We start from the raw sequence: 277,282 nt of genomic DNA on the forward strand, positions 1-277,282 counted from the left end.
ACTGCCTGCCACTGATGCAGGCACCTGAGCAGCAGGTGCTCACAGGAAGTCACCCGATGATGTCACAAGGGCTTGGGCACAGGCTATATAAGGGGCTGCAGCCAGGGCTCTGCCTGCCAGTCCGCTGGCAGCTCTCCAGGGGAGGGTTGCTGTCGCTCCTTTTCTTGCACTGAGCAAAGTGCAAACATGTAAAAAGTGGCCCGGTCATGGATTTTTTTGGGACACAGCAACTGGGTAGCGCAAGTAGAGTTCATCCAAAGTAAAATTTAAAAAAAAAAAAAAAAAGAAAAGTTTCGTTTTTTTTTTTTTTTGTCGTTTTTTTTCCCTACCTTCTTTTCTTGTCTGTTCTCGGGTTCTTATAGCCAGGCGAAATACAGACTCACTTAATAAATGACACAGATGCAGAAACGGAAGCAGACCAGACACGACACAACTTGCGTTTTTCCTATACTTAACATTGAGGCAGAAACGCATCCGCAATCCAAAATCTGCAGCAGCCCGGGAGTATGCGTTTCTGCAAAACGCCTCCCGCTCTGGTGTGCACCAGCCCATTGAAATACATTACCCTAGCGGATCCGCACCCGCAAGCGGATCGTAAACCGCAGCAGAACCGCTCTGGGGTGCTCTGGTCCTGGAGGTACTGCAATGGGAACTAAGGCAAACTACCCTCAGTCTTAATGCAGCAGCGGCAAAAAGCGCACAGGACAGCCCTGCACGGCACAGCCGGCTAACCCCGGCCGGCTGCCAGGGGGGGCCCCCTTCCCACTGCCTCTGCAGGCCTGCCGGGCCACCGGGATGGGCGCACCTGTGCTAAACGCAGACGCCCGGGCCAGGCTCAGCTGACGCCTGATTACATCTGCATGGCACCGCCCACCGCCGGAACAGCCGTCGAGCCTCCGCGCCGAAAAGAAAAGTAATGCAGGCTTCCGGCTCCCTGCATTCCGGCAACACGCTAGGAGAGAGTGTGGAGGGCAGAGGAAGTCAAGTCTCTAGCCTGGCAGGCTTGCTCTGGCTGTTTGAAAACACAGTGCGTTTATCTGCGTTCATCCTCTTTCCCCGTAAAACAGAGCGTCTGGACGTGCGGTTTGTGCCACAAGAGGAAGACACAGCCCAGGAAGCGAAAAGCCTAAACAGGAGATGCCATCCTAGCCTGCTACACATACACTCACTGCCTGCCACTGATGCAGGCACCTGAGCAGCAGGTGCTCACAGGAAGTCACCCGATGATGTCACAAGGGCTTGGGCACAGGCTATATAAGGGGCTGCAGCCAGGGCTCTGCCTGCCAGTCCGCTGGCAGCTCTCCAGGGGAGGGTTGCTGTCGCTCCTTTTCTTGCACTGAGCAAAGTGCAAACATGTAAAAAGTGGCCCGGTCATGGATTTTTTTGGGACACAGCAACTGGGTAGCGCAAGTAGAGTTCCTCCAAAGTAAAATTTAAAAAAAAAAAAAAAAAAAAGTTTCGTTTTTTTTTTTTTGTCGTTTTTTTTCCCTACCTTCTTTTCTTGTCTGTTCTCGGCTTCTTATAGCCAGGCGAAATACAGACTCACTTAATAAATGACACAGATGCAGAAACGGAAGCAGACCAGACACGACACAACTTGCGTTTTTCCTATACTTAACATTGAGGCAGAAACGCATCCGCAATCCAAAATCTGCAGCAGCCCGGGAGTATGCGTTTCTGCAAAACGCCTCCCGCTCTGGTGTGCACCAGCCCATTGAAATACATTACCCTAGCGGATCCGCACCCGCAAGCGGATCGTAAACCACAGCAGAACCGCTCTGGGGTGCTCTGGTCCTGCAGGTACTGCAATGGGAACTAAGGCAAACTACCCTCAGTCTTAATGCAGCAGCGGCAAAAAGCGCACAGGACAGCCCTGCACGGCACAGCCGGCTAACCCCGGCCGGCTGCCAGGGGGGGCCCCCTTCCCACTGCCTCTGCAGGCCTGCCGGGCCACCGGGATGGGCGCACCTGTGCTAAACGCAGACGCCCGGGCCAGGCTCAGCTGACGCCTGATTACATCTGCATGGCACCGCCCACCGCCGGAACAGCCGTCGAGCCTCCGCGCCGAAAAGAAAAGTAATGCAGGCTTCCGGCTCCCTGCATTCCGGCAACACGCTAGGAGAGAGTGTGGAGGGCAGAGGAAGTCAAGTCTCTAGCCTGGCAGGCTTGCTCTGGCTGTTTGAAAACACAGTGCGTTTATCTGCGTTCATCCTCTTTCCCCGTAAAACAGAGCGTCTGGACGTGCGGTTTGTGCCACAAGAGGAAGACACAGGCCAGGAAGCGAAAAGCCTAAACAGGAGATGCCATCCTAGCCTGCTACACATACACTCACTGCCTGCCACTGATGCAGGCACCTGAGCAGCAGGTGCTCACAGGAAGTCACCCGATGATGTCACAAGGGCTTGGGCACAGGCTATATAAGGGGCTGCAGCCAGGGCTCTGCCTGCCAGTCCGCTGGCAGCTCTCCAGGGGAGGGTTGCTGTCGCTCCTTTTCTTGCACTGAGCAAAGTGCAAACATGTAAAAAGTGGCCCGGTCATGGATTTTTTTGGGACACAGCAACTGGGTAGCGCAAGTAGAGTTCATCCAAAGTAAAATTTAAAAAAAAAAAAAAAAAAAGTTTCGTTTTTTTTTTTTTTTTGTCGTTTTTTTTCCCTACCTTCTTTTCTTGTCTGTTCTCGGGTTCTTATAGCCAGGCGAAATACAGACTCACTTAATAAATGACACAGATGCAGAAACGGAAGCAGACCAGACACGACACAACTTGCGTTTTTCCTATACTTAACATTGAGGCAGAAACGCATCCGCAATCCAAAATCTGCAGCAGCCCGGGAGTATGCGTTTCTGCAAAACGCCTCCCGCTCTGGTGTGCACCAGCCCATTGAAATACATTACCCTAGCGGATCCGCACCCGCAAGCGGATCGTAAACCACAGCAGAACCGCTCTGGGGTGCTCTGGTCCTGCAGGTACTGCAATGGGAACTAAGGCAAACTACCCTCAGTCTTAATGCAGCAGCGGCAAAAAGCGCACAGGACAGCCCTGCACGGCACAGCCGGCTAACCCCGGCCGGCTGCCAGGGGGGGCCCCCTTCCCACTGCCTCTGCAGGCCTGCCGGGCCACCGGTATGGGCGCACCTGTGCTAAACGCAGACGCCCGGGCCAGGCTCAGCTGACGCCTGATTACATCTGCATGGCACCGCCCACCGCCGGAACAGCCGTCGAGCCTCCGCGCCGAAAAGAAAAGTAATGCAGGCTTCCGGCTCCCTGCATTCCGGCAACACGCTAGGAGAGAGTGTGGAGGGCAGAGGAAGTCAAGTCTCTAGCCTGGCAGGCTTGCTCTGGCTGTTTGAAAACACAGTGCGTTTATCTGCGTTCATCCTCTTTCCCCGTAAAACAGAGCGTCTGGACGTGCGGTTTGTGCCACAAGAGGAAGACACAGGCCAGGAAGCGAAAAGCCTAAACAGGAGATGCCATCCTAGCCTGCTACACATACACTCACTGCCTGCCACTGATGCAGGCACCTGAGCAGCAGGTGCTCACAGGAAGTCACCCGATGATGTCACAAGGGCTTGGGCACAGGCTATATAAGGGGCTGCAGCCAGGGCTCTGCCTGCCAGTCCGCTGGCAGCTCTCCAGGGGAGGGTTGCTGTCGCTCCTTTTCTTGCACTGAGCAAAGTGCAAACATGTAAAAAGTGGCCCGGTCATGGATTTTTTTGGGACACAGCAACTGGGTAGCGCAAGTAGAGTTCATCCAAAGTAAAATTTAAAAAAAAAAAAAAAAAAAGTTTCGTTTTTTTTTTTTGTCGTTTTTTTTCCCTACCTTCTTTTCTTGTCTGTTCTCGGGTTCTTATAGCCAGGCGAAATACAGACTCACTTAATAAATGACACAGATGCAGAAACGGAAGCAGACCAGACACGACACAACTTGCGTTTTTCCTATACTTAACATTGAGGCAGAAACGCATCCGCAATCCAAAATCTGCAGCAGCCCGGGAGTATGCGTTTCTGCAAAACGCCTCCCGCTCTGGTGTGCACCAGCCCATTGAAATACATTACCCTAGCGGATGCGCACCCGCAAGCGGATCGTAAACCGCAGCAGAACCGCTCTGGGGTGCTCTGGTCCTGGAGGTACTGCAATGGGAACTAAGGCAAACTACCCTCAGTCTTAATGCAGCAGCGGCAAAAAGCGCACAGGACAGCCCTGCACGGCACAGCCGGCTAACCCCGGCCGGCTGCCAGGGGGGGCCCCCTTCCCACTGCCTCTGCAGGCCTGCCGGGCCACCGGGATGGGCGCACCTGTGCTAAACGCAGACGCCCGGGCCAGGCTCAGCTGACGCCTGATTACATCTGCATGGCACCGCCCACCGCCGGAACAGCCGTCGAGCCTCCGCGCCGAAAAGAAAAGTAATGCAGGCTTCCGGCTCCCTGCATTCCGGCAACACGCTAGGAGAGAGTGTGGAGGGCAGAGGAAGTCAAGTCTCTAGCCTGGCAGGCTTGCTCTGGCTGTTTGAAAACACAGTGCGTTTATCTGCGTTCATCCTCTTTCCCCGTAAAACAGAGCGTCTGGACGTGCGGTTTGTGCCACAAGAGGAAGACACAGGCCAGGAAGCGAAAAGCCTAAACAGGAGATGCCATCCTAGCCTGCTACACATACACTCACTGCCTGCCACTGATGCAGGCACCTGAGCAGCAGGTGCTCACAGGAAGTCACCCGATGATGTCACAAGGGCTTGGGCACAGGCTATATAAGGGGCTGCAGCCAGGGCTCTGCCTGCCAGTCCGCTGGCAGCTCTCCAGGGGAGGGTTGCTGTCGCTCCTTTTCTTGCACTGAGCAAAGTGCAAACATGTAAAAAGTGGCCCGGTCATGGATTTTTTGGGGACACAGCAACTGGGTAGCGCAAGTAGAGTTCATCCAAAGTAAAATTTAAAAAAAAAAAAAAAGTTTCGTTTTTTTTTTTTTTTGTCGTTTTTTTTCCCTACCTTCTTTTCTTGTCTGTTCTCGGGTTCTTATAGCCAGGCGAAATACAGACTCACTTAATAAATGACACAGATGCAGAAACGGAAGCAGACCAGACACGACACAACTTGCGTTTTTCCTATACTTAACATTGAGGCAGAAACGCATCCGCAATCCAAAATCTGCAGCAGCCCGGGAGTATGCGTTTCTGCAAAACGCCTCCCGCTCTGGTGTGCACCAGCCCATTGAAATACATTACCCTAGCGGATCCGCACCCGCAAGCGGATCGTAAACCGCAGCAGAACCGCTCTGGGGTGCTCTGGTCCTGGAGGTACTGCAATGGGAACTAAGGCAAACTACCCTCAGTCTTAATGCAGCAGCGGCAAAAAGCGCACAGGACAGCCCTGCACGGCACAGCCGGCTAACCCCGGCCGGCTGCCAGGGGGGGCCCCCTTCCCACTGCCTCTGCAGGCCTGCCGGGCCACCGGGATGGGCGCACCTGTGCTAAACGCAGACGCCCGGGCCAGGCTCAGCTGACGCCTGATTACATCTGCATGGCACCGCCCACCGCCGGAACAGCCGTCGAGCCTCCGCGCCGAAAAGAAAAGTAATGCAGGCTTCCGGCTCCCTGCATTCCGGCAACACGCTAGGAGAGAGTGTGGAGGGCAGAGGAAGTCAAGTCTCTAGCCTGGCAGGCTTGCTCTGGCTGTTTGAAAACACAGTGCGTTTATCTGCGTTCATCCTCTTTCCCCGTAAAACAGAGCGTCTGGACGTGCGGTTTGTGCCACAAGAGGAAGACACAGGCCAGGAAGCGAAAAGCCTAAACAGGAGATGCCATCCTAGCCTGCTACACATACACTCACTGCCTGCCACTGATGCAGGCACCTGAGCAGCAGGTGCTCACAGGAAGTCACCCGATGATGTCACAAGGGCTTGGGCACAGGCTATATAAGGGGCTGCAGCCAGGGCTCTGCCTGCCAGTCCGCTGGCAGCTCTCCAGGGGAGGGTTGCTGTCGCTCCTTTTCTTGCACTGAGCAAAGTGCAAACATGTAAAAAGTGGCCCGGTCATGGATTTTTTTGGGACACAGCAACTGGGTAGCGCAAGTAGAGTTCATCCAAAGTAAAATTTAAAAAAAAAAAAAAAAAAAAAAGTTTCGTTTTTTTTTTTTTTTTGTCGTTTTTTTTCCCTACCTTCTTTTCTTGTCTGTTCTCGGGTTCTTATAGCCAGGCGAAATACAGACTCACTTAATAAATGACACAGATGCAGAAACGGAAGCAGACCAGACACGACACAACTTGCGTTTTTCCTATACTTAACATTGAGGCAGAAACGCATCCGCAATCCAAAATCTGCAGCAGCCCGGGAGTATGTGTTTCTGCAAAACGCCTCCCGCTCTGGTGTGCACCAGCCCATTGAAATACATTACCCTAGCGGATCCGCACCCACAAGCAGATCGTAAACCGCAGCAGAACCGCTCTGGGGTGCTCTGGTCCTGGAGGTACTGCAATGGGAACTAAGGCAAACTACCCTCAGTCTTTATGCAGCAGCGGCAAAAAGCGCACAGGACAGCCCTGCACGGCACAGCCGGCTAACCCCGGCCGGCTGCCAGGGGGGGCCCCCTTCCCACTGCCTCTGCAGGCCTGCCGGGCCACCGGGATGGGCGCACCTGTGCTAAACGCAGACGCCCGGGCCAGGCTCAGCTGACGCCTGATTACATCTGCATGGCACCGCCCACCGCCGGAACAGCCGTCGAGCCTCCGCGCCGAAAAGAAAAGTAATGCAGGCTTCCGGCTCCCTGCATTCCGGCAACACGCTAGGAGAGAGTGTGGAGGGCAGAGGAAGTCAAGTCTCTAGCCTGGCAGGCTTGCTCTGGCTGTTTGAAAACACAGTGCGTTTATCTGCGTTCATCCTCTTTCCCCGTAAAACAGAGCGTCTGGACGTGCGGTTTGTGCCACAAGAGGAAGACACAGGCCAGGAAGCGAAAAGCCTAAACAGGAGATGCCATCCTAGCCTGCTACACATACACTCACTGCCTGCCACTGATGCAGGCACCTGAGCAGCAGGTGCTCACAGGAAGTCACCCGATGATGTCACAAGGGCTTGGGCACAGGCTATATAAGGGGCTGCAGCCAGGGCTCTGCCTGCCAGTCCGCTGGCAGCTCTCCAGGGGAGGGTTGCTGTCGCTCCTTTTCTTGCACTGAGCAAAGTGCAAACATGTAAAAAGTGGCCCGGTCATGGATTTTTTTGGGACACAGCAACTGGGTAGCGCAAGTAGAGTTCATCCAAAGTAAAATTAAAAAAAAAAAAAGTTTCTTTTTTTTTTTTTTTTGTCGGTTTTTTTCCCTACCTTCTTTTCTTGTCTGTTCTCGGGTTCTTATAGCCAGGCGAAATACAGACTCACTTAATAAATGACACAGATGCAGAAACGGAAGCAGACCAGACACGACACAACTTGCGTTTTTCCTATACTTAACATTGAGGCAGAAACGCATCCGCAATCCAAAATCTGCAGCAGCCCGGGAGTATGCGTTTCTGCAAAACGCCTCCCGCTCTGGTGTGCACCAGCCCATTGAAATACATTACCCTAGCGGATCCGCACCCGCAAGCGGATCGTAAACCGCAGCAGAACCGCTCTGGGGTGCTCTGGTCCTGGAGGTACTGCAATGGGAACTAAGGCAAACTACCCTCAGTCTTAATGCAGCAGCGGCAAAAAGCGCACAGGACAGCCCTGCACGGCACAGCCGGCTAACCCCGGCCGGCTGCCAGGGGGGGCCCCCTTCCCACTGCCTCTGCAGGCCTGCCGGGCCACCGGGATGGGCGCACCTGTGCTAAACGCAGACGCCCGGGCCAGGCTCAGCTGACGCCTGATTACATCTGCATGGCACCGCCCACCGCCGGAACAGCCGTCGAGCCTCCGCGCCGAAAAGAAAAGTAATGCAGGCTTCCGGCTCCCTGCATTCCGGCAACACGCTAGGAGAGAGTGTGGAGGGCAGAGGAAGTCAAGTCTCTAGCCTGGCAGGCTTGCTCTGGCTGTTTGAAAACACAGTGCGTTTATCTGCGTTCATCCTCTTTCCCCGTAAAACAGAGCGTCTGGACGTGCGGTTTGTGCCACAAGAGGAAGACACAGGCCAGGAAGCGAAAAGCCTAAACAGGAGATGCCATCCTAGCCTGCTACACATACACTCACTGCCTGCCACTGATGCAGGCACCTGAGCAGCAGGTGCTCACAGGAAGTCACCCGATGATGTCACAAGGGCTTGGGCACAGGCTATATAAGGGGCTGCAGCCAGGGCTCTGCCTGCCAGTCCGCTGGCAGCTCTCCAGGGGAGGGTTGCTGTCGCTCCTTTTCTTGCACTGAGCAAAGTGCAAACATGTAAAAAGTGGCCCGGTCATGGATTTTTTTGGGACACAGCAACTGGGTAGCGCAAGTAGAGTTCATCCAAAGTAAAATTTAAAAAAAAAAAAAAAAAAAGTTTCGTTTTTTTTTTTTTTTTTGTCGTTTTTTTCCCCTACCTTCTTTTCTTGTCTGTTCTCGGGTTCTTATAGCCAGGCGAAATACAGACTCACTTAATAAATGACACAGATGCAGAAACGGAAGCAGACCAGACACGACACAACTTGCGTTTTTCCTATACTTAACATTGAGGCAGAAACGCATCCGCAATCCAAAATCTGCAGCAGCCCGGGAGTATGCGTTTCTGCAAAACGCCTCCCGCTCTGGTGTGCACCAGCCCATTGAAATACATTACCCTAGCGGATCCGCACCCGCAAGCGGATCGTAAACCGCAGCAGAACCGCTCTGGGGTGCTCTGGTCCTGGAGGTACTGCAATGGGAACTAAGGCAAACTACCCTCAGTCTTAATGCAGCAGCGGCAAAAAGCGCACAGGACAGCCCTGCACGGCACAGCCGGCTAACCCCGGCCGGCTGCCAGGGGGGGCCCCCTTCCCACTGCCTCTGCAGGCCTGCCGGGCCACCGGGATGGACGCACCTGTGCTAAACGCAGACGCCCGGGCCAGGCTCAGCTGACGCCTGATTACATCTGCATGGCACCGCCCACCGCCGTAACAGCCGTCGAGCCTCCGCGCCGAAAAGAAAAGTAATGCAGGCTTCCGGCTCCCTGCATTCCGGCAACACGCTAGGAGAGAGTGTGGAGGGCAGAGGAAGTCAAGTCTCTAGCCTGGCAGGCTTGCTCTGGCTGTTTGAAAACACAGTGCGTTTATCTGCGTTCATCCTCTTTCCCCGTAAAACAGAGCGTCTGGACGTGCGGTTTGTGCCACAAGAGGAAGACACAGGCCAGGAAGCGAAAAGCCTAAACAGGAGATGCCATCCTAGCCTGCTACACATACACTCACTGCCTGCCACTGATGCAGGCACCTGAGCAGCAGGTGCTCACAGGAAGTCACCCGATGATGTCACAAGGGCTTGGGCACAGGCTATATAAGGGGCTGCAGCCAGGGCTCTGCCTGCCAGTCCGCTGGCAGCTCTCCAGGGGAGGGTTGCTGTCGCTCCTTTTCTTGCACTGAGCAAAGTGCAAACATGTAAAAAGTGGCCCGGTCATGGATTTTTTTGGGACACAGCAACTGGGTAGCGCAAGTAGAGTTCATCCAAAGTAAAATTTAAAAAAAAAAAAAAAAAAAAAAAGTTTCGTTTTTTTTTTTTTTGTCGTTTTTTTTCCCTACCTTCTTTTCTTGTCTGTTCTCGGGTTCTTATAGCCAGGCGAAATACAGACTCACTTAATAAATGACACAGATGCAGAAACGGAAGCAGACCAGACACGACACAACTTGCGTTTTTCCTATACTTAACATTGAGGCAGAAACGCATCCGCAATCCAAAATCTGCAGCAGCCCGGGAGTATGCGTTTCTGCAAAACGCCTCCCGCTCTGGTGTGCACCAGCCCATTGAAGTACATTACCCTAGCGGATCCGCACCCGCAAGCGGATCGTAAACCGCAGCAGAACCGCTCTGGGGTGCTCTGGTCCTGGAGGTACTGCAATGGGAACTAAGGCAAACTACCCTCAGTCTTAATGCAGCAGCGGCAAAAAGCGCACAGGACAGCCCTGCACGGCACAGCCGGCTAACCCCGGCCGGCTGCCAGGGGGGGCCCCCTTCCCACTGCCTCTGCAGGCCTGCCGGGCCACCGGGATGGGCGCACCTGTGCTAAACGCAGACGCCCGGGCCAGGCTCAGCTGACGCCTGATTACATCTGCATGGCACCGCCCACCGCCGGAACAGCCGTCGAGCCTCCGCGCCGAAAAGAAAAGTAATGCAGGCTTCCGGCTCCCTGCATTCCGGCAACACGCTAGGAGAGAGTGTGGAGGGCAGAGGAAGTCAAGTCTCTAGCCTGGCAGGCTTGCTCTGGCTGTTTGAAAACACAGTGCGTTTATCTGCGTTCATCCTCTTTCCCCGTAAAACAGAGCGTCTGGACGTGCGGTTTGTGCCACAAGAGGAAGACACAGGCCAGGAAGCGAAAAGCCTAAACAGGAGATGCCATCCTAGCCTGCTACACATACACTCACTGCCTGCCACTGATGCAGGCACCTGAGCAGCAGGTGCTCACAGGAAGTCACCCGATGATGTCACAAGGGCTTGGGCACAGGCTATATAAGGAAAAAGCACAAACTGCAATGGGACGACAACCTGAGGAAAAGCAGCACACAAAAGCAAAGCCACACACCGCAGTGAAAGATAGCAGGCCGCAATTATTTCTCAAAAAAGGCGGAACCCAAACTGTACCGTGATGTTGAGAGGCAAGTGGTGTCATCTCTGGCACACAGCGTTGGGTCAAGGGTCCATCTGACCACGGATGCCTGGTCTGCAAAGCACAGTCAGGCCTGCCCGAAGACTAAGTCAGTCCCCACACACAGCATCTCTGCCTGCACAGCGTGTGACTGCCTGCCCCAAGACTAAGTCGGTCCCCACACAGCATCTCTGCCTGCAGGCCGCTTGACTGCCTTCTCCGCCACCACCAACAGGGTCCAGGACTCCAGGTGGATTCCTGAATTTTTAAGGCCGCTGCTACCAGTGGCCGCTATAATAATTTTTCTGGTGCGTGCACATGCCTGCCTAATTTTTCTGACTGCACTGCGGCTGCAACAACTAAACAAAAGGCATGTACAAGTGTCAATTCCCCTTCGTGATCGTTACCTTGCCGCGGTGAAGGGGCTTGCGTATCACAATGAGTCAATGACCGGCAATATGAGTGTGTTGGTGGCCACATCTGACCCAAGAACATAATAAGGTTGTTGCTTCATTGTGGACAACCAAATTTGATCAGCTAGATACTAAGTCACTGTTGTTCTGTCATTGAGATCCCTCAGCCCGACCATATGGGCTTGAAAACTGCCATCACCTGCACTCTCGCCATGGTGTGCACCAGTCCAGCATGGCCATCACTACACAAACAGCTGTTTGGGGTGTGTTACACAGTGAGTTTGGTCTGTCAGTTAGAAGCAGTACACTAATTACACTCCCTGATCCATGTATACACACGCAAGATGTTTTCAAGCACTTTAGGCCTCCAATTTAGGAATGCAATGTGATTTCTGCCCTTTAGGGATTATAACCCTGCTGTGCGTCAAATCCATAATTTTCCCCGGGACTTTTGGAATGTATCCCACTCCGCCATGCCCCCTCCAGCTGTTAGACCCCTTAAAACATCTTTCCCATCACTTTTGTGGCCAGAATTAGTGTTTGTAGTTTTGAAAGTTCGCCTGCTCATTGAAGTCTATTGCGGTTCGCGATGATTCCCCGATTTGCAAACTTTTCCGCAAGTTTGCGTTTGCAAACCAAAATTCGCGGGTTCGTGACACCTCTACTGTGGAGAGATATCACGAATATATGTTAGGAAAATGTTGTGTGCCCCAACAACCATCTGTTCCTTGCCACAACTCAACAAGCAACGGTAAGGGGAGGGTCAGTGGCGTACCTAGGGCATTTGGCACCCGGTGCTGGGTATTATAAGACACCCCCCCAAAAAAAAACTAAAGGAGCGAGTGTGGCGTGCTAAGCGCGCCACGGCAGGTAATGCCAGGTATAGGTGCCTCCTTTTCCAAATACTTCAGCGCTGATGGGCATCAATATTTCAATCCACCACCACACCCTTCAAAGTGCAGGCTTACCAAGCGGATGAAAGACCCAAGTTATAAGGTCTACACGTCTATGATAATCAGCCAGCGATCACTACTTCTCCATCAGAGCTGGTCCTGTTCTCTCTTCATACACCATCAAAGTTGTCCTCAGTATAAACCATAAAACAGATCTAAGTGCACTCCGTTTTTTTAAAAATTATCAGCTGTTTATTCGCTCAAACCATCATAAAACATCATAAAAAGGTACTCACATCCGGGTCCTTTTGAAAGGGACCCTCACTGTAAAAAGCGCGTTTCAAATATTGTAAGGTGCCGTTCCCACACCAACCACTCGTAGGCCCAGGCCCGACCGGTTTCGCTATGGCGTCATCAGGGGCTAGCCTTTTTATGATGTTTTATGATGGTTTGAGCGAATAAACAGCTGATAATTTTTAAAAAAACGGAGTGCACTTAGATCTGTTTTATGGTTTATACTGAGGACAACTTTAATGGTGTATGAAGAGAGAACAGGACCAGCTCTGATGGAGAAGTAGTGATCGCTGGCTGATTATCATAGACGTGTAGACCTTATAACTTGGGTCTTTCATCCGCTTGGTAAGCCTGCACTTTGAAGGGTGTGGTGGTGGATTGAAATATTGATGCCCATCAGCGCTGAAGTATTTGGAAAAGGACTGTTTAGGAAGTCTATCTGAGGACTTTTTGCTTCCGGCAGCTTTTTGGAGCATTTTTTAGTCTTTTGCGCAGATATATTTATGCATAGGTGCCTCCTATATAGGTAATATAGTTGCCCCAGTATATGTAATCAAATTGCCCCCAGTATAGGTAGCTAGTTGCCCCCAGTGAAGGTAGTACAATTGCCCCAATATAGCTGCCCCCAGGATAGGCAGCATAGCTGCTGCCCCCAATGTCGGTAGTGCTGCTAGCTATACTGGTAGTGCACTAGCTATACTAGTGTAACTAGTATAGTGGCCCCCAGTATACCGTAGCTACCCCCAAGATAGGTAGTATAGTGGCCCACAATGTAAGTAGTATAGCTGCCCCCAGTGGAGCTAGTATAGTGGCCCCCAGGATAGCTAGTATAGTGGCCCCCAGTATAGCTAGTATAGTGGCCCCCAGTATAGCTAGTATAGTGGCCCCCAGTATAGCTACCCCCAAGATAGGTAGTATAGTGGCCCACAGTGTAAGTAGTATAGCGGGCCCCTGTATAGCTAGTATAGTGGCCCCCAGTGTAGCTAGTATAGTGGCCCCAAGGTAGCTAGTAAAGTTGCCCCCAATGTAGCTAGTATAGTGCCCCCCGTGTAGCTAGTATAGTGCCCCCCGTATAGCTGCCCCCAGTATAGGTGGTATAGTGCCCCCCCCCCCAGTGTAGCTAGTATAGTGGCCCCCAGTGTAGCTAGTATAGTGCCCCCCCTAGTGTAGCTAGTATAGTGGCCCCCCAGTGTAGCTAGTATAGTGGGCCCCATTGTAGCTAGTATAGTGGGCCCCATTGTAGCTAGTATAGTGGCCCCCAGTGTAGCTAGTATAATGCCCCCCCCCCCAGTGTAGCTAGTATAGTGGAACCCCCAGTGTAGCTAGAAGGAGGGGTGACAGCGGCGGGGGGGGGGACATATCCCCCCTCCCGCCTCTCTTCCCCTCCAAAATGACAGTGGAGGCAGCGGGCAGCAAACAGGCAGGGCGGGCGGAGAATACTCACTTCACTTCCGCGTATTAGCTGCTGTAATGCTGCATCGCTGTCATGTGCCGCTTCTGCGCCTCCCCCCCCCCTCCCCGCCGCTGTCCCTGTCACCCCTCCTTCTAGCACTGCTCTTCCCCTCCTGCTCTGCAAGACAAACTATGGGGAGGTCGTGGCGACACCCACCTGGCTGTCATTCACCCGGGGCACCACACCCCCCTGCACCCACTGGTAAGAACGCCACTGGGCAGGGTGGGTGGGACTACTTTGCTCATGTCTGAAAAGAGGCTGTTTCCTGCCTCCTTCTGCTTATATTGCACCCTGGCCGCCCAGGACACTCCACCTTTTATCAACATTTTGTGGAACTGTGGATTTCAGGTTTTGATCACCTCTGGGCCAGCCCAAGGTCATGCCCCCTATTTACCTAAGCTATGCCCTGCACTGGGTATCCTCATTTAATGCAATCAAAAACACTGTGACCACTTTTCATCCCTAATCCACCTTCGAGGTCAGATACAACAAGTGTGTTTTGATTGCATTACATGTATGGATGTTTTGCACATCCACGTCTGTGTAACACTTGTGAATTATGCAGATAACTGGCAGGAAACTTGGCCACTGTCTGTGAGTATTGCACTCCTGCCAGGCTGCACCACTACAGGAGTAGGTACTAGGCAGTGATCAGGCCATCACTCACTTCCTCCCTCCCGGGTGACAGTGCGTCTCATCATCAGAAAGATGCAGCCAGCAGCTGCGCAATAGAGAGCAGGGAAGTCATGACTGCTGTAAGACACACAGGCAAAACGACTGAATGGAGGGAGCCGCTGCCTGAGCTGATAGCCTGGCTGGCATACAAGCTGTGACCTAAGGTCACTTTCCACCGCACATCAAGCTGCATCCTGTCGTTTGGCTTCCTCCACTTCATTGCTATTTAACCCTTGTGAAGGACTGGAGCCAGGATGCACTAACAGCAGCTGTGGAGTCCCAGCCAGCATGCCCTCTCAGACCATGCTGACTTGCATCCTTACATAAAAAGAAAGAAAAAAAAAGCAGTTCACTTTTATAATGCAGCTAAGTGTATAATGCAGCCTCTCTGTGTACCATGCAGCCTCTCTGTGTACCATGCAGCCTTCTCTCTGTGTACCATGCAGCCTTCTCTCTGTGTACCATGCAGCCTTCTCTCTGTGTACCATGCAGCCTTCTCTCTGTGTACCATGCAGCCTTCTCTCTGTGTACCATGCAGCCTTCTCTCTGTGTACCATGCAGCCTTCTCTCTGTGTACCATGCAGCCTTCTCTCTGTGTACCATGCAGCCTTCTCTCTGTGTACCATGCAGCCTTCTCTCTGTGTACCATGCAGCCTTCTCTCTGTGTACAATGCAGCCTTTTCTCTGTGTACAATACAGCCTTCTCTCTGTGTACAATGCAGCCTCTCTGTGTACAGTGCAGCCTCTCTGTGTACATTGCAGCCTTCTCTCTGTGTATAATGCAGCCTCTCTGTGTACAATACAGCCTTCTCTCTGTGTATAATGCAGCCTCTCTGTGTACAGTGCAGCCTCTCTGTGTACAGTGCAGCCTCTCTGTGTACATTGCAGCCTTCTCTCTGTGTATAATGCAGCCTATCGGTGTACAATGCAGCCTATCGGTGTACAATGCAGCCTATCGGTGTACAATGCAGCCTCTCTGTGTATAATGCAGCCTCTTGGGGTATAACGCAGCCTCTCTGTGTACAGTGCAGCCTCTGTGTATAATGCAGCCTCACTGTGTATAATGCAGCCTCACTGTGTACAATGCAGCCTCACTCACTGTGTACAAAGCAGCCTCTCTGTGTACAATGCAGCCTCTCAGATTGATCTCACTAGGGATTTGCGTTCCGCATCTAAATGCTATTCCCAATGACTAGAAACAGAATACAAACTTGAAGCACAGCAGGTCGCAGCATGAGGGGTTAGATCACCCTTGAATTGATCACAAAGGAGGAACGAGGAAGTGATGTAACCCAAAAACGGGAAGTGATGTAACCCATAGACAGGAAGTGATGTAACACACCAGGAAAAGAAGTCTCAGGAAGTAAAGAAAACATATTGTTGCAAGAGGTAATTGTGTAATTCTTGTTATATTTGAGCAGAGCAGAGGACATACTTTGTTACAGAGGACGTGATAGTACATCTGTCACAATCCTGTCATTATCCTCCCTTGAAGTAATTTTGATACAAGAGACTTTTATATAACTGTTGTGTTTGCCAGGTTTTTAATTGCCCCCTCCTCCCACATGTCCCATGGATTATGGTTGTTCTCACCTTATGGTTGTCCCCCCCCCCCCCCCCCCCCATGTAACTCCCCCACCCCCTGTCCAGCATTGCCATTAGCCTCCAGCATGCAGTGATTTACCTTAATCCACTCTAATAATGCCACCCCCCCCCCCCTCCAGTATAGCCATGTTCCCCAGCATTGCCTTTATCCTCCAGTATCTAATGTCCCCCATCCCAGTAATGCTATTTCTTCCCCAGGTAGCAATGTCCCTTCTGTGTACCCCAAACATTGCCATTATCCTCCAGTATCTGATGTTCCCCACCCCAGTAATGCTATTTTTAACCCCAGTATAGCCATGTCCCTTCTGTGTCCCCAAGAATTGCCATTATCCTCCAGTATATAATGTCCCCCCACCTCAGTACTGCTATTTCTAACCCCAGTATAGCTATGTCCCTTCTGTGTGCCCCCAGCATTGCCATTATCCTCTAGTATCTCATGTCCCCCACCCCAGTGATGCTATTTCTCCCCTGTATAACCATGTCTACACTCCAGTATTGCTCCCTTCCCCACCTCCATGTACCATAGTAAAAGGAAGGAATTCTATTGGTTTATGGCTACCTGTCACAGTGTGCTTCAGTCCTCTGCTCCCATTAGCCTCAGTCTCTGTCTCTTCTCTCCTCATATCCTCATCTATCTGCCACTACCAGGCCTGCTGTGAAATCACAGGAATGGTAACAGTGGGAGGTATTATAGTGGGAGAGTATAGTGCACAGGTAGCTAGAAACCAACATCTTTTGCTTACCTGCAATACTCTGAATGCCTGACCATCCACCAGTGACAGCAATGGGCAGTGCTGTGGGGAGGGGGGTTGTGTATTGGTGGTTTCACCACTAACACCTGTACAATCTAGATTATCTTCCCCTTATTATCTATCAAACTGCAGGAGCATCCTGTATGGATCACTTGACCACATCACTGAGAATGGACAAGGACCAGAGTCACATGACTGAGAGGCTATTCAATCTCACCCTGGAGATCATCTATCTACTGACTGGAGAGGTGAGGACGATTCTGGGAGGTCACATGACATACAGTAGTAACTCTTATTTCTTTTCATAAAATGCACTCCTGACTAGAGCGGTGAAGAGGATTCTGGAAGATCATGTGACATAATTGTGGATCTTTTGATACAGAGTTTTCCTCCATTGAAGTCTGATGATTATGTGACCATCATGGTGCCCAAACCTCACTCCCTTATATCTGAGAGACGCAACAAGCAGAAGATTCTGGAAGTCACCAGGAAGATGATGGAGCTGCTGACAGGAAAGGTGAGCGGTGCTGACAATTATGGGACATTGTTCAGTAACAACAAGGGGTGTGTCTGGGTGGTGACTGTATCATCATGTTTATCAGAATGTCCCTGTCTGTTTCTCCATGCAGGAGTGGCAGTGTTTAGGAGGATACAAGGACGCCATGGTGGAGAATCAGCCGCCCCTCACATCACCAGGTAAGAGGAGACTTTAATTTCTTGTAAAGGAGAGCGCAGTACGGCTGGTCCACTTAGATCCCCATCACCTGATAATCGCATAAAGACAATGGGCCTGATGTGCTATCAAATGATAAAGAGTACTAACGCAGAGGGAGCACCGTTCGTTAACCCATTAGCACCATGTGTTGCTATGGTAACACGCATGGTGCTAATGAGTAAATGGATGGTACTCCCCTGACATTAGTAATGGTAAAACTGCCATGCACAGACAGCCTGTTACTGTTGTTTAGTGCATAACACCCATTTTTCATCAGTCATTGTGTATGTGTGTTTCCTACAGATGGATTCAATAGCAGAAACCCACCAGAGAGATGTACAGGTCCTCTTCATTCCCTTGATTGTCTACAGGAAGATCCCACCACCCCCCACTGTTATAAGGTAAGTGGGGCTAAGGCTAGATTCACACTAACCTTAAAAACCCCCTGATCCAGCAGAGCGGAAGAGCATGTGCTATACCTGCAACTGAATGGGGGCTGCAGTTGCTCACGGAACCAGTGCAAGCCTGCCCATTCCCTCTAGGCTGTGTACCCTCCATTCTGCACCTACTAACCTGTCTGCTGTGTCTTCTCTGCCACCAATTTCCCCTCCGGCTGACTGCTGCTGGGCTCAGGGACAAGCACCGGTATTGGAATGCTGGCAGAACTATAGGGCTATCATTGGATTTCAGAAGAACAAAGGGAATCTTCCATAGCACAAGGGAGGATTCTCATTGGTTTAGTGGTTGACAGATGAGAATTCTCCCTGTTGCTAGGTAGGAAGAATCCCATTGATCTATCCCTTATGTTTCAGCCCAGCGATGGTGTCAGCATGCAAAGGACTAGAATTTCCAGAGTGGAAAGGTGGTGGTGGGCTGGAGGCACAGCGGTGAGTAGTGTGAACACTTATGGAACACTGTGGTGGAGCACGGCGTATCTGTTTAGGATATGCTGTGAACGCACCATTGTGCATCCGGCCTGAGTGTGAACCCAGCCGAAGTGCCCCCAGAGACTCCAAACTGTGTGACATTCTTTCCCTCTAGTCTCTACATGTTTTATCTGCATTCACATTTTTAAGGATACCTTAGTCCTAATTATAAAAATGACGCCCTGTGTGTTGGGAGCTGCGCATAGGCTTACCGCTCCTCCCATGGCCCAGCATCTGCCTCCATTCACCTGCTATTGCTGCCATTGTCCAGGTCCTGGTCAGAGCGGTTGGCACCCTTTGTCCCAACGTACTGCGCTGTGCATGTGCAGTATGTCCTCTTGAGCGGCTTATGACCGATCTGAATACGTCATCACACGGCGTGCGTACAGCACACTGGGTTCCTGGCAAGCGCAGTGACAAGCCACCCAGGAGGACATACTGCACATGCACAGCACACTGAGTTCCTGGCAAGCGCAGTGACAAGCCACCCAAGAGGACATACTACACATGCACAGCACACTGGGTTCCTGGCAAGCGCAGTGACAAGCCACCCAAGAGGACATACTGCACATGCACAGCACACTGGGTTCCTGGCAAGCGCAGTGACAAGCCACCCAAGAGGACATACTGCACATGCACAGCACAGTATGTCTGGGTCAAAGGGCGCAACCACTCTGACAAGGACCTGGACAACGGCAGCAGAAGCGGGTGAACGGAGGCAGACGCCAGGCCACAGGAGGTGTGCTTAGCCTATGCGCACCTCCCCACACACACACTGGGTGTCATTTTTAGAATTTAATTTAGAACTTCGGTATCATTTAACCACCCTGGCATTCTATTAAGATCACCAGGGTGGCTGCGCATCGTTTTTTTAAATTTATTTTTTTAAATCATGTAGCTAGCCTAGCGCTAGCTACATGATTCCCCCCTCCCTGCGGCGTCCCTCCCACCCCTCCGATCGCCGCTGGCACGTTTGCCCGTCCGTAAATCCCATTCTAAACGGGATTTCCTTTAGGGCTTCCCCCGTCGCCATGGCGACTATCGCGATGACGTCATCAACGTTGTGACATCACATGGAGTCCCGATCCACCCCTCAGCGCTGCCTGGCACTGATTGGCCAGGCTGCGCATGGGGTCTGGGGGGGGCCCTATTACGCAGAGGGTAGCGGCGCATCAGTGGCGAGCGGCGGCGATCGACCCCCACATGCAGCTAGCAAAGTAATAGCTGCGTGTTTAAATAAACATTTAAGGAAATTGGCCCACTAGGGCTTGAGCGGCGCCCTCCGGCGGTAATGGATGCGCTGAGCTCGTCATTACCGCCAAGGAGTTTAAAGTCTCTCTCATTTTTGTGCACTTAGGTTGGAGAAATGATATATGTAAGTGCTGTGGATAAAGAGAAAGAAGAGACATATGCGAGGAATGATCAGCAGTCTATGGAGGAGGGAAACCTGATGAGGGCAATTAAAGAGGAAGAAGAAGAGATGTATATAAGGAGTGATCAGCAGTCTATGGAGGAGGGAAACATGATAAGGGCAATTAAAGAGGAAGAAGAGGAGGCATATGCGAGGAATGATCAGCAGACTATGGAGGAGGGTGTCATGATAAGGACAATTAAAGAGGAAGAAGAAGAGACGTATATGAGGAGTGATCGGCAGTCTATGGAGGAGGGAAACATGATGAGGGCAATTAAAGAGGAAGAAGAGAAGGCATATGCGAGGAATGATCAGCAGACTCTGGAGGAGGGTGTCATGATAAGGACAATTAAAGAGGAAGAAGAAGAGACGTATGTGAGGAGTGATTGGCAGTCTATGGAGAAGGGTGACATGATGAGGACAGCTAAAGAGGAAGGAGAGACGTATGTGAGGGGTGATCAGCAGTCTATGGAGGAGGGTGACAAGCTGGGGACAAATAAAGAGGAGGACACTGTTACAAAGGGCAGAACAGGTGAGTAATCAGCAAGCATTAAAGGGAAACTGAAGCGAGAAGTATATGGAGGCTGCCATATTTATTTCCTTTCAAACAATACCGGTTGCCTGGCAGCCCTGCTGATCTATTTGGCAAATGTTGTCAAATTTTACAAAAATTTCAGAAACCTGATCTATGCTTGTTCAGGGTCTATGGCTAAAAGGCAGAGGATCAGCAGGACAGCCAGGCAACTGGTATTGCTTAAAGGGAACCCTAGGTGAGAGGGATATGGAGGCTGCCATATTTATTTCCCTGTAAATAATGCCAGTTGCCTGGCGGCCCGTTTGATCTTCTGGCATAAGTAGTGTGTAAGTAGTCAAAACCCTGGAACAAGCATATGGCTAATCCAGTAAAACCAGTCAGAGTACCTGATCTGTTGCATGCTTGTTCAGGGTCTATTGCTAAAAGTATTAGAGACACAGGATCTAAAGGGGGACAAGGCAACTAGTGCTGTTTTATAAGGCAATGAATACAGCTGCCTCCATATCCCTCTCACCTTGGGTTCCCTGTAAAAGATATAAATATGGCAGCCACCATATCCCTCTCACTTCGGGTGTCCTTTACATATAGAATAAATGTTTATATGTATTGTTGTTATGTGTCACTGCTTGCATAGTGGCCATATTAGGGGCTATGCTAGGTACTCATACAGCAGCAGTACAGATATACTGATGGATTTGAAGTACTTTGTTCTGTTTTGTGGAGAGGGGAGATTGTGGATGAAGGAGAAGCATCCAGCTACACCTTGCAGCAGAAATACAATACTAATTAGGGGTATATTTCACTAAAAGAAATAACGCGAGTAATATCCTGTTACCCGCGCTAATTCCACAGCATAGTCTGCACTTAAAATAGTACGTGTACAAAGCCTGCTTGCTTAAAATATTACGCATGAAAAAATGGCCACGTTGACGATTAGGAAATCATCTTGCACAAATCACGATATTGATTTTAAAATGATATATCGTGCAGCCCTACCGTTTGCTGTGATTAGGTTCACTGGTCCATTGGCTGGATCGTCTGCCTTGAGACATTGCCACCAGCAGAGCCCAGATTCACCTGACCTTGGTGGCGATCCTTGGATTCTTTTTCACCTCTCTCACTATACTCCTGGCCAGCACAGGTGTCACTTTTGGCTTCCAACAACGTCCTCTGAGATTCTCCACAGTGCAGAACATCTTGCATTTTTAATAATACTTTGCACTGTAGCCACTGAAACTTGAAAACATTTAGAAATGGCCTTTTAGCCCTTTCCTGACTTGTGAGCAGCCACAATGCACAGACGCAGGTCCTCACTAAGCTCCTTTGTCTTAGCCATGACTGTCTACAAACCAGTTGCAGAGAGCTACTGATTTTTATTTGTTGAGTTGATTAAAACAGCTGTTCCCAATTAATCACGGTAATTAGGATGCTTTAGAACAGCTTGGACTATTTGGAATGGTATAGAGCTTTACATTTTCCCACAAACTGTGACAGTTTGTGACGGGTATGAATAATTTTGGACTGGACATTCTTTGCTCAAATGTAAATGAAAACTAAGATTTTTTTTTCCACAATAATGCCTCTTGTACATCGTCTTATTATCTTTTGGGAGACACCTATGTCATTTCTCGTCAAAAAATTACATGCTGGTTGAATAAAAGTTACTTTAGGTCAAAATTTGCCAGGGGTATGAATAATTATGGGCAGCACTGTATTTAAATCTAGCATAAAACATGTTAGTGGTTTTGGCTCTCTATGACATAAATGGATATTTCCTCTACCCCGCAGCTCCTATAAATTAGAGTTTGGTAACGTCACACAGGGGCATTGCTGGGGTTTTGGAAGATCTGGGGCACCTCTGGGCACCAATGCAGAGATGTATATGTGACTTGTGGTTGGTGTGGCTACAACAGATTACAGGGGAAGCTGAATATGAGAAATAACATTAAAGTATGTGATTTTAGGTTACATGCTGTAGGGACTGCATTGGGCAATGTCACAGATATTCCTAAGGAAAAAGATATAGCCTCTTCAAAAAGCTGATATTGCAGTGAGGACGTTATGTGTACTTCTAACAGTTTATTAGCCCTACAATCCTGATTAATATGCATGAGGCTTGTAGAGACCACCCCCCTCTGCTGATATACTAAGTCACTCAGCTGTATGGACCATCCTGATCAGCACAGGAGATTTGGGTGCAGCTGGTGCTACCATAGGCTGTAATTATTACCAAGCTCAAATTACTTTTAAAACAATGTAATTAGTCCGTCAACAATAGCTGTAAGCCGAATTACATCATTCCCCCACTCTCCACGGCAACCTGGAGGGGGAATAGTAATTAACGCCGTCGGGAGTTGTGCAGGAGCAGGGTGAGCTATATATCGGATATATCGCCTTTACCCTGCGCTCGAATCTCCAGGTGGCTATTTCATAGGTATGCATCCTGATTACATTTGCTCAGGCTGTGTATATAAGCAATGCTGCTAGTCAGTTCACAGCTGACATCAGCTCGCGTTTAAAGGATGTCAGTTTAAGGGTAAAGCCATGGCCGGATTTACCATAAGGCACTGTAGGCACATGCCTACAGGAAGCCTGCAGATGGAAGGGGCGACTCACTCCCCTCCCCTAGTGCCTTCCTCCTTCCCTGTGCAGAGTCCTGAGAGGTTACTCGCTTAGCTCTCGGCATTCCAGTGTGGGGAGGGTACATCTGGCTTCCTAATGCTAAGAGACGCTTGTAGCTACCTATGATGGGCAAGGGAAGTAAGGGAGAAGTGACAGCTGGGCTCAGGTTTATAGGGTCATAGGGGAAGAAGTGGGGGTTTGTAGGTACATGGAGGAGGAAGTCTGGGGTGTCAAGACATCTGTGCCTTCTGACTCCTCTGATGTAAATCCGGGCCTGGGTAAAGCAATGGAATCAAATTTACCAGAATTCACCAGCAATTCTCCACAATTTGACATCACAACAAGTTCATTTCCACTCAGCCCTCTCCTATTATGTTACCACCCCCTCCCTTTAGATTGTAAGCCTTGCAGGGCCCTCCCTCCTTGTGTATCTGTGCACTCTGCTTACAGAGTAACGTGAACCGGAATTACTGAGACTATTACTCCAGTGTATGATATGGCATTGTGTACCTTATTGCTTATTTTCTGTTGACTGTCACTCCCATTATCAATGTCTGTAACATTATTTATTGTACAGTGCTGCACATATGTTGGCGCCGTATAAATCCAGTTAATAATAATAATAATAGGAAGAAGGGTGGTGGTTAAGACCACTCTCTGCCATCCCAGTACCATAATACCACCGGTGCAGAGATATAGGTGTTGCAGCTACCTAATGAGTTGTCCTTTTTAGCTTCTCTATTTCCCCTCAGACTTAACTAATGCATTAATTAAGCCTCTTTCCCTCCTGTTTTCCCCTCCCACACCTCTGTTCCTCTCTGATTGGCCAATATTTCTCATGCTGAGACAATGCACTTTCTATAGTGAAGGGTGGGCAAATGAGACAGAGGAGAGTAAGGGAGGAAATGACATCAGAATTGGCTTCAAAATAGCCACACTTAAAATGGGAAATGCTATGAAGGATTTTCTCTTTTTTACTGTAGAAAAATCACTAAAATAAAAATGTGGACAGTACAAAACATGTAATCGTCAACAAGAGAAATGGCGCTCTGGCAAAAATTCACAATATATCAAAAGTCCATGTACAGGAGACCTAAAATTATAAAATGTCCATAAGCATCTAACATTTTCACTATGTCTTCCACTATGTCTTCTTCTATTGCTGAGGCGTAATCTACTGCAGATCCTAATTCAATCGAATGTGAGTGGACCACCACCAACACCCTTTGTGTGCCTCTCACCGCTGTTGTAGACCAACCAATGGTCTATATGCACATTGGGGACCGTTCCCGGGTCGTCCCCCACCTCTCGATCAAAGCTCTTTAACTCCAGATGCAGTTTGTCATGACCTCAATAAAAAATGCTCAACATAGCGTAATACTGCTAAAAAAGTTTTAATGATAAAAAACTATTGCACTTACAATCTCCAAGAAGGTTTAAAAGTATGAGTAATTTTGGCACGGGCTCTCCCCCGCATAGGTGGCCGGGCTGGCTATGAGCGCTGACCTCTTGTGATAACATTTGTGATAACAGTACAAAACATGTGTTATGTAAGTAGAGCAAGTATTTATCTACTTATACATGTGTTTTTTTCTGAGATAGTATGGCTGACAGCTCCTCTTTAAGGTTAGGATGGAGGTCAGGTATCAGCAATGTCTTAGTGATGTAAGGATCAGTGGGTGCCAGTTTTAATAACTCATCAGCTCGCCCATAAATTATTAGACGTCTTGAGCTTCACCCTTCAGACGTGAAATGGTTTATGGGCAAGTGAGTTATTAACCCTAGCACCTGCATATTCCTGCATCACTAAATCTGAGGTTTACATTGCAGTTTTACATCTACAAGATTTGTACTCAATGGTGAACATTTGAGTTTTAAACTGGTGCGTAACAATAACCGCTGCTTGGGAGGGGCTCGGGAGCTGGGGGTGGAGCTTAAGATATACAACAATAACCCCAGCGGGGGAGTGGCCTGGGAGCTGAGGGGTGGAGCTTCAGATGCGTAACAATAACCCCAGTGGGGGAGTGACCCGGGAGCGGTACCCTGATCCTGTACATAATGCAGAGCAGCAGTGGAGCAGTATACATTACCTACTCTTGTCGACAATGCAGGTTCCTTCACTTCCTCTTCAGTGTACAAGTGGTGCACAGTCAGCAGTTGCCAAGCAGCATGTGACTGAACCTGCATGGTGATTGGCTGGCTGCATGGCACTTGCAAACTGAAGAGGAAATGAAAAGGGGCCTGTTTAGCTCTGTTGCTACTATACATTATGCCCCCCCCCCTTGATCCCAAGCCCAGCACACAAACCACCCCCCATTATGGAGGTTGGGAGAAGGGGGGTGGCCCAGTGTAGTTACCCTCCTGGTCTTTGGTTAGAATAAGGCAACAGGAAGAGTGTTTAGGTGTTTAACCTGAAGGGAAAACAGTGATGAATTTGGGTACTTATATAAATAGATGGAAGTATCTGGATCCCCTAGATGCTTCCCCCGTCTCCCTTCACCTCTCTGCCTTGCCATTCCAGCACTGCCCCCCCCTCCCCTCCCCAGAGCAGACCGACAAGATGAGTGCATGGCTGCACTGTGTAGCCTCAGACTGCTAATGCCTGCACGGTAGCACAGAGCCAAACAGGCTTAGCTTTTTCAGCCTCCTTATCCATCTTGCTTAAGGTGTCCTTTAAGGGTTAAGAGAAAAATGAAGGAGAGGAAGACAAGTGGTGGGGAGAGCAGACCTCAGGTCACGTCTGGCCAGAGTGATATCTCTGCAGATCAGAGGCTCCCTTCCCTTCATTACTGTGTGCGACATCCATTTACATGAGCTGCGCCCCCTAGCAGTCAGGATGTCCCACACTCTCTGCAGCAAGTTCCCATGGAGTTCACCTGTCTCACACTGACTGCCTGGCGAAGTGAGTAATGTCCTGATTACTGCCTGATTCTCTTTCCTCACTAGTCAGACAGGCAGCCTCCTAATGTCATCCGGGTGAGCTAAAGATTCTAATGGCGGGAAGAGAGGGAGAGGATCGGGGTGCTCCAGCACTTGGTCAAGGCCCAAACCAAATGGTGCCACTGACTTCACAATGTATTTATTGGCACAATTAGGAACAAGAGAGAGAAAAAGTTACATTTACAAGGGGCATATGAGTGACACGAATACACAATGGTGATAAGAATGTGGAAGGCCGCGGTCACAGTGGGACGTTGCAGTGCGTTCCCTATATAACAGGAAGACAATGCAATGGAACAAAAAAGTCGTACTGCACATAACGGAGGTGCTATGTCACATACAGTGAAGTATACAATCTATGAAAGTATGCTTCACCGTATCTGTTAAAGGATACCCAAAGTGACGTGTGACATGATGAGGTAGACATGGGTATGTACAGTGCCAAGCACACTAATAACTATGCTGTGTTTCTTTTTATCTTTATCTGCCTGAAAGAGTTAAATATCAGGTATGTAAGTGGCTGACTCAGTCCTGACTCAGACCGGAAGTGACTATACTATAATGACACTTCAATTAATGTGTCATTGAGCAAAAACAATAAAACAGTTAAAACTTAAAAAGTAGATTTAAACATAAAATAAAACTGTGGAATATCTTAAGTCATTTTTAGGAGAAGGAAGATAGATACAATCGTTTTTCATTCGTTTATTTTCGCTTCGGATGTCTTTTAAGACGCCCATTTAGCAGTAATGTACTGTATGCAGTGCATTACCATAGCGCAGCTGGTTATACCACAATGCTACCGCCGCACTGTAAATGTGAGTTAGGTGGTGCCTTGCAGTGCAGTAAGCCGCATGTCAAAGTGGCCATTACACCCCAGCGCACCACTGTGGGCGTGGCCTGAATGAAACCACATTGCTCCACAAACATAGCACAGATTTCTTGCTATGTGTACATATAGGCCTGTCACAAGTATAAAACTTTGAGTCCATTTTTTTTTTATTTATTTTTTTTACCGCAAAATTACCACCAGCGGTAATTTCTGCATTTTTTCTGCATTCACAAAACAATTTCCGCGTGTTTTACGCATACGAGTAGATGGCGGTAAAAAAAAATGTGGAAACCGTTGTCAAACATGCGGGAAAAAAATAGTCAAAATAAATGTGTTAAAGTCCAGCAAACACAGCGCTAAAGGCTCTAGACTCCATTTACTTTATTGGGAAGCAAAAATTATCACCAGGCACTTGCAGGTGATATAAAATCGGTAGCTAAGGCATAAATAATGTGCCCCTTTTTTATGTGAATTTAGTTTTTCGTATTTAATAATTGTCACATTTTTGCATTATTTTTGCACATTTCTGCATGCGTAAATATTATGTGGAAAACTTTGTGAATGTCAGCATGGTCTTATTTCCTTCGGACATTTCTGACATTTGTTTACCGCCATACGACAAATGATTGTGAATAGAGCCCATTGTCTCATCAACTTGGAATTATCAGCATCCCACTGACTATCCCTAATGATAATTATTCCTCCCCTCAGAATTCTCTAACAGGAAGTGATGATGTTTCTCTATTTGCAGCGCAGAGTCCCGGCATCAGGAACCTCTCAGAGACTCGTCTCTCTGTATCCACAGACTGTACAACGGATGATGATGTCATTGGACAAGAGGGTCCTCCAAATATTCCCCCAGTCTGCCCTCACCTGTCTAATCCTGGGGTGTCTCATACCCAGCAAAGCTCTCCCCCTGCTGGAAGGTCTCATTCCTGTTCCACCTGTGGGAAATGTTTTATTCAGAAGTCACATCTGGTCAGTCATGAGAGATCTCACATGTGTAAGAAACCCTATTCATGTGCTGAGTGTGGGAAATGTTTTAGGCAAAAATCACAACTTATCTCACATGAAGGATCTCACACTGGTGAGAAACCGTATTCATGTACTGAGTGTGGGAAATGTTTTGGAGATAAAGGAAACCTTGTCAAACATGAGAAAACTCACACTGGTGAGAAGCCATACTCATGTGCTGAGTGTGGGAAATGTTTTGTACAGAAATCAGATCTGCTGAAACATGAGAGAACTCACACTGGTGAGAAGCCATATTCATGTGCTGAGTGTGGGAAATGTTTTGGAGCTAAAGTAAACCTTGTCAGACATGAGAGATCTCACAATGGTGAGAAGCCTTTTTCATGTGATAAGTGTGGGAAATGTTTTAGGAATAAAGCACACCATGTCTTACATGAGAGAACTCACACTGGTGAGAAACCGTATTCATGTGCTGAGTGTGGGAAATGTTTTAGGCAAAAATCACAACTTGTCTCACATGAGAGAACTCACACTGGTGAGAAACCGTATTCATGTGCTGAGTGTGGGAACTGTTTTACAGCTAAAGGAAGCCTTGTCAGTCATGAGAGAACTCACACTGGGGAGAAACCATATTCATGTGCTAATTGTGGGAAATATTTTAGAAATAAAGCACACCTTGTCAGACATAAGAGAACTCACACTGGTGAGAAACCGTTTTCATGTGCTGAGTGTGGGAAATGTTTTGGGCATAAATCACACCTAGTCTCACATGAGAGAACTCACACTGGCGAGAAACCATATTCATGTGCTGAGTGTGGGAAATATTTTAGGAATAAAGCACACCTTGTCCGACATGAGAGAACTCACACTGGTGAGAAACCGTATTCATGTGCTGAGTGTGAGAAATGTTTTGGGCATAAATCACTCCTTGTCTCACATGAGAGAACGCACACTGGTGAGAAACCGTATTCATGTGCTGAGTGTGGGAAATGTTTTGGGCATAAATCACTCCTTGTCTCACATCAGAGAACTCACACTGGTGTGAAACCGTATTCATGTGCTGAGTGTGGGAAATGTTTTGGGCATAAATCACACCTTATCTCACATGAGAGAACTCACACTGGTGAGAAACCGTATTCATGCACTGAGTGTGGGAAATGTTTTGTACAGAAATCAGATCTGCTCAAACATGAGAGAACTCACACTGGTGAGAAGCCATATTCATGTGCTGGGTGTGGGAAATGTTTTCTACAGAAATCAGATCTGCTGAAACATGGGAGAACTCACACTGGTGAGAAGCCATATTCATGTGCTGAGTGTGGAAAATGTTTTTCACAGAAATCAGATCTGCTCAAACATGATAGAGCTCACACTGGTGAGAAGCCGTATTCATGTGCTGAGTGTGGGAAATGTTTTGCACAGAAATCAGCTCTTGTCAGACATGAGAGAACTCACACTGGTGAGAAGTAAGGATCAGTGAAACAGCTTTTCCTTCAGTGAACCTGGCCTTGCCTGTTAGTGGCTGCTGCACACTGCGCTCCATATACCTGACATAGCCGGAAGTAGGGAGGATGGAGAGCAGCAGCCAATAACAGGCTTGTTCAGTTTCGCTTATCCCTCTATCATTACCGGTGAGAAGCTCTATTAATGCACTGAGTGTGGGAAATGTGATGACCTTCAGTGTTTTGCAATGTTTCCTTTATTCTTTATAAAGTGCACATGGATGGAAGCATCTTTACACAGAATCCCGAGGACTCTTTCACGCTAGTCAGTGAATTGATTTATTAAAGCATTAAATATCCTGAACAGAGGAGACATGATGAGATAAACACAAAAGGGTGCTATTCTAGTTTAGGGGGCCCAGCAGGAAACCTCATAGGGAACAGTTCTCCAATCACAGAATCCTCTACAGCATAAAGCATTGTGATTGGCTGAATAGTGTGGGCATATAATACAACCAGAAACCTTGCAGTTCGGGGGGGTGCTGTCCTCCCAGTCATGTTAGTGGAATTTCCCTATGAGGTTTCCTGCTGGGTCCCATAAATTAGACTAACGCCTACTAAAGTACTAACCCAGAAACACGCACAGTCCTGCGAGACCCAAGTAATGTCTCTTTGTACATATATACAGGAGCTAACCGTGCCTGAAGAGCGACCACCTCACACCCCCAGAAATACATCCAACACAGAATGGTCATAACCTCAACCAAGGCCGGATTTATACCTCTTCTGCCCCAGGCCAAGTATGTTGGGGCTCTCCAGTGCCCCGCCCATTCCATGTGCCTCCACCTCTTCCATTTATAACATCCATGTACTGCAGCCCCTCCCATTCCATGTGCAGCCCCCTCTTCTATGTGTATCATCCATGTACTGCAGCCCCTCCCATTCCATGTGCAGCCCCCTCTTCCATGTGTATCATCCATGTACTGCAGCCCCTCCCATTCCATGTGCAGCCCCCTCTACCTTGTGTAACATCCATGTACTGCAGCCCCTCCCATTCCATGTGCAGCCCCCTCTACCATGTGTAACATCCATGTACTGCAGCCCCTCATGTACAGCTTCCTTGGGCATCATGTGTTACTCCTCATTTACATTCTGCTCTTTCATATGTAGCAACCCGTGTTTCACATCTTAGTGTAAAGAACTAAATAAATGGCCTAAACTGTTTTCCTCAATGCACAGATCATGCCCTCTTAGTCCTTTGCACAAGCCTAGGGACAAGATTTTATTATTGACTTCTGATGAATTTCAACATATTAATTAGATCTCCTTTAAGGTGTCTTTTCTCCAGACTCAATAAACACAGTTTATCTAACCTTTCTTGGTAAGTGAGACCTTCCATCCCTCTAATCAGTTTTGTTGCTCGTCTCTGCATCTGCTCTAAAACTGCAATATCCTTCCTGTAATGCTGTGCCCAGAACTGTATTCCATATTGCAGATGTGGCCCTACTAGAGAGCTGAACAGGGGCAATATTATGCTACCATTTCAAGTTTTTATTTCCCTTTTAATTCATCCCAAAATTGTATTTGCTTTAGCTGCAGCTACTTGGCATGGAATACAATTATTTTACTTGTTGTGAACGGGTGCTCCTAAGTCCCTACCCAAGCTTGATTTTCCCATCTGTATTCCATTTACTTTGTATGTTTCTGGAACAAGGGTGGGCAAACTATGGCCCGTGGGCCACATTCGGCCCACCAAGCTATTTTATCTGGCCCGCCGGTGCAGGCGATTCAATGACCCCCCCGCAGGTGAACTGGTGTTGTGGCGTCACGGATACTGGCCGCAGCTCACCTTCAGGATGCGGAAGTATGTGGGTTCCTGCAGGGCTACGGGAAAATGGTGTCTGAAGCCCTGCACTGGAGACTATTTGTGTCTTCAGTGCAGGCCTTCGGGCGGCATTTTCCTGTAGCCCTGCACTGCCTGTTAGCACGGGACATGTGAAGATCAGGGAGAGGTGCTGGATGCCTAGAGTCACCTGCTAGAGACACCAGGTAGATTGCTTTTATTATCATGGCATTGGAGACATTAGGGGACAGTATCTTAGGGGTGGGGGACGGCCTGCTGGCATACATCAATTAAAGAACACATTAGGCAGAGTTCCCCTTTAACCACTTGCCGACCGCGCACTCATAACGCGCGTCAGCAAAGTGGCAGCTGCAGGACCAGCGACCCAGATCTGCGTCGCCGGCTGCAGGCTAATTAATCAGGAAGCAGCCGCTCACGCGAGCGGCTGCTTCCTGTCAATTCACGGCGGGGGGCTCCGTGAATAGCCTGCGGGCCGCCGATCGCGGCTCGCAGGCTAAATGTAAACACAAGCGGAAATAATCCGCTTTGTTTACATTTGTACAACGCTGCTAACAATAGCAGCATTGTACCAGATCAGCGATCCCCGGCCAATCAGCGGCCGGGGATCGCTGTCACATGACAGGCAGGAGCCTGTTAGAGGCTGCACAGGACAGATCCGTTCCTGTGCAGCCTCGGATCTCCGGGGAAGGGAGTGAGGAGAGGGAGGGGGGGAATTTCGCTGCGGAGGGGGGCTTTGAGGTGCCCCCCCTCGCAACACCCAGGCAGGCAGGAGCGATCAGACCCCCGCAGCACATCATCCCCCTAGTGGGAAAAAAAGGGGGGCGATCTGGTCGCTCTGCCTGGTGTTTGATCTGTGCTGGGGGCTGCACAGCCCACCCAGCACAGATCAGCTAAAACAGCGCTGGTCCTTAAGGGGGGGTAAAGGCTGGGTCATCAAGTGGTTAAGGGCAGGAAATCCTGCTTTATTTTTATGTGATTTTTGAGATGGAAATGATGCCAAATGTGTGTATCTTGTGGGAACATTGCCGCATTACGTGTATCTTGTGGAAACATTACTGCCTTACGTGTATTTTGTGGGAACAGTGAGGTTGATTCATTAATTTTAGCAGCCCAAATTAAAATCTCAGCGCGCACGCTACGTGTGGTAGTGCTGCATAGCAGGCACTGGTAACTGACACGCGCTTCTTTTAAATAACGGCCACTCTGTTAATCCCGCCCTGAGTCCCGTCGGGTCCTGTAGCTTTTTAGGACATGATCTCATCACTTTGATTGGCCCAATAGGCTGCCTATCATTTGATTATATGGTACAATAAATTAACATTGATTGCTCTGATACTGTTGAGCCCATGACCATTTTTGTGCATTACATGTAGTAATAGGCCTGAACTTGGTTCACTTTTTATTTATTTTTTCCATTCCAAGGGTTAATAAACCAGAAGCTAAATCTATGAAAATGAGGCATGATCTGCAAATCCATGCACCCATGGCTCTTTTGAAGAGTAAATAAAAAAACAAAACACTTTTATCTGGCTGAACAAACACTCCTGACAACAAAATAGTGGTGAGAAGATAATTATTTTGTTGGGAGCTGAATGACCCAAATTTTACATCACACTGATATGGCTGCTGTGCACAAGTCGACATTTAATCCTATAAAGTGAAAATATAAAAATGTGAGACTCCAGGAAAGCCCTGTATACCATTGTTACCACACATACTGTACCATTCCTTATCTGCTGAGTTTATTTACACTTCAAATTATCTGGGAAATTTGATGATGTTCATCCAATATATGTGTATTGGAATAATATATGAGAAAGAAGCATTTCCCAGGATGTGAATCAGAAGGTTTGGCCTACCACAAGGTCAAAGAATATTATACAAAGTTAGCTGAATAAGGTAGAGAATGCATCTGTGATGATGTTATTTAGTGTATAACTGAGTGGCTCTGATTATTAGGCTCGGTAAGATTGGATAAGGCTGGCTTACACGTTCATAATTCCTTTTATGTTATATTTCACTTAAAAATGTTACTAGATTTGAATGTTAGAGGTATTATGATCATTTCAGTGACTACTTATTATTTGTATATACTCTGTATACAATAATGTGAATACATTCTTTTCATATGTACAGAATGGAATCGTTTTTTTCATTTTATAAAAGAATATCAATTAATTTCTTGTCTGTATGGTAGAGTTTGCTCTGTAGAAATGATGCTTGCAATAAATTACTATATATTTTGCAGATGTCACCAAGTTGGGTTCCGCAGGTGCTGTTTAGGAGGTTGGACTCTCCAGTTTCCTGTGGGCTGGCAATGTACCAAGATAGGCGCTGTCTACTCTTGGGTTGCCTGTATCCCAGGGGGGCTTTACACCTGAGAGGTTATCCTGTCTTCTGAGTCAGGCGTCTGTTATCTCTACTCCTACTTTTGCATCCTGCTTATACAGGCAGCATCACACTGCATCATGGGAGACTATAGGAATTTCTTCCTTGTATTCAGTTATGTCCATGACACTGTATTATAGAATTAGAAATAGCAGACACACTAGGGTATTCCTGAAAAATTGAGCACTTACCTGCCGAAACGTAAAATAGCAGCCACACTAGGTGAGGTCAGAAAAATTGAGCAGTTACCTGCTAGACTTTCAGGCATCTGTATGACACTCAGGCCATAAAAATTGGCAATCACCTACTGAATAAATATTTGACTTTCAGCCTCTGTGTAACACAGAGCCCAGGGCGACATGAGGCCTGGAGTAACTGCAATGTGCCAGGGTAATAATGGGTAAAAATCCAATTATTATTACACATCAGTGCTGTAACCCTCTAGTATCCATGACTCCATTATTTTTTTTACAAATATCCAGTAATCGACACTGCTGTGTGCCAGGTGACTTTGCTTTTCTGTCACGATCTCTCCTGCTGCACTGAATGTCCTTTCTGACAGGGAACTTGAGGCGGGGCAAGCCAACAGCTCCATGGCAAATTGCGACAGCTCTGGCCACAGGTCAAGCCTACACACCCAGAAGTCCAGAGGTTCCTCAGTCCTCAGACTGTTCACAGTGATCATTAATAGTGCTGCTCATACCAAGGAGCTATGAGTACGTAGCTTCTCGGAAATTAAATTGAAATTAGCCAGCGCTGACCACGGGAGAGAAGGGGTTAACTTACCCATGCTGCCTCCTGGATCCGATGCACTTCACTTGCATTCCACATCACTCCAACTCTTTTTCCTTCTGGGTTGGAGGAGGAAACGTGGGAGTAACATGGAGTTTGATGTGGAACGCAAGTGGAGCTTTTTGGATCCAGGCGGCACGGGTAAGTTAACCCCCCATCTCCCGTGGTCATCACTGGCTAATTTAAATTTAGATTCCGAGTGGCTACATACTAGTAGCTACTTGGTATGAGCAACACTAATCATGAACTCAAGGTAGTCGGATACCTGCTGTTACTGGCACCGCTTTGACTTATAATATTTTTTTTCCTATACTGTAGTCCCACAATTAAATCCTTTGCAGATCTCCAGACAGAATTTATGCTTCCTCAATCCCAACTTTTCACCTACCACAGAATATTCCATCTGATCAAAACCCATAATATACAGATACCTCAATTGCCTGCCCAGATACTTACTTTATTAAACTTCAAAGGTTCGCATAGAGGAGATATATCGACATGGTATGAAACTTTCCACATGACCACATGCTCCACTCTTAAACGGTTTGCTCTCAGCTGGTCCAATGACCTTAATACTCAGATATCACTCAAACAGATTATTTCTGCAACTACTATGGTTTTAAAACTATCTAAATGCAATTCCCATTGGGAGCAATCCCGCAAACTCCTATACCGATGGTATTATACCCCAAGGAGGCTGGCATCCTTCTCGGTCGGTAGATCTCCTCTATGTTGGCACTGTCTTTCTGCTCGAGGAACGTTATTACATATGTTCTGGGAGTGCCCATTCATTTTTGCTTTTTGGAAACAAGTCGAGGCCTTGATAAGATTTTTTAAATATAATTTCAAACTCTCCCCTCAATTGGCTGTACTATTGGTGGGATTAGAGGAACTCCCTAAACAAATTAGACCTCAAATAGCTCATACTCTTCTCACAGCTCTCTCATTGATCTCCAACTGGAAATCAGTAGACCAAATTTCTATTGTACAGCTGAAATACATAGTCACGAGAAACCTACTTATGGAGCAAAAAAAAAATCAGAAATAGAATGTCGGGGGGCACATATAGTTTTAACATTCCAGAGTCATGGATGGGGAACTAATATATTGTAAACTACGAGAATGAAGATAGATATTTTTTTTTTTGGAGTAGTAGCAACATATCTAAAAAGTTCAGAATTTGGACCAACGAGTATATGTTTTGTTCTGTTTAGTGTTATTGTCTCATGTTAATAGCTAGGTACTATAACTAGGTCTCTTCCTCTATCTGTTTGAACCTATCTAGTCCACCAGATGATATGACCTCTTGTATCACTTTGCATGCCAACAGTCTCCCCAACTAAGTACAAAACTAAGGCCCTCTAACAGGTGAGCAACCCCCGGGGAACCTGCTTTTCTTGCTTTCCCTTACCACCACAGCCATCATCCTCCTCCTCTGACTCATCTTCAGACTCCTCCCTCTGCCCATGTACAGCCGATGGCAATGGCCCCTCTTCAAGTGGAGACAGCATAAACTCATCTTCCTCTTCACACTCCAGCTCATCCATGGCCTGGCCAAGGACACAACACGCTGCACGCTCCAGAAAAAAGATGTAAGGCATGATGTCACTGTGACTGACCAGATTAGTGGTCTCCTCAGAATGCAGGCATTGCAGATGAGCACTAGGGGTGATCAATAATACACAAATACTTATGAGTTTATACAAATGTATGTAAAAAATGTGTATGCAAATATATGCAGTTTGAAAATTGACCAATCAAGTCCCACCCAGGTTTAAATTGATTGGTCCAATTTTAAGTTGCATATATTTGCATACAAATTTACATACATTTAAGTAAATTGGTAGGTAAACATAACCCATCTCCTCAGAGACTGTCCTAACAGCCAATGCACACAGATACTCATTAACAGCACATTGCTGCTGGTACAGATGATCCAACATGAGCAAAGTCGAATTCCATCTGGTGGGGCTGCCACCAATAAGGTGTCTCATGGCATTTTGTACTGCCGCTGAAGCTCAGTAAGGCGAGTCATGACTGTGAAGCATCATCGGAAATGTCCAGCCACTGTCCTGGCCTGCTGCAGGATGTCCGGGAATCCTGAATGCATGTCCGCGAAACATTGCACAATCAGATTCAACATGTGTGCCATACATGACTGAGAAGGCTTTTTGATAGATGCCCACCATGCTGGTATGACTTTATTATTATTAGACCATCATTGATTTATTACTATTGGATGCTAGATTAATATACCATTTATCATATGTGTTTATGATTGATTTCTGGCAGCAGGGATTAGTTCTTGCCGTTTGTTTTAATTGATTTTATTTCATTATGTTGAATCTCATTATGTCTTTATTATCAGATGTTGAAATTGTTGAATAAAATATTTTTTCAAGTGGTGCTTGCCATGGGGGCTTTCTTTCCTCTTCTTTAATAGTATATGTATGCCATACATGGCACGAGTCAATCGGACACTTTTCAATGCAGCCAACAGATTGGTACCATTGTTGTACACCAAACCTCAATACTGAGGTTTTGTGCTTTCAGCCACTCCTGGGCCTCTGTTTCCAGAGACAACATCCGCAACACAGCATGAAACCATTGCACCTGCACAGTGGGACAGACTCTGGGGAGCTTGGAGGCCATGGTGGAAGAGAAATGTGCAGCGGAAGAGGAGGACTCAACCGAGGAAGAGACTACAGTGGATGAAGAGTAGGAGAAGAAGTGGCTGGCCTGGCTGCACATTAGTGGTGGCACAAACTCCACTTGACAAGGCAGCCAGGCAGTCCTTCTTTCCCCACCTTATTTTCCCAGTGGTCCGGGAAGGTTATGTACGTTCTCTGCTCGTGTTTTGAAGACCATAAGTCTGTGGTCAGATGGACCTTAGCCCTGACACTGTGTGCCAGAGATTGGTTGACCTGCCGTAGCACATGATGGTACAGGTCCAGAATTCCGGTTTGGGAAAAATATCTCCTTCCTGTTACCTTCCATTGTGGTGCAGCAATGCCTACAAATTTTTAAAATGTCTCCAATTCAACCAGCTGATGTGCTAAAAGCTGACGGGCTAGCAGTTCTGGCAAGCCAGCAGTCAGACATTGGGGAAGAGGGTTACTTGGCACCCTAATTTTTTCCACTTGAACATCTGAGGGATGGAACATTCTCTTTGGCAATGAATGTTATGTGGGCAGCAGGGGCATAGCCATAGGGGTTGCAGAGGTTGCGACCGAATCGGGGCCCTTGGGCCAGAGGGGCCCCGCAGGGCCCTCCCTCAACTACAGTATTAGCTCTCTATTGGTCCTATGCTCATAATAATCACTTCTATAGATACTTTTAATAGTGGTCATTCACAAACTGTTCCCATCCCCTTCTTGCACCTCTGACACTGTAGTTGCCATTGGAAGATTTTGGTGCGCCGTATCAATTATTATGTATAGAGTGCTTGGGGGGGCCCCATTGTAAAACTTGCCTCAGGGCCCACAGCTCCTTAGCTACGCCACTGGTGGGCAGGTGTCACGGTCAGTTACCTGTCCAGGCGAGGGGGGGTGGCACATGCGGATGCTGGCAGTCGTCCTGGGGGGTCCTGGCGGGCCTCCGTGCAGGGTGGTCTGTCGGTGCGCGTTGCGCGGCATAAGCGTTGGCGCCGAAAGGCGTTGGTGTGAGGGCCGTGCACGCGCACACAGGGACGTCTGTTTTATGCATCTGTTTTCGCGCGTGTGTTTGCGCATGCGCGCGTTTGCGTGTGTGCATGCACGCGTAACACGTTGCGCCGTGCGCGCGTGATGCTCTACGCGCCATAAGGCCTACTTAAGCCTGGAGAGCCCAGACCTCTGTGCTGTAGTATTGCAGCTAGTTTGGTTCCCGTGACCTGACATTCTGTCTGCCTGTTTACTGATCCTGCTCCATGCTGACCTTGGCTTGTCTGACTATCCACTCTGGCTTTGACCCCTGGTACGTACGACTACCCGCTCTGCTGCCGAACCTTGCCCGTCTGAGAACCCGCCCTGTTGCCGAACCCTGCTTGTCTGACTACCCGCTCTGTTACCGACCCCGGCCTGTTCAAGGATCTGCTTTCCTGTCTACTCACTACAGGATCTGCGTGTCAAGACCAACACTGGTGTACGGGTCATTGCAGTACCAGACCCATCCTGCGGAAGTCTCCAGTACCGGTCTACTCCAACTACTGGTTCTGCGAGCACTTCTGCCCCGTATCAACCGGAGTGCTCTGTTCCCAGCTCAGGGCCTTTGGTTGGTAATTTGCAGGAGTTGCTGCCCTCAGCAAAACGGTCTCCATAACTCCAGGTACGTGAAAGTAGGCTGGAAGGCAGAGTGGAGGACTGCTTGGAATAAGGGAGAGGAGGAGGCATAAGGTGGATCATAAGGATGCTGGCTTGTGCTTTGAGTGCTTCTTGTCTTAAGGGCTTCATGCCACAGGGCATTGTGATTGGACACAAGTGCCTTCTCAGAGTCTTCCCACGACTACGTTTCTCTTGACACAGGATGCAGATAGTGTTAGTTTTGTCAGCAGCAGACACATAGAAATATTCCCACACTAAACAGCCTTGTTGAGCTGGTCTAGTACCGGTAAAAGTGACCGGCGCGGTGGCCGTATGACACTGGTGACGTTGTCACACCCTGCTGTTTGCCTCCTGTGCCCTGTGACCTCTCCCTACCTCCTACCCTTTTCCTCTCTCTGTGAGACTTGACCTCTCCCTCTGAACTCTCCTCCTCCTGTTCCTCTCTTGTGGGCACCCATGAGCCATCCATCACCACATCATCAGCACCCTCATCATTGCTTACAGCTAAAGCTCACAGTAGGCTGCAGCAGCAAGGACATGACACCTTGTGGTGACCTGGGGACTTGACTGAGTGTCTGCCTTGCTCCTCTCCTTCATCTGATGGCAAGAACACTTGTGCGTCCCTCTGGTTCATCAATGACTGGCGAAATAGCTCCTCTGAGCAATTCAATTCTGTTAGGCCTGGGGCACACCAAAACCCACTAGCAGATCCGCAAAATGCTAGCAGATTTTGAGACGCTTTTTCTTATTTTTCTGAAGCGTTTCAGCTAGCATTTTGCGTTTTTGGGTAGCGGTTTTTGTGTAGCAGATTTCATATATTGTTACAGTAAAGCTGTTACTGAACAGCTTCTGTAACAAAAACGACGGCAAAACCGCTCTGAACTGGCGTGTTTCAGAGCGGTTTGCGTATTTCCTATACTTTACATTGGAGGCAGAAACGCCTCCGCAATCCAAAAAATGCCTCAGCCTGGGAGTATGGGTTTAAGCAAAACGCCTCCCGCTCTGGTAACACCCACCCCATTAAAATACATTACCCTAGCGTATCCGCAGCCGCAAAAATGCCTGAAAACCAGCTCGGTGTGCACCAGCCCTTAGAGTGGCTGTGATGGTGGAGGCGGTGTAACAAAAGGTTCACCACAGCAGAGGAGGATGAGGAAGGTGCAGGAACGTTGGCAGCAGAACAGGTAGAAGAGGTGAACCACCTCTTCTGCATTCTGGAAAGTAATGGCTTTCTTCTGCAGAAGATCACATATGCCACGGCCACGGGATGTCTCACCACCATGAACCCTAGAACCTTCATGCTTTGGCCGGCCTTTGCTTTGTCATGTTTGGTTTTGTGAGTGACCAGCTAAGGAGTCAAAAATGTCTGCGACACTTATCTCCAAAAAACTCACAATATGGTTAGGTGACAAAGGTGTGTTGTTGTTCTAACACTGTACAATAATCACTCAGTGACACAAAACTCTGTGACACTATATTTCTTTAAAGGACACATTGGGCTTGATTCACAAAAGGGTGCTAACTCAGTTATCACGCCTAAAGCTTTTATTGATCGCGTGCAAAGTTTAGCGCTAAACCGTCGCACTGGGTGCCCCTAAACCTGGAACCTGTGTCTATTGTTTCATTATTTCACCTCCGGAACAGAGATAATCATCAAGGATCTACCAACAGACTGTGTCCTGAGCCCATAAAGAACCTATAGGTGCGTACACACGCACTACAGAAGCCAGCGACGGGTCCGTCAGACCCTCCCGCTGGGCGGACTTTCAGCCGACAGTAGTGCGTGTGTACAGTCTGTCAGACAGACTGATAAGGCTGTTCCTGAACGATCCGCTGAGCGTATCGTTCAGGAATAGCCTTATCAGTCCGCCGACAGTGCATACACGCACTAATGTCGCCTGAAAGTCCGCCCAGCGGGAGGGTCTGACGGACCCGTCGTTGGCTTCCATAGTACGTGTGTACGCACCTTATTACTTTTCAGGTGAGGTTTGGGAGGATTGGATTGATTTATAGCTTATGTGTGGAGGGGGTAGAGATGACTTTGGCTCTTTCTGGTTCAGCCACACACAGGATGGGTTGATTTGAAACTCCCTCCCTTCTGCCACACCCTTCTGACATCATCCCCACTGCTCTCCAGTGACCAGGAGGTGGGCGAGTTCATATAACCCTCTTTAAAGGACAACTGTAACAAGAGGGATATGGAGGCTGCCATATTTATTTCCTTTCAAGCAATACCAGTTGATTGGCTATCCTGCTGATCCTCTGACTGTGATACTTTAAGCCTTAGACCCTTAACAAGCATGCAGCAGATCAGGTGTTTCCAGCATGATTAGCCACATTCTTGTATCTGGTGTTATTCAAACACTACTGCAGCTAAATAGATCAGCAGAGTTGCCATGCAATTGGTATAGTTTAAAAGGAAATAAATATGGCAGCCTCCATATTCTTCTCAGTTCAGTCGTCCTTTAAATGTACATACAGAAACAGAACATTTATATTGCGCTTTTCTCCTGGTGGACTCAAAGTGCCAGAGCTGCAGCCACTAGAAAAAGCTCTATAGGCAGTAGCAGTGTTAGCAGGGCCAGGTTTCCCACTAGGCACTGTCGTGCCTAGCACTCATGCAGCAATCAATGCTGTCCCTACAGCTAAGTTAAAAGCTGGGATCTTCGTTACAAGAATAAAGTCTCTTGCGTAGTTACATACACCGCGTAGAGGTAGCCCAGTGTTGTATGTGTCCAGTACCAGTACGGTCTGCGCCCAGGGCTGTGGAGTCGGTACAAGAATCTTCCAACTCCGACTCCTTAGTTTATGAAATCACGACTCTAACTCCGACTCCGGGTACCCAAAATGGTCCCGACTCCGACTCCTTAGTCTAATACTTAACAGGGCTGTGGAATTTGTACAAAAATCACCCGACTCCTGACTCCGACTCCTCAGTTTATGAAATCAACGACTCCAACTCCAACTCCGGGTGCCCAAAATTGCCCCGACTCTGACTCCTCGACTCCATCTCCAACTCCGACTCCACAGCCCTGTCTGCGCCTGCACAGTACAATCCTGGTGACGTCAGCGGGAGCGAGGACTTGGCCGTGCAGGCACAGTGGTTTTCCGACTTTAAAGTCGTAAATACCAGAAGTGAACCGGAGGCAGGGACAGGAGCATCAGTGAGTGGCTACACATGCACAGGACGTCTGCGGGGGACCATTAGAAGCCCCTGGTAAGTTCAACTCTTTTTCCACATACCCCCGACAGTAGTCCTTTAAAGATGAAGTCACGATTTCCACCCTTGATCTTAATGGAACAATAAGGAACGGCATCGGCAAGGACCCGCCCTTGTGCTGTGAAGAACTGTGGAGTAGAGATGTCCCAAACGGTTCACATGCGAACTTATAGGTTCGAACAACGCGGGTTCGCATTCGCATCGGGTTGTGAACTTCATGCCGGTTCAAACTGCTCCCTATACTACATCTTTGGGCTAAACTTTGACCCTCTACATCACAGTCAGCAGACACATGGCAGCCAATCAGGCTGCACTCCCTCCCGGAGCACCCCCCCCATACAAGGTAGCAGCGTCGGCCATGTTCTCACTCTGTGTGCAGCTGAAGTGATGTTTTAGTGAGAGAAGAGAGAGAGGTTGCTGCAGAGATAGGGAAAGCTTAGTTAGGCTCTTGTTAGCTTGCTCCTTGCTGATATTTGTTGCTGAAAAGCACCACCAACACAGCTCTTTTGAGAGCTAATGTTCTTGTAATGTGTTTTTTTTTTTTGTGTGGCCCACTGACACGGCATATACAGCCCTGTTTGTCGCAGCTGGCCCTTGCTAATTGCTATACTGTGCCAGGCCCAGCACATTTAGTGCCTAGTGTGACTGCTGCACATTGTATTATAATACCAGTCACTGCATACCTTTCACTGCATCTGTGTGACCGCACACTGTTTTATATACCAGTCACTGCAAACATTTCACTGCATCTGTGTGACCGCATGCTGTTTTATATACCAGTCACTGCATCTGTATGACCGCATGCTGTTTTATATACCAGTCACTGCATCTGTGTAACCACATGCTGTTTTATATAGCAGTCACTGCATACATTTCACTGCCTCTGTGTGACCGCATGCTGTTTTATATACCAGTCACTGCATCTGTGTGACCGTATGCTGTTTTATATACCAGTCACTGCACCTGTGTGACCGCACGCTGTTTTATATAGCAGTCATTGCATAATTTTCACTGCATCTGTGTGACCGCACATTGTTTTATATAGCAGTCAGTGTATACCTTTCCCTGCATCTCTGTGACTGCACATTGTATTAGTCAAGTCAGTGCATACCTTTCACTTCATCCCCCCCCCCCAATATGGACAAAACAACAGACAGAGCCAGAGGCAGGCCACCCGGCAGGTCTGTTCGAGGACGTGCTGTCGTGATTTCGTGTGGCCCTCAACCAAAGTACAGTGTTCAGAAGAAGGTATGTGCCATTAACCCCCAATATTGTCAGGACGTAGTTGACTATTTATCACAGAAAACCTCAGCTTCTGAACGGAAGCATGACATAGCTTCCTCCTCCTGCTCTCATCCTGGCACCCCACTTAACACTCCGTCGGCAGCCATCACCAAAGTGCCATCATCCCAGGGTTCAGCGGTGTGGACATTTTTTTGTGTGTCTGCCTCAGATGAGAACAATGCCATCTGTACTCTCTGCCACCGGAAATTGAGCCGTGGAAAGACCAAGATCCGCGTAGGGACAACTACCTTACGAAGGCACATGATGAAAAAGCACAAACTGCAATGGGATGACAACAACAACAACAACAAATAACATTTGTAAAGCGCTTTTCTCCCGTGGGACTCAAAGCGCATACCATCGTGGTACAGAGGAAGAATTTTATAAATCTGGAAATGCCAGGCTAAACAGGTGGCTTTTCAGTCTGGATTTGAATAGCTCCAGGGATGGTGCTGTCTTTACTGGGTGTGGTAGGGAGTTCCAAAGAGTAGGGGCAGCATGACAGAAGGCTCTGTCTCCAGATTTTTTGAGGTGCACTCTGGGAGTGACCAAGTTTATAGAACTTGCTGATCTGAGGTTGTGAGAGGTGTGGTGCAGCTTCAGCAAGTCCTTCATGTATCCAGGGCCCAGATTGTGCAGGGATTTGAATGTCAGCAGTCCAATCTTGAAGAGTATTCTCCATTCTACTGGTAGCCAGTGCAGTGAGCGAAGGATCGGTGTAATGTGACAGTGGCGAGGCTGGTTTGTTAGCAATCTGGCAGCAGCATTCTGCACTAATTGCAGGCGATGCAGGTCCTTTTTGGGGAGGCCAGCATAAAGGGCATTGCAGTAGTCCAGCCGTGATGTGATGAAGGCGTGGACTAGGGTTTGAAGATCCTCTGGGGGAATCAGATGTTTAATCTTTGCAATGTTCTTCAGATGAAAGAAGGAAGATTTAACTACAGATGAAATTTGGTTTCTGAAACTCAATTCCCCATCGATTAGTACGCCAAGGCTGCGCACAAGGTTGGAGCTGTTTATGTCTGAATTCCCAATCCTGATTGGTGTTGCTTTAGGATAGAGCTGTTTTGATGGCGAGCACTGGCTTTGGACAAACAGGACCTCAGTTTTGTCAGCATTCAGTTTCAACCAGTTATTCATCCATGCCTGAAGCTCAGCTAAGCAAGAGTTTATTTTTGGGGTAGGGTCTGTTCCACCAGGTTTGAAGGACAGGTATAGCTGTGTGTCATCGGCGTAGCAGTGGTACGTCAGGCCATGTCGTTGGATAAGTGTACCGATTGGCAACATGTAGATTGCAAACAGCAGAGGGGATAGGATTGATCCTTGTGGCACTCCGAATTGTAGAGGTGCAGGTTTGGACATTATAGGTCCTAGGGATACTCTCTGTGTTCTGTCAGTCAGGAATGATCTGAACCACTGGAGGACTGATCCACTGATGCCACAGTACTCCTGCAGTCTGTTAAGCAGGATTTTATGGTCAACTGTATCAAAAGCAGCTGAGAGATCCAACAGGATTAGGATGGAGCATTCCCCTCTGTCCCTTGCCATGAGCAGATCGTTGCAGACTTGGATGAGGGCTGTTTCACAGCTGTGGTGTTTCTTAAAGCCAGATTGTAGAGGGTCCAGGATGTTGTTTACTGACAGCCTGGTTTCAAGTTGCAGATAGACAGCCTTTTCAATAACTTTACCTAAGAAGGGGAGGTTGGAGACAGGTCTGTAGCTGCTCATAGCATCTGGATCCATGGAAGGTTTTTTAAGAAGGGGCTTGATGATTCCTTCTTTTAGAGAGATAGGAAACCTCCCTGCTTGCAGAGAGCAATTTACTATTTTGTGAAATGCTGGACCAAGCAGGTCAGGGCATTTCAGCATATGTTTAGTTGGTCCAGGGTCCAGGTCGCAGGTTGTCTGGCGGAGACGACAGAGGATGTCTGAGATCTCTTCCTCACTAATACTTTTGAAGTCAGTCCAGGGTGTTAGGTTGTTTTTGCAGCTATTTCCATTAGTTGCATGAGTCTTGGGTGCTGTGGACTGAATGAGAGACCGAATAGAAGATACTTTGTCAGCAAAGTAGCAAGCAAATTTCTCACATAGCTCCTTTGAGGGAGTTATAGTGGATTTTAGACAGGATGGATTACATAGTCTATCAACTGTGCGGAATAGTTGGGCTGGTCTGTTGGCGGCCTTTGCGATCTCCTGTGATAGGTAGGAGGATTTTTTCTTGGTGATCGCATTTTGGTAGCTTTCCAGGTGAGAGACAAGGGTGTGTTTATCTTTTGAATTCTGAGATTTTCGCCACTTCCTTTCTAGTCTGCGCACTTCTTTCTTTATGTCCTTTAGTGAGCTGTCAAACCACCGTGCATGGTGAAGTGGTGTAGATCGTTTGATGCGAACTGGAGCGAGGGCGTCATAGGCAGATGACACTGCATGGTTGTATATCAGGACCATGGAGTCTGGGTCTGCGCAATGATTGGTTAATGCGTCGAAGTTGAGGATATTCTGAACGTGCTGGGGTGAGACATCTTTCAGTGAACGGTATTTTATGAGTTCTTTCCCTCTGTGTTTTATCGCTGGTGCTGTCAGAGAGAAGTGGATGGTGTGGTGGTCTGACCATACCACTGGGTTTATATCCATGTGTGATATTAAAAGTCCGGAATGAAATATAAGATCCAGGGTGTGCCCTTTCGTGTGGGTGGGGAGGTTGACAGCCTGAGAGAGACCCAGTTCACTCATTATGAGAAGTAGTTCACTTCCTAGCTGGGAGTCGTGATCATCCACCCATGCATTGAAGTCTCCCAGGATGATCCATCTAGGGTGTTCCACTGTTACGCAGGATAAGAGTTCAGATATTTCCTTAAGAAAGGCTGGACCATTTTTTGGGGGGCGGTATATGAGCAATATGTTGATGTTTACTTCTGCTGACAGTTGAGCTGCAAGACATTCAAAGGTTTCAGTGGGGCCTATGGGCAGGGGCCTTATGTTCAAAGAGGATCTGAAGCATATGGCAACCCCCCCACCCTTGCCGACTTGTCTCTCACAGTGCAAGATTGAATAATTGGCCGGCACGGTTGCTTCAAGAGTTGGGCCTGCATGCTTCCCAAGCCAGGTCTCTGTCAAAAAGGTCAAATCAGAGAGCTCTATTAGGTCATGTATAGTTGCAGTCTTATTATTTATCGATCTGGCATTGCAGAGTGTAGCTGTGATTAAGCTTTTCTGAGGGCAAATATGTTTTTTATACTTGGATCCACTACCTCTCCGCCCCCTTCTGCATTTCCTGAGTATCCCAAAGGATTTTAAGCGGAGAGCTAGTGAGGTGTTAATTTGTAATTGTTCCTTGGGAGGGCAGGCAGAGAGAAGGTCCTTTGATGAGTATTTGTATGTTGACATTAGAGACAATAGACTTGTTCAGATAGCTTGTACTTCTGGAGGCCTGCTGAGATCAAAGGGGATCTGTGCAAACTCCTTTCATTCCTACACAGAGTTGGATCATAGATTTATTTTAAGTAAAGTTCCTTGTTTTAGAGTTAGATGATAAATGATAACATAAATGTGGAAAATAGTCACTTGGGGCATATGCCTTGGATAATGAATAAAGGATTACTCACAGGGTGGAGTGAGGGCAATCACAGGCAATCAAGTCTTCAGAGAGGTTGAGGGTCTTATTTCAGGTCAGCTGTTAGAAGGCTTGGTGTGTTCAGCAGAGGTAAGCTTCATGGAGGATTTCAATCCAGTTTAAATCTCTGCCATCCAAAGTAATCCGATTGTTCTGGTTGGTTGTAGTTGTAGTCTTGGTCGTGGTAGGTGGAATTCCTCTGTATTTTGAGTCCAGTTTCAGCACAAATAGGTTTAAAGGTGTAGAAATCTGAGACAAGGTCTGGAGCAGCTTAAGAGAGCTGCAGCCCGGCTGGGCGCGCTCAGTAAAAGTGACGACCTTAGGAAAATCAACACACAAAAGCAAAGCCACACACCGCAGTGGAAGATAGCAGGCCGCAATTATTTCTCAAAAAAGGCGGTACCCAAACTGTACCGTGATGTTGAAAGGCAAGTGGTGTCATCTCTGGCACACAGCTTTGGGTCAAGGGTCCATCTGACCACGGATGCCTGGTCTTCAAAGCACGGTCAGGCCTACCCGAAGACTAAGTCAGTCCCCACACACAGCATATCTGCCTGCACACCGTGTGACTGCCTGCCCCAAGACTAAGTCGGTCCCCACAAAGCGTCTCTGCCTGAAGACCAATTGACTGCCTTCTCCGCCACCACCAACAGGGTCCTGGACTCCAGGTGGATTCCTGAATTTTTAAGGCCGCTGCTACCAGCGGCTACTATAATAATTTTTCTGGTGAGTGTACATGCCTGCCTAATATTTCTGCCTGCACTGCGGCTGCAACAACTAAACAAAAGGCATGTACATGTGTCAATTCCCCTTCGTGATCATTACCTTGCCGCGGTGAAGGGGCTTGCGTATCCCACTGAAGCAATGACCGGATATATGAGTGTGTTGGGGGGGCACACCTGACCCAAGAAGATAATAAGGTCGTTGCTTCATTGTGGACAACCAAATTTGATCAGCTGGATACTCAGTCACTGTTGTTCTGTCAATGAGCTACCTCAGCCCGACCATATAGGCTTGAAAACTGCCATCGCCTGCACTCTCAAATGGAAGAAACAACAGTCTCTGGAGCTCAACTGTGAAATATATGAACCAGGGAGTCGACCAGTCCACACCCGGATCCTTAAGGGTGCAGCAATCCACATCAGTAAGTACAAAAATGACTGGGTCTCCACCTGGATGAATGCAGTTATAGCATAAATTTATTGCACCATAGTAGCAGAAAAACACGACGTTTCGGCCAGCAGGCCTTTATCAAGTGTTACAAAAACAAGTAAATACTCACAATTATATATTGCACTTCATGATTAAAACTCACGCCCTAAAAGGGCGGGCACATACTTAAAGAACAAATGACCAGGAAGTTTTTTTAAAGGGCCAGCATAGTAAATGGAAACCTTTACAAAAAGCATTTTAAATTGAATTCCTCATTCAGTCCATTGGGCGCTAAAGTATTTAGCTTATTAATCCATCTATGCTCGCATCTAAGCAAGGATGTCTGTCTGTCCATTCCCTCTGTAATAGCGACTTTTTCAAGTACACACCATCGCAATTCACCGGCCATGTGATCAGTCATAAAAATGTTTTCCTATAGGAAAATCAAATTGCTTATTAGGATCATCATGGTACTTTCTATACAAATGGATGTTACTGCGATGCTCATTAATTCTCACTCTAACCTCGCGAGAAGTTTGACGAACATAGCCCATCCCACAGGGGCATTTTAAAAAATAAACTACATTTGACGTGACACACGAAAAGTGGCCATTAATATTAATTTTATAGCCCCTAGTGGGATGTCTAATGTGGTCACCCCTTATAATGCTGGAACAATTCTGATAATTCAGACAAGCAAATGTACCCATCTTCTGTGGCAGAAAAGTGCTTTGACGTACAGTACGTTTCTTGATATGCACTCTCGCCATGGTGTGCACCAGTCCAGCACGGCCATCACTACACAAACAGCTGTTTGGGGTGCGTTACACAGAGAGTTTGGTCTGTCAGTGTGAAGCAGTACACTAATTACACTCCCTGATCCATGTATACACACGCAAGATGTTTTCAAGCACTTTAGGCCTCCAATTTAGGAATGCAATGTGATTTCTGCCCTTTAGGGATTATAACCCTGCTGTGCGTCAAATTCGTAATTTTCCGCTGGACTTTTGGCATGTATCCCACTCCGCCATGCCCCTCCAGCTGTTAGACCCCTTGAAACATCTTTTCCATCACTTTTGTGGCCAGAATTAGTGTTTGTAGTTTTGTAAGTTCACCTAACAATTGAAGTCTATTGCAGTTCGCGATGATTCGGCGGTTCGCGAACTTTCTCACAAGTTCGCGTACCAAAATTTGCGGGTTCGCGACAGCTCTACTGTGGAGAGATAACATGAAGATATGTTAGCGAAATGTTGTGTGCCCCAACAACCATCTGTTCCTTGCCACAACCCGACACGCAATGGTAAGGGGAGGGTCAGTGGCGTACCTAGGGCATTTGGCACCCGGTGCTGGGTATTATAAGACCCTCCCCCCCCCTCAAAAAAAAAAGTAAAGGAGCAAGTGTGGCATACTAAGCGTGCCATGGCAGGTAATGCCAGGTATAGGTGCCCCCAGTGAAGGTAGTATAGTTGCCCCAATATAGCTGCCCCCAGGATAGGAAGCATAGCTGCTGCCCCCAATGTAGCTAGTATAGTGGCCCCCAGTATAGCTACCCCCAAGATAGGTAGTATAACTTTCCCCAGTGTAAGTAGTATAGCTTCCCCCAGTGGAGCTAGTATAGTTGCCCCCAGTATAGCTAGTATAGTGGCCCCCAGTTTAACTACTATAGTGGCCCCCAGTGTAGCTAGTATAGTGGCCCCAAGGTAGCTAGTAAAGTTGCCCCCGTGTAACTAGTATAGTGGCCCCCAGTATAGCTAGTATAGTGCCCCCAGTATAGGTAGTATAGTGGCCCCCATTGTAGCTAGTATAGTGCCCCCCCCCCCCAGTGTAGCTAGTATAGTGGCCACAGGGTAGCTAGTAAAGTGGTCCCAAGTGTAGCTAGTATAATGCCCCCCCAGTGTAGGTAGTATAGTGCCCCCCCAGTGTAGCTAGAAGGAGGGGGGACATATCTCCCCTCCCTCACCTGGGTCCCCTTCTTCTGCCTCTCCTCCCCTCCAAAATGACAGCGGGGGCAGCGGGCAGCAAACAGGCAGGGCGGGCAGAGAATATTCACTTCCGAGTATCAGCTGCTGCAACGCTGCATCGCCGTCACGTGCCTCTTCTGCTCCTCCAGCATTGGAGGCGCAGAAGAGGCACGTGACGGCAATGCAGCATTCCAGCAGCTGGAACGCGGAAGTGAAGTGAGTATTCTCCGCCCGCCCTGTCTGTTTGCTGCCCGCTGCCCCCGCTGTCATTTTGGAGGGGAAGAGAGGCAGAAGGAGGGGACCCAGGTGAGGGAGGGGGGGATCTGTCCCCCCTCCCCGCCGCTGTCCCTGTCACCCCTCCTTCTAGCGCTGCTCTTCCCCTCCTGCTCTGCAAGACTACAACTATGGGGGGTCGTGGCGACACCCCCCTGGCTGTCAGTCACCCGGGGCACCACGCCCCCTTTTCGCCCACTAGTAAGAACGCCACTGGGCAGGGTAGGTGGGACTACTTTGCTCATGTCTGAAAAGAGGCTGTTTCCTGCCTCCTTCTGCTTATATTGCACCCTGGCCACCCAGGACACTCCACCTTTTATCAACATTTTGTGGAACTATGGATTCCAGGTTTTGATCACCTCTGGGCCAGCCCAAGGTCATGCCCCCTTTTCGCCTAAGTTATGCCCTGCTCTGGGGATCCTCATTTGATGCAATCAAAAACACTGTGGCCACTTTTCATCCCTAATCCACCTTCGAGGTCAGATACAACAAGTGTGTTTTGATTGCATTACATGTATGGATGTTTTGCACATCCACATCTGTGTAACACTTCTGAATTATGCAGATAACTGGCAGGAAAAACTTGGCCACTGTCTGTGAGTATTGCACTCCTGTCAGGCTGCACCACTACAGGAGTAGGCAGTGATCAGGCCATTACTCACTTCCTCCCTCCCGGGTCACAATGCGTCTCATCATCAGAAAGACGCAGCCAGCAGCTGTGCAATAGAGAGCAGGGAAGTCATGGCTGGTGTAAGACACACAGGGAAAACTACTGAATGAAGGGAAAACTACTGAATGAAGGGAGCTGCTGCCTGAGCGGATAGCCTGGCATACAAGCTGTGACTTAGGTCACTTTCCACTGCACAAGCTGCATTCTGTCGTTTGGCTTCCTCCCCATCATTACTTTTTAACCCTTGTGAAGGACTGGAGCCAGGATGCACTAACAAAAGCTGTGGAGTCCCAGCCAGCATGCCCTCTCAGACCATGCTGACTTGCATCCTTACAAAAAAAGAAAAAAAAGCAGTTCACTTTTATAATGCAGCCTCTCTGTGTATAATGCACCCTCTCTGTGTACAATGCAGACTCTATGTGTACAATGCAGCCTCTCAGGTTGATCTCAATAGGGTTTAGCTTTCCGCATCTAAGTGCTATTCCCAATGACTTGAAACAGAACACAAACTTGAAGCACAGCAGGTCCCAGGCCCAGCATGAGGGGTTAGATCACCCTTGAATTGATCACAAAGGAGGAAGTGATGTAACCCATAGACAGGAAATGATGTAACACACCAGGAAGAGAAGTCTCGGGAAGTGAAGAAAACAAATTGCTGCAAGAGGTAATTGTGTGATTCTTGTTATATTTGAGCAGAGCAGAGGTCGGGGTGGACATGCTTTGTTACAGAGGAGACCATAGCACACCTGTCACTATCCTGTTATTATCCTCCCTTGCAGTAATTTCGATACAAGAGACTTTTATATAACTGTTGTGTTTGCCAGGTTTTTTAGCGCCCCCTCCTCCCACATGTGCCATGGATTATCTCACCTTACTATTAAAGGGAAGGTCCAAGCAAAATAAAAAAATGAGTTTAACTTACCTGGGGCTTCTACCAGCCCCATGCAGCCATCCTGTGCCCTAGTAGTCACTCACTGCTGCTCCAGTGCCCCACTGGCAGCTTGCCGGCCTCGGAGGTCGGCGGGCCGCATTGCGTACATCTTTACACATTCACGCTAATGCAGAAACATAAACACATACATTTTACGCGTTAGTGGTTCAATGCATTGAACCACTAACGCGTAAAAATGTATGTGTTAATGTTCCTGCACTAGCTGGAATGCTTAAAAATGTACGCAATGCGGCCTGCCGACCTCCGAGGTCGGCATGCTGCCAGTGGGGCACTGGAGCAGCAGTGAGTGACTACGAGGGCACAAGATGGCTGGTAGAAGCCCCAGGTAAGTGAAACTCATTTTTTTATTTTGCTTGGACCTTCCCTTTAATAATTCAGTTCAGTCATATCAAAGAGCCAAAAACAACATACACGTCCAGTCAGCCACGCCCCCCCTCCCCCCCATAACTCCCCCACTCGGGGTCAGCCATGCCACCCCCTGTCCAGCATTGCCATTAGCCTCCAGCATGTAATGATTTTCCTTAACCCACTCTAATAATGCCCCCCCCCCCCCCCGTATAGCCATGTCCCCCAGCATTGCCTTTATCCTCCAGTATCTAATGTTTCCCCACCCCACTTATGCTATTTCTTCCCCAGCATAGCCATGTTCCTTCTCTGCACCCCCAGCATTGCCATCACCCTCCAGTATCTGATGTTCCCCACCCCAGTAATGCTATTTCTAACCCCAGTATAGCCATGTGCCTTCTGTGTCCCCAAGAATTGCCATTATCCTCCAGTACATAATGTCCCCCCACCTCAGTACTGCTATTTCTAACCCCAGTATAGCTATGTCCCTTCTGTGTCCCCCCAGCATTGCCATTATCCTCTAGTATCTCATGTCCCCCACCCCAGTAATAATATTTCTCCCCTGTATAACCATGTTTACACTCCAGTATTGCTCCCTTCCTCCACCTCCATGTATCACAGTAACAGGAAGGAATTCTATTGGTTTATGGCTGCCTGTCACAGTGTGCTCCAGTCCACTGCTCCCATTAGCCTAAGTCTCTGTCTCTTCTCTCCTCATATCCTCATCCATCTGCCACTACCAGGCCTGCTGTGACATCACAGGAATGGTAACAGTGGGAGGTGTTATAGTGGGAGAGTATAGTGCACAGGTAGCTAGAAATCAACATCTTATGCTTACCTGCAATACTCTTAATGCCCTACCATCCGCCAGTGACAGCAATGGGGAGTGCTGTGGGGAGGGGGGTTGTGTATTGGTGGTTTCACCACTGACACCTGTACAATCTAGATTATCTTCCCCTTATTATCTATCAAAATGCAGGAGCATCCTGTATGGATCACTTGACCACATCACTGAGAATGGACAAGGACCAGAGTCACATGACTGAGAGGATATTCAATCTCACCCTGGAGATCATCTATCTACTGACTGGAGAGGTGAGGAGGATTCTGGGAGATCACATGACATACAGTAGTAACTCTTATCGCTATTCATAAAACACTCACCTGACTAGAGTGATGAAGAGGATTCTGGGAGATCTTGTGACATTATTGTGGGTCTTTTAAAACAGAGTTTTCCTCCATTGAAGTCTGGTGATTATGTGACCATCCTGATGCCCAAACCTCACTCCCTTATATCTGAGAGACACAACAAGCAGAAGATTCTGGAAGTCACCAGGAAGATGATGGAGCTGCTGACAGGAGAGGTGAGCGGTGCTGGGAATTATGGGACATTGTTCAGTAACAACAAGGGGTGTGTCTGGGTGGTGACGGTATCATCCTGTTTATTAGGATGTCCCTGTGTTTCTTCATGCAGGAGTGGCAGTGTTTAGGAGGATACAAGGACGCCATGGTGGAGAATCAGCCGCCCCTCACATCACCAGGTAAGAGGAGACTTTAATTCCTTGTAAAGGAGAGAGCAGTACGAAGGGCCCACCTAGATCCCCCATCACCTGATAATCACATGAAGACAATGGGCCTGATGTGCTATGAAATGATAAAGAGTACTAACGCAGAGGGAGCACCGTTCGTTAACCCATTAGCACCATGTGTTGCTATGGGAACACGCATGGTGCTAATGGGTAAATGGGTGGTACTCCCCTGACATTAGTAATGGTAAAACTGCCATGCACAAACAGCCTGTTACTGTTGTTTAATGCAATCCATTTTTCATCAGTCATTGTGTGTGTGTGTTTCCTACAGATGGATTCAATAGCAGAAACCCACCAGAGAGATGTACAGGTCCTCTTTATTCCCTTAATTGTCTACAGGAAGGTCCCACCATCCCCCACTGTTATCAGGTAAGTGGGGCTAAGGCTAGATTCACATTAGGTAGGTTTTAAATTTAGGTTAGGTCACTTGCCCGGAGGTCTGCCTCACCGTGGCGCAAGTGTCTAGTATAATATACTTTGCATGCAAACCATATTGGAAGCTAAAGTTCCTCCTAGTTTAATAAATGTTAGCACTTGTCTTGGATGCAGGGCATGCATTTTTCTGTCTGGCAGAGGCGGTGTATGTCTGTGCGATTAACCATTCTATTGCAGCATGTGTTTAGGGATGCGCAGCCTTTCCCCCCCCCACCTTTCCTAGATTCACATTAACCTTAAAAACTCCCCGATCCAGCAGAGCGGAAGAGCATGTGCTATACTTGCAACAGAGCGGGGGCTGCAGATGCTCATGGAACCAATGCAACCCTGCCCGTTGTCACTAGGCTGTTTACCCTCCATTCTACAACTACTCACCTGTCTTCTGTGTCTTCTTTGCCACCGAGTCCCTTACCTGCTGACCACTGCTGGGCTCAGGGACAAGCACCGGTATTGGAGTGCCGGCAGAACTATAGGGCTATAATTGGATTTCAGAAGACCAATGGGAATCCTCCATAGCACAAGGGAGAGTGTGAACCCAGCCGAAGTGCCCCCAGAGACTCCAAACTATGTGACATTCTTTCCCTCTAGTCTCTACATGTTTTGTCTGCATTCACATTTTAAAGGATACCTTAGTCCTAATTCAATTCTAAAAATGACGCCCTGTGTGTTTGGAGCTACGCATAGGCTTACCGCTCCTCCCATGGCCCAGCATCTGCCTCCATTCACCTGCTATTGCTGCCATTGTCCAGGTCCTGGTCAGAGAGGTCGGCACCCTTTGACCCAACATACTGTGCTGTGCATGTGCAGTATGTCCTCTTGAGTGGCTTATGACCGATCTGAATACGTCATCACACGTGCGTGCGTACAGCACACTGGGTTTCAGACAAGCGCAGTGACAAGTCACCCAAGAGGACATACTGCACATGCACAGCACACTGGGTTCCTGGCAAACATGGTCACAAGCCGCCCAAGAGGACATACTGCACATGCACAGCACAGTATGTCTGGGTCAAAGGGCGCGACCACTCTGACAAGGACCTGGACAACGGCAGTAGAAGTGGGTGAACGGAGGCAGACGCCAGGCCACAGGAGGTGCGGTTAGCCTATGCGCACCTCCCCACACACACACACTGGGTGTCATTTTTAGAACTTTAGGTGGCGTCACCGCGTGTTTACCCCACTCTCCCGCTGCCTTGGATTGCCTGGACTCTCTCCACCTTACACCGCTTCACCTGAGCGGACGAATTTAACCAGCTTGCCCCAGGGTGCTGCCAGACATACATGGACTTTGAAACCCACTCAAGCCCAGGACGGCATTCGTGGTGAGCAACATTTAAGGTACTCCATGTAAAGTTGTCAGCGGCAGCTGAGGGCATACAGGCCTATGTGGACAGGACTTTGCTACTGCCTCATAATACACCACTGTGTGCCAACTGCTTGGGAGGACTACTGTTTATACCACTATGTGCTAACTGCTTGGGAGGACAACTGCTTATCCATTGTGCTATATATGCTGCACTAACTAACTGCAAGCTTCTTTCTTTCATGCTGGCACTGCTGTACTAACAGCTTGTGAGGTCATTGTGCTTCTATATCTGCGGATTATGCATGAATCAGGCTCTTCATAGCTGCCATTAAAATTGAGCACTAGCAATTCCTCCAGCATTGAATTATATATCAGCTAATCATCATGGACTTCCTAAAGCGGCAGCTTATGTGTCTGAACTTTTAGCCACAATCCTGTTTGACACATATGGAAAAACACTCAGCATGATGGCCATGGTTGAATGACGTGTGGTCTGTTGAATGTGGGGAGCTCCCGGGTGGTATTTCAGGGTAGTTGGGAATAGAGTTAGGGGTAATTTTAAAAGGGGTTGTGTATATATATATTTTTTGATACTCATTAAAGTCTTTTTGATAAATTTATTGATGTGTTCAGCATTGGTGTGTATCGTTTGCCCCATCGTTCCTTCCTATTTTTTTTTTGTGTCATTTTTAGAACTTAATTTACAACTTCGGTATCATTTAACCACCCTTGCATTCTATTGAGATCACCAGGGTAGCTGCACATCAGTTTTAAAAAAAACATTTTTTTTACATCATGTAGCTAGCGTAGCGCTAGCTACGTGATTCCCTCCTCCCTGCGGCGTCCCTCCCACCCCTCCGATCACCGCCGGCATGTATGCCCGTCCGTAAATCCCGTTCTGAACGGGATTTCCTTTAGGGCTTCCCCTGTCGCCATGGCGACTATCGTGATGACGTCATCAACGTTGTGACGTCACACGGAGTCCCGATCCACCCCTCAGCGCGGCCTGGCACTGATTGGCCAGGCTGCAGGTCTGGGGGGGGCCCTATTACGCAGTGGGTAGCGGCGCATCGGTGGCGAGCGGCGGCGATCGACCCCCACATGCAGCTAGCAAAGTACTAGCTGCGTGTTTAAAAAACATTTAAGGAAATCGGCCCACTAGGGCCTGAGCGGCGCCCTCCGGCGGTAATGGATGCACTGAGCTCGTCATTACTGCCAAGGAGGTTAAAGTCTCTCTCATTTTTGTGCACTTAGGTTGGAGAACTGATATATGGAAGTGCTGTGGATAAAGAGAAAGAAGAGACATATGCGAGGAGTGATCAGCAGTCTATGGAGGAGGGAAACATGATAAGGGCAATTAAAGAGGAAGAAGAGGAGGCATATGCGAGGAATGATCAGCAGACTGTGAAGGAAGGTGTCATGATAAGGACAATTAAAGAGGAAGAAGAAGAGATGTATGTGAGGAGTGATCAGCAGTCTATAGAGGAGGGTGACATGATGATGACAATTAAAGAGGAAGAACAAAAGGAATATTTGAGGAGTGATCAGCAGTGTATGGAAGGGGATGACATGATGAAGACAATTAAAGAGGAAGAAGAGATGTATGTGAGGAGTGATCAGCAGTCTATGGAGGAGGGTGACAAGCTGGGGACAAATAAAGAGGAGGACACTGTTACAGAGGACAGAACAGGTGAGTAATCAGCAAGCATTAAAGGGAACCTGAAGCAAGAAGTATATGGAGGCTGCCATATTTATTTCCTTTCAAACAATACCGGTTTCCTGGCAGCCCTGCTGATCTATTTGGCAAATCTTGTCAGATTTTACAAAAATGTCAGAAACCTCTCATCTATGCTTGTTCAGGGTCCATGGCTAAAAGGCAGAGGATCAGCAGGACAGCCAGGCAACTAGTATTGCTTAAAGGGAACCCGAGGTGAGAGGGATATGGAGGCTGCCATATTTATTTCCATGTAAATAATGCCAGTTGCCTGGTGGCCCATTTGATCTTCTGGCATAAGTAGTGTGTAAGTAGTCAAAACTCTGGAACAAGCATATGGCTAATCCAGTAAAACCTGAGTCAGCTGAGTCAGAGTACCTGATCTGTTGCATGCTTGTTCAGGGTCTATTGCTAAAAGTATTAGAGACACAGGATCTGAAGGGGGGACAAGGCAACTAGTGTTGTTTTAAAAGGCAATGAATACAGCTGCCTCCATATCCCTCTCAGCTTGGGTTCCCTGTAAAAGATATAAATACAGCAGTCCCCATATCCCTCTCACTTCAGGTGTCCTTTACATATGTAATAAATGTTTATCTTTATTGCTGTTATTTGTCACTGCTTGCATAGTGGCCATATTAGGGGGTATGCTAGCGAACACGGTAAATGCAGCGCTGGAGACTTGGGCGCAGCAGCGCAGGAGACTTCGGCGCAGCCGGCGCCACCATAGGCCGTAATAGGAACTACGGCTATCGCAGGCACAGGGAGTAACTTCAGCGCCGTCAGAAGACGAACCTGAAGTTGCTTTTAAAACAATAATTCGGAATTATTTCATTCCCCCACTATCCATGTCGGCCTGGAGGGGGAATAGTAATTAACACGGCCCGGACTTGTGCGGCAGCAGGATCAACCATATACTGGCTGTGTCCTGCGCCCAAGTCTCCGGCTCCGTTCTCTCTCGTACGCTATGCTAGGTACTCATACAGAAGCAGTACAGATATACTGATGGATTTGAAGTACTTTGTTCTGTTTTGTGGAGAGGGGAGATTGTGGATGAATGAGAAGCATCCGGCTACACCTTGCAGCAGAAATACAATACTAATTAGGGGTATATTTCACTAAAAGAAATAACGCGAGTAATATCCTGTTACCCGCGCTAATTCCACAGCATAGTCTGCACTTAAAATAGTACGTGTACAAAGCCTGCTTGCTTAAAATATTACGCATGAAAAAATGGCCACGTTGACGATTAGGAAATCATCTTGCCACAAATCACGATATTGATTTTAAACTGATATATCGTGTAGCCCTACCGTTTACTGTGATTAGGTTCACTGGTCCATTGGCTGGATCGCCTGCCCTGAGACATTGCCACCAGCAGAGCCCAGATTCACCAGAATGACCGTGGTGGCGATCCTTGGATTCTTTTTCACCTCTCTCACTATCCTCCTGGCCAGCACAGGTGTCACTTTTGGCTTCCAACAACGTGCTCTGAGATTCTCCACAGTGCAGAACATCTTGTATTTTTAATAATACTTTGCACTGTAGCCACTGAAACTTGAAAACATTTAGAAATGGCCTTTTAGCCCTTTCCTGACTTGTGAGCAGCCACAATGCGCAGCCGCAGGTCCTCACTAAGCTCCTTTGTCTTAGCCATGACTGTCCACAAACCAGTTGCAGAGAGCTACTGATTTTTATTTGTTGAGTTGATGAAAACAGCTGTTCCAAATTAATCACGGTTATTAGGATGCTTTAGAACAGCTTGGACTATTTGGAATGGTATAGAGCTTTACATTTTTCCACAAACTGTGACAGTTTGTGAAGGGTATGAATAATTTTGGACTGGACATTCTTTGCTCAAATGTAAATAAAAACTAAGATTTTTTTTTCCACAATAATGCCTCTTGTACATTGTCTTATTATCTTTTGGGAGACACCTGTGTCATTTCTCGTCAAAAAATTACTTGCTGGTTGAATAAAAGTAACTTTAAGTGAAAATTTGCCAGGGGTATGAATAATTATGGGCAGCACTGTATTTAAATCTAGCATAAAACATATTAGTGGTTTTGGCTCTCTATGACATAAATGGATATTTCCTCTACCCCGCAGCTCCTATAAATTAGAGTTTGGTAACGTCACACAGGGGCATTGCTGGGGTTTTGGAAGATCTGGGGCACCTCTGGGCACCAATGGAGAGATGTATATGCGACTTGTGGTGGGTGTGGCTACAACAGATTACAGGGGAAGCTGAATATGAGAAATAACATTAAAGTATGTGATTTTAGGTTACATGCTGTAGGGACTGCATTAGGCAATGTCACAGATATTCCTAAGGGAAAAGATATAGCCTCTTCAAAAAGCTGATATTGCAGTGAGGAGGTTATGTGTACTTCTAGCAGTTTGTTAGCCCTACAATCCTGATTGATATGCATGAGGCTTGTAGAGACCACCCCCCTCTGCTGATATACTAAGTCACTCAGCCGTGTGGACCATCCTGATCAGCACAGGAGATTTGGGTGCAGCTGGTGCTACCATAGGATGTAATTAATACCAAGCTCAAATTACTATTAAAACAATGTAATTCGGCCCTCAGAAATAGCTGTAAGCCAAATTACATCATTCCCCCACTCTCCACGGCAACCTGGAGGGGGAATAGTAATTAACACCGCCGGGAGTTGTGCAGGAGCAGGGTGAGCTATATATCGGATATATCGGCTTTACCCTGCGCTCAAATCTCCAGGTGGCTATTTCATAGGTATGCATCCTGGTTACATTTGCTCAGGCTGTGTATATAAGCAAGGCTGCTAGTAAGTTCACAGCTGACGTCAGCTCGTGTTTAAAGGATGTCAGTTTGAGGGTAAAGCCATGGCCGGATTTACCATAAGGCACTGTAGGCACATGCCTACAGGAAGCCTGCAGATGGAAGGGGCAACTCACTCCCCTCCCCTAGTGCCTCCCTCCTTCCCTGTGCAGAGTCCTGAGAGGTTACTCGCTTAGCTCTCGGCATTCCATTGTGGGGAGGGTACATCTGGCTTCCTAATGCTAAGAGACGCTTGTAGCTACCTATGATGGGCAAGGGAAGTAAGGGAGAAGTGACAGCTGGGCTCAGGTTTATAGGGTCATAGGGGAAGAAGTGGGGGTTTGTAGGTACATGGAGGAGGAAGTCTGGGGTGTCAGGACATCTGTGCCTTCAGGCTCCTCTGATGTAAATCCGGGCCTGGGTAAAGCAATGGAATCAAATTTACCAGAATTCACCAGCAATTCTCCACAATTTGACATCACAACAAGTTCATTTCCACTCAGCCCTCTCCTATCATGTTACCACCCCCTCCCTTTAGATTGTAAGCCTTGCTGGGCCCTCCCTCCTTGTGTATCTGTGCACTCTGCTCACAGAGTAACGTGAACCGGAATTACTGAGACTATTACTCCAGTGTATGATATGGCATTGTGTACCTTATTGCTTATTTTCTGTTGACTGTCACTCCCATTATCAATGTCTGTGCCCTTATTTATTGTACAATGCTGCATAATATGTTGGCGCCATATAAATCCAGTTAATAATAATAGGAAGAAGGGTGATGCTTAAGACCACTCTCTGCCATCCCAGTACCATAATACCACCAGTGCAGAGCTATAGGTGTTGCAGCTACCTAATGAGTTGTCCTTTTTTGCTTCTCTATTTCCCCTCAGACTTAACTAATGCATTAATTAAGCCTCTTTCCCCTCCCACACCTCTGTTCCTCTCTGATTGGCCAATATTTCTCATGCTGAGACAATGCACTTTCTGTAGTGAAGGGTGGGCAAATCAGGCAGAGGAGAGTAAGGGAGGAAATGACATCAGAATTGGCATCAAAATAGCCACACTTAAATAGGGAAATGCTATGAAGGATTTTCTCTTTTTTTACTGTAGAAAAATCACTAAAATAAAAATGTGGACAGTGCAATACATATGTTATGTAAGTAGAGCAAGTATTTATCTACTTATACATGTGTTTTTTTTTCTGAGATAGTATGGCTGACAGCTCCTCTTTAAGGTTAGGATGGAGGTCAGGTATCAGCAATGTCTTAGTGATGTAAGGATCAGTGGGTGCCAGTTTTAATAACTCATCAGCTCGCCCATAAATCATTAGACGTCTTGAGCGTCACCCTTCCGCCCCCTGATGGCAAAAGTTCTGTGGCCAACCCCACCTGGGTTGCTGTGGCCGTGGCAACTCAGGTGGGGGTGGCCACAGTGCTTTGGGACTCTTCGGGCAGAAAATGCCACAACTTTTTTCCTGGGGAGGTAGGCGGAGCTTCAGACATGTAATGGTTTATGGGCAAGTTAGTGAGTTACTAACCCTAGCACCTGCATATTCCTGCATCACTCAATCTGAGGTTTACATTGCAGTTTTAAATCTACAAGATTTGTACTCTAACATTTATGGTGAACATTTGAGTTTTATACTGGTGTGTAACAATAACCCCTGCTTGGGAGGGGCTCGGGAGCTGGGGGTGGAGCTTAAGATATGTAACAATAACCCCAGCAGGGGAGTGGCCTGGGAGCTGGGGGGTGGAGCGTCAGATGCGTAACAATAACCCCAGCGGGGGAGTGGCCCGGGAACGGTACCCTGATTCTGTACATAATGCAGAGCAGCAGTGGAGCAGTATACATTACCTACTTCTGTCGACAATACAGGTTCCTTCACTTCCTCTTCAGTGTGCAAGTGGAGTGCAGCCAGCCAGTTGCCAAGCAACATGTGACTGAACCTGCATGGTGATTGGCTGGCTGCACGGCACTTGCAAACTGAAGAGGAAATGACGAGTGGCCTGTTTAGCTCTGCTGCTGCTATACATGATGCCCCCCCCCCCCCCCCTGATCCCAAGCCCAGCACACAAACCACCCCCATTATGTAGGTTGGGAGAAGGGGGGATGGTCCAGTGTAGTTACCCTCCTGGTCTTTGGTTAGAATACGGCAACAGGAAGAGTGTTTAGGTGTTTAACCTGAAGGGAAAACAGTGACAAATTTGGGTACTTATTTAAGTAGATGGAAGTATCTGGATCCCCTAGATGCTTCCCTTGTCTCCCTTCACCTCTCTGCCTTGCCATTCCAGCGCTGCCCCCCTCCCCCCGCAAAGCAGATGGACAAGCTGGGTGTATGGCTGCACTGTGTAGCCTCAGACTGCTAATGCCTGCACGGTAGCACAGAGCCAAACAGGCTCAGCTTTTTCAGCCTCCATATCCATCTTGCTTAAGGTGTCCTTTAAGGGTTAAGAGAAAAATGAAGGAGAGGAAGACAAGTGGCAGGGAGAGCAGACCTCAGGTCACGTCTGGCCAGAGGGATATCTCTGCAGATCAGAGGCTCCCTTCCCTTCATTACTGTGTGCGACATCCATTTACATGAGCAGCGCCCCCTAGCAGTCAGGATGTCCCACACTCTCCGCAGCAAGTTCCAACGTAACTTACCTGTCTCACACTGACTGCCTGGCAAAGTGAGTAATGTCCTAATTACTGCCTGATTCTCTCTCCTCACTAGTCAGACAGGCAGCCTCCTAACGTCATCCGGGTGAGCTAAAGATTCTAATGGCGGGAAGAGAGGGAAAGGATCGGGGTGCTCCAGCACTTGGTCAAGGCCCAAACCAAATGGAGCCACTGACTTCACAATGTATTTATTGGCACAATTAGGAACAAGAGAGAGAAAAAGTTACATTTACAAGGGGCATATGAGTGACACGAATACACAATGGTAATAAGAATGTGTAAGGCCGCGGTCACAGTGGGACGTTGCATTGCGTTCCCTATATAACAGGAAGACAATGCAATGGAACAAAAAAGTCGTACTGCACATAACGGAGGTGCTATGTCACATACAGTGAAGTATACAGTCTATGAAAGTATGCTTCACTGTATCTGGTAAAGGATATCCGAAGTGACGTGTGACATGATGAGATAGACATGGGTCTGTACAGTGCCAAGCACACTAACAACTATGCTGTGTTTCTTTTTATCTTTATCTGCCTGAAAGAGTTAAATATCAGGTATGTAAGTGGCTGACTTAATCCTGACTCAGACAGGAAGTGACTATAAAACACTTTCCTAGCAGAAAATGGCTTCTGAGAGCAGGAAAGAGATAAAAAGGACCAATAGTTCATAGATTTTAGTTCTGGCATGCTTCAATGAATGTGTCATTGAGCAAAAACAATAAAACAGTTAAACGTTTAAAAAGTAGGTTTAAACATAAAATAAAACTGTGGAATATCTTAAAAAGTCATTTTTAGTAGAAGGAAGATAGATACAATCGTTTATTTCATTAGTTTATTTTCTCTCTTCGGATGTCTTTTAAGACGCCCGGTTAGCAGTAATGTACTGCATGCAGTGCATTACCATAGCGCAGCTGGTTATACCACAATGCTACCGCCGCACTGTAAATGTGGGTTAGGTGGTGCCTTGCAGTGCAGTAAGCCGCATGTCAAAGTGGCCGTTACACCCCAGCGCACCACTGTGGGCGTGGCCTAAATCAAACCACAGTGCTCTACAAACATAGCACAGATTTCTTGCTATATGTACATAGAGGCCTGTCACAAGTATAAAACTTTGAGTCCATTGGGCTTTTTTTTTTTTTTTTTTTTTTTTTACCACAAAATTACCACCAGCGGTAATTTCTGCATTCACAAAAACATTTCCGCGTATTTTCCGCATACGAGTATATGGCGGTAAAAAAAAAATGTGGAAACCGTTGTCAAACATGCGGGGAAAAAAAAGTCAAAATAAATGTGTTAAAGTCCAGCAAACACAGCGCTAAAGGCTCTAGACTCCCATTTTATTTATTGGGAAGCAGAAAGTTATCACCAGGCACTTGCAGGTGATAACAAATCGGTAGCTAATGTATAAATAATGTGCCCCTTTTTTATGTGAATTTAGTTTTTTGTGAAGAAAATAATCGTATTTAACAATTTTAACATTTTTGCATTATTTTTGCACTTTTCTGCATGCGTAAATATCATGCGGAAAACTTTGTGAATGTCAACATGGTCTTATTTCCTTTGGAAATTTTCTGACTTTTGTTTACCGCCATACGACAAATGATTGTGAATAGAGCCCATTGTCTCATCAAGCTCTACAATTTAGGCCTGGTGCACACCAAAAACCGCTAGCAGATCCGCAAAATGCTAGCAGATTTTGAAACGCTTTTTCTTATTTTTCTATGGCGTTTTGCTAGCGTTTTGCGGATTGCTGCTGCGGATTTCAGTATAGTAGATTTCATATATTGTTACAGTAAAGCTGTTACTAAACAGCTTCTGTAACAAAAACGCCGGCAAAACCGCTCTGAACTGGCGTTTTTCAGAGCGGTTTGCGTTTTTCCTATACTTAACATTGAGGCAGAAACGTATCCGAAATCCAAAAAATGCCTCACCCCGGCATTTTTCGTTTCTGCAAAACGCCTTCCGCTCTGGTGTGCACCACCCCATTGAGATACATTGACCAAGCGGATCCGCAGCCACAAGCGGCTGCAGAAACGCTGAAAAAGCCGCTCGGTGTGCACCAGCCCTTACTGCTTTTCCATGTATGGCCAATGAGATGCAAATAACTCTGACTGCAATGCAAATTGTATGTTTCTTATCAGATGCAGCTGCTGCATTTGCTCCATCTCCAATCTGCATAAACTTTGCATCAACTTGGAATTATCAGCATCCCATTGACTATCCCTAATAGTAATTGTTCCTCCCCTCAGAATTCTCTAACAGGAAGTGATGATGTTTCTCTATTTGCAGGGCGGAGTCCCGGCATCAGGAACCTCTCAGAGACTCGTCTCTCTGTATCCACAGACTGTACAATGGATGATGGTGGCATTGGACAAGAGTCTCCTGCAGATACCCTGGTTACCCCATATATTCCCCCAGTCTCCCCTCATCTGTCTAATCCTGGGGTGTCTCATACCCAGCAGAGCTCTCCTCTTGCTGGAGGGTCTAATTCCTGTTCCACCTGTGGGAAATGTTTTATTCAGAAGTCACATCTGGTCAGTCATGAGAGATCTCACATGTGTAAGAAGCCCTATTCATGTGCTGAGTGTGGGAAATGTTTTGGGCAAAAATCACAACTTGTCTCACATGAGAGATCTCACACTGGTGAGAAACCGAATTCATGTGATGAGTGTGGGAAATGTTTTGTACAGAAAGCAGATCTCACGAAACATGAGAAAACTCACACTGGTGAGAAGCAATATTCATGTGCTGAGTGTGGTAAATGTTTTGGAGCTAAAGTAAACCTTGTCAGGCATGAGAGATCTCACAATGGTGAGAAGCCTTTTTCATGTGATAAGTGTGGGAAATGTTTTAGGAATAAAGCACACCTTGTCTTACATGAGAGAACTCACACTGGTGAGAAACCATAATTATGTGCTGAGTGTGGGAAATGTTTTAGACAAACATCACAACTTGTCAAACATGAGAGAACTCACACTGGTGAGAAACCGTATTCATGTGCTGAGTGTGGGAACTGTTTTACAGCTAAAGGAAGCCTTGTCTTACATGAGAGAACTCACACTGGGGAGAAACCATATTCATGTGCTAATTGTGGGAAATATTTTAGGAATAAAGCACACCTTGTCAGACATGAGAGAACTCACACTGGTGAGAAACCGTATTCATGTGTTGAGTGTGGGAAATGTTTTGGAGATAAAGCAACCCTTATCAACCATGAGAGAACTCACAATGGTGAGAAGCCATATTCATGTGCTGAGTGTGGGAAATGTTTTGCACAGAAATCAGCTCTTGTCAGACATGAGAGAGCTCACACTACACATACTGTACCATTCCTTAACTGCTGAGTTTATTTACACTTCAAGTAATCTGGGAAATTTGATGATGTTCCTCCAATATATGTGCAATGGAATAATATATGAGAAAGAAGCATTTCCCAGGATGTGAATCAGAAGGTTTGGCCTACCACAAGGTCACAGAATATTATACAAAGTTAGCTGAATAAGGTAGAGAATGCATCTGTGATGATGTTATTTAGTGTATAACTGAGTGTCTCTGATTATTAGGCTCGGTAAGATTGGATAAGGCTGGCTTACACGTTCATAATTCCTTTTATGTTATATTTCACTTAAAAATGTTACTAGATTTGAATGTTAGAGGTATTACGATCATTTCAGTGACTACTTATTATTTGTATATACTCTGTATACAATAATGTGAATACATTCTTTTCATATGTACACAATGGAATCATTTTTTTCATTTTATAAAAGAATATCAATTAATTTCTTGTCTGTATGGTAGAGTTTGCTCTGTAGAAATGATACTTGCAATAAATTACTATATATTTTTCAGATGTCATCAAGTTGGGTTCCGCAGGTGCTGTTTAGGAGGGTGGACTCTCCAGTTTCCTGTGGGCTGGCAATGTACCAAGATAGGCGCTGTCTACTCTTGGGTTGCCTGTATCCCAGGGTGGCTTTACACCTGAGAGGTTATCATATCTTCTGAGTCAGGCGTCTGTTATCTCTACTCCTACTTTTGCATCCTGCTTATACAGGCAGCATCACACTGCATCATGGCAGATTACAGAAATGTCTTCCTTGTATTCAATTATGTCCATGACACTGTATTTTAGAATTAGAAATAGCAGACACAGTAGGTTATTCCTGAAAAACTGAGCACTTACCTGCTGAAACTAGGTGAGGTCAGAAAAATTGAGCAGTTACCCGCTGAAATATTGAAAATAGCAGCCACACTAGGTGGTGCCTGAAAAATTGAGCAGTTACCTGCTTGACTTTCAGGCATCTGTATGGCATTCAGGCCATAAAAATTGGCAATCAACTACTGAATAAATATTTGACTTTCAGCCTCTGTGTGACACAGAGACCAGGGCGACATGAGGCCTGGAGTAACTGGAATGTGCCAGGGTAATAATGGGTAAAATCCAATTAAATTAGGACCTTATTACACATCAGTGCTGTAACCCTCTAGTATCCATGACTCCATTATTTTTTTTTTACAAATGTCCAGTAATCCACACTGCTGTGTGCCAGGTGACTTTGCTTTTCTGTCACGATCTCTCCTGCTGCACTGAATGTCCTTTCTGACAGGGAACTTGAGGTGGGGCAAGCCAACAGCTCCATGGCAAATTGCGACAGCTCTGGCCACAGGTCAAGCCTACACACCCAGAAGTCCAGAGGTTCCTCAGTCCTCAGACTGGTTACAGTGATCATTAATAGTGCTGCTCATACCGAGTAGCTTAGATTACGTAGCTACTCGGAAATAAAATTGAAATTAGCCAGCGCTGACCATGAAAGAGAAGGGGTTAACTTACCCATGTTGCCTCCTGGATCTGATGCACTTCACTTGCATTCCACATCACTCCCACTCTTTTTCCTTCTGGGTTGAAGGAGGAAGCGTGGGAGTAACATGGAGTTTGATGTGGAACGCAAGTGGAGCTTTTTGGATCCAGGCGGCACAGGTAAGTTAACCCCCCATCTTCCATGGTCATCGCTGGCTAATTTAAATTTAGATTCCGAGTAGCTACATACTCGTAGCTACTTGGTATGAGCAGCACTAATCATTAACCCAAGGTAGCCGGATACCTGCTGGTTGAGGCGTTACCTGAGGATGGATCCAGAGGCACCCTGTTGAGGCTTTGTGCAGAAGATGGATCTCATATCGGACATGATCGCTACCTCACCTTTAGCATGAAATCGCGCTGTTATTGCAGGCGGGGGACTGTTACTGGCACCGCTTTGACTTATAATGTTTTTTTCCTATAGTCCCACAATTAAATCCTTTGCAGATTTCCAGACAGAATTTATGCTTCCTCAATCCCAACTTTTCACCTACCACAGAATATTCCATCTGATCAAAACCCATAATATACAGATTCCTCAATTGCCTGCCCAGATACTTACTTTATTAAACTTCAAAGGTTCGCATAGAGGAGATATATCGACATGGTATGAAACTTTCCACATGACCACATGCTCCCCTCTTAAACGGTTTGCTCTCAGCTGGTCCAATGACCTTAATACTCAGATATCACTCAAACAGATTATTTCTGCAACTACTATGGTTTTAAAACTATCTTAATGCAATTCCCATTTGGAGCAATCCCGCAACCTCCTATACCGATGGTATTATACCCCAAGGAGGCCGGCATCCTTCTCGGTCGGTAGATCTCCTCTATGTTGGCACTGTCTTTCTGCTCGAGGATCGTTATTACATATGTTTTGGGAGTGCCCATTCATTTTTGGTTTTTGGAAACAAGTCGAGGCCTTGATAAGATTTTTTAAATATAATTTCAAACTCGCCCCTCAATTGGCCGTACTATTGGTGGGATTAGAGGAACTCCCTAAACAAATTAGACTTCAAATAGCTCATACTATTCTCACAGCTCTCTCACTGATCTCCTCCAACTGGAAATCAGTAGACAAAATTTGTATTGTACAGCTGAAATACATAGTCACGAGAAACCTACTTATGTAGCAAAAAAATCAGAAATAGAATGTCGGGAGTACATATAGTTTTAACATTCCAGAGTCATGGATAGGGAACTAATATATTGTAAACTACGAGAATGAAGATAGCTCTTTTTTTTGGAGTAGTAGCAACATATCTAAAAAGTTCAGAATTTGGACCAACGAATATATGTTTTGTTATGTTTAGTGTTATTGTCTCATGTTAATATCTAGGTACTATAACTAGGTCTCTTCCTCTATCTGTTTGAACCTACCTAGTCCACCAGATGATATGACCTCTTGTATCACTTTGCACACCAGCAGTCTCCCCAACTACGTACAAAACTAGGGCCCTCTAACAGGTGAGCAGCCCCCGGGGAACCTGCTTTTCTTGCTTTCCCTCTCCACCACAGCCATCATCTTCCTCCTCTGACTACTCTTCAGACTCCTCCCTCTGCCCATGTACAGCCAATGACAATGGCCCCTCTTCAAGTGGAGACAGCATAAACTCATCTTCCTCTTCACACTCCAGCTCATCCATGGCCTGGCCAAGGACACAACACGCTGCACGCTCCAGAAAAAAGATGTAAGGCATGATGTCACTGTGACTGACCAGATTAGTGGTCTCCTCAAAATGCAGGCATTGCAGATGAGCACTAGGGGTGATCAATGATACGCAAATACTTATGAGTTTATGCAAATCTATGTAAAAAGTGTGTATGCAAATATATGCAGCTTGAAAATGGACCAATCAAGTCCCACCCAGGTTTAAATTGATTGGTCCAATTTTAAGTTGCATATATTTGCATACAAATTTACATACATTTGAGTAAATTGGTAGGTAAAAATAACCTATCTCCTCAGAGACTGTCCTAACAGCCAATGCACACAGGTGCTCATTAACAGCACATTGCTGCTGGTACAGATGATCCAACATGAGCAAAGTTGAATTCTATCTGGTGGGGCTTTCACCTATAAGGTGTCTCATGGCATTTTGTACTGCTGCTGAAGCTCAGTAAGGTGAGTCATGACCGTGTAGCATCATCGGAAATGTCCAGAACTTTCCTGGCCTGCTTCAGGATGTCCTGGAATCCTGAATGCATGTCCGTGAAACATTGCACAATCTGATTTAACATGTGTCCCGTACATGGCAGGAATCAATCGGACACTTTTCAATGCAGTCAACAGATTGGTACCATTGTCAATACTGAGGTTTTGTGCTGTCCGCCACTCCTGGGCCTTTGCTTCCAGACACAACATCCGCAACACAGCATGAAACCATTGCACCTGCACAGTGGGACAGACTCTGGGGAGCTTGGAGGCCACAGTGGAAGAGAAATGTGCAGCGGAAGAGGAGGACTTAACTGAGGAAGAGACTGCAGAGGCTGAAGAATAGGAGAAGAAGTGGCTGGCCTGGCTGCACATTAGTGGTGGCACAAACTCCATTTGACAGGCAGCCAGGCAGTCCTTCTTTCCCCACCTTATTTTCCCAGTGGTCCAGGAAAGTTATGTACCTTCTCTGCTCGTGTTTCGAAGACCATAAGTCTGTGTTCAGATGGACCTTAGCCCTGACACTGTGTGCCAGAGATTGGTTGACCTGCCGTAGCACATGCTGGTACAGGTCTGGGATGCCAGTTTGGGAAAAATATCTCCTTCCTGTTACCTTCCACTGTGGTGCAGCAATGCCTGCAAATTTTTAAAATTTCTCCAATTCAACCAGCTGATATGCTAAAAGCTGACGGGCTAGCAGTTCTGGCAAACCAGCAGTCAGACGTTGGGGAAGAGGGTTACTTGGCACCCTAATTTTTTTTCCACTTGAACATCTGAGGGATGGAACATTCTCTTTGGCAATTAATGTTATGTGGGCAGGCTGGAAGGCGGAGTGGAGGAGGCATAAGGTGGATCACAAGGATGCTGGCTTGTGCTTTGAGTGCTTCTTGTCTTAAGGGCTTCATGCCACAGGGCCTTGTGATGGGACACAAGGTGCCTTCTCAGAGTAGTTACTACATGCGTGCTGGTCTTCCCATGACTACGTTTCTCTTGACACAGGATGCAGATAGTGTTCGTTTTGTCAGCAGCAGACACATAGAAATATTCCCACACTAAAGAGCCTTGTTGAGCTGGTCTAGTACCGGTAAAAGTGATCGGCGCGGTGGCTGTCTAACCCCTGGTGATGTTGTCGCAACCTGCTGTTTGCCTCCTGTCCCCTGTGACCTCTCCCTACCTCCTACCCTTTTCCTCTCTCTGTGAGACTTCTCCCTCTGAACTCTCCTCCTCCTGTTTCCCTCTTGTGGGCACCCATGAGCCATCCATCATCACATCATCATCACCCTCATCATTGCTTACAGCTCAAGCTCACAGTAGGCTGCAGCAGCAGGTACATTAATCCTTGTGGTGACCTGGGGACTTGTGTGAGTGCCTGCCTTTCTCCTCTCCTTCATCTGATGGCAAGAACACTTGTGCGTCCCTCTGGTTCATCAATGACTGGCGAAATAGCTCCTCTGAGCCTTCCAATTCAGTTGGAGGGGCTGTGATGGTGGAGATGGTGTAACAAAAGGTTCACCACAGCAGAGGAGGATGAGGAAGGTGCAGAAACGTTGGCAGCAGAACAGGTAGAAGAAGTGAACCACCTCTTCTGCATTCTGGAAAGTAATGGCTTTCTTCTGCAAAAGATCACACATGTCACAGGATGACTCACCAGTACAAACCCTAGAACCCCCATGCTTTGGCCGGCCTTTGCTTTGTCATGTTTGTTTTTGTGAGTGACCAGCCAAGGAGTATTGACAAAAATGTCTGTGACACTTATCTCCAAAAAAAACTCACAATATGGTTAGGTGACAAAAGTGTATTGTTGTTCTAACACTGTACAATAATCACTCAGACACAAAAGTCTGTGACACTGTAAGGACACATTGACTGTCTGATATAACACACTAATGCACAGTTAGGTGACATGGGTGACAACCAATCACTTATGCACAGTGACAGCAGGCTACAACGATGACGCAGCCAGCTAAGGTGAGCTGGCGAACTGTGGAAGTTTGCCGGGAAATGCTGCTCATTAAAACACCAGCCTGTATCACCGGATGTTTCTTACCTAAGTAATAAGCAAATAAACGTTACATTGCAATGATACTGGACTAGTAACTTTTATGCCCAAGGATGTTGTGCTCCTACATGATGATCCTTATCTAACTGGAATGTTCTTGAGATGTTCCCAGTGAGAGATATCTGAGCTTGTGCAAAACCAATGCATCTGCAGGTGTTCATGTATTAAAGGGACACTTAAGTCAAACAAAAAAACTACTTTTACTCACCTAGGGCTTCCAATTGCCCCCTGCAGCTGTCCGGTGCCCTCGCCGTCTCCCTCCGATCCTCCTGGCCCCGCCGGCAGCCACTTCCTGTTTCGGTGACAGGAGCTGACAGGCTGGGGACGCGAATGATTCTTCGCATTCCCAGACACATTAGCACCCTCTATGCTGCTATATGGTATATGATATATGCTATAGTAGCATAGATGGCGCTATTGTGGCCAGGAACGCGAAGAATCACTCGCGTCCCTAGCCTGTCAGCTCCTGTCACCGAAACAGGAAGTGGCTGCCGGCGGGGCCAGCAGGATCGGAGGGAGACGGCGAGGGCACTGGACAGCTGCAGCGGGCTATTGGAAGCCCCAGGTGAGTAAAACTCATTTTTTTTTGTTTGACTTAAGTGTCCCTTTAAGTTTTATGTCAAATTATGGGCGATTACCTGGCAATGTGAACATGTTATCAGTATATAAGAAAGTAAACAGCGAATAAATCTCTGAGTGAAATATGAACGGAACCTGTGTCTATTGTGTCATTATTTCACCCCGGTATGAGATAAAGTTAATCATCAAGGATCTACCAACAGACTGTGTCCTGAGCCCAGAAAGAACCTATTACTTTTCAGGTGAGGTTTTTGGGGGATTGGATTGATTTTAGCTTATGTGTGGAGGGAGTAGAGATGACGTTGGCTCTTTCTGGTTCAGCCACACGCAGGATTGATTTGAAGGATATGAAACTCCCTCTCTTCTTCCACATCCTTCTGACATCATCCCCACTGCTCTCCAGTGACCAGGAGGTCGGCAAATTCATATAACCCAAAGGACAACTGTAACAAGAGGGATATGGAGGCTGCCATATTTATTTCCTTTCAAGCAATACCAGTTGATTGGCTATCCTGCTGATCCTCTGACTGTGATACTTTTAGCCTTAGACCCTTAACAAGCATGCAGCAGATCAGGTGTTTCTGGCATGATTGGCCACATGCCTGTTTCTGGTGTTATTCAAACACTATTGTAGCTAAATAGATCAGCAGGGTTGCCATACAACTGGAATAGTTTAAGAGGAAATAAATATGGCAGCCTCCACATTCTTCTCACTTCAGTCGTCCTTTAAATGTGCATACAGAAAAAGAACATTTATATTCCCCTTTTCTCCTGGTGGACTCAATGCGCCAGAGCTGCAGGCACTAGGACAAGCTCTATAGGCAGTAGCAGTGTTAACAGGGCTGGATTTCCCACTAGGCACTTCCTCCCGGAGCCCTCCCCCCCCCCCCCCCCCCCCATACAAGGCAGCAGCGTTGGCCATGTTCTCACTCTGTGTGCTGCTGAAGTGCTGTTTTAGTGAGAGAAGGGAGAGAGGTTGCTGCAGAGATAGGGAAAGCTTAGTTAGGCTCTTGTTAGCTTGCTCCTTGCTGATATTTGTTGCTGAAAAGCACCACCAACACAGCTCTTTTGAGAGCTAATGTTCTTGTGATGGTTTTTTTTTTTTGTGTGGCCCACTGACACGGCATATACAGCTCTGTCTGTCGTAGCTGGCCCTTGCTAATTGCTATACTGTGCCAGGCCCAGCACATTCAGTGCCTAATGTGACTGCTGCACATTGTATTATAATACCAGTCACTGCATACCTTTAACTGCATCTGTGTGACTGCACGCTGTTTTATATAGCAGTCACTCATACATTTCACTACATCTGTGTGACTGCACGTTGTTTTATATACCAGTCACTGCATCTGTTTAACCGCACTCTGTTTTATATAGCAGTCACTGCATACATTTCACTACATCTGTGTGACTGCACGTTGTTTTATATACCAGTCACTGCATCTGTGTAACCGCACTCTGTGTTATATAGCAGTCACAGCATACATTTCACTGCATCTGTGTGACCGCATGCTGTTTTATATACCAGTGACTGCACCGGTGTGACCACACGCTGTTTTATATAGCAGTCACTGCATGCATTTCACTTCATCTGTGTGACTGCACGCTGTTTTATACAGTAGTCACTGCATACATTTCACTGCATCTGTGTGACCGCACGCTGTTTTATATAGCAGTCATTGCATAAATTTTCACTGCATCTGTGTGACCGCACATTGTTTTATATAGTAGTCAGTGTATACCTTTCACTGCATCTGTGTGACTGCACATTGTATTAGTCAAGTCGGTGCATACCTTTCACTTCATCCCCCCCCCTTCAATATGGACAAAACAACAGGCAGAGCCAGGCCACCTGGCAGGTCTGTTCGAGGACGTGCTGTCGTGATTTCGTGCGGCCCTCAACCAAAGTACAGTGTTCAGAAGAAGGTACGTGCCATCAACCCCCAATATTGTCAGGACGTAGTTGACTATTTAACACAGAACACCTCAGCTTCCGAACGGAAGCATGACATATCTTCCTCCTCCTGCTCTGATTCTGGCACCCCACTTAACACTCCGTCAGCAGCCATCACCAAAGTGCCATCATCCCAGGGCTCAGAGGTGTACATTTTTTGTGTGTCTGCCTCAGATGAGAACAATGCCATCTGTACTCTCTGCCACTGAAAATTGAGCCGTGGAAAGACCAAGATCTACTTAGGGACAACTACCTTACGAAGGCACATGATGAAAAAGCACAAACTGCAATGGGATGACAACCTGAGGAAAAGCAGCACACAAAAGCAAAGCCACACACCGCAGTGAAAGATAGCAGGCCGCAATTATTTCTCAAAAAAGGCGGTACCCAAACTGTACCGTGATGTTGAGAGGCAAGTGGTGTCATCTCTGGCACACAGCGTTGGGTCAAGGGTCCATCTGACCACGGATGCCTGGTCTGCAAAGCACAGTCAGGCCTGCCCGAAGACTAAGGCTTCAATTCATCAAGCATTACCGCATTCGGTAATGCTAAAAACAGCTGACTTAAGGGAGCACTTTAGAAAATGTTAATTCATCAAAGCTGTTACCGAATGAGAAGCTGAAATGACACAGCAATGAGATAAATTACCGACATGTGCTCAACAAATGTTAATTCATCAAGGTTCCCACATTCGCTAACACATTCGGTGTTTATCTCAAGCTCTCCCCTGTCGTTACAGGCTTCGAAAGCCTTCTGTGTGAATGTTTTCATGATTAGCAGGAGCAGGCAGCCAATAGAAACAGCCCATGTTCTCCTGCAAGTGCCGCTGATAGGTCACACAGGCTTCTCCACACAAGCTTTCAGACCCCCCAAGCAGTGAGCAGAGAGAAGGGGTCAAAATATATCCCCAGATTCCCTTCGGTGGTGTAACCCTTTCAGGCCCTGTTTGATAATGCAAAGATGCTGGTGGTGAAATCACCAAGCATGGCATTTGTAATGTCTCCAGGAAGTTCATCTATGTTGTGGCAAATAAATAAAATGTTAAGAAAGACTGATGGACAGATTCAGAGCTGCAGAGGCAGTACAAGTAACAGTAACTATAACACGTTTACATGTAAAGGGATGTCTGGATGCCTTCTATTGTTATCAGCTTGTAACAACACAGAGACATTCCAAGCTGCTCTGCACCACTCTGCTGTTATCGAACAGCCTTTGATGAATTGAAGCCTAGTAGTTCGGTAACTTAACGAACCTCTACCACACATGGGAAAATATTGATGAATTAGCACAGTGAAGTGTAAAATACCGAATGCGGTATTTTAAGGACTGGGGTTTTGTTATCGAACACCCTTTGATGAATTGAAGCCTAAGTCAGTCCCCACACACAGCATCTCTGCCTGCACGCTGTGTGACTGCCTGCCCCAAGACTAAGTCGGTCCCCACACAGCATCTCTGCCTGCAGGCCGCTTGACTGCCTTCTCCGCCACCACCAACAGGGTCCAGGACTCCAGGTGGATTCCTGAATTTTTAAGGCCGCTGCTACCAGCGGCCGCTATAATAATTGTTCTGGTGCGTGCACATGCCTGCCTAATTTTTCTGACTGCACTGCAGCTGCAACAACTAAACAAAAGGCATGTACATGTGTCAATTCCCCTTCGTGATCGTTACCTTGCCGCGGTGAAGGGGCTTGCGTATCACAATGAGTCAATGACCAGCAATATGAGTGTGTTGGTGGCCACATCTGACCCAAGAACATAATAAGGTTGTTGCTTCATTGTGGACAACCAAATTTGATCAGCTGGATACTAAGTCACTGTTGTTCTGTCATTGAGATCCCTCAGCCCGACCATATGGGCTTGAAAACTGCCATCACCTGCACTCTCGCCATGGTGTGCACCAGTCCAGCATTGGCATCACTACACAAACAGCTGTTTGGGGTGCGTTACACAGTGAGTTTGGTCTGTCAGTGTGAAGCAGTACACTAATTACACTCCCTGATCCATGTATACACACGCAAGATGTTTTCAAGCACTTTAGGCCTCCAATTTAGGAATGCAATGTGATTTCTGCCCTTTAGGGATTATAACCCTGCTGTGCGTCAAATCCATAATTTTCCCCGGGACTTTTGGAATGTATCCCACTCCGCCATGCCCCCTCCAGCTGTTAGACCCCTTAAAACATCTTTCCCATCACTTTTGTGGCCAGAATTAGTGTTTGTAGTTTTGAAAGTTCGCCTGCTCATTGAAGTCTATTGCGGTTCGCGATGATTCCCCGATTCGCAAACTTTTCCGCAAGTTCGCGTTTGCAAACCAAAATTCGCGGGTTCGTGACACCTCTACTGTGGAGAGATATCACGAATATATGTTAGGAAAATGTTGTGTGCCCCAACAACCATCTGTTCCTTGCCACAACTCAACAAGCAACGGTAAGGGGAGGGTCAGTGGCGTACCTTGGGCATTTGGCACCCGGTGCTGGGTATTATAAGACACCCCCCCCCAAAAAAAAACTAAAGGAGCGAGTGTGGCGTGCTAAGCGCGCCACGGCAGGTAATGCCAGGTATAGGTGCCCCCTATATAGGTAATATAGTTGCCCCAGTATATGTAATCAAATTGCCCCCAGTATAGGTAGCTAGTTGCCCCCAGTGAAGGTAGTATAGTTGCCCCAATATAGCTGCCTCCAGGATAGGCAGCATAGCTGCTGCCCCCAATGTCGGTAGTGCTGCTAGCTATACTGGTAGTGCACTAGCTATACTAGTGTAGCTAGTATAGTGGCCCCCAGTATACCGTAGCTACCCCCAAGATAGGTAGCATAGTGGCCCACAGTGTAAGTAGTATAGCTGCCCCCAGTATAGGTAGCTAGTTGCCCCCAGTGAAGGTAGTATAGTTGCCCCAATATAGCTGCCCCCAGGATAGGCAGCATAGCTGCTGCCCCCAATGTCGGTAGTGCTGCTAGCTATACTGGTAGTGAACTAGCTATACTAGTGTAGCTAGTATAGTGGCCCCCAGTATAGCTACCCCCAAGATAGGTAGTATAGTGGCCCACAGTGTAAGTAGTATAGCTGCCCCCAGTGGAGCTAGTATAGTGGCCCCCAGTATAGCTAGTATAGTGGCCCCCAGTGTAGGTAGTATAGCTGCCCCCAGTGTAGCTAGTAAAGTGGCCCCCAGTATAGCTACCCCCAAGATGGGTAGTATAGTGGCCCACAGTGTAAGTAGTATAGCTGCCTCCTGTATAGCTAGTATAGTGGCCCCTAGTATAGTGGCCCCAAGGTAGCTAGTAAAGTTGCCCCCAGTGTAGCTAGTATAGTGCCCCCCGTATAGCTAGTATAGTGCCCCCCGTATAGCTGCCCCCAGTATAGGTGGTATAGTGCCCCCCCCCCCCCCCCCCGCAGTGTAGCTAGTATAGTGGCCCCAAGGTAGCTAGTAAAGTGGCCCCCAGTGTAGCTAGTATAGTGCCCCCCTCTAGTGTAGCTAGTATAGTGGCCCCCCAGTGTAGCTAGTATAGTGGACCCCTAGTGTAGCTATAAGGAGGGGTGACAGCGGTGGGGAGGGGGGATATATCCCCCCTCCCGCCTCTCTTCCCCTCCAAAATGACAGCGGAGGCAGCGGGCAGCAAACAGGCAGGGCGGGCGGAGAATACTCACTTCACTTCCGCGTATTAGCTGCTGGAATGCTGCATCGCCGTCATGTGCCGCTTCTGCGCCCCCCCCCCCCCCTCCTCTGTCACCCCTCCTTCTAGCACTTCTCTTCCCCTCCTGCTCTGCAAGACTGAAACTATGGGGAGGTCGTGGCGACACCCACCTGGCTGTCATTCACCCGGGGCACCACACCCCCCTGCACCCACTGGTAAGAACGCCACTGGGCAGGGTGGGTGGGACTACTTTGCTCATGTCTGAAAAGAGGCTGTTTCCTGCCTCCTTCTGCTTATATTGCACCCTGGCCGCCCAGGACACTCCACCTTTTATCAACATTTTGTGGAACTGTGGATTCCAGGTTTTGATCACCTCTGGGCCAGCCCAAGGTCATGCCCCCTATTCACCTATGCTATGCCCTGCACTGGGGATCCTCATTTGATGCAATCAAAAACACTGTGACCACTTTTCATCCCTAATCCACCTTCGAGGTCAGATACAAGTGTGTTTTGATTGCATTACATGTATGGATGTTTTGCACATCCACGTCTGTGTAACACTTGTGAATTATGCAGATAACTGGCAGGAAACTTGGCCACTGTCTGTGAGTATTGCACTCCTGTCAGGCTGCACCACTACAGGAGTAGGCAGTGATCAGGCCATCACTCACTTCCTCCCTCCCGGGTCACAATGCATCTCATCATCAGAAAGACACAGCCAGCAGCTGTGCAATAGAGAGCAGGGAAGTCATGGCTGGTGTAAGACACACAGGGAAAACTACTGAATGAAGGGAGCTGCTGCCTGAGCTGATAGCCTGGCATACAAGCTGTGACTTAAGGTCACTTTCCACTGCAAAAGCTGCATTCTGTCGTTTGGCTTCCTCCACTTCATTGCTATTTAACCCTTGTGAAGGACTGGAGCCAGGATGCACTAACAGCAGCTGTGGAGTCCCAGCCAGCATGCCCTCTCAGACCGTGCTGACTTGCATCCTTACAAAAAAAGAAAGAAAAAAAAAAGCAGTTCACTTTTATAATGCAGCTTCTAAGTGTACGATGCAGCCTCTCTGTGTACGATGCAGCCTCTCTGTGTACGATGCAGCCTCTCTGTGTACGATGCAGCCTCTCTGTGTACGATGCAGCCTCTCTGTGTACGATGCAGCCTCTCTGTGTACGATGCAGCCTCTCTGTGTACGATGCAGCCTCTCTGTGTACGATGCAGCCTCTCTGTGTACGATGCAGCCTCTCTGTGTACGATGCAGCCTCTCTGTGTACGATGGAGCCTCTCTGTGTACGATGGAGCCTCTCTGTGTACGATGGAGCCTCTCTGTGTACGATGGAGCCTCTCTGTGTACGATGGAGCCTCTCTGTGTACGATGGAGCCTCTCTGTGTACGATGGAGCCTTTCTGTGTACGATGCAGCCTTCTCTCTGTGTACAATGCAGCCTTCTCTCTGTGTACAATGCAGCCTTCTCTCTGTGTACAATGCAGCCTTCTCTCTGTGTACAATGCAGCCTTCTCTCTGTGTACAATGCAGCCTTCTCTCTGTGTACAATGCAGCCTTCTCTCTGTGTATAATGCAGCCTCTCTGTGTACAGTGCAGCCTCTTTGTGTACATTGCAGCCTCTCTGTGTACATTGCAGCCTTCTCTCTGTGTACAATGCAGCCTTCTCTCTGTGTACAATGCAGCCTTCTCTCTGTATAATGCAGCCTCTCTGTGTATAATGCAGCCTCTCTGTGTACACTGCAGCCTCTCAGTGTATAATGCAGCCTCTTGGGGTATAACGCAGCCTCTCTGTGTACAATGCAGCCTCTCAGATTGATCTCACTAGGGATTAGCGTTCCGCATCTAAATGCTATTCCCAATGACTAGAAACAGAACACAAACTTGAAGCACAGCAGGTCGCAGCAAGATGGGTTAGATCACCCTTGAATTGATCTCAAAGGAGGAAGTGATGTAACCCATAGACAGGAAGTGATGTAACCCGAAGACAGGAAGTGATGTAACACACCAGGAAGAGAAGTCTCAGGAAGTAAAGAAAACATATTGTTGCAAGAGGTAATTGTGTGATTCTTGTTATATTTGAGCAGAGCAGAGGACATACTTTGTTACAGAGGACGTCATAGTACATCTGTCACAATCCTGTCATTATCCTCCCTTGAAGTAATTTTGATACAAGAGACTTTTATGTAACTGTTGTGTTTGCCAGGTTTTTAAACGCACCCTCCTCCCACATGTGCCATGGATTATGGTTGTTCTCACCTTATGGTTGTTGTTGTCCCCCCCCCCCCCCCCCCATGTAACTCCCCCACCCCCTGTCCAGCATTGCCATTAGCCTCCAGCATGTAGTGATTTACCTTAATCCACTCTAATAATGCAACCCCCCCCCCCCCCCTCCAGTATAGCCATGTTCCCCAGCATTGCCTTTATCCTCCAGTATCTAATGTCCCCCATCCCAGTAATGCTATTTCTTCCCCAGGTAGCCATGTCCCTTCTGTGTACCCCAAGCATTGCCATTATCCTCCAGTATCTGATGTTCCCCACCCCAGTAATGCTATTTTTAACCCCAGTATAGCCATGTCCCTTCTGTGTCCCCAAGAATTGCCATTATCCTCCAGTATATAATGTCCCCCCACCTCAGTACTGCTATTTCTAACCCCAGTATAGCTATGTCCCTTCTGTGTGCCCCCAGCATTGCCATTATCCTCTAGTATCTCATGTCCCCCACCCCAGTGATGCTATTTCTCCCCTGTATAACCATGTCTACACTCCAGTATTGCTCCCTTCCCCACCTCCATGTACCATAGTAAAAGGAAGGAATTCTATTGGTTTATGGCTACCTGTCACAGTGTGCTTCAGTCCTCTGCTCCCATTAGCCTCAGTCTCTGTCTCTTCTCTCCTCAACTCCTCATCTATCTGCCACTACCAGGCCTGCTGTGACATCACAGGAATGGTAACAGTGGGAGGTATTATAGTGGGAGAGTATAGTGCACAGGTAGCTAGAAACCAACATCTTTTTCTTACCTGCAATACTCTGAATGCCTGACCATCCACCAGTGACAGCAATGGGGAGTGCTGTGGGGAGGGGGGTTGTGTATTGGTGGTTTCACCACTAACACCTGTACAATCTAGATTATCTTCCCCTTATTATCTATCAAACTGCAGGAGCATCCTGTATGGATCACTTGACCACATCACTGAGAATGGACAAGGACCAGAGTCACATGACTGAGAGGCTATTCAATCTCACCCTGGAGATCATCTATCTACTGACTGGAGAGGTGAGGACGATTCTGGGAGGTCACATGACATACAGTAGTAACTCTTATTTCTTTTCATAATATGCACACCTGACTAGTGGGGTGAAAAGGATTCTGGGAGATCATGTGACATTATTGTGGGTCTTTTGATACAGAGTTTTCCTCCATTGAAGTCTGGTGATTATGTGACCATCACGGTGCCCAAACCTCACTCCCTTATATCTGAGAGTCGCAACAAGCAGAAGATTCTGGAAGTCACCAGGAAGATGATGGAGCTGCTGACAGGAAAGGTGAGCAGTGCTGACAATTATGCGGCATTGTTCAGTAACAACAAGGGGTGTGTCTGGGTGGTGACTGTATCATCATGTGTATCAGAATGTCCCTGTCTGTTTCTCCATGCAGGAGTGGCAGTGTTTAGGAGGATACAAGGACGCCATGGTGGAGAATCAGCCGCCCCTCACATCACCAGGTAAGAGGAGACTTTAATTTCTTGTAAAGGTGAGAGCAGTATGGAGGCTCCACTTAGATCCCCCATCACCTGATAATCACATAAAGACAATGGGCCTGATGTGCTATGAAATGATAAAGAGTACTAACGCAGAGGGAGCACCGTTCGTTAACCCATTAGCACCATGTGTTGCTATAGTAACACTCATGGTGCTAATGAGTAAATGGATGGTACTCCCCTGACATTAGTAACGGTAAAACTGCCATGCACAGACAGCCTGTTACTGTTCTTTAGTGCATAACACCCATTTTTCATCAGTCATTGTGTATGTGTGTTTCCTACAGATGGATTCAATAGCAGAAACCCACCAGAGAGATGTACAGGTCCTCTTCATTCCCTTGATTGTCTACAGAAAGATCCCACCATCCCCCACTGTTGTCAGGTAAATGGGGCTAAGGCTAGATTCACACTAACCTTAAAAACTCCCCGATCCAGCAGAGCAGAAGAGCATGTGCTATACTGGCAACAGAATGGGGGCTGCAGATGCTCACAGAACCAGTGCAAGCCTGCCCATTCCCTCTAGGTTATGTAGCCTCCATGCTGCACCTACTAACCTGTCTGCTGTGTCTTCTCTGCCACCAAGTTCCCCACCGGCTGACTGCTGCTGGGCTCAGGGACAAGCACTGGTATTGGAATGCTGGCAGAACTATAGGGCTATCATTGGATTTCAGAAGAACAAAGGGAATCCTCCATAGCACAAGGGAGGATTCTCATTGGTTTAGTGGTTGACCAATGAGAATTCTCCCTGTTGCTAGGTAGGAAGAATCCCATTGATCTATCCCTATGTTTCAGCCCAGCGATGGTGTCAGCATGCAAAGGACTAGAATGTCCAGAGTGGAAGGGTGGTGGTGGGCTGGAGGCACAGAGGTGAGTAGTGTGAACACTTATGGAATACTGTGGTGGAGCACGGCGTATCTGTTTAGGATATGCTGTGAACGCACCATTGTGCATCCGGCCTGAGTGTGAACCCAGCCGAAGTGCCCCCAGAGACTCCAAACTGTGTGACATTCTTTCCCTCTAGTCTCTACATGTTTTATCTGCATTCACATTTTAAAGGATATCTTAGTCCTAATTAAATTCTAAAAATGACACCCTGTGTGTGGGAGCTGCGCATAGGCTTACCGCTCCTCCCGTGGCCCAGCATCTGCCTCCATTCACCTGCTATTGCTGCCATTGTCCAGGTCCTGGTCAGAGAGGTCGGCACCCTTTGACCCAACGTGCTGCGCTGTGCATGTGCAGTATGTCCACTTGAGCGGCTTATGACCGATCTGAATAAGTCATCACACGTGCGTGCGTACAGCACACTGAGTTCCAGACAAGCGCAGTGACAAGATACCCAAGAGGACATAATGCACATGCACAGCACAGTATGTGTGGGTCAAAGGGCGCGACCACTCTGACAAGGACCTGGACAACGGCAGTAGAAGTGGGTGAACGGAGGCAGACGCCAGGCCACAGGAGGTGCGGTTAGCCTATGCGCACCTCCCCACACACACACTGGGTGTCATTTTTAGAATTAAATTTAGAATTTAGCTATCATTTAAATTCTCTCTCTCGTTTTGTGCACTTAGGTTGGAGAACTGGTATATGTAAGTGCTGTGGATAAAGAGGAAGAAGAGACATATGCGAGGAATGATCAGCAGTCTATGGAGGAGGGAAACCTGATGAGGGCAATTAAAGACGAAGAAAAGACGTATGTGAGGAGTGATCAGCAGTCTATGGAGGAAGATGACATGAGAGGGACAACTAAAGAAGAGGACACTGTTACAGAGTGCAGAACAGGTGAGTAATCAGCAAGCATTAAAGGGAACCTGAAGCAAGAAGTACAGTATATGGAGGCTTCCATATTAATTTCCTTTCAAACAATACCGGTTTCCTGGCAGCCCTGCTGATCTATTTGGCAAATCTTGTCAGATTTTAGAAAAATGTCAGAAACCTCTGATCTATGCTTGTTTAGGGTCTATGGCTAAAAGGCAGAGGATCAGCAGGACAGCCAGGCAACTGGTATTGCTTAAAGGGAACCCTAGGTGAGAGGGATATGGAGGCTGCCATATTTATTTCCATGTAAATAATGCCAGTTGCCTGGCGGCCCGTTTGATCTTCTGGGTTAAGTAGTGTGTAAGTAGTCAAAACCCTGGAACAAGCACATGGCTAATCCAGTAAAACCTGAGTCAGCTGAGTCAGAGGACATGATCTGTTGCATGCTTATTCAGGGTCTATCACTAAAAGTATTAGAGACACAGGATCAGAAGGACTGCTAGGCAACTGGTGTTGTTTAAAAGAAATAAATATGGCAGCCTCCATATCCCTCTCACTTCAGGTGTCCTTTACATATAGAATAAATGTTTATCTGTATTGCGGTTATGTGTCACTGCTTGCATAGTGGCCATATTAGGGGGTATGCTAGGTACTCATACAGTAGCAGTACAGATACCCTGATGGATTTGAAGTACTTTGTTCTGTTTTGTGGAGAGGGGAGATTGTGGATGAAGGAGAAGCATCCAGCTACACCTTACAGCAGAAATACAATACTAATTAGGGGTATATTTCACTTAATGAAATAGCGCGAGTAATATCCTGTTACCCGCGCTATTTCCACAGCATAGTCTAAATGTAATACTCTGCACGCTACCTGCGCTATTAGCCGCTTAGCACACGCATACACAGGAGCGCACACTATTAACTTAAACCTCCTTCCAGCAAATAAGGAGCATTCCTCTGCTCCCGCCCTGAGCCCCTTCGTCCAATCACTTTAGAGGACATGATCCCCGCACTGTGATTAGCCCAGTAGGCTGCTTGTCAAGTGACAGGCAGCCTATTGGGCCAATCAGAGTGCGGTAATCACGTCCTCTATAATGATTGGACCCACAGGTGCTAAGGGCGGGAGGAGAGGGGCGCTCCTTATTTGCTGGAAGGAGGCTTAAGGTAATAGTGCTCGCTATGCTACACTACCTGCAGCATAGTGTGCGCTCTTGTGTATGTGAGCGCTGTGCGGCTAATAGCACGCCAAACATTACCTACACTACCTGCAGCATAGTGTGCGCTAATGTGTATGTGCGCGCTGTGCGGCTAATAGCACGCAAAACATTACATTTAAAGCACGCTGTGGACGTAGCATGAGTAACAGGAGATTATTCACGATATTTCCTATAGGGCCTGTTTCCACTTATGCTGCACGCGGCACTTTCTGGTCTGCAGGTATGCAGAGGAATCCCATCAGCTGTGCCATACTATGGGATTTGCAGCCTCCTTCACCGAAACGGATGACAATGTCGGCTGAATCGCTAGGGTATGACATCCGGCCGGCAGCGACATTGTACCCTATGGCAGAGTTTCCCCGCGCGATTTGCCTGCGGGGAAACTCTGTGGATTCAGCGTGATAACCGCGCAAGTGGAAACGGGCCCTCAGGCCTTGTGCACACTGCGTTCTGATCGCGTTTGCGTTAGGCAGTTTTTGATGCGATTTTTCTTGTCTTTTCCCGGCGATTACCTGCATGCTGCTTTTTTGTACAAGCACTTTTCTAAGCGCTTTTGCAGAGCGATTGCGTTTTTTCACTTCTTGACATCAGGAAGTGAACTTTTTTGATCCGTAAAATAATAAATACATTGTCTTTATTCTAAAAACATGAATGCAGTCGCTGCACAAAGTGATTTTGTGTTATTATTTTTTTTTATGGCAAAAATTGCGATTTCGGTTTTTTTTCCACGATTTTCTTCAAATCGAGCTTTAACATTAAATTCCCAATGTACACTAACATTTACAAACATGCATTGACAGAAAATGACATCATCCTATCAAATTGATAGTATGATGTCATTTTCTGTCATGTTTATACATTTTTCTTCATTGTGAGTTTATCAAAACAAATAGCAGCTATTAATAAATGCAAAGCTGAGTACCACAGCAGATCCTGGGCAGTGGCCACTTACAGGGCAGTAGTGGTGATCCAAGTTGTTTGCTCAACAGGATAGTGGAAAGATAACAGATCCTGAGCAGTGAGTGTACACTACACTGAGGGACCATAAGAGACCGGATAGTGGAGAGATAACAGATCCTGGGCAGTGGCCACTTACAGGGCAGTGGTGGTGTTCCAAGTTGTTTGCTCGACAGATCAGTGGAGAGGTAACAGATCCTGGGCAGTGAGCATACAGTACACTGTGTGACCACGAGAGACAGGAGTGCAGAACAGGAGTGCCTGATGTGCAGATCCTTCTCCTCCACAAGCAATGTGCTGGCTGCATGACACTACTCACTACCGCTCTGACTCCTTCCGGCCGGATCGAGGAAGCGCGCCGTGCGGCCAACACAAATAATTCTATGCATGGAGCGCTTAAAATAGTACGTGTAAAAAGCCTGCATGCTTAAAATATTACGCATGAAATTAGGAAATCGTCTTGCCGCAAATCGCGATATTGATTTTAAAATCATATATCATGCAGCCCTAAAGTTTACTGTGATTAGGTTCCCTGGTCCATTGGCTGAAGAACACCCCCAAAGAATTAGGTTCCCACCACCATGTTTGACAGTGGGGATGGTGTTCTTTGGGTTGAAGGGTTCTCCTTTTTTACACCAAATGAAGGAAACATCATTGTGACCAAACAATTCAATTTTTGTTTCATCTGACTATAACACAGAAGACCATAAGTCTTCTTCTTTGTCCAGATGAGCATTTGCAAAGGCCAAGTGAGCTTTTGTGTGCCTTATCTGGAAAAGTGGCATCCTCCTTGCTCTGCATCCGTGGAACCCAGCAGTGTACGTTGGATTGTCTGCCTTGAGACATTTCCACCGGCAGAACCCAGATTCACCAGGATGGCCTTGGTGGTGATCTTTGGATTCTTTTTCACCTCTCATTATCTTCCTAGCCAGCACAGGTGTCACTTTTGGCTTCCGACCACGTCCTCTGAGATTTTCCACAGTGCAGAACATCTTGTATTTTTAATAATACTTTGCACTGTAGCCACTGAAACTTGAAAACATTTAGAAATGGCCTTGAAGTCCTTTCCTGACTTGTGAGCAGCCACAACGCGCAGCCACATGTCCTCACTGAGCTCCTTTGTCTTAGCCATGACTCTCCACAAACCAACTGCAGAGAGCTACTGATTTTCACCTGTTGAGTTGATTAAAACTGCTTAATTAATTAAGCTGACCAATAACTCACGGTAATTAGGATGCTTTAGAACAGCTTTGACTAATTGTAAGGCTGCTTACACACTAAGATGTTACAGGCGCACGTTAGTGCAGCCTGTAACGCTCCCCAACGCACAGCAATGTAACACAAGTGGGCTGTTCACACAGCCCACGTTGTGTTACATGTAAGTCTGCATGTTCTTAAGAAAGTGCAGCATGCTACGGCGTTAGAGCGGCTTAAGCCGCGTTAGACTGTCTGCACATGCGCAGTCATGTTGGGGAGGAGCGGAGAGCGGCCAGGCACATGGCTAATTAATGTTCACTGCACGTTGTGACGTGCAGTGTTTACTTCCTGGGGCGGCCGCTCTGTGCGGTGATTGGCCGGCGGTGCCACGTAATGACGCATGCATACAAGAATACGCATCACGGACGCCAGAGTGAGCTGCACAACGCGGCTCACTCTGACGTCCACAATGAAGAGCATCAGGCGTCACGTTAGGTGCACATTATGCAACCTTAACGTGGCACCTAACGCAACGTCTTGGTGTGCAAGTAGCCTAATTACATGGTTACATAGTTACATAGTTATTTTGGTTGAAAAAAAGACATACGTCTATCGAGTTCAACCAGTATAAAGTACAACACCAGCCTGCTCCCTCACATATCCCTGTTGATCCAGAGGAAGGCGAAAAAACCCTTACAAGGCATGGTCCAATTGGCCCCAAAAGGGAAAAATTCCTTCCCGACTCCAGATGGCAATCAGATAAAATCCCTGGATCAACATCATTAGGCCTTACCTAGTAATTGTAGCCATGGATGTCATTCAACCCAAGGAAAGCATCTAAGCCCCCTTTAAATTCAGGTATAGAGTTTGCCATAACGACTTCCTGTGGCAATGCATTCCACATCTTAATCACTCTTACTGTAAAGAATCCTTTCCTAAATAAGTGGCTAAAACGTTTTTCCTCCATGCCCAGATCATGTCCTCTAGTCCTTTGAGAAGGCCTAGGGACAAAAAGCTCATCCGCCAAGCTATTATATTGCCCTCTGATGTATTTATACATGTTAATTAGATCTCCTCTAAGGCGTCTTTTCTCTAGACTAAATAAACCCAGTTTATCTAACCTTTCTTAATAAGTGAGACCTTCCATCCCACGTATCAATTTTGTTGCTCGTCTCTGCACCTGCTCTAAAACTGCAATATCTTTTTTGTAATGTGGTGCCCAGAACTGAATTCCATATTCCAGATGTGGCCTTAAATATGGAATTCAGTTCTGGGTATAGAGCTTTGGATTTTCCCACAAACTGTGACAGTTTGTGAAGGTTATGAAAAATTTTGGACTGGACATTTTTTGCTCAAATGTACTGTAAATAAAAACTAAGACATTTTTTTTCCACAATAATGCCTCTTGTACATCGTCTTCTTATCTTTTGGGAGACACCTATGTCATTTCCCATCAAAAAATTACTTGCTGATTGAATCAAAGTAACTTTAAGTCAAAATTTGCCAGGGGTATGAATAATTATGGGCAGCACTGTATTTAAATCTAGCATAAAACATATTAGTGGTTTTGTCTCTCTATGACATAAATGAATATTTCCTCTACCCCGCAGTTCGTATAAATTAGAGCTAGGTAACGTCACACAGGGGCATTGCTGGGGTTTTGGAAGACTGCACATGCAGATATTCCTAAGGAAAAAGATATAGCCTCTTTAAAAAGCATACATTGCAGTGAGGACGTTATGTGTACTTCTAGCAGTTTGTTAGCCCTACAATCCTGATTGATTGCATGAGGCTTGTAGAGACCACCCCCCTCTGCTGATATACTAAGTCACTCAGCCGTGTGGACTATACTGATCAGCACAGGAGATTTGGGTGCAGCTGGTGCTACCATAGGCTATACTTATTACCAAGCTCAAATTACTTTTAAAACAATGTAATTAGTCCGTCAGCAATAGCTGTAAGCCGCATTACATCATTCCCCCACTCTCCACGGCAACCTGGAGGGGGAATAGTAATTAACGCCGCTGGGAGTTATGCAGGAGCAGGGTGAGCTATATATCGGATATATCGGCTTTACCCTGCGCTCAAATCTCCAGGTGGCTATTTCATAGGTATGCATCCTGATTACTTTTGCTTAGGTTGTGTATATAAGCAAGGCTGCTAGTCAGTTCACAGCTGATGTCAGCTTGCGTTTAAAGGATGGGTAAACCCATGGCTGGATTTACCATAAGGCACTGTAGGCCATGCCTACAGAAAGCCTGCAGATGGAAGGGGCGACTCACTCCCCTCCCCTAGTGCCTCCCTCCTTCCCTGTGCAGAGTCCTGAGAGGTTACTTGCTTAGCTCTCGGCATTCCAGTGTGGGGAGGGTACATCTGGCTTCCTAATGCTAAGAGACGCTTGTAGCTACCTATGATGGGCAAGGGAAGTAAGGGAGAAGTGACAGCTGGGCTCAGGTTTATAGGTTCATAGAGGAAGAAGTGGGGGTTTGTAGGTACATGGAGGAGGAAGTCTGGGGTGTCAGGACATCTGTGCCTTCAGGCTCCTCTGATGTAAATCCGGGCCTTGGGTAAAGCAATGGAATCAAATTTACCAGAATTCGCCAGCAATTCTCCACAATATGACATCACAACAAGGTCATTTCCACTCAGCCCCCTCCTATTATGTTACCACCCCCTCCCTTTAGACTGTAAGCCTTGCAGGGCCCTCCCTCCTTGTGTATCTGTGCACTCTGCTTACAGAGTAACGTGAACCTGAATTACTGAGACTATTACTCCAGTGTATGATATGGCATTGTGTACCTTATTGCTTATTGCCTGTTGACTGTCACTCCCATTATCAATGTCTGTAAGGTTATTTATTGTACAGTGCTGCATAATATGTTGGTGCTATATAAATTCAGTTAATAATAATAATAATAGTAAGAAGGGTGATGGTTAAGAGGGATATTTAAAGTGTAACCGAGGCGGCGCAGATGGGACCCAGAGGCATGTTACCTACTGCATTACCCATCTGTCCCCCAAGTACCGCAATATCACCCCCCCAAATTGCAGACATTGCAGGCCACAGAAGTGGTGCAGAGCTATAGGCGTTGCAGCTACCTGATCCACTAGCACCTGTATATTCCTGCATCACTAAATCTGAGGTTTACATTGCAGTTTTACATCTACAAGATTTGTACTCTAACATTTATGGTGAATATTTGACTTTTTACTATAGAAATTAGAGGGCGCTGCTCTTAATTGCTTAAATATAACTTAGGATGGGGTATTCCAATTCTGGAAATATTACCCAACCAGTCCAATCACCATTGAACTGATACAGCCTCACTTCCTCCTGCTGCTACCTATAAAGATGGGTTACACCCCTTATCCCACCTCCACTGGCACAAAATATTATATAGAAAAATAGGTGCGCTAGGATAAATAATTAATATTGATTATCACCAACTACAGTTCCTTGCAGAATAAACATTCTTTATTATATAGTAGATTATCTATATCATATAGTCATTTGCATACAGGAACACTAGTACCAGCATCTATTACCCATTGGCCATTTTAGTCCAGTACTTTTACAGATAGATATCTTTTTGTCATGTATCATGTTATTTGATCATTGTATCAGAGTCCCCCAGTGTTTGTTACCCAATTTTTAAATGTTTTTATCCTTTTTGTGTCGCAGAGTGTTCAATAAAGATTATGCTTATGAAGCCCTTGTACTTTATATTGTTTATATTATGGCCCATACAGATGATCTTTTTTTTTTGGTTCTACACAGTCTTTTTACATCTGATGGGGCACTTATTATGGTGTTGTAAATTTAATTTAGACTCAGTTTTGTTTGTTAGTATCTATATCATGTCACGGTATGAAATAAAATTGTATTTATCAATATCAATGATTATAACAATCTTCCACACACTCATACACACATAGGAGATCTGGTTCCCTTTAAAACTTATAAGTCGACTATATATGAAGCCATAAAAATAGAATAAAATTGCAAAAAATTGTGCACGCATAAAAAACCAATGTGAATAACATCAGAGGGAAAATAGGATTCAAAAAAATTTCCTATTTAAAGTTCTCTTCTTACATAGTTACATAGTTATTTTGGTTGAAAAAAGACATACGTCCATCGAGTTCAACCAGAATAAAGTACAACACCAGCCTGCTCTTCTGTTTCTTGCACAATATCACAGTAGGTTCCGTCATGCAGAATGGTTCCTCACTACATAAACACCACTGATGGTAATATTATAGCACTATTCACCTTGTTGTGCAGGATATATAAACAATTGGAGATTGCAGATTACTCCGTCTGTTTCTAATCAATAAAAGTATGCTCACCAGACCTTTTCCATATAATCTTCAGCCTCAACCCGGGTCTGTATTGTCTGCTTACACAGGCGAATTCTCCGGACAGCGTCTTCCTATGCGACAGTGAGCCAGTTTCCGTCACTTGCATACCGCTCAGATGCTGCCTGTACAGTCCACGCTGACCTCCGGGGAGTACTTCCGGTTTACTGGTGATGCCTGGGAGACGTCACCAAGCTTGTGCGTCTCACCTCTGCTGCTGATGCCGCTTCCTTGCACTCCACCTGGATCTCTGAATGAGATTGTATACAGTGTCACTTTGTGGATGTCGGTAGCGGTATTGGAGTATGAACGGGTGCCCCTGTCACTTATCCATACATCAGATCCAATGGATTGACATGTTTCGACTGTCTCAGCAGTCTTCCTCAGAATCATTGGCAATAATTGTTATAATCATTGATATTGATAAATACAATTTTATTTCATACTGTGACATGATATAGATAATCTACTATATAATAAAGAATTTTTATTCTGCAAGTAACTGTAGTTGGTGATAATCAATATTAATTATTTATCCTAGCGCACCTATTTTTCTATAGAATATTTGACTTTTAAACTGGTGCGTAACAATAACCCCTGCTTGGCAGGGGCCTGGCAGCTGGGGGTGGAGGTTAAGATATGTAACAATAACCCCAGCATGGGAGGGGCCCGGGAGATGGGGGGTGGAGCTTCAGATGTGTAACAATAACCCCTGCGTGGGTGGGAGCTGGGGAGGAGTTTAAGATATGTAACAATAACCTTTGCTTGGGGGGTCCCGGGAGCTGGGGGGTTGGGTTTCAGATGCGTAACGATAACCCATGCGTGGGAGGTGCCCGGGAGATGGGAGTGGAGCTTCAGATGCGTAACAATGACCCCAGCAGGGGAGTGGCTAGGGAACGGTACCCTGATCCTGTACATATTGCAGAGCTGCAGTGAAGCAGTATACATTACCTACTCCTGTCGACAATACAGGTTCCTTCACTTCCTCTTCAGTGTGCAAGTGGAGCGCAGCCAGCAGTTGCCAAGCAACATGTTACTGAACCTGCATGGTGATTGGCTGGCTGCACGGCCCTTGCAAACTGAAGAGGAAATGAAAAGGGGCTGTTTAGCTCTGCTGCTGTTACACATGATGTCCCCCCTAGATCATAAGCCCAGCACACAAATCACCCCCCATTATGTAGGTTGGGAGAAGGGGGGATGGTCCAGTGTAGTTACGCCCCTGGTCTTTGCTTAAAATAATGCAACAGAAAGAGTGTGTAGGTGTTTAACGTCAAGGGAAAACAGTGATGAATTTGGGTACTAGATGGAAGTATCTGGATCCCCTAGATGCTTCCCCCGTCTCCCTTCACCCCTCTGCCTTGCCATTCCAGCGCTGCCCCCCCCCCCGCAAAGCAGACCGACAAGCTGGGTGCATGGCTGCGCTGTGTAGCCTCAGACTGCTAATGCCTGCACGGTAGCACAGAGACAAACAGGCTTAGCTTTTTCAGCCTCATATCCATCTTGCTTAAGGTGTCCTTTAAGGGTTAAGAGAAAAATGAAGGAGAGGAAGACAAGTGGTGGGGAGAGCAGACCTCAGGTCACGTCTGGCCAGAGGGATATCTCTGCAGATCAGAGGCTCCCTTCCCTTCATTACTGTGTGCGACATCCATTTACATGAGCAGCGCCCCCTAGCAGTCAGGATGTCCCACACTCTCCACAGCAAGTTCCAATGGAGCTCCTCTGCCTCACACTGACTGCCTGGCGAAGTGAGTAATGTCCTGATTACTGCCTGATTCTCTCTCCTCACTAGTCAGACAGGCAGCCTCCTAATGTCATCCGGGTGAGCTAAAGATTCTAATGGCGGGAAGAGAGGGAGAGGATCGGGGTGCTCCAGCACTTGGTCAAGGCCTGAACCAAATGGTGCCACTGACTTCACAATGTATTTATTGGCACAATTAGGAACAAAAGAGAAAAAAAGGTAAATTTACAAGGGGCATATGAGTGGCACGAATATACAATGGTGATAAAAATGTGTAACGCCGCGGTCACAGTGGGACGTTGCATTGCGTTCCCTATATAACAGGAAGACAATGCAATGGAAGTCGTACTGCACATAACGAAGGTGCTATGTCACATACAGTGAAGCATACAGTCCATGAAAGTATGCTTCACTGTATCTGTTAAGATGCCCGTTTAGCAGTAATGTACTGCATGCAGTGCGTTACCATAGAGCAGCTGGTTATACTGCAATGCTACCGCCGCACTGTGAATGTGGCTTAGGTGGTGCCTTGCAGTGCAGTAAGCCGCATGTCAAAGTGGTCATCACACCGTAACGCACCACTGTGGGCGTGGCCAGAATGAAAGTACATTGCTTTACACACATAACACAGATTTCTTCCTATATGTACATGTAGGCCTGTCACAAGAGTAAAACGTAGAACCCATTGGGCTCTATTCACAATCACACATGCGGTAATGTTTTGTTTTGTTTTACAGCAAAATTACCACCAGCTGTAATTTCCGCATTTTTTTCTGCATTTACAAAAAAATTTCTGTGTGTTTTCCACATACGAGTAGATGGCGGTAAAAAGATATGGAAACCGTTGTCAAACATGCAGGAAAAAAATTGTCAAAATAAATGTTTTTAAAGTCCAGCAAACACAGCGCTAAAGGCTCTAGACTCCATTTAATTTATTGGGAAGCAGAAAATTATCACCAGGCACTTGCAGGTGATAAAAAATCGGTAGTTAAGGTATAAATAATGTGCCCTTTTTTATGTGAATTTTGTTTTTTGTGAAGAAAATAATCGTATTTAACAATTTTCACATTTTTGCATTATTTTTGCACTTTTCCGCATGCGTAAATATCATGCGGAAAACTTTGTGAATGTCAGCATGGTCTTATTTCCTTTGGAAATTTTCTGACTTTTGTTTACCACCATGCAATAAATGATTGTGAATAGAGCCCATTGTCTCATCAAGCTCTACAATTTACTGCTTTTCCATGTATGGCCAATGAGATGCAAATAACTCTGACTGCAATGCAAATTGTATGCTTCTTATCAGATGCAGCTGCTGCATTTGCTCCATCTCCAATCTGCATAAACTTTGCACCAACTTGGAATTATCAGCATCCCACTGACTATTCCTAATGATAATTGTTCCTCCCCTCAGAATTCTCTAACAGGAAGTGATGATGTTTCTCTATTTGCAGGGCGGAGTCCCGGCATCAGGAACCTCTCAGAGACTCGTCTCTCTGTATCCACAGACTGTACAATGGATGATGATGTCATTGGACAAGAGGGTCCTCCAAATATTCCCCCAGTCTCCCCTCACCTGTCTAATCCTGGGGTGTCTCATACCCAGCAGAGCTCTCCCCCTGCTGGAGGGTCTCATTCCTGTTCCACCTGTGGGAAATGTTTTATTCAGAAGTCGCATCTTGTCAGACACGAGAGATCTCACATGTGTAAGAAGTCCTATTCATGTGCTAAGTGTGGGAAACGTTTTAGAGCTAAAAGAAACCTTGTCAGACATGAGAGATCTCACACGGGTGAGAAGCCTTATGCATGTGCTGAGTGTGGGAAATGTTTTAGGCAAAAATCACAACTTGTCTCACATGAGAGAACTCACACTGGCGAGAGACCATATTCATGTGCTGAGTGTGGGAAATGTTTTACAGCTAAAAGAAGCCTTGTCAGTCATGAGAGAACTCACACTGGTGAGAAACCATATTCATGTGCGGAGTGTGGGAAATATTTTAGGAATAAAGCACACCTTGTCTCACATGAAAGAACTCACACTGGTGAGAAAGCATATTCATGTGCTGAGTGTGGGAAATGTTTTGTAGCTAAAGGAACCCTTGTCTATCATGAGAGACTTCACACTGGCGAGAAACCATATTCATGTACTGAGTGTGGGAAATGTTTTGGAGATAAAGCAAACCTTGTCTATCATGAGAGAACTCACACTGGTGAGAAACCGTATTCATGTGCTGAGTGTGGGAAATGTTTTGCACTTAAAGCACACCTCGTGAAACATGAGAGAACTCACACTGGTGAGAAACCGTATTCATGTGCTAAGTGTGGGAAATGCTTTAGGAATAAAGGAAATCTTGTCTTACATGAGAGAAATCACACTGGTGAGAAACCATATTCATGTGCTGAGTGTGGGAAATGTTTTGCACTTAAAGCATACCTTGTCAAACATGAGAGAGCTCACACTGGTGAGAAGCCATATTCATGTGCTGAGTGTGGGAAATGTTTTGCACAGGAATCAACTCTTGTCAGACATAAGAGAACTCACCCTGGTGAGAAGTAAGGATCAGTGAAACAGCTTTTTCTTCAGTGAACCTGGCCTTGCCTGTTAGTGGCTGCTGCACACTGCGCTCCATCTACCTGACAGAGCCGGAAATAGGGAGGATGGAGAGCAACAGCCAATAACAGGCTTGTTCAGTTTCACTTATCCCTCTATCATTACCAGTGAGAAGCTCTATTAATGCACTGAGTGTGGGAAATGTGATGACCTTAAAGGAATACTATCGATGTATGCATTTATTTTTAAATGCTGTATGTTGTAGCACACATTAGGACAAGTACTAGGAGCAATTTGATTCCTCACACAGCTGTTCCTCTCAGCTGTAAAATCCTCCGTCAGTTTTGGCGTCAGAGGGCTAGACCATGTCTCTGCACAGGGGAGTTGCTATCAACTCCTCAGTTTATAGTTTAATTATCACCTTGCTGAAAGAATCTTATTGATATGGTGGTAAGGGGTTAAAGATTCTAGCAATGTGTGTTTATTATCTTTGTTTCTCTTGACTGATAAAGATACTAATAATGCTAATTGTAGACAGTGGTCTGCCCCTCTCAGCAGCTTGTAAAGTGGATGCAGCCTGGAGTGAATCACCACAAGCAGGCAGCCAGGCAACCAGTCTGAGTGTAAACACAGACTAGTGTTATAGCTAGTTATATTCCAGCAATATTACAGCTCATTTAGTTACCTGTTACCACCTCAGATCAGCCTATTTCTCCTCATGTCTCCTGCATGCTGTGAGTGACACAGTGAAATATAGTTGTGAGCTGTGTGACAGAGTAACCAAGCAGCTCAGGGTGACCCAAACTACTATGAGCTGTGTGAAAAAATAATTTTAAGCAGGGATAGAGGGAGAGAGACCAGGGTGAATAAATAAAGTGCCCCTTGCACTAGTGGTAATGTGTACACTAATATAGAGTATTAAAAAAAAGTTGTTTCAATCGATAGTATTCCTTTAAGTGTTGTTTTACAATGTTTCCTTTATTCTTTATAAAGTGCACATGGATGGAAGCATCTTTACACAGAATCCCGAGGACTCTTTCACGCTAGTCAGTGAATTGATTTATTAAAGCCTTAAATATCCTGAACAGAGGAGACATGATGAGATAAACACAAAAGGGCGCTATTCTAGTTTAGGGGACCCAGCAGGAAACCTCATAGGGAACAGTTCTCCAATCACAGAATCCTCTACAGCACGAAGCATTGTGATTGGCTGAATAGTGTGGGCATATAATACAACTAGAAACCTAGCAGTTTGGGGGAGTGCTGTCCACCCAATCATGTTGGGGGAATTTCCCTATGAGGTTTCCTGCTGGGCCCCATAAATTAGACTAGCGCCCACAAAAGTACTAACCCAGAAACACACACAGTCCTGCGAGACCCAAGTAATGTCTCTTTGTACATATACACAGGAGCTAACCGTGCCTGAAGGGTGACCACCTCACACCTCCAGAAATACATCCAACACAGAGAATGGTCATGGCCTCAACCAAGGCCAGATTTATACCTCTTCTGCCCCAGGCCAAGTATGTTGGAGCTCTCCAGCTATGTGCAGCAGCGCCTCACCCATTCCATGTGCAGCCCCCTCTTCCATGTGTAACATCCATGTACTGCAGCCCCTCCCATTCCATGTGCAGCCTCCTCTTCCATGTGTAACATCCATGTACTGCAGCCCCTCCCATTCCATGTGTAACATCCATGTACTGCAGCCCCTCCCATTCCATGTGCAGCCCCCTCTTCCAGGTGTATCATCCATGTACTGCAGCCCCTCCCATTCCATGTGCAGCCCCCTCTTCCAGGTGTATCATCAATGTACTGCAGCCCCTTTCATTCCATGTGCCTCCACCTCTTCCATGTGTAACATCCATGTACTGCAGCCCCTCCCATTCCATGTGCAGCCCCCTCTTCCATGTGTAACATCCATGTACTGCAGCCCCTCCTATTCTATGTGCAGCCCCCTCTTTCATATGTAACATCCATGTACTGCAGCCCCTCCTATTCCATGTGCAGCCCCCTCTTTCATATGTAACATCCATGTACTGCAGCCCCTCCCATTCCATGTGCAGCCCCCTTTTCCATGTGTAACATTCGTATACTGCAGCCCCTCTCATCCATGTATAGCTTCCTTGGGCATCAGCTTCCATTTTTTCCTGTGTTACTCCCCATTTGCATTTTTTTCTTTCATAAGTAGCAACCCCTGTTTCACATCTAGGAGCCCCCTCAGGCTGCAGCCACCCAAGGCCCAGGCCTTTCAAGAAATCCAACCCTGGCCTCAGCTGTATAAGAACAATGTTAGTTTATTGTAGTAATCACAATGTATACAGATGCTCTGTCTTGCACTGTGGTTATTGCAATGTGGTTGCTGTATACATAGTTATTTGGGTTGTAAAAAGACATACATACATCCAGTTCACCCAGAAAATAAAGTACAACACTATCCTGCATCCTCACATATTCCTGTTGATCCAGAGGAAGGCGAAAAACTCTTACAAGGCATGGTCCAATTAGCCCCAAAAGGGAAAAAAATCCTTCCCAACTCCAGATGGCAATCATATAAAATCCCTGGATCAACACCACAAGAATTACTGGTACCTAGTATTCATATCCATGGATGTCTTTCAATGCAAGGAAAGCATTTTAAACCCCTCCCCTTCCCTTAAACACAGATATAAAATTTGCCATAACTACTTCCTGTGGAAATACATTCCATATTTGAATCACTCCTAGGGTAAAGAACTAAATAAATTGCCTAAACTGTTTTCCTCCATGCACAGATCATGCTCCTTAGTCCCTTGCACAAGCCTAGGGACAAGATTTTATAATGCTCTCTGATGAATTTCAAGATGTTAATTAGATCTCCTTTAAGGTGTCTTTTCTCCAGACCAAATAAACCCAGTTTAACCTTTCTTGGTAAGTGAGACATTCCATCCCTCTAATCAATTGTGTTTCTCGTCTCAGCATCTGCTCTAAAATGGCAATATCCTTCCTGTAATGCTGTGCCCAGAACTGTATTCCATATTGCAAATGTGGCCTTACTAGAGAGCTGAACAAGGGCAATACGCTAGCATCTCAAGTTTTTATTTCCTTTTTAATTCATCACAAAATTGTATTTGCTTTAGCTGCAGCTGCTTGGCATGGAATACAATTATTTTACTTGTTGTCAATGGGTGCTCCTAAGTCCCTATCCAAGCTTGATGTCCCCATCTGTATTCCGTTTACTTTGTATGTCGCTGGAACAAGGGTGTGCAAACTATGGCCCGTGGGCCGCATTCGGCCCACCAAGCTATTTTATCAGGCCCGCTGCTGCAGGGACAGATTCAATGCCCCCCCCCCCCCAGCAGGTGAACTGGTGTTGTGGCATTACGGATACTGGCCCCAGGCTGCAGAAGTATGTGACTGCGGGAAAATGGTGGCTAAAGCCCTGCACTGGAGACTATTTGTGTCTTCAGTGCAGAGCTTCGGGCAGGATTTTCCTGTAGCCCTGCACTGCCTGTTAGCACGGGACATGTGAAGATCAGGGAGCGATGTTGGATGCCAAGAGTCACCTGCTAGAGACACCAGGTAGATTGCTTTTATTTTCATGGCATTGGAGACATTAGGGGACAGTATCTTAGGGGTGGGGGACTGCCTGATGGGGCACACATCAATTGAAAGACACATTAGGCAGAGTTCCCCTTTGAGGGCAGGAAATACTGCTTTATTTGTATGTGTATTTTTGAGATGGAAATGATGCCAAATGTGTGTACCTCGTGGGAACATTGCCGCATTACGTATATCTTGTGGGAACATTACCACCTTACATGTATTTTGTGGGAAACACTGCTGTTTACGAGTATTTTGTGTATTTTGTATTGTATTGTATTGTATTTTGTGGGAACAGTGAGGTTGATTCATTAATTTGAGCAATCCAAATAAAATCTCAGTGTGCACGCTACGGGTGGTAGTGCTGCATAGCAGGCATTGGTAACTCCTTTTAAATAATGGGCACTCTGTTAATCCCGCCCTGAGTCCCGTTGAGTCCTTTTGAGTAGCTTTTTAGGACATGATCACCGCACTTTGATTGGCTCAATAGGCTGCCTGTCATTTGATTATATGCTACAATAAATTAACATTGCTCTGATACTGTTGAGCCCATGACCATTTTTGTGCATTACATGTAGTAATAGGCCTGAACTTGGTTCACTTAATTTTTTGCCATTCCAAGGGTTAATAAACCAGAAGCTTCATCTATGAAAATGAGGCATGATCTGCAGATACATTCAGCGATGGCTCTTCTGAAGAGTAAATAAAAAACCCAAAACACTTTTATATGACTGAACAAACACTCCTGACAACAAAAGAGTGGTTAGAAGATAATTATTTTGTTAGGAGCTGAATGACTCTAATTTTATATCACACTGATATGGCTGCTGTGCACAAGTCGACATTTAACCCTATAAAGTGAAAATAAAAATGTGAGACTCCAGGAAAGCCCTGTATACCATTGTTACTACACATACTGTACCATTCCTTATCTGCTGAATTTATTTACACTTCAAGTTATCTGGGAAATTTGATGATGTTCCTCCAATATATGTGCAATGGAATAATATATGAGAAAGAAGCATTTCCCAGGGTGTGAATCAGAAGGTTTGGCCTACCACAAGGTCACAGAATATTATACAAAGTTAGCTGAATAAGGTAGAGAATGCATCTGTGATGATGTTATTTTGTGTATAACTGAGTGGCTCTGATTATTAGGCTCGGTAAGATTGGATAAAGGCCGGCTTACACGTTAATAATTCATATTATGTTATATTTCACTTAAAAAATGTTACTAGATTTGAATGTTAGAGGTATTACAATCATTTCAGTGACTACTTATTATTTGTATATACTCTGTTTACAATAATGTGAATACATTATTTTCATATGTACAGAATGGAATCGTCAATATCATCAATTCATTTCCTGTGTATGGTAGAATTTGCTGTGTAGAAATGATACTTGCAATAAATTACTATATATTTTGCAGATGTCACCAAGTTAGGTTCCGCAGGTGCTGTTTAGAAGGGTGGACTCTCCAGTTTCCTGTGGGCTGGCAATGTACCAAGATAGGCGCTGTCTACTCTTGGCAAGCATCCACTACAATCGCCAGGAGCTTCTACAGATCAGATCAAGCAGCACAGGAGATTACTTTAACACGGAATCAATACCGCAGGAGATTCTTAGATCACCGGGTCTTTCGTTAACCACTGCTATCCTCGGGAATAGACGGGGCAGAAAGCGAAGCAAGAGGAAACAAAAGAGAGGTAAGCGATCAGGACTGCTAACTAGACTGATAGCTACTCCACATAAAACCCCTCTTCCTAGCGCACTGCTTGCAAATGTGAGATCCCTCGCAAATAAAATGGATGAGCTCCGACTGGATATCTCCACGTATAAAACTATGAGAGACTATTGCCTTTTGATTTTTTCGGAGACATGGCTGGACCCCTCCATACCAGACGCTGCAGTTGAGCTTGCAGGTCACACGCTTCACCGTGCTGATCGAACGCATGATTCTGGCAAGAAAACAGGTGGAGGACTATGTTTATATCAATAATGCTTGGTGCACTAACGTAACCATAATCAACAAGTCTTGTTCACCTGATGTGGAATATCTAATGCTGAGATGTCGACCGTTTTACCTACCCAGGGAACATACAGTTATTATAATTATGGCAGTATACATTCCACCTCATGCCAATACTAAGTCAGCAAATGAACAACTGTTTGATGTCATTAGTAAGCAACAGAACTCACACCCTGATGCAATTTTCATAATTGCTAGAGATTTTAACCAAGCAAATCTTAAGAAGGTATTTCCCAGATTTTATCAGCATGTGGACTGTAAAACCAGAGGAGAAAACACCTTGGATCATGTCTATACAAACATAAAAAGTGCCTACAAGATCACCCCACGCCCCCCACTGGGACAGTCTGACCATCTATCTTTGTTTCTTATTCCCGCATACAAAGCCATTATCAACAATGCTAAACCAATTAGTAAGTCTGTTAATGTCTGGCCTGAGACTGCCGTCTCTCAGCTCCAAGATTGCTTTGAAAATACAGACTGGGATATTTTCTTTCATGAAACAGACCTGGAGACGAGTACTTCCTTTGTATTGTCATATGTTAATTTCTGTGTGGACAACATCACTGTCAACAAAAGAATTACGGTTTACCCAAATCATAAAACATGGATAACAAAAGAACTCAAGGGACTTCTAAAGAATAGAAACAAAGCTTTTAAAATACAGGACAAAGAAGCATATTCTTCAGCCAGAGCAAGTCTGAAAAAAGGCATACGAAATGCAAAACTTAAATACAAACAAAGAATTGAGGAAAACTTTGAAAATGACTCAAACCCAAAGAGGATGTGGCAAAGCATTCAACTATTCACAGATTACAAAAAGAATAGCACTCAATATACACTGGACAATAACATCCCCAGCCTAGCAGAGGAACTTAACAACTTCTTTGCTAGATTTGAAAAAGACAACAATCGGCCTCCAGTCAACTTTGGGCTCACAGCCTCACAGCCTCACAGCCTTTAATCCTTCACATACATGAAGTGCAGCAAGCACTCACAAATATCAACACCAGGAAAGCTGCAGGTCCTGATGGTGTGCAAGGACGTGTGCTCCAGGCCTGTGCTGGTCAACTAGCGAAAGTTTTTACACAAATATTCAACATCTCTCTGTTCTTGGGTGTAGTCCCATCATGCCTTAAATCTACAACCATTGTGCCAGTCCCAAAAAATCCTAGGATAACCTGTCTTAATGATTATCGACCAGTTGCTCTAACCCCTGTCATCGCCAAGTGCTTTGAACGACTGGTAGCCACACACATCAAGGCCTCCATCCCAGCAAATCTAGATCAACACCAGTTTGCTTACCGAACAAATAGATCGACTGAGGATGCCATCTGTGTAGCTCTCCATGCTGCCCTCTCACACCTGGAAAAGCAAAACTCCTATGTTAGGATGCTCTTTGTTGACTACAGCTCAGCATTTAACACCATTGTACCTAGCCAGCTGACCAACAAACTCCATGCACTTGGTCTTGCTCCCTCCATATGTACTTGGTTATTGGACTTCCTTACTAATCGCCCTCAAACTGTCAGACTAGGAAAACAGACATCCTCCACCCTTACCCTGAGCACTGGCGTGCCACAGGGCTGTGTATTAAGCCCTCTCCTCTATGCACTTTTCACCCATGACTGCCAGCCTATCCATACCTCAAACACAATTGGTAAGTTTGCAGATGATACGACTGTCATTGGGCTTATATCAGACAATGAGGAAGCTGCATACAGAGAAGAAGTTAGGAACCTGACTGCATGGTGCGACAATTAACAACCTGTTATTAAATACAAAGAAGACCAAAGAAATTATTCTGGACTTTAGGACCACCAAAAAGACCACTCACCTACCGCTAATGATCAATGCAGAGGCTGTAGAGAGAGTTTCCAGCTTCAAATTTTTGGGAGTCACCATCGCAGAGAACCTGTCCTGGGCTGACAATGCTTTAGCTCTAACTGGCAAAGCACAACAACGCCTCTACTTTCTGAGAAAACTAAGGAGCGCTAATCTCCCACAGAAGCTGCTGGTTAATTTCTACAGATGCACTATAGAAAGCGTTCTTACCAATTGCATGACGGCCTGGTACAACAGCTGCACGAAGGCTACTAGAGAAGCCCTGCAGCGAGTTGTTAAAACAGCAGAAGCCATTATTGGCACTGAACTACCATCACTGGAACTTTTGTATAATACTCGCAGCGTGAGAAGGGCCAAAAACATTATCAAGGACAACACTCACCCTGGAAATGCCTTGTTTGAGCTCCTTCCATCAGGTAAACGTTTTAGATCAATCCGCACACACACAAACAGACTGAAAGACAGCTTTTTCCCATCTGCCATAAACTTGATGAACTCTGAATCCTCTCTGAAATAATTAACACTGTGTACATATTGTTTAAATATCTGTAATACCTGGCATATGTGTATAATTTCTTCTCTTCCTTGTTACTATCACTATGTTCCCTATATGCACCGTGGGGTTGTCATGAAAAGTAATTTTGTTGTGTTACACAATGACAATAAAGTTAATTGAATTGGGTTGCCTGTATCCCCGGGTGGCTTTACACCTGAGAGGTTATCATGTCTTGTGAGTCAGGCGTCTGTTATCTCTACTCCTCCTTTTGCATCCTGCTTATACAGGCAGCATCACACTGCATCATGGGAGATTACAGAAATTTCTTCCTTTTATTCAACTATAGAAATAGCAGACACAGTAGGTTATTCCTGAAAAACTGAGCACTTACCTGCCGAAACTAGGTGAGGTCAGAAAAATTGAGCAGTTACCCGCTGAAACATTGAAAATAGCAGCCACACTAGGTGGTGCCTGAAAAATTGAGCAGTTACCTGCTTGACTTTCAGCATCTGTATGGCATTCAGGCCATAAAAATTGGCAATCACCTACTGAATAAATATTTGACTTTCAGCCTCTGTGTGACACAGAGACCAGGGCGACATGAGGCCTGGAATGCGCCAGGGTAATAATGGGTAAAAATCTAATTAAATTAGGACCTTATTACACATTATTATTATTTATTGTATTTATAAAGCGCCAACATATTATGCAGCGCTGCACAACAGATAAAAGGGTTAACATACAAGGTAGGACATACAGGAAACTCACAACAAAACAAGATCATGCAAATGATTTGATAACAATAGTGTCATAGCTCAAAGCAGAGATTGTATTAGTCCACAAAAGGGGTGATTGTCAGTAAGATTGCATAATCAAGCTGGAAACACTAAGGGAGAGGACCCTGCCAGAGGCTTACAATCTAAAGTGTGGGGGTGGAGACAATAGGTGCTTCTGTTGAGAGGGTGTCTAACAGAACATATTATGGTGCTGGTGTAGGGGGGTATGTGAGCATAAAAGGGTGAGTCTTGAGAGCTTGTGTGAAGGTATTAAAGGTGGGGGCGAGTCTGGTGGCTGAAGGGAGCGAGTTCCAGCGAGTAGGGGCAGCCCTGGTGAAGTCCTGCAATCGTGCATGTTTGTTTTTATTTGGTGGGGTGGCTTGTGGGCTGTGCAGTCCAGATTCAAAGGCAGAGATGATCTAGTTAGACAGCAATAGTCTGCAGCAATACATGTAAATCACAACAAAGATAATGTTACGTTCGATGTGGTGCTTATTTCTGCTGAATTACTGGTAAATCCGGGTAAATTCATTTTTTTCGCCCTTTGAAAGCTGCCCTTAGAAAGCGAACCTATTTTTCGACATCAGTGCTGTAACCCTCTAGTGTCCATGACTCAATTTTTTTTTTTTTTTTTTACAAATGTCCAGTAATCCACACTGCTATGTGCCAGGTGACTTTGCTTTTCTGTCACGATCTCTCCTGCTGCACTGAATGTCCTTTCTGACAGGGAACTTGAGGTGGGGCAAGCCAACAGCTCCATGGCAAATTGCTCTGGCCACAGGTCAAGCCTACACACCCAGAAGTCCAGAGGTTCCTCAGTCCTCAGACTGTTCACAGTGATCATTAATAGTGCTGCTCATACCGAGTAGCTTTGATTACGTAGCTACTCAGAAATAAAATTGAAATTAGCCAGCGCTGACCACAGGAGAGAAGGGGTTAACTTACCCATGCTGCCTCCTGGATCGGATGCACTCCACTTGCATTCCAGATCACTCCCACTCTTTTTCCTTCTGGGTTGAAGGAGGGAGCGTGGGAGTAACATGGAGTTTGATGTGGAACGCAAGTGGAGCTTTTTGGATCCAGGCGGCACGGGTGAGTTAACCCCCCATCTCCCATGGTCATCGCTGGCTAATTTAAATTTCGATTCCGAGTAGCTAAATACTAGTAGCTACTTGGTATGAGCAGCACTAATCCTTAACCCAAGGTAGTCGGATATCTGCTGGTCGAGGCGTTCCCTGAGGATGGATCCAGAAGCACCCTGTTGAGGCTTTGTGCAGAATAAGGATCTCATATCGGACATGATCGCTACCTCACCTTTAGCATGAAATTGCGCTGTTATTGCAAGCGGGGAACTGTTACTGGCACCGCTTTGGCTTATAATGTTTTTTTTTTCTATAGTCCCACAATTAAATCCTTTGCAGATCTCCAGACAGAATTTATGCTACCTCAATCCCAACTTTTCACCTACCACAGAATATTTCATCTGATCAAAACCCATAATATACAGATACCTCAATTGCCTGCCCAGATACTTACTTTATTAAACTTCAAAGGTTCGCATAGAGGAGATATAGCGACATGGTATGAAACTTTCCACATGACCACATGCTCCACTCTTAAACGGTTTGCTCTCAGCTGCTCCAATGACCTTAATACTCAGATATCGTACTACTATGGTGCAATTCCCATTGGGAACAATCCTGCAAACTCCTATACCGATGGTATTATACCCCAAGAAGGCTGGCATCCTTCTCGGTCGGTAGATCTCCTCTATGTTGGCACTGTCTTTCTGCTCGAGGAACGTTATTACATATGTTCTGGGAGTGCCCATTCATTTTTGCTTTTTGGAAACAAGTTGAGGCCTTGATAAGATTTTTTAAATATAATTTCAAACTATCCCCTCAATTGGCCGTACTATTGGTGGGATTAGAGGAACTCCCTAAACAAATTAGACCTCAAATAGCTCATACTATGCTCACAGCTCTCTCACTGATCTCCTCCAACTGGAAATCAGTAGACCAAATTTCTATTGTACAGCTGAAATACATGGTCACGAGAAACCTACTTATGGAGCAAAAAAAAAATCAGAAATAGAATGTGGGGGGGGGGGGGGGGGTACATATACAGTGGGTTGCAAAAGTATTCGGCCCCCTTGAAGTTTTCCACATTTTGTCACATTACTGCCACAAACATGCATCAATTTTATTGGAATTCCACGTGAAAGACCAATACAAAGTGGTGTACATGTGAGAAGTGGATCGAAAATCATACATCATTCCAAACGTTTTTTACAAATCAATAACTGCAAAGTGGGGCGTGCGTAATTATACGGCCCCCTGAGTCAATACTTTGTAGAACCACCTTTTGCTGCAATTACAGCTGCCAGTCTTTTAGGGTTTGTCTCTACCAGCTTTGCACATCTATAGACTGAAATCCTTGCCCATTCTTCTTTGCCAGTGCAGTTTCTAGGTTAAAATGCACCCAGGGCGAGGGTGTAAAAATTGTGCCCCCCCCCCCCCCCGAGCAAGATATGGGTGCCCGCAGTATATTTTAGCCAGGTCTAGTTGCACTTAGTATAGGTCCCCCCAGTATAGGTAGCCAAGAATAGGTACCCCAGTATAGGTAGCCAGGCATAGGTGAGCCAGTATAGTTGCTCCCGCTATAGGTTAGCCAGGTAGGTGCCTCCAGTATAGGTAGCCAGTATAGTTGCCCCCAGCATAGGTTAGATAGGCAGGCGCCCCCGGTATAAGTTAGATAGGTAGGTGCCCCAGTACAGGTTAGCTAGGTGGGTATCTCTAATATAAGTAGCCAGAATGTTGCCCCCAGCATAGGTTAGATAGGTAGGTGCCCCCAGTATAGGTTATTTAGGTAGGTGCCTGCAATATAGGTAGCCAGTATAGTTGCCACCTGTATAGGCTAGCTAGATAGGTGCCCCCAATACAGGTTAGATAAGTGCCCCCAGTATAGATTAGATAGGTAGCTGCCCCCCAGTGTAGGTTAGATTAGGTAGCTGCCCCCCAGTGTAGGTTAGATAGGTAGCTGCCCCCCAGTGTAGGTTAGTTGGTAGCTGCCCCCCAGTGTAGGTTAGATAGGTAGCTGCCCCCCAGCGTAGGTTAGATTGGGTAGCTGCCCCCCAGTGTAGGTTAGATTGGGTAGCTGCCCCCCAGTATAGGTTAGATAGGTAGCTGCCCCCCAGTGTAGGTTAGATAGGTAGCTGCCCCCCAGTGTAGGTTAGATTAGGTAGGTGCCCCCCAGTATAGGTTAGATAGGTAGCTGCCCCCCAGCGTAGGTTAGATTAGGTAGCTGCCCCCAGTATAGATTAGATAGGTAGCTGCCCCCCAGTGTAGGTTAGATAGGTAGCTGCCCCCCAGTGTAGGTTAGATTAGGTAGGTGCCCCCCAGTATAGGTTAGATAGGTAGCTGCCCCCCAGCGTAGGTTAGATTAGGTAGCTGCCCCCCAGTATAGATTAGATAGGTAGCTGCCCCCCAGTGTAGGTTAGATAGGTAGCTGCCCCCCAGTGTAGGTTAGATAGGTAGCTGCCCCCCAGTGTATGTTAGATTAGGCAGGTGCCCCCCAGTATAGGTTAGATTAGGTAGCTGCCCCCCAGTGTAGGTTAGATTAGGTAGGTGCCCCCCAGTGTAGGTTAGATTAGGTAGGTGCCCCCCAGTATAGGTTAGATAGGTAGCTGCCCCCCTATAATGGAGGGGGGAGCCGGAGCCGCGGGGAGGGCAGCACAACCTCTCCCTTCCTCTCCTCTCCCGGGCCGCCCTCCTGCTCCCCCCCCCCCCCCCTCAGATGCAGAGTAATGCGCAGGGAGCGCTGTATACAACATACCTCCCTGCGTTCCAAGCGCTGCTCTCTCGCCGCCGGTCTCTTCCTCTCTGCCTATATGATGATACACACGCTGCTTCAGCGTGTGTACCATCGTATAGGCAGAGAGGAAGAGACCGGCGGCGAGAGAGCAGCGCTTGGAACACAGGGAGGTATGTTGTATACAGCGCTCCCTGCGCATTACTCTGCATCTGAGGGGGGAGCAGGAGGGCGGCCCGGGAGAGGAGAGGAAGGGAGAGGTTGTGCTGCCCTCCCCGCGGCTCCGGCTCCCCCCTCCATTACAGCGCCCACCTCCCAACAGCGCCTCGGGCGGCGGCACGCCCCGCACGGCCCAAGAAACGGGCCTGTTCTTTGCAAAACAGCTCCAGCTCAGTCAGATTAGATGGACAGCGTTTGTGAACAGCAGTTTTCAGATCTTGCCACAGATTCTCGATTGGATTTAGATCTGGACTTTGACTGGGCCATTCTAACACATAGATATGTTTTGTTTTAAACCATTCCATTGTTGCCCTGGCTTTATGTTTAGTGTCATTGTCCTGCTGGAAGGTGAACCTCCGCCCCAGTCTCAAGTCTTTTGCAGTCTCCAAGAGGTTTTCTTCCAAGTTTGCCCTGTATTTGGCTCCATCCATCTTCCCATCAACTCTGACCAGTTTCCCTGTCCCTGCTGAAGAGATGCACCCCCCGAGCATGATGCTGCCACCACCGTATTTGACAGTGGGGATGGTGTGTTCAGAGTGATGTGCAGTGTTAGTTTTCCGCCACACATAGAGTTTTGCATTTTGGCCAAAAAGTTCCATTTTGGTCTCATCTGACCAGAGCACCTTCTACCACATGTTTGCTGTGTCCCCCACATGGCTTGTGGCAAACTGCAAACGGGACTTCTTATGCTTTCTGTTAACAATGCCTTTCTTCTTGACACTCTTCCATAAAGGCCAACTTTGTACAGTGCATGACTAATATTTGTCCTATGGACAGAGTCTCCCACCTGAGCTGTAGATCTCTGCAGCTCGTCCAGAGTCACCATGGGCCTTTTGACTGCATTTCTGATCAGCACTCTCCTTGTTCGGCCTGTGAGTTTAGGTGGATGGCCTTGTCTTGGTAGGTTTACAGTTGTGCCATACTCCTTCCATTTCTGAATGATCGCTTGAACAGTGCTCCGTGGGATGTTCAAGGCTTTGGAAATCTTTTTGTAGCCTAAGCCTGCTTTAAATTTCTCAATAACTTGATTCCTGACCTGTCTTGTGTGTTCTTTGGACTTCACGGTGTTGTTGCTCCCAATATTCTCTTAGACAACCTCTGAGGCCCTCACAGAGCAGCTGTATTTGTACTGACATTAGATTACACACAGGTGCACTCTATTTAGTCATTAGCACTCATCAGGCAATGTCTATAGGCAACTGACTGCACTCAGATCAAAGGGGGCCGAATAATTATGCACACACCAATTTGCAGTTATTTATTTGTAAAAAATGTTTGGAATCATGTATGATTTTCGTTCCACTTCTTATGTGCACACCACTTTGTATTGGTCTTTCATGTGGAATTCCAATAAAATTGATTCATGTTTGTGGCAGTAATATGACAAAATGTGGAAAACTTCAAGGGGGTCGAATACTTTTGCAACCCACTGTAGTTTTAACCTTCCAGAGTCATGGATGGGGAACTAATATATTGTAAACTACGAGAATGAAGATAGCTCATTTTTGGAATAGTAGCAACATATCTAAAAAGTTCAGAATTTGGACCAACGAATACAAATATGTTTTGTTCTGTTTAGTGTTATTGTTTCATGTTAATATCTAGGTAGTATGACTAGGTCTCTTCCTCTATCTGTTTGAACCTACCTAGTCCACCAGATGATATGACCTCTTGTATCACTTTGCACACCAGCAGTCTCCCCAACTAAGTACAAAACTAGGGCCCTCTAACAGGTGAGCAACCCCCGGGGAACCTGCTTTTCTTGCTTTCCCTCACCACCACAGCCACCATCCTCCTCCTCTGACTACTCTTCAGACTCCTCCCTCTGCCCATGTACAGCCAATGACAATGGCCCCTCTTCAAGTGGAGACAGCATAAACTCATCTTCCTCTTCACACTCCAGCTCATCCATGGCCTGGCCAAGGACACAACACGCTGCACGCTCCAGAAAAAAGATGTACGGCATGATGTCACTGTGACTGACCAGATTAGTGGTCTCCTCAAAATGCAGGCATCGCAGATGAGCACTAGGGGTGATCAATGATACGCAAATACTTATGAGTTTATGCAAATATATTCAGTTTGAAAATGGACCAATCAAGTCCCACCCAGGTTACATTGATTGGTCCAATTTTAAGTTGCATATATTTGCATACAAATTTACATACATTTGAGAAAATTGGTAGGTAAAAATAACCCACCTCCTCAGACACTGTCCTAACAGCCAATGCACACAGGTACTCATTAACAACACATTGGTACAGCCGATCCAACATGAGCAAAGTCGAATTCCATCTAATGGGGCTGCCACCAATAAGGTGTCTCATGGCATTTTGTACTGCCGCTGAAGCTCAGTAAGGTGAGTCATGACCGTGTAGCATCATCAGAAATGTACAGAACTTTCCTGGCATGCTTCAGGATGTCCTGGAATCCTGAATGCATGTCCGTGAAACATTGCACAATCTGATTTAACATGTGTGCCATACATGGCACTAGTCAATCGGACACTTTTCAATGCAGCCAACAGATTGGTACCATTGTTGTACATAAAACCTCAATACTGAGGTTTTGTGGGGTCAGCCACTCCTGGGCCTCTGCTTCCAGACACAACATCTGCAACACAGCATGAAACCATCACACCTGCACAGTGGGACAGACTCTGGGGAGCTTGGAGGCTACGAGAAATGTGCAGCGGAAGAGGAGGACTCAACCGAGGAAGAGACTGCAGGGGATGAGGAGTAGAAGAAGTGGCTGGCCTGGCTGCACATTAGTGGTGGCACAAACTCCACTTGACAGGCAGCCAGGCAGTCCTTCTTTCCCCACCATATTTACCCAGTGGACCGGGTAGGTTATGTACCTTCTCTGTTTGTGTTTCGAAGACCATAAGTCTGTGGTCAGATGGACCTTAGCCCTGACACTGTGTGCCAGAGATTGGTTGACCTGCCATAGCACATGTTGGTACAGGTCTGAAAAATCCGGTTTGGGAAAAAATATCTCCTTCCTGTTACCTTCCACTGTGGTGCAGCAATGCCTACAAATTTTTAAAATGTCTCCAATTCAACCAGCTTATATGCTAAAAGCTGACGGGCTACCAGTTCTGGCAAGCCAGCAGTCAGACATTGGGGAAGAGGGTTACTTGGCACCCTCATTTTTTTCCACTTGAACATCTGAGGGATCGAACATTCTCTTTGGCAATGAATGTTATGTGGGCAGGCTGGAAGGCGGAGTGGAGGAGGCATAAGGTGGATCACAAGGATGCTGGCTTGTGCTTTGAGTGCGGGCTTCATGCAACAGGGCCTTGTAATGGGACACAAGGTGCCTTCTCAGAGTAGTTACTACATGCATGCTGGTCTTCCCATGACTACGTTTGTCTTGACACAGGATGCAGATAGTGTTAGTTTTGTCAGCAGCAGACACATAGAAATATTCCCACACTAAAGAGCCTTGTTGAGCTGGTCTAGTACCGGTGTAACGATCGGTGTCAGCAAGCAGAGAGAATTTGATTATTGCTGATCTGCAGTATCACCAAGAATACAGATATATACCTGATTATTGATGATCTGCAGAATCACCGATAATACAGATATATTACTAACCTCTGGACACCTATATATATTGGTGAGTGTTTGGTGTAACAGTAACTTTAAGTAACACACCTGATGAGCAGGTGATATTAGGCAGTATGGGCAATACTGCTCTTAGAGAGTACAGAAACCTTCCAGCAGCCTGAGACTCTCCAAGGGGTGAAGTCAGGCTGAAAGTAGGAAGGATCAGAGAGTGAGTGACACCTGAAGGTGGATGTCACTGACTGCTCTGGAGACTATCTCTTGAGGGGAGAGATAGCTCTCGAGGTCGGGCAAGCCAGGTCGGCAACACACGGACAGACAAAGTACTAAGACAGAAGACTGATTCGGTATCCAAGACAAGCAGGGTTTGGCAACGGAATATCATATATGCAAGGTACCGAATTAGAGATCAGAGGAGTAGTCAGGAAAGCAATAAGTCATAACAGATATCAAACAATGCCTAGTCTGGGTGTGAGGTCCATGGTCTCTACACCCTGGAACTAGTCTGATGTATAACAGAATTAGAGATGTCGCGAACCTCCGATTTTCGGTTCGCGAACTTCCGCAGAAGGTTCGGTTCGCGGAAAAATTCGCGAACCGCAATAGATGTCAATGGGGAGGCGAACTTTGAAAAATAGAAAAAATTATGCTGGCCACAAAAGTGATGGAAAAGATGTTTCAAGGGGTCTAACACCTGGAGGGGGGCACGGCGGAGTGGGATACATGCCAAAAGTCCCGATGAAAAATCTGGATGTGACGCAAAGCAGCGTTTTAAGGGCAGAAATCACATTGAATGCTAAATTGCAGGCCTAACGTGCTTTCAAACATCTTGCATGTGTATACATCAAACAGGGAGTGTAATTAGAGTACTGCTTCACACTGACACACCAAACTCACTGTGTAACGCACCGCAAACAGCTGTTTGTGTAGTGACGGCCATGCTGGACTACTGCGCAACATGGCGTGATTGCTCTTCCTCACTCAGTGATGTCAGGTAATGTGTGACTTCCTTCTCAACTTTCCATGGCATTGTTAAAAAGCTTACGTTTTGTTTTTAATTTACATTTTCTACTTGCTGTGTACTTGTTCAGTACCGCTACAATGAGAATCCTGTGGAGGCGGGCAAGTCTGCCATTGTGACCCCGGGTAATGGCCGGGGAATGAGAGGTTTGAATCCAGTGTGGAGCCTGAGCAACGGCTACCACTACACATCCAAGGAGGGCAGCGGGCAGGCATGCACGCCCGCCTGCCCCGAGGTAGTGACCAAAAATAACAATACAGGAGGAGGACTTTCGAGGCCCTGCTGTGTATTTGAAATGAATGTACTTTAAATCCTTTAACGAGAACCAGTTATGGCGGGCAAAGATGACACCACATTCCTTTCACGAGAATCATATGGAGGCGGGCAAGTCTGTCATTTGTGACCCCGGGTAATGGCCGGAGAATGAGAGATGGAATCCGGTGTGGAGCCTGAGAAACGGCTACCACTACACATCCAAGGAGGGCAGCAGGCAGGCATGCACGCCCGCCCCGAGGTAGTGACCAAAAATAACAATACAGGAGGCGGACTTTCGAGGCCCTGCTGTGTATTTGAAATGAATGTACTTTAAATCCTTTAACGAGAACCAGTTATGGTGGGCAAAGATGACACCACATTCCTTTCACGAGAATCATATGGAGGCGGGCAAGTCTGTCATTTGTGACCCCGGGTAATGGCCGGAGAATGAGAGATGGAATCCGGTGTGGAGCCTGAGAAATGGCTACCACTACACATCCAAGGAGGGCAGCAGGCAGGCATGCACGCCCGCCCCGAGGTAGTGACCAAAAATAACAATACAGGAGGCGGACTTTCGAGGCCCTGCTGTGTATTTGAAATGAATTAACTTTAAATCCTTTAACGGGAATCCGTTATGGAGGGCAAGTCTGCCATTGTCACCGCGGGGAATGAAGGTTGGATTGCGGCCCGAAGTGGGAGCCTGCTGAGACCCATGCTGTAGCTGCCCTGACCGTGCTTTGCAGACCAGGCATCTGTGGTCAGATGGACCCTTGAGCCAGCGGAAGACAAACCAAGTCGAAAGCATTTGCCAAGAATGTTTTACGGAGGGCAAGTTTTTTTGCCCTTTTTTTAAATTTTTTGAAAATGATAGATGGTTGTATTTTTAAATTGTTTGAAAGTTTAGATGATTGTATTTTTAAATTGTTTGAAAGTGTATCCATTCAAGTGCAAGTTATGCACTGACTGCCAGGTATAATGTGCAGTCACAGATGCAGTGAAAGGTATGCAGTGACTGCAAACAGCCGTTTGTGTAGTGACGGCCGTGCTGGACTGGTGCGCACCGTGACGAGAGTGCAGGTGATGGTGGCTTTTCAGCCCATATGCTTGCCCGGCTGATGTAGCTGAATGACAGAACAGTGACTTTCCAGCTGATCAAATTTGGTCTGACCACAATGAAGCAACGACCTTAATATCTTTTGTGTGCCACCCCCACCCGAGACACTCAAATAGCCGGCGGTCATTGCTTCATTGTGATGCGCAAGCCCCCTCACCGCGGCAAGGTAATGATCACGAAGGGGGATGGGCACATGTACACGCACCAGAAAAATGAGTGTAGCGGCCGCTGCTAGCAGCGGCCTTAAAAATTCAGGAATCCGCCTAGAGTCCTGGACCCTGTTGGTAGTGGCGGAGAAGGCAGTCAAGCGGCTTGCAGGCAGAGATGCTGTGTGTGGGGAGTGGACTGACTTAGTCTTCGGTCGTGCAGTAGCCCTCCGTGATCCATTCCTCATTCATTTTGATAAAGGTCAGGTACTGAACACTGTCGTGACTTAGGCGACTTCTCTTCTCAGTAACTATGCCTCCAGCTGCACTGAAGGTCCTTTCTGACAGGACGCTTGCGGCAGGGCAAGAGAGAAGTTGTATGGCAAATTGGGACAGCTCTGGCCACAGGTCAAGCCTGCGCAACCAGTAGCCCAAGGGTTCATCGTCGCTTTTCGCAGAGTCTACATCCACACTCAAGGCCAGGTAGTCGGCTACCTGCCGGTCCAGGCGTTGGTGGAGGGTGGATCCGGAAAGACTATGACGAGGAGTTGGACAAAAGAACGTCCGCATGTCCGACATCACCCTGAGATCGCTGGACCGTCCTGTTCTTGCCTGCGTGGACTTGGGAGGAGGAGGGTTACTGCCAGTGGTACCTTGATTGCGTTGTGCAGCCACATCACCCTTAAACGAATTGTAAAGCATCATCGACAGCTTGTTCTGCAAGTGCTGCATCCTTTCCGCCTTTTGTTGAGTTGGTAAGAGGTCCGCCACTTTGTGCCTGTACCGAGGGTCTAGTAGCGTGGCCACCCAGTACAGGTCATTCGTCTTGAGTTTTTTGATACGGGGGTCCCTCAACAGGCTGGACAACATGAAAGAGGACATCTGCACAAAGCTGGATGCAGAGGTACTCTCCATCTCCTCTTGCTCTTCCTCAGTGACGGGATGCAACTCCTCTTCCTCCCCCCAGCCACGAACAATACCACGGGAACGTGGAGCAGCAGAAGCCCCCTGTGATGGCTGCCGCGGTAGTTCTCCTTCCGCCGCCTCTTCCTCCTCCACAGAAACACCTTCCTCATCATCACCATCATCAGAGTCTGACTCCTCTCCTTCCCCACACGACTCCTCTTCTTCCTCCTCCTCCCCCCTCTGTGCTGCCTCCGGTGTTGTGGAAACATCGGGTTCGTGTGTAAATGGCTCCAATGAATCCTGCTGCCCTAACTCTTCTTGTTCACGCTCCTCCACAGCTGTATCCACCACTCTACGCACGGCACGCTCCAGGAAGTAGGCGTAGGGGATCAAGTCGCTGATGGTGCCCTCATCGCGACTCACCAGTTTGGTCACCTCCTCAAAGGGCTCCATGACCCTGCATGCATTTCGCATCAGTGTCCAGTTGTTGGGCCACAACATCCCCATCCTCCCAGATTGTGTCCTTGTACTGTAATGATACAGGTACTGGGTGACGGCTTTCTCCTGGTCTAGCAGGCGAGAGAACATCAGCAGGGTGGAATTCCAGCGAGTCGGGCTATCGCAAATCAGGCGTCTCACCGGCAAGTTGTTTCTACGCTGAATCTCTGCAAAGCGTGCCATGGCCTTGTAAGAGCGCCTGAAATGCCCACACAACTTCCTGGCCTGCTTCAGGACGTCCTCTAAGCCTGGGTACTTGGACACAAATCTTTGCACGACCAGATTAAGCACATGTGCCATGCAGGGTATGTGTGTCAGCTTTCCCAAATTCAACGCAGCAATGAGATTGCTGCCGTTGTCACACACCACGTTGCTGATCTCAAGCTTGTGCGGGGTCAGCCATTGCTCCACCTGTTTGTTAAGAGCAGCCAGGAGAGCTGCTCCAGTGTGACTCTCCGCTTTCAGGCAAGACATGTCTAACACTGCATGACACCGTCGCACCTGGCATGCAGCATAGGCCCTGGGGTGCTGGGGCTGTGTAGCTGGGGAGAAGATGGCGGCACCAGCCAAGGAGGAGGAGGATGACGACAGCGAAGCGGTGATAGCAGGTGGAGAGGAGGTGGCTGGAGGCCTGCCTGCAAGCCGTGGAGGTGTGACAAGTCGGTCCTCTGCGCAGCCACGTACTCCCTGCTTGCTGCCATCGGTCACCAGGTTGACCCAATGGGCTGTGTATGTAATGTAGTGGCCCTGCCCGTGCTTGGCAGACCAGGCATCCGTGGTCAGGTGGACCCTTGACCCAACGCTGTGTGCCAGAGATGACACCACTTGCCTCTCAACTGCACGGTACAGTTTGGGTATGGCCTTTTGAGAAAAATAATTGCGGCCTGGTATCTTCCACTGCGGTGTACCAATGGCCACAAACTTACGGAAAGCCTCCGACTCCACCAGCTTGTATGGTAATAGCTGGCGAGCTAATAGTTCCGCCACGCCAGCTGTCAGACGCCGGGCAAGAGGGTGACTGGCAGACATTTGCTTCTTCCGCTCAAATACTTCCTTCACGGACAGCTGGGTACTGCTGTGGGCAGAGGAGAAGGAACCGCTCAAGGGAAGAGGCGGTGTGGAGGAGGGTGGCTGTGAAGGTGCAAGGGAGAAAGTGGATGAAGACGATGCACCTGAAGGAGGAAGAGGAGAAGGAGTTTGGCTTGTCTTTTGAGGAGTGCTGCTTTTACTCAGGTGTTCTTGCCATAGCTGTTTGTGCCTTCTCTCCAGGTGCCTTCGTAAGGCACTTGTCCCTACGTGAGAGTTGGCCTTTCCACGGCTCAATTTTTGCTGGCAGAGACAACAGATGGCTTTGCTCCGATCTGAGACACACACGTGAAAAAATTTCCAAACCGCTGAGCCCCCCTGGGGTGATGGCGCTACGGTGGCATCAGCAGCAGCTGACGTTGAAGGGCATGTGTGCTCCCTGGCCATAGCTGGCGATACATGGCACCGGACACTGCCCCCAGCTGTTTCTGAGGACGAGCTCCCTGTGCTTCTATCATGGAGTCGTCTCCTCCTACTCCTCTCTGACTCCTCCTCTGAACTGTCTCCCTGGTCATCTCCTCTACCGGGAACATATGTGGTATCCGTATAATCGTCATCATAATCCTCCTTGCCAGCTGCGCTTTCCTCAGACACCTCCTCAAGTGCACCAACTTCAGGTGGTCCAGCATCATCCCCATCCACACACGTTACGTCCATACTATCGCCACCTAACTCAGACGTATGAGGTGGTGTACCTGCGCCTTCTTGTTGTTGTTGCAGTAGTGGCTGGGAATCAGTGATTTCACCACCACCACCAAATAACTCCTGCGAAATGCAGCGGATGTGGTGCTTGTTGTAGCGCTGGTGGCTGCAGGAGATGAGGTGTTCTGTGTTAAATACTCAATCACCTCCTCACGATTTTGGGAAGTGATGGCACGTGCCTTCTTCTGAGCACTGTATTTTGGGGCAGGTCCGCATGAAATCACAGCAACACCACCTCGCACAGCCACAGACCTGCCGGTGCCTGGTGGCCTTCCTCTGGGTCTGCCTCTACCTCTACCTGGTTTGTCCATTTTGTCCATCTCGGGGGTATGCTAGCTATATGCAGTGAGGTGGGTTCTCACTCAACACAACAGGTAGTTAGATGCAGTGAGGTGGCCAGGTGGGTTCACACTCAACACAACAGGTAGTTAGATGCAGTGAGCTGGGTTCACTCAACAGTAAAGGTACTTAAGATGCAGTGAGGTGGGTTCTCACTCAACACAACAGGTAGTTAGATGCATTGAGGTGGCCAGGTGGGTTCACACTCAACACAACAGGTAGTTAGATGCAGTGAGCTGGGTTCACTCAACAGTAAAGGTACTTAAGATGCAGTGAGGTGGGTTCTCACTCAACACAACAGGTAGTTAGATGCATTGAGGTGGCCAGGTGGGTTCACACTCAACACAACAGGTAGTTAGATGCAGTGAGCTGGGTTCACTCAACAGTAAAGGTACTTAAGATGCAGTGAGGTGGGTTCTCACTCAACACAACAGGTAGTTAGATGCAGTGAGGTGGCCAGGTGCGTTCACACTCAACACAACAGGTAGTTAGATGCAGTGAGCTGGGTTCACTCAACACAAGGCTAGGTATATGCAGTGATGAGGTGGGTTAAGTAAACACAACAGGTACTGGGTAGTTAGATGCAGTGAGCTGGGTTCACTCAACAGTAAAGGTACTTAACCACCCTGGCGTTCTGATTAAATCGCCAGGGTGGCTGCGGGAGGGTTTTTTTTAAATAAAAAAAAAACTATTTCATGCAGCCAACTAAAAGTTGGCTGCATGAAAGCCCACTAGAGGGCGCTCCGGAGGCGTTCTTCCGATCGCCTCCGGCGGCCAGAAGTAACACGGAAGGCCGCAATAAGCGGCCTTCCGTGTTTCGCTTACCTCGTCGCCATGGCGACGAGCGGAGTGACGTCATGGACGTCAGCCGATGTCCTGACGTCAGCCGCCTCCGATCCAGCCCTTAGCGCTGGCAGGAACTGTTTGTTCCGGCTACGTTGGGCTCGGGCGGCTGGGGGGACCCTCTTTCGCCGCTGCACGCGGCGATCAGGCAGCACACACGGCTGGCAAAGTGCCGGCTGCGTGTGCTGCTTTTTATTTGGTGAAAATCGGCCCAGCAGGGCCTGAGCGGCAGCCTCTGGCGGTGTTGGACGAGCTGAGCTCGTCCAGACCGCTCAGCTGGTTAAGATGCAGTGAGGTGGGTTCTCACTCAACACAACAGGTAGTTAGATGCAGTGAGCTGGGTTCACACAACAGTAAAGGTACTTAAGATGCAGTGAGGTGGGTTCTCACTCAACACAACAGGTAGTTAGATGCAGTGAGGTGGCCAGGTGGGTTCACACTCAACACAACAGGTAGTTAGATGCAGTGAGCTGGGTTCACTCAACAGTAAAGGTACTTAAGATGCAGTGAGGTGGGTTCTCACTCAACACAACAGGTAGTTAGATGCAGTGAGGTGGCCAGGTGGGTTCACACTCAACACAACAGGTAGTTAGATGCAGTGAGCTGGGTTCACTCAACAGTAAAGGTACTTAAGATGCAGTGAGGTGGGTTCTCACTCAACACAACAGGTAGTTAGATGCAGTGAGGTGGCCAGGTGGGTTCACACTCAACAAAACAGGTAGTTAGATGCAGTGAGCTGGGTTCACTCAACACAACGCTAGGTATATGCAGTGATGATGTGGGTTAAGTAAACACAACAGGTACTGGGTAGTTAGATGCAGTGAGCTGGGTTCACTGAACAGTATACAGTAAAGGTACTTAAGATGCAGTTAGGTGGGTTCTCACTCAACACAACAGGTAGTTAGACTTAGATGCAGTGAGCTGGGTTCACTCAACACAACGCTAGGTATATGCAGTGATGAGGTGGGTTAAGTAAACACAACAGGTACTGGGTAGTTAGATGCAGTGAGCTGGGTTCACTCAACACAAAGCTAGGTATATGCAGTAGTACAATGTGCAGCTCCCTGTCACACACACAGGCAGTCAGTCACTGAATGTGCTGGGCTGCTGGCAGTGGCACACACACTATCAATTAGCAAGGCTGTGCATGCAACAAGTGTCAGGGAAAAAAAATGTACAGGTTGAGCTCTGAAAAGAGCTGTTGCTGGGTGCTTTAACCTCCTTGGCGGTATGAAAAATACCGCCAGGAGGGAGCGCAGCAGTTTTTTTAAAAATTTTTTTTTTTTTTATCATGTAGCGAGCCGAGGGCTCGCTACATGATAGCCGCTGCTGAGCGGCATCCCCCCGCCCGCTTCGATCGCCTTCGGCGATCTCCGATCAGGAAATCCCGTTCATAGAACGGGATTTCCTGGAGGGCTTCCCCCGTCGCCATGGCGACGGGGCGGGATGACGTCACCGACGTCACTGACGTCGGGACGTCATTGGGAGTCCCGGGCCACCCCTCGGCGCTGCCTGGCACTGATTGGCCAGGCAGCGCTGGGGTCTGGAGGGGGGGGGGGGCCCGCGCCGCAGCAGATAGCGGCGATCGGGCAGGGGCCGGCGGCGATCAGAGTGCTGGCGCAGCTAGCAAAGTGCTAGCTGCGTCCAGCAAAGCAAAAATTATGAAAATCGGCCCAGCAGGGCCTGAGCGGCACCCTCCGGCGGCTTACCCCGTGTCACACACGGGGTTACCGCCAAGGAGGTTAAAAGCAATATTATTCAGTCAGGAACAAGCAAAGCAGCCTAGAACCTAACTAATCTGTCCCTAAGAGAAAAAGTCTGCAGCAGCTGTCCCTTTCCTCTCTCTAGCAGGCACACGAGTGACTGTAATGGCCGCCAGAGGCTGCCTTATATAAGGGGGGGTGGGGCTCCAGGGCTTACTGTAGCCTGAATGGCTACAATGTGCCTGCTGACTGTGATGCAGAGGGTTAAAGTTGACCCTCATAGTGCATTATGGGGCGAATCGAACTTCCGGAAAAGTTCGCCTGCGCGAACCCCCAATGTTCGCCTGGAACCGTTCGCCGGCGAACCGTTCGGTACACCTCTAAACAGAATGAGAACACAAGTTCCCTAGTCTGGGTGAGAGGTCCGTGGTCTCTACACCCTGGAACTAGTCTGATGTATAACAGAATGATAACACAAGTTCCCTAGTCTGGGTGTGAGGTCCGTGGTCTCTACAGCCTGGAACTAGTCTAATAAATCACAGAATGATAATACAGGTAAACTGGCTCATTGTGAATTCCCAGGTCCTCCTGGTTAAAAAACACTGTTGGATCTGACTAAGGTCTGAGTGCTTCCACGTAGTGTTCGCATTGGCAGACAACTTGTGACTGCCCAGCAGTAACTATATATGGAGTAGTGCTCTCTGGCGCCACCCCTAAGTGATCAACCAATAGTTACCAGCTCTGGGGTCAGCTGATCGGCTTGGTCAGCTGATCCCCCCTTGCCCATCATAAAAGTTCTGCCTCTCAGCGCGCGCATTCCTAAGCCTGTGTGAACTAACAGACTCAGCCACACCAGACACACGCTGCTGCGTGCAAACCGCCGCGCTGGACGCGTAACCAGCCACCTTGCTGTCAATACATGCGGCGGCTTTTCCGCGTTCTGCCATGTTACCAGACGCACGCTTCCGCGTGCAAACCACCACATTGGACGCGGAATCAGCCGCCTTGCTGTCAGCACACGCGGCGGCTTTTCCGCGTACTCTCACAACCGGTAAAAGTGACCGGCGTGGTGGCTGTCTGACCCCTGGTGACGTCACACCCTGCTGTTTGCCTCCTGTCCCCTGTGACCTCTCCCTACCTCCTACCCTTTTCCTCTCTCTGTGAGACTTCTCCCTCTGAACTCTCCTCCTCCTGTTTCCCTCTTGTGGGCACCCATGAGCCATCCATCATCACATCATCATCACCCTCATCATTGCTTACAGCTCAAGCTCACAGTAGGCTGCAGCAGCAGGTACATTAATCCTTGTGGTGACCTGGGGACTTGTGTGAGTGTCTGCCTTTCTCCTCTCCTTCATCTGATGGCAAGAACACTTGTGCGTCCCTCTGGTTCATCAATGACTGGCGAAATAGCTCCTCTGAGCAATCCAATTCAGTTGGAGGGGTTGTGATGGTGGAGATGGTGTAACAAAAGGTTCACCACAGCAGAGGAGGATGAGGAAGGTGCAGAAACGTTGGCAGCAGAACAGGTAGAAGAGGTGAACCACCTCTTCTGCATTCTGGAAAGTAATGGCTTTCTTCTGCAAAAGATCACACGTCACAGGATGACTCACCAGTACAAACCCTAGAATCCCCATGCTTTGGCCGGCCTTTGCTTTGTCATGTTTGTTTTTGTGAGTGACCAGCCAAGGAGTATTGACAAAAATGTCTGTGACACTTATCTCCAAAAAAACTCACAATATGGTTAGGTGACAAAGGTGTATTGTTGTTCTAACACTATACAATAATCACTCAGACACAAAAGTCTGTGACACTGTAAGGACACATTGACTGTCTGATATAACACACTAATGCACAGTTAGGTGACATGGGTGACAACCAATCACTTATGCACAGTGACAGCAGGCTATAACGATGACGCAGCCAGCTAAGCTGAGCTGGCGAACTGTGGAAGTTTGCCGGGAAATGTTGCTCATTAAAACACCAGCCTGTATCACCGGATGTTTCTTACCTAAGTAATAAGCAAATAAACGTTGCATTGCAATGATAGTGAACTAGCAACTTTTATGCCCAAGGATGTTGTGCTCCTACATGATGATCCTTATCTAACTGGAATGTTCTTGAGATGTTCCCAGTGAGAGATATCTGAGCTTGTGCAAAACCAATGCATCTGCAGGTGTTCATGTATTAAGTTTTATGTCAAATTATGGGCGATTACCTGGCAATGTGAACATGTTATCAGTATATAAGAAAGTAAACAGCGAATAAATCTCTGAGTGAAATATGAACGGAACCTGTGTCTATTGTGTCATTATTTCACCCTGGTATGAGATAAAGTTAATCATCAAGGATCTACCAACAGACTGTGTCCTGAGCCCAGAAAGAACCTATTACTTTTCAGGTGAGGTTTTTGGGGGATTGGATTGATTTTAGCTTATGTGTGGAGGGAGTAGAGATGACGTTGGCTCTTTCTGGTTCAGCCACACGCAGGATTGATTTGAAGGATATGAAACTCCCTCTCTTCTTCCACATCCTTCTGACATCATCCCCACTGCTCTCCAGTGACCAGGAGGTCGGCAAATTCATATAACCCACCTTCAAAGGACAACTGTAACAAGAGGGATATGGAGGCTGCCATATTTATTTCCTTTCAAGCAATACCAGTTGATTGGCTATCCTGCTGATCCTCTGACTGTGATACTTTTAGCCTTAGACCCTTAACAAGCATGCAGCAGATCAGGTGTTTCTGGCATGATTGGCCACATGCCTGTTTCTGGTGTTATTCAAACACTATTGTAGCTAAATAGATCAGCAGGGTTGCCATACAACTGGTATAGTTTAAGAGGAAATAAATATGGCAGCCTCCACATTCTTCTCACTTCAGTCGTCCTTTAAATGTGCATACAGAAAAAGAACATTTATATTCCCCTTTTCTCCTGGTGGACTCAATGCGCCAGAGCTGCAGGCACTAGGACAAGCTCTATAGGCAGTAGCAGTGTTAACAGGGCTGGATTTCCCACTAGGCACTGTAGGCACGTGCCTACAGGTGCCTGTTGTGGGATAAGCGGCTCACATGGGGTTATATACTGCCCATCTTCCTGATCGTCGAACACAGGCCCATTTGATTTTGCTGCGGCCGCTGTTTAGCGGAAAGGAGTACAGAACGGGAGCGCACTAAGGCTGATATAGTTAACTGGTTATGCATGATTGGCTGTTGCAGAGCGGGTGAGATCGGGAGATGAAGAGAAGAAGACCCAGCAGCAGGAGAAGGTAATTATATGGCTCTGCAAGGCTTCCTGTGTGTGGGGGCAGCATGAGTTGCTGGAGTGAAGAGACATCTTCGGCACGATTTGTCCAGTAGCAGTAATTAACAAGGTTATAGATGTGGATACCATCTACATGACCTGGGCATGGTTTAATGAGACGACCCCACCCTTCACCAAACAAGACGCGGTGACACTCCAATGGCATTAAAGGCCACAGCTTTATTAACATTGTATTGTTTCAAAACACAGTGATACATAGTACATTCATATTTTGGATAACCAGAATCATAAGCATGCGCTCTACAGGTCCTTTGACAATACCTCCACTTTACACAACTGCCGTACCAGCCATTAGCTATCCTGTTCCTTAAACAAGCACAGTGGGTACATAATTAAAGGACTACTGTAGGGGGCTTCTAATGGTCCCCTGCAGACGTCCTGTGCCCGTGCAGCCACTCACCGATGCTCCAGTCCCCGCCTATGGTTCACTTCTGGAGTATCTGACTTTAAAGTCGGAAAACCACTTCACCTGCGCGGCCACGCCCTTACTACCGCTGACGTCACCAGGAGTGTATTTCTCAGGCCCAGTACGGCGATCGCGAACTTATACGTGCGACCAATGCAGGTTTGCGTTCGCATCGGGTCCTGATCTTCATACCGGTTTGAACCGCTCCCTACACTGCATCATTGGGCTGAACTTTGACCCTCTACATCACAGTCAGCAGACACATGGCAGCCAATCGGGCTGCACTCCCTCCCGGAGCCCTCCCCGCCCCCCCCCCCCCCCCATACAAGGCAGCAGCGTTGGCCATGTTCTCACTCTGTGTGCTGCTGAAGTGCTGTTTTAGTGAGAGAAGGGAGAGAGGTTGCTGCAGAGATAGGGAAAGCTTAGTTAGGCTCTTGTTAGCTTGCTCCTTGCTGATATTTGTTGCTGAAAAGCACCACCAACACAGCTCTTTTGAGAGCTAATGTTCTTGTAATGTTTTTTTTTTTTGTGTGGCCCACTGACACGGCATATACAGCTCTGTCTGTCGCAGCTGGCCCTTGCTAATTGCTATACTGTGCCAGGCCCAGCACATTCAGTGCCTAATGTGACTGCTGCTGTAACGATTGTGGAATCGTCTCCGTGGTCAGCGCACCAGACGTGCGCTGACGCGGCGGATTTCCTCCACAAGCGTATAATTGAGGACACCCAGGCTAGGTGCTATGCACCTGCAGAGGGAAATTCCTGTCGGCAGGTGGAGCTGTGGAGTGCAGAGGAACAGCTCCTCTGCCCTACCACACACGCCAGACAGGAATTGTACGAAGGGAAGAAACGCAATCGCAAGAGAAGCGATTGAAAGTGAGCACAGAGACAGATTGTGTGTGTGTGCATAAAATTAGTCGCCAACCCGCGACTGTGCACACACCACAGCAGATAAGAAGCAGGAACGCGATCGCGAGAGGTGCGATCGCCAGACGTGACACAAGGTACAGCAAGGCGGAGCACGAGAGTAGCAAAGGCACAGCAAATAATACAATAAGGAAATACGGAAAATAACAAATGCTAGCTAACCGCGAACACCGCACTCATTCGCAACAGTGCACGCGGTTATGCGCGGTCTCCACGTGATAAGCACAATAGAGACAAGCACGCCTAACTAACCATTAACAGACAAACACGAAACAGAGAACGCGAGCGCTTGCTTAACGGTTACCTCACCGTGCCTACAGCAAGCGTTTCGAATCAGACAAGACAGACACACGAAAACAGGGACAAGCGAGAGATAGGATCCACAGCACTAGCGAAAAGTGGCTAGCGCGATCCAGTTACAGAGTAGCAGAACAGAAGGATCTCCAGCGCTAGCGAAAAGTGGCTAGCGCGATCCCAGAAGACAGAACAGAAGGATCCCCAGCGCTAGCGAAAAGTAGCTAGCGCGATCCCAGAAGACAGAACAGAAGGATCCCCAGCGCTAGCGAAAAGTAGCTAGCGCGATCCCAGGAGACAGAACAGAAGGATCCCCAGCGCTAGCGAAAAGTAGCTAGCGCGATCCCAGGAGACAGAACAGAAGGATCCCCAGCGCTAGCGAAAAGTGGCTAGCGCGATCCCAGGAGACAGAACAGAAGGATCCAAACACACGGCAGACAGAACAGATGAGTTAGGCAGAAACAACCGCTGTTCCAACCTACACTCCAGACTCAATCAGAAGGATCCACAGCCGCTAACGCTAGGGCTTGTGCGATCCAAACACAAGACAGACGGAACAGGCAAAACAGATAATACAACCTGACTGGACTAGAAGGGGAGCCTAAAGCAACCCCCAGGAATTAACTATACTAGATAGCAATGGCTGACACTCCAGCAGTGTCCATCAGGAACAGACCATGGAAGGGAAATGTCCAGCAAAGCATTCTGGGAGCAGAATGCTTTTATAGTGCTAGTCATCAAAAGAAGGCAGGTAACGGATTTGCATGACTAATGTATGCAAATTCATCAGCAACACAAGCTGCAGAACTGACAGAAAGTCTCTCTTAAAGAGACCTGCAGAATGCAGACGTGAACAGTGGTCAAAACGCTGCCTGTCTGCACAGGCAGCTGAGCAGATTCTCACAGCTGCACATTGTATTACAATACCAGTCACTGCATACCTTTAACTGCATCTGTGTGACCGCACGCTGTTTTATATAGCAGTCACTCATACATTTCACTACATCTGTGTGACTGCACGCTGTTTTATATAGCAGTCACTGCATCTGTGTAACCGCACTCTGTTTTATATAGCAGTCACTGCATACATTTCACTACATCTGTGTGACTGCACGTTGTTTTATATACCAGTCACTGCATCTGTGTAACTGCACTCTGTGTTATATAGCAGTCACAGTATACATTTCACTGCATCTGTGTGACCGCATGCTGTTTTATATACCAGTGACTGCACCGGTGTGACCACACGCTGTTTTATATAGCAGTCACTGCATGCATTTCACTTCATCTGTGTGACTGCACGCTGTTTTATACAGTAGTCACTGCATACATTTCACTGCATCTGTGTGACCGCACGCTGTTTTATATAGCAGTCATTGCATAAATTTTCACTGCATCTGTGTGACCGCACATTGTTTTATATAGTAGTCAGTGTATACCTTTCACTGCATCTGTGTGACTGCACATTGTATTAGTCAAGTCGGTGCATACCTTTCACTTCACCCCCCCCCCCTTCAATATGGACAAAACAACAGGCAGAGCCAGGCCACCTGGCAGGTCTGTTCGAGGACGTGCTGTCGTGATTTCGTGCGGCCCTCAACCAAAGTACAGTGTTCAGAAGAAGGTACGTGCCATCAACCCCCAATATTGTCAGGACGTAGTTGACTATTTAACACAGAACACCTCAGCTTCCGAACGGAAGCATGACATATCTTCCTCCTCCTGCTCTGATTCTGGCACCCCACTTAACACTCCGTCAGCAGCCATCACCAAAGTGCCATCATCCCAGGGTTCAGAGGTGTACATTTTTTGTGTGTCTGCCTCAGATGAGAACAATGCCATCTGTACTCTCTGCCACTGAAAATTGAGCCGTGGAAAGACCAAGATCTACTTAGGGACAACTACCTTACGAAGGCACATGATGAAAAAGCACAAACTGCAATGGGATGACAACCTGAGGAAAAGCAGCACACAAAAGCAAAGCCACACACCGCAGTGAAAGATAGCAGGCCGCAATTATTTCTCAAAAAAGGCGGTACCCAAACTGTACCGTGATGTTGAGAGGCAAGTGGTGTCATCTCTGGCACACAGCGTTGGGTCAAGGGTCCATCTGACCACGGATGCCTGGTCTGCAAAGCACAGTCAGGCCTGCCCGAAGACTAAGTCAGTCCCCACACACAGCATCTCTGCCTGCACGCTGTGTGACTGCCTGCCCCAAGACTAAGTCGGTCCCCACACAGCATCTCTGCCTGCAGGCCGCTTGACTGCCTTCTCCGCCACCACCAACAGGGTCCAGGACTCCAGGTGGATTCCTGAATTTTTAAGGCCGCTGCTACCAGCGGCCGCTATAATAATTTTTCTGGTGCGTGCACATGCCTGCCTAATTTTTCTGACTGCACTGCGGCTGCAACAACTAAACAAAAGGCATGTACATGTGTCAATTCCCCTTCGTGATCGTTACCTTGCCGCGGTGAAGGGGCTTGCGTATCACAATGAGTCAATGACCGGCAATATGAGTGTGTTGGTGGCCACATCTGACCCAAGAACATAATAAGGTTGTTGCTTCATTGTGGACAACCAAATTTGATCAGCTGGATACTAAGTCACTGTTGTTCTGTCATTGAGATCCCTCAGCCCGACCATATGGGCTTGAAAACTGCCATCACCTGTAGTGATGCTCAAATACCCCTTTTTAAAATTCGAGTTTGGTCGAATTCGAATAGTAAATTATTCGAGGTCAGTCGAATATTCGAGTCGAATAATTTTTACTATTCGATTCGACCTCGGACTTCGAGCTCACTATTTGAGTCGGTATTCGAGCTAACTATTCGAGCTGACTATTCGAATTGGCCTTAAATAGCTTCCCAACACTTGTTTTGAGGGTTAATGATGCAAGAAACATATTTTTTTCCAAGTGACAACAGCAAGTGATTATGTGGGGATGTTCCTTTAAAAAAAAAAAAAGGTGAAAAGAGAAGTTGTGTCCAGAATTTTGTTCAGTACTGTATATACTTCTTCTTCTTCTTCTTCTTTATCTTCTATATCTTCTTCTTCTTCTTCTATATCTTCTTCTTCTTCTTCATCTTCTTCTTCTTCTTCTTCATCTTCTTCATCTTCATCTTCTTCATCTTCATCTTCTTCATCTTCTTCATCTTCATCTTCTTCATCTTCTTCTTCATCTTCTTCATCTTCTTCATCTTCATCTTCTTCATCTTCTTCTTCATCTTCTTCATCTTCATCTTCTTCTTCTTCATCTTCTTCTTCATCTTCTTCATCTTCATCTTCTTCATCTTCTTCTTCATCTTCTTCATCTTCTTCATCTTCATCTTCTTCATCTTCTTCTTCATCTTCTTCATCTTCATCTTCTTCATCTTCTTCTTCTTCTTCTTCTTCATCTTCTTCTTCATCTTCTTCATCTTCTTCTTCATCTTCTTCATCTTCATCTTCTTCATCTTCTTCTTCATCTTCTTCATCTTCTTCATCTTCATCTTCTTCATCTTCTTCTTCATCTTCTTCATCTTCATCTTCTTCATCTTCATCTTCTTCATCTTCTTCTTCTTCTTCTTCTTCTTCTTCTTCATCTTCTTCTTCATCTTCTTCATCTTCTTCTTCATCTTCTTCATCTTCATCTTCTTCATCTTCATCTTCATCTTCTTCATCTTCTTCTTCATCTTCTTCTTCTTCTTCTTCTTCTTCTTCATCTTCTTCTTCATCTTCTTCATCTTCATCTTCTTCATCTTCATCTTCTTCATCTTCTTCTTCTTCTTCTTCTTCTTCTTCTTCTTCATCTTCTTCTTCATCTTCTTCATCTTCTTCTTCATCTTCTTCATCTTCATCTTCTTCATCTTCATCTTCATCTTCTTCATCTTCTTCTTCATCTTCTTCTTCTTCTTCTTCTTCTTCTTCATCTTCTTCTTCATCTTCTTCATCTTCTTCTTCATCTTCTTCATCTTCTTCTTCATCTTCTTCATCTTCATCTTCATCTTCATCTTCTTCATCTTCTTCTTCATCTTCTTCATCTTCTTCATCTTCATCTTCTTCATCTTCTTCTTCATCTTCTTCATCTTCATCTTCTTCATCTTCTTCTTCTTCTTCTTCTTCTTCTTCATCTTCTTCTTCATCTTCTTCATCTTCTTCTTCATCTTCTTCATCTTCTTCTTCATCTTCTTCATCTTCTTCTTCATCTTCTTCATCTTCTTCTTCTTCTTCATCTTCTTCTATATCGTCTTCTTCGTCACTTATTTCTCTTTTCATTTTTTTTTTTTTAAAGAAATGCAGCTATTTTTGAGCGTAACAACAAATAGCTGGTGGCGCACGCATGTTGGAAGCGCCATTGTATGTGCTCCCTGGCAGTGGAAACACACAGACAGCAGGAGGTAAATTTAGCAGCAGGAGGAGGAGGATGAGTGTGTGGCAGCATGCAGTCAATGAGGCAGGCAGCGTGACATAATAGCCCTGGTACCTAGCGGTGATACCATGGCTGTAAATAAACACAACAGGAGGTCCCAGACAGCGGTCGTGCAGCCCACATTGTGTCCAATACACAACTGGGACAACACAGTTTTCAACCCGGGCACCTCAGAAAAATTAAACCTTTTTTTGTAATGGTTTTGTAGTTTTGGTTTTACAACCAATTACACAGATATATAGCTATTTTTTGACGTAATAGCTGGTGGCAGAGTGGCAGCAGAAGGTAAATCTGTGTACCCTGGCGGTGGGAAACACAGACAGACAGCAGCAGCAGCAGGAGGAGGAATGGAGGAGAGTAATTATGTGAGCAGCTATTGTTTGACGTAATAGCTGGTGGCAGTGTGGCAGCAGAAGGTAATTCTGTGTACCCTGGCAGTGGGAAACACAGACAGACAGCAGCAGCAGGAGGAATGGAGGAGTAGTGTGAGTGTGGCAGCAGGTAGGCAGCGTGACATAATAGCCCTGGTACCTAGCGGTGATACCAGGGCCGTAAATAAACACAACAGGAGGTCCCAGACAGCGGTCGTGCAGCCCACATTGTGTCCAATACACAACTGGGACAACACAGTTTTCAACCCGGGCACCTCAGAAAAATTAAACCTTTTTTTTTTTTTAATGGTTTTTTGGTTTTTGGTTTTACAACCAATTTAGCTATTTTTGGACGTAATAGCTGGTGGCAGAGTGGCAGCAGAAGAAGGTAATTTTGTGTACCCTGGCAGTGGGAAACACAGACAGACAGCAGAAGGGCAGTACACAGCAGCCCACTGTAGGTGTAAAATGTGTGGCTGCAGGCGACGTAATAGTCAAAGTGAACCAGGCTGGCTTAGTGAGCAGGAGCCAGGAGGTGGTAAAGGGTGGTAAGGCACATTAACGATGGTTCCGGCAGCCAGTTCATGTCCCCCTCTCGCCGACAACAGGGGCCAGGAACTCGCCTTCCACCCACGCCTGGTTCATCTTGAGAAACGTCAGTCTGTCCACAGACTTGTGAGACAGACGTGAGCGTTTCTCGGTGACCACGCCACCAGCTGCACTGAAGCAGCGCTCGGACAGCACGCTGGAAGGGGGGCAGGACAGCACTTCCAGGGCGTACTGCGCTAGCTCGCTCCAGATCTCCATGCGCTTGACCCAATACTCCATGGGATCAACAGGGGCACCGCTGTCAAGCCCGCTGTACGACCCCATGTAGTCAGCCACCATGCGGGTCAGGCGCTGGCTGTGACCGGAGGAGGATGCTGCTGCATGCATCTCCTCTCTAGTCACTGCTGCCGGAGCCTCTACAGTCCTGTAGAGCTCGTGGCTGAGAGACAGCAGGTCTGTGGGGCGCTTGCTGCTGCTGGATGCAGGCACCTGCTGCTGCCTCTGTGCTGGCTGCTGGACAGTGGGGGTGGAAGGCTGGGGGAAGGCTTCCTCCAAGCGCTCAACAAGGGCCTGCTGCAAGCTCCTTATTTGTTGCGCTGGGTCTCCTCCTGCAGGCGGCAGGAACTGGCTCAACTTCCCCTTGAGGCGTGGGTCCAACATCATGCTGATCCAGATGTCCTCCCTCTGCTTCATCTGGATCACCCTGGGGTCCCTGCGCAGGCACGCCAGCATGTGCGCTGCCATTGGGAAGAGGCGGGCCACGTCTGCTGGCACATCGACGTCAGTGCTGTCCTCATCCTCCTCCTCTGCCGCCTCATCCTCTCTCCACCCCCGCACCAACTCAGCTGCGCTGTGCTGATCCCCCTCATCAGCAGCCAGGTCAGGGACCTCCACCAAGTCCTCCTCCTCCTCCCCCTCAGAGGTGGACTGCGCAGCTGGTTGCCGCTCCTGCTGGTCCAAGGCTGCCGCTCCCTGTTCCAGCAAACCATCGAGGGCCCTGTTCAGCAGAGAAACCAGGGGCACCCACTCGCAGACCATAGCATGGTCCCTGCTCACCATGTTTGTGGCCTGCAGGAAGGGAGCCAGCACAAAGCACACCTGCTGCATGTGCCTCCAGTCATCATCGGGGACGATGGACGGGATGTTGCTGGTCTTGTCCCTTCTCCGAGCTGCGGAAACAGTGGCCAGGGCAAGGTACTGGTTGACAGCGTGCCTCTGTTCAACCATACGCTCCAACATCGCCAGGGTGGAGTTCCAGCGAGTCGGAACGTCAATGATCAGCCGATGGCGTGGCAGATCCAGCTCCTTTTGCACGTCTTCCAGGCTCGCACAGGCTGCAGCCGAGCGCCGGAAGTGACGCACAACATTCCTTGCCGTTTCCAGCAGTTCGCCCATCCCCTGGTAGGTGCGCAGGAACTTCTGCACCACCAGGTTCAGCACGTGGGCAAGACAGGGGATGTGGGTCAGGTTTCCCCTGTCTATGGCAGCAACCAGATTGGCCCCATTGTCGGACACCACCTCTCCGACTCTGAGGCCTCTGGGGGTCAGCCAAATCCTCTCCTGCTCCTGGAGTTTGGCCAACACGTGGGCTGCCGTCAGCTTGGTCTTGCCAAGGCTGACCAAGTGCAGCAGCGCTTGGCAGTGGCGGGCCTTCACGCTGCTGCTGAGGCGGGGGGTTTGGCCAGGTGTGGCGGAGGATGGCAGAGGATCGGAGGAACCCGCTGCAGTTCCCCTGACCCTGCGGGGTGGCACCACCCACTGTGTTGCTGCTGCTGCTGCTGCTGTGCCCGCTGCTGCTCTCCCATCCTCACCCCCTTCCACCAAGCTGACCCAGTGGACAGTGAAGGACAGGTAGCGGCCTGTCCCGAAGCGGCTGCTCCAGGAGTCCATGGTGACGTGGACCCTTTCACCAACCGCGTGCTCCAGCCCTCGCTCCACATTGGCCATCACAAAGCGGTGCAGTGCTGGAATGGCCTTGCGGGAGAAAAAGTGTCTGCTGGGGAGCTGCCAGTCTGGGGCTGCACAAGCAAGCAGCGCCCGCATGTCGCTCCCCTCCTGCACGAGCGTGTACGGCAGGAGTTGGGAGCACATGGCCCGTGCCAGCAAGCCGTTCAGCTGCCGCACGCGACGGCTGCTGGGAGGCAGAGCCCTAACCACCCCCTGGAAGGACTCGCTCAAAAGGCTCTGGCGTGGCCTTTTGCTGACACGGGAATCACCAGACACAGCGGAGGAGGCCACTGAGGACTGGCTGCCAGAACAGGCCTCAGTGTCGGCGGCAGGAGTTGCAGAGGGGGGAGGAGCAGTGCGTTTCCGCACTCCTGCTGGTGCTGCTGGAGGAGCAGGAGGGCGGGTGGCTGCTGTTGCTGCTGCTGAAGGCTGTGCAGTGATGGGTGTGGTGCCACTGCCAGCACCAGATGCCTTCAGCCTCTGGAACTCCTCATGCTGGTGGAAATGTTTAGCCGCAAGGTGGTTGATCAGCGAGCTGGTGCTGAACTTTAAGGGGTCTGCACCTCTGCTCAACTTCCGCTGACAGTGGTTGCAAGTGGCGTACTTGCTGTACACAGTGGGCATGGTGAAAAAGCGCCAGATTGGTGACAGAAACATCCCCCTACGGCATGGAAGCGCTGCTGCCTGTCTCCCTGTGGTGGTTGGGGGGGGGGCTTGGGTGCGGCTGGTGGTGGTACTGGCTGATGCTGCTGCTGCTGCTGCTGAGCCTGAGACACCAGCAGGCTGTGGGTCGCTGCCAATGCTTGCAATGATGCGCCTCCTTGCAAGGCCCACAAGCGCATCCTCCTCCTCCTCCGAGCTGCTGAGGTCGACATCCCCTGGAGGTGGTGGCACCCAGTCTCTGTCTGTCACCGGGTCATCAACATCATCCTCCCCCTCCTCAAACATGTCCTGCTGGGATGATGACCCCCCAAACTCCTCTCCTGATGCATGGATGGGCTGCTTGACTGTCGCCACAGTCTTGCTGTCCAATCCCTCATCCCCCAAAGTGCCCATCAGCATCTCCTCCTCAAAATCGCCAACAACAGCAGACAATTGACTCATCATGCCTGGGGTCAAAAGAGTGCTGAATGAGAGGTCGGCGACTGACGGTGAACTGGCCTCCTCCCCAGACCCTGCTGGGCGGCTGCTGCGAACAGGGGTGGTGGTGGTGGTGGTGGTGAGGGTGGAGGCCTCGGATGCAGAGCTGATGGCGGGCTGCTCATCCTCCGTCATGAGTTGCACCACAGTGTCTGCATCCTTTTCCTCAATGGGACGTTTCCGACCCGGCTGGAGGAAAATCGGAGCAGGTGCTACACGCTGCTGCTGCTGTGTCTCTGCAGCGTGAGTTGCAGATGCTCCTGCTGGGCGGCGCCCAAGGCGTCCACGGCCAGTGGCTATGGGAGGAATGTTAGCCACTGACGCTGCTGCTGCTGCTGCGGAACTGTGCATGGTGGCGCGCCCGCGGCCGCGGCTTGCCACAATGCTGCTCCCTCTCCTCCTGATTCCCTTGCTGCCCTTCCCCTTGCCCAAACCGCGCTGGCTGCCACTTCCAGACATCTTAAATGTTTTGGGCGTATAGACAAAAGTTTTGTAAAAGGGCGGGTGAAAAGTGGGGTACTTTAATGGAGTGGGTTGGTTGGTGAGGTGACTGAGTGAGTGTCCCCTAGTACAGTAAGTAAGTAGTAACAGTCAGGAAGTACAACTAGCAGTTACAATAATCAGTAGTAATCACAAGTAAATTTAGTGTGTGTACACTCAGACAGTGAGTGCACGCACGCAGGAGCTAGTAGCCTATGAACACAGTGACTGAGTGTCCTAGACTCCTAGTACAGTAAGAGTAAGTAGTAACAGTAAGTAGAACTAACTAATTACAATAATCAATCAGCGATCAGAAGGAAATGGAGTGTGGGTGGTGTGTGTACACTCAGACAGTGAGTGACCGCACGCAGGAGCTAGTAGCCTATGAACACAGTGACTGAGTGTCCTAGACTCCTAGTACAGTAAGAGTAAGTAGTAACAGTAAGTAGAACTAACTAATTACAATAATCAATCAGCGATCAGAAGGAAATGGAGTGTGGGTGGTGTGTGTACACTCAGACAGTGAGTGACCGCACGCAGGAGCTAGTAGCCTATGAACACAGTGACTGAGTGTCCTAGACTCCTAGTACAGTAAGAGTAAGTAGTAACAGTAAGTAGAACTAACTAATTACAATAATCAATCAGCGATCAGAAGGAAATGGAGTGTGGGTGGTGTGTGTACACTCAGACAGTGAGTGACCGCACGCAGGAGCTAGTAGCCTATGAACACAGTGACTGAGTGTCCTAGACTCCTAGTACAGTAAGAGTAAGTAGTAACAGTAAGTACAACTAACTAATTACAATAATCAATCAGCGATCAGAAGGAAATGGAGTGTGGGTGGTGTGTGTACACTCAGACAGTGAGTGACCGCACGCAGGAGCTAGTAGCCTATGAACACAGTGACTGAGTGTCCTAGACTCCTAGTACAGTAAGAGTAAGTAGTAACAGTAAGTAGAACTAACTAATTACAATAATCAATCAGCGATCAGAAGGAAATGGAGTGTGGGTGGTGTGTGTACACTCAGACAGTGAGTGACCGCACGCAGGAGCTAGTAGCCTATGAACACAGTGACTGAGTGTCCTAGACTCCTAGTACAGTAAGAGTAAGTAGTAACAGTAAGTAGAACTAACTAATTACAATAATCAATCAGCGATCAGAAGGAAATGGAGTGTGGGTGGTGTGTGTACACTCAGACAGTGAGTGACCGCACGCAGGAGCTAGTAGCCTATGAACACAGTGACTGAGTGTCCTAGACTCCTAGTACAGTAAGAGTAAGTAGTAACAGTAAGTAGAACTAACTAATTACAATAATCAATCAGCGATCAGAAGGAAATGGAGTGTGGGTGGTGTGTGTACACTCAGACAGTGAGTGACCGCACGCAGGAGCTAGTAGCCTATGAACACAGTGACTGAGTGTCCTAGACTCCTAGTACAGTAAGAGTAAGTAGTAACAGTAAGTACAACTAACTAATTACAATAATCAATCAGCGATCAGAAGGAAATGGAGTGTGGGTGGTGTGTGTACACTCAGACAGTGAGTGACCGCACGCAGGAGCTAGTAGCCTATGAACACAGTGACTGAGTGTCCTAGACTCCTAGTACAGTAAGAGTAAGTAGTAACAGTAAGTAGAACTAACTAATTACAATAATCAATCAGCGATCAGAAGGAAATGGAGTGTGGGTGGTGTGTGTACACTCAGACAGTGAGTGACCGCACGCAGGAGCTAGTAGCCTATGAACACAGTGACTGAGTGTCCTAGACTCCTAGTACAGTAAGAGTAAGTAGTAACAGTAAGTAGAACTAACTAATTACAATAATCAATCAGCGATCAGAAGGAAATGGAGTGTGGGTGGTGTGTGTACACTCAGACAGTGAGTGACCGCACGCAGGAGCTAGTAGCCTATGAACACAGTGACTGTCTGACTGAGTGTCCTAGACTCCTAGTACAGTAAGAGTAAGTAGTAACAGTAAGTACAACTAACTAACAATAATCTATCAGTAATCAGAAGGAAATAGAGTGTGTGTACACACAGACAGTGAGTGAGTGCACACACGCAGGAGCTAGCTAGTAGCCTATAAACAGTGACAGTCAGTGAGTGTCCTACTCCTAGTACAGTATAACTACAATACTATTAGTAAAGGACAGCAGAAATACTGGTATAGATGAGAGAAATAAACAGAGGACAGCTGCCCACAGAGGCAAGGCCCCCCTGAGGCCTAAACCTGTAAGCTTGCAGCAGCTGCCTGTCTCTAATGTAACACACAAGCTACTAACTAAAATACAATGTCTATCTAACTAACAACAATATAGGTGTATATGGCAGGTGTAGGTGAGCAAAAACGCTAGGTAAATGATCACAATAGAGCACTTGCTAAGCCAAAGCACAAAGGAGCAACTCTCTCTCTGTACAAGTCTCAGGCAAGCATGGAGAAACGGAACATGGCGGCCGCTATTTATAGGGTAGGGGCTGGCCAGGGTCCCCCTCTGTGATTGGCTGCCGTCAGAGGGCCTGGGAGCCCTCTGATTGGCTCTAAGGACATCAATCTGGGCTATGACGCTATTCGAGCTCGGTACCGAGCTCGAATAGCGCCGAGTTGCTCGAATAGCTCGAATAGTGAATGGGCTATTCGAGTGTACTCGGATAGCCCATTCGAATAGCTCCAGCTATTCGGAGCTCGAATACCGAGCTCGAATAGCTGAAAAAGAGCTCGAATATTCGAGCTACTCGAATATTCGAGCTCTGCTGAGCACCACTGATCACCTGCACTCTCGCCATGGTGTGCACCAGTCCAGCATTGGCATCACTACACAAACAGCTGTTTGGGGTGCGTTACACAGTGAGTTTGGTCTGTCAGTGTGAAGCAGTACACTAATTACACTCCCTGATCCATGTATACACACGCAAGATGTTTTCAAGCACTTTAGGCCTCCAATTTAGGAATGCAATGTGATTTCTGCCCTTTAGGGATTGTAACCCTGCTGTGCGTCAAATCCATAATTTTCCCCGGGACTTTTGGAATGTATCCCACTCCGCCATGCCTCCTCCAGCTGTTAGACCCCTTAAAACATCTTTCCCATCACTTTTGTGGCCAGAATTAGTGTTTGTAGTTTTGAAAGTTCGCCTGCTCATTGAAGTCTATTGCGGTTCGCGATGATTCCCCGATTCGCAAACTTTTCCGCAAGTTCGCGTTTGCAAACCAAAATTCGCGGGTTCGTGACACCTCTACTGTGGAGAGATATCACGAATATATGTTAGGAAAATGTTGTGTGCCCCAACAACCATCTGTTCCTTGCCACAACTCAACAAGCAACGGTAAGGGGAGGGTCAGTGGCGTACCTTGGGCATTTGGCACCCGGTGCTGGGTATTATAAGACACCCCCCAAAAAAAAAACTAAAGGAGCAAGTGTGGCGTGCTAAGCGCGCCACGGCAGGTAATGCCAGGTATAGGTGCCCCCTATATAGGTAATATAGTTGCCCCAGTATATGTAATCAAATTGCCCCCAGTATAGGTAGCTAGTTGCCCCCAGTGAAGGTAGTATAGTTGCCCCAATATAGCTGCCTCCAGGATAGGCAGCATAGCTGCTGCCCCCAATGTCGGTAGTGCTGCTAGCTATACTGGTAGTGCACTAGCTATACTAGTGTAGCTAGTATAGTGGCCCCCAGTATACCGTAGCTACCCCCAAGATAGGTAGCATAGTGGCCCACAGTGTAAGTAGTATAGCTGCCCCCAGTATAGGTAGCTAGTTGCCCCCAGTGAAGGTAGTATAGTTGCCCCAATATAGCTGCCCCCAGGATAGGCAGCATAGCTGCTGCCCCCAATGTCGGTAGTGCTGCTAGCTATACTGGTAGTGCACTAGCTATACTAGTGTAGCTAGTATAGTGGCCCCCAGTATAGCTACCCCCAAGATAGGTAGTATAGTGGCCCACAGTGTAAGTAGTATAGCTGCCCCCAGTGGAGCTAGTATAGTGGCCCCCAGTATAGCTAGTATAGTGGCCCCCAGTGTAGGTAGTATAGCTGCCCCCAGTGTAGCTAGTAAAGTGGCCCCCAGTATAGCTACCCCCAAGATAGGTAGTATAGTGGCCCACAGTGTAAGTAGTATAGCTGCCTCCTGTATAGCTAGTATAGTGGCCCCTAGTATAGTGGCCCCAAGGTAGCTAGTAAAGTTGCCCCCAGTGTAGCTAGTATAGTGCCCCCCGTATAGCTAGTATAGTGCCCCCCGTATAGCTGCCCCCAGTATAGGTGGTATAGTGCCCCCCCCCCCCGCAGTGTAGCTAGTATAGTGGCCCCAAGGTAGCTAGTAAAGTGGCCCCCAGTGTAGCTAGTATAGTGCCCCCCTCTAGTGTAGCTAGTATAGTGGCCCCCCAGTGTAGCTAGTATAGTGGACCCCCTAGTGTAGCTATAAGGAGGGGTGACAGCGGCGGGGAGGGGGGACATATCCCCCCTCCCGCCTCTCTTCCCCTCCAAAATGACAGCGGAGGCAGCGGGCAGCAAACAGGCAGGGCGGGCGGAGAATACTCACTTCACTTCCGCGTATTAGCTGCTGGAATGCTGCATCGCCGTCATGTGCCGCTTCTGCGCCCCCCCCCCCCCCCCTCCCCTGTCCCTGTCACCCCTCCTTCTAGCACTGCTCTTCCCCTCCTGCTCTGCAAGACTGAAACTATGGGGAGGTCGTGGCGACACCCACCTGGCTGTCATTCACCCAGGGCACCACACCCCCCTGCACCCACTGGTAAGAACGCCACTGGGCAGGGTGGGTGGGACTACTTTGCTCATGTCTGAAAAGAGGCTGTTTCCTGCCTCCTTCTGCTTATATTGCACCCTGGCCGCCCAGGACACTCCACCTTTTATCAACATTTTGTGGAACTGTGGATTCCAGGTTTTGATCACCTCTGGGCCAGCCCAAGGTCATGCCCCCTATTCACCTATGCTATGCCCTGCACTGGGGATCCTCATTTGATGCAATCAAAAACACTGTGACCACTTTTCATCCCTAATCCACCTTCGAGGTCAGATACAAGTGTGTTTTGATTGCATTACATGTATGGATGTTTTGCACATCCACGTCTGTGTAACACTTGTGAATTATGCAGATAACTGGCAGGAAACTTGGCCACTGTCTGTGAGTATTGCACTCCTGCCAGGCTGCACCACTACAGGAGTAGGTACTAGGCAGTGATCAGGCCATCACTCACTTCCTCCCTCCCGGGTGACAGTGCGTCTCATCATCAGAAAGATGCAGCCAGCAGCTGCGCAATAGAGAGCAGCAGGGAAGTCATGGCTGCTGTAAGACACACAGGCAAAACGATTGAATGGAGGGAGCCGCTGCCTGAGCTGATAGCCTGGCTGGCATACAAGCTGTGACCTAAGGTCACTTTCCACCGCACATCAAGCTGCATCCTGTCGTTTGGCTTCCTCCACTTCATTGCTATTTAACCCTTGTGAAGGACTGGAGCCAGGATGCACTAACAGCAGCTGTGGAGTCCCAGCCAGCATGACCTCTCAGACCGTGCTGACTTGCATCCTTACAAAAAAAGAAAGAAAAAAAAAAGCAGTTCACTTTTATAATGCAGCTTCTAAGTGTATAATGCAGCCTCTCTGTGTACGATGCAGCCTCTCTGTGTACGATGCAGCCTCTCTGTGTACGATGCAGCCTCTCTGTGTACGATGCAGCCTCTCTGTGTACGATGGAGCCTCTCTGTGTACGATGGAGCCTCTCTGTGTACGATGGAGCCTCTCTGTGTACGATGGAGCCTCTCTGTGTACGATGGAGCCTCTCTGTGTACGATGGAGCCTCTCTGTGTACGATGGAGCCTCTCTGTGTACGATGGAGCCTCTCTGTGTACGATGGAGCCTTTCTGTGTACGATGGAGCCTTTCTGTGTACGATGCAGCCTTCTCTCTGTGTACAATGCAGCCTTCTCTCTGTGTACAATGCAGCCTTCTCTCTGTGTACAATGCAGCCTTCTCTCTGTGTACAATGCAGCCTTCTCTCTGTGTACAATGCAGCCTTCTCTCTGTGTACAATGCAGCCTTCTCTCTGTGTACATTGCAGCCTCTCTGTGTACAATGCAGCCTTCTCTCTGTGTACAATGCAGCCTTCTCTCTGTGTACAATACAGCCTTCTCTCTGTGTATAATGCAGCCTCTCTGTGTACAATGCAGCCTCTCTGTGTACAGTGCAGCCTCTTTGTGTACATTGCAGCCTCTCTGTGTACATTGCAGCCTTCTCTCTGTGTACAATGCAGCCTTCTCTCTGTGTATAATGCAGCCTCTCTGTGTATAATGCAGCCTCTCTGTGTATAATGCAGCCTCTCTGTGTATAATGCAGCCTCTCTGTGTATAATGCAGCCTCTCTGTGTATAATGCAGCCTCTCTGTGTACAATGCAGCCTCCCTGTGTACACTGCAGCCTCTCAGTGTATAATGCAGCCTCTTGGGGTATAACGCAGCCTCTCAGATTGATCTCACTAGGGATTAGCGTTCCGCATCTAAATGCTATTCCCAATGACTAGAAACAGAACACAAACTTGAAGCACAGCAGGTCGCAGCAAGAGGGGTTAGATCACCCTTGAATTGATCTCAAAGGAGGAAGTGATGTAACCCATAGACAGGAAGTGATGTAACCCGAAGACAGGAAGTGATGTAACACACCAGGAAGAGAAGTCTCAGGAAGTAAAGAAAACATATTGTTGCAAGAGGTAATTGTGTGATTCTTGTTATATTTGAGCAGAGCAGAGGACATACTTTGTTACAGAGGACGTCATAGTACATCTGTCACAATCCTGTCATTATCCTCCCTTGAAGTAATTTTGATACAAGAGACTTTTATGTAACTGTTGTGTTTGCCAGGTTTTTAAACGCCCCCTCCTCCCACATGTGCCATGGATTATGGTTGTTCTCACCTTATGGTTGTTGTTGTCGTCCCCCCCCCCCATGTAACTCCCCCACCCCCTGTCCAGCATTGCCATTAGCCTCCAGCATGTAGTGATTTACCTTAATCCACTCTAATAATGCAACCCCCCCCCCCCCCCCCCCCCCCTCCAGTATAGCCATGTTCCCCAGCATTGCCTTTATCCTCCAGTATCTAATGTCCCCCATCCCAGTAATGCTATTTCTTCCCCAGGTAGCCATGTCCCTTCTGTGTACCCCAAGCATTGCCATTATCCTCCAGTGTCTGATGTTCCCCACCCCAGTAATGCTATTTTTAACCCCAGTATAGCCATGTCCCTTCTGTGTCCCCAAGAATTGCAATTATCCTCCAGTATATAATGTCCCCCCACCTCAGTACTGCTATTTCTAACCCCAGTATAGCTATGTCCCTTCTGTGTGCCCCCAGCATTGCCATTATCCTCTAGTATCTCATGTCCCCCACCCCAGTGATGCTATTTCTCCCCTGTATAACCATGTCTACACTCCAGTATTGCTCCCTTCCCCACCTCCATGTACCATAGTAAAAGGAAGGAATTCTATTGGTTTATGGCTACCTGTCACAGTGTGCTTCAGTCCTCTGCTCCCATTAGCCTCAGTCTCTGTCTCTTCTCTCCTCAACTCCTCATCTATCTGCCACTACCAGGCCTGCTGTGACATCACAGGAATGGTAACAGTGGGAGGTATTATAGTGGGAGAGTATAGTGCACAGGTAGCTAGAAACCAACATCTTTTTCTTACCTGCAATACTCTGAATGCCTGACCATCCACCAGTGACAGCAATGGGGAGTGCTGTGGGGAGGGGGGTTGTGTATTGGTGGTTTCACCACTAACACCTGTACAATCTAGATTATCTTCCCCTTATTATCTATCAAACTGCAGGAACATCCTGTATGGATCACTTGACCACATCACTGAGAATGGACAAGGACCAGAGTCACATGACTGAGAGGCTATTCAATCTCACCCTGGAGATCATCTATCTACTGACTGGAGAGGTGAGGACGATTCTGGGAGGTCACATGACATACAGTAGTAACTCTTATTTCTTTTAATAAAATGCACTCCTGACTAGAGGGGTGAAGAGGATTCTGGAAGATCATGTGACATTATTGTGGATCTTTTGATACAGAGTTTTCCTCCATTGAAGTCTGGTGATTATGTGACCATCATGGTGCCCAAACCTCACTCCCTTATATCTGAGAGACGCAACAAGCAGAAGATTCTGGAAGTCACCAGGAAGATGATGGAGCTGCTGACAGGAAAGGTGAGCGGTGCTGACAATTATGGGACATTGTTCAGTAACAACAAGGGGTGTGTCTGGGTGGTGACTGTATCATCATGTTTATCAGAATGTCCCTGTCTGTTTCTCAATGCAGGAGTGGCAGTGTTTAGGAGGATACAAGGACGCCATGGTGGAGAATCAGCCGCCCCTCACATCACCAGGTAAGAGGAGACTTTAATTTCTTGTAAAGGAGAGCGCAGTACGGATGGTCCACTTAGATCCCCCATCACCTGATAATCACATAAAGACAATGGGCCTGATGTGCTATGAAATGATAAAGAGTACTAACGCAGAGGGAGCACCGTTCGTTAACCCATTAGCACCATGTGTTGCTATGGTAACACGCATGGTGCTAATGAGTAAATTGATGGTACTCCCCTGACATTAGTAATGGTAAAACTGCCATGCACAGGCAGCCTGTTACTGTTGTTTAGTGCATAACACCCATTTTTCATCAGTCATTGTGTATGTGTGTTTCCTACAGATGGATTCAATAGCAGAAACCCACCAGAGAGATGTACAGGTCCTCTTCATTCCCTTGATTGTCTACAGGAAGATCCCACCACCCCCCACTGTTATCAGGTAAGTGGGGCTAAGGCTAGATTCACACTAACCTTAAAAACTCCCCGATCCAGCAGAGCAGAAGAGCATGTGCTATACTGGCAACAGAATGGGGGCTGCAGATGCTCACAGAACCAGTGCAAGTCTGCCCATTCCCTCTAGGTTATGTAGCCTCCATGCTGCACCTACTAACCTGTCTGCTGTGTCTTCTCTGCCACCAAGTTCCCCACCGGCTGACTGCTGCTGGGCTCAGGGACAAGCTCTGGTATTGGAATGCCGGCAGAACTATAGGGCTATCATTGGATTTCAGGAGAACAAAGGGAATCCTCCATAGCACAAGGGAGGATTCTCATTGGTTTAGTGGTTGACAGATGAGAATTCTCCCTGTTGCTAGGTAGGAAGAATCCCATTGATCTATCCCTATGTTTCAGCCCAGCGATGGTGTCAGCATGCAAAGGACTAGAATGTCCAGAGTGGAAGGGTGGTGGTGGGCTGGAGGCACAGCGGTGAGTAGTGTGAACATTTATGGAATACGGTGGTGGAGTACGGCGTATCTGTTTAGGATATGCTGTGAACGCACCATTGTGCATCTGGCCTGAGTGTGAAACCAGCCGAAGTGCCCCCAGAGACTCCAAACTGTGTGACATTCTTTCCCTCTAGTCTGTACATGCTGTTATCTGCATTCACATTTTTAAGGAGACCTTAGTCCTAATTATAAAAATGACGCCCTGTGTGTTGGAAGCTACGCATAGGCTTACCGATCCTCCCATGGCCCAGCATCTGCCTCCATTCACCTGCTATTGCTGCCATTGTCCAGGTCCTGGTCAGAGCGGTTGGCACCCTTTGTCCCAACATTATGCGCTGTGCATGTGCAGTATGTCCTCTTGAGCGGCTTATGACCAATCTGAATACGTCATCACACGTGCGTGCGTACAGCACACTGGGTTCCTGGCAAGCGCAGTGACAAGCCACCCAAGAGGACATACTGCACATGCACAGCACACTGGGTTCCTGGCAAGCGCAGTGACAAGCCACCCAAGAGGACATATTGCACATGCACAGCACAGTATGTCTGGGTCAAAGGGCGCAACCACTCTGACAAGGACCTGCACAACGGCAGCAGAAGTGGGTGAACGGAGGCAGACGCCAGGCCACAGGAGGTGCGGTTAGCCTATGCGCACCTCCCCACACGCACACTGGGTGTCATTTTTAGAATTTAATTTAGTACTTCGGTATTATTTAACCACCCTGGCATTCTATTAAGATCACCAGGGTGGCCGCGCATCGTTTTTTTTTATTTATTTTTTTTAAATCATGTAGCTAGCCTAGCGCTAGCTACATGATTCCCCCCTCCCTGTGGCGTCCCTCCCACCCCTCCGATCGCTGCCGGCACGTTTGCCCGTCTGTAAATCCCGTTCTAAACGGGATTTCCTTTAGGGCTTCCCCCGTCGCCATGGCGACTATCACGATGACGTCATCAACGTTGTGACGTCACACGGAGTCCCGATCCACCCCTCAGTGCTGCCTGGCACTGATTGGCCAGGCTGCGGGTCTGGGGGGGCCCTATTACGCAGTGGGTAGCGGCGCATCGGTGGCGAGCGGCGGCGATCGACCCCCACATGCAGCTAGCAAAGTAATAGCTGCGTGTTTAAAAAACATTTAAGGAAATCGGCGTACTAGGGCCTGAGCGGCGCCCTCCGGCGGTAATGGATGCGCTGAGCTCGTCATTACCGCCAAGGAGTTTAAAGTCTCTCTCATTTTTGTGCACTTAGGTTGGAGAACTGATATATGTAAGTGCTGTGGATAAAGAGAAAGAAGAGACATATGCGAGGAATGATCAGCAGTCTATGGAGGAGGGAAACCTGATGAGGGCAATTAAAGAGGAAGAAGAAGAGATGTATATGAGGAGTGATCAGCAGTCTATGGAGGAGGGTGTCATGATAAGGACAATTAAAGAGGAAGAAGAAGAGACGTATGTGAGGAGTGATCTGCAGTCTATGGAGGAGGGAAACATGATGAGGGCAATTAAAGAGGAAGAAGAGAAGGCATATGCGAGGAATGATCAGCAGACTGTGGAGGAAGGTGTCATGATAAGGACAATTAAAGAGGAAGAAGAAGAGACGTATGTGAGGAGTGATCAGCAGTCTATGGAGGAGGGTGTCATGATAAGGACAATTAAAGAGGAAGAAGAAGAGACGTATGTGAGGAGTGATTGGCAGTCTATGGAGGAGGGTGACATGATGAGGACAGCTAAAGAGGAAGAAGAGACATATGTGAGGAGGGATCAGCAGTCTATAGAGGAGGGTGACGTAATTAGGACAATTAAAGAGGAAGAACAAAAGGAATATTTGAGGAGTGATCAGCAGTGTATGGAAGGGGATGACGTAATGAAGACAATTAAAGCGGAAGAAGAAGAGATGTATGTGAGGGGTGATCAGCAGTCTATGGAGGAGGGTGACAAGCTGGGGACAAATAAAGAGGAGGACACTGTTACAAAGGGCAGAACAGGTGAGTAATCAGCAAGCATTAAAGGGAAACTGAAGCGAGAAGTATATGGAGGCTGCCATATTTATTTCCTTTCAAACAATACCAGTTTCCTGGCAGCCCTGCTGATTTATTTGGCAAATGTTGTCAAATTTTACAAAAATTTCAGAAACCTCTCATCTATGCTTGTTCAGGGTCCATGGCTAAAAGGCAGAGGATCAGCAGGACAGCCAGGCAACTGGTATTGCTTAAAGGGAACCCTAGGTGAGAGGGATATGGAGGCTGCCATATTTATTTCCCTGTAAATAATGCCAGTTGCCTGGCGGCCCGTTTGATATTCTGGCATAAGTAGTGTGTAAGTAGTCAAATCCCTGGAACAAGCATATGGCTAATCCAGTAAAACCTGAGTCAGAGTACCTGATCTGTTGCATGCTTGTTCAGGGTCTATTGCTAAAAGTATTAGAGACACAGGATCTAAAGGGGGACAAGGCAACTAGTGTTGTTTTAAAAGGCAATGAATACAGCAGCCACTATATCCCTCTCACTTCGGGTGTCCTTTACATGTGGAATAAATGTTTATCTGTATTGTTGTTATGTGTCACTGCTTGCATAGTGGCCATATTAGGGGCTATGCTAGGTACTCATACAGCAGCAGTACAGATACACTGATGGATTTGAAGTACTTTGTTCTGTTTTGTGGAGAGGGGAGATTGTGGATGAATGAGAAGCATCCAGCTACACCTTGCAGCAGAAATACAATACTAATTAGGGGTATATTTCACTAAAAGAAATAACGCGAGTAATATCCTGTTACCCGCGCTATTTCCACAGCATAGTCTGCACTTAAAATAGTACATGTAAAAAGCCTGCTTGCTTAAAATATTACGCATGAAAAAATGACCACGTTGACGATTAGGAAATCATCTTGCCACAAATCACGATATTGATTTTAAAATGATATATCGTGCAGCCCTACCGTTTACTGTGATTAGGTTCACTGGTCAATTGGCTGGATCGTTTGCCTTGAGATATTGCCACCAGCAGAGCCCAGATTCACCTGACCTTGGTGGCGATCCTTGGATTCTTTTTCACCTCTCTCACTATCCTCCTGGCCAGCACAGGTGTCACTTTAGGCTTCCAACAACGTGCTCTGAGATTCTTCACAGTGCAGAACATCTTGTATTTTTAATAATACTTTGCAGTGTAGCCACTGAAACTTGAAAACATTTAGAAATGGCCTTTTAGCCCTTTCCTGACTTGTGAGCAGCCACAATGTGCAACCGCAGTTCCTCACTAAGCTCCTTTGTCTTAGCCATGACTGTCCACAAACCAGTTGCAGAGAGCTACTGATTTTTATTTGTTGAGTTGATTAAAACAGCTGTTCCCAATTAATTACGGTAATTAGGATGCTTTAGAGCAGCTTGGACTATTTGGAATGGTATAGAGCTTTACATTTTCCCACAAACTGTGACAGTTTGTGAAGGGTATGAATAATTTTGGACTGGACATTTTTTGCTCAAATGTAAATAAAAACTAAGATTTTTTTTTCCACAATAATGCCTCTTGTACATCGTCGTCTTATCTTTTGTGAGACACCTATGTCATTTCTCGTCAAAAAATTACTTGCTGGTTGAATAAAAGTAACTAAGTCAAAATTTATCAGGGGTATGAATAATTATGGGCAGCACTGTATTGAAATCTAGCATAAAACATATTAGTGGTTTTGGCTCTCTAAGACATAAATGGATATTTCCTCTACCCCGCAGCTCCTATAAATTAGAGTTTGGTAAGACAAGACAAGACAAGACAAATAACATTTATATTGCGCTTTTCTCCTTGCGGACTCAAAGCGCCAGAGCAGAGCAGCAGCCACTAGGGCGCGCTCTATTGGCAGTAGCAGTGTAAGGGAGACTTGCCAAAGGTCTCCTACTGAATTAGTGCTGGCTTACTGAACAGGCAGAGCCGAGATTCGAACCCTGGTCTCCTGTGTCGGAGGCAGAGCCCTTAACCATTACACCATCAGCCAACTGCTTGGTAACGTCACACAGGGGCATTGCTGGGGTTTTGGAAGATCTGGGGCACCTCTGGGCACCAATAGAGAGATGTATATGCGACTTGTGGTGGGTGTGGCTACAACAGATTACAGGGAAGCTGAATATGAGAAATAACATTAAAGTATGTGATTTTAGGTTACATGCTGTAGGGACTGCATTGGCCAGTGTCACAGATATTCATAAGGAAAAAGATATAGCCTCTTCTAAAAGCTGATATTGCAGTGAGGACGTTATGTGTACTTCTAACAGTTTGTTAGCCCTACAATCCTGATTAATATGCATGAGGCTTGTAGAGACCACCCCCCTCTGCTGATATACTAAGTCACTCAGCCGTGTGGACCATCCTGATCAGCACAGGAGATTTGGGTGCAGCTGGTGCTACCATAGGCTGTAATTATTACCAAGCTCAAATTACTTTTAAAACAATGTAATTAGTCCGTCAGCAATAGCTGTAAGCCGAATTACATCATTCCCCCACTCTCCACGGCAACCTGGAGGGGAAATAGTAATTAACACCGCCGGGAGCAGGGTGAGCTATATATCGGATATATCGGCTTTACCCTGCGCTCAAATCTCCAGGTGGCTATTTCATAGGTATGCATCCTGATTACATTTACTCAGGCTGTGTATATAAGCAAGGCTGCTAGTCAGTTCACAGCTGACGTCAGCTCGTGTTTAAAGGATGTCAGTTTAAGGGTAAAGCCATGGCCGGATTTACCATAAGGCACTATAGGCACATGCCTACAGGAAGCCTGCAGATGGAAGGGGCAACTCACTCCCCTCCCCTAGTGCCTCCCTCCTTCCCTGTGCAGAGTCCTGAGAGGTTACTCGCTTAGCTCTCGGCATTCCATTGTGGGGAGGGTACATCTGGCTTCCTAATGCTAAGAGACGCTTGTAGCTACCTATGATGGGCAAGGGAAGTAAGGTAGAAGTGACAGCTGGGCTCAGGTTTATAGGTTCATAGAGGAAAAAGTGGGGGTTTGTAGGTACATGGAGAAGGAAGTCTGGGGTGTCAGGACATCTGTGTCTTCAGGCTCCTCTGATGTAAATCCGGGCCTGGGTAAAGCAATGGAATGAAATTTACCAGAATACACCAGCAATTCTCCACAATTTGACATCACAACAAGGTCATTTCCACTCAGCCCTCTCCTATCATGTTAACCACCCCCCCCCCCCCTTAGATTGTAAGCCTTGCTGGGCCCTCCCTCCTTGTGTATCTGTGCACTCTGCTTACAGAGTAACGTGAACCTGAATTACTGAGACTATTACTCCAGTGTATGATATGGCATTGTGTACCTTATTGCTTATTTTCTGTTGACTGTCACTCCCATTATCAATGTCTTTAACCTTATTTATTGTACAGCGCTGCATAATATGTTGGCGCCATATAAATTTAGTTAATAATAATAATAATAGGAAGAAGGGTGGTGGTTAAGACCACTCTCTGCCATCCCAGTACCATAATACCACCGGTGCAGAGCTATAGGTGTTGCAGCTACCTAATGAGTTGTCCTTTTTTGCTTTTCTAATTCCCCTCAGACTTAAAGAGACACTGAAGCGAAAAAAAAATTATGATATTATGATTTGTATGTGTAGTACAGCTAAGAAATAAAACATTAAGATCAGATACATCAGTCTAATTGTTTCCAGTACAGGAAGAGTTAAGAAACTCCAGTTGTTATCTCTATGCAAACAAGCCATTAACTCTCCGACTAAGTCTTAGTCGTGGAGAGGGCTGTTATCTGACTTTTATTATCTCAACTGTAAGTTAACTGTTTACTTTTTCTCTGCTAGAGGAGAGGTCATTACTTCACAGACTGCTCTGAAAGACTCATTTTGAATGCTGAGTGTTGTGTAATCTGCACATATTATAGAATGATGCAATGTTAAAAAAAACACTATATACCGTACCTGAAAATAAAAGTATGAGAATATTTTCTTTGCTGCTAATCTTCTAGTAATTATTCATAGTACACAACCAATTCACTATATCATATTTTTTTTCCGCTTCAGTGTCTCTTTAACTAATGCATTAATTAAGCTTCTTTCCCTCCTGTTTTCCCCTCCCACACCTCTGTTCCTCTCTGATTGGCCAATATTTCTCATGCTGAGACAATGCACTTTCTATAGTGAAGGGTGGGCAAATCAGGCAGAGGAGAGTAAGGGAGGAAATGACATCAGAATTGGCTTCAAAATAGCCACACTTAAAATGGGAAATGCTATAAAGGATTTTCTCTTTTTTTACTGTAGAAAAATCACTAAAATTAAAATGTGGACAGTGCAATACATATGAAAGTAGAGCAAGTATTTATCTACTTATACATGTGTGTTTTTCTGATATAGTATGGCTGACAGCTCCTCTTTAAGGTTAGGATGGAGGTCAGGTATCAGCAATGTCTTAGTGATGTAAGGATCAGTGGGTGCCAGTTTTAATAACTCATCAGCTTGCCCATAAATCATTAGAAGTCTTGAGCTTCACCCTTCCGCCCCCTGGCTGGAAAAAGTTCTGTGGCCACCCCCACCTGGGTTGCTGTGGCCGTGGCAACTCAGATGGAGGTGGCCACAGTGCTTTGGCACTCTTCGGGCAGAAAATGCCACAACCTTTTTCCTAGGAAGGTAGGCGGAGCTTCAGACGTGTAATGGTTTATGGGCAAGTTAGTGAGTTACTAACCCTAGCACCTGTATATTCCTGCATCACTAAATCTGAGGTTTACATTGCAGTTTTACATCTACAAGATTTGTACTCTAACATTTATGGTGAACATTTGAGTTTTAAACTGGTGCATAACAATAACCCCTGCTTGGGAGGGGCTCGGGAGCTGGGGTGGAGCTTAAGATATCTAACAATAACCCCAGCGGGGAATTGGCCTGGGAGCTGGGGGGTGGAGCTTCAGATGCGTAACAATAACCCCAGCATGGGAGTGGCCCGGGAACGGTACCCTGATCCTGTACATATTGCAGAGCAGCAGTGGAGCAGTATACATTACCTACTTCTGTCGACAATACAGGTTCCTTCACTTCCTCTTCAGTGTGCAAGTGGAGCTCAGCCAGACAGTTGCCAAGCAACATGTGACTGAACCTGCATGGTGATTGGCTGGCTGCACGGCACTTGCAAACTGAAAAGGAAATGAAAAAGGGCCTGTTTAGCTCTGCTGCTGCTATACATTATGTCCCCCCCCCTTGATCCCAAGCCCAGCACACAAAACACCCCCATTATGTAGGTTGGGAGAAGGGGGGATGGTCCAGTGTAGTTACACCGCTGGTGTTTAGTTAGAATACGGCAACAGGAAGAAGGTTTAGGTGTTTAACCTGAAGGGAAAACGGTGATGAATTTGGGTACTTATTTAAGTAGATGGAAGTATCTGGATCCCCTAGATGCTTCCCTTGTCTCCCTTCACCTCTCTGCCTTGCCATTCCAGCGATGCCCCCCCTCCCCCGCAAAGCAGACCGACAAGCTGGGTGCATGGCTGCACTGTGTAGCCTCAGACTGCTAATGCCTGCACGGTAGCACAGAGACAAACAGGCTCAGCTTTTTCAGCCTCCATATCCATCTTGCTTAACCACTTGAGGACCAGTCTTTCTACCCCTTAAGGACCAGAGCCTTTTTTTCCATTCAGACCACTGCAGCTTTCACGGTTTATTGCTCGGTTATACAACCTACTATCTGAATGAATTTTCCCTCCTTTTCTTGTCACTAATACAGCTTTCTTTTGGTGCTATTTGATTGTTGCTGCGATTTTTAGTTTTTATTATATTCATCAAAAAAGACATGCATTTTGTAAAAAAAATGATTTTTTTTTAACTTTCTGTGATAAAATTTGTCAAATAAAGTAAAATTTCTGTATACATTTTTTGTCCAAATTTATTGTGCTACATGTCTTTGAAAAAAAAAAACCATTCAGTGTATATTTATTGGTTTGGGTAAAAGTTATAGCGTTTACAAACTATGGTGCCAAAAGTGAATTTTCCCATTTTGAAGCATCTCCGACTTTTCTGACCACCTGTCATGTTTCATGAGGGGCTAGAATTCCAGGATAGTATAAATACCCCCCAAATTACCCCATTTTGGAAAGAAGACTTCCCAAAGTATTCACTGAGAGGCATGGTGAGTTCATAGAAGATTTTATTTTTTTGTCACAAGTTAGCGGAAAATGACACTTTGAAACAAAAATAAAACAAACAAAAAAAAAGTTTCCATTTCTGCTAACTTGTGACAAAAAAAAATGAAATCTGCCACAGACTCACCATGCCCCCCTCTGAATACCTTGAAGTGTCTACTTTCCAAAATGGGGTCATTTGTGGGGTGTGTTTACTGTCCTGGCATTTTGGGGGGTGCTAAATTGTAAGCACCCCTGTAAAGCCTAAAGATGCTCATTGGACTTTGGGCCCCTTAGCGCAGTTAGGCTGCAAAAAAGTGCCACACATGTGGTATTGCCGTACTCAGGAGAAGTAGTATAATGTGTTTTGGGGTGTATTTTTACACATACCCATGCTGGGTGGGAGAAATATCTCTGTAAATGACAATGTTTTGATTTTTTTTACACACAATAGTTCATTTCCAGAGAGATTTCTCCCACCCAGCATGGGTATGTGTGCAAATACACATTATACTACTTCTCCAGAGTACAGCGATACCACATGTGTGGCACTTTTTTGCACCCTAACTGTGCTAAGGGGCCCAAAGTCCAATGAGTACCTTTAGGATTTCACAGGTCGTTTTGAGACATTTGGTTTCAAGACTACTCCTCACGGTTTAGAGCCCCTAAAATACCAGGGCAGTTTAGGAACCCCACAAGTGACCCCATTTTAGAAAGACAACACCACAAGGTATTCTGTTAGGAGTATGGTGAGTTCATAGAAGATTTTTTTTGCTGTCACAAGTTAGCGGAAATTGACACTTTGTGAAAAAAAAAAAACAATAAAAATTAATTTCCGCTAACTTGTGACAAAAAATAAAATCTTCTATGAACTCACCATACTACTAACGGAATACCTTGGGGTATCTTCTTTCTAAAATGGGGTCACTTGTGGAGTTCCTATACTGCCCTGGCATTTTAGGGGCCCTAAACCGTGAGGAGTAGTCTTGAAACCAAATTTCTCAAAATGACCTGTGAAATCCTAAAGGTACTCATTGGACTTTGGGTCTCTTAGCACAGTTAGGGTGCAAAAAAGTGCCACACATGTGGTACCGCCGTACTCAGGAGAAGTAGTATAATGTGTTTTGTGGTGTATTTTTACATATACCCATGCTGGGTGGGAGAAATATCTCTGTAAATGACAATTTTTTTTTTTACACACAATTGTTCATTTACAGAGATATTTCTCCCACCCAGCATGGGTATGTGTAAAAATACACCACAAAACACATTATACTACTTCTCCTGAGTATGGCGATACCACGTGTGGCACTTTTTTGCACCCTAACTGCGCTATGGGGCCCAACATCGTATGAGTGCAGTTGGCTGCTGGTGTAATGGTTAAGGGCTCTGCCTCTGACACAGGAGACCAGGGTTCGAATCTCGGCTTTGCCTGTTCAGTAAGCCAGCACTAATTCAGTAGGAGACCTTTGGCAAGTCTCCCTTACACTGCTACTGCCAATAGAGCGCGCCCTAGTGGCTGCTGCTCTGCTCTGGCGCTTTGAGTCCGCAAGGAGAAAAGCGCAATATAAATGTTATTTGTCTTGTATGAGTACCTTTAGGATTTCACAGGTCATTTTGAGGCATTTGGTTTCTAGACTAATCCTCACGGTTTAGGGCCCCTAAAATGCCTAAATGCCTAAATGCCTAAAAAAATAAAAACTTCTATGAACTCACCATACTACTAACGGAATACCTTGGGGTGTCTTCTTTCTAAAATGGGGTCACTTGTGGGGTTCCTACACTGCCCTGGCATTTTAGGGGCCCTAAACGTGAGGCGTAGTATAGGAACCCCACAAGTGACCCCATTTTAGAAAGAAGACACCCCAAGGTATTCCGTTAGTTGTATGGTGAGTTAATAGAAGATTTTATTTTTTGGCACAGGTTAGTGGAAAATGACACTTTGTAAAAAAAAACAGTAAAAATCAATTTCCGCTAACTTTTGACAAAAAATCTTCTATGAACTCATCATACACCTAACGGAATACCTTGGGGTGTCTTTTTTCTAAAATGGGGTCACTTGTGGGGTTCCTATACTGCTCTGGCATTTTAGGGGCCCAAAATCGTGAGGAGTAGTCTGGAAACCAAATGCCTCAAAATGACTGTTCAGGGGTATAAGCATCTGCAAATTTTGATGACAGGTGGTCTATGAGGGGGCGAATTTTGTGGAACCAGTCATAAGCAGGGTGGCCTCTTAGATGACAGGTTGTATTGGGCCTGATCTGATGGATAGGAGTGCTAGGGGGGTGACAGGAGGTGATTGATGGGTGTCTCAGGGGGTGGTTAGAGGGGAAATAGATGCAATCAATGCACTGGGGAGGTGATCGGAAGGGGGTCTGAGGGTTTGGCCGAGTGATCATGAGCCCATACGGGGCAAATTAGGGCCTGATCTGATGAGTAGGTGTGCTAGGGGGTGACAGGTGGTGACAGGAGGTGATTGATGGGTGTCTCAAGGTGTGATTAGAGGGGGGGGGGGGAATAGATGCAAGCAATGCACTGGCAAGGTGATCAGGGCTGGGGTCTGAGGGCGTTCTGAGGGTGTGGGCGGGTGATTGGGTGCCCGCAAGGGGCAGATAGGGGTCTGATTTGATGGGTAGCAGTGACAGGTGGTGACAGGGGGTGATTGATGGGTAATTAGTGGGTGTTTAGAGGAGAGAACAGATGTAAACAATGCACTTGGGAGGTGATCTGACAGCGGGGTTGTGGGCGATCTGATAGTGTGGGTGGGTGATCAGATTGCCCGCAAGGGGCAGGTTAGGGGCTGATTGATGGGTGGCAGTGACAGGGGGTAATTGATAGGTGATTGACAGGTGATCAGTGGGTTATTACAGGGAAGAACAGATGTAAATAATGCACTGGCGAATTGATAAGTGGGGAGGGGGTTCTGAGGGCAATCTGAGCGTGTAGGCGGGTGATTGGGTGCCCGCAAGGGGCAGATTAGGGTCTAATCTGATGGGTAACAGTGACAGGTGGTGATAGGGTGTGATTGATGGGTAATTAGTGGGTGTTTAGAGGAGAGAACAGATGTAAACAATGTACTTGGGAGGTGATCTGACGGCGGGTCTGTGGGCGATCTGATGGTGTGGGTGGGTGATCAGATTGCCCGCAAGGGGCAGGTTAGGGGCTAATTGATAGGTGGCAGTGACAGGGGGTGATTGATGGGTGATAGGTGATTGACAGGTGATTGACAGGTGATCAGTGGGTTATTACAGGGAAGAACAAATGTAAATAATGCACTGGCGAATTGATAACGGGGGGTCTGAGGGCAATCTGAGCGTGTGGGCGGGTGATTGGGTGCCCGCAAGGGGCAGATTAGGGTCTGATCTGATGGGTAATAGTGACAGGTGGTGATAGGGTGTGATTGATGAGTGATTGATGGGCAATTAGTGGGTGTTTAGAGGAGAGAACAGATGTAAACAATGCACTTGGGAGGTTATCTGACGGCGGGTTTGCGGGCGATCTGATGGTGTGGGTGGGTGATCAGATTGCGCGCAAGGGGCAGGTTAGGGGCTGATTGATGGGTGGCAGTGACAGGGGGTAATTGATGGGTGATTGACAGGTGATCAGGGGGGATAGATGCATACAGTACACAGGGGGGGGGGGGTCTGGGGAGAATCTGAGGGGTGGGGGGGGTGATCAGGAGTCCCCAGGTGGCAGTTTAGGGAATAAAAAAAAATAGCGTTGACAGATAGTGACAGGGAGTGTTTGATGGGTGATTGGGGGGGTGATTGGGTGCAAACAGTGGTCTGGGGGGTGGGCAGATGTGGGTCTGAGGGGTGCTGTGGGCGATCAGAGGGAAGGGGGGGGGAGATCAGTGTGTTTGGGTGCAGACTAGGGTGGCTGCAGCCTGCCCTGGTGGACACTGGGACCACCAGGGCAGGAGGCAGCCTGTATAATACACTTTGTATACATTACAAAGTGTGTTATACAATTTGTATGCGGCGATCGTGGGGTTAACAACCCGCCAGCGGTCCCGAACAGCCGGCGGGTTGTCATCCCGGGTGGGCGGAGCCAGTTGCCAGGGGAAGCGCGCGTCATCAATGACTCGATCGCTTCCCCGGCATGCCGAAAGGACGCAACGCCCTTGGGCGTATTGCGGTCCTTTCGGCGTCCACTTTGCCGCTGCCCATCGGCTGTGGGCGGTCGGCAAGTGGTTAAGGTGTCCTTTAACCCTTTCCACTCTGAGTTCTTTCCTAAAGGAAGTCGTTTCTGACCGGAGTTTTTTTTTTAAAGACATACGCTCTCCCTCTTACTCTCTGACCCATTTTAACATGGAACATAACACTGTAACACGGTATATCTTATTTTAAAGAACACACTATAACGTTTAATTTGATACTTTATTTGGACAGTTTGGCATCTTCTATTGGCTGGTAGCAGAGGAGAAAGTTAAGGTATGGTAAATTGAAACACAGTTTCCTGGGTGTAATCCTGTCCTGCGTGAGCAAGTTTCACAATAATAGGTGGTTTTATGCCCGCCACCCGGGTCTTACTGTCCCTACACACAATGCAATCGTTGGTATTTCAACTGGGCAGATTAGCAATAAAATACTGGCTACTATTTACACCCTCCCCCAGTCCATCCCATAGGATGCCATTCATTATTTCTATAACTTTGCAGGCAATCTGCGAGAAAAACATTTTTTAATGTGCAATTATTTTTAAAAAAAAATTTTGCAGAATGGAATCTGCAAAAATTAACCAGCAACTACTTTTTATAAAAAAAAAAAAAAAAAAAACAAGAAAGAAAAGGAAGTGACATTTAAATCTAAATGTCACTTCCTTCTAGCGCTGATGGGGGAAAGAAGGTATGGGGCTGGGGGGCACGGACAGTGTGGGCATGTAGTAATATATGCCCACAAACAGTCGCATGGTGATCGGCGGTTTGCGGCGGTCCTGATGAGCTGCAAACCGCCGCTGCAGGGATGTCCGGCATAGCGAGACATATGAGTGCTAAGGATTAAGAGAAAAATAAAGGAGAGGAAGACAAGTGGTGGGGAGAGCAGACCTCAGGTCACGTCTGGCCAGAGGGATATCTCTGCAGATCAGAGGCTCCCTTCCCTTCATTACTGTGTGCGACATCCATTTACATGAGCAGCGCCCCCTAGCAGTCAGGATGTCCCACACTCTCCGCAGCAAGTTCCAACGGAGTTCACCTGTCTCACACTGACTGCCTGGCGAAGTGAGTAATGTCCTAATTACTGCATGATTCTCTCTCCTCACTAGTCAGACAGGCAGCCTCCTAATGTCATCCGGGCGAGCTAAAGATTCTAATGGCGGGAAGAGAGGGAGAGGATCGGGGTGCTCCAGCACTTGGTCAAGGCCCAAACCAAATGGAGCCACTGACTTATGGAACAAAAAAGTCGTACTGCACATAACGGAAGTGCTATGTCACATACAGTGAAGTATACAATCTATGAAAGTATGCTTCACTGTATCTGTTAAAGGATATCCGAAGTGACGTGTGACATGATGAGATAGACATGGGTATGTACAGTGCCAAGCACACTAACAACTATGCTGTGTTTCTTTTTATCTTTATCTGCCTGAAAGAGTTAAATATCAGGTATGTAAGTGGCTGACTTAATCCTGACTGAGACAGGAAGTGACTATAAAACACTTTCCTAGCAGAAAATGGCTTCTGAGAGCAGGAAAGAGATAAAAAGGGTCAGTAGTTCATAGATTTTAGCTCTGGCATACTTCAATGAATGTGTCATTGAGCAAAAACAATAAAACTGTTACAACTTAAAAAGTAGATTTAAACATAAAATAAAACTGTGGAATATCTTAAAAAGTCATTTTTAGGAGAAGGAAGATAGATACAATCGTTTATTTCATTCGTTTATTTTCGCTTCGGGTGTCTTTTAAGATGCCCATTTAGCAGTAATGTACTGCATGCAGTGCATTACCATAGCACAGCTGGTTATACCGCAATGCTACCGCCGCACTGTAAATGTGGGTTGGGTGGTGCCTTGCAATGCAGTAAGCCGGATGTCAAAGTGGCCGTTACACCCTAGCGCACCACTGTGGGCGTGGCCTGAATGAAACCACATTGCTCTACAAACATAGCACAGATTTCTTGCTATATGTACATATAGGCCTGTGTTTTGCCTCACGGGAAGGGTTTTTAAACCCTCTAACTTCGCTCACCACTGTAGTGGGTAAAATGAATTGCAGCAAAACATGAGGAAAGGTTCAATAGTAATATTTATTGAACTACAATCATGTTATAATAATTATCTAGGCTTGCAGAATCATAGTTGCATTGTATTTGAGTAATTAGTGAACATCAATATTATTTCTTACAAAGTATTGCAGCATCACCCAGAGAAGATCGGGGGACCTCAGCGACCTCGGAGGGGGAATACTTGGCTACACCAACAGACGGCATGTCTGCTTGTCGTTCGAAAGCCCCCAACTCGAAAGCATTTTCCCTCCTTTATATAGACAGAATTAAATGTCTGCGCAGGCCCAGAACATGTTTCATCCATGCACCTGTGCAGATAAGGGTGCGTGATCACCATGTGCTTGTATCATTGCGCCTGTGCAGATAAGGCACATAACTGCGTGATCACAACGTGCTTTAGAAGCGTCATAGAACACGTCTGACTATTGTTGCTTATGTGAGAACTTGCGCACAACATCTCATATTTTGACTAGTGTTGGACATAGCAACATTCTCATGGTCAGTTGCCCATGAGAATGAAAAAAACATGTTTACTTAAATAACCACTAGTGTTGTGACTAGCAGCATTTCCTGGTCAATCTTCCATGAGAATATAGCAACACTCTCATGGTCAATCTTCCATGAGAGTGTTACGGTTAGAAATATCTCATAGCCAGTTTTTGATGAGAATGAACAAATGTGTTATTTTGAATTATAACTGCCTTAAGGTGCGTACACACATGCGACTATAGTCGTTTGAAACGATCGTTCCCCGATCGTTTCAAACGACAATCGTTTAAAAAAAGCAACCAACGATCATTAAGTCTAACGACGGACAAGCTAGATCGTTAAAAACGAATGATCTAGCTTGGCGGATTTTTACCAACGACGATCGTTTGCAAAAGTAGTACATCGTTGGAAACGGTCGTTCGTACTAGGCTTGACATGCGAATTTCGATATTTCTCCATGAAACTTTTCATTTTTATGCGCAAGCGCAATAGTTGCTTTACGTGATGTAACGTTCGTTCTAACGATCAGATCGTTACACACATTTTAAAACTAACTTTACTTAGATCGTTCTTTCATCAATTAAAAGTTCGTTCGTCGTTCTCAACGAACGATCGTTGTTGCATGTGTGTACATAGCATTATAAAAGAAGCTAAGATATATATCGTGGACACCAATCTTATCAATCAATCAATCAAACATTCATGTCACTTTTGTATCTCAGCCTGTCACAAGTATAAAACTTAGAGTCCATTGGGCTTTTTTTATTACTGCAAAATTACCACCATCGTTAAATTTCTGCATTTTTTTCTGCATTTACAAAAAAATGTCTGCGTGTTTTCCGCATACGAGTAGATGGCGGTAAAAAGATGTGGAAACCGTTAAACATGTGGAAAAAAATAGTCAAAATAAATGTTTTAAAGTCCAACAGACACAGCGCTAAAAGCTCTAGACGCCATTCAAATTATTGGGAAGCAAAAATTATCACCAGGCACTTGCAGGTGATAAAAAATCAGTAGTTAAGGCATAAATAATGTGCCCCTTTTATGTGAATTTAGTTTTTTGTGAAGAAAATAATCGTATTTAACAATTTTAACATTTTTGTATTATTTTTGCACTTTTCCGCATCTGTAAATATCATGCGGAAAACTTTGTGAATGTCAACATGGTCTTATTTCCGTCGGTAATTTTCTGACTTTTGTTTACCGCCATACGATAAATGATTGTGAATAGAGCCCATTGTCTCATCAAGCTCTACAATTTCCTGCTTTTCCATGTATGGCCAATGAGATGCAAATAACTCTGACTGCAATGCAAATTGTATGCTTCTGATCAGATGCAGCTGCTGCATTTGCTCCATCTCCAATCTGCATAAACTTTGCATCAACTTGGAATTATTAGCATCCCACTGACTATCCCTAATGATAATTATTCCTCCCCTCAGAATTCTCTAACAGGAAGTGATGATGTTTCTCTATTTGCAGGACGGAGTCCCGGCATCAGGAACCTCTCAGAGACTCGTCTCTCTGTATCCACAGACTGTACAACGGATGATGATGTCATTAGACAAGAGGCTCCTCCAAATATTCCCCCAGTCTCCCCTCACCTGTCTAATCCTGGGGTGTCTCATACCCAGCAGAGCTCTCCCCCTACTGGAGGGTCTCATTCCTGTTCCACCTGTGGGAAATGTTTTTTTCAGAAGTCACATCTGGTCAGTCATGAGAGATCTCACATGTGTAAGAAGCCCTATTCATGTGCTGAGTGTGGGAAATGTTTTGGAATTAAAGGAAACCTTGTCAAACATAAGCAAACTCACACTGATGAGAAACCGTATTCATGTGTTGAGTGTGGGAAATGTTTTGCACTTAAAGCATACCTTGTCAAACATGAGAGAACTCACACTGGTGAGAAGCCATATTCATGTGCTGAGTGTGGGAAATGTTTTGCACAGACATCAACTCTTGCCAAACATAATAGAACTCACTGGTGAGAAGTAAGGATCAGTGAGACAGCTTTTCCTTCAGTGAACCTGGCCTTGCCTGTTAGTGGCTGCTGCACACTGCGCTCCATCTACCTGACAGAGCTGGAAGTAGGGAGGATGCAGAGCAGCAGCCAATAACTGGCTTGTTCAGTTTCGCTTATCACTCTATCATTACCGGTGAGAAGCTCTATTAATGCACTGAGTGTGGGAAATGTGATGACCTTAAAGAGACTCCGTGACAAAAAATTGCATCCTGTTTTTTATCATCCTACAAGTTCCAAAAGCTATTCTAATGTGTTCTGGCTTACTGCAGCATGTTCTACTATCACCATCTCTGTAATAAATCAACTTATCTCTCTCTTGTCAGACTTATCAGGCTGTGTCTGGAAGGCTGCCAAGTTCTTCAGTGTTGTGGTTCTGTGATGAATCTCCCACCTCCAGGCCCCTCTCTGCACACTGCCTGTGTATTATTTAGATTAGTGCAGCTTCTCTCTGCTCTATTATCTTTTACAAGCTGGATAAATCGTCCTCTGAGCTGGCTGGGCTTTCACATACTGAGGAATTACATACAGGCACAGCTGTCTGCACTCTGCAGGAAGAAACAGCCTGACACTTCAGTGGAAGATAGCTGCAGGGGGAAAGAAGCACACAAATGATCTCTTGAGATTAAAAAGGAAGGGTGTATACAGCCTGCTTGTGTATGGATGTATTTTCTATGTGTGGACATGCTGTACATCAACCTACTTCCTGTTTTGGTGGCCATTTTGTTTGTTTATAAACAAACTTTTTAAAACTGTTTTTAACCACTTTTAATGCGGCGGGGAGCGGCGAAATTGTGACAGAGGGTAATAGGAGATGTCCCCTAACGCACTGGTATGTTTACTTTTGTGCGATTTTAACAATACAGATTCTCTTTAAGTGTTGTTTTACAATGTTTCCTTTATTCCTTCCTGTCTGGAAGGGCCTGAAGGCTGCCACCAGCTACAAGCCTCCTTCCCAACAGGCTACCCCCTGCTCCGAGCTAGCTGAGGAACTCAGTAACTTTTATTGCAGGTTTGAGGTTCCGGGCACCTCTGGGGGGCCGTCTACTCCTCACTCCCCCCCCCCTCTCTGCCTATAAGAGCATTGAACCTAGCTCGAGCACATGCCCCCCCTTGACAGTATCCGAGGCCATTGTTCTGTACCTCTTGTCTTCCTTGAATGCCAGGAAAGCATCTGGCCCTGATGGCGTATCACCTGCATGTCTGAAGTCCTGCGCACGTCAGCTGGCCCCTGTCCTGACCTCTATCTTCGCCAGGTCCCTCACCGAAGGGAAAGTCCCTACTTGCTTCAAGGAATCCACCATCATCCCCATCCCGAAAAAGCAAGGGGTTTCTGACCTAAACAACTTCAGGCCCATTGCCCTAACCTCGGTGGTCATGAAGACTTTTGAAAGAGCGGTACTGCTGCTGCTCAAGAATGTTACGCGTACAGAGCAAACAGGTCTACTGACGACGCTATCAACATCTGCCTGGAGTTTATCACTAACCACCTCGACAGGCCAAACTCATATGCTAGAGTTCTTCTCCTGTACTTCAGCTCGGCCTTTAATACTATCTGCCCCCGCATTCTGCACGACAACCTCATGGAGCTCAAAGTCCATCCAACCCTCCGTCTCTGGATCACAGACTTTCTCTCGAACAGGTCCCAGGTTGTGAAGCTGGGCGACATATCCTCCAGACCCAGAGGGACCAACACTGGAGCCCCTCAGGGCTGCGTCCTGTCACCATTTCTGTTTTCTCTATACACGAATAACTGCATATCCACAGAGGACTCTGTCAAAATCATCAAATTTGCGGACGATACCACAATCATTGGCCTTATTAGTGAGAACGATGAGCAGGCTTACCACAAGGAGGTGGACAGAATCTGCAATTGGTGCAATGAGAATGGGCTGGTTCTTAACACAGCCAAAACAGTGTAGATGGTCATTGATTTCAGGAAGCATGCCAGCAACCCCCCTCCGATACTGTATATATCGAGAGCATCGAGGTCGCTAGGGTTCCCAATGTCCGCCTCCTGGGTACAACCATCTCTGATGACCTGACCTGGAGGGCAAACACTACTGCAACTCAGAGGAAGGCACAGCAAAGACTCTTCTTCCTTCGCCAACTTAAGAAGTTTGGTATGGCCCATGAACTTCTGAGGTCCTTCTACTCTGCTACAATCGAGTCGGTCCTCTGCTCATCCATTTTGGTCTGGTTCGCTAGCTGCACCGCCAGCAACAGATATAAACTCCAGAGGGTCATCAGCTCAGTGGAGAGGATTATTGGAAAACCCCTCCCCCCTCTAGATCTTATCTACAATACTAGACTGCGAAATAGAGCAATGAAAATTGTGGGCGACCCCTCTCACCCTGGCCACAGTTTTTTCACTCGACTCAAACTGGGCCGGAGGTTTCGGGCCATCCCTGCTAAGACTACTAGGCGCATGAACACTTTTTTTCCCACGGCCGTCAGAGCCTTGAACTCTGCCCATTCCACCGACCGCCCCTGCAGCCATCTACCGGACTAATATCTGACTTCGGCTGCGGCCGCTCTGTTTACTGCCTGCCTAGGTCGTACTAGAATTATCTTCTGCTACACGCTGCTGTCCCCGCTAGACCCACAACTGACCTACCGCAAATGCTGTATTACTCCTTATCTGTTGTATTGTATTGTTCTGCTGTACTTTGCTTGTTATGTTGTAGTATTCTTGTCTGTTGTACAACTCTTTCTTTGCCAATCAACGTGCCAAACCTAATTCCGGGCACGGTGCAACCGTGCTTGGCGAAATAAACGAATTCTGATTCTGATACAAAGTGCACATGGATGGAAGCATCTTTACACAGAATCCCGAGGACTCTTTCACGCTGGTTAGTGAATTGATTTATTAAAGCATTAAATATCCTGAACAGAGGAGACATGATGAGATAAACACAAAAGGGCGCTATTCTAGTTCAGGGGACCCAGCAGGAAACCTCATAGGGAACAGTTCTCCAATCACAGCACCCTCTACAGCATAAAGCATTGTGATTGGCTGAATAGTGTGGGCATATACTACAACCAGACACCTAGCAGTTCAGGAGGGTGCTGTCCACCCAATCATGTTAGTGGAATTTCCCTATGAGGTTTCCTGCTGGGTCCCATAAATTAGACTAACGCCTACTAAAGTACTAACCCAGAAACACACACAGTCCAGCGAGACCCAAGTAATGCCTCTTTGTACATATATACAGGAGGTAACCGAGCCTGAAGGGCGACCACCTCACACCTCCAGAAATACATCCAACACAGAGAATGGTCATGGCCTCAACCAAGGCCGGATTTATAGCTTTTCTGCTCCAGGCTAAGTATGTTGGAGCTTCAGCTATGTGCAGCAGTGCCCCTCCAAATCGATGTTCAGCCCCCTCTACCATGTGTAACATCCATGTACTGCAGCCTCTCCCATTCCGTGTGCAGCCCCTTCTTCCATGTGTAACATCCATGTACTGCAGCCCCTCCCACTCCATGTGCAGCCCCCTCTTCCATGTGTAACATCCATGTACTGCAGTCCCTCCCATTTTATGTGCAGCCCCCTTTTCCATGTGTAACAATGTGTAACATCCATGTACTGCAGCCCCTCCCATTCCATTTGCAGCCCCCTCTACATGTGTAACATCCATGTACTGCTGCCCCTCCCATTCCATGTGCAGCCCCCTCTTCCATGTGTAACATCCATGTACTGCAATCCCTCCCATTCCATGTGCAGCCCCCTCTTCCATGTGTAACATCCATGTACTGCAGTCCCTCCCATTCCATGTGCAGCCCCCTCTTGCATGTGTAACATCCATGTACTGCAGTCCCTCCCATTCCATGTGCAGCCCCCTCTTCCATGTGTAACATCCATGTACTGCAGCCCCCTCTTTCATGTGTAACATCCATGGACTGCAGCCCCTCCCATTCCATGTGCAGCCCCCTCTTCCATGTGTAACATCCATGTACTGCAGTCCCTCCCAATCCATGTGCAGCCCCCTCTTCCATGTGTAACATCCATGTACTGCAGTCTCTCCCATTCCATGTGCAGCCCCCTCTTCCATGTGTAACATCCATGTACTGCAGTCCCTCCCATTCCATGTGCAGCCCCCTCTTCCATGTGTAACATCCATGTACTGCAGTCCCTCCCATTCCATGTGCAGCCCTCTCTTCCATGTGTAACATCCATGTACTGCAGTCCCTCCCATTCCATGTGCAGGCACCTCTTCCATGTGTAACATCCATGTACTGCAGTCCCTCCCATTCCATGTGCAGCCCCCTCTTCCATGTGTAACATCCATGTACTGCAGTCCCTCCCATTCCGTGTGCAGCCCCCTCTTCCATGTGTAACATCCATGTACTGCAGTCCCTCCCATTCCATGTGCAGCCCCCTCTTCCATGTGTAACATCCATGTACTGCAGTCCCTCCCATTCCGTGTGCAGCCCCTTCTTCCATGTGTAACATCCATGTACTGCAGCCCCTCCCACTCCATGTGCAGCCCCCTCTTCCATGTGTAACATCCATGTACTGCAGTCCCTCCCATTTTATGTGCAGCCCCCTTTTCCATGTGTAACAATGTGTAACATCCATGTACTGCAGTCCCATTCCATGTGCAGCCCCCTCTTCCATGTGTAACATCCATGTACTGCAGCCCCTCCTATTCCATGTGCAGCCCCCTCTTCCATGTGTAACATCCATGTACTGCAGCCCCTCCCATTCCATGTGCAGCCCCCTCTTCCATGTGTAACATCCATGTACTGCAGTCCCTCCCATTCCATGTGCAGCCCCCTCTTGCATGTGTAACATCCATGTACTGCAGCCCCTCCCATTCCATGTGCAGCCCCCTCTTCCATGTGTAACATCCATGTACTGCAGCCCCTCCCATTCCATGTGCAGCCTCCTCTTCCATGTGTAACATCCATGTACTGCAGCCCCTCCCATTCCATGTGCAGCCCCGTCTTCCATGTGTACATCCATGTACTGCAGTCCCTCCCATTCTATGTGCAGCCCCCTCTTCCATGTGTAACATCCATGTACTGCAGCCCCTCCCATTCCATGTGCAGCCCCCTCTTCCATGTGTACATCCATGTACTGCAGTCCCTCCCATTCCATGTGCAGCCCCCTTTTCCATGTGTAACATCCATGTACTGCAGTCCCATTCCATGTGCAGCCCCCTCTTCCATGTGTAACATCCATGTACTGCAGTCCCTACCATTCCATGCGCAGCCCCCTATTCCATGTGTAACATCCATGTACTGCAGTCCCTCCCATTCCATGTGCAGCCCCCTCCTCCATGTGTAACATCCATGTACTGCAGCCCCTCCCATTCCATGTGCAGCCCCCTCCTCCATGTGTAACATCCATGTACTGCAGCCCCTCTCATTCATGTACAGCTTCTTTGGGCATCAGGTTCCCTTTTTCATGTGTTACTCCTCATTTGCATTCTTTTCTTTCATATGTAGCAACCCGTGTTTCACATCTATTCTTTGCTAGATATGGGCACGAGTTTGACTACATGAATATTGAATTCCCTCAAAGACCCGTCATTTATGGCCTTCCCAAGGTTCACAAGGGGGTAGATCCTTTGAAGTTTTAACCAATTGTGTCTGGGTCTGAGTCTGTGACAGAACCCCTGGCACAGTTCATAGACTTTATCCTGCAACCCCTAGTGAAAGAACTACCGACTTATCTTAAGGGCACAAATGACTTTTTGCACAAGCTGAGTAGTCAAAGAGATATAGAAAAGTCCACATTTCTATGCACTATGGATATAGGGGTCTTATATACATCAATACCAAACTTGGCTGGCCTTGAGGCGGTTAGGCACTTTCTTGAGAACTCCCATCATTAAATAATTCCCACAGAGTTCATATTGGACGGTTTGGAGTTAATACATTGTTTTAGATTCGAGACACAGTGGTACAGGCGACATAGGGAAACAGCAATGGGCAGCTCGGCTGCTCCGGCCCTTGCAAATCTATTTATTGGGTGGCTGGAAGAGAAGTATGTATATACCGTATATACTCGCAAGCAAAACCAGGAAAAAAAATTTGACCCCCATATAAGCCGGGGGTAGGAAATGCTGGCCGCGTGATTCCCCCCCCCCCCATTGTGTCCCAGTATAGCTAGTATAGTGCCCAGTATAGCTAGTATAGTGCCCAGTATAGCTAGTAAAGTGCCCAGTATGGGTAGGTAGTCCCCCAGTATAGCTAGTATAGTGCCCAGTATAGGTAGGTAGTCCCCCAGTATAGCTAGTAAAGTGCCGAGTTTAGCTAGTATAGTGTCCCAGTATAGCTAGTATATTGCCCAGTATAGCTAGTATATTGCCTAGTATGGCTAGTATAGTTCCCAGTATGGCTAGCATAGTGCCCCAGTATGGCTAGCATAGTGCCCCAGTATGGCTAGCATAGTGCCCCAGTATGGCTAGCATAGTGCCCCAGTATAGTCCCAGTATGGGTAGGTGGGTGGGTAGGTTGTTAGTGCCCCTCCCCGCATCCCCCGTGGCCGCCGCTGCTATTACCTTAGGCGGCGCCGCTTCCTCTATCCCCGTCCTGCTCCGGTACCTGACTCACAGCAGCGCGCCCCTCGGCGGCTGCTGCTGAGATGACGGAGGAAACCATAGAGAGCGGCTCCCTGTAGCGGTGATGCCGTTACTATGGGAACCACTCTCTATGGTTTCTTCCGTCATCACAGCAGCCGCTGTGATGTTAGTTTACTGTAGTAATCACAATGTATACAGATGCGCTGTCTTGCACTGTGATTATTACAATGTGGTTGCTGCATATATAGTTATTTGGGTTGTAAAAAGACATATATACATCCAGTTCACCCAGAAAATAAAGTACAACACTATCCTGCATCCTCACATATTCCTGTTGATCCAGAGGAAGGCGAAAAACCCTTACAAGGCATGGTCCAATTAGCCCCAAAAGGGAAAAAAATCCTTCCAGACTCCAGATGGCAATCATATAAAATCCCTGGATCAACACCACATGAATTACCGGTACCTAGTATTCATATCCATTGATGTCTTTCAATGCAAGGAAAGCATTTAAACCCCTCCCCTTCCCTTAAACACAGATATAAAATTTGCTATAACTACTTCCTGTGGAAATACATTCCATATTTTAATCACTCTTAGTGTAAAAAACTAAATAAATTGTCTAAACTTTTTTCCTCCATGCACAGATCATGCCCCTTAGTCCTTTGCACAAGCCTAGTAACAAGATTTCATATTGCCCTCTCATGAATTTCAACATATTAATTAGATCTCCTTTAAGACGTGTTTTTTTTCCAGACTAAATAAGCCCAGTTTATCTAACCTTCCTTGGTAAGTGAGACCTTCCATCACTCATATCAATTTTGTTGCTTGGCTCAGCACCTGCTCTAAAACTGCAATATCCTTCCTGTAATGTGGTGCCCAGAACTGTATTCCATATTCCAAATGTGGCCTTACAAGAGAGCTGAACAGGGGCAATATTATGCTAGAATCTCAAGTTTTTATTTCCCTTTTAATTCATCCCAAAATTGTATTTGCTTTAGCTGCAGCTGCTTGGCATGGAATACAATTATTTTACTTGTTGTCAACAGGTGTTCCTAAGTCCCTATCCAAGCTTGATGTCCCCATCTGTATTCCGCTTACTTTGTATGTTGCTGGAACAAGGGAGGGCAAACTATGGCCCATGGGCCACATTCGGCCCACCAAGCTATTTTATCTGGCCCGCCAGTGCAGGGCTGGTTTCAATGCCCCCCCATCCCCTGCAGGTGAACTGGTGTTGCGGCGTCACGGATACTGGCCGCAGCTCACCTACAGGATGCGGAAGTATGTGGGTTCCTGCAGGGCTACGGGAAAATGGTGTCTGAAGCTCTGCACTGGAGACTATTTGTGTCTTCAGTGCAGGGCTTCAGGCGGCATTTTCCCATAGCCCTGCACTGCCTGATAGCACGGGACATGTGAAGATCAGGGAGCGATGCTGGATGCCTAGTGTCACCTGCTAGAGACACCAGGTAGATTGCTTTGATTTTCATGGCATTGGAGACATTAAGGGACAGTATCTTAAGGGTGAGGGACGGCCTGATGGGGCACACATCACTTAAAAAACACATTAGGCAGAGTTCCCCTTTAAGGGCAGGAAATACTGCTTTATTTGTATGTGTATTTTTGAGATGGAAATGATGCCAAATGTGATGTGTGTATCTTGTGGGAACACTGCCGCATTACGTGTATCTTGTGGGAACACTGACGCATTACGTGTATCTTGTGGGAACACTGCTGCATTATGTGTATCTTGTGGTAACACTGCCGCATTACGTGTATCTTGTGGGAACACTGCCGCATTACGTGTATCTTGTGGGAACACTGCCGCATTACGTGTATCTTGTGGGAAACACTGCTGCATTATGTGTATCTTGTGGTAACACTGCCGCATTACGTGTATCTTGTGGGAACACTGCCGCATTACGTGTATCTTGTGGGAACACTGCCGCATTACGTGTATCTTGTGGGAAACACTGCTGCATTATGTGTATCTTGTGGGAACACTGCCGCATTACGTGTATTTTGTGGGAACACTGCCACATTTTGTGTATCTTGTGGGAACACTGCCACATTTTGTGTATCTTGTGGGAACACTGCCGCATTATGTGTATTTTGTGGGTACATTGACATCTTACGTGTATTTTGTGGGAAACACTGCTGCATTACATGTATTTTGTGGGAACAGTGAGGTTGATTCATTAATTTGAGCAGCCCAAAATAAAATATCAGTGTGCCTGCTACGCGTGGTAGTGCTGCATAGCAGGCACTGGTAACTCCTTTTAAATAACGGGCACTCTGTTAATCCTGCCCTGAGTCCCATCGGGTCCTGTAGCTTTTTAGGACATGATCCCCGCACTTTGATTGGCCCAATAGGCTGCCTATCATTAGAGTTGGGCCGAACCTCCGATTTTAAGTTCGCGAACCCTGTTCGCGAACTTTCGCAAAAGGTTCGGTTCGCGAAAAAGTTCGCGAACCGCAATAGACTTCAATGGGGAGGCGAACTTTCTATCAGCTGGAAAAATGATAGAAAACATGTTTCAAAAGCTCTAATACCTGGAGCCACACCTAATTGAGTGAAATACACATCTCTGCTGGAGGACCCTCCCCCTCCAAGCAAGGTCCTTTATACCATTTGCCTATCTACACTAATTAGTTATGGGACAGCTGCTACACACTCTGCTAGGAAGATTTTTATCTCTCTCCCTCCTCCCTCCTCCCGGATGGACTCTTCTGGCAGGGAATTATACTACTTTAAAAGCCAGTATACATCATACCATAGCTGGGAATCGAACCCAGATCTCACTGTGTAGTGGACACGTCACCCTAAGCACTGTACCACTACAGTAGTAAGTGAAGCTAGCCGAAAATGTACCATTAATGCTCAATGCAATAGAACCATTAGGTTGCTTAAAGGAGAACTGTAGTGAGAGGTATATGGAGGCTGCCATATTGATTTCCTTTTAAGCTATACCAGTTGCTTGGCAGCCCTGCTGATCTATTTGGCTGCAGTAATAATAATAATCCAAACATTTGTATAGCGCTTTTCTCCTGTCAGACTCAAAGCACTCAAGAGCTGCAGCCACAGGGATGTGCTCAAGAGGCCACCCTGCATTGTTAGGGAGTCTTGCCTTGAACTCCTTACTGAATAGGTACTTGACCTAGCCAGGATTCGAACCCTGGTCTCCCATGTCAAAGGCAGAGGCCTTAACCAGTACACTATCCAGCCACTGTAGTGTGAATCCCACCAGAAACAAGCATGCAGCCAATCTTGTCAGATCTTACAAAAATGTCAAACTGTTGTTTGTTCAGGGTCTAGGGCTAAAAGTATTGGAGGCAGAGGATCTGCAGGATAGCCAGGTAACTGGTATTGCTTAAAAGGAAATCAATATGGTAGCCTCCATATACCTTTCACTACAGTTCTCCTTTAAACGGAACCTTAACTGAGAGTGATATGGCTGTTTCCTGTAAACAATACCAGTTGCCTGGCAGTCCAGCTGATCTTTGTGACTGCAATAGTGGCTGAATCACACCCTGAAACAAGCATGCAGCTAATCCAGTCTGACTTCAGTCAGAGCACCTGATCTGCATGCTTGTTCAGGGGCTGTGGCTAAAAGTATTAGAGACACAGGATCAGCAGGCGATTCAGGCAACTGGTATTATTTTAAAAGGAAAAATCCATATCCTTCTCCGTTTAGGTTCCCTTTAAGGATTTGTAGCATAAAAGCCAACTCACATTGGCTGGGATTTGAACCTGGGTCTCAATGTATGGTGGACAAGCACACTATCCACTATACCAACTGAAGCTGGCCTGAAATTGCTGGCCTGAAATTGCTGGCCTGAAATTGCTGGCCTGAAATTGCTGGCCTGAAATTGCTGGCCTGAAATTGCTGGCCTGAAATTGCTGGCCTGAAATTGCTTCAGTTGGTGTAGTGGTTAGTGTGCTTGTCCACCATACAGTGAGACCCAGGTTCAAATCCCAGTAAATGTGAGTTGGCTTTTATGCTACAAATCCTTAAAGGGAACCTAAACGGAGAAGGATATGGATTTTTCCTTTTAAAATAATACCAGTTGCCTGAATCGCCTGCTGATCCTGTGTCTCTAATACTTTTAGCCACAGCCCCTGAACAAGCATGCAGATCAGGTGCTCTGACTGAAGTCAGACTGGATTAGCTGCATGCTTGTTTCAGGGTGTGATTCAGCCACTATTGCAGTCACAAAGATCAGCTGGACTGCCAGGCAACTGGTATTGTTTACAGGAAACAGCCATATCACTCTCAGTTAAGGTTCCCTTTAAAGGAGAACTGTAGAGAAAGGTATATGGAGGCTACCATATTGATTTCCTTTTAAGCAATACCAGTTACCTGGCTATCCTGCAGATCCTCTGCCTCCAATACTTTTAGCCCTAGACCCTGAACAAACAACAGTTTGACATTTTTGTAAGATCTGACAAGATTAGCTGCATGCTTGTTTCTGGTGGGATTCACACTACAGTGGCTGGATAGTGTACTGGTTAAGGCCTCTGCCTTTGACATGGGAGACCAGGGTTCGAATCCTGGCTAGGTCAAGTACCTATTCAGTAAGGAGTTCAAGGCAAGACTCCCTAACACTGCAGGGTGGCCTCTTGAGCGTGTCCCTGTGGCTGCAGCTCTTGAGCGCTTTGAGTCTGACAGGAGAAAAGTGCTATACAAATGTTTGGATTATTATTATTATTATTACTGCAGCCAAATAGATCAGCAGGGCTGCCAGGCAACTGGTATAGCTTAAAAGGAAATCAATATGGCAGCCTCCATATACCTCTCACTACAGTTCTCCTTTAAGCAACCTAATGGTTCTATTGCATTGAGCATTAATGGTACATTTTCGGCAAGCTTCACTTACTACTGTAGTGGTACAGTGCTTAGGGTGACGTGTCCACTACACAGTGAGATCTGGGTTCGATTCCCAGCTATGGTATGATGTATACTGGCTTTTAAAGTAGTATAATTCCCTGCCAGAAGAGACCCTCCTCCCTCCGGTAGGAGGGAGGAGGGAATAGGTTGAAGGGAGGTGGGAGGAATTAAAACTCTCTAGCAGAGTGTGTACCAGCTGTCCCATAATTAATTAGTGTAGGCAGACAACTGAGTCAAATGGTATAAAGAACCTAGCTTGAAGGGACGGTGGGCGGGTCCTCAACCAGTGTGTTTGACCATAACATGGCTGCTGACAGTGAAATGGAGGGTAAAAATTTTGTTTTTTGATGCGAACTGGGCGAAGCGAACTTCCGCAAACGTTCGCCTGCGGGTGGCGAACGCGAACCACCGAAGTTCGCCGGGAACCGTTCGGCCCAACTCTACCTATCATTTGATTATATGGTACAATAAATTAACATTGCTCTGATACTTTTGAGCCTATGACCATTTTTGTGCATTACATGTAGTAATAGGCCTGAACTTGGTTCACTATTTTTTTCCATTCCAAGGGTTAATAAACCAGAAGCTTAATCTATGAAAATGAGGCATGATCTGCAAATCCATGCACCCATGGCTCTTCTGAAGAGTAAATAAAAAAACAAAACACTTTTATCTGGCTGAACAAACACTCCTGACAACAAAATAGTGATGAGAAGATAATTATTTTGTTGGGAGTTGAATGACCCAAATTTTACATCACGCTGATATGGTTGCTGTGTCGACATTTAACCCTATAAAGTGAAAATAAAAATGTGAGACTCCAGGAAAGCCCTGTATAGCATTGTTATTACACATACTGTACCATTCCTTATCTGCTGAGTTTATTTACACTTCAAGTTATCTGGGAAATTTGATGATGTTCCTCCAATATATGTGCAATGGAATAATATGTGAGAAAGAAGCATTTCCCAGGGTGTGAATCAGGTCAAAGAATATTATAAAAAGTTAGCTGAATAAGGTAGAGAATGCATCTGTGATGATTTTATTTTGTTTATAACTGAGTGGTTCTGATTATTAGGCTCGGTAAGATTGGATAAGGCTGGCTTACACGTTAATAATTCATTTTATGTTATATTTCACTTAAAAATGTTACTAGATTTGAATGTTAGAGGTATTATGATCATTTCAGTGACTACTTATTATTTGTATATACTCTGTATACAATAATGTGAATTTTCATATGTACACAATGGAATCATTATTTTCATTTTATAAAAGAATATCATCAATTCACTTCTTGTCTGTATGGTAGAATTTGCTCTATAGAAATGATACTTGCAATAAATTACTATATATTTTGCAGATGTCACCAAGTTGGGTTCCGCAGGTGCTGTTTAGGAGGGTGGACTCTCCAGTTTCCTGTGGGCTGGCAATGTACCAAGATAGGTGCTGTCTACTCTTGGGTTGCCTGTATCCCAGGGGGGCTTTACACCTGAGAGGTTATCATGTCTTGTGAGTCAGGCGTCTGTTATCTCTACTCCTCATTTTGCATCCTGCTTATACAGGCAGCATCACACTGCATCATGGGAGATTACAGGAATTTCTTCCTTGTATTCAGTTATGTCCATGACATTGTATTTTACAATTTGAAATAGCAGACACACTAGGTTATTCCTGAAAAACTAAGCACTTACCTGCCGAAACATGTAAAATAGCAGCCACACTAGGTGAGGTCAGAAAAATTGAGCACCTACCTGCCGAAACATGTGAAATAGCAGCCACACTAGGTGAGGTCAGAGAAATTGAGCAGTTCCCCGCTGAAACATGTAAAATAGCAGCCACACTAGGTGGTGCCTGAAAAATTGAGCAGTTACCTGCTTGACTTTCAGCCTCTTTGACACTCAGGCCATAAAAATTGGCAATTACCTACTGAATAAATATTTGACTTTCAGCCTCTGTGTGACACAGAGGCCAGGGCAACATGAGGCCTGGAGTAACTGGAATGTACCAGGGTAATAATGGGTAAAAATCCAATTAAATTAGGACCTTATTACACATCAGTGCTGTAACCCTCTGGTATCCATGACATTATTTTTTTACAAATGTCCAGTAATCCACACTGCTGTGTGCCAGGTGACTTTGCTTTTCTGTCACGATCTCTCCTGCTGCACTGAATGTCCTTGTTCAGAGGTTCCTCAGTCCTCAGACTGTTCACAGTGATCATTAATAGTGCTGCTCATACCGAATAGCTTCTATTACGTAGCTACTCGGAAATTAAATTGAAATTAGCCAGCGCTGACCACGGGAGAGAAGGGGTTAACTTACCCATGCTGCCTCCTGGATCCGATGCACTTCACTTGCATTCCACATCACTCCCACTCTTTTTCCTTTTGAGTTAAAGGAGGAGGCATGGTAGTAACATGGAGTTTGATGTGGAGCGTACCGGATCCAGGCGGCACAGGTAAGTTAACCCCCCATCTCCTGTGGTCATCGCTGGCTAATTTAAATTTAGATTCCGAGTAGCTACATACTAGTAGCTACTTGGTATGAGCAGCACTAATCATTAACCCAAGGTAGTCGGATACCTGCTGGTCGAGGCGTTACCTGAGCATGGATCCAGAGGCACTCTGTTGAGGCTTTGTGCAGAAGATGGATCTCATATCAGACATGATCACTACCTCACCTTTAGCATGAAATCGCCCTGCAGGTGGGGGACTGTTACTGGCACCGCTTTAGTTTGTAATGTTTTCACCTGTGCTACTACCAATTTGAAAAGTGGAATACAACATCTGTCTCAGCTTAGTGTGGAAGTGCTGCATTTTAGCCACCCTCCTTGAGGCTGGTAGCATGTCAGTCTGTTTGTACCAAGGTTCTAATAAAGTTGACACCCAGTATAGGTCTGTGTTCCTCATGGAGTTGATACGAGAGTCCGTCCGCAGACATGACAACTTGAACTGCCCCATTCTAATAAGGTTTGAGGCAGAGGACTCCAGCTCATGTTCCTCATTTAAGGCAAAATCCTCCAGCACATTTTGTTCTCCCCAACTATGTACAAAACTAGGGCCCTATAACAGGTGAGCAGCCCCCAGGGAACCTGCTCCTCTTGCTTTCCCTCACCACCACAGCCACCATCCTCCTCCTCTGACTCATCTTCAGACTCCTCCCTCTTCCCATGTACAGCCGATGACAATGGCCCCTTTTTAAATGGCGAAAGCATAAACTCATCCTCTTCACACTCCAGCTCATCCATGGCCTGATCAAAGACACAACACACTGCACGCTCCAGAAAAAAGATGTAAGGCATGATGTCACTGTGACTGACCAGATTAGTGGTCTCCTCAAAATAATGCAACAGTCTGCAGGCATTGCGGATGAGCACTAGGGGTGATCAATAATACACAAATACTTCTGAGTTTATAAAAATGTATGTAAATCTGTATGCAAATATATGCAGCTTGAAAATAGACCAATCAAGTCCCACCCAGGTTTAAATTGATTAGTCCAATTTTAAGTTGCATATATTTGCATACACATTTACATATATTTGAGTAAATTGGTAGGTAAAAATAACCCATCTCCTCAGAGACTGTCCTAACAGCCAATGCACACAGATACTCATTAACAGCACATTGCTGCTGGTACAGATGATCCAACATGAGCAAAGTCGAATTCCATCTGGTGGGGCTGCCACCAATAAGGTGTCTCATGGCATTTTGTACTGCCGCTGAAGCTCAGTAAGGTGAGTCATAACTGTGAAGCATCATCAGAAATGTACAGAACTTTCCTGGCCTGCTTCAGGATGTCCTGGAATCCTGAATGCATGTCCACGAAACATTGCACAATCTGATTTAACATGTGTGCCATACATGGCACTAGTCAATCGGACACTTTTCAATGCAGCCAACAGATTGGTACCATTGTAGTACACGAAACCTCAATACTGAGGTTTTGTGCTGTCAGCCACTCCTGGGCCTCTGCTTCCAGAGACAACATCCGCAACACAGCATGAAACCATCACACCTGCACAGTGAGACAGACTCTGTGGAGCTTGGGAGGCCACAGTGGAAGAGAAATGTGCAGCGGAAGAGGAGGACTCAACCGAGGAAGAGACTGCAGAGGATGAGCATTAGGAGAAGAAGTGGCTGGCCTGGCTGCAAGACGTGGTGGTGGCACAGGCTCCACTTGACAGCCAGGCAGTCCTTTCCCCACCGTATTTACCCAGTGGTCCAGAAAGGTTATATACCTTCCCTGCTTGTGTTTCGAAGACTTTAAGTCTGTGGTCAGATGGACCTTAGCCCTGACACTGTGTGCCAGAGATTGGTTGACCTGCCATAGCACATGCTGGTACAGGTTCGGGATTCCGGTTTGGGAAAAATATCTCCTTCCTGTTACCTTCCACTCTGGTGCAGCAATTCCTACACATTTTTTAAATGCCTCCAATTCAACCAGCTGGTATGCTAAAAGCTGACGGGCTAGCAGTTTTGACAAGCCAGCAGTCAGACGTTGGGGAAGAGGGTTACTTGGCGCCCTCATTTTTTCCACTTGAACATCTGAGGGATGGAATGTTCTCTGTGGCAATCAACGTTAAGTGGGCAGGCTGGAAGGCGGAGTGGAGGACTGCTTAGAATGAGGGAGAAGAGGAGGCATAAGGTGGATCACAAGGATGCTGGCGTGTGCTTTGAGTGCTTCTTGCCTTGAGGGCTTTATGCCACAGGGCATTGTGATGGGAAATAAGGTGCCTTCTCAGAGTAGTTACTACATGCATGCTGGTCTTCCTACGACTACGTTTCTCTTGACACAGGATGCAGATAGTGTTAGTTTTGTCAGCAGCAGACACATAGAAATATTCCCACACTAAAGAGCCTTGTTGAGCTGGTCTAGTACTGGAAAGAGTGACCGGTGCGGTGGCTATCTGACCCCTGGTGACGTCACACCCTGCTGTTTGCCTCCTGTCCCCGTGACCTCTCCTATCTCCTACCCTTTTTTTTTCTCTCTCTGTGAGTCTTGGCCTATCCATCTGAACTCCTCTCCTCCTGTTCCTCTCTTGTGGGCACCCTTGAGCCATCCATCACCACATCATCATCACCCTCATCATTGCTTACAGCCTCAAGCTCACAGTAGGCTGCAGCAGCAGGGACATTACACCTTGTGGTGACCTAGGGACTTGTCTGAGTGTCTTCCTTGCTCCTCTCCATCTGATGGCAAGGCCACTTGTGTGTCACTCTGGTTCATCAATGACTGGGGAAATAGCTCCTCTGAGCAATCCAATTCAGTTGGAGGGGCTGTGATGGTGGAGATGGTGTAACAAAAGGTTCACCACAGCAGAGGAGGATGAGGAAGGTGCAGGAACGTTGGCAGCAGAACAGGTAGAAGAGGTGAACCACCTCTTCTGCATTCTGGAAAGTAATGGCTTTCTTCTGCAGAAGATCACACTACCACGTGATGACTCACCACCACAAACTAGAACCTCCATTATTTTGCTGGCCTTTGCTTGTCATGTTTTTGCTTTTGTGAGTGACCAGCCAAGAAGTATTGTCAAAAATTTCTGTGACACTTATCTCAAAAAAAAACCTCACAATATGGTTAGGTGACAAAGGTGTGTTGTTGTTCTAACACTACACAATAATCACTCAGTGAAACAAAAGTATGTGACACTGTATTCTTTAAAGGACACATTGACTGTCTAATATAACTGAAACGAATGCACAGTTAGGTGACACGGGTGATGCTGTATGGGGGTAGGTGACAATCAATCACTTATGCACAGTGACAGCAGGCTACAACAGTGACGCAGCCAGCCGCACACTACACTGTATACGGGTGTTGTGTTGCTACAACCACACACACCACAATGCAAAAACAAAATATATATCAGTACAGCAGGGCAGGGTCAATGAAAGTCCACAAAATACTATTGTGGTCAGGAAGAGTTTTTAAAAGGACAATTGAGAGGTCCCTAGTGTTATAATTTAAGTAGGCCTCAGTTATTTGGACTGAGTTTTAGGTAAAAGGCTTGTGCGCAGAGTATACCTTTAAATAGAGTTTCTCGTGATGCAGGCAGAAGCATCTCAGTGTCTGCTTGAAGCAGATGATACAAGCAGATACTGAGAACATGTTCCTGAAGAAAGGCCACAGGCCTACACTGCCCCAGACAAATGGACTACAGGAACAATCAACATAGGCCATATTTACAAAACATAACATTCCTGCAACTGGGACAAGGCGGCTCATAGAATATTAATTGAGTAGGTGTGTATCAGGACATCACAAGGAATCTGAACCAATCATAGATGGTTCAGATGATGACACAGTTAACTCTTTCCTGGTCAGTATTAAGGGTCATGAGTTGCCAACGGAGGGCACTCTTACTTTCACGCTCTCTATCTACTGACTGGAACCCTAATTATTTTCCTTTATTTATGTAATCTGATATAATGTATGCTGTACATAGGTAGTCTAGATGTAACGTAGTATAGACATAAGAGGACCTGATTACCTTCAGCAGGAAGGTAATCACGAAGCTGTAACGCAACGCAAGAATCTGCTTTGCTAAGATGGAACGAACTGTATCTGTATATCTGTTTACTGAATAAACAACTTGGAACTTGGAAGTCTAAAGAAGTTCTATCTCCTATAATGCTTGCTGTGAGGAGAGTCGAGTCTCTAAGGGGGTGCTGGTGCCGGAGTAAAGGTGGTTTCTAACACCTAGCTGGTGCACTACAAGAAGCAGAGCACCAAGGACGCAGCTACACAGCACAATATCACAAATGTAGTCTATCTATTCAGGATGAGGCCTCAAAATGACTATTGGGGTCCCTAGTTGGTGCACTACAAGAAGCAGAGCACCTAGGAAGCGGCTACACAGCACAATGTATACAGTACAGATTATATACACTGTCCCAGTATATGCAGCACAGCAAGCAGCAACTCCGCTCCCTACAGTAACTAAGGCAGACTGTACAATAGCAGCTGAGATCATGCCTTTTATATGGGGGAAGTGGCCCGGGTGGTGATCAGGTCGGTCCCACCCAACTTCAGGGTGAAGGGTCAAAGAATGGCCCTATGGGAAAGTATAGGCCTGGCACAAACAGCAAGTACTGCTCACTGCTAAGGTGAGCTGGCGAACTGCGGAAGTTTGCCGGGAAATGTTGCTCATTAAAAGACCAGCGTTTATCACCAGATGTTGTTTACCTAAGTAATAAGCAAATAAATGTTACATTGCATTGATAGTGGACTAGTGACTATTAGGCCCAAGGACGTTGTACTCCTACATGATGATCCTTATGTAACTAGAATGTTCTTGAGATGTTCCCAGTGAGAGATTTATGACCTTGTGCATGTAGCTACTGTATCTAATTAAAACTTCTTCTGATCAGCTGGTACAAAACCGATGCATCTGCAGGTGTTCATGTATTACGTTTTATGTCAAATTATGGGTGGTTACTTAGCAATGTGAACATGTTATCAGTATATAAGAAAGTACACAGCAAATACAGTGGCTTGCAAAAGTATTCGGCCCCCTTGAAGTTTTCCACATTTTGTCACATTACTGCCACAAACATGAATCAATTTCATTGGAATTCCACGTGAAAGACCAACACAAAGTGGTGTACACGTGAGAAGTGGAACGAAAATCATACATGATTCCAAACATTTTTTACAAATAAATAACTGCAAAGTGGTTTTAGGGTTAGGCACCACCAAGTGGGTGGTTAGGGTTAGGTGCCACCAGGGAGTGGTTAGGGTTAGGCACCACCAGGGGAGTGGTTAGGCTTAGGTGCCACCAGGGAGTGGTTAGGGTTAGGCACCACCAGGGGAGGGCTCTGTATGAGAGTAGGGTTGTGTTAAGCTGTATTGTGTAATTACATAACAATTTTTAACATTAATATCTTTTCATTATTGTTTACCTTCTGTCTCAACAACAGTATTTATCATTAACCAAGTGTCAGATACAAGTGTGTTTTGATTGCATTACATGTATGGATGTTTTGCACATCCACATCTGTGTAACCCTTGTGAATTATGCAGATAACTGGCAGGAAACTTGGCCACTGTCTGTGAGTATTGCACTCCTGCCAGGCTGCACCACTACAGGAGTAGGCAGTGATCAGGCCATCACTCACTTCCTCCCGGCTCACAGTGCATCTCATCAACAGAAAGACGCAGCCAGCAGCTGTGCAATAGAGAGCAGGGAAGTCATGGCTGCTGTAAGACGCACAGGGAAAACTACTGAATGGAGGGAGCCTCTGCCTGAGCTGATAGCCTGGCATATAAACTGTGACCTAAGGTCACTTTCCACCGCACATCAAGCTGCATCCTGTGGTTTGGTTTCCTCCCCTTCATTGCTTTTTAACCCTTGTGAAGGACTGGAGCCAGGATGCACTAACAGCAGCTGTGGAGTCCCAGCCAGCATGACCTCTCAGACCATGCTGACTTGCATCCTTACAAAAAAAGAAAAAAAAAAAGCAGTTCACTTTTATAATGCAGCTTCTTGGAGTATATTGCAGCCTCTCTCTGTACAATGCAGCCTTTCTGTGTATAATGCAGCCTCTCTGTGTATAATGCAGCCTCTCTGTGTATAATGCGGCCTCTCTGTGTATAATGCAGCCTCTCTGTGTATAATGCAGCTTCTCTATTTATAATGCAGCCTCAATAATAAGTTACTCCCGCTTTAATAGGTAAAAGCGGGAGTAACTTGTGGGTGTGGCCTGTACTGAGGGGCAAGGTTTAAGACACCAAAACAAATGTGCCTATAGGCTCCCTAGCTTTAAATCCAGCCCTGAGAGTTTGGGAGTTTTGCCCAAGGTCTCCAACTGAATAGGTGCTGGCTTACTAAACGGGAAGAGAGGAAATTTGAACCCAGGTCTCCTGTGTCAGAGGCAGAGCCCTTAACCATTACACTATCCAGCCAATCAGTATATTTCTGATGATCTATAATAATAATTTGTAGCTAAATGCTGTGTCTTTCTACATGTCCTTCTGTTTCCCCGGGACAATAGAAAACAAAAACAATCCACGTTGCCATTGTGCGCAGGAGCATTAGCAGCTTCCCACTTGGGCTCTGGCAAAACTAGCCAAGCCTGATCGGGTCTGTTCTACTGCGTGAGCCGAGCGGGAAACTGCTAGTGCGCATGCACACATGCCAACAAGCAATCAACAAGGAGATCTTGGGAGGTCCTAGTGCTGGACCGCAACTGCCGAGGAGGACAGGGGAAGCCTCATTAGGATCCAGAGGCTTCCTTTTATGAGGTAAATAACCCCAGGGGCACTTTTATTCCCTACAGGCACACTTTAAAAGTGCCCATTAATTATACAATTCCACAGCTGATCGATCATTTCCAATGACTGTAGTAATCGATTGGAAACAAATGGTCGTGCCCATTAACGACCGAATTACTGGTAGCCAAGTCATTCAGATTAATAAAATCGACCCGTTTCTTGGGACGATCCCAATGTAATTGGCTAGTAGAGTTGGGCCGAACGGTTCGCCTGCGAACGGTTCCAGGCGAACTTTGGGGGTTCGCGTTCGCCTGCATCAGGCGAACTTTTGCGGAAGTTCGATTCGCCCCATAATGCTGTATTGAGCAAAATTTTTGGCCTCCATTTCACTGTCAGCAGACATGTTATTGTCAAACACACTGCTTTCAGTGTTAGAGAACCCGCCCTTCAAGCTAGGTCCTTTATACCATTTGACTCAGTTGTCTGCCTACACTAATTAATTATGGGACAGCTGCTACACACTCTGCTAGGGAGATTTTAATCAGGGTCTCTTCTGCCAGGGAATTATACTATTTTAAAAACCAGTATACATCATACCATAGCTGGTACATCATACCATAGCTGGGAATACATACATGAGTATACATCATACCATAGCTGGGGATACATACATGAGTATACATCATACCATAGCTGGGAATCGAACCCAGATCTCACTGTGTGGTGGACACGTCACCCTAAGCACTGTACCACTACAGAAGTAAGTGAAGCTAGCCTAAAATTTAACATTTATGCTCAATGCAATAGAACCATTAGGTTGCTTAAAGGAGAACTGTAGTGAGAGGTATATGGAGGCTGCCATATTGATTTCCTTTTAAGCTATACCAGTTGCCTGGCAGCCCTGCTGATCTATTTGGCTGCAGTAGTGTGAATCACACCAGAAACAAGCATACAGCTAATCTTGTCAGATCTTACAAAAATGTCAAACACCAGATCTGCTGCATGCTTGTTCAGGGTCTAGGGCTAAAAGTATTGGAGGCAGAGGATCTGCAGGATAGCCAGGTAACTGGTATTGCTTAAAAGGAAATCAATATGGTAGCCTCCATATACCTTTCACTACAGTTCTCCTTTAAAGGGAACCTTAACTGAGAGTGATATGGCTGTTTCCTGTAAACAATACCAGTTGCCTGGCAGTCCAGCTGATCTTTGTGACTGCAATAGTGGCTGAATCACACCCTGAAACAAGCATGCAGCTAATCCAGTCTGACTTCAGTCAGAGCACCTGATCTGCATGCTTGTTCAGGGGCTGTGGCTAAAAGTATTAGAGACACAGGATCAGCAGGCAATTCAGGCAACTGGTATTATTTTAAAAGGAAAAATTAGCTGCATGCTTGTTTCTGGTGTGATTCACACTACTGCAGCCAAATAGATCAGCAGGGCTGCCAGGCAACTGGTATAGCTTAAAAGGAAATCAATATGGCAGCCTCCATATACCTCTCACTACAGTTCTCCTTTAAGCAACCTAATGGTTCTATTGCATTGAGCATAAATGTTAAATTTTAGGCTAGCTTCACTTACTTCTGTAGTGGTACAGTGCTTAGGGTGACGTGCCCACCACACAGTGAGATCTGGGTTCGATTCCCAGCTATGGTATAATCTGGTGTTTGACATTTTTGTAAGATCTGACAAGATTAGCTGCATGCTTGTTTCTGGTGTGATTCACACTACTGCAGCCAAATAGATCAGCAGGGCTGCCAGGCAACTGGTATAGCTTAAAAGGAAATCAATATGGCAGCCTCCATATACCTCTCACTACAGTTCTCCTTTAAGCAACCTAATGGTTCTATTGCATTGAGCATAAATGTTAAATTTATCTGCTCGACCTGGGGTTCACGCCTTGTGATCTTTTTGCGATCCTGGCTCCAGGGGACCCTCCGCAGTACTACGATGTGAGCTTTCTCTCACAGCATGGGATGGAGAGTTTCCTGGAGGAGAGGCTGAAAGACTCGGTGAATAATTTGTGGCGCGGGTTCACAGTCCTCCCTCTTTCCAGACAGTCTGTCGAGAAGAGAGCTCACATCGTAGTGCAAAATGAGAGCATCCCGGTTCGTGATTTGATGGCCTGGGTCAGGGGCGCCGCCAGGCACCAAGCAGACCAAGCGGCTGCTTGGGGCCTCATGTTTTTAGGGGCCTCGGAGTCTCCGTGACGTCGTTATGACGTCACACCGTCACTGTCCTGCCGCAGCGGCTTCTTGGTACGGGCTCAGGGGGCGGGCAGACTCCGGCGAGGGGAAGGCTCTGTCCCTGCCCACCCACCAATAGAGCGGCTGCTTGGCCGCTTTAGTTCCGCCCCCGCCCACTGCTCTGCCCACCCTCCCTGAAGCCGGGTGTATGCGCCGCATACTTCCGGTTCTGCGTTCCACATGGACTGCAGGAACCGGAAGTACAAATGGTGCATGACTCCCGGCAAAGCCACCAATCTCCTTGCCCGCCTGTCTGCCTTCTACCCCTGCTCCCTGCCCGCTCGCTATCTATGGGGGCACCTACTTATGCCTAGCTATCTACCTATGGGGGCACCTAGCTACCTTTAGGGGCACCTAGCTATGCCTAGCTACCTATGGGGCACCTACCTACACCTAGCTACCTATTGGGCACCTACCTACACCTAGCTACCTATGGGGCACCTACCTACGCCTAGCTACCTATGGGGCACCAACCTACACCTAGCTACCTATAGTGGCACCTAGCTACCTATACTGGGACTCCTACCTACCTATGGAGCACCTACCTACACCTAGCTACCTACAGGGGGCACCTACCTATGCCTAGCTACCTATGGGGCACCTACCTACCTATGGGGGAACCTACCTACGCCTAGCTACCTATGGGGCACCTCCCTACGCCTAGCTACCTACAGGGGGCACCTACCGACGCCTAGCTACCTATGGGGCACCTACCTATACCTAGCTGCCTATGGAGCACCTACCTATGGGGCACCTACCTACCTATGGGGGAACCTACCTATGCCTAGCTACCTATAGGGGCACCTAGCTACACCTAGATACCTATGGGGGCACCTAGCTACACCTAGCTACCTATGGGGGCACCTACCTATGCCTAGCTACCTACAGGGGGCACCTACTGATGCCTAGCTACCTATGGGGCACCTACCTACGCCTAGCTGCCTATGGGGGCACCTACCTACGCCTAGCTACCTATAGGGGCACCTAGCTATGCCTAGCTACCTATGGGGCACCTACCCACGCCTAGCTACCTATGGGGCACCTACCTATGCCTAGCTACCTATGGGGCACCTACCTACGCCTAGCTACCTATAGTGGCACCTAGCTACCTATACTGGGACTCCTACCTACCTATGGAGCACCTACCTACGCCTAGCTACCTACAGGGGGCACCTACCTATGACTAGCTACCTATGGGGCACCTACCTACCTATGGGGGAACCTACCTACACCTAGCTACCTATGGGGCACCTCCCTACGCCTAGCTACCTACAGGGGGCACCTACCGACGCCTAGCTACCTATGGGGCACCTACCTACACCTAGCTGCCTATGGAGCACCTACCTATGGGGCACCTACCTACCTATGGGGGAACCTACCTATGCCTAGCTACCTATAGGGGCACCTAGCTACACCTAGCTACCTATAGGGGCACCTAGCTACCTATGGGGGCACCTACCTATGCCTAGCTACCTACAGGGGGCACCTACCTACGCCTAGCTACCTATGGGGCACCTACCTACGCCTAGCTACCTATAGGGACACCTACCTACGCCTAGCTACTTACGGGGGTGCCTATTTACGCCTAGCTACCTTTACTGGGACACCTACCTATTACACTCCTCCCCACTTAGTGTCTGTCACCCTCCTCCACACCCCATTAGTATCACCCACCTCCCAACCCAGTCAGTGTCACCCTCTCCCCACCCAGTGTTATCCTCCTCCCCACCTAGTGTCATCCTCCTCCCCTTCCAGGCAATGTCACCCTCCTTCCGCCCAGTGTCGCCCTCTCAGCCGCATCCAGTTTCACTATCCCACCCTACTCAGCAGCTCCATCCCGCCAGCACCCAGTGGGCCAGAACATTTAATTAAATTATGTCTAAGGTAACATTTGCTGCATTTTTATATGTGTATTTTTCATGTGTGGGTGGATAATGCTTACTGAATTTTAACGTGTGGGAGGTAATATTTTCCTAATTTCCGATTTGATGCATTTCATATGTCAAAAGTAACGTTTGCTGTATTCCATGTGTTAGGGAAATCATTTGCTGCATTCATTTGTCGGAAGTTGGGGTTGTTGCATATCATGTTTCAGATGTAATGGTTCTTGCATTTCATGCATTGGAGGCAGTGGCGGCGCCAGGGGGGTGCTTGGGGGTGCTCGAGCACCCCCTAGAATTGTCCAAGCACCCCCAAAGCACCCCCTGGAGTGAACTGACTTCAGGCGTCTAAAAGACGCCAAGTCAGTTCACACACCGGCAGCACGGAGCAGCAGGCAGGGCTACGGTAAGATGGCCGCCCGGAGCCCTGTTCTGCAGACTTCGGGCGGCCATTTTCCCGTAGCCCTGCTCTCTGCATGCAGGCAGGAAGTCTCGTCATGACGTCGGGAAGGAAGAGGATCGTGGGCGCGCGGGCGCTGCGCGCCACAATGAGGTCGGGACTCGGGACGGGAGGTCGGGAAAGAAGGTCTTCTGGCTGTAGGTGAGTAAATGGGTTTTTCTTTTCTTTTTCAGGTGATGCGGATTGTGCATATTGGGGTCATATCTGCTACGGATTGTGCATATTGGGGTCATATCTGCCACGGATTGTGCATATTGGGGTCATATCTGCCACGGATTGTGCATATTGGGGTCATATCTGCCACGGATTGTGCATATTGGGGTCATATCTGCCACGGATTGTGCATATTGGGGTCATATCTGCTACGGATTGTGCATATTGGGGTCATATCTGCTACGGATTGTGCATATTGGGGCGATATCTGCTACCGATTGTGCATGTTGGGGTCATTTCTGCTACCGATTGTGCATATTGGGGTCATTTCTGCTACCGATTGTGCATATTGGGGTCATTTCTGCTACCGATTGTGCATATTGGGGTCATTTCTGCTACCGATTGTGCATATTGGGGTCATATCTGCTACCGATTGTGCATATTGGGGTCATATCTGCTACCGATTGTGCATATTGGGGTCATATCTGCTACCGATTGTGCATATTGGGGTCATATCTGCTACCGATTGTGCATATTGGGGTCATATCTGCTACCGATTGTGCATATTGGGGTCATATCTGCTACCGATTGTGCATATTGGGGTCATATCTGCTACCGATTGTGCATATTGGGGTCATATCTGCTACCGATTGTGCATATTGGGGCCATATCTGCTACCGATTGTGCATATTGGGACCATATCTGCCACCGATTGTGCATATTGGGACCATATCTGCCACCGATTGTGCATATTGGGACCATATCTGCCACCGATTGTGCATATTGGGACCATATCTGCCACCGATTGTGCATATTGGGACCATATCTGCCACCGATTGTGCATATTGGGACCATATCTGCCACCGATTGTGCATATTGGGACCATATCTGCCACCGATTGTGCATATTGGGACCATATCTGCCACCGATTGTGCATATTGGGACCATATCTGCCACCGATTGTGCATATTGGGACCATATCTGCCACCGATTGTGCATATTGGGACCATATCTGCCACCGATTGTGCATATTGGGACCATATCTGCCACCGATTGTGCATATTGGGACCATATCTGCCACCGATTGTGCATATTGGGACCATATCTGCTACCGATTGTGCATATTGGGACCATATCTGCTACCGATTGTGCATATTGGGACCATATCTGCTACCGATTGTGCATATTGGGGCCATATCTGATAACGATTGTGCATATTGGGGCCATATCTGATAACGATTGTGCATATTGGGGTCATATCTGCTAACGATTGTGCATATTGGGGTCATATCTGCTACCGATTGTGCATATTGGGGCTATATCTGATAACGATTGTGCATATTGGGGCCATATCTGATAACGATTGTGCATATTGGGGCCATATCTGATAACGATTGTGCATATTGGGGCCATATCTGATAACGATTGTGCATATTGGGGTCATTGGACGTGTTTTTTGTTAAAATCTGCTCACATTACGTGTATTTTCTTGAGAAAACCTGCACAATTATGTGAATTTTCTGGGAAAAGGGTCACCAAAACTTGGGCCCTCTGTCTTTGCGTTGCACTTTTAAAGGGAACCCGAGGTGAGAATAATATTGAGGCTGCCATATTTATCTCCCTTTAAGCAATACCAGTTGCCTGGCTGCCGTGCTGGTCCTCTGCCTCTTATTCTTTCAACCATAGACCCTGAACAAGCATGCAGCAGGTCAGGGGTTTCTGACAATATTGTCAGAACTGACAAGATTAGCTGCATGGCTTGTTTCTGGTGTAATTCAGTTCACTACTACAGCCAAATAGATCAGCAGGGCTGCCAGGCAACTAGTATTGTTTAAAAGGAAATAAATATGGCAGCCACCATATCACTCTCACCCTGGGTTCACTTTAAATTACAGTTAGCCCCGCCCTCATCCGGTCATGACCACGCCCATTTCTTCGCCGCGGCGCGCTTCGCGCGCCGCAGGTTGTGGCCACACCCATTTTTGGCGCGGCGCGCTTCGCGCGCCGCAGGTCGTCAGCTCCCCCGGAAATTGGTCCAGCACCTGCATAGCACCCCCTAAAAAAATTTCCTGGAGCCGCCACTGATTGGAGGTAATAGTTGTTGCTTATTATGTGTCGGAAGTAAGGTTTTTGCATACCATGTGTGAGAAGTAGGGGTTGTTGCCAGGGCTATGGAGTCGGAGTCGAGGAGTCGGGGCAATTTTGGGCACCTGGAGTTGGAGTCGTTGATTTCATAAACTGAGGAGTCGGAGTCAGGAGTCGGATGATTTTTGTACAAAATCCACAGCCCTGTTAAGTATTAGACTAAGGAGTCGGAGTCAGAGCCATTTTGGGTACCCGGAGTCGGAGTTGGAGTCGGGAGTCGTGGTTTCATAAACTGAGGAGTCTGAATCGGAAGATTTTTGTACCGACTCCACAGCCCTGGTTGTTGCATATCATGTGTCAGAGGTAATGGTTCTTGCATTTGATGTGTCGGAGGTAACGGTTGTTGCAGTTTATATGTCAGAGGTAATGGTTGCTGCATTTATTACTTGATGGTCATAGTTGGCTACATTTGCTGCTTTGGGATCATTGTTGCAGCATTTGACATTCTTTTGTCATCTCATGATTACTAAATGGTATGCTAATAAATAGCAGTTTCTGCTGATTTATCATCTGCGCATCCATGATGCAAATCTTCTTTCTCACCACATCATGGCAGAAACACTGCTTCCTTATAGTTTGTGGCATGTCTAATTACTCTTAGGCTCCCTGCACACTGCATGTGATTCCGATTTTTAATCGTTACTGCATGCTGTTTTTTCTGCGTTATTCTGTTGCTAGCATTCAGGGAAAATTGGAATCGCAAATCGGATTTGCAGTGTGCAGGGAGCCTTATGCTGGGTACACACTATGAGATTTTCTGGTCGATTTACTGTCAGATGGATTATTTCCAACATGTCCGATTTGCTTTTCGATTGTTTTCCGAGCATTTTCCGATCGATTTCCGTGCACTTTAATATGAAATCGATCGGAAAGCAAATCGAACATGTTGGAAATAATCCATCTGACAGTAAATCGACCAGAAAATCTCAGTGTGTACCCATCATTAGAGTAACTTTGCCTAACTGTTGTGGGAGGAAACTCTGGCCTGCCGCCTCACTGTTATGCGTTACCTATGTTAGCCCCGCTCACATGATGTCATGACCATGCCCATTTTTTTGCAGCGGCGCGCTACGCGCGCCGCACTGACGTACCTTAGCACCTGTACTGTTGGCTGCGATCATGCTTGGGGCTGGTGTACCGGGCTGGCTGTGTGCTCTGTTGTGCATGCTTGGCCGTGTTTGCTCCTGCATATCACAGCGTTCTGTGCTAGTGCATTACTACCGCCGTGACCTCTTGTGCAGCACTTTACAAAGTACATAGCCATGTCACTGACTGCTCTCAGAGGAGCTCCCCATTTAATCCCTACCATAGTCTAATGTCCTACTTATGTATTTTTTGTTTATGTATTTTTTTTTCTTTTTTAGGGGGGGGGGGGGGGGGGGGGTAAAGTCTACCGCTTTCTACATTGAAATGTTTGTTTTGTTTTTTTGGTCCATATTGACATGTAAGCATCATGCAGTTGGCTCCACTCACATGTCATGGCCACACCCTGGCTCCACCCACATGTCATGTCACGCCCACTTTCCCGCGCAATGAACACACCCCTTTTTTCGGCGCGGCGCGCTTCGCGCGCCGCAGGTTGTGGGCCTCGGCCTGCAGTCCGCTTGGGGCCACAAAAACCTTAGCTGCACCCCTGGCCTGGGTCCAGCACTACGCAGATGTGATGTCCCCGCCGCACCGGGTTCTGGACGACCTGGGTATCTGGTGGGGGGAGTATGAGGTGGCGATCAAGCTCCACACTAAGGAGGGGGTCGTCACCCATATTCCCCGGTCCGCCCTGATAGGACGTGATAAGATCATCGTCTACTACCCAGGTCAGCCCAGAACATGCAACCGGTGCGACAAGAGGGGACATCTGGCTAGTAATTGCCCCAATCCCAGATGTGGTAGGTGCCAGGAGTTCGGGCATTCCTCAGGGAGTTGCAAAAAGATCAAATGTAATTTTTGTTTTGAATTTGGCCACCCCTACACGGAGTGCCCGACCTCCTGGAACGCCATGCCTGTGGACCTCAGGAAGGCCATGCTGGTTCGTATGGACGAGGAGAACCAGTCTGTCCCATTGTCAGCCCCCAGTGTTCCCGTCCAGTCTGTTCCAGCTCCTAATGTATCCAAGTCTGTTGTTAACCTGTCCTCTGTAGCCCCTTCCTCTGGTTCTCCTCAAGCCAGCATGGCCCCTGTGGGGCAGCCTGGGCCCAGGTCATCGGCTTTTCTCCGGGATGCTGCGCATGGTGGTGGTGACTCTCCCCCCGGGGAGCAGCAACCTAGGCCTGAAAGGAATAGGAGGGGTGGGGGTCTGAGACCTCTCCCCCCTGTTCTTGTAACAAACCCCCCTGCCCCTCAACCTGCGCCCAGGAGGAGCAAACCTCCTGTGTCCGTCCCCCCTGCCACTATCCCTCCCCCTCCTGCTCCTGTTTTGCCACCTCCCGCCCCTGGCCCTCCTGATTTAGTTTTACCCGCTCCCACTCCTGCTCCTGCCTTGTCCCCCCCCACCCCTGGCCCTCCTGCTCCTGTTTTGCCCCCTCCCGCCCCTCCTGACCCTCCTTCCCCCCCCCCTCCCTTTGGCAGTGGGACTGCCACTCCTGCTGTTAGCCCGGTTCCTGTGGCCTTTGCCTTTTCAGCCCCCAGCTCAACGGGGGCTGCTCTTTTCCCGTGGAAGCGGGAGCATCTGTCAGCAGAGGAATTGGAATACCTCGAGCAGCGCTCTAAAATAAAGAAGAAAATGGGTAGTAGCGCTAAGTCCCTGTCCAGGGCCCCCCCTGAGGAAAAGAGGGAGGCCAAAAGATTGGCCATCACACAGAGGAGGCAAAAGGACAAAGTGGACCTTAGCCTGTCCAACAGGTTCGAAGTCCTGACTACCTCTCCCCTCGCTTCAGAGGAGGAGGAGATGGCGGTTGGGAGTTCTGATGCAGGTGAGGGGGCATTGTAGCTTCGTGTTTATGTTTTTTTCCTTTATTGCATATGTAGAATATGGTTTGTACTTATAGCACTGTTTTGCTGCATTGTAATTTGGAACAGATTTGTTCCTTGGTTATTTTTGTCCCTTGTTGTGTTGCATACTTCTTAATTTTATTTATCACATCGTATGCTGTATGGTATTATCTCTGATTTATGAGCATACTTTTTACCTTATTTATTTCCTGTATGCCTTAAGTTTTTGATTAAAAAAAAATTCCCTGCAGTAGTGTGAGTGTGTTGCTCCTGACTTCCAGGAGGGGTCTCTTCAAGCTGCTTTTCAAGCTGATTTTGGAGCCTTCTTTCTGGGCACTGTTGGACCTGAAGTCCCTGCTCCGGGCCTTGCCGGGCAGGGGCTTTCCTGCTCTAACTGGCCGCTCCAGGCATGGAGCGGCCAGCTTATACACCCCCTATTTCTACACCTTACCAGGAGGATAACAGCCCTCCATCCGAGGGGTCCTTAGCAGACATTGTAATCCTGTGGCAGCGTGAAGTCAAAGACTGCACCGAGACCCTGCAAGAGCTGAAAAGAAATGTCAAACTTATCAAGCATAGGTTTGGCATAAGCTGGAGGCCGGAGTTTGTGCAGACAAATGAAGAGCTGGTTGCCCTAAGGGGTGAAATCTGGGTCCAGAAGACCAGACTTGCTGGCCTGGAAAGAATAGGGGGCCCTCTCGCAGAGCAGCCGGGCCACAAAAGGCGTTTTGCACGCATGTTGCGACCTGGCATAGACTCTGACTCGGAGGATGAGGAGTGTACCATCGTGGAGGAGCAGAGCACCCCCAGGGGAATCCCTACCTGGGTCAAGGATGAGGACGACGATACCTCCCCAGCACCATCGCAGCCGATAACACCAGGGCAAGGTGAGGTGTTTGGGAGTGATGGAGGAAGAGGGAGTGAGGGTCTGATGGCCCTGAAGGATGATGGAGTGGCTGTGAGGGGAGTACCTGACTCTGCGGTGGGTGCCCGGGAATGTGCAGGTGGTGCCTGTGCTGCTGTCCTTGCTGCTGGGGGTCTGGGTAGCATTCCTGCTGCCGGGGCCTCTGGTGAGGAAGTGGATGGCGGTGTGGGTACTGCTGGTGCTGAGGCCTTGCTGGCCGTGCCCCCCTCTATAGCACCTAAAGGTGGGGTTGATGGGGCTGTGATGGCCTCCCCGGGTGCCCGCACTGACCTCCCCCCGGATGGAGCTTTGGATCCTGCTATGGTGCCCTTGTCTGGGTCCCTGGTGGGGTCTGGGGCAAAGTCGGGGGGTAAAAAGTGCACCCAGAGGTCTGGGGAAAGCCTACCTGATGCTGTGGATGTCTCCCAAGATGGCGCCGGGTCTGCTGAGAACGCCAGGACCACGCTGAAGCCACTTCCGGTTTGCCGACAGGAAGTGATGTCATTGCCGCCGCCGCGACCGGAAGTGACGTTATTAGCGGCCCCGAAACTGGAAGTTGCTGCTAATGCGGCCAGGGAGGCGAAAGGAATGCAAATGGAGGAGGTGGTGGCTACAGAAGGTGGGCAGGAAGCCCTAGGACCTGCTGCTGAGGCTGGAGAGCCAAAGAAAGCTGGAGAGGAAGGTCAAGAGGCCCAGGAACTGTGTCCAGACAGCGAGCAGGATCTGTTTGCTAAGGGTGGCCAGCCGTCTGAAAGGGAAGACGAACATGGACCTAACCAAAGGGTGAAGATGGGTGAGACCAAACCTAATTTACCTAAACTTAAGAAACTTAAGAAAAAGGGAAAGAATAAATCTAGCAAAGTTACTAAGGTTGTGGTGGGAGGGTTTGTGAGAAAGGGTAAGACAAGCAAGGTGAAGAAAAACCTTCCTATCTCTCAAGTGGAAGAGACTGAACTTTCCTCAATGGAGGAGGATGGGAGGGAGGAAAATTTAAATATGGGCGGTGGCCAAGATGTGACATGTTTGCCTGGTACAAAGATTGTGGAAACATTGCCTGCAGAGAAGTGTGGTAATGAAGCTGGTGAGAAGGAGGATCTGTCTGGGGGCGGAGCAGAGAATGCAGATCTAATTCCCTCCAGTCTTCCTAGTAGAAAGGTCGCACAAGGTGGTGTGGGAGGGAAGGAAAGTGTGTCTTCTCCACAGGGTGGTGTGGGAGGGAAGGAAAATGTGTCTTCTTCGAATAAGGAGGGGAGGGTTAAAGAATCTTTCTCCCTCCATCAGGCGGAGGATGGTGCGATAGTGATGGTTGAGAAACAGAAAGAGGAAGAGATTCCAAAGAGGTCTAGGAAGAGTGCTCTAGACTTTATGTTTGAAAGGAACCTTTACTCAGACTTTGAGTCTGATGATGAAAGTAAAAAGAAAAAAAAGAAAAAGAAACATCTGGAGCCTCCTCCAGTAGTGAAGGAGGATATAATTACTGAATTCAAGACAGCAAATCTCACCTATAGGTTGGAAAAAACTAGATTGATTATTATCGATGATCATACTAACGAAACTCTTATTCGTATGGTGGAGCCGGGGAGTAATTTTGATGGCCTTCATCTGGTGGGCATGGGTGAACCAAATTGTGGCCCTCAGATGGAATTCCGGGCTGATGGTAGAAAAATTGTGGTGGAAAACGAATTAATTAAAACGTTTTCCTTCAAAGGGAAGCAAACCTTTATGGAGACCATCTTTGGGCTGGGCCCAAACGCCCCCAGGTACAAGGCTCCCAGGTCCCCTGCTTCACCAGCGGATATTGTTGTTGAAACCAGTGAGAGTCCTGCGGTGGAGGTTGCCAGTGGGGGTGCTACCGAGCCGGAAGTGCCAGAGCTGGTGAGCGTAGTGAGGGTGGGCTTGGGTGGGCTTTCCCGCCCTGGGTCCAGCTTCCAACCCAGGGGCCCTTGCTCAACTGGCAGGTTCAGCTCGGGGTGCACCTCAGGCGCAGCCCATGTCTTATTCTAGGGCAGCTCGGGCTGCTAACCCTGGGAGGAGAGTCCTAGCTCCTCTGGAGACAGAATCGGAGGCTTACACCCCAGGTCGGCGGAACGTGGTTCGTCTCAAGTGGGAACATAGCTCTACAATACCCACTAAAAGGGAGTTTGTAAAATATCTGCTCGACCTGGGGTTCACGCCTTGTGATCTTTTTGCGATCCTGGCTCCAGGGGACCCTCCGCAGTACTACGATGTGAGCTTTCTCTCACAGCATGGGATGGAGAGTTTCCTGGAGGAGAGGCTGAAAGACTCGGTGAATAATTTGTGGCGTGGGTTCACAGTCCTCCCTCTTTCCAGACAGTCTGTCGAGAAGAGAGCTCACATCGTAGTGCAAAATGAGAGCATCCCGGTTCGTGATTTGATGGCCTGGGTCCAGCACTACGCAGATGTGATGTCCCCGCCGCACCGGGTTCTGGACGACCTGGGTATCTGGTGGGGGGAGTATGAGGTGGCGATCAAGCTCCACACTAAGGAGGGGGTCGTCACCCATATTCCCCGGTCCGCCCTGATAGGACGTGATAAGATCATCGTCTACTACCCAGGTCAGCCCAGAACATGCAACCGGTGCGGCAAGAGGGGACATCTGGCTAGTAATTACCCCAATCCCAGATGTGGTAGGTGCCAGGAGTTCGGGCATTCCTCAGGAAGTTGCAAAAAGATCAAATGTAATTTTTGTTTTGAATTTGGCCACCCCTACACGGAGTGCCCGACCTCCTGGAACGCCATGCCTGTGGACCTCAGGAAGGCCATGCTGTTTCGTATGGACGAGGAGAACCAGTCTGTCCCATTGTCAGTCCCCAGTGTTCCCGTCCAGTCTGTTCCAGCTCAGAATCAGAATCAGATTTATTTCGCCAAATACAGCAAGCGCTGTATTCGGAATTAATTGTGGTACACATGGCATAACATAGTATAGTACAAGACACACGACACAGACAATTTAGAAAAACTGCAGTAATGCTGTACATGACAGAAACTGGGTAATGGTATACATACAGAAACTGGGTAATGGTATACATACAGAAACTGGGTCGTCAGTTAGTAGTTCCTGCCGTGCAGGAGCAGACTACTAGTACTAATAGTCACAATAATGGTGGTGATGGTGGCCCCAGTACAGACTCCATGCAGTGAGAGCGAGGGCAGGCAGCAGCGAGAACTGTCCGAGAGACCCCGCTAGGGCCTGCCAGTAGGCGGCCCCGCCGGGGGAAGGTTGGAGTTAAGCAGCAGAACCGCTTTGGGAAAGAAGGTGTTTTTCCGTCTGGTGGTTTTGCATGGTATAGTCCTGTAGCGGCGGCCCAGGGGGAGGAGCTTGAAGTAGCGGCTGCCTGGGTGGGAGGGGTCACGGGAAATCACGGTGGCCCTCTTCAGCATCCTCGCGGAGTGGAGGAGATCAAGAGGTGGAAGAGGAGATCCGATGATTCTCTCTGCGTCAGCTATGACTCTCTGCAGTTTGTGTTTGTCGCTGGCCGTTGCGCCCGCATGCCAGACGATGATTGAGGAGCAGAGGATGGATTCTATAGTGGCAGTATAGAAACTGGTCAGCAGTTCCCTGGGCATGCCGAATCTCTTCAGTTGTCGCAGGAAGAACAATCTCTGCTGAGATTTCTTCTGTATATTGGAAGTGTTCTGCCCCCATTTCAGATTGTTAGTGAGGGTTGTGCCGAGGAACCGCACGGATGTAACCCTAGTGACTTCGGTACCCCCAATGAGGACAGGTGGGAGGGGGGGAGGGTTCCTCCTGAAGTCTACGACTAGTTCAACAGTCTTTGCGGCATTGAGAACTAGGTTATTGTCTTTGCACCAGTTGCAGATTCTCTCAACTTCGCCGCGGTACTCATGCTCTCCGTTGCTGCCAATTAGGCCGATGATAGTGGTGTCGTCTGCAAATTTGATGACTTTCACAGAGTCGGCGGATGATATACAGTTGTTGGTATAGAGGGAGAACAATAGCGGTGACAGTACACAGCCTTGTGGAGCCCCTGTGTTGGTGGTTCTGACACTGGAGTAGCAGTTTCCAAGCTTCACCTGTTGCGTCCTGTTAGTCAGGAAGTCCTTGATCCATATTCGAAGGGTGGGATCTACTCCGAGCTGCATCAGATTGGTGAGCAGGATGTCCGGGCAGATCGTATTGAACGCCGAGCTAAAGTCCAGAAACAGGATCCTAGCATAGGAGGCAGGGTTGTCTAGGTGTTCTGTGATGTATGCCAGGCTGGCATTGATGGCGTCCTCCACGGATCTGTTAGCTCTATAAGCAAATTGAAACTGGTCGAGGTGAGCGTCCGTGTACTTCTTCAGGTGGACAAGGACCAGCCGCTCAAGGAGCTTCATAATGTTGGAAGTTAGAGCCACTGGTCGGAAGTTGTTGTGCTCAGTGCTGCCGGATTTTTTGGGGACTGGTACGATTGCGGACCGCTTGAAACAGGAGGGTACTGCACCGTCCGATAATGACCGCTCGAATATGGAGGTGAGCACAGGGGCTAACTGGTCGGCACAGGTTCTCAGGCAGATCGACGACACTCCATCTGGGCCAGAAGACTTCCTGGGATTCAGTTTACGGAGGTGCCGGAGAACCTCTGATTCATGGACAGCGACAGGAGCCAGGGCACCGAGTTCGTCCGAGGGGGAGGTCACCTTAGCCGTGGCTGATTGGTCCACGTGCAGGTTTGGATGTTGCTCGAACCTACAGTAGAACTCATTGAGCTCTTCCGCTAGCCGAAGGCTCGGTGTCACAGACTGAGGTGCGGGTTTAAGGTTCGTGGCAGCTCTCAGGCCCTTCCATACCTCCCGTGTATTGTTTGATTGGAGGCAGAGCTCCAGCTTATCGGAGTAGGCCCTCTTTGCTAATCGCAGTTCTCTTTTCAGGGCGTACCTGGCCTCTCTGTATTTCTCAGGGGAGCCAGACCTGTGCGCTTCCTCTTTGCATTTCCGGAGTCGGCGGAGCTTATCGTTGAACCAAGGCTTGTTGTTGGGGAAAATCCTGAAGGTCTTGGATGGGATACACGCTTCTTCGCAGAAGCTGATGTAGGAGGAGACATTCTCGGCCCATTCATCAAGGGAGGGTGCCTCCAGGGTCGTCCAGTCGGTGGAGTCAAAACAGGCTTGGAGTTCCAGTTTTGCTTCTGCTGTCCATTTTTTGATGGTTTTGACAGTGGGCTTTGAGGTCTCCAGGAGCCGCCTGTATGTGGGGATCAGGTGGATTGTGTTGTGGTCAGAGTTTCCCAGAGGGGCACCTCGGGTGGCCTTGTATGCGTTCTTATGGACCGTGTAGCAGTGGTCCAGGGTGTTACCGTGTCTGGTCGGGCAGGTTATGTGTTGCCTGTAGCGGGGCATCTCATGTCTCAGGTTCGCCTTGTTAAAGTCGCCCAGGATGATGATCAGAGCCTCAGGGAGGGACGTCTCCCACCGCGAGATATAATCACTAAGGGCTTGCAGTGCAGTCTTGGGGCATGCGTCGGGAGGGATGTAGACCCCAACGAGGATAAGGGAAGAGAACTCCCTGGGGGAGTATTGAGGCCTGCAATTTATGGCCAGAAACTCAACATCTGGGGTACAGGTCTTGTTGAGAGTGGTGATGTTGGAGCACCAGGTGGTGTTGATATAAAAACAGATGCCCCCACCTCTCGTTTTCCCAGAAAGGGCTGCGTCCCGGTCTGCTCTTAGGAGGTTGTAGCCTGGTACGTGTAGAGAGTTGTCAGGGGTGCTGTCGCTCAGCCAAGTCTCAGTGAAGCAGAGAACAGGGGTGTTCTTACTGATCTGGGGTTTGCTACCAAGTAGGAGAAGCAACTCGTCCAGTTTGTTGGGGAGTGAGCAGACATTTGCAAGTAGGATGGCAGGGACGGGAGAGCGTAGTCCTTTCCTTTTGAGACGAACCAGGGCCCCAGCCCTCTTGCCTCTGTGGCGGCGTTTGTTCGGTGCTCGCTTGGACGTGAGGTGTTTGATGTGGGCGGTGACCGCACCCCAAAGGAGAGAGCCCCATGGAGGCTTGGGGCTGTCTGGGGGTTCCCATTTGAGGAGGGCTTCTCTGGATAGCGTAATTTGTGACCGAACAGAGCCCATGGCACAGATGTGGGGTGGTGCTTGGTTACAGGGCGGAGGGAGGCGCGGGCTGATCGTGTGAAGCAGGACAGCGGAGCCCAGCATGGTCGAGAAGCTGGTGAGGGGCTGGGGGGGAGGGGTCCCAAGGAACGGTGCAAAGTTCGACTCAGACTGCGGCCCGTTTGGCGTCGGGCTGGCCCGGCGCCGGGTATGGACCTGGCAGGTGATGTGGAGCGGTCTGTCCCGCGCAGCATGTGGCCCAAGTAGATGGCATGGAGCAGGTAGCCTATGGCCAGGGTAGGTGGAGTGGGGCAGGCAGCACAGCTCCGTATGAAGCCCGAGTGGATTTTGAGGGGCAGGCAGCTAAGCACAGAGGGATGGTGTGGCAGGCAGGCAGCACAGCACAGGAGGATGGGATGGCAGGCAGCACCACATGGGTGAGGTGGTATTTAGGAGCAGGCAGCCCACCCAGTATGGAGATAGATGGTATGTGGGTGGTGTGATAGGTAGAGGGTATGGAGCAGGCAGCAGCGGCTGAGCAAGCACAAGATAGTGGGTGCAAGCAGTGAGACTCACCCTAGATAAGATGGCACCGGCAGGAGGATCTGCAGCCGCTGGCAGAAGTGTCCCCGGAGGGGGAGGCTGGTCGTCCTGGAGGCTGGTCTCTGCTTACACCGACCCGCGGTGAGCAGGGTGGCCTTGTGGGGTAAAATGAAGGCTCTCTCCGATGCTGACGAGATGCTGGAGATCCGGCTGGAGGTATGCAGCCACGAGGGGTGGAGGAGGAGAGAGGGCCGGGCGGGCCAGATGGGAGTAGCGGTGCAGTGGTGATCCGAGGTGGAGGACCTTCGTGGGACATGCGGTTGCGATCTGAGGCAGCGGGCCTACGTGGGACCTCGTGGTAGCGAGGAGGCTGGAGTTACAGCGGCGGTGGTCCGGGGGCCCAAAGCAGAGGACCCTGTGTTGAGAGTTGGGATCGGGTGCGAAGCCGGATCAGCGGGCAGGAGTTTTCAGCAGTGACCCAAGGAGCCTGGATTTTCGGCGGGGGTCCGCAGTCAGCGATGAGGCAGCGGCAGGCAGTACCGGAGCAGTGGCGGCTGTCGATGGAGCAGAAGGCCGGCGTGGGACGACGTGCAGGCATCGGTGAGTACAGCCAGAGGATTTCAGCGGAGACCAGGAGCCTGGATGTTTCGGTTGGAGGTCAGCAGTCTACGAAGTCCGACGAGGCAGCGGCAGGCAGACAGGAGCAGTGGCGGCTGTCGGTGGAGCAGAAGGTCGGCGTGGGACCACGTGCAGGAGGCATCGGGTGAGTACAGTACAGCCAGAGACTGCTGCACTCGTGACAGAACCTAAAACTAAACTAAAAACTAATATAGCTAAAAACTAAATACCTCAAACTAATACTAATACACAAAACAAAAACAGACTTCTAAGCTAATTTATGTTGCCGGGAACTCAGGCAACATATGGAAAGAGCTACCTAGTTACGGGAGCCATGTGACCGAGGCGACCAGCTGGGGCGCCATCTTGGTATCCAAGTCTGTTGGTAACCTGTCCTCTGTAGCCCCTTCCTCTGGTTCTCCTCAAGCCAGCATGGCCCCTGTGGGGCAGCCTGGGCCCAGGTCATCGGCTTTTCTCCGGGATGCTGCGCGTGGTGGTGGTGACTCTCCTCCCGGGGAGCAGCAACCTAGGCCTGAAAGGAATAGGAGGGGTGGGGGTGGTCTGAGACCTCTCCCCCCTGTTCTTGTAACAAACCCCCCTGCCCCTCAACCTGCGCCCAGGAGGAGCAAACCTCCTGTGTCCGTCCCCCCTGCCACTATCCCTCCCCCTCCTGCTCCTGTTTTGCCACCTCCCGCCCCTGGCCCTCCTGATTTAGTTTTACCCGCTCCCACTCCTGCTCCTGCCTTGTCCCCCCCCACCCCTGGCCCTCCTGCTCCTGTTTTGCCCCCTCCCGCCCCTCCTGACCCTCCTTCCCCCCCCCCCCTCCCTCTGGCAGTGGGACTGCCACTCCTGCTGTTAGCCCGGTTCCTGTGGCCTTTGCCTTTTCAGCCCCCAGCTCAACGGGGGCTGCTCTTTTCCCGTGGAAGCGGGAGCATCTGTCAGCAGAGGAATTGGAATACCTCGAGCAGCGCTCTAAAATAAAGAAGAAAAGGAGTAGTAGCGCTAAGTCCCTGTCCAGGGCCCCCCCTGAGGAAAAGAGGGAGGTCAAATGATTGGCCATCACACAGAGGAGGCAAAAGGACAAAGTGGACCTTAGCCTGTCCAACAGGTTTGAAGTCCTGACTACCTCTCCCCTCGCTTCAGAGGAGGAGGAGATGGCGGTTGGGAGTTCTGATGCAGGTGGGGGGGCATTGTAGCTTCATGTTTATGTTTTTTTCCTTTATTGCATATGTAGAATATGGTTTGTACTTATAGGACTGTTTGCTGCATTGTAATTTGGAACAGATTTGTTCCTTGGTTATTTTTGTCCCTTGTTGTGTTGCATACTTCTTAATTTTATTTATCACATCGTATGCTGTATGGTATTATCTCTGATTTATGAGCATACTTTTTACCTTATTTATTTCCTGTATGCCTTAAGTTTTTGATTAAAAAAAAATTTCCCTGCTGTGGACAGGAGAAGGGGAGGGGGGTGGACACACAGAGAAGGGGAGAAGATGGACAGAGGGCAGGGAGTGGGCAGAGAAGGGAGGAGGGCCGAGCAGAGAGCAGAAATGTTTGTTTGCACACAATATCCACATGCTGCAATCATGCTTTACATGTATTTCACCTATATGCTCATCTGTGTACTTTGAATGCAAACGTCGCACAGTGAACGAAAGCATTCCCCAAAGCATTCCCAGAAGTAAAGTGCAGCTGTTTAGAGCAGTGCAGGAGGATCATATTGCCCTGCAATCACAGTGCCTGCAAAGTTACTGAGCTGAGCCAAAAGCTTCCAATGTGTTCACTGTGCACAACTACGGAACATATAGCCTATAATCAGCAGCACGTTATAGCCAGTATGTGTGCTCTACACATATCTGGCAGTGGCACCCATGTCCCCTCTCTCTCATCTACCTGTCTCCCTGCAAGGCTGCCTTCCATCCAACAGAGCGATCTATCTCAGCTCTAGTGTTGTCCGGATCATGAACGATTCGGATCTTTGATCCGAATCTATTCTGTGAGTTGAATCATCCGAATCATCAAAATGAGTGATTCGGATTGCAAAAGGGGCGGGGCCAGGAGCGACACGCCCCCCTCTCAGCGGGCAGCGGGTCCTGGAAGCAGAGCAGAGATGGATCGCTGTGTTGGAGAGGAGCCAGCCTTGCAGGGACAGGTAGATGGGAGAGAGGGGACATGGGTGCCACTGCCAGATATGTGTAGAGCATACATACTGGCTATAACGTGCTGCTGAATATAGGCTGCCTGTTCCGTAGTTGCGCACAGTGAACACATTGGAAGCTTTTGGCTCAGCTCAGCACAGCTCAGTAACTTTGCAGGCACTGTGATTGCTGTGCAATATGATCCTCCTGCACTCGGCACTAAACAGCTGCACTTTACTTCTGGGAATGCTTTGGGGAATGCTTTCTTTCACTGTGTGATGTTTGCATTCAAAGTACACAGATGAGCATATAGGTGAAATGCATGTAAAGCATATGATTGCAGCATGTGGGTATTGTGTGCAAGCAAACATTTCTGCTCTCTGCTCACTCCTTGCCCTCTGTCCATCTTCTCTGTGTGCCTACCCCCTCCCCTTCTCCTGTCCACAGCAGGGAAAGACCTGTCCTACTATTCATTTCACCCCCGAATGCTTCAGTAGTAAAATGATCCGAGATTCGGATCAAAGATCCGGATCTTTTCAATGATCCGATTCGAATCATCCGGATCATTGAAAAGATCCGAACTTCCCATCTCTACTCAGCTCTGCTTCCAGGACCCCGCTGCCCACTGAGAGGGGGTGTGTTGCTCCTGGCCCCGCCCCTTTTTCGATCCGAATCACTCATTTTGATGATTCGGATGATTCGACTCACAAAATAGATTCGGATCAAAGATCTGAATCGTTCATGATCCGGACAACACGAATCTCTACTTCCCATCTCTAAAACTTACAAAGTTACAAGTAGGAGGAGTGATCACAATGGCAGGAAGTGATGTGGCCCATAGACAGGAAGTGATGTAACGCACCAGGAAGAGAAGTTGCAGGAAGTGAAGAAAACATATTGCTGGAAGAGGTAATTGTGTGATTGTGGTTATATATAGAGCAGAGCAGAGGTCGGGGTGGACATACTTTGTTACAGAGGAGGTCATAGTACACATGTCACTATCCTGAACATCCCCCTTGAAGTAATTTCGATACAAGAGACTTTTATATAACTGTTGTGTTTGCCAGTTTCCTACAGTCCCTTCCCCTCACATGTGACATGGATTATGGTTGTTATCTCTCCTTACTATTAATAATTCAGTTACATCACAGAGCCAAAAGACATGCACAGCCAGTATAGCCCCTCTGTAACTCACTCACCCCCTGCCCAGCATTGTCATTATCCTCCAGTATGTAATGATTTACCGTGCCCCTCTCTAGTAATGCCATTTCCCCTCAGTATAGCCATGTCCCCCAGCATTGCCTTTATCCTCCAGTATCAAATGTCCCTCCCCCACCCCAGAGCCGGATTAAGGCCAAATGGGGCCCTAAGCAAAGTAGCCGATTTGGGCCCCCTCCCTCCACTACCCTTTAAAATTTTTACTAAAAATGTGTTTTATTTAAAAAAGAGTGATGTGGATTGGAGAATAACGGAGAGTGACGCTGGGGCACGGAGGTGTGGCAAGACTCCCAATACACACATAAGGTGTCCAAGGGGAAGGGTCTGGATTACCGTGCAGATGGGGCAGTGGTGCATCTCGGGAAAAAGGTGCCTATGGGAAGCACTAAAGTTGTGCCCCTTTTGGGAATAGAGGGTGAGGTGGTGCGTGCCTATTTAATTTCACATTTTTGCTAAAGAAAAAAAAATGGACACCCAATCTTTTTATAGACAGACACACCACACATACAGCACTACAAGTGACAGACTCACCATCACAGCACTACAAATGACAAACACACACACCACAGCACTACAAGAGACAGACACACCACACACACGGCACTACAAGTTACAGACTCATCATCACAGCACTACAAGTGACAAACACACACACAGCACTACAAGTGACAGACTCACCATCACAGCACTACAAGTGACAAACACACACCACAGCACTGCAAGTGACAGACTCACCCTAACCGCACTACAAGTGACAGACACACCACACACACAGCACTACAAGTGACAGAAACACCACACACACAGCACTACAAGTCACAGACACACCACACACATAACACTTCAAGTAGCAGACACACCATACACACAGCACTACAAATGACAAACACACCACAGAACTACAAGTCACAGACTCCCCCACACACTACAGAACTACAAGTGACAGACACATACCACACACACAGCACTACAAGTCCCAGACTCACCCTCACACTACAGAACTACAAGTGAAAGACACACCACACACACAGCACTACAAGTGACAGAAACGCCACACACACAGCACTACAAGTCACAGACACATACCACACACACAGCATTGCAAGTGACAGACACGTCACACACAGCACTACAAGTGACAGACACACCATACACACAGCACTACAAGTGACAGACTCACCATACGCACAGCACTACAAGTAACAGACTCACCCTCACAGAACTCCAAGTCACAAACACACCACACACACTGCACTACAAATGACAAACACACCACAGCACTACAAGTCACAGACTCCCCCACACACCACAGCACTACAAGAGACACACACCACACACACAGCACTACAAGTCACAGACTCAACCTCACAGAACTCCAAGTCACAAACACACCACACACACTGCACTACAAATGACAAACACACCACAGCACTACAAGTCACAGACTCCCCCACACACTACAGAACTACAAGTGACAGACACATACCACACACCACAGCACTACAAGAGACACACACCACACACACAGCACTACAAGTCACAGACTCAACCTCACACTACAGAACTACAAGTGACAGACACACACCACACACACACACACACACACACACACACACACAACACTACAAGCGACAGACACAACATACACACAGCACTACAAGTGACAGAAACACCAAACACACAGCACTACAAGTGACAGACACACAACACTGCAAGTAACAAACACACCATACACACAGCACTACAAGTGACAGACTCGCCCTCACAGAACTCCAAGTCACAAACACACCACACACACAGCACTACAAATGACCAACACACCACACACACCACAGCACTACAAGTCACAGACTCCCCCACACACTACAGAACTACAAGTGACAGACACATACCACACACCACACACACACACCACAGCACTACAAGAGACAGACACACCACACTCACAGCACTACAAGTCACAGACTCGACCTCACACTACAGAACTACAAGTGACAGACTCACCCTCACAGCACTACAAATGACAAACACACCACACACACACCACAGCACAGCACTACAAGTCACAGACACACACAGCACTGCAAGTCACAGACTACTCCACACAAGCTATGTAAACCTAAGCTTGTGTGGAGGAGTCTGTGAGTAGTAATGCTGTGTGCCTGCACTCTCTCTCTGCCTACACACACACTCTGCTCCATTGTCATACACAAGCTTGTAATCTCACCTAGCTAGCTCAGGATCTGTGTCCTCCTGTGCTGTGCAGTGGGCGGGATCAGGGAGGTAGCTGCAGCTGGGGGCAGAGACTGAGGCACAGGCTTCTCACAGCTCACTGGGGAAGAGAAGGAGGATTTTGGGCGGGGCTGCTGCAGGAGAAAGACAAGTAGGCTGACTCTACTGTGTGTGTTGTACTTCCTGGTATCGGAGGCAGAGAAGGGGCGGGAACTCTAGTGCCGATCACTAAGTTGCTAGTGACAGGCTCCTGGCTGGCAGACTGAAAGTATGAACAGTCTGGACCCAAATAGCAGTGTGGAGAGTGAGGAGCCTGGGGCCCTTTAGACTGTGACTTGGGCCCCAAGCAAATGCTTGCAGTGCCTGGTTGAAAATCCAGCCCTGCCCCACCCCAATAATGCTATTTCTACCCCAGTCTAGCCATGTCCTTTCTGTGTCCCCCCAGCATTGCCGTTATCCTCCAGTGTGTAATGTCCACCATCCCAATAATGCTATTTCTCCCCCAGTCTAGCCATGCCCCTTCTGTGTCCCCCAGCATTGCCATCATCCTCCATCATGTAATATCCCACACCTCAGTAATGCTATTTCTTCCCCAGTGTAGCCGTGTTCCCAGCATAGCCATTATCCTCCAGTATCTAATGTTCCCCCCTTAAACCCCAATAATGTTATTTACCCCCCAGTATAGCCATGTCACATCTGTGTCCCCCAGGATTTTCATTATCCTCCAGTATCTAATTTCTATTGCCATATGAACCACAACCAATTCTGGGTATGACTTCGGTCGCACTTGGCGAAATAAAAATTCAGATTGCTATGGGGACGTGTGGTGCTAATGAGTAAATGGATGGTAGTCCCCTGACATTAGTAACGGTAAAACAGCCATGCACAGGCAGCCTGTTACTGTTTTTTAGTGCATGACATCCATTTTTCATCAGTCATTGTGTGTGTGTTTCCTACAGATGGATCCAATAACAGAAACCCACCAGAGTTGTACAGGTCCTCTTCATTCCCGTGATTGTCTACAGGAAGATCCCACCACCCCCCACTGTTATCAGGTAAGTGAGGCTAAGGTTAGGTTCACACTAGCCTTAAAAGCTCCCCGATCCAGCAGACTGGAAGCGCATGTGTTATACTTGCAACAGAGTGGGGGCTGCGGATGCTCACAGAACCAGTGCAAGCCTGCCCATTCCCACTAGGCTGTTTCCCCCTCTGTTCTGCATCTACTCACCTGTCTTCTGTGTCTTCTCTGCCACCATTCAAGCTCCCCACACCTGCTGACCAGTGCTGCGCTCAGGGACAAGCATCGGTATTTGAATGCCGGCAGAACTATAGGGCTATCATTGGATTTCAGAAAAATAATGGGAATCCTCCATAGCACAAGGGAGGATTCTCATTGGTTTAGTGGTTGACCAATGAGAATTCCCCCTGTTGCTAGGTAGGAAGAATCCCATTGATCTATCCCTATGTTTCAGCCCAGCGATGGTGTCAGCATGCAAAGGACTAGAATTTCCAGAGTGGAAGGGTGGTGGTGGGCTGGAGACACAGCGGTGAGTAGTGTGAACACTTATGGAACACTGTGGTGGAGCACAGCGTATCTGTTTAGGATGTGCCATGAAACGCACCATTGTGCATCCGGCCTGAGTGTGAACCCAGCCGAAGTGCCCCCAGAGACTCCAAACTGTGTGACATTCTTTCCCTCTAGTCTGTACATGTTTTATCTGCATTCACATTTTAAAGGATATTAAATTCTAAAAATGACGCCCTGTGTGTTGGGAGCTGCGCATAGGCTTACCGCTCCTCTTGTGGCCCAGCATCTGCCTCCATTCACCTGCTATTGCTGCCATTGTCCAGGTCCTGGTCAGAGCGGTTGGCACCCTTTGTCCCAACATACTGCGCTGTGCAAGCCGCCCAAGAGGACATACTGCACATGCACAGCACAGTATGTCCAGGTCAAAGGGTGCCGAACACTCTGACCAGGACCTGGACAACGGCAGCAAAAGTGGTTGAATGGAGGCAGACGCCGCGCCACATGAGGTGTGGTTAGCCTATGGGTAGCTACACACACACACACACACACTCTCTCTCTCTCTCTCTCTCTCTCTCTCTCTCTCTCTCTCTCTCTCTCTCTCATTTAGGTATCATTTCAATTCTCTCTCTCTCTCTTTGTGCACTTAGGTTGGGGAATTGGTATATGTAAGTGCTGTGGGTAAAGAGGAAGAAGAAATGTATGTGAGGAGTGATCAGCAGACTATGGAGAAGGGTGACATGATGAGGACAACTAAAGAGGAAGAAGAAAAGACATATGTGAGGAGTGATCAGCAGACTATGGAGGAGGGTGACATGATGAGGACAAGTAAACAGGTAGAAGAAGAGAAGTATGTAAGGAGTGATCAGCAGTGCATGGAGGGGGGAACTATGATGAGGACATTTAATAAGGAAGAATATTCATATGCGAGGAATGATCAGCAATATATGGAGAAGGGTGACACGATTAGGACAAGTAAAGAGAAAGAGGAGATGTATGTGAGGAGTGATCAGCAGGCTATGGAGAAGCGTGACATGATGAGGACAATTAAAGAGGAAGAAGAAGAGACCTATGTGAGGAGTGATCAACAGACTATGGAGGAGGGAGACATGATGAGGACAATTAAAGAGGAAGAAGAGGAGACGTATGTGAGAACTGATCAACAGACTATAGAAGAGGGGGATATGGTGAGGACAATTAAAGGGGAAGAAGAAGAGATGTATGCGAGGAATGATCAGCAGACTATGGAGGAAGGTGACATGATTAGGACAAGTAAAGAGGTAGAACAAGAGACATATGTGAGGAGTGATCAGCAGTCTGTGGAGGAGGCTGACATGATGAGGACAATGAAAGAGGAAGAAGAAGAGACGTATGTGAGGAGTGATCAACAGACTATTGAGGAGGGTGATGTAATTAGGACAATTAAAGAGGAAGAACAAGATACATATTTGAGGAGTGATCAGCAGTGTATTGAGGGGGGTGACATGATGAAGACCATTAAAGAGGAAGAAGAGGAGACATACGTGAGGAGTGATCAGCAGTCTATGGTGGAAGGTGACATGCTGGGGACAAATAAAGAGGAGGACGCTGTTACAGAGGGCAGAACAGGTGAGTAATCAGCAAGCAATAAAGGGAACCTGAAGTGAGAAGTATATGGAGGCTGCCATATTTATTTCCTTTCAAACAATACTAGTTTCCTGGCAGCCCTGCTGATCTATATGGCAAATCTTGTCGGATTTTACAAAAATGTCAGAAACACCTGATCTGCTGCATGCTTGTTCAGGGTCTATTGCTAAAAGTAGAGGCAGAGGATCAGCAGGACAGCCAAGCAACTGGTATTGCTTAAAGGCAGTGATCTGCAAACTTGGCTCTCCAGCGGTTAAGGAACTACAAGTCCCACAATGCATTACGGGAGTCTGACAGCCACAGTCAAAATTCATAAAGACAAATGCATTGTGGGATTTTTAGTTCCTTAACAGCTGGAGAGCCAAATTTGCAGATCACTGGCATAAAGGGCAACTGAAGAGAAAGGAATATGGAGACTGCCATATTTAATTCCTTTTAAGCAATACTGGTTGCCTGGCAGCCCTACTGACCCTTATCCTCCAATACTTTAAAGCCCTGTCTACATGATACAATTTTTTGGGCGATTCGATTGCAATTCTATTTTCCATCCGATTAAAACCGACATGTCTGATCGGTATTCGATTTGATTCGATCAGTAGTGTAATCGATTCACCATTGTTTTGCAATGACATTCACATCGAATCCCGATCAGACATGTTGGATTTAATTGGATCAAAAATAGAATCGCAATCGAATCGCACAAAAATGTGTATCGTGTAGATGGGGCTTTAGTAATAGACACTAAACAAGCATGCAGCAGATCAGGAGTTTCTAACATTATTGTCAGATCTGACAGGATTAGCTGCATGCTGGTTTCTGGTGTGACTCAGACACTGCTAAAGCCAACAAGATCAGTAGGGCTGCCATGCAACTAGTATTGTTTAAAAGGAAATATATATGGCAGCCTCCATATCTTCCTCACTTCAGGTGTCCTTTAAAGGGAACCCGAGGTGAGAGGGATATGGAGGCTGCCATATTTATTTCCATGTAAATTATGCCAGTTGCCTGCCGGCCCGTTTGTTCTTCTGGCATAAGTAGTGTGTAAGTAGTCAAAACCCTGGAACAAGCACATGGCTAATCCAATAAAACCTGAGTCAGCTGAGTCAGAGTACTTGATCTGTTGCATGCCTGTTCAGGGTCTATCGCTAAAAGTATTAGAGACACAGGATCTAAAGGGGGGGACAAGGCAACTAGTGTTGTTTTATAAGGCAATGAATGCAGCTGCCCCCATATCCCTCTCACCTTGGGTTCCCTTTAAAAGAAATAAATATGGCAGCCTCCATATCCCTCTCACTTCAGGTGTCCTTTACATGTATAATAAATGTTTATCTGTATTGTTGTTATGTGTCACTGCTTGCATAGTGGCCATATTAGGGGCTATGCTAGGTACTCATACAGAAGCAGTACAGATACACTGATGGATTTGAAGTACTTTGTTCTGTTTTGTGGAGAGGGGAGATTGTGGATGAAGGAGAAGCATCCAGCTACACCTTGCAGCAGAAATACAATACTAATTAGGGGTATATTTCACTAAAGGAAATAGCGCGAGTAATATCCTGTTACCCGCGCTATTTCCACAGCATAGTCTAAATGTAATACTCTGCACACTACCTGCGCTATTAGCCACGTAGCACCTGCATACAAAGGAGCGCACACTATTAACTTAAGCCTCCTTCCAGCAAATAAGGAGCATTCCTCTGCTCCCGCCCTGAGCCCCTTCGTGTCCAATCATTATAGAGGACATGTTCCCCAACCCTGTCCTTAAGACCCACCAACAGTGCATGTTTTGTGGAAATCCACAGAGGTCATTAATCAGCTCTTCTGAGACACTAATTACCTCACCTGTGCATGTTTGTGGTTTTCTGCAAAACATATACTGTTGGTGGGCCCTGAGGACAGGATTGGGGAACTCTGCTTTAAAAGGACATGATCCCCGCACTGTGGCCCAGTAGGCTGCTTGTCAAGTGACAGGCAGCCTATTGGGTCAGAGTGTGGGAATCACGTCCTCAATAGTGATTGGACCCGCAGGTGCTCAGGGCGGGAGGAGAGGGGCGCTCCTTATTTGCTGGAAGGAGGCTTAAGATAATAGCATTCGCTACGCTGCACTACCTGCAGCATAGTGTGCGCTCCTGTGTATGTGCGCGCTGTGCGGCTAATAGCACGCAAAACATTACATTTAAAGCACACTGTGGATGTAGCATGAGTAACAGGAGATTACTCACCATATTTCCTATAGGGCCCATTTCCACTTCCACACGGCTGTGAGACGCGCGGCGTCACTTCCGGGTCTGCGATTACACAGATGAATCCCATCAGCTGTGCCATGCACGGCTATGGGATTCACAGCCTCCCGCACCGAAACGGATGAAAATGTCGGCCGAATCGCTAGGGCAAGAGATTCAGCCAGCGGCGCCATTGTCCTCTATGGCAGAGTTTCCCCGCGCGATTTGCCTGTGGATTCAGCATGGAAACTGTACAAGTGGAAACGGGCCCTCAGGCCTTGTGCACACTGCGTTCTGATCGCGTTAGCATTTGCGTTAGGCGTTTCTTGATGCGTGTTTTGTTGTCGATTCCCGGTGATTACCTGCACGCTGCTTTTTTTTGTACAAGCACTTTTCTAAGCGCTTTTGCAGAGCAATTGCGTTTTTTCACTTCCTGACGTCAGGAAGTGAATATTTTGATCCGGAAAATAATAAATACAATGTCTTTATTCTAAAAACATGAATGCGATAACTGTGCAAAGCGATTTTGTGAGCGATTTACATTTTTCCTATACCCTCCATTGAGGCAAAATCGCCTCAAAAATGGCCCATGCACCGCTTTTCTGAGCGGATCGGAAACAATCCGTTTAGATGTGAACTCTCTCATAGAGATTCATGGTGTAAGCGCTTTCAGGGTGATTTTGAAAAATCGCCAGCGCTTAATAAAAGAGAAAAACGCCTCTAGTGTGAATGAGCCCTGAGTGACTCAACTCCCAGGTGAGGACTTTCACACTCTTAGAGTCATTAAATCTTCTCATGTAGCTGTAATTATATTAAGTGTGAACTGAGCCATAGGGTAAACATGGACATTACTTTGTAAATCAGTTGTCTCTCTCTTATTATTAAGTATTTATATAGTGCCACCATCCTCTGCATTGCTCTACAGAGTATATTGTCTTGTCACTTAACTGTCCCTCAGAGGGGCTCACGATCTAATCTCTGCCATATGTATGTATGGTCTAGTGTATGTATCATAGTCTAGGGCTGCATGTGGGAGGAAACTGGAGTGACTGGGGGAAACCTATGCAGACACAGGGAGAACATACAAACTCCTTTCAGATGTTGACCTGGCTGGGATTTGAACCAGGGACCCAGCGCTGCAAGGCAAGAGCGCTAACCACTGCACTGCCATGGTGCCCAACTGTCTTTCAGTTATAACTGAGAGCAAGTGTAAAAGGACCCATAGTGTTATCAGCCTGTAATAAGCTGATAATGGTCACTGTACATTACTGTACACAGATTGGTCACAATAGGGGCGAGTTACGTTGGAAAGTAATATCGGACATGACGGAAATTATCTATCGAACACAGCCTATAATAAGGAGAGATATGGCTATACTACATATATATATAGGAGTATATACAGTATGTATGTACAGTGCTGCCCATAAATATTCATATCCCTGGCAAATTTTGCCATAAAGTTACTTTTATTTAAACAGCAAATAATTTTGTGACGGGAAATGACATAAGTGTCTCCCAAAAGATAATGAGATGATGTACAAGAGGCATTATTGTGGAAAAAAATTATCAGCTTTTATTTACATTTGAGCAAAAAGTGTCCAGTCCAAAATGATTCATACCCTCCTCAATAATCAATAGAAAAGCCTTTATTGGCTATTTCAGCAATCAAACACTTCCTATAATTGCAGACCAGCTTTTTGCATGTCTCCACAGATATTTTTGCCCATTGATCTTTAGTAATGAGCTCAAAATCTTTCAGGTTGGAGGGTCTTCTTGCCATCACCCTGATCTTTAGCTCCCTCCACAGATTCTCAATTGGATTCAAGTCAGGACTCTAACTGGGCCACTACAAAACATTAATTTTGTTGTCTGCTAACCATTTCTTCACCACTATTGCTGTGTGTTTTGGGTCATTGTCATGCTGAAATGTCCACTGATACCCAAGGCCAAGTTTCTCTGTAGACTGCCTGATGTCGTCGTTGAGAATCCTCAAGTATTGCTCTTTTTTCATGGTGCCATTTACTAGGCCTGCACGATTTTAGGAAACAATTGAATTGCGATTTTTTTTTCTGGCCAAAATTGCGATTTCGATTTTTTTTTGCCACGATTTTCTTCACATCAAGCTTTAACATTAAATTCCCAATGTACACTAACATATACAAACATGCATTGACAGAAAATGACATCACCCTATCAAATTGATAGTATGATGTCATTTTCTGTCATGTTTATAAATGTTTCTGCATTGTGAATTTATAAAAACAAATAACAGCTATTAATAAATGCAAAGCTGAGTACCACAGCAGATCCTGGGAGTAGTTGTGATCCAAGTTGTTTGCTCGACAGTACAGTGGAGAGATAACAGATCCTGGGCAGTGAGCATACAGTACACTGTGTGACCACAGGAGACAGGAGTGCAGAACAGGAGTGCCTGATGTGCAGATCCTTCTCCTCCACAAGCAATGTGCTAGCTGCATGACACTACTCACTACCGCTCTGACTCCTTCCGGCCAGAGGGAGGAAGCTCGCCGTGCAGCCAACACAAATAATTCTATGCATGGAGAGCTTAAAATAGTACATGTAAAAAGCCTGCATGCTTAACATATTACGCATGAAAAAAAGGCCACTTTGATTAGGAAATCATCTTGCCACAAATCACGATATTGATTTTCAAATGAGATATCGTGCAGCCCTACCGTTTAATGTGAATAGGTTCACTAGTCAGTTGGCTGGATCGTCTGCCCTGAGACATTGCCACCAGCAGAGGCCAGATTCACCAGAATGACCTTGGTGGCGATCCTTGGATTCTTTTTCACCTCTCTCACTGTCCTCCTGGCCAGCACAGGTGTCACTTTTGGCTTCCAACAACGTGCTCTGAGATTCTCCACAGTGCAGAACATCTTGTATTTTTAATAATACTTTGCACTGTAGCCACTGAAACTTGAAAACATTTAGAAATGGCCTTTTCGCCCTTTCCTGACTTGTGAGCAGCCACAATGTGCAGCCGCAGGTCCTCACTAAGCTCCTTTGTCTTAGCCATGACTGTCCACAAACCAGTTGCAGAGAGCTACTGATTTTTATTTGTTGAGTTGATTAAAGCAGCTGTTCCCAATTAATCACAGTAATTAGGATGCTTTAGAACAGCTTGGACTATTTGGAATGGTATAGAGCTTTACATTTTCCCACAAACTGTGACAGTTTGTGAAGGGTATGAATAATTTTGGACTGGGCATTTTTTGCTCAAATGTAAATGAAAACTAAGATTTTTTTTTCCACAATAATGCCTCTTGTACATCGTCTTATTATCTTTTGGGAGACACCTATGTCATTTCTCGTCAAAAAATTACTTGCTGGTTGAATAAAAGTAACTTTAAGTCAAAATTTGCCAGGGGTATGAATAATTATGGGCAGCACTGTATTGAAATCTAGCATAAAACATATTAGTGCTTTTGGCTCTCTATGACATAAATGGATATTTCCTCTACCCCGCAGCTCCTATAAATTAGAGTTTGGTAACGTCACACAGGGGCATTGCTGGGGTTTTGGAAGCTGTGGGGCACCTCTGGGCACCAATGGAGAGATGTATATATGACTTGAGCTGGGTGTGGCTACAACAGATTACAGGGAAGCTGAATATAAGAAATAACATTAAAGTATGTGATTTTAGGTTACATGCTGTAGGGACTGCATTGGCCAGTGTCACAGATATTCCTAAGGGAAAAGATATAGCCTCTTCAAAAAGCTGATATTGCAGTGAGGACGTTATGTGTACTTCTAGCAGTTTATTAGCCCTACAATCCTGATTGATATGCATGAGGCTTGTAGAGACCACACCCCTCTGCTGATATACTAAGTCACTCAGCCGTGTGAACCATCCTGATCAGCACAGGAGATTTGGGTGCAGCTGGTGCTACCATAGGCTGTAATAAATACCAAGCTCAAATTACTATTAAAACAATGTAATTCGGCCCTCAGAAATAGCTGTAAGCTGAATTACATAATTCCCCCACTCTCCATGGCAACCTGGAGGGGGAATAGTAATTGACACCGCCGGGAGTTGTGCAGGAGCAGGGTGAGCTATATATCGGATATATCGGCTTTACCCTGCGCTCAAATCTCCAGACGGCTATTTCATAGGTATGCATCCTGATTACATTTGCTCAGGCTGTGTATATAAGCAAGGCTGTGTCACAGTCAGTTACCTGTCCAGGTAAGGCGGCTGGCACATATGGATGCTGGCGGTCGTCCTGGGGGGTCTCGGCGGGCTGCCTCTCGGGGTGGTCTGTCAGCACTCACCAGTGCGCGTTGTGTTGCACGGCGGAAACATTGGCGCTGCAAGGTGTTGGTGTGAATGCTGGGCACGCGCGCGCGCAGGGACGGCTGCTTTATGCATATCTGTTTGTTTTCGCGTGTTGTGCGAGCGCGTGTCTTGCGCATGCGCGTGTTTGCGTTTGCGCATGCACGCGTGACGCACTACATTGTGCGAGCGTTGCGCGGTGCGCGCCAAGAAGCCTATTTAAGCCTGGAGAACCCTAGCAGCTTTGCTGTAGTATTGCAGCTAGTTGGTTCCTGTGACCTGACACTTTGTCTGCCTGTTCTGACCCTGCTCCATGCTGACCTTGGCTCGTCTGACTTCCCGCTCTGGCTTTGACTTATGCTGTGTACGACTACCCGCTCTGTTGCTGAACCCTGCGTGTCTGAGAATCCGCTCTGTTACCGAACCCTGCCTGTCTGACTAACCGCTCCGTTACCGAACCCGGCCTGTCCAAGGATCTGCTTCTGTGTTTAACCTCTACAGGACCTGCGTGTCAAGATCACCTGCAGTCCTACTGGTGGACGGGTTATTGCACTACCAGACCTGTCCTGCGGGAGTCTCCAGTTCCTGTCTGCTCCAGCTACTGGTTCTGCGAGCACTCCTGCCCCGTGTTAACAGGAGGACCCTGTCCCCAAACCAGGGCCTCTGGTTGATAAGTCGCAGGGGTTGCTGCCCTCAGCAAATCGGTCTCCTCCGCTACAGGTACGTGACAAAATACTACAGCCAAACAATGGAGACCGCTGAGGCAGCAAAGGTCCTGACAGCACTGTATGAACAGATGTCCAGTCTGACTGAGGCTATGAAGGAACTACAAGCGGGTCATGCACGTCTGGAGGGAAGAGTGAGTGAACTATCAGCAAGCGGAACATCAGCTCCAGCAGCAGCCCCGCCCCCAGCGACCAGTCCTGTCCTTGCGCCTCCAGCTGCAACACCTCCTCCTGAGCCACGTGTACCGATGCCAGAGCGATTTTCTGGGGAGAGATCTAAATTCCGAGCATTCCGGCACTCCTGTCAGTTGTATTTCAATCTCCAACCGCGCACGTACTTCTGTGAAAAAATAAAAGTGGGACTTGTCATCTCCTTGCTCCAGACTTGGGCCCACAATCTTATGGACCAGAAGCATGCCTCATTAGCTACCTCGGAGACCTTGTTTGATGCCATGGCGGTGCTTTACAACGATCCGCAGCGTGGTGCTACTGCTGAATCCGCTCTCGGATATCTGCGCCAAGGACGCCGGACAGTGGAGGAATATACCTCAGAATTTCGCCGGTGGGCGGCCGACCCCGACTGGAATGATTCAGCTCTGAAATATCAGTTCCGGAAAGGATTATCTGCATATATTAAGGACGAGTTATCCCGAGCTGACCCACCTACCACCTTGGAATTACTTATTACTGCAGCCATTCAAATAGATCGACGTTTCCGGGAACGCCAGTTGGAGAGAACCAGTGAACGGAATCCAGGCTCCAATTGGATACCCCTGGCGCCCGCCAGCTCTTCCCCTCCTGTGACGGTCCAAGATCAACCTGAGCCAATGCAAATTGGCGTGCTCCGTCCTCATTTGCCCCCTGAAGAGAGGCAGAGAAGACGCCGGGAAAACCTCTGCTTTTACTGTGGCGCCGCAGGGCATTTCCTAGAAGATTGTCCGAACCGCGTGTCTGGTAGGAAAAAACAAAACTCATGGAATCAACCTGCATATAGTTTACAGATCATTAGACCCTCTACTAACCATTTCTCTATTCCTATTTCTTTCCAGCTACCCGAAGGAAGTCTCGAGGTGTCAGCTATAATTGATTCAGGTGCATGTAGCTGTTTCATGGACATCGCATTCGCCAACTTCCATAAAATACCAATACAACACAAACAAAATCCTCTTTTGATCCATCTAGCAGACGGAAGTGAGGTCAGCTCTGGTCCTGTTATTTGGGAAACGTTACCCCTGGCTGCCACTATTCAAGGGCTGCATAAAGAACATCTAAAACTGGATGTTCTCACATCACCACTCCACCCTGTCATCCTGGGATTACCCTGGCTTCAGGCACATAACCCTGCAATTAATTGGATATCTGGCACTGTCCCTTTCCATTCAACCTACTGTGACAAGAGCTGTATCACGGCACAACCTGAATCTACAGGGGACCTGTTATGTATAACTTCCCTACAGAAGGCCATACCTGAACACTATCATGCTTACCTGGATGTGTTTGATAAAAAGAAAGCAGATACCTTGCCTCCTCACCGGCCATACGACTGCCCAATTGACTTACTTCCTGGATCTGCAATTCCATTCAGTCGTATGTTTCCTCTGTCAGAACCTGAACAGGAAGTGTTGTGGGAATATATTGAAGAGAATGTCAGGAAAGGATTTATTCGACCTTCTAAATCTTCTGCCGGTGCTGGAATCTTTTTCGTACAAAAGAAAGATGGAACCCTAAGACCCTGTATTGATTACAGAGAACTAAACAAAATTACCATCAAAAATAGATATCCTTTGCCACTCATGCCGTAATTGTTTCAAAAACTGTGAGACGCTAAGATCTTTACAAAACTGGACCTCAGAGGCGCTTATAATCTGGTAAGAATAAGAGAAGGGGATGAGTGGAAGACCGCCTTCAGATCTTGTTACGGGCACTATGAATACCTGGTTATGCCCTTTGGACTTTGTAATGCACCAGCCACATTTCAACACTTTATTAATGATGTTTTGAGAGAATTTTTTGACCATTTTCTGGTAGTTTACTTGGACGACATCTTGATTTTTTTCTACATCAATAGAAGAGCACCGGAAACAAGTCTGTCAGGTTCTGGAACGTCTGAGGCTCTTTAAATTATACGCCAAGGCCGAGAAATGCGAATTCGAGCAACACACCATCCAATTTCTGGGGCTCATCATCTCTACTGAAGGGTTTACTATGGATCCCCAAAAGATTCAGGCTATTCTAGAGTGGCCAGCTCCTGTGAATAAGAAAGCAGTACAGAGATTTATAGGTTTTGCAAACTTTTATAGAAAATTTATCAAGAATTTTTCTGCCATTATTCTACCCATTACGAGGCTAACCCGACAACAAGTTCAGTTTAGATGGACTACAGAAGCACAATGCGCCTTTGAAAAATTAAAGGAACAATTCACGTCCACCTCTATTCTCAGACACCCTGATCCAGCACTACCGTATACTCTGGAGGTGGACGCTTCAGACTCAGCAGTGGGTGCAGTTCTGTCCCAGAGGTCAGGTGAGAAGGCTATCTTGTACCCTATAGCATTTTTCTCTAAAAAATTAATGGATGCAGAGAAAAATTACAACGTGGGAGACAGGGAATTATTGGCAATTAAATACGCTCTGGAAGAGTGGAGATATCTATTGGAAGGGGCTTCTCAAGACATTCTGATTTATACAGACCATAGGAATCTTGAATACCTAAAAACAGCAAAAAGGCTTAATCCAAGGCAAGCGAGATGGGCACTTTTTTTTTCAAGGTTTTCATTTCATATCGCGTATCGACCAGGCTCAAAGAGTACCAAGCCAGATGCGCTTTCTCGGATGTTCCCAGAAGAAGAGTCACCAAAGGAGATAGACACTGTGCTTTCCAAGCAGAACTTTTTGTTGATTCAACCTGATCTAGTAGAAAGACTTCGTAGGGATGACTCAAACCCCCCAGTGAAAATCAAGTCACAATTGACGTTGAAAGATGATTTATGGTACTTTAGGAATAAAGTTTTTGTGCCAGAAAAGTTTCGACCGGAAATATTCAAGTTATTTCATGACCACCAATTTATGGGTCACTTTGGGAGTGCTAAGACTTATGAACTAGTTCAACGTTCTTTCTGGTGGCCTGCCTTGAGGAAGGACTGTGAAATATACGTCAGGTCCTGTCAAGTCTGTAACCGGAGTAAAGGTTCCAATTTGAAACCATGGGGATTGCTGGATCCACTACCTATTCCTCCTAGACCATGGCACTCAATTTCAATGGACTTTATCGTAGAATTGCCAAATTCGGATGGCGTCAATACTATTTTTGTAGTGGTGGACCGATTAACGAAAATGGCACACTTTATTTCCTTGAAGGGGTTACCTTCGGCCAGGACCACCGCTATGGTGTTTAACAAGGAGATTGTACGACTGCATGGCATTCCTAATAACATCGTGTCAGATAGGGGAACACAGTTTACGTCACAGTTCTGGAAATCCTTATGTCAGTTGCTCAATATTCATTTGTACTTTTCATCAGCCTATCATCCACAATCAAACGGACAGACAGAGCGCACCAATCAGACACTGGAGCAGTATCTTAGATGTTTCACCTCAGGCGCGCAGGACAACTGGTCCCAGCTATTACCATCTGCAGAGTTCGCTTACAATAACTCCATACATGCTTCCACAAAACAGACTCCATTCTTCGCCAATTATGGATATAATCCCTCATTTCTGCCAGATATTAGAGAAGAATCTCCTGTCCCTGCTGCTGAGGAATTGGCCAACCGGCTAGCACAGAATAACCAACTTCTTCAGCAATCCATGGCTCAAGCTCAAAAGGATTTTAAGAAAAAGGCTGATCGTCATAGGAGGGGGGACCTGGACCTGGAAGTTGGGGATCAGGTATATCTATTAACAAAGAATCTGAAGCTTACATGCCCATCCAAGAAGTTAGGTCCCAAATTTATTGGGCCTTTTGGAATCAAGAGAAGGATTGGACAAGCATCCTATGAATTGGAACTTCCTAGTAATCTCAAAATACATCCTGTATTTCATGTTTCCTTATTAAAACCAGTTGTGCCGGATCTGTTTCCTGGACAGAACCCGTTACCACCTCCTCCAGATATTGTAGACAATGAAGAGGAGTATGAAGTGGAAAGCATTCTGGATTCTAGATGGAGGGGTAACCAGTTACAGTATCTAATCAAGTGGAAGAATTATGGAACTGAAAGTAACACGTGGGAACCAGCTTCCTTTGTTCATGCACCTGTATTGGTGAGAAGGTTCCATCGAAGATTCCCACGTAAGCCAGCTCCAAGAGGCATCCGGAGGCTGCCCGTAAGGGGGGGGGGGGGGGGGGGGGCATTGTCATGGTCAGTTACCTGTCCAGGTAAGGCGGCTGGCACATACGGATGCTGGCGGTCGTCCTGGGGGGGTCTCGGCGGGCTGCCTCTCGGGGTGGTCTGTCGGCACTCACCAGTGCGCGTTGTGTTGCACGGCGGAAACATTGGCGCTGCAAGGTGTTGGTGTGAATGCTGGGCACGCGCGCACGCGCAGGGACGGCTGCTTTATGCATATCTGTTTGTTTTCGCGTGTTGTGCGCGTGCGCACTCGTGTCTTGCGCGTGTTTGCGTTTGCGCATGCGCGCGTGACACGCTGTGCCGTGCGCGCGTGATGCACTACGTTGTGCGCGCGGTGCGCACCAAGAGGCCTATTTAAGCCTGGAGAACCCTAGCAGCTTTGCTGTAGTATTGCAGCTAGTTGGTTCCTGTGACCTGACACTTTGTCTGCCTGTTCTGACCCTGCTCCATGCTGACCTTGGCTCGTCTGACTTCCCGCTCTGGCTTTGACTTATGCTGTGTACGACTACCCGCTCTGTTGCTGAACCCTGCGTGTCTGAGAATCCGCTCTGTTACCGAACCCTGCCTGTCTGACTACCCGCTCCGTTACCGAACCCGGCCTGTCCAAGGATCTGCTTCTGTGTTTAACCTCTACAGGACCTGCGTGTCAAGATCACCTGCAGTCCTACTGGTGGACGGGTTATTGCACTACCAGACCTGTCCTGCGGGAGTCTCCAGTTCCTGTCTGCTCCAGCTACTGGTTCTGCGAGCACTCCTGCCCCGTGTTAACAGGAGGACCCTGTCCCCAAACCAGGGCCTCTGGTTGATAAGTCGCAGGGGTTGCTGCCCTCAGCAAATTGGTCTCCTCCGCTACAGGTACGTGACAGGCTGCTAGTCAGTTCACAGCTGACGTCAGCTCGCATTTAAAGGATGTCAGTTTAAGGGTAAAGCCATGGCCGGATTTACCATAAGGCACTGTAGGCACATGCCTACAGGAAGCCTGCAGATGGAAGGGGCGACTCACTCCCCTCTCCTAGTGCCTCCCTTCTTCCCTGTGCAGAGTCCTGAGAGGTTACTCGCTTAGCTCTCGGCATTCCATTGTGGGGAGGGTATATCTGGCTTCTTAATGCTAAGAGACGCTTGTAGATACCTATGATGGGCAAGGGAAGTAAGGGAGAAGTGACAGCTGGGCCTGGGTTTATAGGTTCATAGAGGAAGAAGTGGGGGTTTGTAGGTACATGGAGGAGGAAGTCTGGGGTGTCAGGACATCTGTGTCTTCAGGCTCCTGAATTACCAGAATTCACCAGCAATTCTCCACAATATGACATCACAACAAGGTCATTTCCACTCAGCCCTCTCCTAACATGTTACCACCCCCTCCCTTTAGATTGTAAGCCTTGCAGGGCCCTCCCTCCTTGTGTATCTGTGCACTCTGCTCACAGAGTAACGTGAACCGGAATTACTGAGACTATTACTCCAGTGTACGATATGGCATTGTGTACCTTATTGCTTATTTTCTGTTGACTGTCACTCCCATTATCAATGTCTGTAATCTTATTTATTGTACAGTGCTGCATAATATGTTGGCGCCATATAAATCCATAATAATAGGAAGAAGGGTAATGGTTAAGACCACTCTCTGCCATCCCAGTACCATAATACCACCAGTGCAGAGCTATAGGTGTTGCAGCTACCTAATGAGTTGTCTTATTTGCTTCTCTATTTCCCCTCAGACTTAACTAATGCCTTAATTAAGCCTCTTTCCCCTCCCACACCTCTGTTCCTCTCTGATTGGCCAATATTTCTCATGCTGAGACAATGCACTTTCTATAGTGAAGGGTGGGCAAATCAGGCAGAGGAGAGTAAGGGAGGAAATGACATCAGAATTGGCTTCAAAATAGCCACACTTAAAATGGGAAATGCTATGAAGGATTTTCTCTTTTGTTTACTGTAGAAAAATCACTAAAATAAAAATGTGGACAGTGCAATACATATGAAAGTAGAGCAAGTATTTATCTACTTATACATGTGTTTTTTTCTGAGATAGTATGGCTGACAGCTCCTCTTTAAGGTTAGGATGGAGGTCAGGTATCAGCAATGTCTTAGTGATGTAAGGATCAGTGGGTGCCAGTGTTAATAACTCATCAGCTCTCCCATAAATCATTAGACGTCTTGAGCGTCACCCTTCTGCCCCCTGGCTGGCAAAAGTTCTGTGGCCAACCCCACCTGGGTTGCTGTGGCCGTGGCAACTCAGGTGGGGGGTGGCCACAGTGCTTTCTGACACTTCGGGCAGAAAATGCCACAACCTTTTTCCTGGGGAGGTAGGCGGAGCTTCAGACATGTAATGGTTTATGGGCAAGTTAGTGAGTTATTAACCCTAGCACCTGCATATTCCTGCATCACTAAATCTGAGGTTTACATTGCAGTTTTAAATCTACAAGATTTGTACTCTAACATTTATGGTGAACATTTGAGTTTTAAACTGGTGCGTAACAATAACCCCTGCTTGGGAGGGGCCCGGGAGCTAAGGGTGGAGCTTAAAGAGAACCTGTACTGAGTAAAATTATTTAAAATAAACACATAATGTAACTTTAAATGAACATTACACAGTAACCTTGCCATCAGTTCGTCTCAGAAGCTCACCATTTTCTTCTGACAATGATCAATTCCAGTTCTGACAACATTTTGGCAGAACTGAAATATATCAGTTGCTGTCAGTTATATATCAGTTGCTGTCAGTTACAGCTGAGAGGAGAACTGATGTGTCCATGTTTCTCTATGGCTCAAGTGGGCGATATTACAGTTTAACTGTGTGCTGACCAGGAAGCTGTTATGGGGTAAGGGCCATTTTCAAAATGGAGGACGGAGAATTCCATTGATCACAGTGGACAAACAGGACACAGGAGAGGAAAAAGAGATTGAGGAGTAGACTACACTGCAGGTAAGTATGACTTGTGTATGGTTATTTTGACTTTTAATTTTCAGTACAGGTTTTCTTTAAGATATGCAACAATAACCCCAGCGGGGGATTGGCCCGGGAGCTGGGGGTGGAGCTTCAGATGCATAACAATAACCCCAGCAGGGGAGTGGCCCGGGAACGGTACCCTGATCCTGTACATAATGCAGAGCAGCAGTGGAGCAGTATACATTACCTACTTCTGTCGACAATACAGGTTCCTTCACTTCCTCTTCAGTGTGCAATTGGAGTGCAGCCAGCCAGTTGCCAAGCAACATGTGACTGAACCTGCATGGTGATTGGCTGGCTGCACGGCACTTGCAAACTGAAGAGGAAATGAAAAGGGGCCTGTTTAGCTCTGCTGCTGCTATACATGATGCCCCCCCCCCCCCCTTGATCCCAAGCCCAGCACACAAACCACCCCCCCATTATGGAGGTTGGCAGAAGGGGGCTGGCCCAGTGTAGTTACATCCCTGGTGTTTAGTTAGAATAAGACAACAGGAAGAGTGTTTAGGTGTTTAACCTGAAGGGAAAACAATGACAAATTTGGGTACTTATTTAAGTAGATGGAAGTATCTGGATCCCCTAGATGCTTCCCTTATCTCCCTTCACCTCTCTGCCTTGCCATTCCAGCGCTGCCCCCCCTCCCCCGCAAAGCAGACTGACAAGCTGGGTGCATGGCTGCACTGTGTAGCCTCAGACTGCTAATGCCTGCACGGTAGCACACAGACAAACAGGCTCAGCTTTTTCAGCCTCCTTATCCATCTTGCTTAAGGTGTCCTTTAAGGGTTAAGAGAAAAATGAAGGAGAGGAAGACAAGTGGTGGGGAGAGCAGACCTCAGGTCACGTCTGGCCAGAGGGATATCTCTGCAGATCAGAGGCTCCCTTCCCTTCATTACTGTGTGCGACATCCATTTACATGACCTGCGCCCCCTAGCAGTTAGGATGTCCCACACTCTCCGCAGCAAGTTCCCACGGAGCTCACCTGTCTCACACTGACTGCCTGGCGAAGTGAGTAATGTCCTGATTACTGCCTGATTCTCTCTCCTCACTAAGTAAGGGAGGGGAACACCGAGAGCCCAATATGGTGCAGTAAGTTTTGTTAGGTGAATATGTGATAGTATAAGAGAGTTTATACTCACAAACACGGGTTGCCTCTCAGGCAACCACTGTATAAGCAGGTGAGGAGATTAGACCTGTCCCCACTCAGGATTAAGAAGTCGCTCTCTGTAGTGAAGAAAGAAGGGGGCCAAACCCCTCCACCAAGGGTGGACAAATTGTGTAGACGGAACAGAGGCGCCAAAAGGGTAAAATAAGATAAAAGGTTTAAAATCAGGGGGGGGGGGGGGGGGTGATGGGTGGATCCACCTCTCCCGCAAGCAAACAAGCGAGGATGTTGATTTTTCAACACATGTAAAATTTTAATTCATACACTCCAAACAATAATGCAACGCGTTTCGCGGGCTCAACCCACTTCATCAGGCTGTAAAAAACGGAGTATGACACTTGTGTGCAGGGTTGTCAGCTTAGCGCCTCTAGAGGCGCTAAGCTGACAACCCTGCACACAAGTGTCATACTCCGTTTTTTATAGCCTGATGAAGTGGGTTGAGCCCGCGAAACGCGTTGCATTATTGTTTGGAGTGTATGAATTAAAATTTTACATGTGTTGAAAAATCAACATCCTCGCTTGTTTGCTTGCGGGAGAGGTGGATCCACCCATCACCCACCTCCCCCCCCCCCCCCCCCCCCCCCCCGATTTTAAACCTTTTATCTTATTTTACCCTTTTGGCGCCTCTGTTCCGTCTACTCTCTCCTCACTAGTCAGACAGGCAGCCTCCTAACGTCATCCGGGTGAGCTAAAGATTCTAATGGCGGGAAGAGAGGGAGAGGATCGGGGTGCTCCAGCACTTGGTCAAGGCCCGAACCAAATGGTGCCACTGACTTCACAAGGTATTTATTGGCACAATTTGTGATAAGAGAGAGGGTAATGTAAGGGTACATTTACAAGGGGCATATGAGTGACACAAGTACACAATGGTGATAAGAATGTGTAAGGCCGCGGTCACAGTGGGACGTTGCATTGCGTTCCCTATATAACAGGAAGACAATGCATTGGAACAAAAAAGTCGTACTGCACATAACGGAGGTGCTATGTCACATACAGTGAAGTATACAGTCTATGAAAGTATGCTTCACTGTATCTGTTAAAGGATATTCCGAAGTGACGTGAGACATGATCAGGTAGACATGGGTATGTACAGTGCCAAGCACACTAATAACTATGCTGTGTTTCTTTTTATCTTTATCTGCCTGAAATAGTTAAATATCAGGTATGTAAGTGGCTTACTTAATCCTGACTCAGACAGGAAGTGACTATAAAACACTTTCCTAGCAGAAAATGGCTTCTGAGAGCAGGAAAGAGATAAAAAGGGTCAGTAGTTCATAGATTTTGGTTCTGGCATACTTCAATGAATGTGTCATTGAGCAAAAACAATAAAACTGTTAACACTTAAAGAGACTCTGAAGCGAGAATAAATCTCGCTTCAGAGCTCATAAATAGCAGGGGCACGTGTGCCCCTGCTAAACCGCCGCTATAGCGCGGCTTAACGGGGGTCCCTTCACTTGGTCGCAGATTTGGTCGTGATTTATTGCTTCCTGGAGGCAGGGCTAACGGCTGCAGCCCTGCCTCCAGTCGCGTCTGTCAGCGGCGCATCGCCGCCTCTCCCCCGCCCCTCTCAGTGAAGGAAGACTGAGAGGGGCGGGGGAGAGGCGGAGATGCGCGCTGACAGACGCGCGTGGGGCAGGGCTGCGGCGGCGGCTTGCCCTGCCCCAACCAGGAAGCGCTCCCCGGGTATTGAGGGGGATTTGGGGGTGAAGGGACCCCCGTTAAGCCGCGCTATAGCAGCGTTTTAGCAGGGGCACACGTGCCCCTGCTATTTATGAGCTCTGAAGCGAGATTTATTCTCGCTTCAGACTCTCTTTAAAAAGTAGATTTAAAGAGACTCTGAAGCGAGAATAAATCTCGCTTCAGAGCTCATAGTTAGCAGGGGCACGTGTGCCCCTGCTAAACCGCCGCTATAGCGCCGCTAAACGAGGGTCCCTTGACCCCCAAACCCCCCACTGCGACACTTGGTCGCAGACTTGGTCGCTCCTGGAGGCAGGGCTAACGGCTGCAGCCCTGCCTCCAGTCGCGTCTATCAGCGGCGCATCGCCACCTCTCCCCCGCCCCTCTCAGTGAAGGAAGACTGAGAGGGGCGGGGGAGAGGCGGAGATACACGCTGACAGACGCGCGTGGGGCAGGGCTGCGACGGTTAGCCCTGCCCCAACCAGGAAGCGCTCCCCCGCTGAAACGAGGGGATTTGGGGAATCAGGGACCCCAATTAAGCCGCGGGATAGCGGCGGTTTAGCAGGGGCACACGTGCTCCTGCTATCTATGAGGTCTGAAGCGAGATTTATTCTCGCTTCAGACTCTCTTTAAACATAAAATAAAACCGTGGAATATCTTAAAAAGTCATTTTTAGGAGAAGGAAGATAGATACAATCATTTGTTTCATTAGTTTATTTTCGCTTCGGATGTCTTTTAAGACGCCCATTTAGCAGTAATGTACTGCATGCAGTGCATTACCATAGCGCAGCTGGTTATACCACAATGCTACCGCCGCACTGTGAATGTGGGTTAGGTGGTGCCTTGCAGTGCAGGAAGCCGCATGTCAAAGTGGCCGTTACACCCTAGCGCACCACTGTGGGCGTGGCTTGAATGAATCCACATTGCTCTACAAACATAGTGCAGATTTCTTGCTATATGTACATATAGGCCTGTCACAAGTATAAAACTTTGAGTCCATTGGGCTTTTTTTTTTTTTTACCACAAAATTACTACCAGCGTTAAATTTCTGCATTCACAAAAAAATTTCTGCGGGTTTTCCGCATACGAGTAAATGGCGGTAAAAAAGATGTGGCAACCGTTGTCAAACATGCGGGAAAAAATAGTCAAAATAAATGTGTTAAAGTCTAACAAACACAGCGCTAAAGGCTCTAGACTCCATTTACTTTATTGGGAAGCAAAAAATTATCACCAGGCACTTGCAGGTGATAAAAACATTGTAGTTAAGGCATAAATAATGTGCCCCTTTTTTATGTGAATTTCGTTTTTTGTGAAGAAAATAATCATATTTAACAATTTTAACATTTTTGCATTATTTTTGCACATTTCTGCATGCGTAAATATCATGTGGAAAACTTTGTGAATGTCAACATGGCCTTATTTCCGTCGGAAATGTTCTGACTTTTGTTTACCACCATACGGTAAATGATTGTGAATAGAGCCCATTGTCTCATCAAGCTCTACAATTTCCTGCTTTTCCATGTATGGCCAATGAGATGCAAATAACTCTGACTGCAATGCAAATTGTATGTTTCTTATCAGATGCAGCTGCTGCATTTGCTCCATCTCCAATCTGCATAAACTTTGCATCAACTTGGAATTATTAGCATCCCACTGACTATCCCTAATGATAATTATTCCTCCCCTCAGAATTCTCTAACAGGAAGTGATGATGTTTCTCTATTTGCAGGGCGGAGTCCCGGCATCAGGACCCTCTCAGAGACTCGTCTCTCTGTATCCACAGACTGTACAACGGATGATGATGTCATTGGACAAGAGGGTCCTCCAAATATTCCCCCAGTCTCCCCTCATCTGTCAAATCCTGGGGTGTCTCATACCCAGCAGAGCTCTCCCCCTGCTGGAGGGTCTCATTCCTGTTCCACCTGTGGGAAATGTTTTATTCAGAAGTCACATCTGGTCAGTCATGAGAGATCTCACATGTGTAAGAAGCCCTATTCATGTCCTGAGTGTGGGAAATGTTTTGGAGATAAAGTAAACCTTGTCAAACATGAGAGAACTCACACTGGTGAGAAACCATATTCATGCACTGAGTGTGGGAAATGTTTCGGAGATAAAGTAAACCTTGTCAAACATAAGAGAACTCACACTGGCAAGAAACCACATTCATGTGCTGAGTGTGGGAAATGTTTTAGGAGTAAAACACACCTTGTCTTACATGAGAGAACTCACACTGGTGAGAAACCGTATTCATGCGCTGAGTGTGGTAAATGTTTTGGAGCTAAAGGAAACCTTGTCTCACACGAGAGAACTCACACTGGTGAGAAACCATATTCATGCACTGAGTGTGGGAAGTGTTTCGGAAATAAAGTAAACCTTGTCAAACATAAGGGAACTCACACTGGCAAGACACCATATTCATGTGCTGAGTGTGGGAAATGTTTTAGGAGTAAAACACACCTTGTCTCACATGAGAGAACTCACACTGGTGAGAAACCGTATTCATGCGCTGAGTGTGGTAAATGTTTTGGAGCTAAAGGAAACCTTGTCTCACACGAGAGAACTCACACTGGTGAGAAACCATATTCATGCACTGAGTGTGGGAAATGTTTCGGAGATAAAGTAAACCTTGTCAAACATAAGAGAACTCACACTGGCAAGAAACCATATTCATGTGCTGAGTGTGGGAAATGTTTTAGGAGTAAAACACACCTTGTCTCACATGAGAGAACTCACACCGGTGAGAAACCGTATTCATGCGCTAAGTGTGGTAAATGTTTTGGAGCTAAAGGAAACCTTGTCAATCATGAGAGAACTCACACTGGCAAGAAACCGTATTCATGTGCTGAGTGTGGGAAATGTTTTACCGCTAAAAGAAGCTTAGTCAGACATGAGAGAACTCACACTGGCGAGAAACCATATTCATGTGCTGAGTGTGGGAAATGTTTTAGGAGTAAAACAAATCTTGTCTCACATGAGAGAACTCACACTGGTGAGAAACCGTATTCATGCGCTGAGTGTGGTAAATGTTTTGGAGCTAAAGGAAACCTTGTCTATCATGAGAGAATTCACACTGGCGAGAAACCATATTCATGTGTTGAGTGTGGGAGATGTTTTTCACTTAAACTATACCTTGTCAAACATGAGAGAACTCACACTGGTGAGAAGCCATATTCATGTGCTGAGTGTGGGAAATGTTTTGCACAGAAATCAGCTCTTGTCAGACATGAGAGAGCTCACACTGGTGAGAAGTAAGGATCAGTGAAACAGCTTTTTCTTCAGTGAACCTGGCCTTGCCTGTTAGTGGCTGCTGCACACTGCGCTCCATCTACCTGACAGAGCTGGAAGTAGGGAGGATGGAGAGCAGCAGCCAATAACAGGCTTGCTCAGTTTCGCTTATCCCTCTATCATTACCGGTGAGAAGCTCTATTAATGCACTGAGTGTGGGAAATGTGATGACCGTCAGTGTTGTTTTACAATGTTTCCTTTATTCTTTATAAAGTGCACATGGATGGAAGCATCTTTACACAGAATCCCGAGGACTCTTTCACGCTGGTCAGTGAAATGATTTATTAAAGCCTTAAATATCCTGAACAGAGGAGACATGATGAGATAAACACAAAAGGGCGCTATTCTAGTTTAGAGGACCCAGCAGGAAACTTCATAGGGAACAGTTCTCCAATCACAGCATCCTCTACAGCATAAAGCATTGTGATTGGCTGAATAGTGTGGGCTTATACTACAACCAGAAACCTTGCAGTTCGAGGGGATGCTGTCCACCCAATCATGTTAGTGGAATTTCCCAATGAGGTTTCCTGCTGGGTCCCATAAATTAGACTAACGCCTACTAAAGTACTAACCCAGAAACACACACAGTCCTGCGAGACCCAAGTAAGTTTGTACATATATACAGGAGCTAACCGTGCCTGAAGGGCGACCACCTCACACCTCCAGAAATACATCCAACACACAGAATGGTCATGGCCATAACCAAGGCCGGATTTATAGCTTTTCTGCTCCAGGCCTAGTATGTTGGAGCTCTCCAGTGCCCCGCCCATTCCATGTGCCTCCACCTCTTCCATTTATAACATCCATGTACTGCAGCCCCTCCCATTCCATGTGCAGCCCCCTCTTCCATGTGTAACATCCATGTACTGCTGCCCCACCCATTCCATGTGCAGCCTTCTCTTCCATGTGTAACATCCATGTACTGCAGCCCCTCCCATTCCATGTGCCTCCGCCTCTTCCATGTGTAACATCCATGTACTGCTGCCCCACCCATTCCATGTGCAGCCCCCTCTTCCATGTGTAACATCCATGTACTGCAGCCCCTCCCATTCCATGTGCAGCCCCCTCTTCCATGTGTAACATCCATGTACTGCACAGGGCTGTGGAGTCGGAGTCGTGGAGTCGGGCAATTTTGGGTGCCTGGAGTCGGAGTCGGGAAAAAATGCACCGACTCCGACTCCTAATGAATTTGTAACTGTAATTAAAATATAAAATATGATAAAATGTTCTATTTCTCAGATAATAGTCATTAAAAATAATGTATATATATATATACAGTAATAGCTGTGCTTAGTCCACAAAAATGAAATAAACCAATCAAAATTAGTTACTTGTGCTGCTTCAATAAAGCAGTCCCCGTATTTTTAAGGTCAGATATACACATCTGATTGTGACTGTATATATGATGTGTACACAGGAATCTCTTCTATATACTAAATAACATCTATGCTGTAAGAATAAAGCCTAATGTGTAGCTGTGTCACTAATAGAGATGGTCAACGAGATGGAAATAATTCTGCATTGATGCTGATTTATGCAAATGTATGCACTCCCTTTGGTGATGAAATCAAATAATTTGATATGTTGTTAAAATGTGGTTTGGTGACTACAAATTAAAGGGTAACTGAGACGGATGAAAAGTAAAGTTTTATACACACCTGGGGCTTCCTCCAGCCCCCTTCAGGATAATCAGTCCCTCGCTGTCCTCCACCACCCGGATCTTCTGCTATGAGTCCTGGTAATTCAGCCAGTCAGCGCTGTCCGACCGCATGCCGCTCCCACAGCCAGGAACATTCTGCACCTGCGCAATAGTGCTGCACAGGTGTAGCATGCTCCTGGCGGCGGAGTGTGTGCATGCGCACTACGCCCGACTGGCTCAAGTACCTGGACTCATAGCAGAAGATCCAGGTGGTGGAGGAGGACAACGAGGGACTGATTATCCTAAAGGCGGCTGGAGGAAGCCCCAGGTATGTATAAAACTTTAATTTCATCTGTCTCAGGTTTACTTTGTTACACAGTAATACTATACTCTACATATGCACTCCCCCCAGAGCTGCAGGGAATCCACTGAGAATGCTGTGCACATTGAACACAGAGGTGTTGTCTGTTTACAATCTCCTCATTCCCCTGCAGAGTACCTGCACATCATTCTTACATGTACCCACAGTTACATTGCCTAGGGCCTGATAGATGTTCTTTGTTCCGGTTTGTACCTTTTACAAGTACTCTTACCAAGGACTAGTTTTAGTCTAAAGGGAATAAATATAGTAGTCTACATATCCTTCTCACTTCAGTTGTCCTGTAAAATTCCTAAGCGTTGGCAGTTAAGAGAAGAATTTCATGTTACATATTTTTAATCAACAAAATTGTAATATGCAAATTAGAGGAGTCGGATTCGAGGAGTCTGAGTCGGTGGAATCCTAAACTGAGGAGTCGGAGTCGGTGGATTTTTGGACCGACTCCACAGCCCTGGTACTGCAGCCCCTCCCATTCCATGTGCAGCCTTCTCTTCCATGTGTAACATCCATGTACTGCAGCCCCTCCCCATTCCATGTGCAGCCCTCTCTTCCATGTGTAACATCCATGTACTGCAGCCCCTCCCATTCCATGTGCAGCCCCCTCTACCTTGTGTAACATCCATGTACTGCAGCCCCTCCCATTCCATGTGCAGCCCCTTCTACCTTGTGTAACATCAATGTACTGCAGTCGCTCCCTTTCCATGTGCAGCCCCCTCTTCCATGTGTAACATCCATGTACTGCAGTCCCTCCCATTCCATGTGCAGCCCCCTCTACCTTGTGTAACATCCATGTACTGCAGTCCCTCCCATTCCATGTGCAGCCCCCTCTACCTTGTGTAACATCCATGTACTGCAGCCCCTCCCATTCCATGTGCAGCCCCCTCCTCCATGTGTAACATCCATGTACTGTAGCCCCTCTCATTTATGTACAGCTTCCTTGGGCATCAGGTTCCCTTTTTCTTTTTTGAAAAATCTTTATTTGTCAGAGATTTTTGAACAGTACAAGCTTACATCATATAATAATATCAATCTTATTCAAACGGTCTTATTAATAGTATAAAAGCCACCTTTCTTTGTGATTGGTACAGGAAAGAGCATATATAATAGGTCTATTTTAATCCAAAGGCTATGTGGCATATACATTATCTTATATCTTTATATTTACTTCCTGTTAGGTTACAGATGCCGATGGATGTGACTATTCTTGTTATAAACATATGTTAAGTGTAAGGTTATAGAACAATATCAAATAAAAACTTTTAAACAACCAACGAGACCACTTTGTTTCTTTGCATACGCTTCTCAATATTCACATTACTTAATACTGATATTTCTATAAAGCGTTTGACACATTAGTGTTAAAAGGGGGATTCTGCATATTATGGCTATGTTAGTTATGGGTCATAGCAGACATTTACCAATATATCATCATATAGTCAGCTACTAGAGGTCATTTTTTTTTTTTTTAGAGGTTCTGGTGAAATTATTATTGCACAGTACTCAATATCACCGCCTCAAATTCCTCCGACTCTCGGAACGTTGACCAGCAGTCCCATGTTTTTTTAAATACCTCAGTTCTGTTTTGAGCCACATGAGCTAGATTTTCCGTATAATATACCAAATCCATTTCTCCGATCAACTCCTTCAGGTTAGGGGCCGAGGTGCTTTTCCACCCTCTGATTATGATACATTTAGCTGCATTGAGAATATGTCTCACACGTTGGTTTTTATGTATCTCCTGATTGACCAGTCATTATGGTGTAGCAGATAGGTCTCCGGCAGGAATGGAAACTCACCCTCTAATACGCTACTGATTAGTCTTTTGACTCCCTTCCAAAAGGCCACCACCCCAGGGCAATTCCACAGAATATGTAAAAGTGTACCCCTACTACTCCCACATCTCCAACAGGTAGGATTGGCCTCAGGGTAGTATTTGTGAAGCTTAGTAGGTGTTAAATACCAAGAGGTCAATACTTTGTAGTTCATTTCTTGTGTTCTTGCTGCTAGGGAGGTTTTATGGGTGAAGATATACATTTTTTTTCTTTGTGCGGTAGAGAACGTGGTTCCTAGTTCTGATTCCCATTTATCCATAAATGGCATGTTTGGGGATGACTGATCAATCAGTAGGGTGTAGATCGCTGATAAAACCTTCCGCATTGGTTCTTTTCCTGTACATAGATTCTCAAAGGTTGTAGGTGGTCTAGTCATTTCTGGATGGATTTTTAATCGTCTCATGTAGTAACGTATTTGGAATAAGTTCCACCAGCCTAAATTGAGCCGGGGAAACCTCTCCCTAAGATAGTCAAGAGAGGGCCATTCAGAGTGGTCCCTGAAGAGAGCAAGTGTCAGGCCCCTACCGTCTACATAGAGTCTGGATTGTGTACCGATTATCGGAATATCAGGATTTGTCACTAGTGGTAAAAGAGGAGATGGCCAAGGTGATATCTCTGTCAGGTGTCTAACCTTATTGAGACTTTTGAAGGTGTTAATGCATAGCGGTGGGCAGGGCCATTTGGTTATATCTGAGGAGGTTATCCACAAGAGATCTGTTAGGGGAAATGTAGTTAAGTCCTGTTCTAGTCTGGTCCATTGCTTGTCTACTCCAGTCAACAGCTCTAGTAAGAACTGCTGCATGGTAATAAAACGCAACCTTGGGTACTGCCAGACCTCCTGATATCTTATTAGAATATAGTACATCTCTCTTCAGTCTGGGGGGTTTGTGTCTCCAGATGTATCTGTTGAACGTCATTTGTACCTGTCGGAGAAATGAATTCGGTATAGGGATTGGCAGAGTCTGAAAAAGGTATAGCAATCTGGGCATTGCATTCATTTTTAGAACTGCTATACGACCCAACCAGGATAGTTGTGGTAGGTCCCATCTTTTTAGATCTTCTGACAATGTGCTCAGAATCGGAGGAAAATTCAGCGTAAAGACTTCATTCATGGTGTTTGAAATATTAGTACCCAGGTATCTAATGCATTTTTTGTTCCATTTAAAGGGAAAAGAACACTCCAGTTGAAGTCTAACTGTTTCAGGTAGGCTTATGTTGAAGGCTTCGCACTTTTCAAGGTTTATCTTGAAAAATGAAACCTCTGTGAATTTTTTGAACTCTTCTAACAGGTTGGGAAGTGTTGTAACTGGATTTTTAACATAAAACAACAAATCATCTGCGTATGCAGCTACCTTATGTTCCGTGTCCCCAACTTTAATGCCCACTATATCCCCATTGTTCCGGACATGGCAAAGGAACGGCTCTAAGGCCAGAGCAAAAATTAGAGGAGACAGTGGGCATTCTTGCCTGGAGCCATTTCTTATGTTTAGGGGAGCCGACAACGACCCATTAACTTTAATACGCGCTGAAGGTATAGTGTACAGGGAGCCTATAGAAGATAGAAGTCTAGGTCCTATGTTTGTTTGTAGCAGTACAGCCTTTATCCAGTCCCATCCCACTCGGTCAAATGCCTTTTCGGCGTCTGTGGACAGGAGCATACCTTGTATATTACGTGACCGGATGTGTTGCACTAGATCCAGGGTTCTAATAGTGTTGTCTCGCGCCTCTCTGTTTGGTATGAAGCCTACCTGGTCCCAGTGTACCAGGTGATTCATATGCGGGGCAATTCTGTTTGCTAGTAATTTGGAGAAAATTTTTAAGTCTAGATTTAAAAGTGAGATTGGCCTGTAACTGTCGCATGTCGCAGGGTCTTTACTTGGTTTTAATATCACCGATATGTGTGACTCTAGGGCCTGGGCCGGGAATTGTGATTCAGGGGTACCTTCAGCCAAAGCATTGTAGAGTTTACAGAGATACGGTGCTAGGGTGTCCTTATATTTTTTGTAATATTCCACTGGAAATCCGTCTGGACCTGGTGCTTTGCCTATTTTGATGCTAGCTATTACGCTTTTTATTTCCTGTTCTGTAATAGGTACTTCCAGCTCTTTTATCGCATCTATGTCTAATTTCGGGAGATGTACAGAGTTAATATATTTTTGGATTAATTGTCCCAAGGATTCTTTTCCAGTTTTGCTCTCTGATCCCTCCAGATTGTATAATTTAGAGTAAAATCTCCTGAAGCTGTTTGCAATAGAGCCGTTCCTTGTATGCCTCCTTCCCTCATGGTCTACAATCTGGGAAACGTATCTTCTCTGCATTTGTTTTTTAAGTGCTTTAGCTAATAGTCTCCCGGACTTATTCCCATTGATATAATAAAGATTTTGGCACCTCCGCACTGCCTGTTTAGCATATTTGAGTTTGTTAAGTTTTGTTCTATGCTCATTCAATGCTTTCAGAATCTCCAGAGAAAGAGAACTTTTATGTTTAATTTCTAGCTTATGAATGTCTTCGATAAGCTGCTTGATAATTGCATTTCTCTCTCTTTTGATTCTGGCGCCCATTTGGATTAAGTATCCCCTCAGAACACATTTGTGTGATTCCCATAGGATAGGGGGAGAGATGTTTTCTGTATCATTGGTCCTGAAAAACGCATTCAGCTCTCTTTCAATTTCTCTGCTGTGTTCAGGGTCTTGCAATGTCGAGACATTAAGTCTCCAGGTAAAGGGGCCATCTCTTTTAGCTCTGCAATTGAGAGTGATGCTGACCGGATGTAATCGGAGTAAGAAATTATACCTATGTCTGCTCCAATGTGTTCTGAGAGGAGGTTGTGTGAAATCAGAATGTAATCGATCCTGCTATAGGCCTGAAATACATTTGAGAAAAATGAATAGTCTCTAGACCCAGTGTGGGTGACTCTCCATACATCCACCAACTGTCGCTCATGTAATAGTATCTTGATTTTATTTATCTTGGCGTACGGGATGGCGGACCTGCCTTGTGAAGTGTCTAACTTGGGGTCTAAGGGGACGTTTAAGTCGCCTCCCAAGATGACACTTCCTTCAGCAAATGCATCAAGTTCCTCCAAGAATTTCCCCAAGAACGACAATTGGTCAGTGTTAGGAGCGTATATGGAGCCCAGGGTGTATTTCACATTTTTTATCAGGCATTTAACCAGAACAAATCTCCCTCCCTGGTCAGACTTTACTTCTATTTCTGTAAAAAGGTAGGTTCTTATTAATCAGGATCGCCGTCCCTTTCGTTTTTGACTCAGGCGACACACTCAGATATGAGATTGGGAAATTCCTATCTCTTAATGCTGGGTGATTATCTTTCTTAAAGTGCGTTTCCTGAATGAAAACAATATGCACCCTTTGTTTCCACATGTCTTTTAGGACTACCCTCCTCTTCTCAGGTATGTTTAGTCCTCTAGCGTTGACTGAAAAGCATTTCATGTCTGCCATAACTGTTTGTGATAATGTAAGCTAGATACATATGCAGAGTCCCTGCGTAAATCTCTTGTGGTCTTTGAACATATAACTGTTAAACATGTAATCATCTTCAACATGAAGAGAATAACTAAAGAAGCTTCTATCCTTTTCGCATTTACGTCTACTTGAGTCGTCCTATGTGGAACATGAGGAACCATGGTCAACTAAAGGGAGTAGCTCCCCCTCACTCAACCCAATTTAACCTTTAAATCATGCATAGTACAATTAGGAACCAGGACGTATGAAAGTGAGAAGGGCGACCATTGTCTCGCCATGAATCTCCCTTAATCTGCCAGCCTGCATCCACCAATATATATAGCTAATTAATCACTAATTAGTAGCATTTTACACCTTTATGCACGTTTCCCACAGTTTGTGGCTTTATGTTGGTGACATTTCGCGCTGCACGCGTGTATATATGAAAGGAGAGTATTATCTCTGTACTCCCATACGGTCTAGGATGCCTGGGTGTTATGAGGGAGACTCAAGGCGTAGTGATTCTTATTCATTTAAGTATCAAGCATATAATCCATATAACGAGCCAAATCATAGCAATGTTGGGAATGGCTATCTGTTTACAATATGCACGATTATAGTAGTGGAATAATTGTCACCGAAATCATTAATATGACATGCTGTATACACATATGCACATCAACAGACGTGCGCAGTCTTCCCTCTATTGTAGGTATGTCCTCATATATGCGGAAATCCAGATCGGTAGGACTCCCCTTTCATGGCTATCAAGGCCCATTTATGCCCAAGTTTCAAAATAAGTGCACCGACATTAAAGAGACTCCGTAACAAAAATTGCATCCTGTTTTTTATCATCCTACAAGTTCCAAAAGCTATTCTAATGTGTTCTGGCTTACTGCAGCACGTTCTACTATCACCATCTCTGTAATAACTCAACTTATCTCTCTCTTGTCAGACTTGTCAGCCTGTGTCTGGAAGGCTGCCAAGTTCTTCAGTGTTGTGGTTCTGTGATGCATCTCCCCCCTACAGGCCCCTCTCTGCACACTGCCTGTGTGTTATTTAGAATAGAGCAGCTTCTCTCTTATCTTTTACAAGCTGGATAAATCCTCCTCTGAGCTGGCTGGGCTTTCACATACTAATGAATTACATACAGGCAGAGCTGTCTGCACTCTGCAAGAAGAAACAGCCTGACACTTCAGTGGAAGATAGCTGCAGGGGGAAAGAAACACACAAATGATCTCTTGAGATTCAAAAGGAAGGGTGTATACAGCCTGCTTGTGTATGAATGTATTTTCTATGTGTGGACATACTGTACATCAACCTACTTCCTGTTTTGGTGGCCATTTTGTTTGTTTATAAACAAACTTTTTAAAACAGTTTTTGACTACTTTTAATGCGGCGGGGAGCGGTGAAATTGTGACAGAGGGTAATAGGAGATGTCCCCTAACGCACTGGTATGTTTACTTTTGTGCGATTTTAACAATACAGATTCTCTTTAAGTGGGCAGGCTGGAAGGCGGAGTGGAGGACTGCTTAGAATGAGGGAGAAGAGGAGGCATAAGGTGGATCACAAGGATGCTGGCGTGTGCTTAGAGTGCGATTTTAACAATACAGATTCTCTTTAAGGATATGTCTGCTCCTGCAAAGTGCGTCATATATATATATATATGCACTGGAGAACGCTCTGCCATTGCCAGTTCATGTGCTTCTTGCGTGTCAGTGGCAAGTGTCCGTGGAAGGGAGAAGGCCCTAAAATTAGGATATGCTGCGTCTGATTGCGCAGTATCGTAGATTAGAGGGGCAGCCATTATCAGCCATTATCAGTGTCATATGGGTAAAAAGTGTATGTACCGTACCTTATCATCGTAGTCATGCGGCTGGACTGCAAGTCATATCAACGGTCGCCCAAAACGCTTCCCCCGTCACCTCATCTCTTTTGTTGTTTCTTGTTTCTTTGCGGAAGGCCCAAGATTAGCTTTTCAGGCTGCCATTCTGGTACTTCTACATGCGGTAGACCTAATGCTTTGATCAGGTCTGGTAGCTCGGCCGGGATCTTCAGGGTATGTATCTTGTCGTCTCCCAGAATATTCAGTTGGAAGGGAAATCCCCAACGATATTTAAGACCTTTCTCATTGAGAGCTTTCAGAAGTGGCTGTAGCGCTCTTCTTTGGGCCAGGGTGCTTGGGGCGAGGTCCTGATATAGCTAGAGCTGGAGTCCCTCGTGCTCTATGGCGTCCATTTTCCGCGCGGCCTGCATGATCGCCTCCTTCACGCTATAGTGGTGGAGCCGGCAGATAATATCACGTGGCGGTTCATTCGGTGCCGGCATAGGGCGTAAGGCTCTGTGTGCCCTGTCTATTTTGATGGCATGGTCGTCCGGTTGCTTTAGGATCCTGTTAAAGACCGTCACCAGGGTTTCTTTGATTTGCTGTGTGTCTATGGATTCAGGTAGGCCTCTTAGTCTAATGTTACACCGCCGACTGCGGTTTTGCTGATCCTCAAGCCCCGCTCTGAGTAGTGAGTTGACCACTGATTGTTGTTTGTTGGACTCCTTGAGCTTAGCGAGGTCAGCTTTCACCGACGCCATCTCATCTTCTAGGCCTCCCAGCCGCACCTCATGTGCATCTACCTCCGATTGCACCACTTGTAGTTCTGCCCTGGATGCTGCGGTAATCCTGTCCGCAAGTTCGGACGGGTCGTCTTTGGTTGGCAGATTATGTAGGAAGTCTCTTATTTCGTTAAGTGATCTGGTGGTTGCCGCGTCTGATTCTGAGGCCGAAGCCATTTCGGATGTGCTGGGTGATGCGTCCGCCATCTTTGCTGCAGTCTGCGTGGCCTCGTTTCGTTTTAGGTATTTTGTGACCCTCTGCTGCCCTGGAGAGGTCTCTGTTGCTTGCAGTTTCGTCCCCTTCTTGCTCTTGGACCTTCCGCTCATAGTTCTATAGCAAGCTGGATGTTAATAGACGGTTCCTATAGCGAATTATATGTGGGTGAATGAGGAGCTCTGGAGAGACACGTCTCTACGCCGCCATGGTTGGCTCTGCCCCAGGTTCCCTTTTTCATGTGTTACTCCTCATTTGCATTCTTTTCTTTCATATGTAGCAACCCCTGTTTCACATCTAGGTGCCCCTCGGGCTGCAGCCACCCAAGGCCCGGGCCTTTCCAGATATCCAACCCTGGCCTCAGTTGTAGAAGATCGATGTTAGTTTATTGTAGTAATCACAACGTATACAGATGCTCTGTCTTGCACTGTGGTTATTTAATGTGGTTGCTGTATACATAGTTATTTGGGTTGTAAAAAGACATACATACATCCAGTTCACCCAGAAAATAAAGTACAACACTATCCTGCATCCTCACATATTCCTGTTGATCCAGAGGAAGGCGAGAAACCCTTACAAGACATGGTCCAATTAACCCCAAAAGGGAAAACAATCCTTCCGACTCCAGATGGCAATCATATAAAATCCCTGGATCAACACCACAAGAATTACCGGTGCTAATACCTAGTGTTCATATCCATGGATGTCTTTCAATGCAAGGAAAGCATTTAAACCCCTCCCCTTCCCTTAACCACTTGAGGACCACAGTCTTTTCGCCCCTTAAGGACCAGAGCCTTTTTCTCCATTCAGACCACTGCAGCTTTCACGGTTTAATGCTCGGTCATACAACCTACCACCTAAATGAATTTTACCTCCTTTTCTTGTCACTAATACAGCTTTCTTTTGATGCTATTTGATTGCTCCTGCGAGTTTTACTTTTTATTATATTCATCAAAAAAGACATGAATTTTGGCAAAAAAATGATTTTTTTAACTTTCTGTGCTGACATTTTTCAAATAAAGTAAAATTTCTGTATACATGCAGCGCGAAAAATGTGGACAAACCTGTTTTTGATAAAAAAAAAACCATTCAGTGTATATTTATTGGTTTGGGTAAAAGTTATAGCGTTTACAAACTATGGTGCCAAAAGTGAATTTTCCCATTTTCAAGCATCTCTGACTTTTCTGCGCACCTGTCAGGTTTCATGAGGGGCTAAAATTCCAGGATAGTACAAATACCCCCCAAATGACCCCATTTTGGAAAGAAGACATCCCAAAGTATTCAGTGAGAGGCATGGTGAGTTCATAGAAGATTTTATTTTTTGTCACAAGTTAGCGGAAAATGACACTTTCTGACAAAAAAAAGAAAAAAAAAAAGTTTCCATTTCTTCTAACTTGCAACAAAAAAAAATGAAATCTGCCACGGACTCACTATGCTCCTCTCTGAATACCTTGAAGTGTCTACTTTCCAAAATGGGGTCATTTGTGGGGTGTGTTCACTGTCCTCGCATTTTGGGGGGTGCCTAATTGTAAGCACCCCTGTAAAGCCTAAAGATGCTCATTGGACTTTTGGCCCCTTAGCGCAGTTAGGCTGCAAAAAAGTGCCACACATGTGGTATTGCCGTACTCAGGAGAAGTAGTATAATGTGTTTTGGGGTGTATTTTTACACATACCCATGCTGGGTGGGAGAAATATCTCCATAAATGACAATTGTTTTATTTTTTTACACACAATTGTCTATTTATAGAGATATTTCTGCCACTCAGCATGGGTATGTGGAAAAATACACCCCAAAACACATTATACTACTTCTCCTGAGTACGGCGATACCACATGTGTGGCACTTTTTTGCACCCTAACTGCGCTAAGGGGCCCAAAGTTCAATGAGTACCTTTAGGATTTCACAGGTCATTTTGAGAAATTTCGTTTCAAGACTACTCCTCGCGGTTTAGGGCCCCTAAAATGCCAGGACAGTATAGGAACCCCACAAATTACCCCATTTTAGAAAGAAGACACCCCAAGGTATTCCGTTAGGAGGATGGTGAGTTCATAGAAGATTTTTTTTTTTTGTCACAAGTTAGCGGAAATTGATTTTAATTGTTTTTTTTCACAAAGTGTCATTTTCCGCTAACTTATGACAAAAAATAAAATCTTCTATGAACTCACCATACTCCTAACGGAATACCTTGGGGTGTCTTCTTTCTAAAATGGGGTCATTTGTGGGGTTCCTATACTGCCCTGGCATTTTAGGGGCCCTAAACCGTGAGGAGTAGTCTTGAAACCAAATGTCGCAAAATGACCTGTGAAATCCTAAAGGTACTCATTGGACTTTGGGCCTCTTAGCGCACTTAGGGTGCAAAAAAGTGCCACACATGTGGTACCGCCGTACTCAGGAGAAGTAGTATAATGTGTTTTGGGGTGTATTTTTACACATACCCATGCTGGGTGGGAGAAATATCTCTGTAAATGACAATTGTTTGATTTTTTTTTACACACAATTGTCCTTTTACAGAGAGATTTCTCCCACCCAGCATGGGTATGTGTAAAAATACACCCCAAAACACAATATACTACTTCTTCTGAGTACGGCGATACCACATGTGTGACACTTTTTTGCAACCTAGGTGCGCTAAGGGGCCTAACGTCCTATTCACAGGTCATTTTGAGGCCTTTGGATTCTAGACTACTGCTCACGGTTTAGGGCCCCTTAAATGCCAGGGCAGTATAGGAACCCCACAAGTGACCCCATTTTAGAAAGAAGACACCCCAAGGTATTCTGTTAGGAGTATGGTGAGTTCATAGAAGATTTTTTTTTTGTCACAAGTTAGCGGAAAATGACACTTTGTGAAAAAAAAAACAATACATATCAATTTCCGCTAACTTGTGACAAAAAATAAAATCTTCTATGAACTCATCATACACCTAACAGAATACCTTGGGGTGTCTTCTTTCTAAAATGGGGTCACTTGTGGGGTTCCTATACTGCCCTGGCATTTTACGGGCCCAAAACTGTGAGTAGTCTGGAAACCAAATTTCTCAAAATGACTGATCAGGGGTATAAGCATCTGCAAATTTTGATGACAGGTGGTCTATGAGGGGGCAAATTTTGTGGAACCGGTCATAAGCAGGGTGGCCTCTTAGATGACAGGATGTTTTGGGCCTGATCTGATGGATAGGAGTGCTAGGGGGTGACAGGAGGTGATTGATGGGTGTCTCAGGGGGCGGTTAGAGGGGAAAATAGATGCAATCAATGCACTGGGGAGGTGATCGGAAGGGGGTCTGAGGGGGACCTGAGGGTTTGGCCGAGTGATCAGGAGCCCACACGGGGCAAATTAGGGCCTGATCTGATGGGTAGGTGTGCTAGGGGGTGACAGGAGGTGATTGATGGGTGTCTCAAGGTGTGATTAGAGGGGGGAAATAGATGCAAGCAATGCACTAGCGAGGTGATCAGGGCTGGGGTCTGAGGACGTTCTGAGGTGTGGGCGGGTGATTGGGTGCCCGCAAGGGGCAGATTAGGGTCTAATCTGATGGGTAACCGTGACAGGTGGTGATAGGGGGTGATTGATGGGTAATTAGTGGGTGTTTAGAGGAGAGAAGAGATGTAAACACTGCACTTGGGAGGTGATCTGATGTCGGATCTGCGGGCGATCTATTGGTGTGGGTGGGTGATCAGATTGCCCGCAAGGGGCAGGTTAGGGGCTGATTGATGGGTGGCAGTGACAGGGGGTGATTGATGGGTGGCAGTGACAGGGGGTGATTGATAGGTGATTGACAGGTGATCAGTGGGTTATTACAGGGAATAACAGATGTAAATATTGCACTGGCGAATTGATAAAGGGGGGTCTGAGGGCAATCTGAGCGTGTGGGCGGGTGATTGGGTGCCCGCAAGGGGTAGATTAGGGTCTAATCTGATGGGTAACAGTGACAGGTGGTGATAGGGGGTAATTGATAGGTGATTGATGGGTAATTAGTGGGTGTTTAGAGGAGAGAATAGATGTAAACAATGGATTTGGGAGGTGATCTGATGTCGGATCTGCGGGCGATCTATTGGTGTGGGTGGGTGATCAGATTGCCCGCAAGGGGCAGGTTAGGGGCTGATTGATGGGTGGCAGTGACAGGGGGTGATTGATGGGTGGCAGTGACAGGGGGTGATTGATAGGTGATTGACAGGTGATCAGTGGGTTATTACAGGGAATAACAGATGTAAATATTGCACTGGCGAATTGATAAAGGGGGGTCTGAGGGCAATCTGAGCGTGTGGGCGGGTGATTGGGTGCCCGCAAGGGGCAGATTAGGGTCTAATCTGATGGGTAACCGTGACAGGTGGTGATAGGGGGTGATTGATGGGTAATTAGTGGGTGTTTAGAGGAGAGAAGAGATGTAAACACTGCACTTGGGAGGTGATCTGATGTCGGATCTGCGGGCGATCTATTGGTGTGGGTGGGTGATCAGATTGCCCGCAAGGGGCAGGTTAGGGGCTGATTGATGGGTGGCAGTGACAGGGGGTGATTGATGGGTGGCAGTGACAGGGGGTGATTGATAGGTGATTGACAGGTGATCAGTGGGTTATTACAGGGAATAACAGATGTAAATATTGCACTGGCGAATTGATAAAGGGGGGTCTGAGGGCAATCTGAGCGTGTGGGCGGGTGATTGGGTGCCCGCAAGGGGTAGATTAGGGTCTAATCTGATGGGTAACAGTGACAGGTGGTGATAGGGGGTAATTGATAGGTGATTGATGGGTAATTAGTGGGTGTTTAGAGGAGAGAATAGATGTAAACAATGGATTTGGGAGGTGATCTGATGTCGGATCTGCGGGCGATCTATTGGTGTGGGTGGGTGATCAGATTGCCCGCAAGGGGCAGGTTAGGGGCTGATTGATGGGTGGCAGTGACAGGGGGTGATTGATGGGTGGCAGTGACAGGGGGTGATTGATAGGTGATTGACAGGTGATCAGTGGGTTATTACAGGGAATAACAGATGTAAATATTGCACTGGCGAATTGATAAAGGGGGGTCTGAGGGCAATCTGAGCGTGTGGGCGGGTGATTGGGTGCCCGCAAGGGGTAGATTAGGGTCTAATCTGATGGGTAACAGTGACAGGTGGTGATTGATAGGTGATTGATGGGTAATTAGTGGGTGTTTAGAGGAGAGAATAGATGTAAACAATGGATTTGGGAGGTGATCTGATGTCGGATCTGCGGGCGATCTATTGGTGTGGGTGGGTGATCAGATTGCCCACAAGGGGCAGGTTAGGGGCTGATTGATGGGTGGCAGTGACAGGGGGTGATTGATGGGTGGCAGTGACAGGGGGTGATTGATAGGTGATTGACAGGTGATCAGTGGGTTATTACAGGGAATAACAGATGTAAATATTGCACTGGCGAATTGATAAAGGGGGGTCTGAGGGCAATCTGAGCGTGTGGGCGGGTGATTGGGTGCCCGCAAGGGGTAGATTAGGGTCTAATCTGATGGGTAACAGTGACAGGTGGTGATTGATAGGTGATTGATGGGTAATTAGTGGGTGTTTAGAGGAGAGAATAGATGTAAACAATGGATTTGGGAGGTGATCTGATGTCGGATCTGCGGGCGATCTATTGGTGTGGGTGGGTGATCAGATTGCCCGCAAGGGGCAGGTTAGGGGCTGATTGATGGGTGGCAGTGACAGGGGGTGATTGATAGGTGATTGACAGGTGATCAGTGGGTTATTACAGGGAATAACAGATGTAAATATTGCACTGGCGAATTGATAAAGGGGGGTCTGAGGGCAATCTGAGCGTGTGGGCGGGTGATTGGGTGCCCGCAAGGGGTAGATTAGGGTCTAATCTGATGGGTAACAGTGACAGGTGGTGATAGGGGGTGATTGATAGGTGATTGATGGGTAATTAGTGGGTGTTTAGAGGAGAGAATAGATGTAAACAATGGATTTGGGAGGTGATCTGATGTCGGATCTGCGGGCGATCTATTGGTGTGGGTGGGTGATCAGATTGCCCGCAAGGGGCAGGTTAGGGGCTGATTGATGGGTAGCAGAGACAGGGGGTGATTGACGGGTGATTGACAGGTGATCAGGGGGGATAGATGCATACAGTACACGGGGGGAGGGGTCTGGGGGGGGGGGGGGTCTGGGGAGAATCTGAGGGGTGGGGGGGTGATCAGGAGGGGGCAGTGGGCAGGGGGGGATAAAAAAAAAAATAGCGTTGACAGATAGTGACAGGGAGTGATTGATGGGTGATTAGGGGGGTGACTGGGTGCAAACAGTGGTCTGGGGGGTGGGCAGGGGGGGGTCTGAGGGGTGCTGTGGGCGATCAGGGGGCAGGGGGAGGGAAATCAGTGTGCTTGGGTGCAGACTAGGGTGGCTGCAGCCTGCCCTGGTGGTCCCTCGGACACTGGGACCACCAGGGCAGGAGGCAGCCAGTATAATAGGCTTTGTATACATTACAAAGCCTATTATACAATGTAAGTGCGGCGATCCGGGTGCTAGTAACCCGCCGGCGCTTCCGAACGGCCGGCGGGTTACTACGAGCGGTGGGCGGAGCCAGTCCCCGGCGGCTGATCGCGTCACGAATGACGCGATCGCCGCATAACCACTCCCGCAGCCGCCCCCGCCGATGGGCGTATTGCGGTCGTTTGGGCCCGGACTTTGCCGCCGCCCATCGGCTGGGGGCGGTCGTGAAGTGGTTAAAGGGAACCTTAACTGTAAAAAAAAATGAGTTTTACTTACCTGGGGCATCTACCAGCCCCCTGCAGCCATCCTGTGCCCTCGCAGTCACTCATGGCTCCTCTGGTCCCCCGCTGCCAGCTAGTTTCGTTTTTGCTGACTGGGAGTCGGGCGGCCGCCATGTGTATGTTTTTACGCATCCCTGCTGGTGCAGGAAGCTATTGCAGACATCAAAAAGTACATTTTTACGCATTACAACCGTAACGCGTAAAAATTTACTTTTTTAAGTCTGCAATAGCTTCCTGCACCAGCAGGGATGCGTAAAAACATACACATGGCGGCCGCCCGACTCCCAGTCGGCAAAAACTAGCTGGCAGCGGGGGACCAGAGGAGCCATGAGTGACTGCGAGGGCACAGGATGGCTGCAGGGGGCTGGTAGATGCCCCAGGTAAGTGAAACTCATTTTTTTTATATAGTTAAGGTTCCCTTTAAACACAGATATAAAATTTGCCATAACTACTACCTGTGGAAATACATTCCATATTTTAATCACTCTTAGTGTAAAGAACTAAATAAATTGCCTAAACTGTTTTCCTCCATGCACAGATCATGCCCCTTAGTCCTTTGCACAAGCCTAGGGACAAGATTTCATATTCCCCTCTGATGAATTTCAACATATTAATTAAATCTCCTTTAAGACGGCTTTTCTCCAAACTAAATAAGCCCAGTTTATCCAACCTTCCTTGGTAAGTGAGACCTTCCATCCCTCGTATCAAATTTTGTTGCTCGTCTCCGCACCTGCTCTAAAACTGCAATATACTTCCTGTAATGTGGTGCCCAGAACTGTATTCCATATTCCAGATGTGGCCTTACTAGAGAGCTGAAAGAATAAGTTGTTGGGTGAAGTCCTTTATATTGTGAAGGATCAAAACACAGTCCTCTTTGAGGGCAGTCCACCTTGCCCGCTATAACTAGTGTATCACTTTAGAAAAGGACTCATGTAATCAATGCAATCTCGGGATTACAAAAAAGATTCCCAATAGAAAAAGCTTTATTGATACATATACAAAAGGGTATATCCAAAAATAGAAAGGTATAAAAACACACAATTCTTCAATATCAAGCAGTGGGTCCTCATAGAGCCAGAGACATAAAAACACTATCTGATTTAGCTTGGTAAGTGATTATTGCTTTGTGGGTATTAAATTTTTCAAGGCAACGACACATGTTCGTTTCGGGCTTTTGTAACCATATATGCCCTTCGTCAGGCCAAGATACCCAGCTCTGTATGGCTCAATCAGGCGAGGAAAACCAAATAAAAATCAACAAGTGATATACTGGGGGCGCCTGAACATACCAGGCGTACACAATACCTTCCCAACAGCGGTGAATACGCTAGGACGTGGGAACCCTAATCCCGAGATTGCATTGATTACATGAGTCCTTTTCTAAAGTGATACACTTACTAGAGAGCTGAACAGGGGCAATATTATGGTAGAATCTTAAGTTTTTATTTCCCTTTTAATTCATCCCAAAATTGTATTTTCTTTAGCTGCAGCTGCTTGACATGGAATACAATTATTTTACTTGTTGACAACAGGTGTTCCTAAGTCCCTATCCAAGCTTGATGTCCCCATCTGTATTCCGCTTACTTTGTATGTTGCTGGAACAAGGGTGTGCCAACTATGGCCCGTGGGCCACATTCGGCCCACCAAGCTATTTTATCTGGCCCGCCGGTGCAGGGCCGGTTTCACCCCCCGCCCCCCCCCCCGCAGGTGAACTGGTGTTGCGGCGTCACGGATACTGGCCGCAGCTCACCTCCAGGATTCGGAAGTTTGTGGGTTCCTGCAGGGCTACGGGAAAATAGTGTCTGAAGCTCTGCACTGGAGACTATTTGTGTCTTCAGTGCAGGGCTTCGGGCGGCATTTTCTCGTAGCCCTGCACTGCCTGTTAGCACGGGACATGTGTAGATCAGGGAGCGATGCTGGTCACCTGCTAGAGACACCAGGTAGATTGCTTTTATTTTCATGGCATTGGAGACATTAGGGACAGTATCTTAGGGGTGGGGGAAGGCCTGATGGGGCACACATCAATTAAAAAACACATTAGGCAGCTCATCCCAGCTTCTCCCTACAATTAAATTCACTTTGCAGATCTGGCATTCAACGGCAACTACAGCTAACTTAAAATCCTTTCCGTCCCCCCTTACACCTGTCTTGGGCAACCCAGCTTTCTCCCCCGGAATGTCCAAAACCTTAATGTCCAGATGGTACAAACTCAACCTCAGTGTTCTCCCCAGAGCCTATTACCCGGGCGGAGCGCCCGGCTGGTCTCAGCTTCCCGCCCGCCTGTGGTTACAGCGTGCATCAGATTTTCTTCCTCCACATTCAATGCAGTGAGCAGCGGCTGTGTTATTGGAGCCAGCCGCTGTCACTCACACTATCTCCGCCCTCCCCTCAGCTCCTGCATATCCGTGATGTAGAGGGGCAGGGAGAGCCTGGTGATAACTGAAGTTACACAGGCACCGCGGGAACTTCAAAGGAGCTGGAGCTAGTGAATCCTATCCCGATCTGCATGACTATTATGCAGAGGACGGGCTCTCTTCCTTCCTCCAGCAAGTCTTCACATCGCAGCAAACTTCCCAGAATGTGTTCCAGCCTCACCTCCAGCCTCGCAGGTCAGAAGTCAGAGCACAGGGAAGTGTGGATCAGCGCTCGCTCATGCCGGGGAGACAGCATTGCAGGGCAGATGGTTATCTGTTAATCACTGGTAAGGTGGTGACTGATAGCCATTAGCTGCCTCTGCTGCTGTGCCTGGTGTAGCGTCACCTCTATGGCATGCCCCCCTTTCAGATGCACTTTGCTGGGAGGAGAGGAGACAGACATTTTTACAGCTCCTATTGCTGTCCTTCCCCCAACTGCTCTGCTCCGAGATGTTACATTGATGTAAACCTGTCTGCAGACCTGCAGTGTGCTGTGCAAGTTACAGGATCTGTGAGAGTGCTGCATTCTTGTATTACATTCATATTTAGATGGTACTGCTTGCAATCCTCTCCTCTCTGACCCACACAGTGTTGTTGTTTTTATTGCCCCCCCCCCCCCTCCTTCCTTTTCCACACTGATATACATATGTTTTCTTCTACCTTTAGTCTGTCTCTCCCTCTCACACATTTCCCTTTGTCTCTCACACATTCCTCCTTGTTTTTTCTTTCCCAGTCCTTTTTTCCCCCTCTGTAGTACACGCTGTTTAGCACATAGACAAGCAACAAGCATGTGTACATCATGCTTGTGTGCATGTGAGATCATCCAGTGTAACTCCTCATCAGTAGTTCCCAGTGTGTTTCCTCCTTACCCACTTCCTCATTCAAAAGCACCCAGCATGATCCACCTACACTCGTCCCTACCAAGTAGCACCCAACACGATCCACCCTGCCCCTCCCTACCTAGTAGTGGCACCCAGCATCACCCTCCAACTCCACCCAATGTGACCTTACTTCCCCACCCGGCTACTTTTTCATGCCACCCGGCTGGTTAGAAATTCTGGGGAGAACACTGAACCTCTTCATTTTATACGATTGGACAGACCCCCTCACTGGCCAACTCTTAACCAGACATGCCCTTGAGGACAAAGTGCCTCCCACCTTACTACACTCTTTGGAATACATCCAAATAAACCACTTCCTTTGAACTATAACACAAAAAGACTCCACTATTCCCTCACTGACTCCTTTTGAACATATATGTATCTCCAAGGGTTATCAAAAGGGACTGATCTCCCAAATATACACCCTCCTTCATACTAAATCAGGCACCTCCAACCCTGACCATTCATATATGTCCAAATGGGCCTCAGCTTTGCCCCAGCCTATACAGTTAGAGGACTGGGAAGATATTTGGGAAAACGCCAAACACTCATCCATGTGTATACAGATAAGAGAAAACATATATAAAATTATGTACAGATGGTACCTCACCCCAGATAGGTTGTCAAAAATTTACCCAGATTCCTCCAATCTATTCTGGAGAGGGTGTAACCAGAAGGGGAGCTTAGAACACATTTTCTGGTTTTGCCCAGTTATCACCACCCTATGGTCTGAAGTACAACAACTCATTCTTTCCATAACTGGGGTCTTGGTCCCTCTTGATCCAATCTATATGATTCTAGGCAAACCTCCACCAGATATCCCCAGACACACCGCACGACTAATTACACATCTTTACGGCTGTTCGTCTGACGATAGCCTCATGTTGGAAAAACATTGCCCCTCCCACTCTGTCGGAAATTAAGCTTAAAATAGACTGGACCAGAGATATGGAACGAATGACAGCTTTTTTAAGGGATACAGAACCCCACTTTCACAAAGTCTGGGACCCCTGGGTCCTATATTCCTCTGATCTCATGCCCCCTTAATCCTATTCCCCTCTCACCAATCGGCTAGCTAATACAACACACCCAGACCCTTACTAGTTTTCTACTTTTACAACTATACTAAATGTTTATAGCATTACCCTCCAGGGTCAACAACGCATGTCTTCTCCCCGAGTGACATGAACCCCTCTAACCTTACTCAACATCCTTTGGTGTGATCTCCAAGTTGCTACCCCCATCCCCACCCCTCTAAATTTTTCATGTTATTGTTATCTATAGTTTTTCGGTTTTTCAAGGATTGGTACTGATACTCTACAACCTGACCAAGATATGATGGTTCCTCCAACACCGGGTCGATTTAAGGCTCTGGAACATCTCTTTCACGAACATTTCCTCGACCCAGGAACTCTTTCCTTCCCCTTAGCATACCTTCTCGTCATAGGTTTAGTAAAACTCTCATTATATGTATATATACATACCTAACTGTACCTACCATATTGATATTTCTTATCGAATATTTATTATGTTTTTGTTCAATTATATTTTCAATAAATACAAGTGAAACAAACAAAAACAAAAAAAACACATTAGGCAGAGTTCCCCTTTAAGGGCAGGAAATACTGCTTTATTTGTATGTGTATTTTTGAGATGGAAATTATGCCAAATGTGTGTATCTTGTGGGAACAGTGCCACATTATGTGTATCTTGTGGGAAACACTTCTGCATTACATGTATCTTGTGGGAACACTGCCGCATTACGTGTATCTTGTGGGAACACTGCCGCATTACGTGTATCTTGTGGGAACACTGCCGCATTATGTGTATCTTGTGGGAACATTGCTGCATTATGTGTATCTTGTGGGAACACTGCCACATTACGTGTATCTTGTGGGAAACACTTCTGCATTACATGTATCTTGTGGGAACACTGCCGCATTACGTGTATCTTGTGGGAACACTGCCGCATTACGTGTATCTTGTGGGAACACTGCCGCATTATGTGTATCTTGTGGTAACACTGCCGCATTATGTGTATCTTGTGGGAACATTGCCGCATTATGTGTATCTTGTGGGAACACTGCCGCATTATGTGTATCTTGTGGGAACACTGACACATTACGTGTATCTTGTGGGAACACTGCCACATTACGTGTATCTTGTGGGAACACTGCCGCATTACGTGTATCTTGTGGGAACATTGCCGCATTATGTGTATCTTGTGGGAACACTGCCGCATTATGTGTATCTTGTGGGAACACTGCCACATTATGTGTATCTTGTGGGAACACTGCCACATTACGTGTATTTTGTGGGAAACACTGCTGCATTATGTGTATCTTGTGGGAACATTGCCGCATTACGGGTATCTTGTGGAAACACTGCCACATAATGTGTATCTTGTGGAAACACTGCCACATTACGTGTATTTTGTGGGAAACACTGCCGCATTATGTGTATCTTGTGGGAACACTGCCGCATTACGGGTATCTTGTGGGAACACTGCCACATTATGTGTATCTTGTGGGAACACTGCCGCATTACGGGTATCTTGTGGAAACACTGCCACATAATGTGTATCTTGTGGGAACATTGCCGCATTACGTGTATCTTGTGGAAACACTGCCGCATTACGTGTATTTTGTGGGAACACTGCCACATTATGTGTATCTTGTGGGAACACTGCCACATTACGTGTATTTTGTGGGAACACTGCCACATTACGTGTATCTTGTGGAAACACTGCCACATTACGTGTATCTTGTGGAAACACTGCCGCATTACGTGTATCTTGTGGAAACACTGCCGCATTACGTGTATCTTGTGGGAACACTGCCGCATTACGTGTATCTTGTGGGAACACTGCCGCATTACGTGTATCTTGTGGGAACACTGCCGCATTACGTGTATCTTGTGGGAACACTGCCGCATTACGTGTATCTTGTGGGAACACTGGCGCATTACGTGTATCTTGTAAGAACACTGCCGCATTATGTGTATCTTGTGGAAACACTGCCGCATTTTGTGTATCTTGTGGGAACATTACCGCCTTACGTGTATTTTGTGGGAACACTTCTGCATTACATGTATTTTGTGGGAACAGTTAGGTTGATTCATTAATTTGAGCAGCCCAAAATAAAATATCAGTGTGCCTGCTACGCGTGGTAGTGCTACATAGCAGGCACTAGGAAACTCCTTTTAAATAACAGGCACTCTGTTAATCCTGCCCTGAGCCCCATCGGGTCCTGTAGCTTTTTAGGACATGATCACCGCACTTTGATTGGCCCAATAGGCTGCCTATCATTTGATTATATGGTACAATAAATTAACATTGCTCTCATACTTTTGAGCCTATGACCATTTTTGTGCATTACATGTAGTAATAGACCTGAACTTGGTTCACTATTTTTTTCCATTCCAAGGGTTAATAAACCAGAAGCTTAATCTATGAAAATGAGGCATGATCTGCAAATCCATGCAGCCATGGCTATTCTGAAGAGTAAATAAAAAACCAAAACACTTTTATCTGGCTGAACAAACACTCCTGACAACAAAATAGTGATGAGAATATAATTATTTTGTTGGGAGCTGAATGACCTAAATTTTACATCACATTGACTGCTGTGCACAAGTCGACATTTAACACTATAAAGTGAAAATAAAAATGTGAGACTCCAGGAAAGCCCTGTATAGCATTGTTATTACACATACTGTACCATTCCTTATCTGCTGAGTTTATTTACACTTCAAGCTATCTAGGAAATTTGATGATGTTCCTCCAATATATGTGCAATGGAATAATATGTGAGAAAGAAGCATTTCCCAGGGTGTGAATCAGGTCAAAGAATATTATACAAAGTTAGCTGAATAAGGTAGAGAATGCATCTGTGATGATGGTATTTTGTGTATAACTGAGTGGCTCTGATTATTAGGCTCGGTAAGATTGGATAAAGGCCGGCTTACACGTTAATAATTCATATTATGTTATATTTCACTTAAAAATGTTACTAGATTTGAATGCTAGAGGTATTACGATCATTTCAGTGACTACTTATTATTTGTATATACTCTGTATATATATGTGAATACATTATTTTCATATGTACAAAATGGAATCGTTATTTTCATTTTATAAAGGAGTATCATCAATTCATTTATTGTCTGTATGGTAGAGTTTGCTCTGTAGAAATGATACTTGCAATAAATTACTATATATTTTGCAGATGTCATCAAGTTGGGTTCCGCAGGTGCTGTTTAGGAGGGTGGACTCTCCAGTATCCTGTGGACTGGCAATGTACCAAGATAGGTGCTGTCTACTCTTGGGTTGCCTGTATCCCAGGGTGGCTTTACACCTGAGAGGTTCTCATGTCTTGTGAGTCAGGCGTCTGTTATCTCTACTCCTCCTTTTGCATCCTGCTTATACAGGCAGCATCACACTGCATCATGGGAGACTATAGGAATTTCTTCCTTGTATTCAATTATGTCCATGACATTGTATTTTACAATTTGAAATAGCAGACACACTAGGTTATTCCTGAAAAACTGAGCACTTACCTGTCGAAACTAGGTGAGGTCAGAAAAATTGAGCAGTAACCTGCTAGACTTTCAGCCTCTTTGACACTCAGGCCATAAAAATTGGCAATCACCTACTGAATAAATATTTGACTTTCAGCCTCTGTGTGACACAGAGACCAGGGCAATATAAGGCCTGGAGTAACTGGAATGTACCAGGGTAATAATGGGTAAAAATCCAATGAAATTAGGACCTTATTACACATCAGTGCTGTAACCCTCTAGTGTCCATGACTCAATTATTTTTTTTACAAATGTCCAGTAATCCACACTGCTGTGTGCCAGGTGACTTTGCTTTTCTGTCACAACCTCTCTTGATGCACTGAATGTCCTTTCTGACAGGGAACTTGAGGCGGGGCAAGCCAACAGCTCCATGGCAAATTGCAACAGCTCTGGCCACAGGTCAAGCCTACACACCCAGAAGTCCAGAGGTCCCTCAGTCCTCAGACTGTTTACAGTGATCATTAATAGTGCTGCTCATACCGAGTAGCTTAGATTACGTAGCTACTGGGAAATAAAATTGAAATTAGCCAGCGCTGACCACGGGAGAGAAGGGGTTAACTTACCCATGCTGCCTCCTGGATCCGATGCACTCCACTTGCATTCCACATCACTCCCACTCTTTTTCCTCCTGGGTTAAAGGAGGAGGCGTGGGAGTAACATGGAGTTTGATGTGGCGCGTATCGGATCCAGGCGGCGTGGGTAAGTTAACACCCCATCTCCTGTGGTCATCGCTGGCTAATTTAAATTTTGATTCCAAGTAGCTACATACTAGTAGCTACTTGGTATGAGCAGCACTAATTGTTAACACAAGGTAGTCGGATACCTGCTGGTTGAGGCGTTCCCTGAGGATGGATCCAGAAGCACTCTGTTGAGGCTTTGTGCAGAAGAAGGATCTCATATCGGACACGATCGCTACCTCACCTTTAGCATGAAATCGCCCTGCAGGCGGGGGATTGTTACTGGCACTTGTAACGATTGGTGTCAACACACAGAGAGAATCTGATTATTGGTGATCTGCAGTATCACCAACAATACAGATATATACCTGATCATTGGTGATCTGCAGCATCACCAATAATACAAGTACGACTAACCTCTGGACACCTGATAAAGTGTAAGTGTTTGGTGCAACAGTAATTGAGCATGAACCACCTGAGGAGCAGGTGGCCCTTGACCATATAACAAGTATATCCTGGTAAGGCTGGAGATACCCAAAGAGCCAGTGATTCCCTGAACTGCTGGGAATCAGACTCTACTGCAGTCAAAGGACTTCAATGAGAGAGAGTCCCTGACTGAAGGGAGTCTCTGCAGCTACCGGACACCCCACCGGGGGGGGGGGGGGGGGCGTGGCACAGGTAGTACAGACAGACTGAACACCCAAGGAGTGAGTGACAGTCAGAAGGGTCAGCCAGGCCGGGTCGGCAACACATGAGCAGATCAGGTACAGAGACAGAAGGCTGATTCGGTAACCAGGTACAGGCAGGGTTGGCAACAGGTAATCAGATATGCATAGGTACCGAATCAGTGAGCAGGAGAAAGGTCAAGAGAGCAATAGGTCATACCAGATATCAAGCAGAAGCCTAGTCTAGAGTGTGAGGTCCGTGGTCTCAACACCCAGGAACTGGTCTAAAGAATAATACAGCAATGACACAGTATCCCTAAGCTTGGGCGTGAGGTCCGTGGTCTCAACGCCCTGGAACTGGTCTAAAGTATAACACAGAAATAACACAGTAATCTGGCTAAGTGTGAATTCCCAGGTCCACCTGGTTCTAACACACTGTGGGATCTGACTATGGTCTGAGTGCTAACACATAAGCATCCGCAACGGCAGACAACCTGAGACTGACCGGCGAGATCTATATATAGGGCAGCGCACCTCAGCGCCACCCAGCTCCGCTCAGCCAATCACCCACTGCGCTGGGATCAGCTGATCCCTCTCCTATTGGCATAAAGGGCCTGCCTCCTAGCGCGCGCAGCTCTCCATCTGTGTGCACTACTAGGCTCAGACAAACCAGACGCATGCCACTGCGCGGAAACCGCCGGTCTGAACGCGGACACAACCGCCCCGCTGTCAGACCACGCGGCGGTGTCTCCGCAATCCATTACAGTACCCCCTACCCCCCCCCCCCCCCCTGAGGAGTCGACTCCGGACACTTCCCACCAGGCTTCCCAGGATGTAAGTCATGAATCTCCTTTTTTAATACTTCCGCATTCATGTGACAATCTGGCACCCAAAATCTGTCCTCTATGCCATATCCTTTCCAGTGGACCAGATACTGCACGGAATTCTGCACTAAGCGAGAGTCCAGAATCTTTTCAATCTCATACTCTGGTTGATCATCCACCAACACGGGGGGGGGGGGGGGGGGGGCTTCGGTAGGGAGAGGAATCCACGTGTACTGCTGGCTTCAAAAGAGACACATGGTATGATCTCACACCTCTCATACTGGCTGGGAGATCAATCGCGTAAGTGACATTGTTGATTTTCTTGGACACTGGGAATGGTCCTATAAATCTAGGACCCAGCTTGGGTGACGGCTGCTTTAAGGCCAAATGCCGAGTGGATACCCACACCAAATCTCCTGGAGAGAACTTCCACTCTACAGACCGCCTTTTATCTGCCTGTCTTTTCTGGGTTTGGAAGGCTTTCCCCAGGTTCCTCTTAACCATTCCCCAAATTTCCTTCAGAGCCCTCTGCCAATCTTCCAGGGCCAGGAACGGTGTAGATGCCACCGGCAATGGAGCAAACTTAGGTGATCTTCCTGACACTTCCTGAAATGGGGAAAACCCAGAAGAGGAGATTTTCAGGTTGTTGTGCGCAAATTCCGCAAACGGCAAAAATTTTACCCAATCGGATTGCGCATCTGCAACATAACACCTGAGGAACTGTTCCAGGGCTTGGTTAACTCTCTCGGTCTGGCCTTTGGTCTGTGGGTGGTAGCCTGATGAAAATGCAAGATCCATGTCCAACTGATGGCAAAAGGCTCTCCAAAACTTAGAAACAAATTGGACTCCCCGATCTGACACTACATTCTCCGGAATACCATGTAGCCGGAAAATGTGCTGGATGAAGAGATCAGCCAACTCCTGGGCCGAGGGGAGTCCCTTCAAAGGAACAAAATGAGCCATCTTACTGAATCTGTCCACTACCACCCAAATGACCGTTTTGCCCTCAGACCTAGGGAGCTCACCTACAAAATCCATGGAGACATGGGTCCATGGTTCACTGGGAACTGGCAAGGGTTGTAAGGGCCACCACGCACATCTGGCCAGTAAATCCTGAGTTCTGGTGGCCCCCGGATGACCAGCATTTTTGTGGGAATGAAACAGTTGCAAGAGTTGTAGACGGAAAGGCAGTGGTACAAACATGACCCCATCAGGCTTCCCCTCTGGAACATCCTGTTGGTAAGGACTCAGGGTGACTGTCCAATCCTTCCAGGTCTCAGTGGCTGCCAGAACTACCTTCTGAGGTAGAATGGTCTCAGGGGCTGCGGGCTGTACTGGCACGCATAGGCATAGTTCTGACAGTACTGCTGAACGCGGAAGAACCGTCGCATGCTTGGACAGCGGTGCGGCTGGTTCCGCATCCAACACAGCAGAAACAGTACAACACATGCCTGGTGTGGCTGGGACTGATAGTCCACACAGGTTCAGGAGGACGCGCGCGCAGAGAGGCAGAGCCTTTATGACAGTCAGAAGGGCGTCAGCTGACCGAGCCGGTCAGCTGACAATTTCAGCAGTTTTCATTGGTCCAGCACTTAGGGGTGGCGCTGGAGAGCGCTGGGGTATATATACTGGGTGCTGGTCATTACTCTGGTGTCTGGCGTTGCGATCACTACGTGGTAGCACTCAGACCTTCTGTCAGTATCTGTGTTATTATCTAGATCAGTTTCCAAGGTGTTGATGACCAAGGAGCTCACACCTTAGTCTAGGAATCCTGTTACCATCTGTATTATTATCTAGACCAGCTCCGGGGTGTTGATGATCTAGGAGCTCACACCCAAGTCTAGGCATTGTTGATTATTTGTTATGACCTTCTGCTTTCCTGACCATTCTTCTGATCTCTGATTAGGTACTTCGCTGTATCTGATACTCTGTTGCCAACCTCTGCTAGTCTTAGGATTCCGCATCTGTCTCCTGTCTCTGTACCTGATCTGTCTGTCTGTTGCCGACCTGGTCTGTCTGACCTCGAGAATTATCTACCCTGTTTGGAGATAGTTCACAGACCTGTCAGTAACACTTCACCATTGGTGTCACTCACTCTCTGGTCCTTCCTACTCTAAGCCTGGCTCCGCCCCTTGGGGAGCATCAGGCCATTGGAAGGAATCTTTTCTCTGAGCAGTATCTCTTACTGCCTTGCACCCTCCATACGGGTGCTCTCCTCAAAGTATTACTGTTGCACAAACACTCATATTACTTAGGTGTCCAGAGGTTAGAAATATATCTGATTATCGGTGATACTGCAGATCATCAATAATCGGGTATATATCTGTATTTTCGGTGATACTGCAGATCACCGATGATCAGATCCTCTCTGTGTTACACCGATCGTTACAGAACGCCAGACCAAAAAACAAATGGACGCACACAGCCGTCTGGGCACACTTGCCACTTCCAAAGTTTCCAGCTTTGGAGGCGTGGCAAAAATCATTTAAGAACATTTGGGGGAGTGAAAAATAACTTGGAGAAGGCTTTTCAAAGTCAGAAAGGTCAAGCTAACAAGAGACGCTCCATAGAGTGGAAGTTCCGGCCAGGAGACTTGGTCTGGGTGTCCACGGGCCACTTGACTCTGAAACAGCCCTCGCCCAAGTTAGGACCCAGATTTGTGGGCCCTTTTCCAGTGACCAGGAAGATCAACAATGTTACTTATGCCATTGATCTTCCTGCCAGCATGCGCGGCGTAAGATCCTTTCATGTGTCCCTGCTTAAACCAGCAGTTCATGTAGGTCCCACTCCTCCTCCTCCTGTGATGGTAGATGACCAACCTGAGTACGAAGTAGAAAAGATTTTAGACTCACGTGTTGTACAGAACTCAGTGCAGTATCTAGTTCACTGGAAGGGTTATGGTATTGAGGAAAGAACATGGGTACCTGATTGCTGCATGCATGCGGATGAATTAAAGAAGGAGTTCCACGCCCTACATCCTGGGAAGCCGGGTTGGAGCTGTCCGGAGTCCACTCCTCGGGGGGCGGGGGGTACTGTGAGAAAACGCGGAAAAGCCGCCGTGAGTACTTAGAGCAAGGCGGCTGATTCCGCGTCCCCAACGCGGCATTTTGCGCGCGTGGGTCTGCATCCACTGGCATGACTGAACGCGAGGAAACCGCCGCATGTTTTGTGAACAGGGCGGCGGATTCTGCGTCAGACGCGGATGTGGGCACGCATAGGCATAGTTCTGACAGTACTGCTGAACGCGGAAGAACCGCCGCATGCTTGGACAGCGGTGCGGCTGGTTCCGCATCCAACACAGCAGAAACAGTACAACACATGCCTGGTGTGGCTGGGACTGATAGTCCACACAGGTTCAGGAGGAGGCGCGCGCGCGGAGAGGCAGAGCCTTTATGACAGTCAGAAGGGCGTCAGCTGACCAAGCCGGTCAGCTGACAATTCCAGCAGTTTTCATTGGTCCAGCACTTAGGGGTGGCGCTGGAGAGCGCTGGGGTATATATATTGGGTGCTGGTCATTTCTCTGGTGTCTGGCGTTGCGATCACTACGTGGTAGCACTCAGACCTTCTGTCAGTATCTGTGTTATTATCTAGATCAGTTTCCAAGGTGTTGATGACCAAGGAGCTCACACCTTAGTCTAGGAATCCTGTTATTATCTGTGTTATTATCTAGATCAGTTTCCAAGGTGTTGATGACCAAGGAGCTCACACTTTAGTCTAGGAATCCTGTTACCATCTGTATTATTATCTAGACCAGCTCCGGAGTGTTGATGATCTAGGAGCTCACACCCAAGTCTAGGCATTGTTGATTATTTGTTATGACCTTCTGCTTTCCTGACCATTCTTCTGATCTCTGATTAGGTACTTCGCTATATCTGATACTCTGTTGCCAACCTCTGCTAGTCTTAGGATTCCGCATCTGTCTCCTGTCTCTGTACCTGATCTGTCTGTCTGTTGCCAACCTGGCCTGTCCGACCTCGAGAATTATCTTCCCTGTTTGGAGATAGTTCACAGACCTGTCAGTGACACTTCACCATTGGTGTCACTCACTCTCTGGTCCTTCCTACTCTAAGCCTGGCTCCGCCCCTTGGGGAGCATCAGGCCATTGGAAGGAATCTGTTCTCTGAGCAGTATCTCTTACTGCCTTGCACCCTCCATACGGGTGCTCGCCTCAAAGTATTACTGTTGCACAAACACTCATATTACTTAGGTGTCCAGAGGTTAGAAATATATCTGATTATCGGTGATACTGCAGATCATCAATAATCGGGTATATATCTGTATTTTCGGTGATACTGCAGATCACCGATGATCAGATCCTCTCTGTGTTACACCGATCGTTACACTTGGTGAGACTGGTGAGGGGTGAGACGATGGTAGAGTACCCCTTTATGAACCTTCTGTAGTAGTTGGCAAAACCCAGAAATCTCTGGAGTGCCTTCAGTCCAACAGGCTGAGGCCACTCCAGGACAGCAGAAACCTTCCCTGGGTCCATTGAAAGGCCAGAGGTGGAGATAATGTACCCCAAGAAGGCCACCGAGGTCACTTCGAAGAGGCATTTCTCCAGTTTGGCATAGAGCAGATTCTGTCTTAACTTTTCTAGCACAAACTTCACATGCCTGCGGTGTTCCGAAAGATTGGACGAAAAGATCAGTATATCGTCCAGATAGACTAAGACGAACTTCCCCAACACCTCCCTGAACACCTTGTTAATTTAACTCCTGGAAGACAGCCGGAGTGTTACACAACCCGAAGGGCATCACTAGGTACTCGTAATGCCCGTCGGGCGTGTTAAAGGCTGTCTTCCGTTCGTCACCATCCCTAACACGCACTAGGTTGTATGCACCGCTCAGATCTAGCTTCGAGAAAATCTTGGCGTTGGTCTCCTGAGTGAACAAATCGCCAATCAAAGGTAAAGGGTAACGATTTTTCACTGTGATCTTATTTAGGCCTCTATAATCAATGCAAGGACGAAGGCCTCCATCTTTTTTCTTTACAAAAAAGAATCCTGCCCCTGCTGGTGAACGGGAGGGACGGATGAATCCTTTAGCCAAATTTTCTCTGATGTATTCTTGCATGGCTAGTTTCTCAGGCCCAGACAGATTATAAAGGTGACCCCTGGGAGGCATACAACCAGATCTCAAATCGATGGGACAATCAAAGGTACGGTGGGGGGGAAGTTTATCTGCCGACTTGGGACAGAATACGTCAGCAAATTCGGCGTATTGTTTTGTCACACCCTTAATCTGAATCTTGGTGTTACCCATGGTTACTTTCCCTAAACAATGATGATAACAATGGGTAGACCAGCTCCTTAGCTGACCTGAAACCCAATCGATCTGAGGGGAGTGAAGTTGTAACCAGGGCATGCCAAGAATGACGGTGGAGGTTGCCATACGCAGTACCAGAAATTGCAGATTCTCCCCATGCAGCACCCCAACACTGAACCTCAAATTCGGGGTGCGGGACAGAGGATGTCTACTTTGCAGGGGAGAGTCATCTACAGCAGTGACCAAAACCGGTTGGTCCAATGGGAGTATAGGAATTCCCAACTTTTTTGCAAACTCATAATCTATAAAGTTAGCCGCTGACCCAGAGTCAACAAAAGCTTCAGTGGTAACAGTCTGACCGTCCCAAGTGACAGAACAGGGAAGGAGCAAACGATTGTCGTCTAGAGGTAAAGACTGCGCGCCTAGGGTATTACCTCTGACTACACCTAGGCGGCAGCGTTTCCAGACTTCTTGGGACAATTCTGCACTCTATGACCCTCCTCTGCACAGTATAACAGAGCTGTTCTGATTTCCTGCGATTCCTCTCTATTCGCGTCAACTTGGACTGACCAATTTGCATTGGTTCTGGCGGAGGTGAGGCGGGTGGAGGAGAGGCGTAGGAGACCTATCTTACCACGGGTTAGTTTCTGATACCGTAAACGGCGATCAACCCGTACTGCTAAAGAGATTGCCTCATCAATAGTTTTTGGTTCAGGGTGTCCCAACATCAACTCCGAAACTGCATCTGACAACCCTGATAAAAAACAGTCCAAGAGTGCAAAAGGTCCCCACCTAGCTGACACAGACCACTTTCTGAATTCAGCTGCATAAACCTCTACCGGATCCTTGCCTTGACGCAAGGTCTTTAGCTTCCGCTCAGAAGTAGAGGCAATGTCCAGATCGTCATAAATTATGGCCATGGACTTAAAAAATTCCTCTACTGACGTCAGCGCCTCATGCCCTGTCTGTAGGCTATATGCCCATGTTTGAGAATCTCCTGATAGCAGATTCTTAATAAATGTAATTCTCTGTGCCTCTGTTCCTGACAAGTTAGGTCTCAATTCAAAATACGACATTACACGATTCTTAAAATTCTGAAAGTCGGATCTATGACCAGAAAACCTTTCGGGTACAGACATACGTAAGTCTGTAACTGGAGGAGATCGCACTGAATTTACAGCCGTCTGAAGGACCTGTAAGGACCCAGATAAGGCAGTAATCTGGGTCTGATGACCGTCCAGCACTCTGATGAAATTTTCCACCAAGGTGGTGAGTGCATCAAGACGGATGTTAAGTGCGTCCATTTTGTTTTTCAGGTCTGCCGTTCTGTAACAATCGGTGTCAGCACACAGAGAGAATCTGATTATTGGTGATCTACAGAATCACCAATAATACAAGTACGACTAACCTCTGGACACCTGATAAAGTGTAAGTGTTTGGTGCAACAGTAATTGAGCATGAACCACCTGAGGATCAGGTGGCCCTTGACCATATAACAAGTATATCCTGGTAAGGCTGGAGATACCCAGAGAGCCAGTGATTCCCTGAACTGCTGGGAATCAGACTCTACTGCAGTCAAAGGACTCCAATGAGAGAGAGTCCCTGACTGAATTGCAGAGACGTCCCGCTAAGGGACAGGGAGTCTCTGCAGCTACCGGACACCCCACCGGGGGGGGGGGAGGGCACAGGTAGTACAGACAGACTGAACACCCAAGGAGTGAGTGCCAGTCAGAAGGGTCAGCCAGGTCGGGTCGGCAACACACGAGCAGATCAGGTACAGAGACAGAAGGCTGATTCGGTAACCAGGTACAGGCAGGGTTGGCAACAGGTAATCAGATATGCATAGGTACCGAATCAGTGAGCAGGAGAAAAGTCAAGAGAGCAATAGGTCATAACAGATATCAAGCAGAAGCCTAGTCTAGAGTGTGAGGTCCGTGGTCTCAACACCCAGGAACTGGTCTAAAGAATAATACAGCAATGACACAGTATCCATAAGCTTGGGCGTGAGGTCCGTGGTCTCAGCGCCCTGGAACTGGTCTAAAGTATGACACAGTATCCCTAAGCTTTGGCGTGAGGTCCATGGTCTCAATGCCCTGGAACTGGTCTAAAGTATAACACAGAAATAACACAGTAATCTGGCTAAGTGTGAATTCCCAGGTCCACCTGGTTCTAACACACTGTGGGATCTGACTATGGTCTGAGTGCTAACACATAAGCATTCGCAACGGCAGACAACCTGAGACTGACCGGCGAGATCTATATATAGGGCAGCGCACCTCAGCGCCACCCAGCTCCGCTCAGCCAATCACCCACTGCGCTGGGATCAGCTGATCGTCCTGATCAGTTGATCCCTCTAATATTGGCATAAAGGGACTGCCTCGTAGCGCGCGCAGCTCTCCATCTGTGTGCACTACTAGGCTCATACAAACCAGACGCATGCCGCTGCGCGGAAACCGCCGGTCTGAACGCGGACACAACCGCCCCGCTGTCAGACCGTGCGACGGTGTCTCCGCAATCCATTACAGCACCGCTTTAGTTTGTAATGTTTTTACCTGTGCTACTACCAATTTGAGAAGTGGAATACAACATCTGTCTCAGCTTGGTGTGGAAGTGCTGCATTTTGGCCATTCTCGTTGAGGCTGGTAGCATGTCAGTCTGTTTGTACCAAGGAAAAATCTATTAACCCTTCGCACACTCGCATGCAAATGTTCAAACAAATGCATTCACAGATTCACTCATCCAGGCACAACTGTTATCCCTACAGCTAAGTTAAAAGCCGGGGTCTTAGTTCACAGAAGAATGCATTCTTATGCTTAGTCACCTATACTGCGCAGAAGTACCCAGGTAAACATAGGTGTCCTAACTCTGGCCCTGTAACATGCATAGTGCAGACATGCAAACACATTCATTGCATCAAACCTATCAATGGATTAGGAGCACACACCCTGACGTCCTCTCCTGGGACAGATAGTGCATCTTACCAATCCCACAAGGGAGCTAACGTAATGTGTCCATGTGCACCTTGCACATACACCAGCATATGCTGTGTGCATGCTGACAAACACATACAGGGGATGGAGGGAGTGCACTGAATAAGACCCTAGCCACAGGGGTCAGTAACAAGAAAAAAAAATACATATATCCAGGCACATCGCCTCTTGTTAGGACATTAAATAAGTTATTAAGGAAAGGGAGGTGCTGAAAGGGGTGTGGCTAGAAAACAGCAAAAATCTATTAACCCTTCGCACACTCGCATGCAAATGTTCAAACAAATGCATTCACAGATTCACTCATCCAGGCACAACAGTAACAATAAATATTTTTTTTAAAAAATACATATATCCAGGCACATCGCCTCTAGTTAGGACGAAGGGTTAATAGATTTTTGCTGTTTTCTAGCCACACCCCCTTCAGCACCTCCCTTTCCTTAATAACTTATTTAATGTCCTAACTAGAGGCGATGTGCCTGGATATATGTATTTTTTTTTCTTGTTACTGACCCCTGTGGCTAGGGTCTTATTCAGTGCACTCCCTCCATCCCCTGTATGTGTTTGTCAGCATGCACACAGCTTATGCTGGTGTATGTGCATGGTGCACATGGATACATTACGTTAGCTCCCTTGTGCGATTGGTAAGATGCACTATCTGTCCCAGGAGAGGACGTCAGGGTGTGTGCTCCTAATCCATTGATAGGTTTGATGCAATGAATGTGTTTGCATGTCTGCACTATGCATGTTACAGGGCCAGAGTTAGGACACCTATGTTTACCTGGGTACTTCTGCGCAGTATAGGTGACTAAGCATAAGAATGCATTCTTCTGTGAACTAAAACCCCGGCTTTTAACTTAGCTGTAGGGATAACAGTTGTGCCTGGATGAGTGAATCTGTGAATGCATTTGTTTGAACATTTGCATGCGAGTGTGCGAAGGGTTAATAGATTTTTGCTGTTTTCTAGCCACACCCCCTTCAGCACCTCCCTTTCCTTAATAACTTATTTAATGTCCTAACTAGAGGCGATGTGCCTGGATATATGTATTTCTTTTTTTTTTTTTTTTTTTTTTTTTTGTACCAAGGGTCTAATAAAGTTGACACCCAGTACAGGTCTGTGTTCTTCATGGATTTGATATGGGAGTCCGTCCTCAGACATGACAACATGAACTGCCCCATTCTAACAAGGTTTGAGGCAGAGGACTCTAGCTCATGTTCCTCATTCAAGGCAAAATCCTCCAGCACATTTTGCTCTCCCCAACTATGTACACAACTAGGGGTCCCCTGAAAGGTGAGCAGCCTCTGGGAAACCTGCTTTTCTTGCTTTCCCTCAGCACCACAGCCGCCATCCTCCTCCTCTGACTCATCTTCAGACTCCTCCCTCTGCCCATGTACAGCCGATAACAATGGCCCTTATTCAAGTGCAGACAGCATAATCTCATCTTCCTCTTCACACTCCAGCTCATCCACGGCCTGATCAAGGACACAACGCACTGCACGCTCCAGAAAACAGATGTAAGGCATGATGTCACTGTGACTGACCAGATTAGTGGTCTCCTCAAAATGCAGGCATCGCAGATGAGCACTAGGGGTGATCAATGATACGCAAATACTTCTGAGTTTATAAAAATGTATGTAAATCTGTATGCAAATATATGCAGCTTGAAAATAGACCAATCAAGTCCCACCCAGGTTTAAATTGATTAGTCCAATTTTAAGTTGCATATATTTGCATACAAATTTACATAGATTTGAGTAAATTGGTAGGTAAAAATAACCCATCTCCTCAGACACTATCCTAACAGCCAATGCACACAGATACTCATTAACAGCACATTGCTGCTGGTACAGATGATCCAACATGAGCAAAGTCGAATTCCATCTGGTGGGGCTGCCACCAATAAGGTGTCTCACAGGCAATTTGTACTGCCGCTGAAGCTCAGTAAGGTGAGTCATGACAGTGTACGATCATCGGAAATGTCCAAAACTTTCCTGGCCTGCTTCAGGATGTCCTGGATTCCTGAGTACTTGTCTGCGAAACATTGCACAATGCGATTTAAGACGTATGCCATACATGGCACGAGTCAATCGGACACTTTTCTTTTTTTTTTTAACAGTGGAATTTTTTTTATTTTTCCAAAAAAAGAACATTACAATACATTGTGAAGACACAATAAAGTACAGGTGTAGTTATTTTACAAGCCATTCCATCAGAAAAATTCCCGATACAATAAACTTAAATATCAGATATAGTACAGTTACATAACCACCATTGTTGTATCCGGTCAGTATTACATGTTAAATCGGCAGTATCCAAGAACCACCCTGTACAGAGGAAGACATGAGTGGAGAAGAAGTGAAGAAGAGAAGAGAAAGAAGAAGAAGAAGATGACCGTCCTACCCCGGCACGCCCCCGACCCCCTACCCCCGCATGGCCTAATCCCTATGGAGCAAAGATGCCAGAGCTATTATATCAGTATTGGAATGAATTCAGAATCCGTAGGGTCCATAATCCTGGTCTCCCATATCCCCCAGATTTTATAGTACTTCTTTGGGCATCTCCTATTCAGGTATGTAGTTTTATATAGGGGCAGGGAAGAATTAATAGATTTTGCCCATGTTCCCAATGTAGGAACAGAAGATTTTTTCCATAATTTAAGTATTTCTTTGCGGGCCTGGAAACAAAGGGTTTTAACCAATATCTGTTTGTGATGAGTTAATGTGTCCTCCTCCATTTTCCCCAGTAGCAGGAGACCTGGATCCAGCGGGAGAGCAACCTTCAGTAATTTATTAATTATTGATAAAACATCCTTCCAGAAGGGGATGATTCTGGGACACGTCCAGAACATATGCGCAAAGGAACCTCGGTCCGCCTGACATCTCCAGCAGACGTCCGAAAAGGATTGGTCCATTCTGCGCATACGCACCGGCGTGTAGTAGGCTTGATGTAGAAACTTGGTCTGGACCAGTTGGTCCCTAGCTGAAATAACCGAGGTCGGGTATATTTCTAAAACTTCGTCCCAGTCATCCCTCTCCAATCCTGTCACCACCTGTTGCCATTTGTTGAAGCATTTATCTAATTTAGTGTTGTTAAGAGTTAGAAGTGCTAGATATATTGCTGAGAGTGCCTTAGGTAGGTCTCTAATTAAAAGTAGGTTTTCTAAGTCGTCCATGGAAAGCATCGGGGGAGATCTTCCAAATTGTGAGGAGTAAGCATGCTTAAGCTGGAGGTAACGGAAAAAGTGTGAGTTAGGCAAGTTAAATTGTGATTTTAGGGAATCAAATGTCAAAATCCTTTGCCCCTGTTGTATATGAGCTAGTGTTTTAATACCAAAGCTCGCCCAGATTGCTGGATCCGGGATAGTCATAAAGTGGTGAAGCTGGGTGTTTCCCCACAGCGGGGTATGTGGTGAGAGTACATTTTCCCTTGCTAGCGGGGCCCCAGCCGCCCCCCACGCCTTCCACACCGTTACCATAGCTTTCGTAGTTTGTGAAGAGCATTTAGGCCCTCTATAAGGTAGGTTTGTTAGTTTTTCGTATGAGCCCAAGATTGCGGCCTCTATTGTGGTTGCAGGGTTGGACTCATCCTGCGAGAACCACCAGCGGGTCGTAACTAGTATAGAAGCCCAAAAGTATTTCTGAAAATTTGGCATGGCTAGCCCCCCCCCCCCCCCCTATTTTTTGGCAAACATAAAATATCCAAAGCTATGCGGGGCTGTTTGCCCGCCCATATAAATCGAAGTAGGATTGAGTCTAGTTTTTTGAAAAAATTTTGTGTAAGCCAAATTGGGGATTGTCTAAAGACATAAGTAAATTTAGGTAGGTATATCATTTTTATTAAATTTATTCGGCCTATCAGGGTTAGTGGCAGTTTGTCCCAGATTCTACATTTACTTTCCAATGATTGTACTATGGGGTCGATATTTAGAGTTTGGTAAGTAGTGATATCCTTGGTAATTTGCACTCCAAGGTACTTGAATTGGGAGACTGACTGCAGTGGGGTAGAGGGACTCAGACTATTAAGAGTAGGGGGGTCTAGATGAAATAAAGTGGATTTGGACCAGTTAATCCTGATTCCGGACGTTTCCCCAAAGGTATTAAATATTTTTAAAGCAGCTGTTAGAGACGAAGTGTAGTTACTGAGGTATAAGAGGACGTCATCTGCGTATAGGGAGATTTTCTCTTCCAGATTACCTATTTTAAGCCCCTGGACAGTGCCTGATTGTCTGATATAGGCAGCCACAGGCTCCATTGCCAACGCAAATAGGGCTGGGGATAAGGGGCAACCCTGCCTCGTACCCCGCTGTAATTTAAAGGGTTGTGAGATATTGTTGCCTGTTTTAATTTTGGCAGTGGGGGTCGCATATAAAAGTTGTACCCATTTTAGGAAGTTTTCCCCAAAGCCAAATCTACGGAGCACTGCCCACAAATATCGCCATTCCACCGAGTCAAAAGCCTTCTACGCATCAAGAGAGGCTATAGCTCTCTGTCCTACATTGGAGTGTTCAGTCTGGATATTCGAGAGCAGTCTCCTTATATTTATGTCCGTCCCCTTACCGGGCATGAACCCTGACTGGTCCTGGTGAACCAAATGCGTTATAATCTTATTTAGGCGAGTGGCCAGGATTTTGGCCAATATTTTGGCATCTACATTTATCAGGGAAATTGGTCGGTATGATGAACATAGAAGTGGGTCTTTATCTGATTTAGGTATAACTATTATAAGTGCTTCTGACATAGAGGGAGGAAGGGACCCGCCAGCAAGGGAGCCCCGAAAAGTGTCTTGAAGTTTAGGTGTCAGTAGTTTAGTGTATTTTTTATATAGTTCCACTGGGAGACCGTCCACCCCAGGGGATTTCTTGGGTTGCATAGATCCTATCGAATCGGACACTTTTCAATGCAGCCAACAGATTGGTACCATTGTCGTACACGAAACCTCAATACTGAGGTTTTGTGGGGTCAGCCATTCCTGGGCCTTTGCTTCCAGACACAACATCTGCAACACAGCATGAAACTATCACACCTGCACAGTGGGACAGACTCTGGGGAGCTTGGGAGGCCACGGTGGAAGAGAAATGTGCAGCGGAAGAGGAGGACTCAACCGAGGAAGAGACTGCAGAGGCTGAGGATTAGGAGAAGTGGCTCGCCTGGCTGCAAGACGTGGTGGTGGCACAGGCTCCACTTGACAGCCAGGCAGTTCTTTCCCCACCGTATTTACCCAGTGGTCCAGAAAGGTTGTGTACCTTCCCTGCTTGTGTTTCAAAGACTTTAAGTCTGTGGTCAGATGGACCTTAGCCCTGACACCATGTGCCAGAGATTGGTTGACCTACCGTAGCACATGTTGGTACAGGTCCGGGATTCCGGTTTGGGAAAAATATATCCTTCCTGTTACCTTCCACTCTGGTGCAGCAATTCCTACACATTTTTTAAATGCCTCCAATTCAACCAGCTGGTATGCTAGAAGCTGGCCAGCTAGCAGTTTTGACAAGCCAGCAGTCAGACGTTGGGTAAGAGGGTTACTTGGCGCCCTCATTTTTTCCACTTGAACATCTGAGGGATGGAATGTTCTCTGTGGCAATCAACGTTAAGTGGGCAGGCTGGAAGGTGGAGTGGAGGACTGCTTGGAATGAGGGAGAGGAGGAGGCATAAGGTGGATCACAAGGATGCTGGCATGTGCTTTGAGTGCTTATTGCCTTAAGGGCTTTATGCCACAGGGCATTGTGATGGAAAATAAGGTGCCTTCCCTGAGTAGTTACTACATGCATGCTGGTCTTCCTAGCGACTACGTTTCTCTTGACACAGGATGCAGATAGTGTTAGTTTTGTCAGCAGCAGACACATATAATTATTCCCACACTAAAGAGCCTTGTTGAGCTGGTCTAGTACCGGTAAAAGTGACCGGCGCTGTGGCTGTCTGACCCCTGGTGACGTCACACCCTGCTGTTTGCCGCCTGTCCCCTGTGACCTCTCCTACCCTTTTCCTCTCTCTGTGAGACTTGACCTCTCCATCTGAACTCCTCTTGTCCTGTTCCTCTCTTGTGGGCACCCATGACTCATCCATCACCACATCATCATCACCCTCATCATTGCTTCCAGCTCAAGCTCACAGTAGGCTGCAGCAGCAGGGACATTACACCTTGTGGTGACCTGGGGACTTGTCTGAGTGTCTTCCTTGCTCCTCTCCATCTGATGGCAAGAACACTTGTGCGTCACTCTGGTTCATCAATGACTGGGGAAATAGCTCCTCTGAGCAATCCAATTCAGTTGGAGGGGCTGTAATGGTGGAGGTGGTGTAACAAAAGGTTCACTACAGCAGAGTAGGATGAGGAAGGTGCAGAAACGTTGGCAGCAGAACAGGTAGAAGAGGTGAACCACCTCTTCTGCATTCTGGAAAGTAATGGCTTTCTTCTGCAGAAGATCACACTACCACGGGATGACTCACCACCACAAACTAGAACCTCCATTATTTGGCTGGCCTTTGCTTGTCATGTTTGGTTTTGTGAGTGACCAGCCAAGGAGTATTGTCAAAAATTTCTGTGACACTTATTCATAAAAAATTTGTGGCGAAAAAACTCCTGGAGGGAAAATACCGCAGGGTATTTTAGACTTCTGGGTGGTTATTCATAAAAATGTTGGCAGCTGCGATGCAAGTGCGGAGATCTCCCGCTGAAGGCTGGCGGTAAACTGTCGGAAGGCATGCGGAAACCCTTACGCCGGCAGAGTCCCTCCGTGCACTGCTCTCTCTGGGAGGTCTGTCCCATTCACTTGTATGTAATCCGCAGGCTTCAAGGAAGCGTTATTTCCCGTCCACATACCGCTTCCTCTAATTTTTATGAATGGCCATTTTGTTACTATTTTCTAGATAAATCTAGAAAACACTGCAGAAGGCAGAAATTTCTCGCTCTGCTGGGGGATTGTAGATTTTCATGCGGGAACAGCTTTTATGAATGCCCACTTTGCTAAATGGTCGGGAAAGTCCACTGTTTTGAGCAGAAAACTTGCGGTAACGGTTTATGAATAGAGCCCCATATGGTTAGGTGACAAAGGAGTATTGTTGTTCTAACACTATACAATAATCACTCAGTGACACAAAAGTCTGTGACACTGAATTTCTTTAAAGGACACATTGACTGTCTAATATACTGTAACTGAAACTAATGCACAGTTAGGTGACACGGGTGATGCTGTATGGGGGTAGGTGACAATCAATCACTTATGCACAGTGACTGCAGGCTACAATGGTGACGCAGCCAGCCACACACTACACTGTATACGGGTGTTGTGTTGCTACAACCACACACCACACCACAATGCAAAAACAAAATATATATCAGTACAGCAGGGTCAATGAAAGTCCACAAATTACTATTGTGGTCAGGAAGAGTGTTTAAAAGGACAATTTAGAGGTCCCTAGCTGGTGCACTACAAGAAGCAGAGCACCCAGGACGCAGCTACACAGCACAATATCACAAATGCAGTCTATCTACTCAGGATGAGGCCTCAAAATGACTATTGGGGTCCCTAGTTGGTGCACTACAAGAAGCAGAGCACCTAGGAAGCGGCTACACAGCACAATGTATACAGTACAGATTATATACACTGTCCCAGTATATGCAGCACAGCAAGCAGCAACTCCGATCCCTACAGTAACTAAGGCAGACTGTAAAATGGCAGCCGAGATCGTGCCTTTTATAGGGGGGAAGTGGCCCGGGTGGTGATCAGGTCGGTCCCACCCAACTTCAGGCTGAAGGGTCAAAGAATGGCCCTATGGGAAAGTATAGGGCTGGCACAAACAGCAAGTACTGTTCGCTGCTAAGGCAAGCTGGCATACTGCGGAAGTTTGCCGGGAAATGTTGCTTGTTATAATTTAAGTAGGCCACGTCACGTCACGTCAGGCTGTGCTCGCGGCTCCGGGCAGAGCAACTGAAAAGAAGGGGGGTAGAGATAATGAGACATTCTACTGAGTATCTCGGATCCCGAAGTATTTCCCCAGAGCCTGGGTCCAGGGAAAGTAATGCCAGAATACGTGCACCAAGCAGTTGCTGTGAGACTAGCATGGTCACGGATAGGAAGGGTTTTCCAGCAAGGTGCATGGAAACAGAGCAGTCAGAGATTTCCCAGGGAGTGATTTGCAAGCACAGCGCAGATCAGGGAAGTATCTGTACTGGGTTACTTATGGGATTATTCCTTTAAGTGAAGCACCGTAACGGGTGGTGCAGCATGAGTTCCCAATAGAGTAAAAGGGGGGACAGTGCATCAGGGGGTGCCGGAGTTGGAAAAAAAGGGAGTTGACCAATCCAGGTATCCGTCGCAGCGGCTGCAGAGCGGTAACGTTTTTCCGAAAGCAGACTTTCTTTACTGGGGCACCACCTATATCTGGCTACAGGCTCATTTGTTAACCAGGGACTGTATTTTACTAGAATTTGGCTCCACCCACAACATGCCAAGGTCACACCCACTTTTTTGCCACATCACGCTCTGCATGCTGCTTTCTTCCCCTGGAAAAGAAAGCATTTACTCACCTGGCAGAAGTCTCCGGCCTGTGGCGCGCTGCTCCCGGAACCATCTTCCTCCTGCAGCACATCTCCCGTGCTGACAGGGCTACGGCAAGATGGCGCCCGAAGCCCTGTACTGGAGACACAAATAGTCTCCAGTACAGGGCTTCGGCAGCCATCTTGCCGTAGCCCTGCTCGCCTGCCGGTGTCTGAACACTGGAAGACAATAAGGAGGCTGGAGCGGGGCTGCGGGCAATGAACTGGCACGGCATCTATAGACGCCGCTGCCAGTTCATTTACAGTGACCAGAGTCCCGAGGCCGGGACGTCCCGCTGCTAAAAGGGACCTCATGCTGCCTGGGACAGCGGACCCCGAATCCGGGACGTGTCCCGGGCAATCCGTGACGTCTGGTCACTCTATCCTAATAGATTTTACAGCTGTGCCAGCCAGATAGCGGCTGGGTGGCAACCCTACAGGTGATAGGTATGGAAGTCTCTGATTTGCTATGCATGATCATGTGCTAAAGCAGGATGTGATCACAGCAAAACAGAGCTTTGCAAATCTGTAAGCTGATCAAACAAATCACTTGCTTCTCTAAGAGTTCTCCTAGACACAGATGACCATTACTAGAGCAGTTGGCCTATTTACCTTCCTTCCCAGGACGAACTTATGGGTAGGAGGAGTGATCAGGTAGGAAGTGATGTAACCCATAGACCGGAAGTGATGTACACACCAGGAAGAGAAGTTGCAGGAAGTGAAGAAAACATATTGCTGGAAGAGGTAATTGTGAGATTATCCTTCCTTGAAGTAATTTTGATACAAGAGAGTGTTATATAACTGTTGTGTTTAGCGCCCCCTCCTCCCACGTGTGACATGGATTATGGTTGTTATCTCACTGTACTATTAATAATTCAGCTCAGTCACATCACAGAGCCAAGACAACATGCCCACCCAGTATAGCCATTCCCCTCTGTAACTCCCACACCCCCTGCCTAGCATTGCCATTAGCCTCCAGTATGTAATGATTTACCTTACCACACTCTAGTAATGCAATTTCTTACCAAGTATAGCCCTGTTCCCCAGCATTGCCTTTATCCCCCCCCCCCTCCTCAATAATGCCCCAGTATAGCCATGTCCCTTCTGTGTCCCCCCAGCATTGCCAATATCCTCTAGTATCTCATGTCCCCACCCCAGTGATGCTATTTCTCCCCTGTATCACCATTTTCATACTCCAGTATTGCTCCCTTCCCCCACCTCCATGTATTGTAGTAAAAGAAAGGAATTCCATTGGTTTATAGCTACCTGTCACAGTGTGCTCCAGTCCTCTGCTCCCATTAGCCTCAGTCTCTGCCTCTTCTCTCCTCATATCCTCGTCCATCTACCACTACCAGCACTGCTGTAACATCACAGGAGGAATGGTAACAGTGGGAGGTGGATGTAAGGAGAGAAGACAGACTGGAGGACAGGACTGAAGCAAACTGTGAGTATAGTGCACATCTAGCTAGAAACCAACATCTTATGCTTACCTGCAATACTCTGAATGCCCTACCATCCACAAGGGGCAGCAGTGGGGAGTTCTGGGGGAAGGGGGGTTGTGTATTGGTGGTTTCACCACTGACACCTGTACAACCTAGATTATCTTCCCCTTATTATGTATCCAAATGCAGGATCACCCTGTACGGATCACATGACCACATCACTGAGGATGGATGAGATCCAGAGTCACATGACTGAGAGGATATTCAATCTCACCATGGAGATCATCTATCTGCTGACTGGAGAGGTGAGGAGGATTTTGGGAGATCACATGACATTACAGTAGTAACTCTTATCTCTATTCATAAAACACACACCTGACTAGAGCGGTGAAGAGGATTCTGGGAGATCATGTGACATTATTGTGGGTCTTTTGATACAGAGTTTTCCTCCATTGAAGTCTAGTGATTATGTGACCATCATGGTGCCCAAACCTCACTCCCTTATATCTGAGAGACACTACAAGCAGAAGATTCTGGAAGTCACCAGGAAGATGATGGAGCTGCTGACAGGAGAGGTGAGCAGTGCTGGGAATTATGGGACATTGTTCAGTAACAACAAGGGGTGTGTCTGGGTGGTGACTGTATCATTATGTTTGTCAGGATGTCCCTGTCTGTTTCTCCATGCAGGAGTGGCAGTATATAGAAGGACACAAGGACCTCTACAAGGATGCCTTGATGGAGAATCAGCCGCCCCTTACATCACCAGGTAAGAGGAAAATTTGATTTCTTGTAAAGGAGAGAGCAGTACAGAGGGTCCACCTAGATCCGCCATCATCTGATAATCACATAAAGTCAATGGGCCTGATGTGCTATGAAATGATAAAGTGTACTAGCGCAGAGGTAGCACTGTTCGTTAACCCATTAGCACCATGTGTTGCTATGGTAACACGCATGGTGCTAATGAGTAAATGGGTGGTACTCCCCTGACATTAGTAACGGTAAAACTGCTGTGCACAGGCAGCCTGTTACTGTTTAGTGCATAACAACCCTTTTTCATCAGTTATTATGTGTGTGTTTCCTACAGATGGATTCAATAACAGAAACCCACCTAAGAGATGTACAGGTCCTCTTTATTCCCGTGATTGTCTACAGGAAGATCCCACCATCCCCCGCTGTTATCAGGTAAGTGGGGCTATGGTTAGGTTCACACTAGCCTTAAAAGCTCCCCGATCCAGTGGGGTGGAAGCACATGTGTTATACTTGCAACAGAGCGGGGCTGCGGATGCTCATGGAACCAGTACAAGCCTGACCGTTCCCACTATGCTGTTTCCCCTCCATTCTGCATCTTCTCATCTGTCTAAGTTTTCTCTGCCACCATTCAAGCCCCCCACCTGCTGACCTCAGGGACAAGCACCGGTATTGGAATGCCAGCAGAACTATAGGGCTGTCATTGGATTTCAGAAGAACAATGTGAATCCTCCATAGCACAAGGGAGGATTCTCATCGGTTTAGTGGTTGACCAATGAGAATTCTCCATTGTTAAAGTGAATGTGTACCAGTGTAAAAATAAAAAAGTCAGATACTCACCTAAGGAGAGGGAAGGCTCGGTCCTAATGAGCCTTCCCTCTCCTCTCACGGTGCCCGGTCCCTCGCAGGATCCCGAGAAGCAGTATTCGACCAGTTTGGTCAAACACTGCCACTTCCGCCACCGAAGGGAGGTTTCGGGAGCACTCGGGCTCCCGAGGACGGGCTGCTCCATAGTACGCATGCGCGAGCGTCCTCTATGACGCAATCGCGTGTGCGGAGTATGGAGCTGCCCGTCTTCGGAAGCCCGAGTGCTCCCGAAGACCTCCGAAGTCCCTGCGGCGGCGGACGCGTACGGGGGTGCCAGCGCAGCACCGAGGGCATCGGGAGAGGAGAGGGAAGGCTCATTAGGACCGAGCCTTCCCTCTCCTTAGGTGAGTATCTGACTTTTTTATTTTTAAACTAATACCCATTGGCTTTAAGTAGGAAGAATCCCATTGATGTATCCCTATGTTTCAGCCTAGTGATTGTATCTGTTTAGGATATGCCATGAAATGAACCATTGTGCATCCCAGCCGAAGTGCCCCCAGAGACTCCAAACTATGTGACATTCTTTCCCTCTAGTCTGTACATGTTTTATCTGCATTCACATTTTAAAGGATACCTTAGTCCTAATTAAATTCTAAAAATGACACCCTGTGAGTTGGGAGCTGCGCATAGGCTTACCACACCTCCCATGGCCCAGCATCTGCCTCTGTTTGCCTGGATAGTGTAATGGTTAAGGGCTCTGCCTCTGACATGGGAGACCAGGGTTCGAATCTCGTCTCTGTCTGTTCAGTAATCCAGCACCTATTCAGCAGGAGACCTTAGGCAAGTCTCCCTAACACTGCTGCTGCCTATAGAGCGCGTCCTAGTGGCTGCAGCTCTGGCGCTTTGAGTCCGCCAGGAGAAAAGCGCTATATAAGTGTTTGTCTTTGTCTTTTACTATTGCTGCCATTGTCCAGGTCCTGGTTAATATGTCATCGCACGCGCGTGCGTACAGCACACTGGGTTCCCAGCAAGCATGGTCACAAGCCACCCAAGAGGACATACTGGACATGCACAGCACAGTATGTCTGGGTCAAAGGGCGCGACCACTCTGACAAGGACCTGGACAACGGCAGCAGAAGTGGGTGAACAGAGACAGACGCCGGGCGACAGGAGGTGCGATTAGCCTATGCACACCTTCCCACATACACTGGGTGTCATTTTTAGAATTTAATTTAGAACTTGGGTATCATTTAAATTCTCTCTCTCTCTCTTTTTCTGCACTTAGGTTGGAGAGCTGGTATATGTAAGTGCTGTGGATAAAGAGGAAGAAGAGACATATGCGAGGAATGATCAGCAGTCTATGGAGGAGGAAAACATGATGAGGGCAATTAAAGAGGACGAAGAAGAGACGTATGTGAGGAATGATCAGCAGTCTCTGGAGGAGGGTGACATGATGAGGACAGTTAAAGAGGAAAAAGATAAGACATATGTGAGGAGGGATCAGCAGTCTATGGAGGAGGGTGACATGATAAGGACAATTAAAGAGGAAGAAGATAAGACATATGTGAGGAGTGATGAACAATCTATTCAGGAGGATGACATGATGAGGACAATTAAAGAAGAAGAGACGTATGTGTGGAGTGATCAGCAGCCTATGGAGGAGGGTGACATGATGAGGACAATGAAAGAGGAAGAAGAGCCATATGTGAGGAGGGATCAGCAGACTGTGGAGGAGGGTGACATGATGAGGACAATGAAAGAGGAAGAAGGAACGTATGTGAGGAGTGATCAACAGTCTATAGAGGAGGGTAATGTACTGAGGACAATTAAAGAGGAAAAACAAGAGAAATATTTGAGGAGTGATCAGCAGTCTATGGAGGGGGATGACATGATGAGGACAAATAAAGAGGAGGACACTGTTACAGAGGGTAGAACAGGTGAGTAATCAGCAAGCATTAAAGGGAACCTGAAGCAAGAAGTATATGGAGGCTGCCATATTTACTAGTTTACTGGCAGCCCTGTTGATCATGCAGCTTTTATAAAAATAAAGAAACCTCTAATATGCTTCATGCTTGTTCAGGGTCTATAACTAAAAGTATTAAAGGCAGAGGATGAGCAGGACAGCCAGGCAACTGGTATTGCTTAAAGGGAACCTGAAGCGAGTAAAATTATTTAAAATAAACACATGACGTAGCTGCAAATAAAGATTACATACTAACCTCACCGTCAGTTCCTCTCAGAAGCTCACCATTTTCTTCTTACAGTGATCCCTTCCAGTTCTTACAATATTTTGTCAGAATTGAAATATACCAGTTGCTGTCAGTTATATATCAGCAGCTGTCAGTTTTAACGGAATGTGCAAGGTAATGCCCATGTTTCCCTATGGCTCAAGTGGGTGATATTGCAGTTTAACAGTGTGCGGACCAG

General features: G+C 47.1%; 3 protein-coding genes across 3 annotated transcripts in view; all 3 read left to right on the forward strand.

The window, feature by feature from the left end:
* Window positions 1–15,769: 15,769 nt before the first annotated feature.
* LOC137537023 (uncharacterized) lies at window positions 15,770–229,484 on the forward strand. The gene is given in 32 exon segments (XM_068259179.1): window positions 15,770–15,814; window positions 16,915–17,030; window positions 17,165–17,299; window positions 17,412–17,478; window positions 17,801–17,898; window positions 19,781–20,366; window positions 27,515–29,201; window positions 34,292–34,362; window positions 36,843–36,939; window positions 38,360–38,472; window positions 52,969–53,084; window positions 53,219–53,353; window positions 53,464–53,530; window positions 53,850–53,947; window positions 56,574–57,009; window positions 64,780–65,829; window positions 80,856–81,004; window positions 81,139–81,273; window positions 81,386–81,452; window positions 81,776–81,873; window positions 83,063–83,273; window positions 94,175–95,273; window positions 105,021–105,091; window positions 190,336–190,626; window positions 191,053–193,424; window positions 193,531–194,372; window positions 196,472–196,658; window positions 196,749–197,127; window positions 201,783–201,826; window positions 205,327–205,422; window positions 206,543–207,500; window positions 226,621–229,484. Coding segments are annotated over 31 exon segments (13,383 nt in total). The 5' UTR covers window positions 15,770–15,814; window positions 16,915–16,925; the 3' UTR covers window positions 228,144–229,484.
* On the forward strand, window positions 140,687–160,912 carry LOC137535125 (gastrula zinc finger protein XlCGF48.2-like). The gene is made up of 7 exons (XM_068256938.1): window positions 140,687–140,753; window positions 141,865–141,980; window positions 142,115–142,249; window positions 142,362–142,428; window positions 142,752–142,849; window positions 144,601–145,336; window positions 159,661–160,912. The coding sequence occupies exons 2-7, from the start codon at window positions 141,876–141,878 to the stop codon at window positions 160,164–160,166; spliced, it is 1,647 nt and encodes a 548-aa protein (XP_068113039.1). The 5' UTR covers window positions 140,687–140,753; window positions 141,865–141,875; the 3' UTR covers window positions 160,167–160,912.
* Window positions 229,485–272,548: 43,064 nt separating the features above from the next.
* Window positions 272,549–277,282, forward strand: part of LOC137535080 (zinc finger protein 605-like) — a 12,264-nt gene continuing 7,530 nt past the window's right edge. Inside the window, exons 1-6 of the mRNA XM_068256867.1 lie at window positions 272,549–272,603; window positions 273,491–273,606; window positions 273,742–273,876; window positions 273,989–274,067; window positions 274,386–274,483; window positions 276,141–276,792. Coding sequence (XP_068112968.1) covers window positions 273,511–273,606; window positions 273,742–273,876; window positions 273,989–274,067; window positions 274,386–274,483; window positions 276,141–276,792 — 1,060 coding nt within the window. The 5' untranslated portion in view covers window positions 272,549–272,603; window positions 273,491–273,510. The remainder of the gene's footprint in view (window positions 272,604–273,490; window positions 273,607–273,741; window positions 273,877–273,988; window positions 274,068–274,385; window positions 274,484–276,140; window positions 276,793–277,282) is intronic.

Source organism: Hyperolius riggenbachi, chromosome 10 (assembly GCF_040937935.1).
Source record: "Hyperolius riggenbachi isolate aHypRig1 chromosome 10, aHypRig1.pri, whole genome shotgun sequence".
Classification (NCBI taxonomy): Eukaryota; Metazoa; Chordata; class Amphibia; order Anura; family Hyperoliidae; genus Hyperolius; species Hyperolius riggenbachi.

What these genes read in the sequence shown, in the direction of transcription:
- LOC137535125 (XM_068256938.1), top strand. Translation starts at nt 141,876, where the DNA reads ATGGATCACTTGACCACATCACTGAGAATGGACAAGGACCAGAGTCAC. An exon ending in TCTATCTACTGACTGGAGAG is followed by an intron (nt 141,981 to 142,114) that starts GTGAGGACGATT and finishes CTTTTGATACAG; the next exon opens with AGTTTTCCTCCATTGAAGTC. An exon ending in GCCGCCCCTCACATCACCAG is followed by an intron (nt 142,429 to 142,751) that starts GTAAGAGGAGAC and finishes TGTTTCCTACAG; the next exon opens with ATGGATTCAATAGCAGAAAC.